The 288,358-nt window shown below is 35.5% G+C and overlaps 4 protein-coding genes across 9 annotated transcripts in view; 1 reads left to right on the top strand and 3 right to left on the bottom strand.

Moving 5' to 3' along the window:
• Positions 1-86,315, top strand: part of LOC148944123 (mitochondrial GTPase 1) — a 104,670-nt gene extending 18,355 nt beyond the window's left edge. The window contains exons 2-9 of one of the 4 annotated variants that reach the window (XM_089100518.1): positions 7,276-7,343; positions 9,939-10,133; positions 14,689-14,842; positions 21,542-21,700; positions 26,387-26,468; positions 36,181-36,287; positions 73,428-73,551; positions 85,367-86,315. In XM_089100518.1, coding sequence (XP_088956644.1) covers positions 7,276-7,343; positions 9,939-10,133; positions 14,689-14,842; positions 21,542-21,700; positions 26,387-26,468; positions 36,181-36,287; positions 73,428-73,534 — 872 coding nt within the window. In that variant the 3' untranslated portion in view covers positions 73,535-73,551; positions 85,367-86,315. Of the gene's footprint in view, positions 1-7,275; positions 7,344-9,938; positions 10,134-14,688; positions 14,843-21,541; positions 21,701-26,386; positions 26,469-36,180; positions 36,288-45,205; positions 45,332-73,427; positions 73,675-85,366 lie in introns of those variants that run through there. The other 3 variants (XM_089100517.1, XM_089100519.1, XM_089100521.1) reach the window with 3 other exon arrangements.
• On the bottom strand, positions 82,325-115,666 carry LOC148944122 (secreted frizzled-related protein 5-like). The gene is made up of 5 exons (XM_089100516.1): positions 114,976-115,666; positions 92,458-92,541; positions 88,061-88,314; positions 84,531-84,778; positions 82,325-82,526 (listed from the first exon to the last, which is right to left on the bottom strand). Exons 1-5 carry the CDS (start codon positions 115,451-115,453, stop codon positions 82,454-82,456), a joined length of 1,137 nt encoding a protein of 378 aa, XP_088956642.1. The 5' UTR covers positions 115,454-115,666; the 3' UTR covers positions 82,325-82,453.
• A 10,962-nt stretch (positions 115,667-126,628) lies between these two features.
• LOC148944121 (E3 ubiquitin-protein ligase Siah1-like) lies at positions 126,629-203,936 on the bottom strand. 2 transcript variants are annotated; one of them, XM_089100523.1, is made up of 6 exons: positions 203,803-203,936; positions 180,311-180,592; positions 170,665-170,904; positions 159,400-159,592; positions 143,318-143,515; positions 126,629-127,142 (listed from the first exon to the last, which is right to left on the bottom strand). In XM_089100523.1, exons 2-5 carry the CDS (start codon positions 180,558-180,560, stop codon positions 143,338-143,340), a joined length of 861 nt encoding a protein of 286 aa, XP_088956649.1. In that variant the 5' UTR covers positions 180,561-180,592; positions 203,803-203,936; the 3' UTR covers positions 126,629-127,142; positions 143,318-143,337. The 2 variants fall into 2 exon arrangements, with proteins under 2 accessions (XP_088956649.1, XP_088956648.1); XM_089100522.1 differs by lacking the exon at positions 126,629-127,142 and having other exon boundaries at positions 139,106-143,515.
• A 12,806-nt stretch (positions 203,937-216,742) lies between these two features.
• On the bottom strand, positions 216,743-276,223 carry LOC148944120 (adhesion G protein-coupled receptor L2-like). Of its 2 annotated transcripts, none has more exons than XM_089100147.1 (12): positions 276,028-276,223; positions 272,530-272,742; positions 261,200-261,351; positions 260,096-260,242; positions 256,860-257,063; positions 250,112-250,266; positions 247,340-247,485; positions 238,353-238,578; positions 235,939-236,106; positions 229,178-229,341; positions 224,433-224,704; positions 216,743-219,102 (listed from the first exon to the last, which is right to left on the bottom strand). In XM_089100147.1, exons 1-12 carry the CDS (start codon positions 276,209-276,211, stop codon positions 217,918-217,920), a joined length of 3,216 nt encoding a protein of 1,071 aa, XP_088956273.1. In that variant the 5' UTR covers positions 276,212-276,223; the 3' UTR covers positions 216,743-217,917. The 2 variants fall into 2 exon arrangements, with proteins under 2 accessions (XP_088956273.1, XP_088956274.1); XM_089100148.1 differs by having other exon boundaries at positions 260,108-260,242.
• Positions 276,224-288,358: the final 12,135 nt, after the last annotated feature.

Genomic DNA, 288,358 nt, shown 5'->3' with positions numbered 1-288,358 from the left:
TTCGCATGACATTAGTGGTCCTCTATAGTCGATTCTGATATTTGTAGCGCTCTATGTCTTAGCGCTTTATAAATATTTAAAAAAGCTTCTAAAGTAAAATTTTGAAAAATTTTGAATTTGGGGGGAAGGGGGATTTCAAAAACATCTTTCCATAACATAATTTGTCCTCTAATGTTGATTCTGATGTTTGTAGCGCTCTATGTCTTAGCGCTTTAGAAATATTTAAAAAAGCTTCTAAAGTAGAATTTTGGAAAATTTTGAGTTTGGGGCAAAGGGGGATTTCAAAAAAAAATTGAGTTTGGAGGGAAGGGGAAATTATTGTAGAATTAATTTGGCCTCTAAAGTCGATTCTGATGTTTTTAGCGCGCTATCTGTTAGTGCTTTGGAAATATTTAAAAAGCTTCTAGAGTAGAATTTTAAAAAATTTTTAGTTTGGGAGGGAAGGGGGATTTCAAAAACATCTCCCCATGACATAACTTGCTTCGAAAGTCAATTCTGCTGTTTGTAGCACTCTATGTCTTAGTGCTATAGAAATACTTAAAAAAACTGCTAAAGTATAATTTTGGAAAATTTTGAGTTTTGGGCGAAGGGGGATTTCAATATATCTTCCCATAACATAATTTGTCCTCTAAAGTTGATTCTGGTGTTTGTAGTGCTACATGTCTTATCTCTTTGTAAATATTTAAAAAAAGATTGTAAATTATAATTTTGTAAATTATAAGTTTGGGGTGACGGGGGATTTCAAAAAAATCTTCACCTTACATAAATTGCCCTCTGAAGTTGATTATGATCTCTTTAGCGCTCTCTATAGTAGTGCTTTACAAATATTTGAAAAGTTCCTAAAGTAGAATTTTCGAGTTTTGGGGAGGGGGGATTTCAAAAACATCTTCCCATGACATAACTTGTCTTCTAAAGTCATTTCTGATGTTTGTAGCGCTCTATCAATTAGTGCTTCAGAAATATTTAAAAAGCCTCATGAGCGCATGGACCTATAAAATAAAAACATCTCATAACATAGTTTGTCCTATGTAAACAATTTGGATTTTTTTACTGGTCTATCTCTTGTCAAATCCTTTTCCTAATTAATAAAGTTTAAATGGCTTATCAACACAGAGTTGTCTTTTACCCCGTGGGACCTGTATGCTACTGTTAAAGGGGTTATGATAAGCAAAGTTGTGACATCACAAACAGGTTCCAGAAGCAATGTCAGCTAGATAGTAAATAAGTTAAAGCAATGACTGTTAAATGAAAATAGGATTTTAGAATATATTTTAATGAACAAGGTTAAAAGCTGAAGTTGTGTAAGGTAAGCAGTGATTTATAATTATGATAGTATTATAGGATGAAATGTGAGCTAAAACAACTAGTAATGTGCAGTAACTTACCATTATATTGAGGGGGGAGGAGTGGAGGTAGGTACTTCAAAGTACCTTCCCGGGACATACCTTAGCATGTAGATCCATCCCTGAAAGTTACATTTTCCTAGCCCAACCTATTTCCAAGACAATCAAAAGAAGCTAAAGTAGAATTTTACCAAAAAAGGCATCAAGTAGTATATTCACTTTAGTCATAACTCAATAATATGATTTGATAAATATTTATCCAAAAGTATAAAAATAAGGCAGCATCATTCAGCCAGGGGGGGGGGCTGCCCTTATGGGCACCCATTTATAGGACTTCCCTAAAAATCCTTAGAATCCCACCACCTTACTAACACAAAATAGGCTAGCATAGCTTATAGATAGAAAAAAGATCAGTTATGAAACATCATGTGGGAAAATCATTATAGAAGGAACATTATATAGGAAAGCCGGTAAATTTCTACCTGGTATCACAATTTTGTTAGGATGAAAGAGTAAATTTCTAGTTGGCACAATAGCTTAGCTCGGATGAAAGTGAAAACATCATTTGATGCCTTTTTACATGCTCTTTCATAATTCAGTAATTGCTTCTGGGGCTAATTGTATTTTGAGTCCTTATAGGGGCCCTGAAGTTATTTTATATGAATTATGAAAAAGCATCAAATGATGTTTTCACTTTCATCCTAGCTAATTTATAAGGCCCACTGCAAAGTTACCATGAACTTTACCCCCCCCCCCACCCCCTAATGTGCAAATATATACCATGAATTGGAATATACCTTGAATTGTTGATGGCAAGGTTTTGAATCACAAACTTCAGTGCTATTTTTGTCAACAGCATTTGAAAAACTTGAAATGATAGGAAAACAGTTTATATTTCAGTTGCCTAATGAATAAAGTTTGAATTCTCAGACATATATATTTTTGGAACATGTTACTGTTAAACGACTTATTTATAAACTAGAGATATGTTTTTAACAACTTTTCAATAACTTAACTAGTGTTGAAAACTTCTTTGTGTGGTTACAAAAATGAAATACCTTTGGGGCCCCTTTGAGGGCTCAAGATGCAATTAATATAAGCAATTATTGAATTATGAAAGAGCATAAGAAAGGCATCAAATGATGTTTTACTTTCAGGCTAGCTAAATTTTTGTGCCACCTAGAAATTTACTGACGAAAGTGAATACATCACTTGATGCCTTTTTATGTCCTTTCATAATTCACTAGTTGGCTCAAAACAACCCATAGTGACAAAAAGTTTAAATATGTTTCTAAAAAATTGGCCAGGGAGAATAAATTGGTGGCTGTTTCAGGAATGGTGATTATCATTTTCATTAGTCTTAATAATAAAATGTTGTTTTGGAAACAAACTTGAAAAAAGAGCCAAAAGCCTATCAACAACAACATCAGTTTTGCTGTTATGTCATTTTTGAGGGGTTTCATAATCTTTTTAAAATTCATGCAATTTTGTTTTCAAAATTATATTTTACTGTTAAGACTAAGAAAAATATTAATTACCATTCCTGAATCAGCTACAAATGGTAAATTTTTCTCACTAAACAGTTTTTTGTAGAAACATATTTTCTAAAATACAGCTATTTGATCTTGTAGAAACATAATTATTCAAAATTAAAATTGTATTTATTTGAATTGATTATCAAAATTAAAATTCGTTTTATAGAAACTTATTACTACTACTAACAACTCACTACAGCACCAAGCCACCTGAGGCCAACACAGCTACACACGCTCCTCCTCCATCCCAATATATTTAAAGCCTCCGTCTTTACACCCTCCCAGGAAGTTCCCATTTCCCTTAGATCTTTCTTTACAACATCTTCCCACCCCAGACAAAGAAAACCTGCTTCCATTTAGCCCTAGATGGTTGGCCAAAAAGGACAACCTTTGGCAATCTGTCATCCTTCATCTGCAGAATGTGCCCTAGCCATCTTAACCTTTCTTTCATTATAGCTGTAGAAAGCAGGATTGAACCACATTTTTTGTACAGCCAACTGTTTGAAATATAGTCAGTCAGCCAGGAACCTAGAACAATCCATAGGCAATTTCTTTGGAAAAGATCTAGTAAATCTTCATCTACTTTTTGGAAAACCCATGCTTCAGAGCCTTATTTGAAACTGAGTTAGCTGTTACAAATATTGATGCATAAAAAAAAAAAAACGTTTTTAGAGAGTATAAGTTTGGGCAGAATTAAATTCTTCAGTGTTATACAAAGAGAGTGTTCAAAATTTATTTTATTGTTCAGTAAGCCCCAAATGACATTCTTGCCCTTAGTGGTTGAAAGGCTGCTAAGCAAAAGTGCTGCTAGGCAGGGGCGTTCCAAGGCTCATTTTATTGGGGGGGGGGGCGATCTTCGTAAATTTTATCAAATTGCTACCTGATTTATGCAGAATTTTCTGCAGAAATCAAGAATTTTGCTAAATTTTGGCCAATTTATCAAAATTTTTGCCTTCAGCAAAAATTTTACCAAATGCTAAAAACGTTGATGGGGCGGCGCGCCCTTCCCCTCAGGACGCCCCTGCTGCCAGGGCCTTGTCATGAGGGAGGGAGGCAAGTACTACCAGGTATTTGTTTTTGTACAGTTCTAGTTTATGTGCTTCTTGTTATCTTGGATGGTAGATGAGCTAGGTGAGTGAAAGTATTAGGAATGAATCCAGGGCCTAAAAGATACCACAGGAAGTTTTTATCATGGTACCATCTCTAACCTTATCTTGTTTCTAGAGCTTGGAAAATTGCATACATAACATGTCTAAATTTTGACAAAAAAGTACAATTTTAGGTTTTCAATCTCTTTTACATTGACTATTTTTTTTTAATGCAATTTCTATTTTTTAGTAGAATTTTAAGCCATATCAATTTTCCCCCAAAAATTTAAAATGTAGATTTATAAATATTTAAGACCTTCATTTGAGTAGAAGATCTATTTTGCAAGGTGTTGCTTTTATAAATACAAATGTTGTTAAAGGTCATCAAAGGTCAGTGCCCTCTGGAGAGAGGAGTGTAAGTAGGCTTCAAACTATCTTCCCAGGAGATTATTATGGCTCTGGATCTATCCCTGGGAGCTACATTCACTTAACTGAACTGCTTTTCAAAATCAATGGAAGATCCTGAGAAAATAAATATAAGAAATGCATCTAAAAACTATTTCAAATACTTAATCATTTTGAAACAAATTGGTTATAAAAGGATTAATTACTGAAAAATTATTGTTGTGGATGATTTTCCCATAGTAAATAGTAATTAAGAACCATATTACTGAAAAAAAAACAATTCTATTTCCTCTTTGAATTTGAGACATGGTTCATTAAAATGTTGCCGAGTAGAAAAGAGATTAAATTCAAAACAATCTAAATAAACTACAAATAATAGTTAAATGTAAAGTTTTAGTGATAAAGAAATGTACATACAGAAGCATACCACTAAGTGGTCTATGACAAAATCTTCAGCTAGTTAGTGAAGATTTGTGGGCTCAACTTAATTGCATACAACATTTTTTCCAACATTTTCCTTCTTCAAAGCATTTTCACAAATGAACTTGAATTAAAATAAAATAATAGTTAAAAGGTTTTAATAGGGTATGCAAAGGTACTTGTCTATTACTTAAAGTTTGCTCGAGAAATAAAGTTTAGTGATAACAAAGTATGATGAAATTGGAATATTTTATAAGGAAAATTGTGAAGGTCATTTGTGAATTATTAAATTGGGAGCTTTGGTGCCAGCTGACTGTCTCAAAGACAAAGAAAAGTTCATTATTAACGTAATTCTTAACCTAGTTCATTTTAGCTCATTATTAATGGAATTCTTGAAGACACCAGTTAGTTTGCTTTGACTAGTGATAGAATATAGTGTCTAACCATGGATGTTCAAGAATCATTTCAGATTGTTGGAAGGACTACAACACAACTGAGCTGGAACAAGCAGGCTTTACTCATTTGAAAGTGAACCACAAAAACAATTTTGTAGATCTGGAAACCAGCGCCTCTACCCAAAAAGTAGAGAGAATGTGGGGTTCTGCAAAGTGGAGGAACAAACAGCACCAAGGTTCATCCCACCATCATTTATATTCATACTTAGTAGAGTACATGCGGCAATCGGCAGTAAAGGCAGAAGGCCGAGTTCATTTTAATACTATTCTTGAGGATATTTCTGCATTCTGGGAGCATATTTCCAAGTTGTTGTTTTCACAATTTTGCTAATAAAGTATTCTATTTCCCCCTATTTTTTGTTAGGTTAAATAGGTTTGGTTAGTCTAAAATAGGTTTGTTTAGATTATATATTTAATATATTATATGCTTTATCCCCCCCCCCCTAATGTGCAAATACATAGCCCAAATGTTTTTCTAAACTATTATGTTTTCATCAGAATTTTGTTTTATTTTATTAGCATTCACCAAACTTCAATTCTCGAGTGTGTTTTATATAATAGACAAGTACCTATGCAAATTCTTAAAGCTATGGTTCCCTAGAAAAGTATTGCTGTTATCTAGCACCTGTCATGTACCATTGAGTGATATCACAAACGTTGTCTTTACAAACTGTCAGAGTAGGTTTCCCAGAGAACGTCAATTCTCACCATAACGTCAAATAGCAGTGCTCTTAGTTGTATGACGATCGTTGTAGCAGTAATAAACAGCTCACATGACTTGGACAAATGAAAATTAATTGATTTTAATTAACAATTAATTAATTAATTTTAATTAATTAACAAATGAAAATTAATTGAATGGGGAAAAATTAATTGATTTTTTTCAAAAATCATGAAGCATTATACAGTATCAGATCCAAGGAATATAGACAAGCCCAGTTGAAGCAAGCTTTGTGTAAAAATACTGGGATAACATTATATTCTTCTCCAAACAATTTTGTTGTCATCTGATGACTGCTTGTCATCCAAATGTACATGTCCAAATTGTCCATTTTTCACTTGTTCATAACACAGCTCAAGTGAGTGTTGAATGATTACAATTATGTACAGTACAATTGTACAATATGTACAATACATATTGTACATAACAATTATGTACAATATGGATAACATTATGGATAACATTATATTCTTCTCCAAACAATTTTGTTGTCATCTGATGACTGCTTGTCATCCAAATGTACATGTCCAAATTGTCCATTTTTCACTTGTTCATAACACAGCTCAAGTGAGTGTTGAGTGATTACAATTATGTACAGTACAATTGTACAATATGTACAATACATATTTTACATAACAATTATTTACAATATGGATAACATTATGGATAACATTATATTCTTCTCCAAACAATTTTGTTGTCATCTGATGACTGCTTGTCATCCAAATGTACATGTCCAAATTGTCCATTTTTCACTTGTTCATAACACAGCTCAAGTGAGTGTTGAGTGATTACAATTATGTACAGTACAATTGTACAATATGTACAATACATATTGTACATAACAATTATGTACAATTTTGGTTTCATTTTTATGAAACCAAAGGCTAGTCTCTGCAAAATTTTCATTATTAACAACCATCAAACAACAGCTGCTAGATAACAGTACTGAACAAGGAAAGTCAAGAAATCAAAAAGAAAATATGCTATAAATAAATTACCCTTGGTGCTAAAGCTTTGCAAGGATATAAAAGTAAAAATGTATACAACATTAAAACTGCAAGTATTGAATTGGTAGAGAGTAAAGTTAAGAAAGCATAGACAGTGAAGACAATACTAGTTCCAACATTGTTGTTTTTGGTTTGTTTTTTCACGGATTTAAATTTCCAGTCCTGTCACGCATAATCTTTCGATTCTGGTATTCTTTTGTTGTGAAAAAAATAATGTTTATGATAAATAACAATTGGCTGTTTATTGTTATTTTTTTTTTTTATCAAGTTTTATAATTTGAATATTCTTTATTTTTAGGCATGAAGCAAATGGAGGCGAAAATGAGCAAAGTTGACTGTGTGATTGAAGTTCATGATAGTAGAATATCCTTTTGATTTCACTTATATATATTATGCTTTTACTTTCTAGTGTTACTTTCTAACACTAAATTATGTAAAGTAATACTTCTTAGATAAACATCAAAATAGCAGGAATAAAATGTGTAGGATACAGTTTTTAGCTGCAACACAACCTTCTTAAATGATTATCCTTGGAAAAAAATGAAAAACTTAATTAAAAAACGCTGAAACTGAAAAGTATAATACTTGTTTTAAAATAACCTTATTTTAAAATTAACCTTATTTTTTATTCCCTTTTTGATGTACAAGTAGCCTTAAAACGTGTTTCAGTTCTTAGCCATTGGACTGTAACTAAATTCTATTTTTCTTCAATTCAACCTAGATTAGAAACGATTTTTAAATTTAAAAAGTAATAAATCAGTCTGGTTATAAGGGAGCTGTTCTTTTTGACAGGAACCAAACAAAGATCAGCCCTGTTCAACACCAGTGGATGACAGTATGACTGATGTTCTTCTACACAATCTGTCAGCAGTGGCCTATTCTACAATCTTCAGTCAATCATCCCAATGACGAATTTGCTGGTGGAAGCCACCTCAAAAGATCTATGTCATTCTCAGTGGTGATTTTAGGAGGGGAGACAGAGGGGGCACTTACCTCAGTTCCTCTACACAATCTGTCAGCAGCAGCCTCTTCCACAATCTTCAGCCAATCATCCCAATGACGACTCTGTTGGTAGAAACCACCTCAACAATGTATTACATTCTCAGTTGCGGTCTTGGGGAGGGGGGGATAAGTGGGCACTTGCCTCAGGTGCAAAAATTTTAGGGGTTAAAAATTTTGAATCAATAAAATAACACATAGGAAGTGTCCAAGGAGTATGCGTTGGTTTATTATCGAAAAAGGGTCTTTTTGGTCAGAACGGTTTCGAATTACAGTATTTGACATGCGAGACCATTGGCTGACACGTAGAATATGCCTAAAATAGTATTTGTCAAAGGCTTCCTTGGTTTTTAGAGGGTAGGATTTGCAAGACATACAATACATACTTTGTCATTATTGTGAATGTGCTCCATAATTTTCCTATTTTTGTTGTAAAATTGGTCTTAGCACCACTAGCTGGAATTGGGATGCAGGCGAAGTAGTGGAACTCCTCACAGTATCAATGGATTCACTCTCCAGTTTAATTTATTGGTCGTTTTGGGTATTTGTTTTCTTCACTTTTGTTTTTAGCTTGCTGATCATGAGACTAGCATTCTTTGACATGCAGGGAGGAACACCATTAACCATTTTGTTGAGTTTTCCAGACTTATTACTCAAAGGGAGAAGTCGAGTTTTGTAAGGGTAATTGGATTGTCTTATTTCTGGCTGACAGTTTTGTAAGGGTAATTGGGTTGTCTTATTTCTGGCTGAGAGTTTTGTAAGAGTAATTGGGTTGTCTTATTTCTGGCTGACTACGACCGCTTTATATGTACAAAACGAATTTACCATTAACCATTTAATCATGGAGTTGAAAAGCACTGAAAAAAGTGGCCACCCTTGTTTGATTTTGACTTGAGATGTCAAATTCTGTTATCTTACTGTTGGCAGATGAAGAAGGGCGTTACTATTCTCCTTAGTCTTCTTGCTCTTAACAGCAAACGATCACCTCTACTTTAGTTTAAACTATACACATTTTCAGCAAGGTAGGCCTACTTTTACTCCAATGATTGAAAAATCGATATGCTTAACTGGGGATATGTTGAATGATATGCCAAGTTTTCAGTAAAGTTAAAACTAAATATTAGCCCTAGGTCTGGATTGCATGAGGATACTTGGCAGTAGGTCAAGCCTCCTTGTTTGACTTGCACAAGTTCGATCATGTCTCGAACTACAAGTGCTAATGTGCCAAAGGGAAATTGGGCTTGCACAAGGGAACAACCTTTAGGAAGGTAAGTCTATAGCATGGAAACAATGTCACTTTGTTGATCACAAAGTTTTTTGTTTTTTTTAATTTTGCTAAAATGGAGAAATATCAAGTACATAGCTAATGTTGAAAGGAAAGTGTTGTTTGCAAAAAAAAACAAAAAAAACTAAAGGCACCTTTTTTCTCTCAAAAGCATCAATAAAATGAACGTATACTCTTTTGCGAGGATGGTTTGTATCAGAGGCTTAGCTAAGGTTTTCAGCGCCCGGGGACAAGGGCGGTTTTGTGCCCCCTCCTCCCATCACTACCCTAATATAAGTAAACAAAACATAGTTTATTTTTAGGCTAAAGAAGCTCAGCTTGGCGTCCACTCAGATGCTGCATTCGAGGACAACCGACCCCTCCCCCCCTATCTACGCCACTAGTTTGTATATGAGGTTTGTTAAACCAGAAAACTGTGAATGTTGTCATTGCACTTGTTTATAAGGAATTTAGTCCTTTTTTTTATCACATCTTGCTGTCTTAATTGTTCAAATTAGAGTTTTTTTTTGTTTCTATATCTTATTTTTTTTTTCTTGTATATGTTTACAAATTGTTTGCTTATGTTGTTGCTCTTAGTTTGTTTACATGTGGTTCCTTGTACTTGTTTTTTTTTTTTTATAAACAAACCTCAATTTTGGACATGAACACATATTTTCCTTGACTGAATTATTTACATACCTCTTACTGGTAGAAATCCACTTCTGCGCGACGCTATAACGAAGAACAAACCTCACATTTTCATATTAAATAAAGTGGATTTAATCACTGAGGAAGATAGAAGGAATGCACATCAAAAACTACTAGACGAGAGGGCAGCTGATGAGGTTATTTTCACTTATTGCAAAAATGAACAATCCCCTGGAATAAGAAAAGTAAGATATCTTGGCATAGCTCAGGTTCAGAAGTGGTTTTATGGGGGGGCAGAGGTCGGGCTTACTCTGGGTACCGATAATTTAGAGGCGCAACATTTCGATCAAATAATCCAATGGTTATAATAATTTTGTAATTTTTCAAATTTTATTAAAATAAAGTAAAGGGTGCATTTAACAAATGAAAATAGTTAATTAACTATTAATTAATTAATAAGATAAAAATAAATTTAAAAGTAAAAAAACAAATAATTAATAATAATTAAAGGATTTGACAATTTAAATAATAAATTAAAATGATTAAAAAATAAATTAGCAAATCGAAAATAATTGTGTTAATAAATGAAAATTTTGTTAAAATTTCGCCTGAAAATTTTTGAGAGACAGAGGGAGGCGATAATCAAGATTTTTTTCCAGTCACAAGAGAGGCCAGAATTGCCACTGCTCAGGTTTTCACTTCTTTTATTTATTTTACAAACATGTCAAATATACAATGAATCTGGCAGAGAGACAAGTTCGTTTTGCACTGATAAAAAAAGAGTGAAGAAATAAATGAATATTTAGTCAAAATGAAAAAAATGACAAAAAATATATAGTAAGAAGAAAAAAATTATCCAAAAGGAATGATTTAGCATGTTTATTACATGCTTTACCTAAATTTTGCAAATTAATTGAGATTGCCTTACCTCGCCTGGAATTGCAAGCTGATTAGACCTAGGTTTCTAATCCTAATTAGTTGAATGCAGCTATTTCTTTTCTTATGCTTCAAGTGTAAGGCTCCCCTTTTAAGTTTCTTCCAGGTATCCTAGAAATATGAAAGTAAACCTATAAATAAATAACCAAACCAATATAACCAAAAACCCAATAAACATATAACCTAATAAAACATAAGACAAAACTAGTATAGCCAAAAACCAATGAACATATGATAGAACCAATAAACATTGGTGTATAAATATAATTAATGAATATATAACAAAACCAATATAACCAATAAACATATGGTTATATGAACAATAACCCATATGACTAAAAACCATTTAATGTATTGTGTGCCACCATTTAACCACCATAATCATTTAATGTGTTTAATGTTACAGAGATCATTCTGCTAGACAAAACGTTTTTATACCGTCAAGGACACCCTCAGAAATATTCCCAATAGGGGGGAGTATGCAACAATTTTTCCGTGGATGGGGGAGGGGCTAAGGTTTTTAATAACTTAATTCATTTTAATTAATATATTTTAATTTATTGATTTATTTAATTAATTTAATAATGTTTTTTAGCTTAAAAAATTATACAAGATTAAAAAAATTAATTTAAAAAATGTATTAATTAAATTTTTTTAAATGCAATCAATTAATTTATTTTAATTTATTTAACCATTTTAAGTAAACCGGATTTAATCACCTAGGAAGATTGGGTTAGTATATATATATATTGTATGTTTAGGCCAAATTTTGCAAATTAATTTAGGTTGTCTCTTCTCCCTCGGAATGGTAAGCTGATCAGAGGAAATTTTTTAATCCTAGGTTAAAGGTTCTTTATTATAATGGCAATTACTCCTTCTCTTATTTTTATTTTTCTGATAACGGAATTCTAAGAGTGGGGGTGAATGTATAAAAAAATTTTCATGAAGGGGGGGCTCAAATTTAAAACAAAATCCAAAAAAACGTTTTGGAACAACACAAAGTTTGCCTTTTTGTCTTCTAATGGAAGAAGGGGCTGGGACCCCGTATATTCTCATCTGTGAACCAGTTAGACCTCTGGATTTCTAAAAGATGCAGCATCTCTGTAAGAAGCCTACAAAAACCCGGCCTTTCATTTCCACACATTGTCTGGAGTTTTACTGAATATTTACCCATTTTATCAGTGAATAGAAGGGATACATGATAGAAAAGAACTTGAGAATTTCCTTGAAATCTTATACTAAAAAAAATTTAATGTTTTGATTTGGCTAATTTTTATTCAAGTACTTATAGATAAAAACGTAATTGAAGCTCAGTTCAAAAATGAGATCTCTATAATTTAATTTAGATTGGGTATAGTCGATAAATTCCAAATAATTTTTTATCACAGAGAAAAATAATATTCTAAATTTTATGCAATGTAAATGTAATTCTTGTTCTCTAAGAACAACCACTTTCATAGTTTAGAATTTGTTAGTTAAGACATTATAAGTTAGGAATAAAGAACACCTTGATGAACTGAAACAATTTCGTTTTAACCCGAGCCAGTTCAAAAATCGTCGCTGTCAAACTTAAAGCTTGGATCTGCCTGAGGCATGTGCGTCGGAGATTTGTTCAGGAGGGGGGGGGAGGTGAATAATAAAATTTTATTATGTACAACAACATGCTCTGAAAAAAATGAGAGCCCGGGCTCCAAGTCCGCCCCCCCCCATGTTATGCACGTCCCTGATCTTACATTACCTATATGTCAGATCATATAGAAATGATCATATAGGAGATGATCTGACATCTCTGAAATAGTTACCAAAAATGTGTTGCATAGCTGTTAACAAAGGTCCAGGGCAATGTATACTCAATCACTCTTTGGTCCTTCTGATATATATCACTCCTATAGATCTCCCCTCTAAGGACACATTTTAGCAGCTAATTTTTATCAATTACCAAAGAAGTCTGAAAATATAAGGTACAGAATTAAGGAGTGATAACAACGAAATGTCTTTTCTTTGATGCTCAAAAAATAATTTGGCAAAAACATACTTCTTTTCCCTCACAGATTCGAATGACAAAATATTCCTCATAAAAGGTTATATTTTGAATTTTGTAGGTCACTCTCTCCCCATGCTAACTCCAAAAAGGTAAAGAATACAGTGGCACAAATGAGGGGGGGCATAGGGGCCTCTTCCTGTCCCCTAGGTTTTCGGTATTTTCATTAAAGCTATCCTTTTGGCATTTTCATTGAAAAAACAGTAAAAAAAAATTGACCCCCCCCCCCCCCCCCTTAACCTTACACCTTGGTCACTCCAGAGCACTGTATATAATTAATAGACATTATGATCTTTCCCTATATCAACCATTGTAAAGACCCGGACGGAGATGCAAGTGCTAAGGAGAACATTTAAACAACTGTAAACATAAGCGACATTCGATTTTTTCACGGGTAGACAAGTCAGATTTCTCTTGAACGAGAAACTTGGCTTAAACGTTGTAACACTAAATTTTAAAGAATCTAATTTTAAGTTAGTTTATTCCAATACATACATAAAAATCGATAATCAGTAGTGCAATATTAATATTAGATGTTTTCAGGAATTAAAAGTAGGTTTTGAAGTCTCGAGTTAGTTTCAAAGGCATTCGAGAAAGTTTCCAGGGTAATTGGTGTTCCAGGGTAATTCGACCGCTGATGGCAGATCAAATGAGAGGAGTTGTTTTTACATGCCGGTATATATATATATATATATATATATATATATATATAAATATATATATATATATATATATATATATATATATATATATATATATATAAATATATATATATATATATATATATATATATATATATATATATATATATATATATATATATATATATATATATATATATATATATTGAATATAAACATGAAAAAGAAAATAATTGTTTACTTGAAAAAGAAAATAAACATGAAGGAGAACATTTTCCTAGATTACTATTTTGTTTTTACGACATTGACGATTTTGTTTATATAAGTGTTTTTAAATTGGGTTTTTCTTTGTTTTAATTGTTTTGTTCAATTGTTTAATTGAATATAAACATGAAAAAGAAAATAACTGTTTAATTGAAAAAGAAAATAAACATGAAGGAGAACATTTTCCTATATTACTATTTTGTTTTTACGACATTGACGATTTTGTTTATATAAGTGTTTTTAAATTGGGTTTTTCTTTGTTTTAATTGTTTTGTTCAATTGTTTAATTGAATATAAACATGAAAAAGAAAATAACTGTTTAATTGAAAAAGAAAATAAACATGAAGGAGAACATTTTCCTAGATTACTATTTTGTTTTTACGACATTGACGATTTTGTTTATATAAGTGTTTTTAAATTGTGTTTTTCTGTGTTTTAATTGTTTTGTTCAATTGTTTAATTGAATATAAACGTGAAAAAGAAAATAATTGTTTAGTTGAAAAAGAAAAGAAACATGAAGGAGAACATTTTCCTAGATTACTATTTTGTTTTTACGATATTGACGATTTTGTTTGTATAATTGTTTTTGAATTGTGTTTTTCTTTGTTTTAATTATTTTGTTCAATTATTTAATTGAATTTTTAATCGTTTTTGTATTATCGTTGCTTTTTTTCTTGTGGCCCTGACCCTGGGGCTTTTTGGTGTCAAATTTGCTATACTATTGCAAAATTGTGTTGTTTTTCCATAAGTTCCTTTTTACTATTATGTAGAAACAGGAAACTTCCTGATATCTTTGAATTTCTGAAATGTCAGGGGGACTTCAAATTTTAGTAACCAAGTGCTGCAGTTTTGAATCGTTTTCCTTCCAGAATCGTTTCCTTCCAGGATTTCTTTCCACTTGAATTGTTTTCCTTCCAGATCCTTCCGACGCTTAAGAAACTTCTAAAAAGAAAGCTGTCTATATCCGTAGAAACAGGAAAAACATCAGATATTAATCTAATGATTGTTGGAATACCAAATGTTGGAAAATCATCGCTGATCAATATGCTTCGAGCTAAACATCTTAGTAAAGGTACAAGATTTTAATATTTCTTTCATACCATTATACTATATAAATTCAAATTGTCCTTTTTGTCGGAAAATATGGCTGTAATTTAGCCACTGCTTGTTCACCAAAAAGTAGTTCCTAATCACTGGAAATATGATCTTCCAGGCGAAAAAAAAGCTTATCCTGGAAAACGGAGTTGCTGACTTCCACCGTGTTTCTTCATTCGTCTAAACAGTTTATTTGTCTAAGAAAACGTATATACATTACAGAAACGAAAATACGTGGGATGTTTGGAATATCCGACACTGCAGTAGAACGCTCTGAATATAATTTGAGCTACAATATTATAAGACTTATTAAGTTTATATAATTTATAGGGGGCTCCTATATTTTAATTGGAGGAACAGGAGTGTCTTTAGAAACAGTCTTTAACTGATGGAGGAACAGTCTTTAACTGATGTCAGAACAGGAGGAACAGTATATTTTAATTGGAGGAACAGGAACAGGAAAATTATAACAGACACGAATTATAACAAACAGATTGGAAACGTTATCTTTCAGGCTGACAAATAATCGCTTATCTCTGAAAAATTTTATTGTTGACTTTTCTCCAGCAGATTTTATTACTCATTTAGACCGTTTTTTTTTTTCGTAAAGAAAACGTAAAAAAATAGCAAAACCAGAAATATGTTGGATTGTTCGTAATCTCCAAGGCTGCAGTACGACGATCCAAATATGATTCGGCCTATAATATTATCCGACTTATTAGGTTAATGTATTTAAATTTAAACAAGGCTCCTATTGGGGTATATACACCGGAAAACTATAACAGACATGAATATGATTTTCTTGCTGCCTCAAATTATAGGGAACATACCTATTATAGGGAACATACGGATTATATACGGATATTATAGGGAACATATTATAGGGAACATACATATTATAGGGAATTATAGGGAACATACAAACATATTTTAAATCTTAAGCTTAAAACACCACAAATTAGTAAGACTAGAAACTCAGACAAGTCTTACTTTGAAAACCATCAGCGCCATCCAATGACTAATCTGCCGACTTTCCAAAGATGTCAGAGCTTATTTCTACATTGCCCAAAATGCAAAGTTCTACTGTTCTGATTTCAAATATCCTGTCATTATAATATGAATGCTACGCACACTATTCTTCCTTGACTGTTTTAACAGGTCAAGAGACTGTTTTATTTGTATGTCTTGGCTTAACATAAATAATTTGTGTGACAGAGTGTTTTCTTGGGTTTCCTATTCGGTGTGTAATAAGAGACTGTGCTGTTAAAAATAGTGCTGTCTTTCCTATTATACGCCTAGAATTAGTGCATAAGAGAGGAATGCGTTATTTATATAACAGGAAAACTTTGAATGAAATTGTTGCATGTAAATCAATTAGACTTTAGGAGAGAGTTTTAGTATGCGTGCAACAATAAAATACATTTTTAACACTGATACATTTTTAATGTTGCTCCTGAATTTGAGTTGAAAAAAAACGATTTTTATTTAATTTCAGAAAAACGTTCTATAAGAAATTTTTTTTGGAAAGAAAACAATGATAGGAAACAAGATTTGAGGTTCGCTCAACCTCAAAAAAGAACCTAAGAAAAGTCATGACTGCCGTCAAGCAAGGCCATGTCCTGTCACCTCTTCTCTTCGTCTTAGTTGTAGACCACAGCTTTAGACAGATAAATGGACATGGATTGTAGTCAATGGTCCTTCGGGGTCTTTTTAAAGGTGGATTTATGTTTTTAAAATGTTATTTTTTTAGTAAAAATATTCTTAGTCTATTAATTAGAAAGTAATCGAAGTCACAACAAAGAAATCGCTGTAAAATCCATGAGATTCAGAATAATTTCACAAATGCAAATTTTTAATTAGTAAACTTGTATTAGTTGGACACTGCTCCCTTTTTCTTCTTTTTTTTTTTGGCATAATAGTTTTGAAATATTTAGAAAATTTATAATTAATGTGTATTAAAATTTAATTAAAATATTAAAAGTCTGTAGTATATTAATTATATTAGAAATCTATTTTAAAATGTTGCATTTGGATTTTTTGCATTTCCCTTTTTTTTACTATATTCGGCTTTCACCTGTTTTGCATGAATTTTTTCTCCGATTAAGTTCATAGTTATTTTCTTCTTGTTTCACGTTTTCCTTCTGTTTTAATTGTTGCATTTATTTTTTAAAGTATATATTTGTCTGGATTCTCTTCTATTTTTTTTTATTTATTTTGTTTGTATTAACGACACCTTGTTGAATGTATAAGTGAAAAAATATTTGTCATATGCGTTCATTTACCCACAGGAATCCTCTTATTCATTGTGTTTGACAACTCTGACTTTGAAAGGAATGAGATATTAGCAATAATTCTCTACAGTTTTTGAATGTCATATACTGGAGACTACTTTAAAAAAATGCTGATTTTTGAGTAACACTAAAAGAAGTAACTATGAATTTTCAGTCGTGTTTTATACGTAGTTCGTGTTCAGTAATCATTCATCGCAGAAGAAGGGCTATTAGTTGAAAGGACCCCTCTAAAAAAATTCGATAATTTTATGCCGAAAAATTCACTTCGGGGGTGGGGGGCTTAAATATTTCGCTTTAAAATTTATCCTCATTTACCCTTATCTTTTTGTCCAGCACCACGGGATTAGTTCGGAACAACACCACAATAAGTACACATCACCAGGGTTGCCACCTGTAGTATGAAAGTGCTAATTTAGCACTATTTCATCATGAGTAGCACTGTAGCACGTGTTACATTTACTGACCAATTGTAGCACTTTCGTGCTACAGTTTGTAGAAAGACTGGCGCAAAGTTGATATAACCTTGACCGCCTTTTTGCTGGGTTCTTTTCAAAAGATTGGCGCTAAGTTTGAAATAACCTGACGAAAAATTTGACCTAAAGCTAATCCAAGTTCACTTAAAAGGACCATGCGCATGTCAAAGCGCAAGCCGCGACACTCGCGGAAAAAAAATTTTTGACTTTAGCACCGAAAATCGTTCTGTAGCACGCAAATTTGAGCAATTTTAGTACTTTAGGAACTGACCGTGGTGGCAACCTTGCACACCACATTACAGAACACATAATACATTGCGCAATACTACAGGACAGATGAAAACGGGTAAAGTCTATAACTTGTAGGTGTGCAACTTTCTTTAAAAAAATGTATACAGCAACAATGCAAAAAAATCCCATAAAAATTATATTAAAAGTTACAAAAAAAAACAGTATTAAAAGTAATATTAATAAACTAATGGCAATGTGGTATCGCTCGCTGCTTAGGTTTGGGCTTATTCAAGCTTGTTGATGCTCCTGCCATAATCACACGGCAGTCCAATATATTGATAACACACAGTCAAAACGAATTTGTAGATAATTAATGAAAAAAAAAACAAAGTAAAAAAAGGAAAGAAACTTAATTAACTCATGGAATCATTTAATCAATCACATTATTTCACAAAAAAAAATTAAAAAACAAAGTGAGCGCATCTTCCCTCGCTCGGCTGTATTGTCTGGTAAACTGAGGGGAACGTAATAAGGGTGATTCTGGTACGTACGGGGGGGGCCTCCCCCCCCCCCCCCCGAGGTCTCATGATTTTTTTTGATTTTCCCATAATTTTCTGATACCTCTCACAGAATAAGTGATTTGAAGGATTTGGGCACCTCGAAACAATATCCTTTGTTCGTGCCTGGTGTGACTGCTAACATTTTAGAAAGATGCAGAATATTAAGAAGCTTAAAGGCACTCTTCTTGAGAGTCACATGCTTTTCGATCCATTATTAATTAATTTTTTTGATTCTGAAATGAACTGTATCCTTCTTTAACTGATGTCAGAACGTGAAACTAGAATGAAAATCATTTCTGAAAAAGTTTATCTCTTGGAATATTTTCCAAGGGGATGGGTCTGCCTACTGAAAATGGATTTTAGGGTTGTCAAATTTCAAGTCTTTTCTAGACAAATCTTGTTTTTAGTAATTACCTCTCCACCCCTAACCCATCTGTGTAGGTTTACAGAGAATATATGAACGTAATATACTATGTTACGCACAAAATATTTCTTCAATGAGAGGGAGGCTGTTACCTCGAAGCCTCCATATTCTAAAAGTAGCCTAAAAGTGTCCCTCAGAGTGAAAGGAGGCTAGAGGCCACCCTTTCCCCTCAGAAAGGTGTACTGATCCTTTCCAAACTCGGTCGGTGACGCTTAAAAGTAATTCTCTACACTAATCGTCAAAGCTTAAAAGTAATTCTCTACACTAATCGTCAAAGCTTAAAAGTAATTCTCTACACTAATCGTCAAAGCTTAAAAGTAATTCTCTACACTAATCGTCAAAGCTTAAAAGTAATTCAGGCTCAGGTTCATTTATTTTTCAAATATATATATACATAACACACTAAGTATAAAAATATCTGGCAGAGAGACGAGCTCTTTTTTGCACAGATAAAACAACTAAAGTAATAAATCACGAAACCTATGGATGATTAATCAAAGAAAGAAGAAAGAGAGAAAAAATAGACATAATATTAATTACTCACCACACCACAGCAGACATCCCACCCGACGATAAACAAAAAACAAACAAAATTCAATTTCTTAAACCAGAAATGGGAGAAGAAGAGGAAAATGAAGACCCGAGAAAAAGACCAAAAAACAAAACAAAATATCAAATTAATAATAATAATAAATATAAAAGTAGAATAACTAATAACTGTCCAAAAGGAAGGACTTCAACTTATTTTTTGGAATTCTTAACCAGGGGCGGATCCAGGATTTTTTTTTGGGGGGGGGGGCAAAATACGTTGATCCGAAAAAAAAATTAGGGGGGGGGGGCGCGAAATAGGTTGATCCGATAAACTTACGTTAGGAGCAAGTTTAATTAACGCAAACTTGAGTTGATTAAGTAAATTACACTACTTTAGACTAAGCTAGGGGGGAGGGGGCACCCCCTGGATTCGCCACTGTTCTTAACGACAAATCAAAATCAAAAGTAGACTCGTTTTGGTTCCATGCAGCTCATATTGGTTTCATGCAGCAACCACACTATTTATTAGAGAAAAATGGAACCTCTCTGAAATTATCAATGGCTTGCGTAGTTTACATGTATTGTGAGTTAGGTACAAAGATGACAGTGCTATTGGGAATAGATCAAAAGAAACGAAATAGCTAGACAGTGTCGGCAGATTGTTCTTAACTGAATAATAACGAAGGAAAAGTAACTGCCAGTTCAACAGGAAGAACATTCAATAAAGAATGTAAACTCTTTGTAGAGGACTTGTTTGGAAGAGACGCTGGGGAAGGAAGAAAACTTTTAAAATACGAAGTGCCTTATTTTGTTGTGTTTGGAGGGGAATAAAATGGAATCTGAAAGTATTCAAGTAAATAAGTAGACAGTAATTTAGGTAAGAAGAAGAACAAGAGCAAAATAAGTAGAAGTCATAGCTTCCAGAGGCAAAACGAACTTCATGCGGTGCATAATACCTATGTTCCTTCCAAGCTTCAATCTTAGACTATTAATAAGTGGCTTCCAACAACTCTCTACACTAATTGTCTATTTTGTATAGACTGCATGTATCTTTTTAGATAGATGCACCAACATGCGGTGTTGGTGCACCAACATGCGGTGTTAGTGCACCAACATAATGGTCTCTGGAACCGGGAGGCTATTTAGATAAGTTCGTGATGATTCTAACTCGATCCGCACTCTTAGAATTCTAACTCAATAGTATTTGAGCCTGTCCGGGTGAGAATTAATGTCTTTAGGCATACACTGGTAGAGCACGCCACTTTACAGTGGCATAATGTCTTTTGTTAATTAAAAGGACAATAGAACTTTCAGTTTCTGTTTGAACAAGCCCTCTCCCAATATTCTACAGCCACCGAGTGATTTGCTCATCTCGTTCCTAACGAAACTTTCCCTCCCCCCGGTATGTTTGTCCGACTCGTAAAACGTAACAGAAATGCATTAAACACCTTTTCGTTGTGTTTTTTAATTTTTTTTGTATCCCCCCCCCCCAAAAAAAATTGGATACGGCCTTGTCTGCTGATTTGCTTCATCTGGTTTGTCTGATATTCTGCCAATGCGATTTATTTTTTATGATTTTGTCTTAACATGTAAGGCCATATTGTCTTCTGCCTTCTTTTTCTATTATTATTATACTTGGTGTTACGCCTGCGAATTTTGTAGGTCTTGGAGTGCTTTACATATGATGTTATTGAGTTCACATTACTAAATTTAATTTAAAAATAAATAAATAACTGGTTTTATAAGGTCATATCTGGAAAAAAGGGGCCATCTTTGACGACCAATCTCAGGAAATGTACAAAATTCAGTATTTTTGAAGATTGGGAATTGAAACTTTTAATAGAGGATTTTCAAATAGGCTTTTTAATGATTGCTCCCCTTTTTCTTTTTCCCCTTTTTCTAAATTTATACAACTTTTCGTACACTAATAAATTTTTATATCTATCCCTTAACTTACTGAATTTTACATGTTTAGGATGTTTATATGGTTTCGTTTACTGTTGGCACGGGTTGCACTAAGCTTGCAGTTCTTTACCGTGAACTTTTTAAAAAATGTGCCATTAAAGAGACATCTAAGATTTTTCTTTAAGAAACAAAGATTTCAATACCCCCTCATTTATTGAGTTTTTTTTGTAAAATTCTACTAAATTTGTCTCTCTCTATTAGGCAAAGCTGCACCCGTAGGCGCTGTTGCTGGAATCACTAAAAGTCTACAAGAAAAAGTCAAAATTTGCGAAGATCCAAAAATATATTTATTTGATACTCCTGGTATTATGATTCCTGCAATTAAAGATGCGGAAACTGGCATGAAACTAGCAGCATGTGGTATTTCAATTTTTTTTTCTGGTTCTTGTAAGATAAGATATTTATTGTTTTTAAATTGCTATCACAAGCCCCGAAGGGCCAAATTCGAATTCGGGGTCAGTAAACAAAACATTAATAAAAAGCTTAAAAACAAAGTTACAATAAAAACTGAAACACAAATGCAAAGAAATAAATTTTTAGCACGACAAAATCAAATTCATTTAACATTATTTGAAACAGTCATTTAAATTTGTCATATATATATATATATATATATATATATATATATATATATATATATATATATATATATATATATATATATATATATATATACGAAAGTGCACAAAAAGTACACCTGTAGCACTAAAGTGCTATTTTGGCACTATCTCATCATGTGTAGCAAACATTATTTTACTATTGCACCAAAAATCGCTGTGTAGCACGCAAATTTGGGTTATTGTAGCACTTTAGGAACTGACCGTGGTGGCAACCCTGCTATCTCCTTTATCCATTGCTATGTTGCTCATCCGATCGCCAAGGAACTTTAAGAAGTTGTTGAGTACACTCTTTCCAAGGTCTTCCCAAGGTGTTAATCGATTCAGTGCATTATCATGTTTTTTAATCCATGGACTCGGTTCCCGAGTATATATCTGGTGTTGGAGAATTTCTCGTGGGGGATTTTTCTAGGAGAAATTTTTCTAATAATTTTAGATTTGAAAATACGATCGTTGTTAATACGAAGGACAATTTTCTGTGTGGAAGGGGGGCATTTTTTCTTGATTTCCTTTGATTTAAGGTCGCAGCGACGGGCAAGCTAAAACGTTGACATTAAAAACTTTTTCGTGACTTTTTGTACCCCCCCCCCAACAAAAGAGTTGGTTGGCTCAAATATATTGAAAATACATAAGGAGACACTTTCCCCATTAGTAAGTCGATGCTATTGGGTGGACACTGTTAGTAGGCCGAATTTTTTTTTTTTTTTTTTTTTTTTTTTTTTTTTTTTTTAGATGCAATCCAGAAAAAATTATCTTTTATATGGAAAAAATTTGATTGTGGAGCCAGAGGAGACGTTAGGCGTAAGGAAGGTAAAGTGGGATACCGGAGTTCAAGAAAATCTACAAATCGTATATGCAAAGCATTGGCGGATCCTTACGTTTCAGTTTTTCTTAAGGTATTTTTTAGACATAACTTGCAGATCCATAAGAGCAAAAACTTCTTCAAAAATTGAAGATACAGTCGTCATTAGTATGCGTGGAGGAATTTTCTGCGGGGATTTTAATTGAATTTCCTTATTTTTGCATAGCAGTAACGCGCGAGGGGTACACTAGTTTTAGGATAAAGTAATTCCATATAGTTAACACTCGATACCAAACAAATACATTAAAGTGATTAGTGCTATGTACGAGAATAACACTGCTGCGGTTAAGGTAGGAAATGAGGTTAGCTCTTGGTGTCGTATTAAATCAGGAGCTAAGCAGGGTTGTCTTTTAATCCTCTTTATATGGATTAATTTGATGGACTTTGTCTTAAGGAGTACAAGAAAGGCAATGGGAGACCACGGAATCAAATGGGGAAGAAGAAGTCTCTTGGACTTAGATTATACTGATGATTTAAGCATCCTAGATGAAAGTGTGAGCAAAATGAATGAAGTTTTAGAGGTTTTGCGAGTATACAACTCTGGAATAATCTTGAAAGATAAATTTAAGACGACTAAGTCATTTAGGATTGCAGCGAGTGAAAAAGGTAAGGAGGCGCTGGATGATAAAAAGATGTATCAAGGCTACACCTTGATCTAGAATGGAATTGATGTTAGCAAAGACTATTGGAGCTCAAAATATGTTAAAAGTAAAAAAGCCAAGACTCAGGGAGTTTTTTTTACAGTTAAAAAAAAGTTTGGAAGAATAGGAAGATAAATCTGCCAAACAAGATTAGAATTTTGGAAGCTACAGTAATGACAGTAATCAAACATGGCTCTGGAGCACGGGCGCTCCAGAAAGTACCCAGGTACCTTGCTTACTGACCGTATTTCAAACAGTAGGCTGTACGAAAAGTGTAGTTCACTCCCGCTTTCTAGGACTGTAATGAAAGATAGGTTGAGATGGCTAGGGTACGTTCTGCGGATAAAGGATGATAGCTTGGCAAAGATTGTCCTTTTATATATATATATATATATATATATATGCATGTGTGTGAGAGTGTAAAATATAAAAATATGTAATGTTTTTTATAAAATATATAAAAATAGATGTAAAATGTTTAAAAATGTAAAAATATTAATAATAATTACATTCAGTGTAGTACCACCTTTTTTGTGAGTGTTGCCTCAATGAATCGTGAAAAGAAATACACAAAGCTAATTAGTTAAATTTGGCAATGCTTTACATCCGTAAAAATTCGAACAATAACAATCTTTAGATTCCGAAAAACAACTACACCTTCAAAGGAAAGCTAAAACTAATTAAGCTGTTTAGTGCGGTATGTAGAAGGAAAGCTGTAGCCTACGATTCCTACAGCTGTAGCCTACCTTCTTAAGCTGTTTGGTCCATTACGTTTCTAGATCATTTTTTGCTTACTTTCTTGTTGTTGTTTTTTTCTGTATTTTAATGGACATATTAAAAAAACATAACCATTCCTAGATTTTAAAATATACATTTTGCCCCTCCCTCCTAGATTTTCGTGAATGGACGCCACTGAAAATATGAGAGAAACTTTAAAAAGGGATTCCGTAAGTCGTTAATGTGAATTATAATTCTGCCCGTAGTAATTACCAGGGCAATGAATATTACCAAATGTGAGTCTGATTTGATAAAACTGCAATTTACGAGTTACCAAATTACCAATGAAATGTATATTACCAAATGTGAGTCTGATTTGATAAAAGTGTATTTACGAATTACCAAATTACCAATGCAATGCATACTACCAAATGGGAATCTGATTAGATAAAAGTGCAATTTACGAATTACCAAATTACCAATGCAATGCATATTACCAAGTGTGAGTCTGATTTGATAAAAGTGCAATTTACGAATTACCAATGCAATACATATTACCAAATGCAATTACCGGTGTAAATTACCGAAAACTGAATGACTTCATTAGAGGTTTTTATCATTAAAAATTGGATTTTGATTTTTCTGAATGACTGTGTAAGTTTTCGAATTGACCAATTAAAACATATTTACTCTTTTGGTAATTTAAATTTCTTCTGTCCCTCTTTGGTACTTAATTTTTATTTGCCAAAAAACTGCTTATTAATAAGATAAAAAAAGGAAACATATTCTTTAGCTAATTCACTCTGCTTTAAAGTTCGTGTCTTGTAACATAACGGTTTTTGAGTTTGATTTTCAGTGTTTTTCTGTTGCATCTTTAGTTACTGGAACCATCGTTTCTTAAGTTTTTCGAAGGGTTTATAATGCTTTTAATATCTGTTTTATCAAGGGTCAGGGCTGAACTGCCCCTGGCAGACGGGTTGAAATTCCTTCCTCAGTCTGTCGCGCTCAAAAGTTGTTTTTAATGGAATATTACTCCTTACCTATTTCATGCTTATCCTTTTACTTTTGCACCCTACTTTTTATGAATCCATTTTATATAAGTTATGTTTTTATATATTTTTCACCTTTTTGGCCAACTGTCAAGGGCTAAATGGAAAGCAGGTCGTCCGCGGTTGGCGAGGGAGGAAGTCATAAAGAAAATTTAAGTAAAATGGAACTTCCTGGGAGGGTGTAAAGAGGAAGGATTTGAATAGATCGGGATGGGGGAGGAGTGTGCGTAGCTGTGTTGGCTTCAGGTGGCTTGGTGCTGCGGTGAGTTGTTTGTAGTAGTAGAAAAGGATCATTGGCTATGCCGTGCCAATGGTCCTTTTCTATTAATGTTACACAAAAAAACGCGAAGAAAGGAAACGAGGACAATTAACAGCCAGTGAAAAAATTGAAAAATTATGCAAATATTTCGGTCAAGACCTCCGCCTGACCGTCCTCAGTGCAGAATAAAACTGATAAAAATGTAAAAACCAAACCTTAAAATAAAAACACCAAACTAAAATTGGATGACCCTTTCCTAGTAACTGTGAAAGGGTAACCCTTTCACCGTTACTAGGAAAGGGTCATCCAATTTTAGTTTGGTGTTTTTATTTTAAGGTTTGGTTTTTATATTTTTATCAGTTTTATTCTGCACTGAGGACGGTCAAGCGGAGGTCTTAACCGAAATATTTGCATAATTTTTCAATTTTTTCACTGGCTGTTAATTGTCCTCGTTTCCTTTCTTCGCGATTTTTTGTTTATCATGATTAGCCAGTGTGGTCTCAGAAATTATTTATTAATGTTACCAAACAGAGAATATTAATTATATACAACGGAAGCAGGGGGGAGGAGGGGTGAACACCTCTTACCCCATTTAATATAGCCCTTCATTAAGTTGTACAGTATAGCTCAATATTTCCTTTTGTTTTAAACCAATACCTTTCTAGAGGCTTTTTAACAGAGCAATAAGGCTTGCTTCTCTCTTGCCCTCCCCCTCTTATCAGAAAAAAGCGCAAGTAGATATTTATATATACTATACAGGTCAAGCTATGGTGGGTTAGTCACCCTATTGTCCTCCTAACTTGTTGGTCGCAGTCTTCCCTTGTCAAAATTTAAAATATTGTATTAAACCTTAATATACTCGTTTGATAGGGCTAATATATTCGTTTTGATTTATTTTTAGCAACTTTGAAAGATCATCTTGTTGGCCCAGAACTGATCGCTGACTATATTCTTTACTGGATGAATAAAGAGGGCATTTATTCGTGAGTTTCAAATTTTATTTAACATTTTGGGTGTGTAAGGTCTGCTCTCCTACAGTTTTCAATATGTCAGACGTATGTTGAAAAAGCACGTTGAAATTTGGTTGAAATTGTTGAAAAAGAAGGAAAATTTTACTATTTTGAGGAAGTTTAGAAAAATTTTTCGCTTTAAGCAATTTTTCAAGAAGAATTGTTTTAGAAAATATTGTAGCCAAAATATATTTCTGGCTAGGTGAATTGTATGATCTAAGAGAAAAGAATTCAGTTATATTAGGTATCTTGTCTTTTTAGAGCGCATTACATTTGCAGGGCTGTCGCAAATTCATTTGATTCAGAGGGAACAAATACCCTAATAAAAAATAGTCCCATATATTCTTTCAATAAGTATATACTCTTTATGTCCATATTAACACACAGCTAGCAGTGGACTTCAGTCGACAAGAAAGTATAATACAATAAAATAAAATAAATATGAAAATGAATTATCAAAACTTAGCATGGCATTTTCATCATTGTAGCATTTTCACAGCATTTTCAAGTTCATCATTGCAGTGCTTCAAAAAACACAGAGAAAAGGACGGTAGATACCATTTTGATACCTTGTCTTTGCTGTGCAAGTCTTTAGTGCATTCCTATTATCCTATTACAGTCATAGCCATTCCTAGAGCTGGTGGTGCTGGCGGAAAAATTAATGACATTGCTCTTCTCCCGACTCAAATATAAGAATAAACACGAATTAAAGTGAAAAATTTGACCAAAGTGTGTAACACCCCAGCTGCAGTGCCCCCGCAGCTGAAGGGGGCACTTCGGCTGATTCGGTTGCCCCCGGTCAGCTGATTTGACCCCCCCCCCCCCCATCCCTTTGAATGGCTCTGACTGAAGTCCTATGGTCTTAGTATTCCAACAGAAAAACGAGCAATTTGCTATTATGTATTAGCTGAGATTTCGGTTTATCCATCCACCGAATCACATTTTTGAAATTTGCTATCCAATTTTTTTATTAGATTGAAAGATCAGTTAGAAATACGGCAGAAACGTGAAAAAATTAGACGATTTGCCTAATATTTAATAGATTTAGACCGTTCCCTAAGAAAACGTCTAAACAGAATCATAATTTGATTGATAGACCTGAAACTAATGAATCTAATGACACAAATACGTAGGCCTTTTGTTCCAACTTACAGCTGTAAGCTTGTCAGAAAATCTAATTTTCCAGAGAGGACATAAACCTGAAAAGAATGATGCTAATGACAAGTTCCTTATTATAATTATTTATTATATTTAATATATAATAGTTTTTTATTCGTGTCCCTTTAGTTTTCTACTTGTAGCACCTTGGCTGTATTTATAGATAGAATATCCATTTGGCGAGAACAAGAGGGTTTAAACGATATTCTTTTCTTATCATAAATTGTTGTTCTTATTAGTGTCTTCTTGTGTTTGTTCTTCTTCTGTGTTTGTTCTATATTAATACTTTTTACTATCTCTGTTTAATGAAATAAACTTTGCCGTGAAAAAAAGGGTGAACATAATACTTTTTTCTTACCATGAATTGATGTTCTTGTGTTCTTCTTGTGAATTTGTATACACCAGTTACACTTACAGAGGAATGAAATAAATTTTTAAGCTAGTACTAGTACTAGTGTTTTGCCTTTAAAAGAAAGCGGTGACTTCTGTCAAATTTGAAATTTCTCTTCCTAATTATAATATTCTTAAATCAGCTTGGGTTAACCATTAAGTGGTTTCGGCATTGTGTACGTAATTTTCTATACTAAGTGGTTAAGTTACGGTACATTATGTGTAACGTTTCACACTAGGTTATTAGTCCAGGACTTTTAGCTCAAAAAAGTGTCGAACCCGGACAAAATTGCAATATAAACGAAAATGGTACCAAAATGATCAGAAAAAAATTCTGTACAAGATAATAAAAGTCCCCATAAATCCGAGTGGGGCGAGTACCCGAAAAACAGGGGAAAAGGGGGAAATGCGGGGGAAATTGGGAAAAATGCCGAACATGCCCAGAAAATAGTTTAAAGTGAGTTTTCTGAGGTTTTCACATACGCTGATTACGAAATTGACATCTAAATTTCAGTATAGAAAAAGAGTACTACGGAAAACGGGGGAACAGGGGAAAGAGGGGAGAAAAGAGAAGAATACAGGGTAGGGGTAGAAAGCAGTTTGAAAGATATTTTCTGGGGTATTCCTATCTGGTGATTACGAAATTGAGAACTAAAATGATATAAAAAAATTGATTAACATAAAACGGGAAATGGGGGGGGAGGGAGGGGAAAAAGGGAAATATACAGGGTAGGGGTAGAAAGCATGTGGAAATGTTTACAAATGTTAATACAGGAGATCTATAGAGGTTCGGCTACCCCATAGGTTCGGAAAAGGCAAAAAAAAAACTCGAGAAAGAAATACGGAAAGATACTGAAATTCCTTTATTCCGTATTCCTCGCCGTTATCAACAAGCGCGTGGGTTCGTCAACATAATCCTGTTCTAATTCGACATTCAGTAAGAAAAGCAAGGTAGACTAGTCACCGCGGAGTTCCAGTGCCGACGACAAAACCTATCCTGACGGAATGACATCTAGCGGATCCAATAGTCCCCAGTCTGCGTGGATGCTACACATGTCACATGGTAGCAGGATAAATCTAGGTACGACGAGATTTTTTTGTTAAGTCAAGCATAATTTTGCGTATCGGCAACTCTTCTTTCAGTACTAAGCCAAGTTTAATTCACTATTCATGCAGTATTCCGAAATGGTTTCGATCTTTCGGAAGTTTTTGAAAGCAGAAAGGACTGGAGACTGGGATCTCTACTTATCCTCTCTTTCTGAAATGCTCCCATACCTTGCAGCTGCGGGGCATAATCTTTATGCCAAGTCAGTTCGTCTTTTTCTTCAGATGATGCAGGAACTTGAAACATCGAATCCACAGCTCTTCGGACAGTTTGCAAGTGGCAAGTTTAATGCCCGACGAAGTGATCGTTATTGGGCTGGATTGGCTCCAGACCTCGTCATCGAGACAGTGCTGATGAAGAGCCTAAAAATAGATGGAGGGCTGACAAGAGGAAAAGGGATGACTGAGCTTCAGAGAGACATATGGACAATGTCTATACCAGTGCTCGCTTCAGTGAATGATCTAATGCAGAAACTGACGGGCCTAGAGTACAGTTCTAGTGAACAGCACGTTACTGCAACCGCAGCATGAGTAAAAAGAGATACTAAGGATCTACTGACATTTCTTGAATTCCTTCTAGAGAACTGTCCTTTCACTAGTTCCAGAGTGCTGAGAAGTATAGGTTCCGGGCTGATTGCCCAAAAAGGCGTCAATGCAGAGGATTCTAAAGCTGTAGGTGAGCTGATCCTCCAGCGCATGGATGGCCAATCTGTCGAAAGTTTTTCATTCAGGAAGAAAGACAAAGTCGTTACACTGGCATCCGATGGGAACATACGGATAGATGGCGATATTTTGCATATCGACCCTGCACTGCTTTTTCAACGTCTTTCGACTGCTGCCCATACATCTGAAAATGACATGGCAGAAACTCTACGTTACGAACTGTGCAGTTATCCGCCCGCTTTGTTTGAGAATTCTGGCATAATGCGTCAGCCAGAAAAACCTGCACTAGCAAAAGCAATATGGAAAGAAGTGAAAACGGACTCGATTCACCACCTGGCAGTGTCAGATCGTGTCACTGTAGTTGACGGAGGTTGGCTGCTTCAGCAAGTACCTTGGAAGATTGGTGATACTTATGATTCAATCTGTGACAGCTATGTTTGTTTCGTTACTCGACGCTGTACCTCCCCTACTGTTGTCTTCGATGGATACAGCGCTGGTCCAACCACGAAAGATGCTACCCACAACCGACGGTGTAAGGGAAGCCAGCATCAAGTGATCGATTTCAGTTTAGGGATGAAGCTCCAGAAAAAGAAGGAAGAGTTTTTGAGCAACTCTCAGAACAAACAGCGAATTATAAGCTACATCGGGGAAAAACTCAGAGCCAAAAGATTTGAAGTCGTCCATGCGAAGGACGATGCTGACTATCTAATCGTGAAGACTGCCGTAACGAAAGCAGAAAACTCTGAAACAATAGTTCTTGGCAATGACACTGACCTTCTGATTCTACTCTTGTATCACTTCCCGCCTAATGCAAAAACACTTTACTTCGAATCGTCAACGAACGCAAAAGAAGCGATAACACGGTTCTGGTGCCTCAACGAAGTTCAAAAAACGGGAGAAGTATCCAGGCTACTTCTGGTAGGGCACGCACTCTTGGGATTTGACACGACCTCACGAGTCTTCAGACTTGGAAAGCAAGCTGTGCTACCTCTTTTGAAGAAGAGCGAAGTGTTCAGAAAAAAATGTGAAGTGTTTCTGGATGAATCATCGTCTAAAGATGAAATTGTAAAAGCGGATCTTCTCCTCAGCTTGTATAAAGCACGACCAAACGAAGATCTCACTAAGCTGCAACATCGAATTTTCTTGGAAAAAGTTTCTTCGTCAAATACTACGGCGTTTGTTAAGCCTGAAAGGCTTCCGCCAACCGAAGCTGCAGCTTCATTCCACTCCCAGTGAGTGCGCCTCCAGATATCCCGTTGGAAAGGGAAACCAGCTGACCTCGACCCGGCTGACTGGGGTTGGGTCCTCAGAGACCATAAATACTCACCTGGGATGACCGATTTGTTGCCCGCACCTCAGACTCTTTTGAGTGTCGTGGGATGCAACTGTAAGACAGGCTGCGAGAACTCGCGATGCAGATGCAAGAAAAATGGATTAGCGTGTACGTTCGCGTGCGGAGAATGTCAGGGTATCAACTGTTTGAACAGGGACAACGAGATTGTCGAAGACGAGGAGCTCGACTAGTGACATCAATGCTGTGTTTTTCAAGTCAACTCTACTGCCTTAAAAAGTGCAGATTTTACCTATAGTTACTGAAGTTCTTTTTTTAGTTTTTTATTTAACGATATTGCCTTCGAAAGTCCAAATTTTACCTATAATAGCTGAAGTTTTATACTATGATCAATGCCAAGCAGTTGTTTTCTTTATGTCTAGTAATTCAAATGGTTGTTAGAAATGTTTGTGATTCAAGAAAATAAAAATTTGATACTTAAGCGAGATATTTTTTCCATAGGCCTACTAATTACCCATTAGCAGCTGGCTCAGGAGTCAGGCCTCCCTTCCCCTTTTCCGTTATTTCCTCCAGTTCTGTTCGTTTTTCATGGTTCTCGTTTTTTTTCTTTTATTTTAGGTGTCAGTGTCGTGATCAGCAGATAGGAAAACCCCAGAAAACACATTTCAAACTGATTTCTACCCCTGAATTCAATTGTCCCTTTTCTTCCCCTCTTTCCCCCTTTTCTCCCGTTGTGGTGCGGCTCATGTTCCTTCTTTCATTTTGGACGTCAGTTTTATGAACAGCCGATAAAAAGACCCAAGAAAATATAGTTCAAAATGTTTTCGAGCCCTAACCTGTATCTCTGAATTTTTTTCCCCTCTTCCCTCAGTGCGCTCCATGGTAAATATTACTGGTAGTCTATAATGAATTTTATATGTCAGTTTCGTAATCAGCGTATGGGAAAGCCCCAGAAAACTCACTTTGAACTATTTTCTGGGCATGTTCGGCATTTTTCCCAATTTCCCCCGCATTTCCCCCTTTTCCCCTGTTTTTCGGGTACTCACCCCACTCAGATTTATGGGGACTTTTAGTATGTTGTACAGAATTTTTTCTGATCATTTTGGTACCATTTTCGTTTATATTGCAATTTTGTCCGGGTCAAACCCTAAAAGTCCTGGACTATATCGTAAAAATTCGTGAAACGATCAGCACCCTCTAAAATCATCACAATCATCATAAGTAAACAGTTCAAGGGGGGTATTGAAAAGTTAAAACGGGGAATGGAGATGGTGATTCAAGCTCTTTCAAGTACTAAAGGCTTTCTGGGAAAGATTTATTAATTTTTGTATCAAAATTTATGAATTTCAAAATTTATTAATTTTTTTATCAAAATTTATGAATTTCAAAATTTATTAATTTTTTATCAAAATTTATGAATTTCAAAATTTATTAATTTTTTTTATCAAAATTTATGAATTTCAAAATTTATTAGTTTTTTTATCAAAATTTATGAATTTCAAAATTTATTAATTTTTTTATCAAAATTTACGAATTTCTCATGCAGAAATTCTATTTTGTTGTTGCTCTATTGACTTTTCTGTAATGTAACACTAGCTTCTATAATGTAGAGCTTGAATCTACTTGGTACTCACGTTAGGTCATAACGTTAAAACATAACGTTAGGTCATGAGTTATGCTATTGTAAAAACTTCTATGTCGTATAGTTGTGCCTAAGTTATAAATGTTTTTTTCCGGGGCGCCTCACGAAAGGTGTATGTACTCTCTTTAAATTGGCAATTGAGTATAAACTCTTGAACTGGCTAACATTGTCTGCTACCTTTAGCCTATATGCTCCGGGAGAGAATTCCACAGCTGTGGTCCTGCAAAATGAGGAAATAACGATCCTCGTTGAGTACTTCGAGCCTCAGACACTATCCCTGGAGAATATCTAGTTTCGTAACAATGATGTAACGAGTTAGACTTAAAAATTTAAAAATTTGTTAGTTTAGCTTGCGTGAATCTGTGAAGAATAAACTGGAAGAAAGAAATGAATTCACGCCAGAATTACTCAATTTAGTTAAAATTTCTGACCTTGTATCTATATATGTATTTTTTTTCTTGAAAATGTTTTTTTTTCTGGAAATTGGCACCTTACGATTTTTTGGCCTAGGGAAACGATCTAGATAGGTCACGAGTTTAAAAAAAAATTCGTTTAGACCCTTGTCTTTCCAAAAAAATTTCATTTGAGAATTGTCATATTCATATACATTTCAAGAGCATAAATTACATCCTTTTTCCTCCCAGGAGTGGTCGTATAGTTCTAGGTATCTATGACGCATGCAAAATTACACAAGATGAAAAATTACTCTGAACAGCTAAAGCAAAAGGTATGGAAGAAAGAAATAGTAAAAATCACGTAGAATTGTAAAGGAAAACAATGCAAAAATCACGTTTAATTGCAAAGGAAATGAAATTTGCTGTTAGAAGACAAAGAAAAATTACAGTAGAATGAAGGAATTTGTTAGTTTAGCTTGCGTGAATCTGTGAAGAATAAACTGGAAGAAAGAAATGAATTCACGCCAGAATTACTCAATTTAGTTAAAATTTCTGACCTTGTATCTATATATGTATTTTTTTTCTTGAAAATGTTTTTTTTTCTGGAAATTGGCACCTTACGATTTTTTGGCCTAGGGAAACGATCTAGATAGGTCACGAGTTTAAAAAAAAATTCGTTTAGACCCTTGTCTTTCCAAAAAAATTTCATTTGAGAATTGTCATATTCATATACATTTCAAGAGCATAAATTACATCCTTTTTCCTCCCAGGAGTGGTCGTATAGTTCTAGGTATCTATGACGCATGAAAAATTACACAAGATGAAAAATGACTCTGAATAGCTAAAGCAAAAGGTATGGAAGAAAGAAATAGTAAAAATCACGTAGAATTGTAAAGGAAAACAATGCAAAAATCACGTTTAATTGCAAAGGAAATGAAATTTGCTGTTAGAAGACAAAGAAAAATTACAGTAGAATGAAGGAATTTGTTAGTTTAGCTTGCGTGAATCTGTGAAGAATAAACAGGAAGAAAGAATTGAATTCACGCCAGAATTACTGAATTTAGTTAAAATTGCTGACTTTTCACACTGCAATGAAGAAGTGTTAATTTAGCGTCTGCAAAGATATGCAGAAAGGATAAAATAAATTCACACCTGAATTTCTTAATTACCCTGGAATGGAATAAAGTTATTTTGGAATCTATGAAGGATAAACAGGAAAGAAGATTTGAATTCATGCCAGAAGAAAAAGAAATCTTATCACTGACATCACATTTATATACGTTCAAAGAACAAAAATTCGTATTGTATTCGTATTGTAGGAAGTAGAAATTGAATTCACGCCAGAATTTTGAAATTCAACTGAAATTGCAGATTTGCCGTTTTGAAACTGTGACTTGAAACTAAAGAATGAAATGATGATTATGAAAATGCATAATTTAGATATTTCAGAGGGCATAGGCATTAGAACATTCCTGGTTGCTACTGAATTATGTAACAACGCAATTAAAGCAAACATATAACAACTGCAAAAAAAAACTGGAAAACAAGTTTTTTCTTATCTATGACGTCTTATCTATGACGTCATGCGCAATTACACATGGTTCTGAGTGAATCCGAACAGCAAAATTAAAAGACATGAAAAAACGTCTGAGGGTAGAAGACATGCAACAACAAGCATCACGACGACTCTGAAATGAGAATAATGGACAAGGAAATATTCGGTTTGAAGAAGAGCGACACAGGGATGATCACATCGAATCGGAAATGAAATCCCTGTGGTTAGAAGAAGATAAAAAATGATAATCACAACGAGTCCAAGAACAAAAGAAATCATTAATTTTTGATTCTTTGATGCACTAACAGGAGGGAGGAATTGAATTCACGCCATAATCTGTTGATTCAATCAAAATTGCTGATGTGACACTTGATGACTTAAAACTAAAGAATAATTAATTACGATAATTACGCTAATGCGTAATTACAGAATCAAACATATACAAGTCTGCCATCTACTGAGTGCTGGGGCTCGGGATCCCGGTACTAAACTTTATATATGGACTTTTGACGTGTCTAAAATATGTGAATTCTTGAATTTTTGAGCTGAAAAAAGTGTTTTTGGTTCTTCAGGGTAATCAAGATTAATTTTTATAAGTATTAGCTTATTCGTGTTTTGTATCTTTTTTTAACGTTTAGTGTCTTGTTTGGGGTAAGGAAGGGGGGTTCGTTCTGGGAGCTAGCTTGTAAATCTCTGCTTAGACACCGCTTTTTATATTAAGCTCTAGGGTGTGAGTAGTAATAGTGATATAATACTAGTTTTGGCAGTTCCGAATGAAACGATTGAATTTCGTCTTAAAAGATTGTACTCTTGTATATAGGGCTATTTGGTATATGTTCGTAGAGAGGGAGAGGGGAGTACTTTTTGGGAGAAGATACCTCCCACTTCTGGAAAAATTGTAGCAACACTCTTTCTTATCTTTTGGACTCATGTCTCCTAGGAAACATTCTCTAATCTCCTCTCGCTCTCTAAGGATGGAACCTACGTACACTAATGCCTTTTGAGTGTTGCTTCTTCTATCAGGATGTGCCTTGCCCCAAGGCAGTTGCTATGACTTGATAATAGAAAATTACATAGTAGAACATAAAGAAAAGAAGTTGCAGAAGAAAAGGCATTTGATTGCCCTAATATAATTTTGAATTAATATTCCTGCGTGGAAGCTTTGGTAAGTCCTGGTTTGGTAAGGAAAAGTAACGGTTCGTCGTCCGATTCCGGTTCAGTAATTGGTAAATGCAAAGTTTTGACCAGTAACTGCGTTACCTCAAAGGCAAACTCACAGAGACTTATCGTAGCGGTCTTTTATTGCAGTTAGTTTCAGATATACTGACATGTTTCAAGCGCATTGGTCAATCTCTTTGTTACGGTAGTCGGTATGAGCGAGGCTGTTAAACAGCACGAATGTAGTTAGTTGGCTGACACCTGGCAACTCAACTTACTTAAATTTATACTGATTTTCTCTCGTTATGTGATAGTTCAATTGTTTTTAGGTATATCGATGTGTTTCAACTCCCTGCGCCTTCTGATGATATAGCGGAAGTTCTGACGCGGATTGCTATATCGCAGAACAAGTTTCTTAGTATACGTCAAGCAAATGGTAATTATGTTTCTCCTTCTTTGTGGGGTTTACTGCTCTAAGGACCGCCAGTCATTCTCTCTCTCTCTCTCTCTGTCGTTCTCTCTCTCCCTCTCTCTCTATCTCTCTCTTGCTCAATCAATCTCTCTCTCCCTCTCTTTTTCTCTCTCTCTCTCTCTCTCTCTTTCTCTCTCTCTCTCTCCCGCACTTTTGAATTCCACATTGTAGAGAAAGATAAAAAAGCATAAACCCTCATAGCTTTCTCAATTGACTATGTATATCTAGGACATAAGAAATTATATGAAACACAAAGGTAGAACGTTACACCGAGAATATAGAGACATCGAGAATATCTTTCCAGAAATCGTCCGACAATGATAAAATTTATTTTGGATCAGAGCAAAAAGCTATACGCGTATGATAAGAAATCCTGGGAACCATCTTCCTGGAGCACATATTCTGTGTCTTATTTTCATGGCCACCGAAACAATGTTTTTGTCTCATAACCATATAGCGGTATATGTATTATGTACATATTTTGCAAATACATATATTTTCGTACTGTATATTATTATTATTATTATTATTGGGGTGGACTCACTGTTCCTGGGTAGAGACTTATTCCAGAGTGCCCTGCGACTAACAACAAAGTTGATTTGGTTTCCTTTGGATGCCAAGGTATTTAAGGCTTCATAGCATTCCAATTCTCTGTTTTGCCAGCTCTTTAAATTCTGAAGAGCCTTTACACATGCTTCATTGTCAGTTAAGATGTATATATTTCTTCCTGTGCTTCTTTTTTGTGATAGTCTTCCAGCCGCCCGTTCTATTCTAAATATTTCAGTCTGAAAAACTGCAGCCAATTCTCATAGGTTATAACCACCCCCTTGTCAACATCCAGAGTGTCAAACCGCGAACCATCAATATAACAGACTATCGCATTACTTTGATGGAGCAGCTGTATCTGCTGCTCTACTTTCTTCCTATCCTTTATGACAACCTGGAATGGCCTCTCCGGTTTTACTGTTGGAATAGGATTACCATTAGGCATCTTCAGCTCCTCAAACTGCCTCCTCAAAACTAATTTCCTCCTTGTCAACATCCAGAGTGTCAAACTGCGAACCATTAGTAAAACAGACTATCGCATTACTTTGATGGAGCAGCTATACCTGCTGCTCTACTTTCCTCCTATCCTTTATGACAACCTGGAATGGCCTCTCGGTTTTACTGTTGGAATAGAATTACCCTTAGGCATCTGCAGCTCCTCAAACTGCCTCCTCAAAACTAATTACCTCCTTTTCAACATCCAGAGGGTCAAACTGCGAACCATCAGTATAACAGAATATCGCTTTTACTTTGATGGAGCAGCTGTATCTGCTGCTCTACTTTCTTCCTATCCTTTATGACAACCTGGAATGGCCTCTCCGGTTTTACTGTTGGAATAGAATTACCCTTAGGCATCGGCAGCTCCTCAAACTGCCTCCTCAAAACTAATTACCTTCTTGTCAACATCCAGAGTGTCATACTGCGAACAATCAGTATAACAGAATATCGCAATACTTTGATGGAGCAGCTGTATCTTCTGCTCTACTTTCTTCCTATCCTTTATGACAACCTGGAATGGCCTCTCCGGTTTTACTGTTGGAATAGAATTACCCTTAGGCATCTGCAGCTCCTCAAACTGCCTCTTCAAAACTAATTACTTCCTTGTCAACATCCAGAGTGTCAAACTGCGAACCATCTGTATAACAGAATATCGCAATACTTTGGTGGAGCAGCTGCATCTGCTGCTCTACTTTCTTCTTATCCTTTATGACAACCTGGAACGGCCTCTCCGGTTTTACTGTTGGAATAGAATTACCCTTGGGCATCTGCAGCTCCTCAAACTTCCTCCTCAAAACTAATTACCTCCTTGTCAACATCCAGAGTGTCAAACTGTGAACCATCAGTATAACAGAATGTCGCAATACTTTGAGGGAGCAGCTGTATCTGCTGCTCTACTTACTTCCTATCCTTTATGACAACCTGGAATGGGCTCTCCGGTTTTACTGTTGGAATAGAATGACCCTTAGGCATCTGCAGCATCTCAAACTGCCTCCTCAAAACTAATTACCTCCTTGTCAACATCCAGAGTGTCAAACTGCGAACCATCAGTATAACAGAATATCGCAATACTTTGATGGAGCAGCTGTATCCGCTGCTCTACTTTCCTCCTATCCTTTATGACAACCTGGAATGGCCTCTTTGGTTTTACTGTTGGAATAGAATTACCCTTAGGCATTTGCAGCTCCCTGCACTGAAGTAATACGAATGTCGACATGGCCATTATTTTTCCCAATTTTTATTTGCTGTCTTTGGACCCATTGACTATTTATCTGCAATCTGACAGCACTTTTTGTGGCTCGCAATTCGAGTTTAACTGATCCAAACATTTTTTTATATGACAGCATTGGTCTGATTACTGTTTTATATAAATACAAGATCTTATTAGGAGAAAAGCCCCAGCTCTTTCCCACCATTCATTGACAATAAATTAGGGAAGCTGTAGGTTTCCTTGCTTTTTCAAAGTAGTGAACTTTTTCAATTTAGCTGGTGAGCAGTTATCACCTCTAGATATTTCACCTGTTTCTTCACCAGCTACTTAACTCTTTCCAGGAGCTTACCGCAGTTTATATTTCTGTGACCATGTTTGGATTTCATCCAGCATGATCTGTCCCAATTCAAAAAGGGTACTTAGATGTTTTCCTCTCAGTAGGGATACTAGATCGTCCGCAAATACCTGGCTTTATCCGTATTGCTATTTTAGTAAATTCAAGAAACTATTCATGACCAAATTCTACATGTGTGGGGAATTTAGATCCCTACCCCCTGCGAAAAACCTTCCTGAACAGTTTTTGATTTCTTGATTCCCTTTTGCCCTACGACTACCGATTTCCGAGCATATCGGAATTATATTTGTGAATAGATTAATCTAGTCTTACTTCCTCCTTGGCCACTTCTATGGATTCGAAGGTACCATTATCAAATGCTCCTTCTATGTTAAGGAATATGACACGGCGTTTTCTTACATCCTAAAGCTTGTTCTACCCTTAGGATGAGAAAGAGTATTATCCTACCCTTAGGTTAATACTACTTTTACTTTTAGGAAAATTTACTACTCCAGGTAAATTTTTCGCAGTTCATATTATTGACTTATGAATAAAGTGAAAATACCTCTCGATGCCTTTTTTTATGCTCTTTCCAAATATAATAATCATTTTCGTCGCAAATGAATTTTACCCCCACCCCTATATACCAATTCAGGGTATATATTGGCAGATTAAGGGGGTGAGGGTAAAGTTTATTTCTGATGCAAATGAGAGGTAAGTTTAAACTTTACCCTCACTCCCCCCCTAATTTGCAAATATATACCCTGAATTGGTATATATAGGGGTGGGGGTGAAATTGATTTGCGATAAAAATGATTATTATATCTGAAAAGAGCATAAAAAAAGGCATCAAGTAATATGCTCACTTTATTCGTAAGTCAATAATATGAACTGCGAAAAATTTACCCTACTCTATCCCAATCTATTCAAAGCCTCCCTCTTTACACCCTCCCAAGAAGTTACCATTTCCCTTAAATCTTCCCTTACGACATTCTTTTAAAAAAAAAGTCCGAAAAAGAAGTTTTTCAAACAAAGAGAAAGGGCCATATTAAACTTAAGATCAACAGAAATAAATCATTATAATAATTAAAACTCAAAACGACTAGAAATTACTATTAAAGAATAATTGAAACCCAAAACGACCAGAAATTAAATAAACAATCATAAGAAACAAACATAGAACAGGTACTAATATAAATGTATAAATAAATTTTAAAACGAGTAAAACTTAAATTGAATATTTAAATCAAGCCTAAAACGAAAAAATGTCACTACAAATAAGAGTTTCGCTACTGCCCCCTTTCCTAACTGTAAGAGTCTAAAGCCTACTGTGTCATTGGTGCTTTACTGAAAACTAATTATATTACAAATATTTTCTTTTGTACTTATTACAACATTGAAAATAAAAATACAAATTTACAGTGAAATAAAATCTTGAACTGCTCTCCTTTCATTAGTTAATATCATTATATATCAAATATTCAGTTTAATTTTATTTGTTCTTTCCAATGACCATTCAAGACACATATAGTTTTCATAACTATAGCTATAGTTTTTATAGCATATAGCTTTAGACAATTACAGTTAGGGAAGGCGGCAGTAGCCAAACTCTTGTTTGTAGTGATTTTTGTTCGATTTAAGATCGATTTGCACATTCAATTTAAGTTTACTCCTTTTAAGATTTATTTATTCATTTGTATTAGTACCAGTTGAATCTTTGTTTGCTATGATTATTTACTTAATTTCTGGTCGTTTTGAGTTTTAATTATCATGGGAATTTATGTCTGCTGATCTTGAGTTTTATATGGCTTTTACTTTTATTCCAAAAATCCTTTTAATTAATTTCCAAGGCCGTTTACGGGGGGACTTGTAAAAACGTAACAAAAATGGACATGAACAAATTTTGTATGCGTTTTTTTAGTTTTTTTTTGTGTAAAAACCCCCAACAAATTTTTTTTTTGGTAAAACCCCCTCTGAAAAGAAATCCTGGGATTTCAAGTTTTTCAACGTTTCCAATTTCAATTTTTTTTTTTTAACATCAAAGTTTCATCAAGTTCCTCGAAAGTAGTCACAAATAGATGTAATAGCAGTTGCATGCAGTCGCAATCACAGTTGCAAGTAATCATGACTACGTGCAACTCCTGTAGTAGTCACAGATAGATATAATAGCAGTTGCATGCAGTCGCAATCACAGTTGCAAGTAGTCATGACTACGTGCAACTCCTGTAGTAGTCACAAATAGATGTAACAGCAGTTGCATGCAGTCGCAATCACAGTTGCAAGTAGTCATGACTACGTGCAATTCCTGTAGTAATCACAAATAGATGTAATAGCAGTTGCATGCAGTCGCAATCATAGTTGCAAGTAGCCATGACTACGTGCAACTCCTGTAGTAGTCACAAATAGATGTAATAGCAGTTGCATGCAGTCGCAATCACAGTTGCAGGTAATCATGACTACGTGCAACTCCTGTAGTAGTCACATATAGATGTAATAGCAGTTGCATGCAGTCGCAATCACAGTTGCATGTAGTCATGACTACGTGCAATTCCTGTAGTAATCACAAATAGATGTAAGAGCAGTTGCATCCGGTCGCAATCACAGTTGCAAGTAGTCATGACTACGTGCAACTCCTGTAGTAATCACAAATAGATATAATAGCAGTTGCATGCAGTCGCAATCATAGTTGCAAGTAGCCATGACTACGTGCAATTCCTGTATTAGTCACAAATAGATGTAACAGCAGTTGCATGCAGTCGCAATCACAGTTGCAAGTAGTCATGACTACGTGCAACTCCTGTAGTAATCACAAATAGATGTAATAGCAGTTGCATGCAGTCGCAATCATAGTTGCAAGTAGCCATGACTACGTGCAACTCCTGTAGTAGTCACAAATAGATGTAATAGCAGTTGCATGCAGTCGCAATCACAGTTGCAAGTAGTCATGACTATGTTCAACTCCTGTAGTAGTCACAAATAGATGTAATAGCAGTTGCATGCAGTCGCAATCACAGCTGCAAGTAGTCATGACTACGTGCAACTCCTGTAGTAGTCACAAATAGATGTAATAGAAGTTGCATGCAGTCGCAATCACAGTTGCAAGTAATCATGACTACGTGCAACTCCTGTAGTAGTCACAAATAGATGTAACAGCAGTTGCATGCAGTCGCAATCAGAGTTGCAAGTAGCCATGACTACGTGCAACTCCTGTAGTAGTCACAAATAGATGTAACAGCAGTTGCATGCAGTCGCAATCACAGTTGCAAGTAGTCATGACTACGTGCAACTCCTGTAGTAGTCACAAGTAGATGTAATAGCAGTTGCATGCAGACGCAATCACAGATGCAAGTAGTCATGACTACGTGCAACTCCTGTAGTAATCACAAATAGATGTAAGAGAAGTTGCATGCAGACGCAATCACAGTTGCAGGTAGACATGACTACGTGCAACTCCTGTAGTAGTCACAAGTAGATGTAATAGCAGTTGCATGCAGACGCAATCACAGTTGCAAGAAGTCATGACTACGTACAACTCCTGTAGTAATCACAAATAGATGTAATAGCAGTTGCATGCAGTCGCAATCATAGTTGCAAGTAGCCATCACTACGTGCAATTCCTGTAGTAGTCACAAATAGATGTAACAGCCGTTGCATGCAGTCGCAATCACAGTTGCAAGTAGTCATGACTACGTGCAACTCCTGTAGTAGTCACAAGTAGATGTAATAGCAGTTGCATGCAGTCGCAATCACAGTTGCAAGTAGTCATGACTACGTGCAACTCCTGTAGTAGCCACAAATAGATGTAATAGCAGTTGCATGTAGTCGCAATCACAGTTGCAAGTAGTTATGACTACGTGCAACTCTTGTAGTAGCCACAAATAGATGTAATAGCAGTTGCATGTAGTCGCAATCACAGTTGCAAGTAGTCATGACTACGTGCAACTCCTGTAGTAGCCACAAATAGATGTAATAGCAGTTGCATGCAGTCGCAATCACAGTTGAAAGTAGTCATGACTACGTGCAACTCCTGTAGTAGCCACAAATAGATGTAATAGCAGTTGCATGCAGTCGCAATCACAGTTGCAAGTAGTTATGACTACGTGCAACTCTTGTAGTAGCCACAAATAGATGTAATAGCAGTTGCATGAAGTCGCAATCACAGTTGAAAGTAGTTATGACTACGTGCAACTCTTGTAGTAGCCACAAATAGATGTAATAGCAGTTGCATGCAGTCGCAATCACAGTTGCAAGTAGTCATGACTACGTGCAACTCCTGTAGTAGCCACAAATAGATGTAATAGCAGTTGCATGTAGTCGCAATCACAGTTGCAAGTAGTCATGACTACGTGCAACTCCACGTAGCCCGACTCTTTGTATATATAACCACTATAAATTAATTGGGTAATTTTACAAAGGTAGGGTAAAGGACAACTTTATTCAGTGTATAATTAACTCTAATGGGAAAGGCCCTGACGTTTGAAAAAGATCGATGTTCGTATTTATCGATTCAGTGCATAATCATGTTTTTCGATTTATGGATTTAATGCCCCCCAGGGGGGTCTTCGGGGAATTTCCCGCGGGGGAGGGGAAATTTTCGAACACTTTTGAATTTGAAAATATGACCGCTATTGATAATTAATTTGGCGGGGGGGGGACTTTCTGTAAGGGGATTTTCTGCGAAAGTGGAATTTCCCTTGTTTTTTTTTTAGATCACAGCAAAGCGCAACGGGTAAGCTAGCCCTAAATAAACCAAGAAAAAAACACATAGTTCCTCTTTTGTAACTTTGAAAGCTGAAGTGACTACCTTGAATAACTTATACTTATCGTAAATATTTAAAATACGGTGGGGGGAGAGTGTTCTCTCCCATATTATTAAAACATAAGCCAAAGTAAGCGAAAAATTAAACGGACATCAAAATCAACGTTAATAGAAGGTGGTCGAAGTATTTTAAAATTCATCCATGTAGATGTTCATCATGTAGTTGAACCATTAATAAAAGTCCTTCGTAAACCACTTGTTAAGTATAAAAAAGGTGGTTTTAGCTATTCGGTCTGTGCATTTTAAAAATGCAATTTCTCAGAATTCGGTGAGGGAGAATAAGGGGGGGTTGGAAATGGGATTCATCTTGAATATGGCATTTTAAAAACTGTCAGGCACAAAAAGTGTTAGTCTACGGGTTTGAAACATCTTCAAACCAATCGAGGGTAATAATACATCGAATAAAATATGAATATTTTATCGATATAAAATTTCGAAGGAATGTCGCCCTTCGAAAGTACAACAAAAAAATATTGGAATTTGTTTTCTGGTTTATGTTGACATGGGTATTGAGTGCCCTTTCCAAATGTTTTTTTTTCTAAATTTTGCCAAAAGTTTCCTAACTTTTTTCAGATTTTTTTAGAACTTTTATCTTTTGTTTTATTTTAGCCTACTGAATTTACCACACTTTTTTTCTAGAATTAGTGAAAAGTTCACAAATTTCCCTAAATTTCACTAAAGCCGCTAATTCTACTAGTTCTACTATTTTCATCTATTTTCGATCTACAGCACTACTGTGGAAGCAGAATCACTGGCTGAAAGTTCCAAAATTTTTGCTAAAAACATTTTTTCTACTGCCTCAAAATTTTTGCATTTTATTGAGTTAGGATTTAACAGTTAAAAAAAAAAATCACATAGGAAACAGCGTTGCCAACGTTTGAGATAAATATTACTAGTGTTATCACAAAAATTGTACCTAAAAGATTATTTTGGTGCAATTATTGTATTCTGCCTCAGTTTCCATTTCACAAACAAAAATAATTTTGGCACAAAATATCGATGGAATGTCACCCTTCGAAAGTACAACAAGAACATATTGGAATTTTGTTCTGGCTTATATAGACAAGGATATTGGGCTCTCTTTCCAAATGATTTGTTTCTAAATTTTACCAAAAGTTTCCTAACTAATTTATTTTCAGATTTCTTAAAACTTTTTTGTTCTTTTTTTTTTTTAGCCTACTGAATTTACCAAACTGTTTTTTTCACTAGAATTTAAAACACCATTGAAATAAACTAAAATGAATACAAGTTAATATATAACAAGTACTCATTTATCTGTTTTTCCAAGCATCTGACTTAACAATTACCGGAAATATAAGGAGAATTTTTTTTTGTGAATGTTGGAAAAAATACAGATTCCCAATTACGTTGATATATCCCTTGTCTTGGCAGTTGTTTTTAAGCGCTCTGTGAATCGGTGTAGTGACTTGTGTAGTTGGTTAATAACGGTAATAAGAATTATGTTTTTTTTTCAGCAATAAGGTGGATAAGCAATTTAGACCCAGCAATGAAGGTGAATTAAGCAATAAGGCGAAAAGTGATAATATCACTAAAGCTGAACACTGTTCCATTTTTGAATATTATCTTATTATTGATACACTATATAATAACGCTAATGCTGAAGAATGTTCTATTATTCAACACCATCTTATTATAGAATCAATAGTCAGTTACGGGTTTCGAATGACTCTAGGTTTGGAGCATGGACACCCATATGGAGGGCGGGGTTGAGGGGTGCTCCCCCCCCCCTGGGTGACCAGCTTTTCGCTTGGCCCTAGACGGTTGGCCAGCAAGGACGAATCAAGGAAGGCCTGAGGAACGCCTTGGCCCTCCCCCAAAATCGTAAGATTTCCCGGTATTCTGGGTACTTCTTATTGAAATTATCGAATAGAATGTGTTTTTGTGTTATTGAACCTCAAAAAAGGTCATCTCCTACGTGCCTGATACATACAATGTTCATAAATCTCATCAAATAATATATCTCAACCGAAATAAGTTCAGAAATCTCATCAATCAACTGTACTGTAATTTTGAGACGAGACTCACCGACTAAATTAAGCTGAACCCTAAGAAATTCTTGAACTATGTGCCAAGCTGACACCATAATCGGAGATTTATAAAACACTCAATAACAAATAACAGAAACGAAGTCACTGACACCGAAAGTATAGCTGATCTTTTAAATGAGCGATTCACATCTGTGTCCAGTAATGAACCTGATAATGTTCCTATTCCTAGCCTAAAGTACAACACCCAGAAGGAAATGAGTAGTATTACTACTACTGCAAATATGATCGAAAAATGACTCAAAAGCCTAGATATCAGCAAGACCTTTGGTCCAAATCAATCAGTCAAAATCAAAATATCCTTTATTTCAAAACGCGTACATGGTTGGGCCGATTCTTGTTTTTTTTTTCTTCAAGACAATAGTAAATAAATCTAAAAGTCTACAGATACAAAATACAATTTTCACATTCGGTGACACGGCCAAAACAAACAGAATTTTCACAACGCTTACACGGTTGACAAATTTAAAAAGACAAAAATTAAAATAACATACATCTATATATAAAATTAGGCATCTAAGTTGTAAAGACGAATAAACCCAGGCACAAAACATTTTTCATATCTTGCAGAGGTTTAAATAATGGTTGTATTTTGGGTATAGGTTCAGCAACAGACCTTTGCAACCTATGTCTACAAGGGGAAAAATCCGGAGGAAGTATATCACGGAGGTTGGGATTTTTCAAGATACCCTTTTCCAGTTTGAGACTAAGTTGTTGCATTCTTTTTTCAAGGGTAACAAGTTTAACTTCTTGGAGGAGCGATATATAGAGAACTTTAGGAGATTTAGACGCCACAATCAGGGCGCGGTACTGAACTCACTCCAATGTCTCCGACTGGTTATGAGTAAGGGAGAAATGCCGTACTTGAAAACAATATTCTAAGATAGGTCTAGTGAAAAAAGAGAGAACCTTAGAAGATGCTCAACAGGAACACCATAACGAGATAGCAATTTCATAGCAGAGATACCCAAATTTCCACATTTGACTCTGCTTCCTACTTCTTTGTCCTACTTCATATCTGATGAAATATGGACGCCTAGCAGCTTAATTACGGTGACCATCTGCTGTTGTTGTAGCGGCGGATAATAGGTTGGTTCGGTCCTTAAGAAAATAATTGGAATTGCAACAGATTTGTCCATATTCAATACCATGTCGTTACTTGCAGCCAGGTTCGTAATATACTCGATGATACCATATGCGTTGCTTGGGGAGTCCTTGTGGCAAATTTCAGTTAATTATAGATCATAGACGTACTTCCATCTTTCTGGATAGGACTCTGCCAGCTCGTTGACCATGACAAGAAACAAAAGAGGACCAAGGATTGTTCCTTGTGGCACTCCACAGTAGATTTGAACCTCGGTTGAGTACGCGCTCTTATATTTAGTGCTTTGCTGTTGATCGGAGAGAATACTGGCAATGATTCGAACTAAAGCAAGGGTGATACAATACCTTGTAAGTAACTTTTCGATGAGTTTACTGTGGTTAATCAGTTAGAAAGCTTTTTTCAGATCTATTGTTATGAGGTTTATCTTGTAGCTGGGGCTGTCTAGGTTCTTGAGGATTTTGTCCAGGAGGCTTACCAAATAGTGAGCTGTTGAGGTCTTGGGAAGACTACCAAATTGCTTTGGGTCCACCATACTGATGATTTTTTCCTTTAGCCAGGATGAGAGGAATTGCTCACAGACTTTGCTAAATGCCGGTGTAAGAGCGAATGGCCAAACTCCAGTGAAGTCATTAGGTGCGTCTACTTTAGGTATCAGTGTCACATATCCCTTATTCCATAAAGACAGGAAATTGCCAGAAATGGTGATGTGATTAAAATAATTGAAAGTGGTTGCCTAAGTTTGTCTGGGAAGGCTCTTATGATCTGTATTGGGATATCAATTGGCGTGACGCTTGTTCGTTTTAGCATTCTAAGTGGACTTAATCTTTCCAAAGATTGCGACACAGAAAGCAAACAACGAGAATCCCTCCCAAGATTAGAACCCGCCAAAACTCTTTCTTCTTTTTATCCTTTTTTCTTCTTCTTTTTTTTCCTTCGTTTTCTTCTGTCTTCCGTTTTTTCCTTTCCTCCTTTGCTCGTTCTTTTTTATCATCTTCCTCAGATTCTTTTTTATCCTTTGTTTTCTTCTTTTTTCCTTCGTCTTTTAGATATTCGTAGGCTTCTTTTATGTCCAGATACCTTTTTGTCGCTTCAATGGCACCGTCTTTTTTGTCAGGGTGCCATTTTAGTGCTAGTGAAAGGTACTGCTTTCGAATTTCCCTTATTGTGGGATTTTTTCCTTCAAATCCCAAAGTTTGCAGGTGTTTTTTTTTGTTTCTTCACTGTTTATCATGTCAAATAAAGTCAGAATACTTTTGACGCGTATTTGAACTAAAGCCAATGTTGAAGTTTCTTCAACAGTTCCATTAGAGTGAAATATCTTATAGCTGAAATATCTTACATAGTGGGACTTTTCTTCTCTATGATCGTTTTTCCACAAAATTCTTTTGCAGTTTCAAAAAGTCCCCAGAAATACTAGACCTACTTGTAATGACGAAATTTTTAATCGTGGGCCGCATACATCAAGACCTTCAAAATTCTAGCTTTGCCAGAAAGAAAGAAAAAAACATAAAAGCAGCATTCTTTTGCTGATTTTATGCAGTCCTATTTATTAGAAATACAAATAAAAATTTGCATTCCTAGCCAAAATGAAGCAAAAGAAAACGGTCTATCTGGTTAAAAAAAACAGAGAAACCAGAAGATAAACCAGAAGGAAGAAAAAACAGAGAAACTAGAAGATAAACCGGCAGGAAAAAATCCAAAGAAACCAGAAGATAAAGTGGTAGGAAAATATCAGAAGATAAACTGGTAGGAAAAAACAAGAAGATTAGAAAAAAGAAGAAGATGCAGAAACGCATATGCAAGAAAATGGTGGTTTTGCGGGTTCTCAACTTTGGATTCTCTTTGTTTTTTTTGGGTGTTGGAGTACGAAACTACTGGACAAAACGAAGTTTGAAATCTCCTAAGATAATGTGTTAATGCTAATTTTACGTGGAGCATTTCTGTGTGGATTAGGGTTAATTTTCATGCACGTTCAGGCTACAACAAGAATGGTGGCGTCATCTTTGCCTTTATTCTATAGCATTGCAGCCTGGGTTTGTAGAATAGATATAGTGGACTGGGATTTCATTGCTAATGACGTATTTAAAATTTTCATTAATCGTTCCGTGTCATCCATAAAAAAAAGCAATTAAACTATATTTCATAGGGTATGCTATAATAGGATGTGCAGCTCACTCTTTGTACTTACCTTGGACAGGAAAAGTTAGAAGCTCCAGTGTTCCTTAGAAATTTTAAAGCTCAAGTGGTAAATCGGGGAAGTTGAATCCGGGTTGCAGCGGTAGCTAGCAACCTAGTAAAAGACGATGACGCCCCATAGTAAAAAATGACATAGGTCATAACTTCTAACACTAGAATCAGATCAAAATACGAAGTGCACTATTAGAACCGCCTTGTTCAAAAGCCCTATATAGGATACTTATAGCCCCTTGGCTTCAACACAAGGGAAATATACTGCCTTGAAAATCAAGAAAAGTGGCTGCAACCACACTCTTCTGCATGTACGGCTTCTTTTTTTCTTCTTTTTTACAGATAGCGGGGCACTGGAACATCGTAGAGAGCTGTTTAATGGAAATTGATGGGGTTAAAAACCTTTTGTTATTGAAAAAAGTTATTTCTAGTATAAAATGGTTTTTTTCACGATTAACTAAAAAAAAACAAGTTTTTTTTTTAACTGAAAGTAATGAGTGATATCAAAACTTAAAACGAACAGAAATGATTCCGTATATGAAAGGGGCTGTCCCCTCCTCAACGCCTCGCTCTTTACGCTAAAGTTTGACTCTGTCTTACAACTTTATTTTTTAAAACAGTAAAAAAAACTTTTGCGTAAAGAGCGAGGCGTAAAGGAGGGGACAGCCCCTTTCATATACGGAATAATTTCTGTTCGTTTCAAGTTTTAATGTTGTTCCTTACTTTCAGTTAAAAAAAAACTCGTTTTATTTTTATTAATTTCTGAACGTTTTTGAATTAATGCAGCTTTGATTTTGGCTCACCGTACATGAATAATTAAAACGAAATTGGCATATTAATTTTCCTTTTTTTTGGCTAATTGGCTTTCTCGTAATTTTGTTCTCACGTAACTTACGAATTAGCTTACGTAACGAATTTCTATATTCGTATGTTTTTATTACATATATCAATAGCTTGTCAATACCCCTAGTCAATACCTTGCTCTTTACGCTAAAGTTCGAATTTTGTTCAAATCACAAACCCCTGAATCACAAAGGCCGGTTAATTAGAATAGATAGCTCTTTTGAAAGTACTAAAAAAATTTAGCATAAAGCGCCAGGTATTGACTCGGGGGTGGACTACCTAAAATCTGTAATGATGTCTCTTTGTTTTAAGTTTAAATGTTTCCTCTTACTTTCAGTTGAAAAAAAACTTGTTTTTTTATTTAATTTCTGATCGTTTTTTAAATAATGCTGCGAAATCTGGCGCCCCTTCATGGAAATGTTCCTTCCCCAAAGGAAATGTTCCTTCCCCCAAGGAAATATCCTCCATGAAAAGATCCTCCCCTGTAACCCCTACTCCGACCCCGACCCCCCACAAGAAAAAACTTCCTCCTGAAAACACCTGTATACTTCCCAATAACCAATACCATATTTAAACAATGGGCAAAGTTTATAACTTGAAGCCCTTGCCCCAGGAACTGTGGGGGATTAAGGTATCCTCAAAGACATATTAAAATCAATTTTTCCACTAAAAACTGCATTTTTACGGCCAATCTTGATGAATGACGTCATAATAGTAGGTAGTAACCATATATAAAACAAGTGAATGTAATATTTATACGCGTTTATCTTTCGAGAAAATAATATAAGACGTGTAATGCATCGATATAGGTCATTATAAATGGGGACTATATAAGTTTCAACGGATATAGCTGAAATCTAGTAAAGAAATACTGAGGATCGCCATACTGAGGATCGTGTCTTGTTATTCCAACTAAGAAAAGGCCATAGGCGTTTTCCTGTTTGTATTAAATAGGTATTATGTATGTTTCATCGGTATCATTTCTGTAGAGATGACTAAAACCTAGTAAGGAACGAACCATGGCACGTATTGGAAATGGTTCTCTGAAGTTTGTCTCTTACTATTCCAAATACGAAAAAGCCATAAGCTTTTTCCTGATTGTAATTTTTACTGAGAAGAATCATTATCAGGATTGTGGCTGTAGAGCATTCGGGTTGAAGTGGTAGCTAGCAACCTAGTAAGAGACAATCATGTCCCGTATTAAGAAATAAAATAGCCCGTAAATCCTAAAAATATACTCAAATCGAAACACGAATTATACTATTAGAATCGCCTTGTCTGAAACCCCTATGTAGGAAACTTACAGCTCCTTGGCTTGAATAACGAGGAATATCCATTGGCTTGAAAAACAGGATAAGTGGCTTGAACTACGATATTTATATCAAACAGTTCGTGGTAACGAACTGTATAGTGAGCGACTCGTTTCAATAGTAACCGAAACTTTAAAAAATGGAGTTTTTATACCAATAGCTACATCAAAAGAATGGGATTTTTACGCTAATTTTAAATATATTTTTCATCAAGTTTAACGTTACCCATCAAAAGTTACGAATCTGAGAAAACTTGCCTTATTTTGGGTAAAAAGGGGGAACACCTCCCAACAGTCATAGAATCTTGACCAAAATCACAATATAATTTTCAGTGTATCAGATAACCTTACTGTAGAAGTTTGAAGCTCCTATATGTAAAAATGTGGAATTTGGTATTTTTTCCAGAAGAAAGATCACGGATGCGTGTTTATTTGTTTGTTTGTTTCTTTCTTTTCCCCAGGGGTGATTGTCTCGACTCAGTGATCCTATAATGTTGCGAGAAGGCTCATTCAAACGGAAATCAAACGTTCTAGTGCCTTCTTTCCATAAAAAAAAATAGAATCACTTTTTTACAAAAAAAAAACTGCCTTTTTTATGTCTTTTCATGCTAAAGTCTTTTCAAAGATATTTGATTTATGGAGCAATCAAACCGTTCGTGGCAACAAACTGTATAGTAAGAGCGATTCGTCTCAATAGTAACCAAAACTTTAAAAACGAAATTTTGATACCAATAGATACATCAAAAGAATTGGATTTTTATGCTGATTTTAAATATTTAAGTTTCGTTGAGTTTAGTGTTACCCATCAAAATTTACGACCCTGAGAAAATCAAAAGAATAACCTGGCTAAAAAAGGGGATAAAAGTTTTAGTGCCTTTTGAATTAAAAAACCAAAATAAATTAATTTCATGTTGAAGATTGATCAATGACGTCATAATTGTAGGTTGTAGCCAGGTCGTCTCTTATTATAACTAAGATTGAACTTTAGCCTATTCTGCCTGAAATTTTTTTTTTTAATAAAGAGGAACTTCAGAGATTAGGGATGTAAACAATCAGCACAGTTGATTATAAATGGAGAGTTTGTAAGTTCCATCAGTATCAAAGCTGTAGAGATATCTGAAATGCAGTAAAGAACAGACCACAGCATACACAGGAGTTACTAAGCTGCCTGATTTTCTGAGACTCGTCAATTACTATTACAAATAAGAAAAAACCATAGGAATTTTTTCTGTTTGCAATATTTTTAAAGTAAATTTTAGTAAAGCACGAACTCTAATTATAGTAACAAACTCTAATCTTGGTTACAGCTATAGCTGCAGCTACTATTTTGCAAACCAAAGCCAATAGTAACCGAATGTTTGAAAATGCGTTTTAAAAAAACTACCAAATGAGAAAAATTGTATCGGATTTGGGTTGCAGTGGAAGCTAGCAACCTAGTAAGAGACGATAACGCCCTATAATAAAAAAGAAATAACAAGGGAAATATACTGGATTGAAAATCAAGAAAATTGGCTGAAACCACAATATTCTGCATATACGGCATCTTTTTCCTTTTTTTTTCTTTTCCACAGATAGCTTGGCACTGGAACATTGTAGAGAGCTATTTAATAGCTCATTTTAATGGAAATTGAGGGGTTAAAAATAATAGTAAGGAACAAACTCTAACCTATAAAATACATTTTCTACTTTAAAGAGTTACTTTGATAAAAAATGATTATAATATAAAATGAAAAAAAAACATTTATAGTGTTTGAGCACCAATTGTCAAACAGTTCGTGGTAACGAACTGCAAGTAAGAAGTGACCAGGCTCAATAGTAGCGGAAACTCTAAAAAACAGAATTTTGATACCAATAGATAAATCAATAGAATTGTGTTTTTATACTGATTTTAAATATATAGGTTTCATCAAGTTTATTTTTACCCATCAAAAGTTAAGAGCCTGAGAAAATTTCATTATTTTCTAACAAAGGTGAAAACACCCCATAAATATCATACAATCTTAATGAAAATCATACCATTAGATTCAGCGTATTAGAGAACCCTAATGTAGAGGTTTCAAGCTCCTATCTGCGAAAATATTGGATTATGTATCTTTTGCCAGAAGAAAGATCACGGAGGAGTGTTTATTTGTTCTTTTGTTGTTGTATTCCAGGGGTGATCGTATCGACGCAGTTATCCTAGAATGTCACGAAAGGGCTCATTCAAATGGAAATTAAAAGTTCTAGGGCCTTTTTTAAGTGACCAAAAAAATTGGTCTCCCTATATAAACTGCAAAATTGGTGCTATTATGTAAACTGCAAAAATATTTATAATGTCTCATCACCAATCCTAATTTTTAATTAAAACTAAAGAAATACTTGAAAATTTTTAAAGAAGTTTTTAATTTATATCAGTCTAAATTGACGTAATACGATATTTTATGTGCAAAATCCGTGTTGCAGCGGTTGCTAGCAACCTAGTAAGAGACGACCACGCCCCATAGTAAAAACTAAAATAACCCATAATTCCCAAGAATAGAGTCTGATCAAAACAAGAAGTACACTATTAGAAATGCCTTGTCCAAAACCTCTATATAGAAAACTTGGCTTGAACAACAGGGAAAACATATTAGCTTGAAAATTAAGAAAAGTGGCTGAAACCACGATATTCTCCAGATAAGGCATGTTTTTTCTTTCCGTTTTTTTTCTCTTTTGCTAGCTGGTCACTGGAAAATCATATAGAGCTGTATAATGGCTCATCATTTTAAAGGAAATTGCTACATCTAGCGCCTTTTGTAATTAAAAATAAGTTTTTAAAATAAAATTAATTTTGACAAAAAAACTGCATTTTGTTTACAAGTTTGACGAATGATATTATAATCATGTAATAACTGTATATGACGTAATAAGTGAATGCAACATGTATACACGTTTATATCTCCACAGGGTAATTTTATTTTATTTCAGTTGTATTCTCTGCGCCGATAAATCTATTATGTGAACTACATAAATATTTATGGTGTCTGAGTATTAATTTTAATTTTATAATCAAAATTAGAAAAATTCCTGAAAATTTTAGAATTAGTTTAATTTTTTGTTAGTTTCTAACTACTCGACGTGTCATTCAATGTTTACATTAAAAGATAACCATATATGACCTAATAAGTAAATGCAATATTTATGCACATTCATCTTTCCACAAGGTAATTTTATTTTACTTTAGTTCTAAGTTCAGGATTGCTAAAGTTATTATGTAGACTGCAAAAATATTTATGGTGTCTGAGCAATAATTTTGATCTTATAATTAAAACTAGAAAAACACTTGAAAATTTTTAAATTAGTTTTATTTTTTGTTAGTTCCTAACTACGCGACGTGTCATTCAATGTTTACATTAAAAGATAACCATATGTGACCTAATAAGTGAATGCATTATTTATAAACATTTATGTCTCGACAAGATAGTTTATTTTTATTTTTGTTCTAAATTCAAGATGGCTAAAGTTATTATGGAAACTGCAAAAAATTTAAGGTGTCTGAGCAATAATTTTAATTTTTTAATTAAGACTAGAAAAATACCTGAAAATTTTTAAATTAGTTTAATTTTTTGTTGGTTTCTAACTTCCCGACGTGTCATTCAATGTTTGCATTAAAAGATAACCATATGTGACCTAATAAGTAAATGCAATATTTACATATGTTTATCTTTCGACAAGATAATTTTGTTTTATTTTAGTTCTCAGTTCAGGATCGTTAAAGTTATTATGTAAACTGCAAAAATATTTATGGTGTCTGAGAAATAATTTAAATTTTTTCATTAGAACTAGAAAAATACCTGAAAATTTTAAACTTAGTTTTTTTTTTTGTTGGTTTCTAACTTCCCGACGTGTCATTCAATGTTTGCATTAAAAGATGACCATATGTGACCAAATAAGTGAATGCAATATTTATACACATTCATCTTTCGACAAGATAGTTTTATTTTATATTAGCTGTAATTTCAGGATCGTTAAAGCTATTATGTAAACTGCAAAAATATTTATGGTGTCTGAGAAATAATTAAAACTTTTTCATTAGAACTAGAAAAATTCCTGAAAATTTTAAAATTAGTTTTATTTTTTGTTAGTTTCTAACTACTCGACGTGTCATTCAATGTTTACATTAAAAGATAACCATATGTGACGTAATAAGTGAATGCATTATTTATAAACATTCATCTTTCGACAAGATAGTTTTATTTTATATTAGTTCTAATTTTAGGATCGCTAAAGTTATTATGTAAACTACAAAAATATTTATGGTGTCTGAGCAGTAATTTAAATTTTTTAATTAAAACTAGAAAAATACCTGAAAATTTTAAAATTAGTTTAATTTTTTGCTAGGTTCTAACTACTCGACGTGTCATTCAATGTTTGCATTAAAAGATAACCATATGTGACCTAATAAGTGAATGCAATATTTATACACGTTCATCTTTCGACAAGATAGTTTTATTTTATATTAGCTGTAATTTCAGGATCGTTAAAGTTATTATGTAAACTGCAAAAATATTTATGGTGTCTGAGCAATAATTTAAATTTTTTAATTAAAACTAGAAAAATACCTGAAAATTTTAAAATTAGTTTTATTTTTTGTTGGTTTCTAACTTCCCGACGTGTCATTCAATGTTTGCATTAAAAGATGACCATATGTGACCAAATAAGTGAATGCAATATTTATACACATTCATCTTTCGACAAGATAGTTTTATTTTATATTAGTTGTAATTTCAGGATCGCTAAAGTTATTATGTAAACTGCAAAAATATTTATGGTGTCTGAGCAATAATTTAAATTTTTTAATCAAAACTAGAAAAATACCTGAAAATTTTAAAATTAGTTTTATTTTTTGTTAGTTTCTAACTTCCCGACGTGTCATTCAATGTTTGCATTAAAAGATAACCATATGTGACCAAATAAGTAAATGCAATATTTATACACGTTCATCTTTCGACAAGATAGTTTTATTTTATTTTAGTTTTAAGTTCAGGATCGCTAAAGTTATTATGTAAACTGCAAAAATATTTAAGGTGTCTGAGCACTAATTTAAATTTTTTAATCAAAACTAGAAAAATACCTGAAAATTTTAAAATTAGTTTAATTTTTTGTTAGTTTCTAACTTCCCGACGTGTCATTCAATGTTTGCATTAAAAGATAACCATATGTGACCTAATAAGTAAATGCAATATTTATACACGTTCATCTTTCGACAAGATAGTTTTATTTTATATTAGTTGTAATTTCAGGATCGCTAAAGTTATTATGTAAACTACAAAAATATTTAAGGTGTCTGAGCAGTAATTTAAATTTTATAATCAAAACTAGAAAAATACCTGAAAATTTTAAAATTAGTTTTATTTTTTGTTCGGTTCTAACTACCCGACGTGCCATTCAATGTGTATTTCCATTAAAAAAAATAATTTTTGATTTTAATTTTCAGTTCAGGATCGCTAAAGCTATAATGTAAACTGCAAAAATATTCATGGTGTCTGAGCAATAATATTTATTTTTTAATTAAACTAGAAAAGTACTTCAAAATTTTAAAATTAGTTTTGTTTTTTGCTAGGTTCTAACTACTCAACAGGTAGCTAGCAGCCTGGTATCTGGGTCCCAACGGTATATTACATAAAAAAAAATATAATGATCTCTTATAAAAACGTTTTTAAGTGCTTAGCTATCGGTATTCCAATTTCCTGTGCTGGATGGCAACTCTTTAGAAAGTATAGAAAAACCAAAATGGATAAAGGCTTAAGCGAAGAAGATAATAAAGACACCAACTCTTCTTCTAAGAAGATGAGTGAACTCAAACAAGCCAATAAGACTAAGCCTTCTGAATAACAAATCTTTGGACCTTCTATAAATGAAACTCCAAGGTGCAGGGAACAAAAATTTAAAATCGAAAAAAAAATACCGGACTCGCGAAAAATTCGAAAGACTGAAGCAAAGACTGGTGGAGAGAATAACAAAAAAGAAAATGTTTCAGAAAAAGAAAATACTTCAAATAAAGACAATGCTTCTGAAAAAAAAAGTTATGTTGAAAAAGGAAATGTTGCGGAAAACAAAATTACTTCAGAAAACGCTACAGAAAAAGAATATGCTGTAGAGAAAAAAAAGGCTACAGAAAAAGAATATGCTGTAGAGAAAAAAATGGCTACAGAAAAAGAAAATGCTGAAGAAAAAGAAAATGTTGTGGAAGAAGAAAATACCTCTGAAAAAGAAATGGCTTCAGAAAAAGAAAATACTGCTGAAAAAGAAAATGCTGTAGAAAAAGAAAATGTTGCAGAAAAAGAAAATTATGCAAAAACAGAAAATGGAATGAAAAGCCTACATTTTGCAAAGAACGAACTAATAAACTGCAAGAGTTTACTTAAACAGCAAAAGATAAACACAAAAGCTACTGCAAAAAATAAAGTCGAAAAAAAAAGCGCCCACAAAAACAGCGAAGCTAAGAAAATTAAAATAGAAGAAGAAAAAAGTCTTCCTAGGGCTATACTGATTAAAATTAGGGACTCTATTCAGCATTTAGGCAAAAGAGTTGGAATCACTAGCTGGGTTCAAACACACTGCCGAAGGATGTTCTTCGAAGCAAGAGATGGAACTGGCCACCTTTGGTGTGTAATCATAGATTTGCTAATCAGAATATATGATGACATTACATTGATGACCGAGAAATGTATCTCGCTGCTTGGCAACATTGTGACACTGTTGATTTTTTTTGCAACACTGAAAAAATTACCTGTGAAGTTAGAAACAGCCTTACACTGTGCGGCTGTGAAAGGTAATTTGAAGGTTTGTGAACTGCTAGTTTCAATGGGTGTAACTATAGATGCATTAGATTCCAAAAAGCAAAAAAGAAAAGCCTTATATTACGCTGTTACTTCAGATCAATTACATGTGACTAGGTATCTATTAGAGAATGGAGCAAACCCAAATGCCAAATATTTTTTGTCTTCTTAAATTAACAGCCTTACATGTTGCTGCTTTGATAGGCTGTTTAGAAATTTGTCGGCTACTAGTTGCCAAGGGTGCTACTATAGATGCTTTAGATAAATACGGGAGAACAGTCTTATACTACGCTGTTAATTCGAATCAATTAGAAGTGACAAGGTATCTATTAGAGAATGGAGCCAACATAAAAGCCAAAACAAAGGGTGTCGACTTTGAAAAGGAAACAATCTTACATGCTGCTGCTCGGTTTTCCAGTTTAGAAATTTGTCAACTACTAGTTGCCAAGGGTGCCACTATAGATGCCTTAGATTCGGGTGGTAGAACACCCTTATATTACGCCGTAGCTTCGGAACGATTAAATGTGACGGAACGATTAGGTATTTATTAGAGAATGGTGCCAACCCAAATATAAAGTGTCTATGGTGCCACTATTGTATAAGTATCGAATATGAATTTTTTTTAGAAGACTACGAAGAAGACATAACAGACAGACAAACGGTCTTGCATGTTGCTGCTAGGCAAAGCAATTTGGACATTTGCCAACTACTAGTTTCAAAGGGAGCTAATGTTAATAGTTTGACTTCAAATAACGAGACAGCTTTGATGATAGCTTTGCAAAACAACCTTTCACCTCTATGGATTTCAGGCTTAGCTAGATTGAACAATACCCTTTCATTTAAAAAGCACCCTGGATACAATTTAGTCATAGCTGAGTATTTTTTGAAAAATGAAGTAGTTTATAATTCCGAATTGACAAAAGATGTCAAAGATAAATATAGGGAAACATTCAAGCAAGTTGTTGCTTCAAAACACGATTTTCAAAAATTAGCACAATGGCATCCGACAATGTGCAGAATTACCTCTGAAAAATCTGACGGCTCACTTAAATCAATTTGCCGGGATGTAGTTTGGAAAAATATAGATAATACAAAAATAAGTGACATCGTTAATGGATTAAATATGCCAGAATGTTTAAGAAAATACTTAATTTACGCGGAGGAATTAATATATTTGTTCCACGACCGGAGATCCTCTTAGGTATTTATATGCAACTGTTGGCTTAATTGTCTGCAGCTATTGAATTAGTTTTAGATGCAACTGTTGGCTTAATTTTCTACAGCTGATGGCTTAGTTTTAAATGAAAATGTTGGCTTAATTGTCTGCAGCTTTTGGTTTAGCTGTACCCGCATCTAATGGCTTAGTTTTACTTGCAACTGTTGGCTTAATTGTCTGCAGCTGTTGGCTTAGTTTTAGATGTAACTGTTGGCTTAATTGTCAGCATTTGTTGGCTTAATTTGAGATGCAACTGTTGGCTTAATTGCCTGAAATTTTTGATATAGTTGTACCCGTAGCTAATGGCTTAGTTTTACATGCAAATGTTGGCTTAACTCTCTGCAGTTGTTGGCTTAGTTTTAGAAGCAACTGTTAGCTTAATTGTCTACAAATTTTGGTTTAATTGTACCCGCAGCTAATGGTTTAGTTTTACTTGCAACTGTTAGCTTAACTGTCTGCAACTGTTGGCATAGTTTTAGATGCAAATTTTGGCTTAATTGTCTGTAGCTGTTGACTTAGTTTTGGATGTAATTGTTGGCTTAATTGTCTGCAGGTTTCGGTTTATTTGTACCCGCAGCTAATAGCTTAGATTTACTTTTAACTGTTGTCTTATAGTTTTAGATTTATCTGTTGGCTCAATTGTCTGTAGCTGTTGGCTTAGTTTTAGATGCAACTGTTGGCTTAATTGTCTGCAGATTTCGGTGTAGTTGTACCCGTAGCTAATGGCTTAGTTTTACATGCAAATGTTAGCTTAATCGTCTGCAGCTATTGGCTTAGTTTTAGATGCAACTGTTGGCTTAATTGTCTGCAGCTGTTGGCTTAGTTTTAAATGAAAATGCTGGCTTGATTGTCTGCAGCTTTTGGTTTAGTTGTTCCTGTAGCTAATGGCTTAGTTTTACTTGCAACTGTTGGCTTAATTGTCTGCATTTATTGGCTTAGTTTTAGATGCAACTGTTGGCTTAATTGTCTGCAGCTTTTGATTTAGTTGTACCCGTAGCTAATGGCTTAGTTTTTCATGCAATTGTTGGCTTAATTGTCTGCAGCTGTTGGCTAAGTTTTAGAAGCAGCTGTTGGCTCCATTGTCTACAGCTTTTGTCAGTAGCTAAAGCTCAGTTTACCTGCAACTGTTGGCTTAATTGTCTGCAGCTGTTGGGTTAGTTTTAGAAGAAGCTGTTTGCTTTGTTTTAGATGTAACTGTTGGCTTAATTGTCTGCAGCTTTTGGCTTAGGTTTAGATGCAACTGTTGGCTTAATTGTCTGCAGCTTTTGGTTTAGTTGTACCCGCAAATAATGGCTTAGTTTTACATGCAAATTTTGGCTTAATTGTCTGCTGCTGCTGACTTAGTTTTAGATGCAACTGTTCTTTTAATTGTCTACAGCTTTTGGTTTAGTTGTACCTGTAGCTAAAGCTTAGTTTTACATGCAACTGTTGGCTTAGTTGTCTGCAGCTGCTGGCTTAGTTTTAAATTCAACTGTTGGCTCAATCGTCTGTGACTGTTGCCTTAGTTTTAGACGTCACTGTTGGCTTAATTTTAGATGCAACTGTTGGCTTAATTGTCTACAGCTGTTGGCTTCGTTTTAAATGAAAATGTTGGCTTAATTGTCTGCAGCTTTTGGTTTAGTTGTACCTGCAGCTAAAGCTTAGTTTTACCTGCAACTGTTGGCTTAATTGTCTGCAGCTGTTGGCTTAGTTTTAGATGCAACTGTTGGCTTCGTTTTAAATGAAAATGTTGGCTTAATTGTCTGCAGCTTTTGGTTTAGTTGTACCCGCATCTAAAGGCTTAGTTTTACTTGCAACTGTTGGCTTAATTGTCTGCAGCTGTTGGCTTAATTTTAGATGCAACTGTTGGCTTAATTGTCTACAGCTTTTGGTTTAGTTGTACCTGCAGCTAAAGCTTAGTTTTACCTGCAACTGTTGGCTTAATTGTTTGCAGCTGTTGGCTTAGTTTTAGATGCAACTGTTGGCTTAATTTTCTACAGCTGTTGGCTTCGTTTTAAATGAAAATGTTGGCTTAATTGTCTGCAGCTTTTGGTTTAGTTGTACCCGCATCTAAAGGCTTAGTTTTACTTGCAACTGTTGGCTTTATTGTCTGCAGCTGATGGCTTAGTTTTAGATGTAACTGTTGGCTTAATTGTCAGTATTTGTTGGCTTAATTTGAGATGCAACTGTTGGCTTAATTGCCTGAAGATTTTGATATAGTTGTACCCGTAGCTAATGGCTTAGTTTTACATGCAAATGTTGGCTTAACTCTCTGCAGCTGTTGGCTTAGTTTTAGAAGCAACTGTTAGCTTAATTGTCTACAAATTTTGGTTTAATTGTACCTGCAGCTAATGGTTTAGTTTTACTTGCAACTGTTGGCTTAACTGTCTGCAACTGTTGGCGTAGTTTTAGATGCAAATTTTTGCTCAATTGTCTGCAGCTGTCGACTTAGTTTTGGATGTAATTGTTGGCTTAATTGTCTGCATGTTTCGGTTTATTTATACCCGCAGCCAATAGCTTAGATTTACTTTTAACTGTTGGCTTATAGTTTTAGATGCATCTGTTGGCTCAATTGTGTGTAGCTGTTGGCTTAGTTTTAGATGCAACTGTTGGCTTAATTGTCTGCAGATTTCGGTTTAGTTGTACCCGTAGCTAATGGCTTAGTTTTACATGCAAATGTTAGCTTAATCGTCTGCAGCTATTGGCTTAGTTTTAGATGCAACTGTTGGCTTAATTGTCTGCAGCTGTTGGCTTAGTTTTAAATGAAAATGCTGGCTTGATTGTCTGCAGCTTTTGGTTTAGTTGTTTGTGTAGCTAATGGCTTAGTTTTACTTGTAACTGTTGGCTTAATTGTCTGCATTTGTTGGCTTAATTTTAGATGCAACTGTTGGCTTAATTGTGTGCAGCTTTTGATTTAGTTGTACCCGTAGCTAATGGCTTAGTTTTTCATGCAATTGTTGGCTTAATTGTCTGCTGCTGTTGATTTAGTTTTAAATGAAAATGCTGGCTTGATTGTCTGCAGCTTTTGGTTTAGTTGTTCCTGTAGCTAATGGCTTAGTTTTACTTGCAACTGTTGGCTTAATTGTCTGCATTTGTTGGCTTAATTTTAGATGCAACTGTTGGCTTAATTGTCTGCAGCTTTTGATTTAGTTGTACCCGCATCTAAAGGCTTAGTTTTACTTGCAACTGTTGACTTAATTGTCTGCAGCTGTTGGCTTTAGTTTTAGATTTAACCCAATTAATTTCCTTTAAAATGAGCCATTGAACAACTCTCTACGATGTTCCACTGCCATGCTATCTGTTGAATTACTAACCTATACTATAATTAAGTGGCGTATAAAATTTAGTATAGGCAAGAGGTCGTTCTTTATTATATTTCCTATACAGGGGTTTCGGACAAGGCGGTTCTAATGGTGTACTTTTTGTTTTGATCTGACTCCTTTTTAGGAGCTATGGGTTTTTATATTTCTTAACATTGGACGTGATCGTCTCTTACTAGGTTGCTAGCTACCGCTGCAACCCGGATTATGTATTCATGAATGAGACCATTTACAGTTTTGACGTTTCTTATATAGTAATTATGACGTCACTGCATCAAAAATACAGTTTTTATTGGAAAAATTTATTCTCTTTTAGAAATAATTTATTTTAGTTACTATAGATTTTTAACCCAATTAATTTCCTTTAAAATGAGCTATTGAACAACCCTCTACGATGTTCCAGTGCCAAGCTATCTCTGGATACAAAAGAAAAAAAAAAGAAAAAAATATCCCGTTTAGGGAGAATAACGTGGTTAAAGTCAATTTTCTTGATTTTCAAGCCAATATATTTCCCTTGATGTTCAAGCCAAGGGACAGAAAGTTTCCTATACAGGGGTTTCGGACAAGGCGGTTCTAATGGTGTACTTTTTGTTTTGATCTGACTCCTTTTTTAGGAGCTATGGGTTTTTATATTTCTTAACATTGGACGTGATCGTCTCTTACTAGGTTGCTAGCTACCGCTGCAACCCGGATGTAACTGTTGGCTTAATTGTCAGTATTTGTTGGCTTAATTTGAGATGCAACTGTTGGCTTAATTGTCAACAGCTTTTGGTTTAGTTGTACCTGCAGCTAAAGCTTAGTTTTACCTGCAACTGTTGGCTTAATTGTCAGCAGCTGTTAGCTTAGTTTTAGATGCAACTGTTGACTTAATTGTCTACAGCTGTTGGCTTAATTGTCTACAGCTTTTGGTTTAGTTGTATCTCTAGCTAAAGCTTAGTTTTACCTGCAACTGTTGGCTTAATTGTCTGCAGCTGTTAGCTCAGTTTTAGATGCAACTGTGGGCTTAATTGTCTAGAGCTGTTGGCTTATTTTTAGATGCAACTGTTCGCTTCATTGTCTACAGATTTTGGTTTAGTTGTACCTTTAGCTAAAGCTTAGTTTTACCTGCAACTGTTGGCTTAATTGTCAGCAGCTGCTAGCTTAGTTTTAGATGCAACTGTTGGCTTAATTGTCTACAGCTGTTGGCTTAATTGTCTACAGCTTTGGGTTTAGTTGTATCTGTAGCTAAAGCTTAGTTTTACCTGCAACTGTTGGCTTAATTGTCTGCAGCTGTTAGCTCAGTTTTAGATGCAACTGTGGGCTTAATTGTCTAGAGCTGTTGGCTTATTTTTAGATGCAACTGTTCGCTTCATTGTCTACAGATTTTGGTTTAGTTGTACCTTTAGCTAAAGCTTAGTTTTACCTGCAACTGTTGGCTTAATTGTCTGCAGCTGCTGGCTTAGTTTTGAATTCAACTGTTGCTCAATCGTCTGTTACTGTTGCCTTAGTTTTAGATGTCACTGTTGGCTTAATTGTCTGCAGCTGTTGGCCTAGTTTTAGATGCAACTGTTGGCTTAATCGTCTACAGCTTTTGGTTTAGTTGTACCTACAGCTAAAGCTTAGTTTTACCTGCAACTGTTGGCTTAATTGTCTGCAGCTGTTAGCTCAGTTTTAGATGCAACTGTGGGCTTAATTGTCTAGAGCTGTTGGCTTATTTTTAGATGCAACTGTTCGCTTCATTGTCTACAGATTTTGGTTTAGTTGTACCTTTAGCTAAAGCTTAGTTTTACCTGCAACTGTTGGCTTAATTGTCGGCAGCTATTAGCTTAGTTTTAGATTTAACTGTTGGTTTAAATGTCTGCAGCTTGTAGGCTAGCTGCAACTGTTGTCTTAATTATCTGAAGCTGTCGGATTATTTGTATATGCAACTGTTGGCTTAATTGTCTGCAGCTTTTGGCTTAGTTTTAGATGCAACTGTTGGCTTAACTGTCTGCAACTGTTGGCGTAGTTTTAGATGCAAATTTTTGCTCAATTGTCTGCAGCTGTCGACTTAGTTTTGGATGTAATTGTTGGCTTAATTGTCTGCATGTTTCGGTTTATTTGTACCCGCAGCCAATAGCTTAGATTTACTTTTAACTGTTGGCTTATAGTTTTAGATGCATCTGTTGGCTCAATTGTCTGTAGCTGTTGGCTTAGTTTTAGATGCAACTGTTGGCTTAATTGTCTACAGATTTCGGTTTAGTTGTACCCGTAGCTAATGGCTTAGTTTTACATGCAAATGTTAGCTTAATCGTCTGCAGCTATTGGCTTAGTTTTAGATGCAACTGTTGGCTTAATTGTCTGCAGCTGTTGGCTTAGTTTTAAATGAAAATGCTGGCTTGATTGTCTGCAGCTTTTGGTTTAGTTGTTCCTGTAGCTAATGGCTTAGTTTTACTTGTAACTGTTGGCTTAATTGTCTGCATTTGTTGGCTTAATTTTAGATGCAACTGTTGGCTTAATTGTGTGCAGCTTTTGATTTAGTTGTACCCGTAGCTAATGGCTTAGTTTTTCATGCAATTGTTGGCTTAATTGTCTGTTGCTGTTGGCTTAGTTTTAAATGAAAATGCTGGCTTGATTGTCTGCAGCTTTTGGTTTAGTTGTTCCTGTAGCTAATAATGGCTTAGTTTTACTTGCAACTGTTGGCTTAATTGTCTGCATTTGTTGGCTTAATTTTAGATGCAACTGTTGGCTTAATTGTCTGCAGCTTTTGATTTAGTTGTACCCGCATCTAAAGGCTTAGTTTTACTTGCAACTGTTGGCTTAATTGTCTGCAGCTGTTGGCTTTAGTTTTAGTTCTAACTGTTGGCTTAATTGTCAGTATTTGTTGGCTTAATTTGAGATGCAACTGTTGGCTAAATTGCCTGAAGATTTTGATATAGTTGTACCCGTAGCTAATGGCTTAGTTTTACATGCAAATGTTGGCTTAACTGTCTGCAGCTGTTGGCTTACTTTTAGATACAACTGTTGGCTTAATTGTCAACAGCTTTTGGTTTAGTTGTACCTGCAGCTAAAGCTTAGTTTTACCTGCAACTTTTGGTGTAATTGTCTGCAGCTGCTGGCTTAGTTTTGAATTAAACTGTTGCTCAATCGTCTGTTACTGTTGCCTTAGTTTTAGATGTCACTGTTGGCTTAATTGTCTGCAGCTGTTGGCCTAGTTTTAGATGCAACTGTTGGCTTAATCGTCTACAGCTTTTGGTTTAGTTGTACCTACAGCTAAAGCTTAATTTTACCTGCAACTGTTGGCTTAATTGTCGGCAGCTATTAGCTTAGTTTTAGATTTAACTGTTGGTTTAAATGTCTGCAGCTGTAGGATTAGTTTTAGCTGCAACTGTTGTCTTAATTATCTGAAGCTGTCGGATTATTTGTATATGCAACTGTTGGCTTAATTGTCTGCAGCTTTTGGCTTAGTTTTAGATGCAACTGTTGGCTTAATTGTCTGCAGATTTTGGTTTAGTTGTACCTGCAGCTAATGGATTAGTTTCACTTGCAACTGTTGGCTTATAGTTTTAGATACAACTGCTGGCTTAATTGTCTGCTTTTGTTGGCTTAGTGTTAGATGCAATTGTTGGCTTAATTGTCTGCAGCTTTTGGTTTAGTTGTACCCACTACTAATGGCTCAGTCTTACTTGTAATTGTTGGCTTAATTGTGTACAGATGTTGGCTTAGTTTTAGATTCAAGTGTTTGCTTACTTGTCTGTAGCTTTTGTTTAAGTCGTACCCGCAGCTAATGGCTCAGTTTTACTTGTAATTATTGGCTTAATTGTCTGCAGCTGTTGGCTTAATTTTACATGTAACTGTTGGTTTAATTTTCTTCAGCTGTTCGCTTAGTTTTAGATACAACTCTTGGCTTAATTGTGTGCAGCTGTTGGCTTAGTTTTAGATGTGACTGTTGGCTTAAATATCTTTAGCTGTTGGCTTCGTTTTAGATGCACCTGTTGGCTTAATTGTGTGCAGCTGTTGGCTTAGTTTTAGATGGAACTGAGGCTTTAATTGTCTGCAGCTTCTGTTTTAGTTGTAACCACAGCTAATGGCTTAGTTTTACTTGGAACGGTTGGCTTAATTATTTGCAGCTGTTGGCTTAGTTTTAGATGCAACTGTTGGCTTAATTGTCTGTGGCTGTTAGCTTAGTTTTAGGTTTAATTGTTGGCTTCATTGTCTGCAGGTCTTGGTTTAGTTATACCCGCTTCTAATGGCTCAGTTTTACTTGCAACTGTTGGCTTACTTGTGTGCATTTTTTGGTTTAGTTGTACCCGCACCTAATGGCTTAGTTTTACTTGTAACTGTTGGCTTAATTGTCTGCAGCTGTTGGTTTAGTTTTAGACGCAAATGTTGGCTTAATTAGCATTTGTTGGCTTAATTTTAGATACAACTGTTGGCTTAATTACCTGTAGCTTTTGGTTTAGTTGTACCCGTAGCTAATGGCTTAGTTTTACATGCAAATGTTGGCTTAATTTCTGCAGCTGTTGGCTTAGTTTTAGAAGCAACTGTTAGCTTACAGTCTACAAATTTTGGTTTAGTTTTACTCACAGCTAAAGGCTTAGTCTGACTTGCAATTGTTGGCTTAATTGTAAGCAGCTGTTGACTTAGTTTTAGATGCAATTGTTGGCTTAATTGTCTTCAGATTTCGGTTTATTTGTACCCATAGCTAATGGCTCAGGTTTACTTGCAACAATTGGCTTATAGTTTTAGATGCATCTGTTGATTCAATTGTCTGTAGCTGTTGGCTTAGTTTTAGATGCAACTGTTGGCTTAATTGTCTGCAGATTTCGGTTTAGTTTTACCCGTAGCTAATGGCTTAATTTTACATGCAAATGTTGGCTTATTCGTCTGAAGCTATTGGCTTAGTTGTCTACGGCTGTTGGCTTAGTTTTAAATGAAAATGCTGGTTTAATTGTCTGCAGCTTTTGGTTTAGTTGTACCCGCAGCTAATGGCTTAGTTTTACTTACAACTGTTGGCCCAATTGTCTTCATTTGTTGGCTTAATTTTAGATGCAACTTTTGGCTTAATTGTCTGCAGCTTTTGATTTAGTTGTACCCGTAGCTAATGACTTAGTTTCACATGCAATTGTTGGCTTAATTGTCTGCAGCTGTTGGCTAAGTTTTAGAAGCAACTGTTGGCTTAATTTTCTACAGCTTTTGGTCTAGTTGTACCAATAGCTAAAGCTTATTTTTACCTGCAACTGTTGGCTTAGGTTTAGATGCAATTTGCTTAATTAACTGCAGATTTTGGTTTAGTTGTACCCGCACATAATGGCTTAGTTGTACATGCAAATGTTGGCTTAATTGTCTGCAGCTGTTGGCTTAGTTGTAGATGCAACTGTTCGCTTAATTGTCTACAGCTTTTGGTTTAGTTGTACCTGTAGCTAAAGCTTAGTTTTACCTGCAATTATGGCTTAATTGTCTGCAACTGTTGGCTTAGTTTTAAATTCAACTGTTGGCTCAATCGTCTGTTGGCTTTTGCCTTAGTTTTCGATGTCACTGTTGGCTTAAATGTCTGCAGCTGCTGGCTTAGTTTTAGATGCAACTGTTGTCTTAATTGTCTGCAGCTGTCGGATTAGTTTTAGAAGCAACTGTTGGCTTAATTGTCTGCTGCTTTTGGCTTTGTTTTAGATGCAACTGTTGGCTTAATTGTCAGCGGATTTTTGTTTAGCTGTACCCGCAGCTAATGGCTTAGTTTTACTTACAACTGTTGACTTAATTGTCTGCAGCTTTTGGCCTAGTGTTAGATGCAGTTGTTGGCTTAATGGTTTGCAGCTTTTGGTTTAGTTGTAATCGCAGCTAATGGCTCAGTTTTACTTTTGTCTGCAGCTTTTGGCTTAGTTGTACCCACTACTAATGGCTCAGTCTTATTTGTAACTGTTGGCTTAATTGTCTGCAGCTGTTGGCTTACTTGTCTGCAGCTTTTGGTTTAGTTGTACCTGCAGCTATTGGCTCAGTTTTACTTGTAATTATTGGCTTAATTTTCTGCAGCTGTTGGGTTAATTTTACATGCAACTGTTGGTTTAATTTTCTTCAGCTGTTTGCTTAGTTTTAGATATAACTCTTGGCTTAAATGTCTGCAGCTGCTGGCTTAGTTTTAGATGCAACTGTTGTCTTAATTGTCTGCAGCTGTCGGATTAGTTTTAGAAGCAACTGTTGGCTTAATTGTCTGCTGCTTTTGGCTTTGTTTTAGATGCAACTGTTGGCTTAATTGTCAGCGGATTTTTGTTTAGCTGTACCCGCAGCTAATGGCTTAGTTTTACTTACAACTGTTGACTTAATTGTCTGCAGCTTTTGGCCTAGTGTTAGATGCAGTTGTTGGCTTAATGGTTTGCAGCTTTTGGTTTAGTTGTAATCGCAGCTAATGGCTCAGTTTTACTTTTGTCTGCAGCTTTTGGCTTAGTTGTACCCACTACTAATGGCTCAGTCTTATTTGTAACTGTTGGCTTAATTGTCTGCAGCTGTTGGCTTACGTGTCTGCAGCTTTTGGTTTAGTTGTACCTGCAGCTATTGACTCAGTTTTACTTGTAATTATTGGCTTAATTTTCTGCAGCTGTTGGGTTAATTTTACATGCAACTGTTGGTTTAATTTTCTTCAGCTGTTTGCTTAGTTTTAGATATAACTCTTGGCTTAATTGTCTGCAGCTGTTGGCTTAGTTTTAGATATGACTGTTGGCTTAATTGTCTGCGGCTGTTGGCTTCGTTTTAGATGCAACTGTTGGCTTAATTGTGTGCAGCTGTTGGCTTAGTTTTAGATGCAACTGTTGGCTTAATTGTCTGCAGCTTTTTTTTTAGTTGTAACCAACTAAATGCATTGTAGTTTTACTTGGAACGGTTGGCTTAATTATCTGCAGCTGTTGGCTTAGTTTTAGATGCAACTGTTGGCTTAATTGTCTGTGGCTGTTAGCTTAGTTTTAGATTTAATTGTTGGCTTCACTGTCTGCAGCTCTTGGTTTAGTTATACCCGCTTCTAATGGCTCAGTTTTACTTGCAACTGTTGGATTAATTGTCTGCAGCTGTTGGCTCAGTTTTAGATGCAACTGTTGGCTTACTTGTTTGCATTTTTTGGTTTAGTTGTACTCGCATCTAATGGCTTAGTTTTACTTGCAACTGTTGGTTTAATTGTCTGCAGCTGTTGGCTTAGTTTTAGATGCAACTGTGGCTTAATTAGCATTTATTGGCTTAATTTTAGATGCAGCTGTTGGCTTAATTGCCTATAGCTTTTGGTTTAGTTGTACCCGTAGCTAATGGCTTAGTTTTATATGCAAATGTTGGCTTAATTTCTGCAGCTGTTGGCTTAGTTTTAGAAGCAACTGTTAGCTTAATTGTCTACAGCTTTTTGTTTAGTTGTACTCACAGCTAATAGCTTAGTCTTACTTGCAACTGTTGGCTTAATTGTCTGCAACTGTTGGCTTAGTTTTAGATGTAATTGTTGGCTTAATTGTATGCAGCTGTTGACTTAGTTTTAGATGCAATTGTTGGCTTAATTGTCTGCAGATTTCAGTTTATTTGTACCCATAGCTAATGGTTCAGGTTTACTTGCAACAGTTGGCTTATAGTTTTAGATGCATCTGTTGGCTCAATTGTCTGTAGCTGTTGGCTTAGTTTTAGATGCAAGTGCTGGTTTAAATGTCTGCAGCAGTTGGCTTAGTTTTAGATGCAACTGTTGTCTTAATTGTCTGCAGCTGTCGGATTAGTTGTAGAAGCGACTGTTGGCTTAATTGTCTGCAGCTTTTGGCTTAGTTTTAGATGCAACTATTGGCTTAATTGTCTGAACCTATTGGCTTAGTTTTAGATACAACTGTTTGCTTAATTGTCTACGGCTGTTGGCTTAGTTTTAAATGAAAAGGCTGGCTTAATTGTCTGTAGCTTTTGGTTTAGTTGTACCCGCAGCTAATGGCTTAGTTTTATTTGCAACTGTTGGCTTAATTGTCTGCATTTGTTGGCTTAATTTTAGATGCAACTGTTGGCTTACTTGTCTACGGCTGTTGGCTTAGTTTTAAATGAAAATGCTGGCTTAATTGTCTGCAGCTTTTGGTTTAGTTGTACCCGCAGCTAATGGCTTAGTTTTACTTGCAACTGTTGGCTTAATTGTCTGCATTTGTTGGCTTAATTTTAGATGCAACTGTTGGCTTAATTGTCTGCAGCTTTTGATTTAGTTGTACCCGTAGCTAATGACTTAGTTTTACATGCAATTGTTGGCTTAATTGTTTGCAGCTGTTGGCTAAGTTTTAGAAGCAACTGTTGGCTTAATTTTCTACAGCTTTAGGTCTAGTTGTACCAGTAACTAAAGCTTATTTTTACCTGCAACTGTAGGCTTAATTGTCTGCGGCTGTTGGGTTAGTTTTAGAAGCAATTTTTGGCTTAGTTTTAGATGTAACTGTTGGCTTAATTGTCTTCAGCTGTTGGCTTAGTTTTAGATACAACTGTTCGCTTAATTGTCTACAGCTTTTGGTTTAGTTGTACCTGTAGCTAAAGCTTAGTTTTACCTGCAACTGTTGGCTAAATTGTCTGCAGCTGTTGGCTTAATTGTCTGCAGCTGTTGGCTTAGTTTTAAATTCAACTGTTGGCTCAATCGTCTGTGGCTTTTGCCTTAGTTTTAGATGTCACTGTTGGCTTAAATGTCTGCAGCAGTTGGCTTAGTTTTAGATGCAAGTGTTGTCTTAATTGTCTGCAGCTGTCGGATTAGTTTTAGAAGCAACTGTTGGCTTAATTGTCTGCAGCTTTTGGCTTAGTTTTAAATGCAACTGTTGGCTTAACTGTCTGCGGATTTTGGTTTAGCTGTACCCGCAGCTAATAGCTTAGTTTTACTCACAACTGTATGCTTAATTGTCTGCAGCTTTTGGCTTAGTGTTAGATGCAGTTGTTGGCTTAATTGTCTGCGGCTGTTGGGTTCGTTTTAGATGCAACTGTTGGCTTAATTGTGTGCAGCTGTTGGCTTAGTTTTAGATGCAACTGTTGGCTTAATTGTATGTAGCTTTTGTTTTAGTTGTAACCACAGCTAATGGCTTAGTTTTACTTGGAACGGTTGGCTTAATTATCTGCAGCTGTTGGCTTAGTTTTAGATGCAACTGTTGGCTTAATTGTCTGCTGCTGTTGGGTTAGGTTTTGATTTAATTGTTGGCTTCATTGTCTGCAGCTTTTGGTTTAGTTATACCCGCTTCTAATGGCTCAGTTTTACTTGCAACTGTTGGCTTAATTGTCTGCAGCTGTTGGCTTAGTTTTAGATGCAACTGTTGGCTTACTTGTTTGTATTATTTGGTTTAGTTGTACCCGTAGCTAATGGCTCAGTTTTACATGCAAATGTAGGCTTAATTGTCTGCAGCTGTTGGCTTAGTTTTAGAAGCAACTGTTGGCTTAATTGTCTACAGCTTTTGGCTTAGTTGTTCCAGTAGCTAAAGCTTAGTTTTACCTGCAACTTTTGGTGTAATTGTCTACAGCTGTTGGCTTAGTTTTAGATGCATCTGTTGGCTTAATTGTCGGCAGCTGTTGGCCTAGTTTTATATTCAACTGTTTTCTTCATTGTCTGCGGCTGTTGGCTTAGTCTTTGATGAAACTGTTGGCTTAATGTTTTTTAGTTGTACCCGCAGCTAATGGTTTAGTTTTACGTGCAAATGTTGGTCTGATTGTTTGCACTGTTTGCTTAGTTTTAGATGCAACTGTTTGCTTAATTGTCTGCAGCTGCGGCTTAGTCTTAGATGCAACTGTTGGCTTAAGTGTCTGCAGATTTCCGTTTAGTTATACCCGCAGCTAAGGGCTTAGGTTTACATGCAACTGTTGGCTTATAGTTTTAGATACAACTGTTGGCTTGATTGTCTATTGCTTTTGGCTTAGTTTTAGATGTAATTGTAGGCTTAATCGCCTGCAGCTTTTGGTTTTGTTGTACCCGCAGCTAATGGTTCAGTTTTGCTTGCAATTATTGGCTTAATTGTCCGCAGTTGTCGGCATAATTTTACATGCAACTGGTGGCTTAATTTTCTTCAGCTGTTCACTTGGTTTTAGATACAACTGTTGTCTTAATTGTCTTTAGCTGTAACAATAACACTAATAACACTAAAGCTGAACACTGTTCCATTTTTTAATATTATCTTATTATTGATACACTATATAATTACGCTAATGTTTAGCAATGTTCTATTATTCAACACCATCTTATTATTGAATCAATAGTCAGTTACGGTTTTCGAAAGGCTCTAGGTTTGGAGCATGGACACCCATATGGGGGGGGGCAGAGTAGAGGGGTGCTCCATCCCCCCCCCCCTGGGTGACCTGATTTTCGCTTAGCCCTAGACGGTTGGCCAGCAAGGACGAATCAAGGAAGGCCTGAGGAACGCCTTGGCCCTCCCCCAAAATCGTAAGATTTCCCGGTACTCTGGGTACTTCTTATTGAAATTATCGAATAGAATGTGTTTTTATGTTATTGAACCCCAAAAAAAGGCACCTCCTACGTGCCTGATACATACAATTTTTATGCTCAAACCATTGTTTCAATCATTTTCAGACCATTTCAATTTGTAGGTAAAACCGCCAGTTTAAACCTGTTGTATTTAAACTTTTTTTTTCAGTTGAAACGAGGTGAAGGAATCTGTCTGTTCAGTGTGTGGTTTATTTTACAGGCGAAAAGAAATGAAAAGATCATTCTATTCAAGTAACGGTTTTATTTTAAAGGTGAAATGAAATGAATGAATCTGTTTATTCAAACGATGATTTTATTTTAAAGGTGAAACGAAATGAATGAATCAGTTTATTCAAATAATATTTTTATTTCACTGGTAAAATGAAATGAATGAATCGGTTTATTCAAAAAGTGGTTTTATTTTACGAGTTAAATGAAATGAATGAATTGGTTACTAAAAGAGTGGTTTTATTTTACAGGGGAAAAGAGAAGTTATCCTAATTTTAAGCACGCAGCTGAACAGTTCATTAGAGCCTTTCGGACCGGACAATTTGGAAAACTAATGTTGGATAGTGATCTAATGTAGCTTAATTAGAACTCTAGGTAAGCCTGATGTATAATGTAAAATATATACAATATGAAATTAATTATGAGGATCACTATGTTTTCAGAATCGTCTAGCTTTTATATACATATAGTTTTTATAATTACATTGTGCTTCCTCTATATCATCTTGACGATTTTAGCATCTTATGCATAGCTACATTATAGCCCTCAAAAGGGAAAAGAGAAGATCAGGACTTCCTAGATTGGACTGAAAAGAGGTTGTAAGAAACTACCTAGAAACCTGATCATGGGAGTTTGGCAAAGTAAAGAGCATGGTAAACAAGGTTGCCACTCGAGTACTTACTTGTTCTTGGTTCAGCTAAATAGTTCCACTTGATGACATGATCTTACCTATTGAGTTCTTGAGATTAATGTCTTGGGTTAATGGAGTGATGATTTTGAGCCATGAAGGGTCTCATTTGCAACCATGTATCCAAAAACCGCTAATTAGCTGGAGATCAGACTTAAAGGTGTCGAGTGCCCTTTTGATTTGCTCTCTATGATGTTTTCGCTAATGAGGCACTGATTTGTAGCGTAGGCTTTAGTTTTGTCTTTAAAGTTGCATGGTCTTTGGCAAACATAGTAGAACCAGGACAAATGGTGGCAGCGAATGAGAGCTGCAGTATCCTAATCTGGTCACATTCTCTGGCAGATAGTCGTGATTGGGATTCGATCACTGAGACCCCAATATGCTCCTCAGACATCTGTGTTTGAAAGTACTGAGGCCAAGTGCCTCGGCGGATTTAAAAGCCATGTGTCGCAGCTGTACAGTAAGACAGATCAGAATAGGGCAGCGTAGGCTCCACTAGGGGAAAAGAGAAGATCAGGACTTCCTAGATTGAGCTGGTAAAGATTGGTTAGATCCGGCTAGATTTTTACTAGGCTGCAGCCAAGGCCGTATCCTGCATTTTTCAGGGAGGGCGGAGGGGGTATTTTTGGGGGGAGGGGAATACAAAACGCAACAAAAAAATTATATGGATTGTTGTTACTTTTTTACGAGACATACTTAAAATTTCGGTGGGGGAAGGTTTCAAATCGGGCAACTCCCCTCTTGGTTACAGTCCGGTTGCAGCTATTATTGCAACCATGAACCTTTTCTTTTATTGATTTCATAGTATTTTGCTGCAAAATACTATCGGAATCCCCCATCACAAAACACGATTTCTCATCCTTTGTGTTTCTCCTTAGTTATTGCTTAAATATACATACAAAGAGTATGAGTAAACCAAGGCCGGTATTATTGTTGAAGCGGCCGATAAAAAAAAATTAATGTTTTCATTTTTGTAACTTTAATAAATCAAAACTTACTAAGATTTTAAGGAATAAATGTCAGCATATGTATATTAAACTGACAATGCGCATTCATTTATATTTTTTCAGTAAAGTGCAAATTATGTTCTGGCTTTGAGAAGTCATAGGGGTTGTGAGCTCTACTTGTGTTAATTTCTGCTCGTTTTGAGTTTGACTCGGTTATTTATTGTAATTTCTGTTCGTGTTGGTTTTCATTTGTTTATGGATGCTGATTAGTGGAAATTTTACGCTTGTTAGATTATTTGATTCTACTTTTGCTCATTTTTGGTTTAATGGAGTTCTTTGCTTTTTTTGAAAAACTTATTTCATGGGAAGTTTTTTTAATTAATTTCTTTTTGTTTTATACTAACATAGTCCTTTTCAGGAAAAAAGAAAACAATAGTTTAAATCTTTTCGGGTCTTTCTTTAAGAATTTATAGTTTGGCCTGCTATTTGTATTCTGGAGAAACTTTTCAACAATTTTCAACAATATACACCTTTTTGAAAATCTTGACACAAATAGTAGGGTTTAATATAGTTATACCTCCGCAAGTTGACCTGATAAACAAAACTTGATACCATTCCCTAAGAAAATTCTACCTCTTCTGTTTGACAACCTGGATACACTTGCACTCTCTTGTGTTAATTACATTTTAAGAGCAGAAGTAGTAATAGAAGTAGCCCCGAAACTTTGGACTTAATACCCTCGGTCGTTCTAGTAATATTGCTGAGATGTCTTATTGTCAACCAGCATGCACACAGCGTGTTTTGATTTAATTTGATTTAATTTTTTAGCGTAATGGGTAAATTGCATAACTTTGAGGGGTTGACCTACCCAATAACCCTAGAGATATAGGTACTAAACCGTTCAGCTATGCTGAACAAAATGGCTGTCTTAAAATTTTGATTGGAAGTGTTTGGAAAATTATGGGCTTACGGATCCTCCAATAACTTTTGACTCTTAAAAAGGGCTCTATACCTTTTAATTTCCATTCCAATTAGCCCCTTTAAAATATCAATGAGCTATGATGGAGCAGCGCTGCCTACGATATTGCTTATATGCCCTTTTAATACCTGCATGCGTTAGTTTTTTTCGTTTAATTGAAACTTCCCCTAAACGTTCCCTAAAAGTTTCAACTTAATGCCCTTAGTGTCATTAGTTACAGTAACCGTAGATGTAGTATTAATAGTATACACATAGTGCCTTCTGGATAGTTCAAAATCCTCCACAACTTACCCTGAAAGGTCTAACTTGATAATGTAAGCCGTTATTGTGATATTGCTTTGTCACTCTATTGACAATCTACGTGATCATAGTTCGTTTTGATTTAGTTCAGTATCTGCCTAAATATTCCTTGAAAGTTTCGCCTTAATACCCTTAGCTTGCGCAGTACCAATAGTTGTAGTAGCATCAGTAGCAGTATGCAAATAGCTCCTTTGGTTTTTTTTTTCAGCATCCCCTTCAACACATTATGAAGGCTTCAACTTAATGCCATCAACCGTTCTTGAAGCTTTGTTGATATGTCCTCTTGACAACCTATGTGGGCATAGTGCGTTTTGATTTAGATCAATACAGTTTCAGTATTGCCCAAAATTTTTGCCCTTATGCCCTTAGCTTTAGCAGTAGTAGTAGTAGTAGTAGCAGTAGTAGTAGGAGCAGTAGTATTATGATGCAAATATTGTCTTTTGGTTTGTTCAACATCCCCTATAACAAGCCTTGACAGTTTTAATTTCAAACACAAAACTGTTCCTAAGATATTGCTGATATGCCCTTTTGACAGTCTGCATATGAATGGCGTGTTGTGATTCAGTTTAACCTCCCCCCTAAAACTTGTCTAAAAATGTCACCTTCATACCCTTAGGCATAGTTGTAATAGTAGTCACAGCAGTAGTATTAGTGCTCAACTCAATGCAATTAGCCATTGCTGTGACATTGTTGATATGTTCTTTTGACAACCCATATATTCATATACTTCTTGAATTTTTCCTCTTAATGCACTTAGCCTTGCAAGTAGTTGCAATAATAGTAATAGTAGTAGCAGAACTAGTAAATGTAGCAGTGGTAGTTGTATTAACAGTGCACATTTCTATTGGATTTATTTCGGGAAAACACGACGCGTGGGGAGTAGTTGCCCTCTGATCACTTCGACTTCTGAAAAAGGTACTAGAACTTCTGATTACTAATCCAATAAGCCCCCTCCGAAGTATATACGACCAACCTTATATAAAAACCTTATACGCCCCCGTTGCATAACATAGAACCCTTGTCTTGAGGGCTATGGGAGGTTGTCATCCTCAAAGACATAATTTCCGGACCTTTCAACTAAGCTGACAAAATGACTATTTTAAGATTTTGATTAGGTATGTTTGGGGAAATGATAGGCGTGGCGTGGATGTTGGGGAAATGATCCGTCTGTACGAAGTGTCCGGGTCTAAAAACAAATCCTTACCTTAGACCTTAGATCCGCCTGTACCTCCAGAGGCACCCAGGGCATCAAGAAGGAGCCGCCAATCTTCCCGCAGGTTTGCTGCTGCAAGTATATCCTCCCACTGATTGATGTGTGCAGGTTACGGAGTTCTGTGTGGTACGTTCGACGCAGAGTGTTTCTGGGTCTGCCCCTGCGGCGTGGACCCGATGGCTGCCAATGGAGCGCTGCATTTGGTAGTCGGAGATTGTCCATACGTAGTACATGGCCAAGGTATCTCCAACGGCGGACTCTTATGATATGTGTCACAAGAGGCTGGCCAGTCTTGTCACTGATGGGTTGGTTTGTTTTTCTCTGCTGCCAACGGATGTTGAGAATTCTTCCGAAACGTGTGTTTTCGAAAGCAAGTATTCTATTCTCTTGTTCCTGGTTCACGTGCCAGTTTTTGGCAGCGTAAAGCAGCACTGGCATAACATTGGTATTGAGGAGTCGTAACTTTAGCCGTATAGAGAAGCTTTGGGACCGCCATACTTTCCGATGTCTATTGAAGGCCCCATTGGCTTGGCTGATTCTTGTGAGCACTTCTTTTGGGGTCGATCCGGTGCTTTCTATTATGCTTCCCAAGTATTTGAAATGGACTACTTGCTCTATGTGTTGGTCTCCGCAAGTGATGCTCAGGGAAGAATCTGTGGTAGCCATGCATTTTGTTTTCTCATTATTTATTTTTAGGCCGACATGGCCACCTCTCTCCCTCACTTTGTCAAGGAGTTCTTGTAGTCTTTGCTTGCATGATTCTAGGACGACGATGTCGTCAGCGAAGTCTACATCACTGAGGCGTGTTTCTGGATTCAGCTGGATTCCGTCTGTGCTTGTACTTCGCAGTATGTAATCAATGAAAAATTCCGACAAGTAGCGGTGACAAGACGCAACCTTGCTTAACTTCTGACAGAATGCGGAAGAAACGAGTTTGGCCATCTGGTGTCTTTACACATCACTCTCTATCTTCATAAAACGTAGAAATCAATTAAATTTTCTATTTCTGGATTCCGTAATGCAACAGGATTTTCCACAGACTTTGGCGCTCTACTGAGTCAAATACGTCTTCAGAATCGATGAATATCATCTAGAGTTTGGAGAACCATTCTCTGCTTTCTTACGTCAGTAGCCGTTGGGTGAATATCAAGTCTGCACATGAACTGTTCGGTCTGAATCCATGTTGCTCGTCGCGAAGTTGTCTGTCGAGCTGCGAGCTGATTCTCTGCAGTAAAATGTGCGTCAGAAATTTGCTAGGTATGGAAAGCATGCAGATTCCTCGCCAGTTGCCTGGGAAGGACGTATCGAAGGACAAATCAAAAATAAAAATAATACATCGTGCCAACATTGTTCAACATTGTTCTTCAAGATTGGCAGCGCTATTGCGCTGCCAATCTTGAGAAGCAAAATTGACGGATTCTCGATCGGGAGCTTAACTTTGGCAGCTTCTTTGAGTGTCTCAACTTGTCGCCAACGATGACACCAAGCTCCCTTTCCTCCCACTCTATTCTCTAGATACTCCCTTATTTTAGTGATGGGATTGAGAATTGAGTAGGTAGCCATTGGGTTGTTGGGTCCAAGGTGCAAAATACAACATAAATCTTTGCGTTTCCCATAATCTTTGCTAAATGCTAAAAAAAGGCTCGCAAAACCTAAATTTTCTGTGCTGAGCTCTTCAATTCTAAATGTTTTCGCTACCTTGCAAGGCGAATAAAACTGAATAACCTATTTCAGTTTCCAAACTCATATTAATGAACAAGCGAAGAATACTTTATTTCCACCAAGGAATTTATACAATAATAAAGCTCACATTTCACATTTACAGTCTTTATACAAAACAAAATTCCGTCAAGAAATAAATCTAAAATATCGAAGGCATAAAAGAATAAACACCAATACTAAAGGATTACACGCCAATAAATTGGCTTTCAACAAAAAAAAAGTCAGAATTTTTTTTTATTATTATACTTCATTGCTTTTAGGTAAGCCATTTAAATGATGGTTTGAACCACGGCCGTATCCAGGGGTTACCAGGTTTGAACCTTCCCTCCTCCCCGAGACTTTGGCCTGTCTTGTAAATCGTGATACAAATGCATATAAACAAATTTCTTATGTATTTTAAAAAAAATTGTACCCCCTCCCCACCAAACAAAAATCCTGGATACGCCCTTGCTTACAACAGAATATACACAACATACACACAACTATTTTGTTTTATATGGGTATCGCACCGCTTTTCGGCCGTCTTCACTGCTGGACGGATGCTATTTTTTTTTTTTTTCAAAGACAACTGTATTTGCCAAATGCGTCATCTATACTAAGAGAAATTACAACTGTATAGACAGGCTAGGGAGCTGATTGATTACTTTTTTTCTAATTGGTTGAGAAATTAAAGTACTGAGGGTATCCAAATGAAAACATTTTTTGCCCCCTGGACTCATTCCAGGTCTTTTCATACCTAAAAACAGCAATTTTCTAAGATTAATTTTTTAGAGGAAGGGAGGGGAGCAAAATGCATTCGCCAATATTGCCACATTGAACCGTTAAGTATAAAAATAAAACTAATCAGTTAAATTTTCGTCCGTAAAAATTAAAACATTAACAATTTATGGATTAACAAAGACAACTACACTTTCAAAGGAAAACTACAAGTTCACAAATTGATTGGTGCAGGAGTTTTGTACGGGGGGAGGGGGGGGGGGGATAAGCCTAGCAGCATCGGCTTATACTCTAAATTGGGGCCTATATTATAAGCTGGCATACAGATAATTTTTTTGGATCATTTGCATGAATCTCAAGCATGTGTTTCGGAGTTTCTTGAAGTCTATTATAATCAAAGATCTTGTTGGTTATAGAATATTTACTAAAAAAAATTAATTGCCTGCGCTTCAGAATTTCTATTTTAATATTACATCTTACATCAAATGAGTTGGTTCGGATGTGAAAAAAGAAGAAGAAAACCTTAGTCTAGTAAAATATGGGTAATTAAGAATTAGCATTATAGAAACTAATTAAGAATTAGCATTAATTTAGAGAAAAACTGTCAAACGTGGATTATGAAGCCTTTGGTGAAGCACATTTGATTTTTCTGCTATATTGGGGTAATATATGCTTTCAGAATGTATGAGGGAGAACTTTCTTCCTCTTGGAGTTTTCTTGTAAATGAAATAATAAGTAATATATCTTATTTTTTTTGTAGGTGCTTTGGATGATGTGACACGGCTTGTTCAGGGGGAGGGGGGTATTTTTTCGTTTTTTTTTTACAAAAAAACTAAAAATTCATCAAAGATTTGTTTATATGGATTTTTGTTACGTTTTTGCAAGTCTGAGAAAAATTCAAGGGGGCGGGGGCAAACGCCCGCTCCCTAGATACGGCCTTGAAAACTACATATGCATATCTTTTTCATTGAAATTTGAATTCCGATTTGTCCTATTTTTTAAGAAATATGGTTATGTAACTTTTTACTCAACCAATTTTAACAATCAGGTCTTTCAATTCAAACTATCCTTACGACGTGTATGCTGAAATATTTTCGGTGAAATCAAGGATCCAAAATTTACCTGTCCAGGAAGCGTTGCGTTACCCTGTATATGAGTAAAGTCAAAGAATAAATCACAAAAAAATAAGTTAACTGTTAATAACACTTTTATATACACATCGAAATCACTGGTAGCAAATCTAGCAAAACTAAATTATAATTCACATAATTCTCTAACTTTTAACTTCAATTCCAGGCTCGGAACTATTTCCCCATGATCGTTTTTTTACTGTGTATAAAATGAATAATTTATACAATTGTTAGTAAAAAAAAAGTTTGTTTTTAAAGTTTTGTTTATAAAAGTAAAATTATTTATGCTATTTAAGTTTTCGTCTAAGTGACTATAGCTGTGACTATAGCCTAGCTTCACGGGTTTGAAGGTATTTAGAAATTATTTTTATAAATTCACAGAACACCATTCAGAGGTACTTCTATACCGACGTGTACGCTGGGGGGGGGGCAGGAGTCTTCTACGAAAATCTTAAGGTTTATTACAAAATAGTTCATGTTTTCCGTATATTTTGACATAATTGACCTGTCATTTGATTTATTTACTTCTATACACTTCGTATCAAGGTTGCATCCAAAATTTTGTTCTAAGAGGGGGGGGGTATTTTTGTTCGAGGAGTATCAAAAACTTTGCAAAACGCATCAAAACTTTATTAATAACGCAGTTTTGATACTTTTTTAGGAGTCGAACAAAAGTTTCGGAGAGGGTTCAAACCCAGTAGCCCTTCCTGGGCACGACCTTGTTTCATCTATACTTCTTTTAGTCAGTTCATCACATTGAAAATATTTTACGAGTTTCAACGAAGAGATATAGAGAGTTTACTTGTAAAAGATCTTGGAACTTAAAAACTTTGTTTCGTTTTAATGACTTGGAATTTCACACAGAAATCAATCAGGTTTTAAAAGGCCACGGTTATTGGCTTCTTTTTCTGGCATAAGCTTAATGATTGGTTTAAAAAATAAGTCACATGCCTACAGCACGGAAACTGAAGCACTGTTTTTGCCACGAAAATATTGAAAAGTAATCTCTCATGTTCCCTTTTTTTCAATCTTCAGTACAGACAGATAAGTCACCCCTTCCTGGAGCAACTTATAAAGATACACTGAAATCAGATTTTGAGGTGGTTTATTTTTTTTTTGGTGTTTTTGTGTACAAAAACTAAATAGTTCTTAGTTGTGAATTTTTTTAAATAATAAAAAAAAAATAAACTATCCCCTATACTATTCCCCCCCCCCCCCCTAGATCTAAAGAATACCTTTTGGCGTATTTTAATTGGAAATGCATTTTATTGGTATTTTCATTGAAAAAATGAGAAAATTTACCCTTCAGATCCCCTCCCTCCCCTTAATTTCGAGAAATACCTTTTTGGGTATTTCATTGAAAAATTCATTTTTTGGTATTTTTATTGAAAAAATTAAAAATTTGCCCCATTCTTAGACTTTGAAAAATAATACATTTTGTCCCCCCCCCACCTCTAAATCATTTGTGAAGCTGTGCACTTTGTCTGTTCTTCTAGTTATGCAGTGTTATGAATTAAGTGTAGATCATGGGGAAAAACTGTTCTAGAGATCTTCATTCAAGACGCGCACTTTCATTGCAGTTTATCTCCACTCAAGTTTGTCTTCGTGATAAGTTTTTAGCTCCATTTCTTTCCTGCCCTTCTTTCCACCATTCCTAAAATAAAAAATAGTTTTTGTTAGAGTTGCAATACTTTTTCTGAAATAATCTCAATTTAAAAAAAAAACACAATTACAAAGCTTGAAGAAATACCAAGAAGCACCAATTGCTAGATGACGTTAGGGGTTTTAATTTTTCTTCTTTTTTTGTCGACACCAGTGCCAGATTCCGATCTTACAAGTTGTCTATGCTCTTTGGCTAAGGGTAAGAATTCGGGAAAATTCTAAAATTATGATCGTCCAAAATATGACCTGAGGGTTGTAGGTGAGGGTGAAAATCGATATTGTTAGTATGACTTATGATGGTTTTCAAAGGTCTGTTTCTTGATTTGCCAAGTAACTATAGAGCTTTCAGCAGGGCCGTATCCAGGCTTTTTGTTCAGGGGGGGGTTTACTAATTTTTGACTTTTTTGGGAGGGGGGGTTTACTAATTTTGACTCAGTTTTCGACTAATTTTACTGATTTTTACCTAGGTTTTACTAATTTTCGACTTATTTTCGAGTCGGTCAAAAATTTCGGGGGGGGGGGTCAAACCGGGTAAACCCCCCCCCAGGATACGACCTTGGCTTTCAGTGACTGTAGGTACATCAATAAATGGAGAGAAAAATTGGCTTTCATTCATTTTCGGATTTTTTTGGTAAACAGATTATAATTGATCAACAATCGATAAAACGGATTTATTTACTAACAATTGTACATTAGCAATATTTCTCGTGAAAACATGAATTTTTGTTTTTGTTGAAAAAATGGCAATATTATCGTTACTAGGGTAAAAGGAAAAATGCTTGAATATGATGTGTTTTAAATTTTTGCCATAGAAATAGAAATAAAGTAGATGTCAGTATTCTGCAAAACTAAAAGAATTCTCTTAACCAGGAGTCAAACAAAATTTTTACATTGTCAACCATGACAACCATGGTCGTAATTTCAAAATATAGAAAAGTAACGAAAAATTGCTATTATTATTCCCTGCTAAACCGTATAAACGCAACTGAAGCAGTAGGGTTAAATCTAGAAATCACAACCATGATTTCAAAACGGTCTAAATAGTTTAGCTTTCATTTGAATTGTAGTTGTCTTTAGGAATCGAAAGATTGTGCTTAATTATTTTCAGACGTCAACGTGGCAACACTGACAAAATGTGACACTGCCGTAAAATTTTCATAGCAGAAACAACCAAATGAATTGAAACAATCAGTCTAGGGGACAAAAATATTTTTGTTTTAATAGAGTTAATGTTGGGCAACAAAAACATCAATCAAGTGGATGCCTTCATTTACCTAGGTAGTATTACTAGTAAGGATGGTGAATGTAGTGAAGATGTTAAAAGTAGAATAGCCGAGATTCAGGGTGTCTTTTCACAGTGGACAAAAAGTTTGGAAGAATATGAAGATAAGTCTGCGAACCAACATTAGAATATTGGAAGCACGAGTGATGACGGTAGTTAAGAATGGTTCTGACGCGTGGACGCTCCGAAAAACGGAGGAGGATTTGTTAGATGTTTCCAGAGGAATTTCCTACGGATTATTTTGGGTACCCGTCTGACTGACCGTATTTCAAACAGTAAGCTGTAAGAAAAATGTGGTTCAATCTAGTTTTCTATGGCTATAATGAGAAAAAGGTGAGATGGCGAGGACACTTTCTGCGGATAAAAGATGACAGATTGCCAAAATTGTCCTTAAATCGGATGAGGGGAGGTCATAAGAAAGGAGTGGAAATTTGAACTTCTTTGGAGGGTGTAAAGAGGGAGCCTTTGAATTGATTGTATGGAGGAGGAGTGTGCGTATCTGTGTTGGCCTCAGGTGACTTGGTTCTGTAGTGAGCTGCTAGTAGTAGTATTTGGTACTTTAGAAATTTAGCATGACTCCGAGTTAAGAGCGAAATCTAATAGCAAGATTTCGCCGAATCTATCCTTAAATTTTTTTTTATTTCTATGATTGTTTTAAATCAGAAAAGGTGACTTTATAGACAATTCATAGAAAATTAATAGAAAGAGTCTCACTTTTGTTGGCTTGCTGCTTTCTTCTTAAGAAGTGGAACTTTAGGTGTAGCAGTAGCTGATATTTCGATTTTCTTCTGCTTTTTCATTGATGAGTGCTTGCTATTGATGGATTTTCTCTCTCCCTTCTTCTTCCTCTTCCTTTCCTTGATCGGCAAATTTGGAATAGGCGCAACTCCTTCAGCGGCGAACACAATCTTTGGATCAGAGCAGTCAAAAGACTTGAATTTTTTGACAGCGTTTCGAATGGCCTGAAATTAGATTTAGTTGTAATCATAGGTACATGTATATTAAGACCTTAATTTTTTCTAAGGGGAAATAGGGCTCAGGATAATATTCAGTATTTTTTTAATTTTCAATTATCACGAAGAGTTGGTTTGAAGGCCTGAGATACACCCCCTTCCCTTTAACAAAACTGTCCCTTAAAGTTTGAGCTCAATCCCTCAGACGGGAGACAAAACTGGACAAATTTACTATAACTTTGCAGATACTCATTCAAGAAGAGAAAATATACTCTTTAATTGATTTATTTATTTATTTATGAAAAATACAAGGTATGACGATGGAGTATAACAAAAAGAAAGAAAAGAAAAAAATCCCATACAAAAACAGTTGCAAATACGTACAAAGTGAAACTCAAATAAGCCAAACAATTCGGAAAGGTAAGCCGCTCCAAGGGTGGTGTCTTCAAACTTACAATCACCTGAATCAAGGTGCATCTTTTCTTTTTTGTATCTATTATTTTCAGTAGCTGCAACAGTGAATATGTGGAGTAAAGTGGTGCATATATAAACTGAATCAAGGTGTAACTTTTCTTTTTTTGTACCTATTATTTTCAGTATCTGCAACAGTGAATATGTGGAGTAAAGTGGTGCATATATAAATTGGTGCAGCACAATAAGCATCTTCAAGGCTACAATCACCTCAATCGAAGTACAGCTTTTCTTTTTCTACATTTATCATTTTCAGTAGTTGCAAGAGTGACAGCGCAACAAGTGTCTTCAAACTTATAATCACCTGAATCAAGGTGTAACTTTTCTTTTTTTGTACCTATTATTTTCATTATCTGCAACAGTGAATATGTGGAGTAAAGTGGTGCATATATAAATTGATGCAGCACAATAAGCATCTTCAAGGCTACAATCACCTCAATCGAAGTACAGCTTTTCTTTTTCTACATTTATCATTTTCAGTAGTTGCAAGAGTGGCAGCGCAACAAGTGTCTTCAAGCGTACAACCACCTCAGGTGAAGTGCAGCTTTTTTTTATTTATATTTATAATTCTTAGTAGCCGCAAGAGTGAGTGTTTAAGTGAGTTTTTGAGAAGGCATGAGAGCAGGGGCGTAGCTCCAGCATTTTATTGGGTGCGAGAGGGATCTACATCAAGAGAGTCAAGGGGCGTGGGTTATATAATAGTTTTTTCTCCAAGTTATTGGGGGGAAAACTGTCCCTCCTTGCCTCCCCCCCCCCGCAAAAAGAAATTCGCCAATGCACTAGAGTGATTCCCAGTGAGTCCGCGTTGAATCGTTTTTGCATTATGAAATAAGAAGTTGTGCTGTTCTGGTTTTGGGCAAAATTCTATGTCTCAGTTATATTTATATGTATAGTTATATTTATATATACCTATGTATTAGTTATATTTGTCTTATTAAAAAAATTAGTACCGCACTTGCCTACGATAATCTGTTAAGCTTGAGTATGCCTTCAGTTGCATTCAATATTTGTTTGCATTACGAGATAGGAAGCTATGGCTTTCTGCACAGTCGTATGTTTTAGTTTTAACAGAGAGCGTCAAGGCCGTACCCAGAGGGTGTTAGGGGGTTTGAACCCCCCCCCCCCGAAATGTTTGTCTGACTCGAAAAAAAGTAACAAAAATGGATATAAACAAATTTTGTATGCCTTTTTTTGTGTAACCCTCCCCCCCGCCCCGAATTTTTTTTTGAGTAAAACTCCCTCGCAAAAAAAATCCTGGGTACGGCCTTGGAGAGCGTATCCAGCATTTTTGTTCAGGAGGTAGTGGGTTTACAAAAAAAAATTTGAAGAACGAAACAAAAGTTTATTTCTATGTATTTTTGTTACGTTTTACGAATCGGGCAAATATTTTCGGCGGGGGGCTCAAACCCGGCACCCCTCCCCCCTGGAAACGGCCTCAGTTTTAACTGCCGAGTTCATTACTCTCAAAGGACATTTAGGGTTTTATTATGTAGTTAGCTAATAATAACTAGAGATGAAAAATTAGAGATTGTTTATCTTGAATGCATGATGTTATTGACACATTGTGGAAGTAAAGGCAGGAAATAGAGTAGGTTTGATAATGGTGTCGTTGAATATGCATTTAAGATTTAATACTTCTCACTACTCCGTAATTCACTTAATGCTAATAGGTTTTTGGGATTTAGATTTAGTCAACACGTCAGAAACTTAGGTACTGTCTAAAATGGGCTGTAGAAAATACAAAAAGTTTTAACTCAAAACTTTCGCAGAAGAGAATTCTTGGCATCCCCCCCCCCAATGTAAAAACTCCAATGTAAAAACTCAGTTCCAATGTAAAAACTCCTGTGGTTATCTATGTTTCAAGGCAAGTTAGAAATTAATTGTATTTTTGAATGTTTTGTTTTCAAAATATTTCTTTTACTGATTTAAGAATACATGCTAACGTACTAACAAAAAAAAGATGAATGGCTTGAAACCCAAAAGAGATACTGGAACCGTCCTGCGTAAAGAAATGAATTGCCTTACTCGTCATTGGTCCGGGTTTTGAGAAATTAAATATAAATTTGAACAGGGACTTACGCAGGGGGGCTTAGGGCACGGGTCCCTCCTGAAATCACAAATTTTCTTTATTTCTGGAAACTTCCTGCTCAAATTATAAATTAAAATTTGTTACGTGCCTACATGTACATGCTTACATATGAATAGTCTACGTTTTCTTGCTTCCCTCTTGCCTCCCTGTTGAGGAGGTTTTCTTGTAACTCCCCCCCCCCTCTCCAAAGTAAATTTCTCGAACCAAAATTACCAACTATACTTCATCATACCGATTGGATTTTAACTATACCGCTTGTGTTTAATTCATTTTATCGTCCTAGTTTGAATTACCGGTAGGCTATCATTGAGCAAAAAGTGTCATTCCTAGCCTGCATACCATCCTTAACTAGTATAAGCAATCGATTGGTTCAGTCCGTTTACCGATATTACTAGGTATCCAAGAAGCTTGGAAGTTGCAGCCCTTTCCAAAATATTTTTTCCAATATATAGCAAATGGGGCTTTTTAAACCGGCTTTTTTTACTGTGTCTCTGATATCTAAAAAACCTTCCTTTTGAAGTGACGCCGATTGGGAGGGGGGATTTGAAAAATACCTTTCTTGTATCATCATTAATAAGAATCGACCCTCCCCCCCTCGGATTTTGATAAACACGTTTTTAATTTTCTTCTTCATGAAAAAAATACCCCCCCACTATATTTTGGTGATTTGGCTATATTTTGGTGACCGTCAGAGAGATCTAAATTAATTTAAACGTAATTGAAACTAATACCTTTGATTGTTTAGTCCATGGTAAAATCAACGTTGGAAAAAGTTCTCCATTCTTCTTTTCTCCCATGAGTAGGTATTTTGTAGCTCCTGTGCCCTTTCCAACCTCTTCGCAGCAACCTTCAGATGTTGGGAATTGGAGCTGTCGCTTTGAGATTTTCAGGTCGTCACGGACCTCTGAGGTTGCTTTTAATACTTTAAATCCTTTGGTAACTAACTGTCCTTTTTTCCCATTCCGTTTTAACTTCGTCCTTATCACTGAAAAATATAGCCTCATAAAATTAGATATTTTACCATCAGGGAAACAAATAAAGAGAAAACTCATGGTTATTTTTAAGAGAAAACGACGAATGCCATCTAGCCTCAATCAGAAAAATCTTAAATTTAATAATTTAAACCAACTTCTCTTGCTTATTTTCCCTTTGCTTTACACTGTATTGCATGTACAAGAGCCATTTTTTTCCAGTGCAATATTATTCAGTTGTCTAGGTTTTTTTTAACTAGCCTATGTTTTACTAGTTAGCCTATTGTAACTACTTTATACTCAATAAAAAAGTATAGAAACAAAATAAACTGCTGACTTAATTTTAGGTCCACCAAAAGTTTAGGTCCGCCCATAATTTAAGTTTAGGTCCAGCAAAATTAGAGCTTTAAATAAGATCCGATTTTTAATAAATTACAAACTAATTTCTTTTAAGTTTTTCTAGTTTTGCTAGTTGACGCTTCCCTGTATCTAAAACTAGTAGTTTGCCTGTGGGATAAGGAGAAATCAATCGGAGAATTAAAAAATGCCTCTTCTAAAAGTGAACACGGTGACTTTTGGCTCAATTTACAATTTGGCTCATTCCTACACTGGAGATATTTAGCAGTTACTGTACTGTTCTAAGACATAATACTTCCTTTTAATAACAATATTAAGCTGAATAGTAAAAACATTATTACCCCCCCCCCATGGACCCATATTAGGTATATTCATGCATGAAAACCGCAATGTTCCAAGAATTGTTTTTGTTTGGTTGTTTAAAAATTGTGAAGTTTTTAGGACAGTACCACATTTTCAGCAGCATTGTCACGTTAAATGATGAAAATAAATAAACAAAGCCGATTAATTAAATCTGACAAGGCTTTTCGGCCGTAAAAATGCAATCGCTAACTAATTATCTGTCGATTCCCAAAGACACCTAACTACACCTTTTTCACCACGTTTCCTTGGTTTAAATTTGGAGTCCGCTACTACCAGTAACTGCATAAATGTGCAATGAGGTCTTTGCGAATAGTAAAAGTACTTTTTGCCCCCGGACCCATATTAGGTCTATTCATACAAGATTATGAAGTTTTTAGGGCAGTACATTTTCACCAGTGTTGCCATGTTTGACTATGAAAATAATTAACCAAAGCTAATTAATTCAATTTGGCAACGCTTTTCGTCCATAACAATTCAATTGCTAACTACCCGTTGAATCCCAAAGACAGCTAACTGCACCTTAAAAGGAAATCAAAGTCTTCTCAAGCTGTTTGATGCCATATGATTTAGCTGATTTTTTGCTGATTTTTTACCCGTGTTTCCTTTTTTAAATTTGGTGCCCGCTACTATCAGCAACTACATAAATGTGTATGGAGGCATTTTCCGTTAAATTTGAATTCCCGATTTTTCCTAATTTTCTAAGATGTATATGGTTGCGTAAATTACCACTTAAACAATCCAAAAAATTAGACTTCAGTTTCAATGTCCTTAGAACTTTGAAAATAGGACCCCAAGTGTACTGAAACTTACTTTTTAAAGAGTTTGCCCATTTTAATACTCAACTCTCCTCATTTGGATGAATATGTTTAGCTATTTTGATTCCTCAGGTCGCCAAATCGGGAGACAGACATTTAGTCTCCTTAAGTATTTAGATCTTAATTCTCTCATTCATAAGCTGACACATCTTCCTGGTAAGAACCTAAAAACCCAAAGGAGAAGGGGATAGTGTTTAAATCATCATTATAATCAATCAAGGTTTGGAGAGACTATCCCTCAGACAGATCCTTACCTGAGAAATACACTTGTCGCCCAAACGTGTCAAAATTCAATATCTGAAAAGCCTATCTAGTAATCTGACAAGGAACTCATGTCAAGTTATGTCTGTCCACACGATAAGACAATAAATAAAACTTAAGTTTTTGTTTACTTTTGACAATTTACGTGTGGGTGTGAATCTGTAAAACTCTTGGTCTAATTGTTTTCTTACTAGAGATATTGGCTTTTGTTTTCTTGACAGACAAAATACACCTGGTGATTTAGAATCATAGCATTATTTTACAAAAACGTGCAGAAGTTGTTGTCTCCTAGGTATAGACAGGGGCGCTAATTCATGAAAATTAGGGGGAGGAAAGTTTTTTTTTAATTTACAGAAGTATTTTTTCAAAGTCTAGGGGGGTGAATTTTGTTTTCTTCGGTTTTTAAATAAAAATAACAAAGAAGTTATTTTTTATTCAGGGAGTGCTCAAATCTAGGGAGGCAATTATCCCTCCTTCCCTAAGTGATGCCCCCTGGGTATAGAAAGGACATGAAAAAGTAATTGACCCATTTTTTTTTATTAGTAAATCTGCGCTAAGATCTTTCAACTTTCGAAAGAAAACGATTCAAGAAAATCTGATATCTCTTTTCTTCAATTTTGCATTTTTTTTTTATTTTATTTTTTTTTTTTTTTTTTTTTTTTTTTTTTTTTTTTTTAGAAAACCGAAGCTAATTTGCTCTGATCAGTTATGTAAGGACTTTAAAGAAAACATATTGAGACTCCTCTGGTTAATGTCCTATTGGGCAATCTATGCTGGGGGAAGGGGCATTATCCCTCCTCGCTCAATTTGTGCCCCTGGGTATAGAAAGAACATGAAAAAAATGAATCAGATAAGATATGAAAATATAGTCCCTTTTAATGGACTAATCCATCTGCTAAGATTTTATAAACTTTTGACAGAAAGCGATCTTATGGAAAATCTGAAGTTTCTTATCTGCACTGTTCCGACTTTTTTTTCTTCTTCTTTTTTTGTAGAAAATCAAAGTTCATTTTTTTTTCTGTTCAGTAGACTAAGTACCTAGAGGAGGATATTACAAAATCTTCTGTTTAATGTCCTGTTGGACAAAAAAAAACAAATGACTGAGACCAGTGAGCTCTAAGATCGTAGTAATTTGATTAGACAAGAAAAACGGAAATTTAAGCAGAAAAATAAAGTTAAGAGAAGTAAGATCTCTTCCCACTGATTACCTCTACTGGGAAATTTAGGGGGTTCATTACTGAAGTGGACCAAGCCGGGGCGGGGTCGAATCTCCAGCATTTTATTGGGGGAGGGAGAGGGGTCCATATCCGGATAGTCAATGGGCATGGGATATATACTAATTTTTCTCCCCACATTATTGGGGGGGGGGGTAACTGCCCCCCTCTAAAAGACGCCTTGAGCCGGGGAAACTAGGGCTCCTCTTGAGACTTTTCTTGGGAAATTGTAGAACTCCAGTGGCAGCCTAAGTAGAGAGTAAATTTTGAAACATCAGACTGGCCGTATTTAAACAGTAAGCTGAACGAAAAATGTGGTTCTAACCCGCTTTCTATGGCTATAATGAGAGAAAGGTTGAGATGGCTTGGACATGTTTTGCGGATGAAGGATGAGATAATTTTCGGCCCTCTATCCAGGGCCAAACGAAAAGCAGGTCATCCCCAATGTGGTGGGAAGAAGCCATAAGAAAGTATTTAAAGAAAGCTAGAACTTTTGAGAGTGGCTGAAGAGGGAAGCCTCGTATTGATTGGAATGGAGGAGGAACGTGCGTAGCTGTATTGGCCACAGACGGTTCAGTGCTGCAGTGAGTTGTTAGTATTATTAGTAATTCCTTAAATTTAGCTATTAAAATAGAATCCTTTACTTTCTGTCATAGGTGCTTAAGGCCAGTGGAAGATTTTGTTTGGTAATTCGAAAGACGTTATTTCACGTTATTGATATTTTTAAGGTGAAATTCGCATCCTACATTCTTAAATTTCATTTAATTCAACGAGAACACATACCCGACCTTCTTAGGCACAGCTCAAGGAACCTAAGATTAGATATCAGATTTGGTTATTGTAAGAGTATTGTGAGAAATATTTTAATTTGATTATTTTAGTTATTAGTTAAACTTCCTTCGTTTTATTAGTTAATTAATATTGTATTAATTATTTTTATTTTCTAACTGCTCCTCTACTTTTTTCTAATAAAATTTCAAAAATTATATTATAAACGTTAGATTATTTATTTGAAATTTTTCGCCGACTAAAATTTATGCGCCCGGGGCAAGCGCCCCCTCTGTCCCTTTCCTAAAACCACCTCTGATAAATACTGTAATATTGACTGGAGGATTAAAACAATCTTTTTTAGTAAAAATAAACTCACCAAAATCCGAGCTGCAAAAATGATCCAAAATATTTTCATACGTTTCAACCTGTGCACAGGCCTCACATCCACTTCTTTGCTCAGCTGGAATTAAAAAATTACAATGAAAATAGTTCACTAAAAAAAAAAAAAAAAAAAAGCGCAGCAATGGATAAATAAGAAAAAAAATGTCCTTCCATAGGGACATACATATAATTTCGTTTCAGGATGAGGAAATCTGAAAATAGTGTTTTTTTTCGAAAAGTGTTGACTAGGTGTTCGCTAGTCAAAAAGTTGTTTTTTTTTTTGCTACCGTAGAGCAGGGGCATAATTTGCTAGGGGTAGGGGTGGCATATGCCATCCCCCCAGCTGAAATTTAGTGTCTTCAAAAATGTCGTCAAAACTAAGATAAACCTACATAATTCAAGCATCTACAGAAACACATCAGTTTTCTTTAGTGTGCCTTTGCCTTTATGGCAATATGGCTGATTTTTCATTTTTTAATGTCATTTTTACTTGTCTTGTGAAAATCAGCTCCAACATTGCCCCCCCCCCAAGGATTATGATTTTGACACTGTCGTAGAGTGGGCTGACTTGACCCCACTTTTTTCTTTTCTTTTTTTCAACCATATCTGATTAAATATTTTTATTGATTCATTTGCTATACTTCAAATACTTTTAATGATTCATTTGCTCTACTTGTAATGTTCTTGGTAATGCATTTGCTATATTTCAATTATTTTTAGTGATCCATTTGCTATACTTGAAATATTTTCAGAGATCCATTTGCTATAGGGCTACCTCATAACCTTGGCAAATAAAAACGTGAAATATCTTTTTTCTTTTATTTAACTGCAAGAGGTAAAAAAAATATGGTATCAAGTCACCCCATATGATGGGGGGGGGGGGGGGGGAACCAGCTCATATGTTTCAATGCTGCTAATTTGCTATATTTCCCTATATCAAGTCGCGGGGGTCAGATAAAACCACATCTAAAATGGAACGTTTTGACATTGTGTATTCCTTTTATTGCAGAATTTGACCGAGTAAAAGCCAAATTAAAAAAAAAATCCTGAAAGGTTCAAAATATTCATAAAAAAAAATTTAAAAATAGTTCTAAAGCAACTGCACTTACATAAAACTGAAGAGCAATTTTTAACTTTTTTTGGGGGGAGGGATTCCAGTGTAACAAAATTAGTCATTGATTGCTCTTTTAAACAGTCCAATTTTGTGTTTCTGTAGAAACGGTAAAATGTCATAAATCCTCGTAGGTAGCACCAGCATGTTGTTCACTTAGATTAATGTTATATGTGCGATACCATCCGCAGTCCTTTGCTTCTGGTCATTTCCAATGTATGGGGCCATAGCCATTCAACACACAGCGAATCAGTTATAAGAACAATTTATTGTGGTCTTAAGTCACCCCCCCCCCTACGACATTAAAAAGGTTGGAATTTACTTCAAGTAACTACCAGCTTATCAGATGAAGTAAAAGACATGATAGTTTCATGTTCCCTAATAAATAAATAAAATAGGCTTTGGCCTATAGAAGAAATGGTCTGGACTTCAGACGCCATTTAAATGAACACGCAAAATTCAGTGCTCAAAACAAAATTTCAATTTTTTTCTTTTCTTACATCCTCATCTTGTCAAAACTTCAATTAAATAATCTCATATAATAGCCTCATATAATGTAGGATTCTTTTAGAAGGCATTGTTACACAACTAGGTAAGTCCAGAACCTTTTTTTACTTTTGGTGTCAAGTCGCCCCCGGGCTTCGAGTCACTCTGCCCTTCGGTAGCGAAAAAGTTGGATTAAAACAATTGAAAGGTGAGTAATGTGAATCGTTATTAAAAAAATATTTTTATTTGGTATAATTATATTTTTATTATATAAAATATATAATTATGTATTTATTATATGTTTTTATTCCTTTTTTATTATATTATAAACATATTTTTAAATATTTACGTTATTAGAAAATATCAAAAAATATTTTGATTTGGAAAAAAATAGGACATAACCTACTATTCGAACGGTTTAAAATCCATTTAAAAAGTCACAAGAGTAAATTTTGTTTTTTATCCATTTGACTGTGAAGAAAATAGACTTACTGTTAGGACGAATTAAAATTCAACTGAAAAGCCGCTAACGTAAAGCTTTTTTAGCAGTTTGACGAGTGGTATCAATAGGGGGGGGGGGTATTGCTTCGGCCAAGATTTATTTGCCCCTCCATAGATTTTGAAAAATACCTGATATTTTCATTAAAAGATGTTTTTTTATATGTTTATAGAAATAATTGAGCCCCCCTCCCTCCCTTTGCTCCTTCCCTAATTTCTGTTAATCGATGTCACTGCATTTGACTAAGAAAAAATTACAAAATGATCGACAATTATATGAAAAAAAACTCGACAATTATAAATAATTGACCTATCCCTTGGACGAGTTGAAATTTAATTAAAAAACCATTAGCGTTAATTTTTTTTTCCTCTAGATTAGAAACATAAATTCATCTATCTTTATGACGGTTAAAAACCCGGAGTAGAAGTAGCGATAACATGGTCCCGACTAACATGGTCCCGCGACACATTTCGCTGCGGATGGATTCTAGTGGCCATATTTCCATTGGCAATATTAGCTCCAAAAACACACCGGCTGTTCACATTTGTAACTTTAATCTCGACAAGGAAAAGGCCAGTTTGAAATTAAGAAACCCATTTAGAGCAACCTCAAATAAAAAAAAGTCATATATATTCCCCTAAGCGCTTTCCAAATTACCAATAGTTTGTCAGATTTGCCAATACTTAAAAGAAAACAGTTTCTAAAGCATATTTTCGAAACAAAAACAGTGAAAAGTGAAACAGTGAAAAACAAAAACAGCCAAGGACAGTGAAAAATGAAATCCAATTGCTTGAATTGGTTAAGTGGAAATTTACACAACAATATATTTCTTACAAAATCAGAAATTCGGGAATTAAATGTTTGCTGTGAAAGATGCATTAATGCGGCTATCAGTAGAAACGAACGGCAAATTTAAAAAAAGACATATGAAATTTCATCAAAAAATACAAGTTAAACATAAATGGGGCCAAGCAGTTTAGGAAAGCGTATATTTTTTTGAAGGTGCAGTTGGCTTTGGGAATCAACAGATTGTTAATGTTTGAATTTTTACGGTTGAAAAGTGTTGCCAAATGTAACTCATCAGTTTTACTTATTCATTTTTCACGGTTTAACGGGGCAACACTGACTAAAATGTGGTACTACCGAAGAAGCTTCATAATTTTGTAACAATTGAAAGAAAAACTTTAGAACCCGGAATTTTCGGCTATGAATAGTTGTAAGATGAACCAAGGGGGAGATTTTTTTATTTTTTCTTGGTACTTTAAGGGTACTGAAGTCGAATAGCCAATTAAAAGGTACCCAATCAATTTTTAAAAGTTATATTTTGGCCAATATCTCTATTAATTAATCCTACATCATCTTTTTATTTGAATAACATCATATGTTTACCTGTGACTCCCCCTATTTTATATATATATATATATATATATATATATATATATATATATATATATATATATATATATATATATATATATATATATATATATATATATATATATATATATATATATATATAACAAACTCAGTTTTTAATCAAAAATTAAAATCAGATTAATTTTATTTATTTAAAAGTGAAATCAAGCCACTTGGTGTACGTGATTTGCTGAAGTGGGCACCCCATCGACCAACATTTGACTGAACATTCAATCTCATAAGAAATCAAATTTAAGGCTCCATTTATACATAATAGCTTAACTTGTGAAATTATTCATCACGAACTTGACTCATATCCAGATTTTTAGAAAAAGTCGTAGCTCAACCCGCGTAATTGATTTGGCAAGAAGTAGACAAAACTTTTAAAAGTTGGACACTATTTTGATACATGAGACTTTTACGAGTATTAGTCTGGTGAACAGGAGCCAACACTGATTATATTAATTGCTTAATTGCTTCATTTAATTACTTCATTTAATTGCTGAATAATTTCCATATTAAAATCCACTCGTCCCATAAATCACTTCGTATTTAGAATCGAAAAAAGAAAGTACCCTCTATTCAGCTATTATAGCATTGCAATTTGATAGACTAATAAGCAGGACCGTGTCCAGGGTAGGGTGGGGGGTTGGTTAACCGGTGTGACCCCCCTCCCGAAATTTTCACCCGACTCATAAAAAAGTAACAAAAATGCATACATTTGTTGTTGTTTTGCAAAGGCTTTTTTTGGTACTTAATCAATATTAAAACCTAAGAATATACAAATATTAAGGCTTATGTCTAAGATTGTTTGTTTTTATAGATGAACTTTTTATGATGAATTAAGCACATAGCCTTCGCAGGAACTTACTTCCAGGGTACCGAAATTAAAACAAAAAAAAATGCAAAAAATAGGCAAATTACGACGAAGATACAGAACACTTTTCTGAATCTTGTAAAAAGTAAAGGTTGGTCTACCCCCTCCCCTCCCATAAGGCTTGGATTCATGTACGCCTATAGTAAAAAGCAAGAGCAAACGTACATCGTATTATTTCGTATTGGCACTTCGAAGTACAAAATAAAGCGGTGTTGTCACAAATACTTTGAGGTACCATGCGCATATCCTAGGATCTAGCATGCTTCCTTATTCTCATTTATCGTTAATTGCTTCCAATGAATTCACTGATTAATGATTAAATAACTCAGTCTAACTGGTGAAGCCAAACTTAATTGACTTGTTCAGATGGAAAAAGTCCCCTTTTGTATTTTCAAAAATACAATGTCAAAAGACTTAATTAATTCTTTACTGTTTGCATTCATAGGAATAATCCATACAGATAATGACGAATACCTGAAATATTTTCGTCATCAAATGTTACCTAATGTCTTTAGACGTTTTTTTCCCTAAGCCCATCCGGAAATAGGCTTAAATTGCCAAGAAAATCAAAATTAAACATCTCTTGCCACCTTGGACCAACCTTAGGTCTATTTGCACCTGAAAACCGCCATTTCTTAATATTTTTCTTTCGGACGTTTCAGAATTTTGAAAGGGCCATATCCCATTTTCGTCAGTGTTGCCACGTTTGAAACGTGAAATATATAAGAAAACTAAATAGTTAGATTTGTTAACGCTTACCGTCCGTAAAAATTCAGACACTAACAATCTATTGACTTCAAATGACAACTAGGCCATCAAAGGAAGGCTTTTTTTTAGCTTGACGAACGCTAATGCTAAAACTATATAACTGCACACGAAGGTCTTTTTCATTGAAAACTTGATTCCTGATTTTTCCTAATATTTCAAAAATGTATGATTGTCCAAGTTTTCACTTGACCAATTCAAAGAGTCATAACATTTTCACTGTCCTCGGTACTTCAAAGACATTTTGTGTACCCATGTATGAGAGGCTTTGAATAGAATGGAACGGAGGAGGAGCGTGCTTAGCTGTGTTAGCTATATATATATATATATATATATATATATATATATATATATATATATATATATATATATATATATATATATATATATATATATATATATAAATGAATTTTTTGGCGTTCTTTAATAAGGGCATTCTTAGGTGGATAAAGTCGCAAGGACGTTCTTGAATAAAGGCAAATAAGGTCGTCTTTTTTTGAATATCCGTCCAGTGCTGATGAAAGCCTGCATTGAACCAACAAAATGCGCATAGATTATCTCAAAGGGCGTGTTCATGATCATAGGTGCGAGTCCGTATCCAGGGGGTTCGACCCCCTCCCCCCTGAAATGTTTGTCCGTCTTGTAAAAACGTAACAAAAAAGGATATAAACACTTTTGATACGATTTAAAAGTTTTTTTTTGTGTACCTCTACCCCCTTCCGCAAAAATCATATATATATATATATATATATATATATATATATATATATATATATATATATATATATATATATATATATATATATATATATATATATATATATATATATATATATATATATATATATATATATATTTAGGGGGAGGGGGAGTTCAAACCCCCTAACCCTTTGGATACGGTCTGGATACGGAGGCTTTGAATAGTCTGAAACGGAGGAGGAGCTTGCGTAGCTGTGTTGGCCTCAGGTGGTTTGGTTCTGTAGTGAGTTGTTAATAGTTGCAATAGTAGCATAGATATATATAAATTTTTTGCGGGGAGAGGGGGGTTCAAACCCCCTAACCCCTCTGGATACGGACTCGCACCTATGATCATGGACACCCCAGCCTTTGATATAGTCTATGCGCATTCTGTTGGTTCGAGGCAGGCTTTCATCAGTACTGGACGGATATTCGAAAAAAGACGACCTTATTTACCTTTATTCAAGAACGTCCTTGCGACCTTATTCACCTAAGAACACCCTTATTCAAGACCGTATTTGATACGGTATCAATAAAAGAAACAGCTGTATCCTTATCGCAATTCCATTTTATATAGCGTTAGAACTGTCTTGCTTTTTATAATATTTTCCATATAACTCAGAGATCCTGGGATTTTTCTCGTCTGATGAGAGGTAGGCCTAATATTAAAACCAAAACCATCTAAATGTCTTCTTTTTAAGTTTTTCTCCTCTGTTTGTTTTATTGACAACATAATTTGTCTTCTGAGCGGTATATGCACTGGCCCAGAATACAAAACGTACTGCTACTCTTCTTATTAGCAAAAAATACAGACAGCACATTCCTGACATTACATGTCAGCAAAAACTAAAGACAATGTCCTGCTGCGCTGTAAGTAGAAAATTAATATTTCTGAAGGTCTATGTCAGCAAAAGCAGAGCCTTCTGAGGGATTAGGCATTTCCTTACAATAATCGGTGCGAATAACATTAGCCAACAATTATTAATTATATGGAAATATCCTTGGTAACTGAAGGGATGTCAATTCATGAAAATGGAGGAGGGGGGGACAAAATTTCTTTTCCAGAATCTAGGGAAGGGGCATTTTTTTCGATTTTTTTTCAGGATCAGAAGTATTTTCCAAATTTGAGGTCCCCGCTCCAACTGAAGCGCCTGGGCTAAAGGGCTAAATTTTCCATTTTGCTGATTTAATAGGGCTTTTACACTATGCTGTAAGACTTATCACATTAGCATAAATTAGGGCTTTACGTTACGTTACGTAAACTTACGGAGCTAATTTTGTGTTTACCGCCAAGTAGACTCGAACTCCACGTAGAACTTTACGATATGTAGGTTTATTTTAGGTTATGGAAAATTTAAGATACTAGCAACAAGAAAGAATCTCTGGATGACCAGTTACTAGATGATTTTATAGATGAGGATGATTTTATAGACTTATACGTTAGCTTACTGTGCACTGACTTGTTTAGATGTGAAAGGTTATACGATAGGTTAAAGTTATGAATATAATCTTACGTTATACATAATGTAACTTAAACACTGGTGTAGAAAATTAGGTAGGCAGTGTGAAAGCCGCTTTGGGCCTCATATACTCTAACTAGAGACAGCGTTATTGGTTCACAGGGCTTCGGTTGAGTTAGTGTCATATAAGGTGTTGGGAGTTGTAAGGTCAAATTAGCCATTTAATTACATTACCTGTTAAACGAGGCTTTAATCAAGTTTACTGATAATTCAGAGTCATTTACCATTCGAAGTCAACAATTAGGATAATAATCATTTTTGGTTAACTCACTAGAGTGTGTATTTATTTAATTATGGAAGAAACCCATTATACCTGTAATAGCGTGGGGCTGGCTTTAGTTGTCCGCCCCTGTTCAGTGTATAATAGAAATTAAGAAATGTAGCCTATACATAATATTCAAGCATATTTAACATCCTGTTTTTTTCATTGAAAACAAAATTCAAGGAATCACAAAATAAAAATGTTTCAGTCTAAAGCTGCTGAACAAAATGTTATTTGAGCAAGTGGATTCGGGGTAAATTTTACAGAAATTTCTTAGTTATAGAGTATTTTCGTTTAATTTCTATAAAATCCTGGAATTTAGGGTCTAGTAATTCAAAAGGTTTTATGTGACATTTTTTTCAATTGGGATTCTTACTCATTGCTAAATGAAATTATTTCTTTTGTGTACAAGTTTAAATTATTTCTGATTGAAACTGGGTTTTCTAGTAAGAAAATAGGCCAACAGAATCCTTGATGGAAGCCTAAGCAAAGAGTCAAAAGAAAAACATAGCTCTTAGTAACAAGTTATTATGAAGTCGGATAATTGAGTACTTCAGAGACGTATTATTATTTTTTTTATTTTTTTAGTAATATTAAATTTTTTCCGAGTGCGACTGGCTTTCCTATTCACATAAAAGATTGATTGACTTTTTGACCTCTTGAAAAAAAATTACCGGCAACCTGATATCCACCGCCTTTTCCGTTCTATTCATAAGTTTTATAAAAATCTTACAATACCACAAACAATTTATATTTGACTTCAGGTATGCTTTAAACATACGGCGGTGTAATTCAAAAGGCGTTATGTGGCATTTTTTCATATAGGCTATGGATAATCGTAGTCTACATTATTAAGTTTAGCACACTATTGATTGGTTCAGTCTGCTTTTCCCGAATCTTATTTGGTTCTCAAAATTCTCTAGAAGCAGGGACGTACGAAGGGGCCGGCTTAGTGCCGGTCCCCGCCCGAAATCCTAAACTTTCTTTAATTTCTGAACATTTCTTATTCAAATTACAAAATTATATTTGTTTTTTATCGTTGTCCCCCCCCGAAAGAGAATCCCCCCTATTTTAGGAATGATATAAGCAATACTATAAATCCTAAAATACTTATTTATATCATTCCTCAAAGCGTTTCACTTTACCCCTATATAATCCCCTTAATCTCAATATAAATATATATATATATATATATATATATATATATATATATATATATATATATATATATATATATATATATATATATATATATATATATATATATATATATATATATATATATATATATATATATATATATATATATATATATATATATATATATATATATATATGTGCGTATATAAGGCAAATACAATTCAAAATAGTGGTATACGTATAACGAAAAATAGACAATGTCTTTTTGTAATCACTTCCCACACCATTTGGGGACAAGCACGGTACTTACGTTCTATAACGACCACGCCCAAGAAGTGAAGATAGGTGAACTCTAATGAAATATACCAAAATATGATGAAAATGTAATACTTTAGTAACAAAATTATGGAAACTACAACAGAGAATTAGTGCAAACAGACTGCCTAGACCGCATTATATTACCCACTTGACCTAACCAACTCTATATATTAAATATTTAATCAAATTTTACCTGCATAGTACTTTATCTCCCTGAGACTAAGCTAATTATCTCTGAATGCAGACAGAGAAACCGGTTTACTCAGATCAAGGCCGTACCCAGAGGGGGGTTTGAACCCCTCCCGAAATCTTTTTGTGACTCGTAAAAACGTAACAAAAATGGATATACACAAATTTTATATGCGTTTTTTGATTTTTTTTTGTGTTTAACCCCCCCCCCCCCGAAAAAATATTTGAGTAAAACCCCCTCCGAAAAAAAATCCAGGGTAAGGCCTTGACTCAGATCAAGAACAACAGTGTGGTCGTTATAACTCGTAAGTACCATGGGCACCTTGCCATTTGGCCCCAGAGGGATAGCCAAAGGACACAATCTTTGGCAAACTTGAAAACTATCATCCTGCAGGAAGGGTGTTCGAAAGCACAGGATAGCTGGCCCCAACCCCCCATTGCACTTCCCAGCTGAAGGGCCACGAAAGAGATCAGCACCGCTGGTTTGAACCTCGAGGGTCTAGGGCCGTCATACTTACTTTTAATCTATAATCCTCCATTCGTAAATCATAGCTTAGTCATCTTAAACTTTTTTTGATTATACTCCAGGAAAGTAACATAACGCCTTTTGAATGACAATAGCCAAAAAACTTCTGAACAACCCCGTGGCTAAAAATTTCAACCATGACGCGTGCCAAGAGATATACCATTTATCAGTTTATGTCTGATTGATGGTATTGGTTATCTCAGCTTGAAGTTGACACATGGGAGGCCCAAACTGACAGAAAATCTAAACTATATGACTACCATCCACAATATAGGTAGAAGATTAATTATGAATGGGTCAAAGAAATAGTTGTCAAATTGTTATTCATGATCCTAGCAGTCTATCTGACATAGTTGATTTAATTGAAACACCTGTTTAGTAAATATGGCTTCGAGGTCCTTGTAGAGAGCATGGTAACCAACCAGGAAAAGTAAAATATATTGCACGTTTTGAAATTAAGGCAAATACAATAATTCTCAAGTATATCTATGATGAATATGATGTTTTCTGATATGGCGGGTAATTAAAGAGCGACATCGAAAAAATTTGCATTTTGTGCTGATTTTAAGAATAAAAAAAAATCATTTAGTTTAAAATTATCCATCAAAATTTATTGGCATAAGGAAATTTGCATAATTTTAGGGAAAATGTTAACGAGAAAGCTGTGTGATCTTGGTAAAAAAAACTAAATTATTAAATCCAGCGTGTCTGATTTTTGAATTTCTATGCACTTCTTGTTTAAATTAACAAATATTTGATTTTATTATTAGGGCCCCGATTTTCTTTATTATTATCCCCCCGCCAAAAAATCCTGGGTAAATACCTTAAATCGGAAATCATCTTGGGTCTCAGGGGAAATGAATCTTCCTTATGTATTTTTTTGGTACTGGTGCACTATGCGGGCCCACGAAGAAGTCAAGTTTGGTTAATGCTAATGAAACAAAATAGGCTCAATATGTAATAGTTTAGAAAAATTTTTGGGCTATATATTTGCACATTAGGGGGGGGGGGGGGTCAAGCATATATATTAAATACGTAACCTAACCTAGGTACCTCCCCCCCCCCCTAAACTCCAAAAAATAATCGTTTAAATATTGTAACTCATTTAAAAAACCACGGATTTGCAATCATTTATCTATAACAGTTTCTTACAAATAGCCCGTTCGACGGGTTTCGTAACTAGTTTCCTTGATACAGTATGTAGCGGTGGGCCCGCATAATGCACCACTACCGTTTTTTTTATGTAAATAGACTAACTGTGAATAGGATTGTCAGATTTTACTAGAAAACGCTTGCGCTTTAGTGTTATGCGAGTGTTGAGAACAGGGCCGTATCCAGGGGGGAGGTACCTGGTTTGAGCCCCCAACAAAAAAAAAAATTTGTCTGACTCGTAAAAACGTAACAAAAATGGATATAAACAAATTTTGTATGCGTTCTTTTTTTTTTGTAAACCGGCCCCCCCCCCGAAATTTTTTTTGAGTAAAATCCCCTCCGAAAAAAAATCCTGAGTACGGCCTTGGTTGAGAGCAAGGTCGTATCTGGGGAGGTAGGGGGTTTAACCCCCTCCCCTACAAAAAAATAAAATGTTGGTCTGACTATTAAAAACATTACCAAATGCACAAAAACAAATTTTGATGCGTTTTTAATTTTTGTTGACCCCCCTCCCCCTGAACAAAAATCCTGGATACGGCCCTGGTTGAGACGAACAGTAGCCCCTTCCGATCTTGGGTAACTGACATAAGGTTTCACATAGGCCTATACTTGGCTATTTCTGTCATGGACGAAAATTTATTCAGTCTCAAAAATAAATAACACGCATCGAATTAGAATAGTTAGTGATTTGATTTTGATGGAAGCTATTTCTGACAAAAAAAAATAATTTAAAGGGGTTAAATGATCGCGAATAGTTGTTGATTCCATTTCTTATTCAGTGTCTTATTTTCAGATGATACAGTGACTCAAATTGTTGGTGTTGTAGAGACACTACCCTCGGCTTTCGCCCTCTACGTCCCCAAATAAAAAAAAACTATATACAAATAATGAGTGGTTCAATTTAAGCTTTGATATTCACTGGGGGCCGGTGATTTCCGAAGACTTGGGGTACATCTCGGAATGCCACGTATGTTGCGCAGTTCCGCAACAGTTTTCAAAGTTCCACGACGCTTGGCACACTACCCAACACGCTAGGTAGCTCCGCCACGCTAGGTCGCGTGGTGTACATGATTTCTGAGAGAGAGAGAGAGAGAGAGAGCGACCCCTCGGATATCTCCGTGTGCCAGTAGAAAAAAACAAGTTTGGACATCAAGTGTATGGACTGTAAGTTATGAATCATATGAAGGTTTATGAACAGGTTTAAACAGCCTGTTTCTAGAGACCAGTATATATTAGACCAGCAGAAATATTTTCACTAAGGCCGTAAAAACGTTACAAAAATGCATACAAACAAATTTTTGATATGATTTTAAAGTGTTTTTTTCTTGTTATACCCCCACCGAACAAAAACCCTGGGTACGGCCTTGATTTTCACTCCTACTTCTTTATTACCGTCCCGAGAAATCCACGATCCACGGAAAATATAATCAAGGATCACTTCCGTAGTTTTAAATTTAGATTCTATAAATTTACCGGGTCTCACTGTTCCCCATTTCTCTTGGTACACAGGTCGTGCTAGCTGTATTATATATTCATGCCATTCTTATTCGAATACACGGCCGAAGATGTAAGCTTTATTCCCCCTTTGTCAATCTGAGTGCCTTATATAAGCCAATGATAGATTAAAAATAAAATTATTATATTCAGTCATAATAAATTTCTTTGCTAAAGGCCCATTCATAATGAAATTTTACTCATATCGTGATTTAGCATGCGTTAATTATAGCCAATCAGAAAAGAACATATGTTGATGAGGAGCCTTAAAAGATTCTGGACAGACTGGAGCAAAAGCAACCATGAGCACCGCAATTAAATTCTCCAGGGGGGGGGGGCAAGTACTACCAGGAACTTTGTTTTTTTCGACATTTAGGAATTACATTTTATTGTTTTCTGGAGGCATTGTTTTCTGGGTGGCGTCTATGGAACCAACGTTTAAAAAAGAGCGTGGAAAATTTGACACTGCTCAGTGTCACTTGTCTTCATACCTGCATAATGGGGGGGGGTCCATCCCCTCAGAATGGTGAGAGACCTCATGGATAGTAGAGAAAATATGACCTAGAAAGACACTTTTTTTCGGTTTTATAACAGCCATTTAGTAAAATTCTTCTGACTCCTCCTCCATATTGATCAGACTGCATATATGATCACATATGTGCATGTGCACACATATTGATCAGGTGCACATATGTGTATGTACATATATGCACATATGTGTATGTCGTATAGGTTAACCATTTGGATAAAATGTCCATTTCCTAGAATCTAGACTCTCGTGCAAACTACGTTAACCGTTAGAAAAAAAAACATTAGTTTAATGAATATTATATTTTTGCCAAATAATAGTCATTCTAATTTTAAATTTTTCAAATGACTTCTATAAATGTCTTCTTTCATGCTTGGAGAAAAACTGAAGATATCTTTAAGATCTTTGGGATTGCAACAAATCAAATGGCTCTCGAGTGAATGGCTTTAGATGTTTCTTCTTGATATTTTGCAATATGCAGCTCATCCATTTCCTCTAGTAAACCATGGATCCTTCCTCATTTTCCTTCGGATTACCAGTCCTAGTCTGAATGATGGTACAAACTATTTTCATAAACGGCATGAATTATTTATGTGTACATATATGTACATATGTGTATGTCGTTATATCGACTGTCTGTTTGGTACCAAATGGTTGACCTATACGATATTGTCACATTACGAGGGGAGTCGTGTCACAAATGAGCCGGTCAGAAGAAAACCTGAGGAAGTAAAAAAAAAAGTTTCAGCAGAAAAAAATTCAAATTCAAAAATTCAAAAACTTTCAGCAGAAAGATCCATCGGTGGTTTTGACTGAAGCGCACTAATTTGGCTGAAAAAATGTCCAGCGGTTTCTGGCGTTTGATTATATTCTTGAGCCTAAAGAATATTTAAAAATGGACTTGGTCAGATTGATGGCAAAAAAATTATTTAATTTTTGATTGTAAGAAAATTGTCGTCTTTGGTTTTTGGGGAGCATCCTTGTGAATGTACACCTTAAGAAGGTCATGCAATCTTCCCCCTCCCCCCCCCCCCAAAAAAAAAAAAAACTTTACAGAGGTTTTGATAATGGGAAGCCTAATGTTAAAGAATAACATTTTTGAGGATGTTAGAAGGCTATTCCTAATTCGTAACTGCTAAATTAACATAATTTAACCATATTAATTCATATTTTTAAACATAATTACCATATTGGCTATAATCTGAGGGGGCGAAAAGGCTATCTTAATCCGTAATTATCTTATTGCCATAATTACCATGCTTGCAAATACCAAGCCTGTCGTTTTTTGTTACGAAGAAAATACAAAATAAACAGGATTCAAACCTGTGAGCTGGGCAAACGATACGAATCCATGCCACCGCAACCCCTGGATGCCACAAAAGGTTTTAGCGGTATTTAACTTAATGTAAGGTCACGAATTTATGACGGGTAACATAGAAAGTGGTACAGTATTTTTAGCCACTTGAATCTACAATCAAACCTAGTTCTGCACCTGGAGCTATTTCTACCAGGATTTTGATAATTGCATCGTGTCTCTTGAATTTACGATCATGAGGACATGGTGAATGTTATAATGCCCGACTTGCAAAGTGGCATACTTTTTTTCTTTGCGAGGGGGGGGGGCACCAAAAAAATTACAAAACAAATAAAAAATTTTATACGCATTTTATGTTACTTTTTTACGAGTACGACAAAAAATTCCAGGGAGAGCTCATCCTCGGTAACACCCCTTCCGGATATGACCTTGGTGGCTGAAAATACTCTCTTTTAAAGCTATTTTACCCTATCTGGTCCATATCCACAATTTCAAAATTAAACCACTATCCTTTAAATTGGATAAAATGTCCATTTCCTAGAATCTAGACTCGTGCAAACTACGTCAACCGTTAGAAAAAAAAAACATTAGTTTAATGAATATTATATTTTTGCCAAATAATAGTCATTCTAATTTTAAATTTTTCAAATGACTGCTATAAATGTCTTCTTTCATGCTTGGAGAAAAACTGAAGATATCTTTAAGATCTTTGGGATTGCAACAAATCAAATGGCTCTCGAGTGAATGGCTTTAGATGTTTCTTCTTGATATTTTGCAATATGCAGCTCATCCATTTCCTCTAGTAAACCATGGATCCTTCCTCATTTTCCTTCGGATTACCAGTCCTAGTCTGAAAGACGGTACAAACTATTTTCATAAACGGCATGAATTATTTTTTTTAGTTCTTAATAATATTTCCATCTCTGTTTGGGAACGGGTTCAGACAGATGCCATACCCAGGGCCGTAACCATAGGGGCGGGGGTTGAACCCCCTCCCCTGAAATGTTTGTCTGACTCGTAAAAACGTAACAAAAATGGATATAAACAAATTTTGCATGCGTTTTTTGAGGTTTTTTTGTGCACCCCCCCTCCTTGAGTTTTTTAGTAAAGCCCCCTCCGAAAAAAAATCCTGGTTACGGCCTTGGCCATACCCTTTGACCACATATGCGATTTCATGTAACAGCGGTCAATTTTCTGTCATATTTTCAATTTTCCTGTTTTTCAAACTTCCAATTTTCGCTCAACTTTCCTGGGGATACACATACGCTTTTTCATGCGATACGGACGATTTTGCGACAAGGAGGAAAATTGCTGGGGCTAAATATGGTTCTGAACCGTAGGCGCTCCGGAATACGGAGGAGGATGCATTGGATTTTTTACAGATTCTTTTGGATACCCGTCTAACTAACTGTATTTCAAACACCAAACTGTACGAAAATATGGTTCTATCCCGCTTTATATGGCTATAATGAGAGAAATGTTGAGATGTCTAAGACACGTTCTGCGGATGACAGATTGCCAAAGGTCGTCCTTTTCAGCTAATCATTGAGGGTCGTTCCCGAATGGGGTGGGAGGAGGTCAAAAAGATGGATTTAAGGGTAACTAGAACTTCTTGGAAGGGTTTAAAGGGGAAGGTCTTGAAAAGATTGGGATGGACGAGAAGCGTGCGTAGCTGTGTTGGCCTCAGGTGGCTTGGTGATGCAGCGAGTTGTTAGCAGTGTATGCATATATATATATATATATATATATATATATATATATATATATATATATATATATATATATATATATATATATATATATATATATATATATATATATATATATATATATGCTTTTATGATCATATTATGTGCGACAGGTCAGACCCAATATATGCATTGTTTTCAATGATCCAGAAAAAAGAATCACTAGACAAATCGTCGTAAGTCCCTAAACCGGAGAAAAGCCTTAGTAAGCACAATTATATTTGGGTGGTGTTAAATCTAGCATTTTTCATCAAGGCTATCATATCAAAGTAATTATTAGTCGTTTAAAGGATTGTTAACGTAGAAAAAAACTATTTCAATTGAAACGAATTGTGTGTAGAACCTAAAATATGCTTTGAAATGATTGTAAATTCGAGAAAAAATATACTTAAACAGAAAAAAATGTGCCGGCAAACCACTAGAACTTGTGTAGAAAAAAATCACTAGAGAGAAAATTAAATCCCTAAGATTATTACATAAGCAGTATGGGTGGCAACCCTGCGCACATGCAGCAAAACGGTGAAGCATCTGTGTGAACCAATAAACAAACATGCGCAAGCTGTCACTTAAAAAACGTAAATGTACAAAGAGGGATATTCCATTGGCATAGCTATCAAGAAATCTTAAAAGATGATAGAATCTCCTTTATCTCAAATATTTTGCATTTTTTCCTCCAATCAAAAATGTTTGAAATGACTGACTCTATTCCAGAAAGGCTTAGGAACCTCTGGAACCACCAGCTATGCCAATTGGAATATCCCTGTCTGCCAAAATTTGAATAACATTAAAGAGGTTGCATAATCAGAAATTTGCGCAAGAGGTTAAAAAAAGCGGTATTAGCGATGCATTCCCACTATCCGGAAGGAAACACTATAAAATTTCGAAAATGCTTAAAACATTCAAAAATACTTTTACTTATCTGTTATAGCCACCACACTCAAGAAGTGAAGTTAATCCTAATGAAATATACCTACGTATAATGAAAACAAAATATTTTAGTAGCAAAATTATGGAAACTACAACACAGAATTATGGAAATCAGGCCACCCATAACGCATTATATTAAATGGTTTCTAACCTAACCTAGCCAAAATACCAATTAAAATATTTAATTAAAATATATCTATATTATAGTGTATATACACTCTCTCATGCAACGCTGAAAGAACCCACAGAAAAAAAACCGTTTTTGTCAGATCAAGAACTTGAGTTTGGTGGTTATAACAGATAAGTACCAAAATACATACTAATATCATTCCTTAAGGCGTAACAATTAACTTCACACACCCCCCCCCACTCCCCCAACGGTCAAATATATACCCCGAATTGTATATACGCAACGAAATTTCCATCAGTGGCGGATCCAGGAGGGTGCGCCCCCCGAGCGTAGTCTAAAGTAGTGTAATTTACCTAATTAACGTAAGTTTGCGTCAAATCCTGGATCCGCCCCTGATTTCCATACACTGAATTGGCTGTTCTATTCCTTGTTTGCCATTAAATCAATTACAAGAAAAGAGTCACGTATAGGAAATTCATGGCATATATACGATTCTGGTGTATATTTGTCCTTGGGAGGGGGGGGGGGGGTAAAGTAAATTGGTGACAGAAAAAAATAATTTATTTTAGAGAGGTTTTAAAGTACTTTTCCAAATTTTACAGTGTTCCCTTCTTGAGGGTGAGAATGCAGCACTAATACCAAAAAAAAGCAATTAATACAACTTTTAAACTGCAATATTAATAACGTAGACAAAATAAATCTCTAATTTTACCTTGAAAAGTATTACTTATATTCAAGGCCGTATCCAGGATTTTTTTCGGGGGGGGGGTCCAAAAACAAATTCATAAAGTAATTTAGGGAAGAGGTCAAAATATATTTTTCAAAATACAGGAAGGGAGAAATCGTTATTATTTTTTTTTTTTCAATGAAACTACCAAAGAAACGAATTTTTCAATAAAAACTCCCTCGAAAAATATATTTTTCAAATCTAAGGAGACATATGTCATCCCTGCCCCCTCCAACTCGAATCGACTTGCACCACTCTCAAATGTTCTACAAAAAAATTCCTACACCCGCTTGCCCACTTTGTGATAAGCACCACCTTTGTATAAATAAGAATAAGCATAAAATAGGGTAAATTCCTTTTTACTAAAGCGTAACTAGGACTCCATGGGGTTGGGTCCAGATAATGGGTTTCTCAAGGTGAGACCCTACCCAGATAAATGTTTATCCAGAACACCTACATTATCAAAAAGTGCATATCCTTGTAATTTTTCATAGCTTGAGGTCTTGGGACCCTCCCCTTCCCCCTAAAAAAAAATCCTACACCCGGTACAAACATAAGGAGATGCCCTAAAAGTCCGTCTGAATCTCAAGCAGGGGCGGATCTAGAGCAAAATCTTGGGGAAAGCCCAATGTGACAAGGGCACCAATTAGCAAAATATTGGGGGGAGGGTGGCCAATGTGACAAAGGCGCAAATAATTGAACAAATTGACAAATTTATTCTAAAAACAGAGTAAAAAAGAAAAAAGAAGCAGGATAAGAGGGGGCCAGAAAAATATTGGGGGAAGGGCGGAGTCCCCCCGGCCCCCCTGGATCCGCCAGTGATCTCAATACTGTTTTCATTAATTTAGCCATAAGTCGCCGTTTTTTTTTATTTGGTGCCCCCCTCAAAATGCGTCTCCTCCTGTTTACAAGCTTCCCGTACTTTCCCGAACTTCTGGACACTTTTTATCCAAATTACCGAATAAAATTTGTTTTTTATTGTTGCTCTCCCCTCTCTCAGTGGTAATTTTGCCTCTTTTGCGTCCGGAGAAAAATCTTGACTACCCCCCCCCCCCTGTCTCCCACAACATTTTTAGGCCAAATTTTGACAACATTTTCGTTTATTAAAAAATTATTTTCAATTTATCAGCAAATTAATAATTTATGTTTTGACCATTTTTCAGTTAAAATTATTATTAATTTTATTATTTTCATTTTATTTATTCATAACTATTTTCATTAATTAACAGCGCTCTCTGCTTTATTTTATTAAAAATAAATAACAAAAATACAAAATGATTATAACCGTTAGATTATTTATTTGAAATTTTGTGCCCCTAAAATTTCTGTGCCCGGGGCAAGTGTCCCCTCTGTCTCTCCCTCTAAACCGCCTCTACCCCCCCCCCCCAAAAAAAAAAAACTTCTGCTTACGTATCTTCTTTTATATATTTAATTCATGATATTTATCTACTTAACTCTAATTGTCAGTTTGTAACAAACAATGGATCTGGGCTATAACAAGCGACATTTAAAAATAAAACTTAAAGTTAAACCAAGAATTAAACCCAGCATATGTCTCCCAGCACTGTACTTGCTAGTGCTTAAAAGGCAGTAATTACATGTCCATGCGTCACTTTAGATCTTATCTGTATGTGTATGAGAATAGTATTTGCTTAAATTTCATGTTCTACCTTAACCAGGATGTCTGAATAATTAAATCTCCATAAATGGAAAAGCTGACATAGACACAAAATATATATGACTTTTAACATAAAGTTAAATGATACTTCGCAACGTCCCACTAAAATTCAATTCAAAACATGATATTTTTTTTTCTTTAATGAGCCATATTGCAGAAGCGCATCCAGGATTTTTGTTAGGGAGGGGGGGGGTTACTATTTTTTTTTAGGGGGGGGGGTACATTAAAAACCTCAAAAAACACATACAAAATTTGTTTATGTCCATTTTTGTTACGCTTTTACAAGTCAGACAAACATTTCGGGGGGGGGGGGGGGTTCAAACCGGATAGCCCCCCCCCTGGATACGGCTTTGCCACATTGCTACAAACTTGAAGATTAACTGAAGAGAAATTGCAGTTTATATTAAGTAAAGTTTTTGTCAGGTAAGTATTTAGATACTGCGAAATATTTCTCAAACTGAACTATTTGAATAATCGGTAAATTTGTAGATTAACTCGAGGGGTTGCTCTCTCTCAGAAATTATGTAAGCCAAGTGGTGTGTGTCAAGCGTTTTGGGGACTGTGCCAAGCGTGGCGGAGGTGTGCTGTGCCTTTGGCGTCCTGATATGTACATCAAATAGCAGGAATTCATCGCCCCCTTGGATGAACTGAGTAATTGAGTTAGCTAAGAAATAGACAAACATTTAGAACCTTAAAATCCATCCTGAATCAAAATAGAAAAACATTTTAATCGCAAATTTACTTTGCTTTCACCTTTATTTGTTGTATATATACCAGGAATATTTTATTATTTTGATAAACCGTTAAATCAATTTGAAGAAAGGAATGACTTGCGGGAGACTCGGTGCATTTATACAGTTCAGAGTACATATTTGACCAAAAGGGAAACAGTGGGGGTGAAATAAATTTGAGGTGCAAATGAATGTTATATTTTGATTCAGGATAAAATTCTGATTCTAACAGAATGTCTCTTTCTTAGCTACCTCAATTGTCAGATAATATTGAAATTTATCAAATATTCTGTCACCGCTGTCTTCTGAAAATTATTCTATTGATTTTGAATAAGTATAGCACACAACTATAACCCAAGAACCACTTGACGGGAATATCTCAATGTAAATTGGCTATCCAAAATCAAGACACGATACGTACATGAGTGTGTATTGTACAATTATAATTAGATATTTCAAGGATTTATGGAAGATTGGTACCAGACACCAAGTATGATTTTCTTTTCTTTTGTTGGGGGGGGGGTATCCTTTTTTGAATGGTAGGGATAAGATCTAGAAAATTTTTGAAAAAGACGAACCGATGCAGAAACATAAAAAAATCTTAGCATTACGGGGAGGGGAGGGGGCAAAAACATTGGCCGGAACGATTTGACAGGGAGGGACACGAATATAAAAGGCAAATTAATAAATCACCCCTCACCCCTACGTAAGAGCCTGATTTCTTGCTGTAAAATTTCTCTAAAATCGTTTCGGGTGCCTAAAATTGATCAAATTTTAAAGTGTAAGACATTTAGGCACGGCCGATTTGGCACTTGTGTAGGCCTATAGCAATTTTACATATCTAAGGCCTGATTCAGCTGAAAAGTATATGTACTTATATATGATGTTACGATGAAAGACCGAAATCGGATGAATGTCGACATTCACCGGTGAAAGCCCGAAACAAGGATATTTAACAAATATTTCGGAGATACACCAAGCGACTATGTGTTTGTTGAAATTCACTATGCACTAATGGTGAATGTTGGGCATTTCTGAGATTTATATTTTTGAGTTTCTAACCTAATTTCTAACCCATTTCTGAGATTTATAACCTAACCTGTCACCATCAAACCTTGCATAAGACTGACAAATCTGACTGGTCAACAAACACATAGTCACTTGCTTGTGTAGTGTTCCAAATATTTGTTAAGTATCCTTATTTCGGACTTTCACCGGTGAATATCGACATTCACTAGATTTCTGTCTTTCACAGGAATATATATATATATATATATATATATATATATATATATATATATATATATATATATATATATATAATATATTATATATATATATATATATATATATATATATATATATATATATATATATATATATATATATATATATATATATATATATATATATATATTAATATATTATATATCGTGAATTCTGAAGTAGCTGATTCTACTACTGCTACTGTTTTCGTATTTGTTGGTCTGGATAAGACGGTAGCTGTCGATTGCTTTTATGATCATACTATGTGCGACAGGTCAGACAGGTCGATATGTTACCGTGAATTTCCGAAATCTGGCTAACGTCGATATTCACCGGTGAACGCGCGAAATTCCTTTTCCTCTGCTTCGATTCAATACTTTGCGAGTCAGCTTTTTCAGTCTTATGCAAGCTATGATGGTAAAAGTTAAAATTAGGTTAGAATATGTCAGTTTAGACTAGATTCGGCTAAATTTGGTAATAAATATCAGAAATGGGTTAAAAACCTAAGCTAACCCAACTTAACCAAACCTAACTAAACCTTGTATTAAACTGAAAAAGTTGACTATCAACGCTGACTAAATCCAAGGAGAAAAAAAAAGAATATATTTTGGACATTCATCGGTGAATGTCGACATTCACCAATTTCAGACATGCTCGGTAACATAGGCTATATAATATATATATATATATATATATATATATATATATATATATATATATATATATATATATATATATATATATATATATATATATATATATATATATATATATATATATATATATATATATATATATATATATATATATATATATATATAACCCCTCCTCTAGAGCAACATTTTTAACTTTCGAAAAAGAAAGGCGGTTCATAAAACACTCATTATTAAAATCTTAATCCCCAGAAAACTTAGAAGGCTTGCCTATGTTGAAAAATGCATGCGGTTGACCTTGTATAAAATAACTCACCTTCCGAATTTCCAGAAAGTGGCGTAATGCACATATCATTATCTTCCGGAAATTTATCACACTTCAACATATCGGGCCATGGATATCCATAGTTTTTCATTCTTACTTCACATCCAGCTTTAACTCTCTCACATAATCCTCGGCAAGGATAAATAGGTCGATCTAAACAAACTGGACTAAACAGCGAGCATAAAAACAACTGAGTGTCCGGGTGGCACCTAACATTCAGTAATGGCACCCAGGAGACAGCCTGTTGCATCACCTCTGACATACTATCATGATCAAGCAGATTGGGTAACCTCATTTTAGTATATCCTATATTATGACACAATGACATATTTTTGGGTATGTCAACGCAAGTTGGTTGTGCAGTTCTTCCACCGATAACACCCCAGTCAGAAAAGTATCCATCAGAAAAATCGTTTTGGTAATAATCAGCGCTTGTGGAAGTCACAAGCGTCAACAATATAGTAAACATGATGAGTGCTTGTTCCTATCTGGATTGAGACTGAAGCATCTAGTGTTTCTTCAGTCTCTGCAGAGCGAGTGGGCAGGCTACTTCTTCTATTTGCATGCAGGTCATAAATTCTTTGGATATGTAATCAAGATTAAGGTGTTAAAAACATCTTAACATCTGATTTATTTTCGTCAATTTGACAAATCAGGATTTTAATGACCATCTTTCAAACATTCTGACAGGGTAGTGTTACACTCCTAAAATCAACAAAAAATGTTGGGCTATTTAAGGAAATAGATCAATTTATCAATTACATAGATTGTATCATGCTCTAACAGTTGCTAGAAAATGTAGCATGTTAAAAGCTTGTTTTCGCTGATGTTCTTTTATTATACAAAACTTGTCTTTAAGGGGGAGAAAATTCCAGGTAATATTTCTGGACGCATCGACATACTTCAGGAGGCTAATCCCCAACACGTTGCTTTGACTGATGATTCCCTCCAACAAAAATCTCGAAAATATTCTACAAAATACATATTCTGTCGCACATTTTCAGTGATTTTTTTTTCGGTTAAGCTATGTTATGTACCACAGACAGAGACGTACATAAGGGAGGTGCGTACCCTCTCCCCAAAATCCTAATTTTTCCAAATTTCTGGGCAATTCTTATTCAGATTATCCACTGTTTTTTTATTATTGCCTCCCCCCCCACACCCCCGTAAAAAAATCTCCAGCGCACGTGTCTGGCCACAGTTTGTCTTTAAGAGAGAGAAAAACAGAACAAAAACTTCATGGTGTGTATCAACACCCATTGACACAAAATTCATGGGGTCAATCCCTAGCACTCTACTATAACAGCTCTATAACATCATATAACTCTATAACATAGGCTACTCGGCCGGTTGAAGAAAAATACTAATTATAATTATTATTATAGCTCTTCAAGATTTTTGCCACTTCTGCTCTTCCTCTTTTATGTACCACAGTTTTGTCCTTGAGGGCGAAAAAAAACTTTATGATGATATTTCCATACTTATCATCGATCATTAAATACAAACTTCAGGGGGAAATCCCTATCACTGGGTTGGATTGATGAGCCCCCCCCCTACAACAAAAATATTGCAAATATTCTACAAAATCCATATCCTGTCGCTACTTCTTTATCTTTTCAAAACTTATCTTGTCCGAAATAACGAACCCCAACCTCCTACATGAAAACTATAACTCGCTACCTACCGGGCTACTAACTTGATTAACTTCGAAATAATTTTAGGTTGAATTTATGTTCATCATCATTATCGGACAGGAACATACTTAGCATTTTTTTCGACGGGGGGGGGGGGGGTATAATGCTAAATGCTATAATGCTAATAACTACCTATTGTTGTACATTTGTTTTAAATATAAATAAGTTTCGTTTCAAAAATAGCTGGAGACAAAGCAGGTACGTATACCAAGGCCGTATCCAGGGGGGTTCGAGCCCCCCCCCCCGCCCCTCCGAAATGTTTGTCTGAATTGTAAAAACGTAACAAAAATGGACATAAACAAATTTTGTATGCAATTTTTGAGTTTTTTTGTGTGTAAACCCCCCCCCCAAAAAAAAAAATAGTAAAAACCCCTCCGAAAAAAATGGGTACGGCCCTGACGTATACACGGTGTACGCCCCCGGTTTGGTGTCTCCTCCCCTGAAATTTTTACATTCGTACAATTGTCTTATAATTTTTTTGTATTTTCCATATACCTTACTATTTTGTGTGTGTTTTTAATATGTATATTAAAATATTTTCATATTTTTTTAATAATACACTGTCTCAATGGTATCTTTCTTTTTTGAGACTGTGGAGTGGGAGCAATCTGCCACGGATGGTATAACACTGTATGCCGTCCACCTTGATAAGAGAAGCTGGTAAAAGTTTGAAAACTTCATTTATAACTTATCCTCAGCAAACCCTAGAAGGGGGGGGGGTAGCAAGGTTTTAGAGGTAATGTCTCCACTCTTAAGTGATTAGCATGCATGTGAAAAGATTGACCCACAGAGAAACAAATGTGTACTGTATAAAAATCGTCAAAATGTTTTCATCCTTTCTATTGGTTTCAAATTTCGTACAAAATAACCAGTTAGGTTTTGAATAGTATGCGTTCATTGTGCGAAATAAATTAAACTGATGCAAGTTCTCAAACTTATGTGGTTTTGAAACCAGTCAAGTTCTAAAAATGTGGATTTGTGTCTCCAGAAATAAGAAATAATGCGATGGCTTACGAAAATTCGTCGCAAAAACAAACCACTGGAATTAAATCATACTTTTTAAACGGAAGTATTGGATACTAAACTCTCTTTTTTAAACTTTTTTGCGTTTTCTCTATTACCAAATTCTGAGAAGGGCTTGGTTGCAATTCTCGCCTTCCTGTTTGAGGAAAGCCGTAGACGCTGCTGTGCTGGCCTCAGGCGGCTTGGTACTGTAGTGAGTTGTTAGTAGTAGTACTGGTAGTAGAATCAACCACTTCTGAATCAACGAAAACTAATAAAATAGAAAATCTACAAGATAAGATATTACTAAGAAGTTATAAAGGAAAAATAGTCGTAAACACTTGTCTTTTTTCAGAATGTGACAAAGGAAGTTAATTAATTAAAATCAACGTTTAAGATAAGGTTATTCTTATCTATAAGCCTAATTTTGCCATAAAATATTTTGCACTTTATGAGTAGGTTTATTGCATATAAACTATGACTAGAGATTAAGCAATTGTTAGATTTGTGGAAATAAATTTTAAAAAATATCATACAAGGGTTTGCACGCTGCCTTTCGTTGGGGCTTAGAACTCGGTACCTCTAACTATGCTCCTAGACTTCCCTCCTGAATTTGCAAGCCTTTATTTGGTTGTATACCTCATGTATCTGGTTTTCACGAAGTTAACGAATTCATAACTACTGGTTCAAAGAGTAGGCTACTCATGTCCTAGTTTAAAACGTGGTATTTATACCTTTTTTTATTCTACGATTTCCATTATTTATTTTTACACCTTTTTTCAATTTAGTTATAACCATTTTTATCCATAAAAGAAAACAGAGGTCAATTAATCCCTAGTTTTATTTCTTAGGATCATTTTATTTCACTTTCTAAGAAAAGATGCATTAAAGAATAAATAAAAAAAAAAAAACAATTTAAATAGAATATTTTCTTAAAAAAGGAAGAAAAAATCATAATTCTTCTCCTTAAGACTAAGAAAGAAAAAAGAGCTTTTAATACCAAATTGTAACACTTTATTAACAATGCACTAAATAGGAAGAATGTAGGATTTCAAACTAAATGCTTGTAAATAGAATGAGAAAAAGATACGTGGATTCAATAAATCGTTTTTCCTAATTTGGGCTTAAGTCGGTTAGCCTAAGGTCGGCTAAGCCATGTTAGATAAGCGGACGTTTTCCAATTCATGCAAGAGTTTTATGTTAAGTTATGTTAAGTATTACGTTAAGTTATGCAGGAGTTTTTTTTCTTTTTTTAAAGAAAACAAGACAGCATTATCTTCATTCGCTATACAATAATTAATTCTTTTATTTTTTCAAAATATTTCGAAACTTAAGGATCTATGTAATAAATAAAAATGTTTTATTATTCCCAGTTAATTTGTTATTATTATAATACGGTATTATTCCCTGATTTAAATTATTCCAGTTAAAGGGCTATAAATCAGCCACTCTGTAGCTGATGGACATGGACAGGGTTGCCAATTGGGGGGTAAGAAAGGGATAATTGCCCCTCTTAGATTTTGAAAAATACCCTTTTTGGGTATTTTTATTGCCCCCCCCCCCTGCCTACAATTATGTGAGCTGGCTCCCCTGGAAAAAGATATTAGTAATATCTTTTCAGGGAACTCAGCAGTGTTCTTTTATATAGTAGCGAATCGTCACTGAATTTTAGATTATGTTCAAATGGAATGGGTAAAAATTAATTCATTCAAATTATACGAAGTGTTTTCAAATATCACTAGAAAGCTTTAAAGTACCAAGAACACTAAAATACTTTCACCCCTCACCATGGGCGCCCATAAGCTGAATTCCAGGGGGGGGGCAAACCTTGTCTAATTGGCACTTTTAATGCTATATAAGAGAAATCTCTGAACAAAAATATAAAATAAGGCAGCATCAATCGGCCCAGGAGGGGGCGGGATCCCCCCTCCTGCCCCCCCCCCCCCCATATGGGCGCCCATGCCCCTCACTAGACCCATCTAATATCTGAAAATCGAGACGTTTTAAGGTTGTTCTTTGAAGTTCCGAATAAGATTTGGCACCACTGACTAAAGTATATAATTTTGAAACATTTGAAAAAAAAATCGGCACTCATTTTATGACAAAAACTGTTTTAAACCCTTTGCTTCCCCTCCTCCTAAGAAAATTTGCTGGACTGCCCCCTCCCTCATAAAAATATTCCTGATAAATCCTTACAAGCAAAGATATATACGTCAAAGTGACGTGTTGTTTAAGGCCCACTAGACTATCCTTTTTTACACTGTAACTCATTTTTGAAAAAAATTGCTAGGGAACATCCAAGGGCGTATTTAGGGAGGAAGGGTTTACAATAAAAAATGTTTGTTACTTTTTCAGGATTCAGACGAAAATTCGAAGGGCGGTCAAACCAATACCCCCCCCCCCCCCGAAGAAGGCCTTGGGAACATCCTTTCATTTGAATGACGAGCAAGTCAAGTACAAAGGCACACAGGCAATTTATAAAGTGCGAGGATATGAGGCATCGCAAGAACTAAGTTAATGTAATAGATATTGCTTTCATCTACCTAGGATACCAGAAAAATATAATTACACCTCTCTCGCAGTTGTCCTGGCAATAAATCGAGTTCTAGTATTATTGCTAGTTCAATTTTTTCTTAGCAAAGGTTCGAGGGGAACATTATAGAGTGGAATGGCTTTGTTTTTATATATGTTTTATATGATTACAACCGTTAGATTATTTATTTGGAATTTGCGACTTTAAAATTTCTGCACCCGGGGCAAGTACCCCTCTGCACCCTCTAAAGTCACCTCTCACTAAATACTTTGAAACAAACAAAAGAAGCACCTTAAGAAATTGCGGTTGACAGTTTCGAATAGACCGCAGATGAGTCATGGGGCCAGTTTTTTTTTTTTTTTTTTTTTTTTTTTTTTTTTTTTTTGACCAAAAAGCTAAAACAAAAGGTAAAACTTAAAAGATATTTTGGGGAATATTCACTAAATGCATTAAACGCCAAATTAATAATAATAATAAAAAAATGATTTGACATATTACATTGCAAAACCGATAGTTAATACCAATGAACTTGAATAAAAAAATGCTTTTAAGGTTAGCAGCCAAAAAACAAAAATTGCATCAAAAACATTTTCCTGATTTGATTTTTTTTTCCCCTCAATGAACTGCCTTGTTTCGTGTTTGTTTTTCAGTCCTGGTCGAGATCCTTCAAGTGATGCTAGGATAATTTTTTTTATTATTATTTTTTTTTAATTTTATCGATCATGTATTTTACTTTGTTCAACTTTATGTTTACCTATGATTTGCTGTAGACAGATCTTTAATGCAGAACCGAAATATTCATTAAAAAAAAACAAAGTGCTAAAATAATATCCCATTATTTGACCTTTTGTTATTTGTGTCATGGAAACACTTTGTGGTCTTCGGCGTTATGCATATCTAGCACAGCGTCGTTCTTTTCTCTGATTTGCTCCTCAGGGTGAGAGTCAGGGATGCAAGAAGGGGGACCCTGGGGGCCTTACCCCCCTCCCTAAATCCAAATTTTCTTGTATTTCTGTACAATTTCTCATTCGCATTATCAAATTTTCTTTTATTATTCAAGTCCCCCATCCCCTTAGAATCCTATGTACGTTCCTTACAAGAATAGCTCGAAAAGAGACTTCAAGCTGTTGATTCTGCCATTGGCCCAGCATAACGACGAGCATTTCTGAACGTGAAATCAGGAACGTGAACGTGAAATCAGGCTTTAATATACCCAAAACTAAATACGAAGTTATACCTACTGATGTGAGAAAAAATATCATCCCCAACCCCTCCACACCCTATTCACGATGAGCGGTGACACGATCTGGTCAAAAGGTTTCTCTGCCTGTAAAATTGTATTTTTCTCTGCAGCCTGATCTATGATAGTCCCCCCCCCCCCAAATTTTTTACTTTGCTAATTTGATACGTTTTTTTTTTCAAGAAAATAATGCTTTAGTCATAAAGAGGGCCGAATACAGCCAGATAGACCATCTTTTCTACTAGGAAAAGGTGAAAAACATTTTTTTCCAGTTCAAGCACGTTTTTTTCTACCTCTTGGAAATAAGTTTTCTGTAGTGTTTCTGGAATTTTCAAAATTTGTTTCCATCACCTAACTGTCATCTAGATGTTTTAATTCTTCCTAGACTCCACAAATTTCAGCATATAAGAATAATTATGACCTGTTTCTCCTGCCTTTTCCAGACTCAAGTCCCTCCCCCCCCGACCTCAGTTCGACCTCCCAGCTGAAATTTAATTTCTGCAAAAAATCTTGTCAAAGTTAAGATAAGCCTGCATAATTTAAGTATCCAGAGAAACAGGTCAGTTTTCTTTGGTATATCTTTACCTTTATGGTAATATATGGCTCATTTTTTACTTTTCACTGTCATTTTCACTTGATTTGGGAAAATTGGCTCCAACTTTGCCCCCTCCCCCCAGGATTTTGACGAAATTACGTCAATGCCTATAATTTATTAAAATTCAGAATATGACCTTTTTTGGGCGCAACATGAAGCCCTTACATAAGTAAGGGCGTATAGTATTTCCCACTAGTCTCCAGGTCTTTCGTTTTTCTGTCTGTTTGTTATCTAGTCTTTGTGTTTTTTCTTGTCTTTTTATGCATAGCCTCTGCTAAATCTTCAAGCTAGTTTTTTTCCATTTTTTTTTACTGCTGATAAAGGCTTTCAGATATGAAATCAAAATATTCAGACTTCTATTAAAACTTGTACAAAAGTTTTTTTTTGCTAATTTTACTATATTTCTAAAGGTTTTGTCCGTTTTAATGCTTTCGTTTTATTTTAACTATAAAAGGGAAGGCAGTGTGTCCAGGAATTGATTTAGCAACTCAAGCAGGGGCGTAAGTTGCTATGGGGCAGGAGGGCAACTGCCCCCGACTTCAGTTTTCCCCCTCCCCCGACCCAAGTTTGCCCCCCTCCCCCCAGCTGAAATATAATTTCTTCAAAAATCTTGTCAAAACTAAGATAAGTCTCTATAATTCAAGCATCCACAGAAACGGATCAGTTTTCTTTAGTATATATTTTGCTTCTATGGTACTAAGTGACTCATACAATATGGCATGGTAAGTATATAATATATAGCCTACTAAATGGCAACCACAGTTTATATAATTATCCAGTATGATCTTTCCCTATCTCACCCATTATAAAAACCCTGACCGAGGTGCGAGTACTCCAGAGAACGTTTTTGCAGATATAAACATAAGCGGCATTAGATCTTTTCACGGGTAGACAAAGAAACAAGTACTGACAAAACCACTTGGCCGGCTCAACCAATAAGTGGACAATAAGTGCAGAAATAAGTGGGAGGAGCTTTTTGTTCGCACCGAGAATGAAGAGCCAGAAATCATCTGTAGTAAACTTACTGGATAATTATATAAACTGTGATGGCAACAGTAAGGTTCATTTTTCAAACAGTTCGCATTAACGAACTGTAATTAAGGAACGACCCGGCTCAACAGTAGCGGAACGAAACGACAATGTTTCTTTCATTTCAGATCTATTCATTCATGAGCCAGAATTATGCTATTACCTGAACTTTTCTTAGAGCATAATCTAAACGTTCTTACAAAGCAAGAAATTTTAATTTTTTCCAACGATTTTCAACGAACTCTCATATTTTTTTAATGCAAAGAAATACAAAGCGCATTCTAAAATTGTAATTTAGTGGATGCTGAATCTCACCTATCGAATAATAACAAAATTACCGTTTTGTATCCTAAAATTAAACCTTAAGATAGCACAAATATAATTTACCAAAAACTTGCACAGTGAACATAAACCTCAAGGTACCAAGGACATAAAAAAAATTGGCTCCACGGCTTATCTACGATCTATTCAAAACTGTCAACCGCAATTTCCTAAGATATTTCTTTTGTTTGTTTTAAAGTTTGTTTCAAATTTTTTAGTCAGAGGCGTCTTTAGCGGGGGAAGGGGGGTTGGGGGGCTGAGGGGGCACTTGCCCTGGGCGCAGAAATTTTAGGAGTACAAAATTTCAAATGAATAAATTAAGGGTCATAATCATTTTGTATTTTTTTTTATTTAAATAAAGTAGGGGGCACGAGTAATAAATGAAAATAATTAACAAATTGTTTATTAATTAATAAGAAAATAATTAAATAATAATTTAAATAATTAAATTAATTTGTAATAATTAAAAAGTTAAAAAAGGCTATAAAAATAATTAAAAAATAAATTATTAAATCATTAATAAATTGAAAATTATTCCGTTAATAAACCAACATTTTGTTAAAATTTGGCCAAAAATTTTGTGGGAGACAAGGGGGTGATGATCAAGATTTTGCCACCGGCGCAAGAGAGGCCAGAACAACCACTTTTTTTAGTACCGTATTACATTCTCGATAGTGTTGCCACGTTGGACTGGGAAAATAAATACGCCAAACTAATTAGTTAAATTTGACAACACTTTGTTCGCAAAAATTTAAACATTAACATCCTGTTGATTCCCAAAGACAACTCAACATTTTAAGGAAAGACACATCGGTAATTGTATGATATAGCACCTACCACTCAAGAAGTGAAGTTAGGTAAATCATAATGAAATATACCTAAATAAGATAAAAATACAATACTTTAGAAACAAATTTGGGACATATATTTGCACATTAGGGGTGGGGAGGGGGGAGGGGTTTGGTGGTAAAGTATAGCGGGTCTGCATGCAAGATGTGTTACGTAGCTACGATTATTCTGCATGTTATGAAGTAAGAATTGTTTTCTGACTTCAAACTGTCCATATAATCTATCTCCCCCTTCCCTAATATGCAAATATAGCCTATAGCACAAATTATATATTTCCCATCTATTCTGTCACTTGTTTTTGTCTTGTCTCACGCTAAGCTGAAAGAAAGTAGCCAAAGAAACCAGTTTACAGTGCGTCAATGGATGAACAACTAGAATGTTCGGCGCTATATCCTACAAGTACCGACATATCTTCTTAAGCTGTTTGGTGCTATATGTTTTTAGCTCTATTTTCTGATTTTTCAAATGTTCCTATTTTTAATGTTGGCACCCACTATTACCAAAAACTGCTTATGGACGTCTTTTTTATTAAAAATTGGATTCACGATTTTCCCTAGTTTATGAATTATACATATTTGTATAAGTTTCAGTTCCACCAATTAAAAGAAGTCAGAATACATTTTCACTGACCTTGGTACTTCAATCACTTACTGCCTAAAATGATTGTCAATAATAATTTGGTTTCAAGAAAGGATAATTCATAGCAGACAATTCGAACAATGCCAAAAAATAGATGTACTACTAAGTTAGGCTACAAATTGATTACCACCCAAAGCTCTGATGTTACCATGTCTGCATGTTTTACAAACAGTCAAACCCTACTGGGCTAGACTTGGCTGTGTTGTCAGCCAAGCATGGTTGTTAGCAGTAAAACACAAGATAAATTGATGGCTTTACGATAAGACTTGTCACAGTTGCAACCTTTCGTGTTTCTATCTTAGACTTTATCTAGATTTTTGACATGATGAAAGTGAGAAACTGAAATGGCTGCACAATTTCTTAGACGTTTCAATTAATTCGTTTTGTGGATTATATCTATTTCTTGCTAAATTGATGAGTGCTTAGTAAGCTATTTCAATTTTGACAGCTTTGACAAGAAACTACTTTGTCTCCGTTTATATTGTCAAACAATCAAGTCAGGCAAGTAAGCAGATTTTTTTGGGGGGGAGGGGGAGGCAATAGTAAACAACGCTTTCCTTTGATAATTTAGATAAAAAAAGTGCCAAAAAATTTGTGGAGACTTTGTGGTTTTGAACCTCGATACCCCCCCCCCCTCCCTCCGGGATTTCTTTGAACAAATTAACCAAGGGGTCCAAGGGATTATATCTTCTCCTTATATTTCCTCTTAAGAACGAAGGGGATTGAAAGAGAACTCGTCGTATCTCACATTTCCGCACTTCTATGATAAAGGGCGAAAGCAGAGTAATACTTTATGGAGGATGATTATATTTTAGACATAGGAGCATCCCATTAGACACCCCCTAAATATTGTCTGAAGGACCCTTCCCCTGAGAAACTGAAATAAGTGGCTTAAAATGCACCTTTTTTTAATTTACCACCCCCTATATCCGGAAAATCCTCAATTTTCAGGAATTTTCCGCTGTTAGGATTCGTGTGAAATCAGTGGATGCTGAGGTCCTTTTATCGCATAGCTAGCCGATCTTCATAGATTGGACGACAAGCTATATGTTGGTTTATCAGGCACTTACGCAGGCGCTTTATGGGAGGTGTAACATCCCCGCAGGGTGCAAATGTACTCCTTGTAAGGTTAAACGCCTGGCATACGAGCAGGCCCAGATTGAATAGGTACGGGGCCCAATTGGATTTTTTGCGGGGACCTCTCTATATATTAAATATCTAAATGTAATATATATGCATAGTAATTTACGTAGGTAAAGTAGTTCTCTCTAATATAGGACTGCATAAATCTCTCAGTACAAATACTATCCTGGGTTCCGGTGAATTCCCCCCCCTATCGGAAATAATCGCCACCGGAGACTACCCTTGCCTCAGACTTATTTGCATCGGATGTCGTCTATGGGTCGAAAATTGTTGCAAAATTCTTTTCTTTCTCGGCGGCCTAAAAAATAAGAGCGAGTGGAGTACACTTTTTAACTGCCAAGTAAATAGTTGGTTACACACGGTAATACATACACGGTTAAAACGCTACACTTTGAAACTAATATTTCTTGCAATAAGCCTCAGGTACTCGCGTCCCGACGTTCCGGTATTTTTCCATCTGTTGTAGAATTCTGGCATTTAAATCCACATACTTTTTCTTAATTGGTTTATTGGACTGTACCGCCTTTACCTGAATTACAACCACCTTGTTAAGTACTTGTTTATATTTGAGTATATTCGTGAACTTTGGAAATCTGGGGCGATGACCCGATACTGAAGACTGCAATCTTCTATGATAACCCTCAACATTGTTGTTTGTCATGGGGAGTTCAGCTTTCGCTCTGTAAAACATATTCCAGACATGGGGCGGAAAGTTGCAAGGTACTCTCCTACTTCCACGCATTCTATCGATGTAGTTATCTTCAAAATAGGTGATGATCGGGCCCAAACACATTGTCAGTAAGTTTTGCTACGACAGCTGTGAATGCAGAATGTACTTCCGAAATGGGCACGAATGCAAGAGCAGCTAGCATTTGGACGGAGACTGCAAATTCATCATTGTCTCTATACCTCGTCTGAAGGCCCGGGTATTGTACTGTCCTGTAGATACTGTGGCTTAAGTGGAAAAAACAGCCCTTCACTTCAGTGGCTGAAAAGCCTTTCAGTCTATGTCAGAGCGGTTGAGGGGCAGAGGATACGAAGCTGAGCCGGTTGATCGCTGTGACCTTATGCGTCGTCGTGCGCAGGAAATGGAAGGCATTCTTGCTGCAGCTCCTAAAAAAAAAACGATGCTAACTTCATTTTTATCCAGCCGAAAACCGGATTTCTCTTGATGGGTAAAACTAAACTTGATGAGACTTATATATTTGAAATCAGCATAAAATCCAATTCTTTTGATGTATCTCTTGGCCTAGATCAGAATCAGGATGATCCAGATTTTGAATTGTCTCCAGAAGAAAGCTTGAAAAGAAGTCAAAATATGACCGAGTGTGTACCTGCCCCAAGCTCAGAGTATGTTGTAGAAATAGTTGGAAGAAATCGTAAGACGCTTACCTTCAGATATGTTGACCAAAGCCTGGGTTAGAATCTGCTGCGGGGTTTCAAGCGTCTCGGTTGCTTTCCTCTCCATCTGGTTGCGGATTTCCTGTTCTTGAAAGTTACACTGGTTGGGAGCATGTGACTGTTCGTTCAAAGCCCAACCAAAGCACCATCCTTTACCTTGATCTTTGCCTTACACTACTCGCCTTGCCTTTTCTTCGTCTGTTGTCTAAACTTGCATTTGAAACTGACCACTCTAGCCACTAACTCTTTTTGTTTCATGTAAACGAACCCTTCGAAGACAATCTTGTCCACTCCACGCGTTGATTTGAAATATTCATTATTTTACTAAACTTTACGTACATCTGATGTGACACGAGAAAAATCAACTGACCCAGTATGGCACAGCTCGGGAGCCTAAATAGCTTTCGAATGGAATAACCCGGGGTGGTTAACGCTTATGACACATTAATTTCCAGGGGGGGGAGGAATCTCATACAGGGGGAAATTTCCGGGGGGGGGGAATCTCCTAGACCCGACTATCCCGTCTAAATTTAATAAATTTGACAGGGACTTTTAAGGGTATCAGTTTTTTATATTATAAAGTATATATTATATACTAATAAATACATTAATAAATCTCATCCAGCAATGCAAAATTAGAATAAATACATTTTTATTCATTTGAAACATTCATAATTTATCCCTTATCTTCAAAAACCATTTGCTTAAATTTCTATTTTTTTGTTCATTTTGATGGTAACGCGGTGCCCTTTCAAACGAGGGGCCTGATTGGGCCCAATCGCTCCAATCGTTCTGTATCCAGCCCTGCATACAAGAAGATACCGGACACCATAATAGCTACCGAATTAAGGACGATTAAATAAATAAAAACATTTTTTTCAACTGAAAGTGAGCAGCAACATTAAAACTTAAAACGAGCAGAAATTATTACGTATATAAGAGGATTGCCCCCTTCTCAATACCTTGCTCTTTACGCTAAAGTTTGACTTATTGTTCTAATTGCTTAAGAATGACTTCTGAAACACAAGAGCCATTTAATTAGAATAATAAGCTTTTTAAAAATTCTATAAAAAAAAACATCCGCGCAAAGAGCGAGGTATTGAGGAGGGGGCAGGCCCCCTCACATATGTTATAATTTCTTTTCGTTCCAAGTTTTAATGTTGCTCCTTACTTTCAGTTGAAAAAACACGCTTTTTTAAAATTTAACTTCTGATCGTTTTTAAATAATGCCGGGAAATCCAGTTCCGCCTCTATAAAAAGATCCTCCGACGTAAACTCCCTCTCCCCCCAAAAATATCTGTTTGCTTCCCAATAATCAATACTATATGTAGGCTAAACAATGGGCCGCCTTTCCCCCGGGGCTGTGGGTGGTCGAGTCATCCTCAAAGACATAGTTATAAGATCTTTCGACTATGCTGAACAAAATGGCTATCTCAAAATTTTGATCAGAAGAGTTTGGGGAACCAAGGAACGTGGGAGGGGGACTAGCTACACTCCAATACTTTTGGTCACTTAAAAAGACACTAGAACTTTTTATTTTCAATCAAATGAGCCCATTTCCAATCTTCTAGGATCACTGGTTTGATACGTTCACCCCTGGGAAAAACAAAGACAAATAAACGCGCATCCGTGATTTTTCTTCTGGCAAAAAAAAGAAGCAAAATTTCACATTTTTACATATAGGAGCTTGAAACCTCTACAGTAGGGTTCTCTGGTATACTGAATATGATGTTGTGATTATCATTAAAATCACTTGATGTTTTTGGGGTACCCCCCCCCTTTCAGTTTTTTCAGTCTCTTAACGTTTGAGGCGTAACATTAAACTTGATGAATTTTACATATTTTGAATAAGCATAAAAATTCGTTTCTTTTGATGTATCTATTGTTATCAAGACTCTGTTTCTTGACTCTCCTTACTTACAGCTCGTTACCACGAACTGTTTGGTTTGTCAATCCTTCAGTGTCCAGCCGAAAGAGGTTAACAAAAATGTCCCTAATCATACGAACTTATTAACAGCAGATTTTACACGTACATATAAAACAGAAAAGTTAAGAATGCTAAAAAGAACCCACAGAAATAGAGATCCTTGAGTGAGAGAGAGAGAGAGAGGGAGAGAGAGTGAGAGAGAGAGAGAGAGAGAGAGAGAGAGAGAGAGAGAGAGAGAGAGAGAGAGAGAGAAAGAGCCCTCCAGTTGAGGAGATTAAAAATCCTTGCTTAATTCTGTTCAAACTAGATACAGCATGCCCACCTTTGAGTAGAAAAAAAAACTGATAGAAGTAGTGAGGGGAGGCTTCTGGGCCACTCCGGTAGTTTAATCAAAACAGTTCAAAACCTTTGCGTGATTCTAGTTAAACAAGATGCAGCATGTCTACCTTTTTTGCTATAGAATAAGGAGGGACAGGGCAATGAGATCTGGGAGTGACCATCGGCCCAGTTTTCGAAGGAGTAATATACGGTAAGAGTTCTTACTTCATTTTGCTTAAAATGAGGCGTAACGTGCCTGCCCTTTTGCAAACAGCAAAATATCAGAGAGTGGAATCCAAGGGCCAATTTTATTATCCCCAATCACGCTCACTGAAAATCCATGCATGATTCTAGTTGAAACAAAATACGAATTGCTAACCTTTCTACTAACAAGTTGAAGGTGGGGCCACCTCCCTTCTTCATTCATTCAATAAGACAGATCTAATATCCATGTGATTCCATTTCAAACAAGGTTGCAACAGTCTTTCCGCGAACAAAAAATAAGAGGAAGTCGGAGGAGATTTGGAGGATTTAAAATCCTTATATGGGTCTAATTAAAGGAAGGTGCAACATGGTTACCTAAAAAACTAAGAGGGGATGGGCAGGGGCGGATCCAGGAATTTTTTTTGGGGGGGGGGGGGGGAAATAGGTTTATCCGATCCTCGCCCCCCTGGATCCGCCACTGGGATCGGACGGGACAAGTGCTGGTGTAGTTGGATGGAGCAGTGCCCCACTTTGTCCTCTGATCATGCAGATTGAATTTTTTTGCATGATTTTTGTTTCACAAAAGGTGCAACATGCGTACTTTCGTACCAAAACAGTTATCGGCAGGGGGCGTGGGAGGGTCTGATATCTTTTGCTTCTCCAACCCTACCAATTGCAATTCCTTGAGGTTCGTTTCAAACAAGGCGGACGGGGTAAATAGTACAACTTTTTTTTACTACAAGTTGGATGTCGGAGGGGCGTGGGCGGGATTTAGAGAGGCCAAAGACAACCTTTAGTTATCTGATCCTATAGATTGAAAATCCTTACGCGATTCTGGTTCAAACAAGATGCAACATGGTTAATGTTTACAGAAAATTTGGTAGGAGAGCGTTGAAGGTATCACAGACCTGCTTCTGATAACAAAGATTGAAAATGCTTGTGTTATTCTGCTTCAAATAAGATACAACATGATTACCTTTCTGTTAAAATGTTGACAGAGAGGGGGGTTAATGGAGGGGTCCACTTAGCCTCTCTGGCTTGTTTTTTCACTGAATTAGGGCTTTGTGCTCGCTTTTATGTAGTCGTTATTCCGTGTTTTGCTGGGATCCAGCGTTTTCCTCCCGGAAAATTCCCCCACACGCAAAATTGAGCAGCCACAGAGAAAGTGGAATATAGGTACCTCAAAGCTTCTACGTCCACAAGGGGGAGGTTGAGGATAAGGAAGGGGCAGTCCCTATTATACGGAATAAATTCTTCTAATTTTGGGGTTTAATGTTACTCTTTACTTTCTTAATAACACCTTAGACCAGGGATCAAATGAGGGATTAAATAAAAATTTATAACTCCACCCCCCTTACTTGGAACTAATTCTGTATTTACTTGAAGGCTCAATGATAGTTAGGATGTTTTGGCATTAAAATACACTCTTTGAGACATCTTCCCCCCTTCAGAGTTTACACGACCACCCTTCCCGTAAAAACATTACATCTTAACAATGGGCAACCTGTACAGCTCACAGCCCTTGCTCCGGGGTATGGAAGGGGGTTGTCAATTCCAGAGCCATGGTCATTTAACCTTTTAAACTATTTTGTACAAAATGCCTATTTCAAAATTTTGATCAGATGTGGGGGGGGGGGATAATCCGGGGGGCATTTTTCACTCGGAATTTTCAGATAGACCCGTTTTGCTCCTATGTGTTCCACAACGATGAAGTTGTCAACCACTTGAAATTTTCTAAATTTGTTCTTTAAAAAGTGATGTCCTATACTTTTCTCAGCTGTTCAACGTTAAAAGCAAACTTGGAGCGTTTTTAGCTCATAAGATGATTTCCTAGTTGTGAGCCAACTTTCAAATGTCACAACTAAAAAGGGACAAAAGTTAAGCTCACAATATCTTGACCAATGACAAAGCAATTAAATTCTGAGATACATGTGACACCATTCATTTTCCTCAGTTCTTTTTTCGATCTCTATCTTTTTTATTATTCTACCAAAATGTTTCGGTGATGAGATCAACGATACCTTGGATATCTTAAGTGGTTTTAGCCTAACCTCAATTTGAAACTGATGCACGCTTGCTGTATAGCTTGTACAGTGCTTTTAACTTAAAAGCAGAAGCACGGCTTGAAGAAATGAAAGCTTGGAGAAACAACTTCTGATATTCGTCTCTGGCAAAGATTATAAAACTCCACTTTGGGTATAATACTGTAGGCTATGGCTTGAAAGAAAGCAAAAAAACTACCCTTTTTGGTCCCAGGCAATAATTATTCGAAGCTCCTCAAAATATAGTTTCATATTCATCAATCCGGCCTGAATTCTAAACTTCCGGACTAGACTGTAAAGGTTAGACTCTTACAACTTTCTTTCAAGACTGAAGTTAGCAGTTTAGAAAAAAAGGACAAAACCAAAGTGTTGCTTCCGCAACACAGTTATAGATCATGCAACAAGGTGGCATCATCATTAAAAGCATTAAGTTCATCATGAGCACCAATTCCAATTTGTGATACACTAATCAATTATTTAGATATGGAGCAAAGAGGGCAATACTTCAGGACGAGATCCCCAAGATCTTGGGTAACAGTTCTGAACTTGAGATCTTGGTGAATTTATACATTTTAAACATTACTCTCCAAAAGTATATTAAATGAAAAGAAGTATTATATAGTGTATTATATAGTTGCTATTATATAGTGTTTTGGATTTTTCTTATGTGACTCTTGGCAATATTTTAAAATCTTTATGTCTAACCACCTTTTTTAGAGTCTAACCTTTTATTGTCCAATACTTAAGCCACCTGGATGTTTCCACATTCTCTTATACCCACGATGAGAAAGTGGGAAGCCTGAATCAACTCTGAAGTGGTTTATTGACTTCTTTCCTTCTGAACAGGTCAAATTCTATTTATTTACCGAAATTTCCAGTTTTCGTCAGAAAATAACTCTCATTACTTACAGTGTCTCCCTATACTGGGACCCAAAAGCAGTGGCTTAATTTTATCAAAATCCAGGGGGGGGGGGGGCAAAGTTGGAGCCAAGTTTACCAAATCAAGTGAAAATGACAGTGAAAATTGAAAAATGAGCCATATAGTAGCAAAAAAAGATAAAGATATACTAAAGAAAACTGACCCGTTTCTGTTCATGCTTGAATTTTGCAGCCTTATCTCAAGTTTGACAAAACTTTCGGAGAAACTAAATTTCAGACGAGGGGGGGGGGGCAGTTTTCCACTCACCCAGCCGGCACCTACTTTCCCGGAAATCTTAAAAAACATCTAAATTATCCCGTTTTTACCAGAGATAGGGATATTCAGTTTTAATGAAACTTACATTATTGGAAGGTACGAATTTAGTTTTTTCGATTAAACGGAGCAGAATTTTCTTTTTGAAGATCAAGAAAGGGCAGTCGCTGAAAATATACTAGGATACCTGCTAGGAAAATGCTCAAAATCAGATTAAAGGAAATGTCGTTTGAGCAATTTAGCAACTTTGAGAGTTCTCTGTGATGCCGGGAGAATTCGCTTATGGGCCCTTCGTCGTTGAGACGGACGCTGTAGCTCACAAAATGATTTTTAAGGTGTCGTACCCCCTTAAGATCACTCATAAATATGCATAGATATGATATAACCAAGGCCATATCCAGGGAGGGGGGTTAGGGTATTTGAACACCCCCTCCCCCGAAATATTTGACTGATTCGTAAAAACGTAACAAAAATGGATATAAACAAATTTTTATGTATTTTTTTGTATAGCCCCCCCCCAAAAAAAAATCCGTTTGTAACCCTCTCCCCCGAAAGAAATCTTCGCTACGGCCCTGGATATGACCCTATGGTTCTATTGAACTTTTCCTAGTATTCCTACACACGTGTAGATAATACCAAGAAGAGGACCTGCGTTTAGATTTATCTATGTGTATGGGGCTCTTTTGATTTAGAATAAGGACACAATTGTGAGATGAGAATAAGCCAACAGCATTAATTCGCTCAAAAATACCACCTTTTATGGTTTTTACACAATGCCACTCAATTCCTCCATACTCTATTTAGGGGAAAATGTAGCAATTTTTGGATTGCGCACAATCAACAAGAATTACATCAGTAGCATATTTTCTTTGCAGGAATATATTTCAACGAATGCGAGAAACAGAAAGGGAAATAGAATTTAACAGAAGGGGGAGAATGGAGAAGTTGAAGAGCCCAAATTGAACCCAAATGAGAAAACCCGAACGGAAATTGAAATTTAACGGAACAGAAAAGACACTTAAGAATGGAAATTGAAATTTAACCGAACGGAAAACGAAACAAAACAAGAATATACGTTCCTGAAAATCAAAGATTTCCATAACATTCCACACAACATAGTGATCAAAAATAAAGGAAGACAATAACGCAAAGATTAAATAAATTAACACTTGGGAACGAGTTTTAAGAGAAACCTTAAAATTGTTTTATTGAAAAATAAATTGAATGTTGAATATTTTTGCTAAAGACAAATTTTATTGAGTGTAAAAATGATTATTCAGAATTGAATTTCACATATCATAACTTGTAAGCTTTTCTTATAATCAATACGGTAAAAATTATTTAGTATTTTTACTAACAGGTAGTAAGGGAAACTTATATTTTACTTATTAGTACTGCAAAAAATGTATATTTTAGGAGTTACTAGCTTTTTTGTTATTTTTCGAAAAATTATTAGCCCCCCCAGGGTGGGGGGGCCTCCCCCTTCCCACCCCAAGCTTTGTCTGACTCGCAAAAACGTGACAAAAATGCATATAAACAAATTTTCGATGTGTTTTTTTTAAGCTTTTTCTTTTGTAACCCCCCCCCGGAAAAAAATCCTGGATACATCCCAGTCTGATATAAAAGTACAATATTAATTTTGCACATACCTTATAAAAGCAGAATATGCGTCAAATATTTACTAGCAATTTATTCATTAAGTCAGTGACCCCCAATTTAGCTGCCTTTTTAAAAGGATTAAAGTGTTTGCAAATTTAATTTTGAAATTATTTTAATTCTCGTTCATCCGAATCAAACCTGGCCAAGGCACATATCTCTGGGGGAAGGGGAGATTTCTTCGGCCAGGTCTCCCAAAATGTCGAGATATAGCTTCTCGTACAACCGCCTATTTTTGATGGACCCCCCCCCACACACTCGAAATAAAGTCCCTTTTAAGTACCTGGTCTTTCTTCAGAGGCTTTGAATAATCGATCTGTAGTGCAACTCTTATCATAATTAGTTTTAGTTCAAACTCAATCAAAAATGACACAATTGATCAGCTGATGACGTAAAAAACTTATGCTTTAAACAAATTATAGCATAAAATTCCAAGAGTCGTCAATTGGGGGATGGAGGCAGGAGTAGTAGCCCCCCCCCCCAAATTAATTTTTTTGGTATCTTTATACAGAAGACTGAAAAAAAAACTAACCTCCCCCCACCCCCATGAAAATACCTTTTCTTGTATCTTCATAAAAAAGACAAAATCTTTGTCCTCCTAAATTTTGTGAATTGGCGCCCATGAGAATACCGTTAGAACATATTAATTTGATTCAAATTCACACTACCGTCTCTATACACAGCCCTTTCCGTAACTTCAGATCAGAATTCTAGGCGGTTGGAAGTCTTGGAACTCTTTATCATCAACCCTAGAAATGTAGCAGCTTTTTTCGTTTGGAAAAGGGGAAGATTCGATATCCTACGTATTTAATGTGATATATTCAAGCACTCCTTTGCGTTTACGAACATCTCCACTACTGTTAAAAAAAAAAATAGTTAAAAAAAACGAAAGTTTGTACTCGACGAGAAAATTAACTAGAAAAAAAGTTCCAACCATCATAAAAGACAAATGTAATTCTACTTTTCAGTTTATTGTTACTCAGGGTAGCCAAATAAACCATAGTCAGAGCCGTTCTTAGGGTTGGTAGTACCAGGGGAAAAATTAATTACAGCACCCCTTCCTGACTCAAACATAAACAAAAAGCTGAATCAAAGTGAAAAATTTTACCAAAATGGTCAACCCCCCAGTCAAGGCTCCCTTCTAGTCATGACACCCAGGGAAGCGGCCGCCGTTGCCCCCCCCCCCACTTTTACCTGGCTCTAACCATAGTCAATCCAATTTTTGGAAAAACGGTTCCCCACACCCCATCTATCCTTGCAGTTAATAGCTTGACAATTAGTTGCACAAAGGTCAGATTGAGAAAAATCTTACATATATCCAAAGAAATTTGAATAAAGGTTTAAAATAGTGAGATCTAAAATTTTATCCTGAGACAAAATAAATGAACAACTATTCAAGAATAAAAATTTTATCCTGAGAACAAATATAGTCTCTAATCTTGTTAAAAACTAGATTTTGAAAGACACATTTGGCAGCCGCTATTACCAAAAGCTACATGTTTGCAGACATTACTACACTACTCAAATGTAGTGTAGGTCGCCGATTAAACTTGTTCTATCAAAAGTATGTGAACAGCTTGTTAAAAAAAATCAGTATAGTTGATACCTTGTGACGGTGCAGTGGATTAGGCCGTGGCTTCTATTTAAAGGTTTCCAGATCCTGTCGCAAGGAATTTTTAACATCGTAAAATGCTGGATAAATTTTTTCCCAATATTTTTGGCTACAAGCATTCAATATTAAATAATCATGGTTGCTTATGTGGTAACGTTTCTCTTTGTTTGACTTTGGACTGAATTCTAAGATAATAACAAGAAAAATTTAGAATCGCTTATGATCTCGGAATGCTTTTTTTTGTACTTAAAGAAAAAAAATACCTAAAGCTATTAATATTCAAAAGTAACGCTAAATAGCAAGCCAAATACAGAACAGCAGTTATGACGTCATACTGTCTGCCCCTCCTCCCGAAACGTTTAGATGAAACGTTTAGAGAAACGTTTAGAAACGTTTAGCCTTTCTTTTGCATTTTTGTTGTTCTGTCAAGTATCACTGCACTCTCTGGTTCTTTTACTTTTTCATTCGTATTTCTGTATTCGTTACACATTATTTGGTTGTCTTATTTCTGTATTTTTTTGGGAACTCTGTTTAATTCTTTTTTTTCATTTTTCTTTTTTCGAAATGTGTAAATTTGTTGTATTTATCAAGATGCAATAAAACAAATTTACTATTTGTTGTAAATATTACTATTTGTTGTAAATCAAGACGTAATACAACAAATTTAGTATTACTGTAATACAATAATACAACAAAAATCATTCAAATTACCCCCCCCCCCAAAACAAAAAGTTCTAGAGACAACTGTATCCCTTGTATCCATGGCCATGAAGCCTTTCGAGGGGTAATAAGAGCATTGTATTTCAAATCTGTATTTATTGGTGAATCAACTTACTATATTACAAAAATTTCTAAAGCAATGAAAACAACAAGATTTTATTTTAATACGACTTGTTCCGTAAATATATACACACGCATTCTAAAAAAGAGGAAAAAGAGAAACACACCTTAAATAGCATCCCTACATTGTCACCACAACTAAACTTATTAAGGGCCCCACATACCTACAGGCATAACTGAGAGGTTCCTGGTATACCAGACACACCGAGGCAAGAGCTCCAATTTGTTATACAAGCGCCCGATACACACACAGACAAAGTCCCTACTGCACATGCACCTAATTGCAATCCCTACTTCACACGTCTGGTATATTTACATCATTCAATATAATATAACCTTTAGCAGTTCGACTGCATCAAAACCTTAAGGCAATGCACTACATTACCAAATCACCCTATCTCGTCAATATAAACTTGCCATACTATTTATAATTATTAGGCGGCCTTGCCACAACTTGTAGAGCATGAACCAGAGATCTGAATAAACGATGGAAAACTAAAAGCCGATACCTACTTTCCCGGAAATCTTAGGAAACATTTGAACTATCCCGTTTTTGCCAGATATTCAGTTTTAATGAAACTAAATAAACGATGAACCAGAAACATAATGAACCAGAGATTTGAATAAACGATGGAAAACTAAAAGCCGATACCTACTTTCCCGGAAATCTTAGGAAACATTTAAACCATCTCGTTTTTGCCAGATATTCAGTTTTAATGAAACTGAATAAGCGATGAACCAGAAACATAATGAACCAGAGATCTGAATAAACGATGGAAAACTAAACGGAGCGATTAAACGGAGCAGAACTTTATTTTTGAAGATCAGGAAAGGGCAGTCACTGAACATGTTCTAGGATACCTGCTAGGAAAACGCTAAAAATTAGATTCACGGAAATGTCATTTAAGCAATCTGGCAGCTTTGGGAGTTCCCTGTGGTGCTACCTGTTTTTATTGAAAATCCTGCGGATACAGGAGACGTATTATTTATGTTGTATGTACACTAAATAGACAAACAATTAGTAAACGATTACATTTTTCTTTAAATTAAATTATCCTCTCGTTAGCTTTCTCACTTTCGAATTCTAACTAAAATTCTAACTTAAGCAATTTAGCATATTTGGGAGTTCCCTGTGATGCCGGGAGAATTTGCTTATGGGCCCTTCATCGTTGTGACGGACGCTGTAGCGCGCAAAACGATTTTTAAGGTATCGCATCACCTTAAGATCAATCATAAAAATGCATAGATATGACCAAGGCCGTCAGGGGGGGAAGGTTAGGGTGTTTGAATCCCCGAAATGTTTGCCTGACTCGTAAAAACGTAACAAAAATGGATATAAACATTGTTTTTTGCGTTTTTTTACAGACCCCTCCACAAAAAAAACCTCGTGTAACCCCCCCCCCCCCCCTGAAAAACAAATCTTGGATATGGCCCTGGGTATGACCCAAGGGTTCTATTGAAATTGTCCTAGCATTTTCCTACACACGTGTAGATAATACCAAGAGGAGGACTTGCGTTTAGATTTATCTGTATGTGTATGGGGCTCTTTTTTTTTTTTTTTTTTTTTTTTTTTTTTTTTAGCTGGCAGGTACATCGTAATCGAACGATTTTCCTCTAATCTTGATATAATCAACTTGTCGTGAATATTGAAAAATTAACCCCCCCCCCCACCAAACATCAAATACTACGTACACGCCTGAGGTTTAGCATCGTAATTACCATAGCTTAGGGCATTTCAATCACAAAGGAACTAAATTATAATAGTAAATACAATTTAAAACTAGATTATACAAAAAGTAAAGGACATACAACTATTTTCTTAGCAAAACAAAAAGAGACAAAAAAAATAAAAAAAAAAAATAAAAAAAAAAAAATCATGCAGCACAGTCTATTAAGAATCTAGATTTCGATTATTCACCTATCAGCAGCATTCAGCAAAAACCATCATACCTTTTAAATTTGTAGAGAGAAATTCATCAGTTAAGAAAGAAATTCAGTAAGGAATATGAAAGTGCCTCACGAACTTAGCTTGATTTTGATATTTAAAAATTGTCGAAAGTTACTTAAAGTATAATCCAGCTTTCGACAAAAGTTAAAAAATTTAATAAAACCTTATTTTTCGTTCCAGGTGAGAGCGAAGTAGCCGATGGAACGGTCAAACATTAAATATATTAAATCCTAGATAACTAGCAGTTAACTAGCATCTTTAGTATATTGACTTCAGCACAATCATCAAATTGGGAAAAAATTGAGGTAAATGACTAAATTTGTGAGAATTAAGTATTAAGGCATTAACACTTTAGTTTCGTATTTTATTCATTACTCATTAAATTACTCACAAATTTAATTACTCATATCATGTTAAAGATAAAAATAAATTAAGGCATTAGTTAATAAACGTTTCATGTCCGCAGTTATTTCTATCAAATTTGAAATAAAACCGGTTGAAATTAAAATTTCCACCAGGAACGTGTTAGACTGAAGCTTCAATTCGAAAAGACAACCGTGTTTTCGAATAAGGACACAGTTGTGACGTGAGAATACGCCAATAGCATTAATTCGCTCAAAAATACCACCTTCTACGGTTTTTACACAATGCTACTCAATTCACCCATGTTCTATTTTGGGGAAAATGGAGCAATTTTTGGATTGCGCACAATTAAAAAGAATTACGTCAGTAGCATATTTTCTTTGCAGGAATATATTTCAACGAATGTGAGAAACAGAAAGGGAAATAGAATTTAACGGAAGGGGGGGGGGGATGGATAAGAAGTTGAAGAACCCAAACTGAACCCAAATGAGAAAACCCGAACGGAAATTGAAGTTTAACCGAACGGAAAATAAAACGAAAAAAGAATAGACATTTCTGAAAATCAAGATTTCCATAACATTCCACGCAGTATATTGATCAAAAATAAAGGAAGACAATAACGCAAAGATTAAACGGATAAACGATTGAGAACGAATTTTAAACATAAACCTTAAAATTGTTTTATAGAAAAATGAATTGAATTTTGAATATTTCTGCTAAAGAAAAATTTTTATTGAGTGTAAAAATGATTATTCAGAATTAAATTTCACATATCATAACTTGTAAGCTTTTCTTATAATCAATACGGTAAAAATTATTTAATATTTTTACTAACAGGTAGTAAGGGAAACTTATAAATTGCACTTATTATTATTGCGATAAATCTAACTTTAAGTGAAGTTACTAGCTTTTTTGCAATTTTTCACGAAATTAGTAGCCCCCCCCCCCCCCCAGAAAAAAATTCTGTCCGACTCGCAAAAACGTAAGAATAATGTATATAAACAAATTCTCGATGCGTTTTTTTAAGATTTTTCTGTACTTTTGTCTTATAGCCACCACACTCAAGATCTTGTATCGCGAACATGAGACAATAACCGGTTTTCATGGTCTTTATACCAGATAATATTAGCTTCAACTCGGTGGGAAACTACATTGTAGCTATACTTTAATTAAACATTTAATTGGTATTTTGGTTAGGTTATGTATCTAGTATAATGCGGTCTGGGCAGACCCCCTTCAATAATTATTTGTTGTAGTTTTCATAATTTTGTTGATAGAGCATTATATTTTCATCATATTGTCATATTTCATTAGCATTAACAAAACTTTACTTCTCGACAGAACTTAAGTGTGGTGGCTATAAGACACAAGTGCGGCTTTTACTTTTTAACCCCCCCCCCCCCCCGGACAAAAATCCTGGATACAGCCCTGTCTGATATAAAAATACAATATTAGTCTTGCACACACCTTATTTGTTCATACGAATCAAACCTGACCAAGGCACATATCTCTGGGGAAGGGGAGATTTCTTCGGCCAGGTCTCCCGAAATGACGAGATATGACTGCCTATTTTTGATGGAATTACCCCCCCCCCCCACTCGAAATAAATTCCTTGGTAAGTGCATGGTCTTTCTTCAAAGGTTTTGAATAATCGAGCTGTAGTCCGACTCTATCACAGTTATTTTTAGTTCAGACTGAATCAAGAATGACACAATTGATCAACTGATGACGCAAAAAAACTTATGCTTTAAACAAATCATAGCATAAAATACCCAGAGGCGCCAATTGAGGGAGGAAAGCAGGTGGTGGTAGCCCACTCCCTAAAATTCTAACTATTTTATTTGGTATTTTCATATGAAAAAAAAAACTCTCCCCCCCAACCCACTCCCGTGAAAATATCTTTTCTTGAATCTTCATGAAAAAAAAATCTTTGTCCCTCCTAGATTTTTGTAAATTGGTGCCCATGGAAATACCGTTAGAATCTATTAATTTTATCCTAATTCACACTACCATCTTTATACTCAGGCCTTTTCGTAACTTCAGATCAGAACTCTAGGCGGTTGGAAGTCTTTATTATCAACCCCAGAAATGTAGCAGCTTTTTTCTTCTGGAAAGGGGAAAGAATCGATACCCCACATAATTAATGCCATATATTCAAGCACCTTTTTGGGTTTACAAACATCCCCACTACAGTTGGAAGTTTGTACTCCATGAAAAATCGGAAATACAAAAGAAACCATCATAATAGGCAAATATAATTTTACTTTTCAGTTTATTATTACACAGGGTAGGCAAATAAACCGGTCAGAGCCGCTCCTAGTGTTAGTGGTAGCAGGGGAAGAATTAATTACAGCACCCCCTCCCGACTCAAACATAAACAAAAAGGCTGAATCAAAGTGAAATATTTGACAAAACGGTCAACCCCCCAGCCACGGCTCCCCACCAGCAATGGCACCCGGGGAAGCTGCCCCGGTTGCCCCTTCACCTTGACCCGGCTCTGAACATAATCAATCCAATTTTTGGGGAAATGGTTCCCCGGACCCTATCTATCCTGGCAGTTAATAGCTTAACAAGTAGTTACACAAACACCAGATTTAGAAAAATCTTATATATATTTTAAGGAATTTGCATAAAGGTTTAAGTAAGAGGTTCAATTCGGTGCAAAGAAAAAGGCAAAAAATGTATTTAGATACTTGCTCGACACATATTAATTGTTATTCAAAAATTCCAACCATTACTTATACTTAGTTCTGATAATCAGTTATTATTGTCGCCTATAGGCGAAAGAGCCGAAATCGATGTGTACTAAAGCTCCTCTAACAAGTCAAGGCTGCGCTTTTGACGTTTCACTTTAATAAAAAAGTAACTTTACCCCCAGTGGCCGTTGATTCATAACTCTCGAACATTCCAACTTTAGATTACTCAGACAATCAAAATTACGATTCCAAAATTTATTTAAAATAAAACATAGGGCTAGTTGTATTATGAACGTTAACTATAATGTCAAGTTATCATAAGTACTCAAATATGCAGACATTTTTCTCGGGGGAGGAGCAACAGAAGAAAGAATATTTTTATTTTATAATTTGAACTTTGGATAAGAAGTGCCTAATACTAAAACCCTAGACAAGGAATAATCTGTTTCCAAGGTCTCGTTTTCATGACAGAAAAGAAGTCCTTACTACCCCTAAGAAAGATGACAAAATAACATCACGCTTGAGTTATAACTTGTAGTCTATCCTTCTCTCCTACCCAAATAGCTTTTATTTTTGAATTTACACGACTTGTTTTTAATTTTACCCTTGACTTATTTTGCTACTTCATCCACTCATATTAGATATTTTGCCACTAAAAATGATTAGCGGCCTTATATTTAGATTTTCATGCCTAGAATTCTTATATCTCACACACTTTACTTAGTCATCATTGGACACCCACCTGGTATTACTCCTCTGCTACAGTTTTAAAAAATTGTTTAGAAGCTAAAGCATCTTTTGTAAGCTTTATACTATCATTTATATTTATAATAAAAAATTACTTAAAAATCTTAAGATTCGAAGGGAATTACAACCGCTTAACATAAACAGAAAATTAGCTAGTCACAATTCTAACAAAAAAGTAATATATAAAACACCATATTTACAAGATATTTTCCAATTCTTCCAACCAAATAAAAAGATAGTCTATCCAATGCCAGTTAAGACTAATTTATGTTTCACGCTTGAACTATCCATCTTTCAGAGCTAATAATTTCACTTATATACTTTTGCAATAAATATACATACGGTTATTCTTTTTTTCAAATTTAGCACGTTGAAATAGTAACATTGATGCCTAAATTGCCATTATCAGCAAACAGTTGTGCAATTGAAGTGTCGAAAACTAGGCAATCAGAGTTCATTATTGCTGTGCAAACTCCCTCATGAATGGATCGAGGTGTAGCTTCCCAGGTTAAGCGTCGACGATGTCCACTCAGCTCCAACCTAAAGAAGAAGAAGAAGCATATTTTCCGTCAACCGGGTTTCCGGAGCTTACTCTGAAGAAAAACTACAAGACCAAAGAGTATGGGTAACTTGTAACAATGGGAACTGGCACTAGTATCAACAAAAAACTATCAACGCCATCTAACGTTTGGCGACACTTAGCTTTTTTCCAGTATAATAATAAGAATAATTAATTTAATTAGCGTAACTGGTAAAATTGGGGTAGTAATAAGCGTCTGACGCTAGTTCCTGACAAAACAAAAACAATTGTCCTGACAAAACAAAAACAATTGCAAAGCTTGAAAAAATACCAAGTGTCGCCAAAAGTTACATTCATTGTATCATAAAATCTCTAGAAAACGATGCCTCGCTGAATTCAAGGTTCTATCGGGTTTTTTTTATTAACTGCACGATTCCAAAGGGATTTGACAGCAGTTTTTGACTTTGTAGTCCAGACACGTATGCAGGAATTTGTTTCGGGGGGAGGGGGCAAATCCTTCAAATTCCTTATTCTGTGAGTAGTATCAGAAAATCATAGGAAAATGAAAAAATCGTGAGATTATTTTTTTTTTTTTGGGGGGGGGGGTCCGGGCCCCCCCCCCCTACCACCCTTATCGACCACCGACCGACCGTTCTTATCACCACATCAATTTGATTCAAGAATCTATGTGATAAATTTACCATTTTTGGTAATTTCTTTGTCGCATAGATGAACCGAGGGTCTCCTCGGTTCACTTTACGTCATCTGGTGTACGTGATCAGAGCGCCACGTGTGCCATCATGCGTGGTACAATCCCCGCAACTCTTAGCACAGTTCCACCACGCTTGGCGCACCTTCAGCACACTTGCATGCGCCATCTGATGTACGTAATCAGAGCGCCACGTTTGTCGCAAAGCTCCCAAATGCGTGGCACAGGCCCCGCAACTCTTAGCACAGTTCCACCACGCTTGGCGCACCTCCATTACACTTGGCACACGCCACCTGGTACACGTTTTTTTTTTTTTTATTCACCATAGGAAAAAGCCATGTAGCGTTGTTTCTATAAGTCAGTAATCCCTGGGGATGTACGACAAAAAGATCTGGACAGATTCAAAGCCCCCTCCAAAACTAAAAACTTGACGCCCATATATGCAGAGGTTTTGAAGTATCGAATCGGTCAATCTATGCAAAGCAGAAGCCAATTGGTAGCATGTTTCTTGGACGGAAAAGAAAAAAATGGAGGTATAGAATTACAAGTGGAACCAGTAGTAAAAGAGATAAGTATCACATTGACATATTGATACCCTCATTTTTCACACCTCAAAACAAAAGAGTTGGAAATATAAATCCTAGATATCGGATTTCATCCTTCGAACCATCAACATGGAAGCTAGTAGTATCCAATGGCTGAGATATTGCATTTAGATGTATTTGGCTAAGGTATGCAATTACGTAGGATGTGGAGGTAGGACCGGATTGAATAGGTACTAGGCCCGATTTGTTTTTCTTGCGGGGCCCTCTAGATATATTAAATGTTTAAATAAACTATACCTGCATAATAGTTTAAGTATGTAGAATAGTTCACGTGTGTAGTGCAATATCTCTATAGGACTATCCCGATTAATTCAATAAATTTGACACGAAATTGTACGGGTATCTGTTTTCTATATTATAAAGTATATATTATATAATAACAAACACATTAAAATATCTCAACTAGTAATGCAAACCTAAAACAAATATATTATAGCTATTAGAAGGGCTCAATTTATCCCTTATCGTCAAAAACAATTTGCTTTAAATTTAAAAATCTTTTTTCGTTCATTATGATGGTAACACGGGGCCTTTCCAACTGCGAGGCCTGATTTGGCCCAATCGCCGTTTATCCGACCCTAGGTGGAGATTACTTTAAACTTTCTTATACAAGTTGACATACCTGGACATAAAGGGGAGGGGGTATATTCAAGACAATCTCACTAAAGTCGGTCAGAAGGATCCCTTTCGGAAACCCTTTTATTTTAATAGATATTAGCGGAATTAAAAAAAAAAAAAGCGAAACTTTGTAATTCTTTATTAATTTTTCTATACAATGTAGCTGTTTTTTTAATACAACCTCCGTCAAAGTCAATATGCTTCTCCCCGCGTTGCTTCCATCCTTGTAGACCTGAAGGATTCTAGAGATCGCTTTATGAGTCGTGTTTTTACTGCGTATTTTGCTTCATTGATGCAATTTCAATGGACGCCTTTCAACTGTTCTTTGAATTTTGGCAACACAAAAGGTCTGATTAGGTCTGAGATGTGGCAGTTTGTGGTAGGTCATGGCAATAAGATTGATGCGGCAGCAATTTGCACGAAAGTTCTGTCAAAATTTTTTATAATATGTGAATAATGCACTGGAGCGTGAAGGAACAAACGAATTAGTCCCTTATAGACTTTGGAAAATACGTTTTGCCCCCTCCCCTACATTGTCGTAAATTGGCGCCACTACTCACTAGCCTTTTCAGCATAAAACAATTCATAGATTAGCAATATGTACAGATGCTGTCTAAGATGTAAATCAGTTAAACAAGGCTCGAGAATAATGCAGTTAGGCAGCTTATTAAATATACCCTACAGGTTACTTGTCCACCCAAACAATCATTATAATCAAAGGAGATTACTATGGATAGTGGTGGTGTTTCTGTCAGTCACTATTGTCATTACTGTCATGAAGAGAGACAATTAATTCTCAAAATTGGAATCAACTATTGTACAATTTTCCATACTCGTGACCATGTATTTTATATGAGTGTTTGTCGACCAGTTTTTGTTAGGTTGACTACACGGATGCAGGGTTGCCACCATAGTGATTTTTCACTGCTTTTATTAATGTTTTATATTGTATAAGCAAAAAATCACTAAATCAGCATGTAAATCACTAAATTATTGAAGAAAATCACCAAGTTGGCAACCCTGCATGAAAATTTTATACATATCAAATAACCACCTGAGAAAAGTTTATGAGAGATCAATTATTTAAAACAGAAAATTCCAGGTACGTGTCAAAATTTTCTTAATAGCCAGTTTTTTTTTCTTTTGGCTACGTGAATAGCCATAGTGAGAAACAACTATGCAGAGATTGCTACTCAAAACGAGCCAAAATTAAGATGAGCAGGGCTGATAACCCCTATGCCTTTTCCAGACCAGAACACAATTTGCGCTTTACTGAAAAAAAACAACAACAACAAACAAATGACTGTGGATTGTCAGTTAAAATGACATATACGACATTTCTTCGTTAAGGTTTTGGTAATTTTTTATTTATGAAAGTAAGAAACGTGAAAACATTTCAAACATATTTTATTGTCAGTAAAGCACAAATTGTGTTCTTGTCTTGAGAAGACATAGGAGTTATCAGCCCTACTTATGTTAATTTTTGCTTGTGTTGAGTTTGACTCGGCTATTTATTGTAATTTCTGTTCGTTTTCAGTTGCATTTATTTATTTATTGTAATTTGTGGTACTTTTACGCGTGGAAGATTATTTGACTTTATTTTTGCTCATTCTTGGCTTAATTCTTGGCGGGGGGAGGGGGTATCCACCCTCTGTTCACCCTGAATCTTAAAAAGGACACTAGAACATCTGATTTCCAATCAAATGAGCCCATTCCGGAGTTTTTACGATCACCCTTTCTATATATACCTTACACGTCCCCAGTAAATAACATACAACCCTTGCCCTGGGGGGTGTAGGGGGGGGGTATCATCTTCAAAGACATATTTTCCAGATCTTTCAACTACGTTAAAAAAATGGCTATCTCAAAATTTTGATTGAATGTGTTTGGGGAAATGGTGGGCGTGGGAGGGGGTTAGTTGCTCTCCAATCACATTCTACTATGACAAAGGGAACTAGCCCTTTCAATTTCCATTCGAATGAGCCCTTTTCAAAGTTTTTAGGCAACTCATTCGATACAAAATGTCCTGATCTAAAAAAAGTACAAAAAAAAAAACATTAAAATAAAATAAAAAAAAATAAATAAAAAAAAAAATAGTCTATAATCATGTATGCAAAAAGTGAAAATACAGCCGACAAGCCAGGACAACGAGACGTTATGGATACTCCACAATGAAAGGGGAAAAATTAAAGAACTGTGAAAACTAAACTAACAAAAATAAAAGTGGATGTATAGCGGTGCTAACATTATCGCTAACAGCCCCTCCCCCCACAAATCCCTCAGGGCAAGGGCTGTAAGTTATGCCCTGGGGGCATGAAGTTCTTTATAGAAAGCGATGTTGTAAAAATATCAAAAAGGGCTCATTCAATTGGAAATTGAAAGGGCTATTGCCCTTTTTAATTGTCAAAAGTAATTGGAGGGCAACTAATCCCTTCTCACGCCCACCATTTCCACAAACACATGCAATCAAAATTTTGAGATATCCATTTTGCTAAATATAGTCGAAAGTTCTGGAAATTAGGTCTTTTAGGATGATAACCCCTTCAGAGCCCTCAGTTCAAGGGTTGTAAGATATGTCCCGGGGGCATATAAGGTTTCTATAGAAAGTTGTTGTAGAAATTTCAAAAAAGGCGTATTTGTTTGGAAATTGAAATTACCCTTTTGAATAGTCGAAAGTGAGTGGAGAGTAATTGACCCCCCTCTCACGCCAACCATTTCCCCAAACACATTCAATCAAAGTTTAGAGATAACCTTTTTGTTCAACGTAGTCGAAATATCTGGAAATTATGTATTTAAGGATGACAAACCCCCCAGAGCCCCCAGGGCAAAAGTTGTATGTTATGCCCTGGGGGCATATAAGATTTTTATAGATAGTGTTGTCGTAAAAACTTCAAAAGGGGCTCATTCAATTGGAAATTGAGAGGGTTAGTGCCCTTTTTAATAGTCGAAAGTGATTGGAGGGTAACTAACCACCCTCTCACGCCCACCATTCCCCCAAACACTTCCAATTCAAATTATTAGATAGCCATTTTGTTCAACGTAATTGAAAGGTTATTCGATTGAAAATAGAAAGGGCTGATAGCTTTTTAATAGTCGAAAATGATTGAAGGGCAACTAATCCCCCTCCCACGCCTACTCTCCCATTTACCTTTATGTTTAAAAACTAAATGTTGCCTTAAGATTAAATCAAAATGGACAGTGTTAATGCTAATTCTCAATAAGGCATCTCAGCAGTATCCCAAGAACGACTGAGGGTATTATGTCCAAACTTTCGGGACTACTTCTGCTCTTAAAATTTAACCAAGTCAAAATAGCGTAAGTGTATCCAAGCTATCCAAGAAAGTAAGCAGATTTTTTGGCGAATGGTATCAAGTTTTCCATTTCAGGTCCACTAGAGGAGGTATGAAATGAAATTAAACACTACTATTTGTGTCCAGATTTTTAAATGGTTTATAAGTCTTGAAAGACTATAAAGTCTTAAAAAACTAAAAGATTTAAAGTATTATTTTCTTTTCCCCTGAAAAGACTATGTCAATATAAAACTAACAGAAATTAATTAAAAAAATTTTTCCACAAAATAAGTTTTTCAAAGAAAAGTAAAGAACTCCAATAAACAAAAAATTAGCAAAAATAAAATCAAATAATCTACCAAGCGTGAAACAACCACAAATCAGCAAACCCAAAACGAACAGAAATTACAATAAATAACCGAGTCCGATTCAAAACGAGCAGAAATTAACATAAGTTGGCTCAAAACCCCTATGCCTTCCCAAGGCCAAAACATAATATGCACTTGACTGAAAAAAAAAATACAAATGAATGGGCATTGTCAGTTTAGTATACATATACTGATATTTAGTAATTAAAATGTTAAAATTATTTGATTTATTAAAGTCATAAAAGTAAAATTATTTATATTTTTTTCAGTAAAGTGTAAATTTTGTTCGGGCCTTGGGAAGGCATAGGGCTTTCGAGCCCTACTTATATTAATTTCTGCTTGTTAAGACTTTGACTTGGTTCTTTATTGTAATTTCTGTTCGTTTTGGGTTTCATTTATTTATCGATGCTGATTTGTGGTATATTCACGCTTGGTAGATTATTTGATTTTATTTTTGCTCATTATTTTTTTAATGGACTTCTTTACTTTTCTTTGAAAAACTTATTTTGTGAAAAAAGTTTTTTTAATTAATATAAGAGACAAGGGGTTTCATTCGATGGCAAATCGAAAGTCCTATGGACATATTCAGAGACCGAAAGTACTTAGAAGCTAAATACTCCCATTTGATTTATATATATATATATATATATATATATATATATATATATATATATATATATATATATATAGAAATGTCGAGGAATTCAAGTACCTTGTGCCTATTGTAACACCAATTGGTCGAGCTAGAAAATCTATTTCTACCCGCATATCAAAGGCGTGGGAAGCCTTCCCCAGTCTAAAAATCCGATATGGGTTAGACGTAAAATCTTGACAAAACCCAAGTCAGAGTCTAGAGAGCATCCGTTAAAACTTGCACGAAAAACTGCATACTTACGAGAAGTAGTCGATCAAGAAAGAAAAAGCGAGAACGTTGGACACGTTCAGTCACTTCTGTAGTCGTTACATACTCCGAACCAACAGGTGTCTAGAATTCCCAATAGCGAATCAAGTCTTAAGAGCTATCCCACGTCACAAAAACCCGTCGCCTGAAGCTAGTTAGCCATACCTTGTGTCACCTCAAAGATACGATATGTCGTATGATTTCTAAAAGCCAGCACCCTTCTAGAGATTACAGCCGGGAGGTCCCAGAACCATGGTATGCTTCCGGGGAAATAGTCAGAGGTGAGACAGGGATAGGCTGAAGATCGTATGGGAGGCTGCAGCCGACACATCAAAGTGGTCGTCGGATGTAATTGCAAGGTCCATTGGTGCTGGGCAAGACAGTTTTTCGCCTGGTTCTTACCAAAAGTAAAAGTTGAAAAGCAACTACTCTCTCCCGTGCCTCTTTTAGCCCCTGGGAGCTAGATAATTCCACATGGCATCCAATTAAAAATTTTAGATAGTGACTTGATTAAGAATTATAAAAAAAATGAAAAATGCACCTTCAGGTAGACATAATCCATATGGTCCCTAGGACCCCGCATGCAACTGGCGTATTCTTTGAAAGTGCATTTCATAAGCAGCGCTGCCTAAGTAAAGAACGATGTGGGCACAATGTGTTTTTTTATGTTTTTTCTCTATACCCGGGCACTTCGTATCGAAGGAGTTGTCGTAGAAACTTCGAAAAGGGCTCTTTCGATTGGAAATTGGAGTGGCTAGAGCCCTTTTTAATAGTCGAAAAAGATTGGAGGGCAACATCCCCCCACACGCTTATCATTCCCCCAAACACATCCAATCAAAATTTTGAGATAGCCATTTTGTTCAGCGTAGTTGATTTCCAGATAGAAAATATGTCTTTGAGGAGGACACTCCCCCACAACCCTGAGGGTAAGGGTTTTAAGTTATGCCCTGGGGGTATATAAGGATTTTTATAGAATGCGTTGTCGTAGAAACTTCAAACAACCCCCCCCCCCCCACAGCCCTCAGGGAAAGGGTAGTAAGCTATGCCCTGTGGGCGTATAAGGTTTTTATTGAAAAAATAAAACCTTCAAAAGGGCTGATTCAATTGGAAATTGAAAAGGTTAGTGCCTTTTTTAATAGTCGAAAGTGATTTGAGACTGACTAACGCCCCTCTCACGCCCACCATCAAGCACATCCAATCAAAATTTCGAGATATCCATTTTGTTCAACGTAGTTGAAAGTTCTTGAAATTAAGTCTTTTAGGATGATAGCCCCCTCAGAGCCCTCAGTGCAAGGGTTGTAAGTTATGCCCTGGGGGCATATAAAGTTTATATAGAAATTTGTCATAGAAATTTCAAAAAGGGCTCATCTGATTGGAAATTGAAATTTCCCTTCTTAATAGTCGACAGTGAGTGGAGAGTAATTAACCCCCTTCTTCGCCCAGCATTTCCCCAAAAACATTCAATCAAAGTTTAGAGATAGCCATTTTGTTCAGTGTAGTTGAAAGTTCTGGAAATTATTTATGTAAGGATGATTAACCCCCCAGAACCCAAAGGGCATAGATACTAATTTATGCCCTAGGGGCATATACAGTGCTTATAGATAGAGTTGTCGTAAAACTTCAAAAGGAGGTCATTCAATTCGAAATATAGAGGGCTAGTGCCCTTTGTAATAGTCGAAAGTGATTGGAGGGTAACTAACCCTCCTCTCACGCCCACCATTCCTCCAAACACATCCAGGCAATTTTTTCAGATAGCCAGTTTGTTCAACGTAGTAGAAAGTTCAGGAAATTAGGTCTTTGAGAATGACACCCCCCAGCACTCAGGACAAGGGTTGCAAGTTATGGCCTGGGGGCATAAAAGATTTTTATTTAAAGTTTTGTCGTAAAAACTTCAAAAGGGCTCATTTAATAGGAAACTGAAAGGGATAGGGCCATTTTTAATAGTTAAAAGTGATTGGAGAGCGACTACCACCACTCTCAAGCCCACCATTTCCCCAAACACATCCAATCAAAATTTTGAGATAGCCATTTTGTTTAAAGCAGTTGAAAGTTCTGGAAATTCGGTCTTAGAGGATGACAACCACCCTAACAGACCTTAAGGTAAGGGTTGTAATTTATGCCCTGGGGGCATATAAGGTGTTTATGGAAAGCGTTGTCGTTTCCAAAAGGGCTCATTTGATTGGAAATCGAAAGGCCTAGTGCCCTTTTTAGTAGTCGAAAGTATGGGAATGCTTGACATTTTTATAGTAAAGATCGATGTGGGTATAATATATTATTTTTTGTTTTTGTTGTTGCTTTAACCAGGTCGCCTTTTATGGAGGGAGTTGTTGCGTTAACTCCGGCAAAGGCTCGTTCGATCGGATTTAAGAAGGGCTAGTGCTCTTTTTAATAGTCAGAAGTGGTTGAGAAGCATCTTGCCCCCCTCCCACTCCCCCCCTCCCATTTGCCCATTTTGTTTAAAAACTGAGCTTTGCGTCAGGCTTGAATAATAGTGCACTGGGTTATTGATGATTCCTAGCAAGGCATCTCTTATGTTCAAACTTTCGGGACTACTTCTGCTCTAAAAATTTAGCCAAATCAAACTATCTTAAGTGTCTCCAAGCTGTCAAAGAAAGTAAAAAGATTTTTTTGTGAATGGTGTCAAGTTTTCCATTTCAATTCAAGTAAAGGAGATATGAACTAAATTAAATAGGACTATTTGTGTCCAGATTTTTAAAAGGGTGTATGTTGTTAAAAATATCTGAAAAATTTTCTCCAGCATACACATAGCAGGCCAAACTATAAAGTCTTAAAAAACAAAAATATTTAAAGTATTATTTTCTTTTTCGCTGAAAAGACTATGTCAATATAAAACAAACAGAAATTAATTAAAAAAAACTTTTCCCACAAAATAAGTTTTTCACAGAAAAGTAAAGAACTTCATTAAACAAGAAATGAGGAAAAATAAAATCAAATAATCTACCAAGCATGAAACTACCACAAATCAGTATCGATAAATAAATGAAACCCAAAACAAACAGAAATTACAATAATTAACCAATTCTAACTCAAAACGAGCAGAAATTAACATAAGTTGGGCGCCAAACCCCTATGCCTTCCCAAGTCCAGAACAAAATTAGCACTTTTCTGAAACATATAAGTGAATGCGCATTGTTAGTTTAATATACATATACTGAAATTTAGTAATTAAAATGTTAATATTATTTGATTTATTAAAGTTATAAAAGTAAAAACATTTATATTTTTATATTTAATTAATCAGTAGAAAAGGTAGGCAAATCAGCTTGGTAAAATAAGATTCTTGCAACGAATTTAACTATGAGACAGAATGAAGCTTCATCAGCTCTATCAGGTCAAACCAAAAGGATTTTCTGCACTTGAATATTTGTGATTAGCCATTTTTAGAATATTTTTCGATGAACACGAAATCTACAATGGGCTTTCCAAACCAGGTCAAAAGGCGTCCTGGGATTAATTTCGATGATCAAAATTCCTTGTTTTAATCAGCTTGGAGGGCATGTGCTCTGGGCCAAGGGGACGGGGCCTCAGAGCATAAATAATTTTTGTCAAAAAGGTTTAAGTGTCGGAAATAAAATTTTAAAGTCTGATCAGTTCCAAATTTACAGAGCGTAATCTTTGGGCCAATGAAACTTCAACGCAAATATCATTGTGTTCGATTGACCTGAAACTTACAGTGTATACCCTAAGACAAGGAGGTCTGAAAGCCAACAAATTCTCGGTCAAGAGGGCGTAATACCGTTACATGGGCTAAAAAGCTTGAGATTGGTAATACCGGTAGTAGTATTGGTAATACTCATTCGTAATACCAAGAATGGCTGTCGGACAACTATGACGTGGGGTATCAATCGATAGGAAACAAAGTGGAAATGAACATAATGTGCTAACTCTTCTGATCCCTTGGCAACATGCCTTCAAGGTGGAAACACAAATGTGACTTCAAAGATATTTGGGACATTTCACCCATTTCTAACCTATCTAAGCCTAAGCTGCAGAATTTCGGTGAGGCGATGCGAAAGCGATTGAAGGTCTGACTCAGTATAAAAAGGGGTAAGTCCACGGACCGACTCAGTGGGCATATTGGACCTTGTTTGAACTAGGATAGCGCAAAAATTAGTGTTATGCATGATTGAGAACTCAGAGTAGGCAAGTGGCTCCTCTGTCACCTCTAGTCCCAAATACCATGGCCTTCTTTTTAGCAGACAGACAGACATGTCGCAGCGTGTTTGAACTGGAGCTATAAAACAAGACATACGCCAGTCTGTAGCCCCTCGAACACCGAACCAAGCCCCTCAAAAACTTTTTTCGAACCGAAATAGCGCAGGGTTTTCCTTCCGCTGTGATATGGGAGCAAAAGACCCCTCAAGTGGGTCACTAACCATTTATGTAATGGCAGGGCTAAGATTTTCTCATACCCCCCTTAAAGGCTTGGCTATCATTTGCGCTTTACCAAAAACAAAACACAGTTTAAATAGCTTTTCTTTTTTCGTTGTGATTCATATTTTTTTTTTAACTTCAAGGATTCTATTTTTTTTATATTACCATATTTTAGAGAATCAATTTAGTTTCACCAAATCTAGTATGTAATAAATTTCCTTTAATTCTTTCTTCCTGTAAAATACCAATGTATAGAAAATCGGTAGGCGAATCATTTATTGATTCGCTTATTCAAAATATTACTTCACCAAACTAAACAAATTGTTTCAAAAATTACGAACTGAGGTTTTAAAAATTTTCATCTAAGTATTCATTCTCATTACTTAGAATGAAATGGAAGAAAAAAATGAAAAATTGTCCTTTAACGACACTAAAACTAAACTGAAAGTCATCCATGAATTAGTTCTATGAAAATTCGCTTTTTTTCTTTCCTGTTAAGTTGAATAATTTTGGGAGTTTTAGGTTTGATTTTGATGTTTGAAAAAAAAGAGAAAAAAACAAGAAACAAGGATAATTTGTCTTGTTGCTTTCACTTTTTTCAACTAGCTGAAAAACTCTCAAATCTTGGATCCTTAATTATTCTTTTTTTTGGTTATCAAACTATATGTTCGACAAATAGAGTTTACATGCTCACTGATTTATTGTCCAGAGTAAAAATGTCTTTGGTAATGGCAATGATTACGGTTTGTTTATGGTGCAAAAAAAAAGAAACAAAAAGTTTACTTGCAAAAATATTTATGGCAATGGCAAGGATTATGGTATATGCTTGAGAAATAGAGAATTTACTTGTTTTATAAAGTTTATGGTAATAAAAAGGATTACTTTTTATGGTCTACAGTGCAAGAACAGATAAAAAGAGTTTACTTTAAAAATTGTTTATGGTAATAACAAGGATTACGGTATATGGTTTACGGTGCAGGAACAAAGAAACAGATTGTACGTATAAAATATGTTTATGGTTATAACTAGGATTACGGTATATGGTTTACGGTGCAGGAACAAAGAAACAGAATGTACGCATAAAATATGTTTATGGTTATAACTAGGATTACGGTATATGGTTCACGGTGCAGGAACAAAGAAACAGAATATACGCATAAAATATGTTTATGGTTATAATTAGGATTACAGTATATGGTTTACGGTGCAAGCAGAGAGATTTAGAGTTTACTTGTAAAAAATGTTTATGGTAATGATAAGGATTACGGTATATGATTTACAGTGCAGGAACAGAGAAACAGATTGTACGTATAAAATATGTTTATGGTTATAACTAGGATTACGGTATATGGTTTACGGTGCAGGAACAAAGAAACAGAATGTACGCATAAAATATGTTTATGGTTATAACTAGGATTACGGTATATGGTTCACGGTGCAGGAACAAAGAAACAGAATATACGCATAAAATATGTTTATGGTTATAATTAGGATTACAGTATAAGGTTTACGGTGAAAGCAGAGAGATTTAGAGTTTACTTGTAAAAAATGTTTATGGTAATGATAAGGATTACGGTATATGATTTACAGTGCAGGAACAGAGAAATAGAATGTATGTATAAAATATGTTTATGGTTATAACAAGCATTACGGTATATGGTTTACGGTGCAAGTACAGAGAGATATAGAGTTTACTCGTAAGAAATGTTTATAGTAATAGCAAGGATTGTGGAATAAGGTTCATGGTGCAAGAACAGAAAAAATAGAGAGTATATTTTTATGTTAATGACAAGGATTACAGTACATGGTTTACGGTATAAGAAAAGAGAAACAGAGAGTTTACTTACAAAAAACATTTATGGTACTGGCAAGGATTACAGTATGAGATTTGCGGTGCAAGAACAGAAAAACGGAGAATTTACTTGTAAAAAATATATATGGCAATGACAAGGATTACAGTATACGATCTACATTGCGAGAACAAAGATACAGAGAGTTAACTTATTTACTAATTTACTTTACAGAGAGATAACTGATTCGAGTTTGAATCAGATTCGCTTCATTTTTTTATGCAGGAGCCGATTTTATTTGTTCAAGCACAAAGAACACGGAGTTTAAAAATATTTAGAAAAAAAAATTGGTGGAGTCCAACAAGCCTTTTTTATATGAAGAAAGATGTTAGGGATTTTTTTTTATTTTATCTAAAAATAAACGTAAAAAAAATCCGAGAAGTAAAGAACGACATTAAAACCTAAAACAAGCAGAAATAAAGACATAGGCTATAATTTCTGAAAAAATGTTTTGTTTGCTGAAGCCACATTTTTAATGGTGAATTGACAAGTGATTAGCCAATGGTGTCTCTATACATTTGAAAGGAATGAATTGAAAAGGAAAAATGTCTTAATGAAAACTATTGATGTTAAGAAGGGCTATGTGACGTTTTACGGAAGGAAAATTAAAAATCATGTTTCTAACTAGTGTAGAAAATCATTAAAATTCCAAAATTACCGACAAATTCTGTAAAAAATTATCTGCAATCCCAAGGATTCCTTTTTGGCAATTCAACTTGGGCCAAATGAATAACAGATTCGGATCTGTATTTCGAAATAACTCGATTTTGGATTCAGATTTCGGATTTCGATTTAAACTAATAGGAGAAAACGTAAAGCAGATATGAACGTCCCGGGAAGGAACATCTAAAATTCATTTCTTTTAACATCAGCAGACAAATCACAATTAACGCTGGCGAAAATAGTTATTTGTACTAATTATTCTAGGCTGCAGAATATATATTTCCCAGATACCTCCAGCCTTTTTCTCAGTGGATCTATTATTAAAGAATTTGACAAAAAAGCAACGTGACAAAAACAATGAAAGATAAGGTATTCAAAACAAAAAAAAAATACAGAGAGATGTGTAGGCTCTAATCATTCAAATAAAATAATATTTATTCGCATCATATAGTTTATTCACACATTGTTTTCACCTGATACGCAGAGAAAGTGTGAGTTGCTTATGACCAGGTTGGATTATTCTAATACTCCTTAATGTTTTTAATTAATTAATTAAACCTAATTAATTAATCATTCAAGATAATCTCATACTATTCAGATTAATAAATTTTACTTTCTAGATTTATCTACATCTAGAAATAGACTTTTACGTAGAGATAAAAAATCCTACATCTTGGATATTTAGTTGAGTGGTGGAATCATGCGCTACTCCCCTGCCTAGCTTGTGATTTTGTTGATTATGCAACTGGATTCTGGATTTTATTTGAATTATTTTCAGGGGTATTTTTTGTCTTCCCTGTTTCTTCCTGGCCATGGAACCTTACGGGGGAAATTATGTTGTAGCTGATTTGTGTTGTAAATTTATTGACAAATAAAAGAACTCAGATTACTAGTACAATGTCTAACTGATTCATTTTCATATTTATAAACATACAATCACAAAAAGAGACTTAATTCGCAGAAAAAGAGAGTTTACTTGTAAAAAAAAAATTTTGTGATTAAAAACTTTCTTTTCTTTTTACTGCCTTAGAACTTCCTATACGAGAATCAATCAGAGGAATTGAATTTTCGGTTCCTTTTATTGGCTAAAAATTCCTCACAGAAGGTTTTAAACCAAAAAGTTTTTATAAAGACGAGATTAGGTGTATCTGCAGAAATAAGGGATTATATGACTGGCTTACAGAAATACACCACAGGTCTAAACCAATGAAGCTAAGCCATAGTTAGTGCCATAGAATTATAGTTAGACAGCCATTCTTTTTTTTGTCTATGCTTACGTATTGGTGAAACTTTAATTAGATCTAGGAGATATTTATGGACTGCCCCGTCAAAACTGATCACAATGAAAGTAAAAGCAACGACTATAATAAAGAAAAGCTCGTCCAAGGCAAAATGTGTGATGTTTAAAAGAGATATAGGGCGCGTTTTGTTCTTGGTCTCTTCGAGACATATCTTAGGAGATATTACAACGAGTTTAAATATCCCTCAGAATGTTCGATTTTAATGACGTCAGAATGACCTCCCTTGCTGTCACCGGTTACACGTTCAAAAGTGGGCGGTGCCTCAAGGAAATATAAGGAAACTCAATTATCCTCCCTTTCAAATACATTTTTTGATTTGCGACTAAATGGACCCCCCCCCCCCAAAAAAAAACAAAAAAAACAAAAAAAAACTGAGGAATGTTCTGACTTCTTTAAAAAGAACTTTAATAATAAAAAGAGCATTTTATGCATCAATTTTCTAAAATTTCTAGATGATAAGAATCTATTCACACATGATTATAAGCACTAATTCAAATATTTTAATTACAGAGAAACAAAGAACAAAATTATTTAAAAAGTCCATTTTTGAGCTTATAAAAAAAAATGTAAAAGCGTTTCACTGGTCTTACAGAATTACAAACACCTACACACAAGAGCAAATTAAGCAACTATTGATTTTTCAGAAAATCTAGAGAAGTAGATGGCGATATTGGGGCCACACAGTCAATACTGGCAATGACAGGCTCCCCCATGATTCTTGGTGCTAGGTCCACCTGGTATAAGACGTGAAAACGGAGTAAAGCGACCCTTGGCCAATACCTTGAGAAGGATGCTAAACTGGTGGGAAAACTTTGATAGGTTTATGGCCGCAAGCTCTTCAGAGGTCGTGGCGAGGCACCGTTGTAGCCTTTTGGGCAAGCAAGCGTACGAGAAACTAAGTCAAAGTTTAGAAACTTTTCGTTCTTATCGAGGGCTTTCCATTTCTATTTAAAGAGCCTGTCAGGCTTTGAAAAATTTACATTTTGAAAAGGTATTTATCTCTCCGGAAATGTGGTTACGTCAAGTATATACGTTATTTACGTCAGAAAATACGTCATTGTGATACGTCAGAAAAATAATCGACACAATCTCAATGGACATACGCCATATGACGTGCGCCACGAAAATGTAACTAAAGGGTTCTTTTACACACGCAAGATTAGAAGTGTAATCTTTTTTTCTCTCTTATAAAAGGCTGTAATACCTGTAGGCAAATCCTTCCGCTTGTTTTTTTGTTCCTATAAGTTGAACGATTGCGAAAAACTGCTGATGTCCATCAAATTTCTCCTGTTTTTCAAGCACAAGCATGAAATGATGCCCAAAACAGGATTGCATCATAACCCAATCAACAGCACCAGGCAAATTTATGTCAGTCGCTAGAAAAACGATATCTTCCCCTGAAAAAAATGGAATAAAGATAAAGTGTTCATTACTGGACTGGCCAGAGTATAATGTGCCTGCAAAAATTGCATAAAGTGCAGTTACACAGAGGCAGGGCTGTATCCAGAATTTTTTCAGGGGGGGAAGGGGGTACAAAAGAAAACTAAAAAAAAAACAAAAAAATTTGTTTATATCCATTTTTGTTACGATTTTACGGGTCAGACAAACATTTCAGTGGAGGGAGGAGGAACCCTAACCCACCCTGGATACAAAACAATCTTTCTCAAATTTACTCTCCCCTCTGACTAAAAATGTACAAAAAAATTGTCTTTTTTTACAACAAGCACGAAATGATACCCAAAACAGGGCTGTATCAACAGCATCCCATAAATTTATGTCAGCTGCTAGAAAAATAAGAAGAGCGAAAAGGGGAGCGGAATCGATAAAAGATTTAAGTGGTCAATACTGAGGCGGTCAAAACAGTCACCTAACAAGTCTATAAACACACTGGAAAATATTAAATAGGAGCTTCCGGGGAGGGTGTAAAGAAGGAGGCTTTGAATAGATTGGAATGGAGGATGAGCGTGAGTAGCGTGTTGGTCTCAGTCGGCTTGGTGCTGAGGTGAGTTGTTAGTAGTAGTAGAATATTAAATAAAAATATTCACTATTTAGTTTTATTTTGATCAACCAATCAGAAGGTGGAAAAACATATCCATATTTTTATATGCTTTCTTCTTTGCTTAAGCGGGGAGAATGTTTAAAATAGATCTCATATTACAAATGCACGTCAAAGAAAGTATATAGCCTGGTTTTCGACAGGAAAATAGTTTTTGGTTATTTTTTGGCATAGATCCTTATTTTTATAAAATCCCATTTTGAATGAATAGATTCAAGAATGAATCAAGTTTAGTTACATAAGGCGTCGTTACATAAAAGCGTTAAAAACGTAACCAAGCAAATTAAGTTCGCCCCTTCGCTAGATCTTCAAAATACTTCTTTTTGGTAATCCATTGAAGAAATGCCCTTTTTCGTATTTTTCATTGCAAAAAAAAACAAAAAAAAAACAACCAAATTGCCCCCCCCCCATCCCTGGATTTTTAATAATACAATTTTCCCGTCCCAACTGCTTCGTATCAAAAATAGGTAAAACAAAAGTGAAAAAAATATGACCTCCCCCTCATAACAAAGCTCCCGAACTCATAATTTAGTGGAAAACGATAAGGAGGCTAGCTTTGGTTTTTGAAGTCTGAGATTTTCGGAGTCTCCATATTCATCAAAACAAGAAGAAGGAGAAGAAACATTCGGTTAGTCGTGTTTTAGTACAGTGGATTTTCTCTTAGCTTGATAATACGGGACTTGAGTTCGAACTCAGCTGCAGTAACACATTAAAGAACCGACGAAAGGACCTTAGTATTCAAGAAGCGTTGTTGATCCAATTCCAATAGGTTCACAAACTTTCAGTTTCTAGGAGCTTTTCTAGGAGGTTTTCTAGTTTCTAGGAGGTTTCGCTCATTCTTTGCTCTTAAACCACATTCGGACTCTAGTTAAAAAGGTTAAACATGACCGTGCCCATGAATTGACTTAAAGGATGATGTTAAGCTAAAAAATTTCGGTGCAGTTAAGAGGAGGGCAGATTAGAGAGGGCCATAATCTTCAGAAATTAATGGGGCCATATACCTTATTTATTTATGCGTCGTTTATTGCCGGACAATATACCCTGCTCGTCCAAGTTTCATGTGATAATATTCCTTATATGTAGTATTTGATGAATTGCCGAATAAAGATTTCTTCAAAATTGGCTGTTTTGTTCAGCACACTATCAACCTTATCTGTCAGATATATTTGTATGTCTAACCACCCTAATATAATGAAATAACGCAAAAAGGTCTTTTTCTACGGGTATACCGTAGGTGAAAGAGGTTGTGTCCTCTAGCCTTATTTTCAACCATCTTAGACAGTTAAATGTCCTGTCAATCTAATTTAAGGTGTATTGCGACCAGCTTTCAGATTTCTAAGACCATGCCCTTTTTGTTAAATCAGGAGGAGCAACGTCATATATAATCTTTCGAAGGGTGAACTTCTCCCCTGGTATTCGTCTGTGGCGAAAAAAATTAATTACAAGCTAATTTTGATTAAAACAATATGTTAAATTTTGAACATGTACGACATCTATAAAAGACTATAATAAGCCGAATGGACAAAGTTATACTAAGAACGGCGCACGATTTTAGGCTTTAAATCCTTGAAATTTGTTTTCATTCGATGTTTATTGATTTTATTGAGCGGTGCTTATTGATTTTATAGTGGCAAATTTTTCCATGAGTTGAAAAAGTTCATCATAGGCAGCACAATATCGCTTTTTAAGTAAAGAGCAATGTGGGCACAATGTTTTATTTAATTATTTTTTTGTTTAGACCAGGGCACTTCGTATCGAAGGAGTTGCATAAACTTCAAAATGGGCTTATCCGATTGGAAATTGAAGTAGCTAGTGCCCTTTTTAATAGCAACTAACCCGCCTCCCACGCTCGCCATTTCTCCAAACACATCCAATCAAAATTTTGAGATAGCCATTTTGTTCAACGTAATTAAAAGGTCAAGAAAATATGTCTTTGAGGATGCAAGCCCCCCTCCCCTCCCAAAGCCCTCAGGGCAAGGGTTGTAAGTTATGCCTTGGGAGCATATAAGGTATATACAGGACGGGTGACGTAGAAACCTCGGAGGGGGCTCATTGGATTGCTAATCAGAAGTTTTAGTGCCCTTTTTGAGATTCAGAGTGATTGGAGGGTGGACACCCCCCCCACACCCACACACACCTCGTATTTTCCCGAAATGCATCTGATAGAAATTTTGAGATGGCCATTTTTTGTCTTATAAACTTCGAAAAGAGCTCATTCGATTAGACATTGAAAGGGCTAGTGCCCTTTTTAATAGTCAAAAGTGATTGGAGGGCAATAACCCCCCTCCCACGCACCACTATTTCCCCAAAACACACCCAATCAAAATCTTGAGATGGCCATTTTGTTCATCTTAGTTAAAAGGTCTGGAAATTATGTCTTTGAGAATGACAACCCCCCCCCCACAGCCCTCAGGGCAAAGACTGTAAGTTATGCCGTAGGGGCTATATATATATATATATATATATATATATATATATATATATATATATATATATATATATATATATATATATATATATATATATATATATATATATATATATATATATATATATATATATATATATATATATATATATATATATATATATATATATATATATATATATATATATATATATATATATATATATATATATATATATATATATATATATATATATATATATATATATATATATATATATATATATATATATATATATATATATATATATATATATATATATATGATATATATATATATATATATATATATATATATATATATATATATATATATATATATATATATATATATATATATATATATATATATATATATATATATATATATATATATATATATATATATATATATATATATATATATATATATATATATATATATATATATATATATATATATATAGAAAGGGTGATTGCAAAAATTTCGGAATGGACTCATTTGATTGGAAATCAGATGTTCTAATGTCCTTTTTAAGATTCAGTGATCGGAGGGTGGATACTCCCCCCCCCCCAAACCTCGTATTTTCTCGAAATGTATCTGATAGAAATTTTGAGATGGTCATTTGTTGTCGTAGAAAACTCAAAAAAGCTCATTCGATTGGATATTGAAAGGGCTAGTGCTCTTTCCAATATTCCAAAGTGACCTGAGGGCAACAAAACCCCGCTCTCACGCTCACCATTTCCCCAAACACATCCAATCAAAAATTTTGAGATATTCATTTTTTTCAACGTAGTTGAAAGGCCCAGAAATCATGTCTTTGGGGATGACCCCCCCCCCAAAGCCCTCAGGGCAAGGGTCTTAAGTTATGCCCTGGGGGATATAAGGTATATACAGAAAGGGTGATCGTTATATGCTACCAATAGTCCAAAAATCATATAACAGTGCCTTTGTGGTGGACACAATCCCCCATAGTCCATTGGCAAAAGTTGTAAGTTATGCCCGGGGCATATAAGGTCTTTATGGAACCAGTAGTCGTATAAACATTGGATCGGATGGAGCTCATCCGATTGGAAGTCGGAAGTTTTAGTGCCCTTTTTAAGATTCAAAAGTGAATGGAGGGACTTCAGCCCCCCCCCCCCAAGCCGATCAATCCCCATAACACATCCGATCGAAATTTTAAGAGAGCTATTTTGTTCAGCATTGTTTCAAGTTCCAGTATTGGGGATGTCAACCTCCCCATAGTCCTCAGGACAAGGGGTGTAAGTTAAGCAATTCGTTTGTTGCTTACACATATTATATGTTATTGAGAAAGGTATGCATGTTTGAACTTCACTTTTCAAGTGAACGAAGGGCATTCAGGTTAGACTTTCAGAGAATGTTGAGGGGAGTGTTGAACTAAATCAAAACACATTATGTGTATACGGATTGTCAAAAGGGTACAACACAGGAATAACTGAGTATATTAATTTAGAAAACTCAGAAAATGATAAGGGAGATGATCAAAAAGGCAATATTTTCATGATATCAATACTACTACAACTACCACCACTTCTACTACCACACTGCTTCATTTACAGTATTAAGGGAAAACTAAATCAAAAGACGTTATGTGCGTGCACATTGTCAAAAAAGCACATATCAAGTTTTGATTTGTAAATTAAAATTAAGTTGAAACTTTCGGAGAATACTTAAAGGGGGAGATCTTCTCACCAAAAGGCAATATGTGCACACTACTGCTAATATTATTGTTACTGCTACATTTACTACTTCTACCGCAATTACTTGTAGGGCTAAGAGCAACGAGGAAAAAATTTCAAGAAGTATATGAACATACAGCTTATCGGCAATGTCATAGCAATGGCTAATTGTATTAAGTTGAAACTTCCAGGACTTGATGATAGGGATGTTCAACTTGCCAAAAGGCAATAGATTAATACTACTGCTGCTAGCAGTACTACCGCAATTCAATACTATTACAGGCAGCACAATCGCGCTGCCTAAGTAAAGAACGATGTTGGCACAATGTGTTATTTTTTTTCTTTATTTAGATCTGGGCACTTCGTATCGAAGGAGTTGTCGTAGAAACCTCGAAAAGGGCTCATTCGATTAGAAATTGAAGAGGCTTGTGCGCTTATTAATAGTCAAAAGTGATTGGATGGCAACTAACACCCCTTCCACGCCCACCATTTCCCCGAATACAAACACTCAAAATTTTGAGATAGCCAATTTGTTCAGCGTAGTTGATTTCCAGATAGAAATTATGTTTTTGAGGAGGAGACTCCTCCACAACCCTAAGGGTAAGGGTTGTAAGTTATGCCCTGGGGGCATATAAGTTTTTTTTTTATGGAAAGCGTTGTTATAGAAACTTCAAGAAAGGCTCATTGGATTGGAAATTCAAAAGGCTAGTGCCCTTTCTAATAGTTGAAAGTGATTGGAGGGCAACTCAGCCCCCTCTCGCGCCCACCTTTTCCCCAACCCCATCTAATCAAAATTTTGAGATAGCCATTCTGTTCAACGTAGTTGAAAAGTTCTGGAAATTAGGTCTTTGAAGATGACAACCCCCCATAGACCTCAGGGCAAGGGTTGTAAGTTATGCACTTGGGGCAGATAAGGTTTTTATAGAAAGCGCTGTCGTAGACTTCAAAAAGGGCTTATTTGATTGAAAATTGAAATGGCTAGTGCCCTTTTTAATAGTCGAAAGTGATTGGAAGGCAACTAACACCCCTTCCACGCCCACCATTTATACAAACATATCCAATCAAAATTTTGAGATAGCCATTTTCTTCAAAGTAGTCGAAAGGTCCGGAAATTATATCTTTGAGGATTACACTCCCCCCAAAGTCCTCAGGGTAAGGGTTGTAAGCTATACCCTGGGGGCATATAAGGTTTTTTATTGAAAGCTTTGTCGTAGAAACTTGAAAAAGAGCTCATTCGATCGGACATTAAAAGGGCTAGTGCCTTTTTTAATAGTCGAAAGTGATTTGAGGGCAACTACCCCCCCTCTCACGCCAACCTTTTCCCTAAAGATATCCAATCAAAACTTTTAGATGGCCATTTTGTTCAACTAGTTAACAGTCTTAGAAATTAGGTCACTGAAGACTACAACCCCATCAGAGCCCTTGGGGCAAGAGTTGTAAGTTATGCCCTGGGGCATATAAGCTTTTTATAGATAGTGAAGTTCTAGAAACTTCAAAAAAGACTCATTCGATTGGAAATTAGAAGGGCTTGTGTCCTTTTTAACAGTCGAAAGTGATTGGAGATAACAAACCCCCCTCTCACGCCCACCTTTTCCCTAAACACATCCAATCAAAATTTTTAGATAGCCATTTTGTTCATCCTAGTTAAAAGTTTTAGAAATTAGGTCTTTGAGGACGATAACCCCATCAGAGCCCTTGGGGCAAGAGTTGTAAGTTATGCCCTGGGGCATATAAGCTTTTTATAGATAGTGAAGTTCTAGAAACTTCAAAAAAGACTCATTCGATTGGAAATTAGAAGGGCTTGTGCCCTTTTTAACAGTCGAAAGTGATTGGAGATAACTAACACCCCTCTCACACCCACCTTTCCCCAAACACATTCAATCAAAATTTTGAGATAGCCATTTTGTTCGACGTAGTTAAAAAGTCCGGAAATTATGTTTTTGAGGATGGAACTTCCACCACAGCCCTCATGGCAAGGGTTGTAAGTTATGCCCTGAGGGGATATAAGTTTTTTTTTCATAGAAAGTGTTGTCGCAGAAAATTCAAAAAGGAATCGTTCGATTGGAAATTGAAACTGCTAGTGCCCTTTTTAATAGTCGAAGTGATTGGAGGGCAACTAACCCGCTCTCACGCCCACCATTTCCCCAAACACATCCAATCAAAATTTTGAGATAGCAATTTTCTTCAACGTAGTTGAAAGTTCTGGAAATTAGATCTTTGAATATGACAACCCCCCTACCTCCCCCACCCTCAGGGCCAGGATTGTAAGTTATGCCCTGGGGGCATATAAGGTTTTTATTGAAAACGTTGTCGTAGAAACTTCAAAAGGACTCATTCGATTGGAAATTGAAAGGGCTAGTGCCTTTTTTCATAGTTGAAAGTGATAGGAGAGCAACTAACGCCCCTCTCACGCCCACCATTTCCCCGAACACATTCAATCAACATTTTGAGATAGCCGTTTTGTTTAACGTAGTTGAAAGTTTCGAAATTAAGCCTTTGAGGATGACAACCCCCTCACAGCCCTCAGGGTAAGGGTTGTAATTTACGCCCTGGGGGCATATAAGGTATTTATAGAAAGCGTTGTCGTAGACACTCAAAAAGGGCTCATTCGATTGGAAATTGAAAGGTCTAGTGCCCTTTTTAATAGTCGAAAGTGACTGGAAGGCTTGACATTTTTATAGTCAAGATCGGTGTGGGTGCAATGTATTATTATTATTTTTTTTTTAGACCAGGCCACTTCGTATCGAAGGAGTTGCGTAGGAACTTTGAAAAGGGCTCATTCGATTGAAAATAGAAAGAGCTAATGCCCTTTTTAACAGTCGAAAGTGATTGGAGGGCAACTAGTCGCCCTCCTACTCCCACCCTCCCATTTGCCCATTTTGTTTAAAAACTAAATGCTGCCTTAAGATTAAATCAAAATGCACTGTGTTAATGCTAATTCCCAATAAGACATCTCAGCAGCATCCCAAGAACGACTTATGGTATTGTGTTCAAACTTTCGGCTACTTCTGCTCTTAAAATTTAACAAAATCAAAATAGCGTAAGTGTACCCAAGCTATCAAAGAAAGTAAACAGATTTTTTCTGCGAATAGTATCAAGTTTTCTATTTCAGATCAACTAGAGGAGGTATGAAACTAAATTAAACACTACTATTTGTGTTCAGATTTTTAAAAGGGTGTATGTTGCTAAAAATTGCTGAAAAATTTTCTCCAGTATACAAATAGCAGGTCAAACTATAAAGTATTAAATAGAACGAAAGGATTTAAAGTATTATTTTCTTTTTCCCTGAAAAGACTATGTCAATATAAAACATACAGAAATTAATAAAAAAAAACTTTTTCCGCAAAATAAGTTTTTTAAAGAAACGTAAAGAACTTCAGAAAACCAAAAATGAGCAAAAATAAAATCAAATAATCTACCAAGCGTGAAACTACTACAAATCAGCATCGATAAATAAATGAAACCAAAAACGAACAAAAATTACAATAAATAACCGATTCAAACTCAAAACAAATAGAAATTAACATGAGTAGGGCTCAAAACCCATATGGCTTCCCAAGGCCAGAACATAATTTGCAATTTACTGAAAAAAATACAAATGAATGTGCATTGTCAGTTTAATATACATATACCGAAATTTAGTAATTAAAGTGTTAATATTATTTGATTTATTAAAGTTATAGAAGTAAAAACATTTAATTTTTCTTAATTAATTACTAGTGATATCAATACTACTACTGTAATTACTATTATAACCATGCCTAAGGGCATGAAGGTGAATTTTTCAAGAAATTTTGGTGGGAAGATGAACTAAATCAGAACACACAGATGAACTAAATCATTACTGCTGCTGCCACTAAAGCCTAGGCTACTATTATCAATTCTACACCTACTACTACTACTACTACTACTGCTATTAAAATTAAGGATTGAATAATTAAGGCGATAAATTTGGGATATACAGAAACTGTATAGACCAAATTTAAAACACACTATGCCCATACAGGTTGTCAAGCAGACACATAAGAAATGCTTCAGGACCGGTTGATGGTATATATTAAGTTGAAACTTTCCGCGTTTGTTGAAGGGGATGTTGAAGAAACCAAAGGTGCTATGCCCATACTGCTACTAATGCTGCTACAACTATGCTACTGCGCAAGCTTAGTGTACCCAGGTTGTCAAAGAGCATAGATAGAATTTTTTGGAAAAGATATTAAGTTTTACTTTTCAGGTCAACTTGAGGAGGTATAAACTTAAATTAAACAAGATTATTTGTGTCAGAATTAAAAATTATTGAACAAGTTTCTTCAACATTCAAATAGCAAACCAAACCTCGGATTCTAATAGAAAAAAAAAATCAAAAAGATAAAAAATATTATTTTTTCCATGAAAAAGACTATGTCAATAAAAAACGAACAGAAATTAATTTAAAATTTTTTCCACAAAACAAGTTTTTCAAGGAAAAGTGAAGAGCTCCACTAAGCCAAAAATAAACAGAAATAAAGTCAAATAGCCTTCCAAAGCGTAAACTACCACAGATCACCATCAACAAATAAATGAAACTCAAAACGAACAGATATTACAATAAATAACCGAGTCAAACACAAAACGAGCAAAAATTAACATGAGTAGGGCTGACAAGTGACAACCCCCATGCCTTCTCAAGACCAGATCCTAATTTGCACTTTACTGAAAACAAAATACATCTAAAATGTTTTCATTTTTTTTTTACTTTAATTAATAAATAATTCTTGTAAACTTTAAGAAACAAATATCAGTAGATGCAATTAAACTGACAATCCACGGTAATTTTTTTTTAATTTTTAATTTTTTTTTTTTTTTTATTTTTTTTTTTTTGTAAAGTGCTACCCATTGACCATCCTTTAAGTCATGGTTTAGTGTTACCCATTATAAGCTCTATCCCGCCAACTGGTGTCTATTACATTTAATTATCTATATGACATCATTAAACCTTGTGAATGTTATGATTCGCCGACTGTACCACGGAAACGTGATATTGCATTAGTATTATCTATTAAATATTGCATATTTAATAAAATATTTAGCTTAGCTATCAAATTTTTTGGGTTGATGATAAAAACTTTTGCCAATTTGTTTGCAATAGTTTAGTTACTGCGTCTTAGAGCCTAGTAAAGAGCGTACCAGGTTTTCAATACTGGCTGTGCTACCAAAAAATGCACTTTTTGACAAAAAGTGCAAGTTTATCTAGTGGTATCATTTTTTACAAAGCTGCTTTTTGAAGCAAATATCCCCAGGAGCACCTTTGAAACTCATATGGTCAAAATTTAGTCATAGTACATGACGACATTTCAGGAAATTAGGTAACAGAATCATCAAATATGACATCATATCCCAGAGAAGCAACTTTTCAAAGATACGTGTGGTGTATTATCTTGTGAAAAGACAAGAGTGTTATATCATCTTGTATATTAAGATACAGCATTTGTCAAAAATGTATATTATTTTTACGTTATGTTGCTTTAAATAAAACACGTAGCTATAAAAATTAGCCTTCAGATGAGTTCTTGAATATCTTTTTATGATGTTTCAGTACCACACTAACTACGAAGAAAAAAAAAGAGAAAAAGGAGACACGAAAAAGAAAAAAGAAAAAAGGCCGAGAAAAAGAAGAAAAATTAATTTTCCTTGTTCCTCAACATGGGAAGTACAATTCTTCTTGATGAGATTTTCGGCTATGGTGATTCATTGATGAAATTGTTGATTAATGATCCATACAGTGACATGGTTCGGCTTTAAACGGTAATTCTTCCTCACTTGACAGTTCCTTTTTTTTCAAAACACGTTTTCAAATTTTCATTTACTACGGGCAGTTCGTTCTTTACTAATTTGCAGCTTATTTAGACCACTGCCTGATCGCTTAGTCAGAATAAATTTATTCATCGATAACTAAATCCCCCAAGTTCACAAGAGAGGTGAAACGATAGGAATTGGGACCAATTTTCATTCTTGTTCCAGTCTATGAACAAATAAGACATTAAACAAATTTAAAATAAAAACACAAAAGATGGCAATAAAAAATTTCGTCACATATTTACAACAGACTCTTTAAGAACATATTACTGTTTACTTTGTGTGCACTTTTATCCGGGTTGCAGCGGTAGCTAGCAACCTAGTAAGAGGCGATCACGTCCAATGTTAAGAAATATAAAAACCCCTAACTCCTAAAAAAAGAGTCAGGTCAAATTTATAAACTAGGCCTATCAAATCCTTGACTTATCCCTTACCTTGTAGAGTTGTGATTGATCTATGTTGTTGTAATAGATGAGGCATAACCATTTCTAAAGAGCCTTGCCATTTACAAGAGGCACCAGGACATGGACAGGAATAAGGTCGAAACTCACAGACTTCTTCGTGTTCTGGTTTGTCAGTATGAAGCATACTGGCTGTACACCCTGAATTAGCATACTTGCATGGGAAAAAGACGGTGCTTGCCACTCTTTCCATTGCTAAGTTCCGTATGTTTCCTATAAAAATGTTTGCATAAGCAATAGTTTGCTGTACAAAACGCACCGCCAAATATTTGAACCGTATAAATGGGGTGCTTGAAAATCTTTCCATTGCTAAGTTCCGTATGATTCCTACAAAAATCTTTTTTTAAGCATTTATTTGACGCATAAAACACACCGTAAAAACTTTATACAATACAAGTTCAAGTTTTTTTAATTTCTCACTAAATCACTACAAGGACAAAATAACACTTTTACAATATGAATCAATTGGAAAAAAAAATATTTACAGAGGGTGCCTACACAGTGAGTTATACTCGGAAACGGGCACCCTAACAAAAAATAATAATAATAATAACAAATGATGAAAAGAAAAATAATACATTAGATATACTCGGAAGAAAAATGAGACACCACACTGAACCCAAAGGCCACACCTCAAATCAATATAATACCACATAATTAAAAATTTATCAACAATAGCACCGGCCCACATGACTGCAAATAAATAAATAATTATCTATAATTACTTATTAGATATAGTTGAATTTAGCCTTAGAAACTGAAATAGAAAAACGCGAATCTAAATTACTTTCATAAATATTCCAGAACTTTATTATTGAATTTTTAGGAGAAAATCTGGATCTTTCAGTTCGGATTCTAGGGCAAGGTAATTTGGCTGAACTTCTTCTTAAACAATAATTATTCTGGACCAAAGAAACTAAAGAGAAGTTGCTAGAATTTAAAGCCAATGGTAATAATTCTTTTATTTGTTTTAGTCTGAAAGAACACAATGTGCAGGAAGGAATAGATCAACTGGCAATATTCTTGAAAGTGTATAAAGGCTCTTAGTAGGGGATTTATCGGAGAGGGAATATGGGGGGGGAAGGAGTGCTTTTAACGTACAAAGGGCATTATTTTGAAGACGTTGAAGGGGCTTAATTAGAGATTTGAAAGTATTTAAATAAGCAATCGGACAATAATTAAAATAAGAATGGATTAGAGAATAATAAACTGACTTAAGAGCAGGGAAAGGGAGGTGGAATGATACCGCAGTAAACCCACATTCCTTCCTAGCTGTATCCTTAGCCTATCAAGATGAAGTTTCTAAGATAAATTTTAATCAACTGTTAGCCCTAGATACTTACAAGACTCCTTCCTGGCAATGGTAACTATTTCTTCGTTAAAACGGACAGATATTTGACATATCGACGGTACGGCATGTGAAATACGAGAGAAGATGATAAAATGGGTCTTCGAAGTGTTTAACACCATGAGGTTGTCAGCACACCACTGTAATAGCTTCTTTAGACCAAAACAGAGGTTTTCTCTGACGGATGATTCATCTGTACCTGTGACAGAATTAGCCGTGTCGTCTGCGAAAAGTAGAGCAAGTCCATCATCGGTGATAGTGTCCAGATGGTCACTGACGTATATTAAAAATGGTAGTGGTCTAAGAATTGAATCTTTTGTTACTCCTACCTTTTTAGAACATAGTGTTTTTACCGATCTTACTGCACCCCCATCCAAAAATTGATTCTCACCACTGAGGTAAGACTGGATGAGTAAGAGAGCATTACCTCTTATTCCGCAGTTGTCAAGCTTATCCAGAAGAATCAGATGACAAATCGTGTCAAAAGTTTTTTTTACATCCACAAATATTGTAGCTGGTGTCACATCACGGTCCATCACATCATTCAAAAACTGTAGCAAAACCAATATAGAATGTTTGGTTGATTGGCCAGGCCTAAATCCAAACTGTTGCATGATGAAGAAATTAGACTTAGTCGGATTATTTATCACGCTGTTGTAGATGCAACGCTCCATAATTTTCGAAAAACCAGAGTGAATAGAGATAGGGCGGTAGTTCGAAGGCTGATTGGGGTCGCTATCTTTGTGGAGGGGTATAACCTTCGCTGACTTGAAGACAGTAGGAAAGATGCCATCTTTAAATGAAGAATTGACGATGTGTGCGATAACGCCGACATAGCAATCGATGGTCTTCTTTATGAGATAATTTGACGACCCATCTGGACCTTCGGAGTGACCGTTTTTCATGGCTTGAAAAATCTTCAGCAGTTCGTCCTCAGAGACTGGCGACAGAAACACAGAGGAGCAAGATGACGAAGGTAGGTATTTTTTGTAAGTATCCGTGACGACAGCTGAAAGGCCATAAGCTTCCTCTACGGTTGCTTCTCCAATGCATGCAAAAAATTCATTTAACGTGTTGGCTACTTCTTGTTGGGATGTTGAAGATGTTCCATCAGGCTTGGTTATGGTCTCAGGAAACGTATTAGTTTCTTGTTTATTCAGGCATTCATTTATCAGTGTCCATGTCTTCTTTGGCGATCCATCTGTTCTTGAAACTGCTTATGGTAGTAAGCCTGTTTAGCTTCCCTGAGCAGGGTTGTCAGAGTGTTTTTATAATTTTTGAATTCCGTACCAAGTACATCAGGATTATCAATATATTGCCTGAATAGCATATTTTTGTGTTCAATACTGGTTAGTAAGCCTTGGGTAATCCAAGGCTTTTTTCGGGGTAGCATACCTAGAGCGCTTTTTCAAAAAGGGGCAGGCAGAGTCAAGGACAGAAGAGAATTTCTCAATAAATAGGGTAGCCATTGCATCTGGGTTGGCTTCTTCATAAAATGAAGTCCAGTCGCTACAAGCCAATTTAGCTCTCAAATTTTGTAATGATTTGTCATCAATAGTCCTTCTTACTTTTATATTCGGCTTAGATTTCAGTCTATTTATCAAAAATTCACCAAGTAACATAGAGTGATCCGATTCATTAGTTAATACGACATAACTCGAATGTAGATTGAAATTCGTAAATATATTGTCAATAACTGATGCCGACTGTTCACTAATACGTGTTGGTATTCTTTCTTTTGTAACCAATCCGGCAGAAAAACAAGTATTTAGTATATCTACAGGTAGAGATCTTAACCCTTGGGACTCCGAACCTAACTGCCAAAAATCTATATCAAAATCACCAATAAAAACCACTGGATGGTTCTTAAGAGGCATCCGCCACGTTAGATCAATACTTACGAATCAAATTTTACGCATTTTATTACAATTTTCGAGAAAACAAGCATATGAATAGATTCTCCTTACCAGACTTTATCTCAACCATTAAAAATTCAAAATCCATCTCTTGATACAAATAATTTAAATCCGTAATTTTACGGATAGGGAGATTCTGGTCAATAAACACGGCAAGTCCACCTTTCGAACAGGTAGACCTGTTTCTAGTAACTATCCTGTACCCAGATACACCAACCAAAGAACTAATACCATCACTAAGAAAAGTCTCACATAGTCCCAGAATACCAATACGATTACTATAAAGGAATGTGGATAGAAGATCTAAACTACTAAGCACTCCTCTACAATTCAAAAACGCGATTCGGTTGGATTCTAACTGATTAAATGGAGGGATTTGGTCATTATTTATATATTTACTGCGAGGAAAAGACTGGATAAAAAGATCAGAAGATTCATCACCAGTTGATCCTACCGATTTAAATAATTCATTTAGGTCAAGTTGTTTTTTCTCAAAATCATGGATCTGGTCCGATGTTTTCTTATTTAACAATTATTATCATCATAATATCATATAGATAAAACCTATCAAAATTAATATGAAATGATAGGCTAATGAGTAAAAGGTGGTACCTCAGATAATTCCCAGCATGCGAGGAGTGAGAAGGTCGCCGAACTAGATCAAAATTAAACAATAGCAATACAGACATTTGGGTCTCTAATTTCGATAGCGCAACAAGCTTGTTTGCTGCGGAAAGAAAAAACGAGCAGAACGAGAACTTTTTTTGTACAACTAGATCTAGACAGAAAAGAAGGAAAACATGAAAATAATCATACATAATAACAAGGCACAAAAAACACAGCATGACGAGATCAATTCCAATCTCTGTTTTCACTCGTGGAATATAATAATAAATCAAAATCGATGTCACAACTAATCCATTAACTGATCCGGACGCTAGACCACGAAGACGAAGCAGATCCATATGTCTATGCCTTTTTGACGAACCCGAGAAGACGTTATTTCGCCTTTCGTTTTCATCTCACGTGATTTGGCCAATAGCTCACTTTTTCGGATATTCAGTTCAGGCGGCAAGTTTATTCAAGTTTATCAAGTCGGATATTCAGTTCAGGCTATGCAAATAACGATACCACTGGCCTTAAGTTTACCGACGTTTGTCATTATAGCTTGAATCTGATTTTCGGACCCTAACAATACAAGCAAAGGCTTCACTTGCTTTTGCTTACTTTTGCGTTGGCGGGAGTCAGTAATATTTGCCGAACGAGAAGTAATGCGATAGCCTCTCGTTATCATTACTGGCTCATCAATTCCCAGCTTATTCACAAAAAGGTTTTTCACATTAGCTTTAGGCGTTTCATTAGATTTTTCTTCCGGTAATCCATGAATCAAGAAGTTAAGCTTTCGGTCTTTTACTTCAAAAGCAAGCAATCGTTTCTCTAGAGCTTCAGATTTAAGCTTCTGCTCCTCTAGTGTAGATTCTAGTTCAACTATTCGTGAATCACGGGTTGTTGCATCACTTTTTAACGACACAACTTCCGCCGAAATTGAGTCTAGTTTGCTGAAAAAACCCACCTGAGACGCAATTATCTTGTCCAGTTTTTCTCTGAATTAAATTAACAAATTTGTCAAATGACGACTGACTGGCGTATGACATCTTTAAATACTACAAAATCCGCGAAGCGAAATCTTTAGTTTATTCCATGAAAAATGGTACTCTGATTACTTTCATTGGTATTTCACTTGGCAAATATCCACAAACAGGTAACACAGATGCAATTAGTCAAGCATTGAAATGTAGTTTAAATCAAGTCAACTTTTAATCCTTAGTTTCTGTTATAAATAGCTATAATCCACTTTCCATTCCCTAGTTCCCTATGTTTCCTATAAAAATGTTTGCATAAGCAATAATTTGTCTATAAAGCACAACGCAAACGTAACAGCACAACGTAAAGTATTTGCACCGTATAAATGGGGTGCTTGCGAATCTTTCCGTTGCTAAGTTCTGTATGATTCCTATAAAAATGTTTTTTTAAGCAATGATTTGACGTATAAAACACACCAAACAAATTTACACCATACAAAACAAGGTACTTGCGACTCTTTCCATTGCCAAGTTCCCTATGTTTCCTATAAAAAATGTTCGCATAAGCAACAATTTGTCGGATAAAACACAAGGTAAAATATGGCATTCACTTTGCCTACAAAATTTTTCACCCAAATGGCTGTTTGAACAAACTAATCGGACTTTAACCTTAGCTACCACTCATATTCGCGCTCTATATAAATGAACCGATCGTTTTAACAAAGTTGCCAAAATAGAGCAGTCTGCATCCACTTCATTGAACCCAATGACTGGAAGGGCTAAATGAGATTCTGTGAAGCCTATCTGAAGGGTAATGATGAGCTTCCTTCACTATACGTGCTTGTAGTACATTCCCTGAGACATTAGTTAATTGTTTTTATGATTACTACTACTAACAACTCACTGCAGCACCAAGCCGCCTGAGACACACATAGCTGCCCAGGCTCTTCCTCTACCCACATCTATTCAAAGCTTTCCTCTTGCAGGAATTTCATTTTTCTTTAAACCCTTTCTTACGACCTATTTCCACCCCATTCGGGGACGACCTACTTTTAGTTTGGCCCTGTATGGAAGGCGGAAAAGGGAAATCTTTGATAAACAGGCAGCCCATAATAAATAAGGTAGCTAGGAAGAAGTTATTCTGCCTAAAAAGGCCCACCAAAATAAACGAAACCCAGGAGAATTATCTTTTAATCAGAACCAGTGCAAAGCTGTCTCATTTGGTAGGCTGTAATTTCCTCAAAGGGCTCCATCCTCAAAGTCACCCAACAGTGCCATTTCCAGTCACTGCTCTGGTTAGACAAACTTGTGAAAGTTCTATCCTGACTCCACTATGGGACCGCACAAGCAGGGTTTCCCTCCAGGGGATAGGGAACCTTATGACAGAGCGGAGACCCCAAACCATCTAACAGTTCCAACCTTCTAAAGGCAGACGATCCTCATCAAGTCATATAGCGGGTTTCTAGATTAGAAAAGCGAAAAAAGCAATACCCCAAACATGAGGAAGGAGTAAAAAAAAAAGTTGTGTGAAAAAAGGAAGAGAAATTGTGTTTTCCATTGCATAATCATCCTTTATCCTCTTTTATAAGCACAGGAAGGGTGAGATGTATTAATTCATTTGTATTTTTCAGAATCTAGGGGGGAAGAGCAAATTTGCCGTTCTTTTTCAATTTTCCAACCAAAATACCCAGAAAACGCATTCTTCAGTGAAAATACCTAAAAAAGGGTAATTTTCAAAATCTAGGAGAAAGTAAAAAAAAAAATGTAGGTGGGGGAGCACAATAATGCACAGAAGAGACACCCCATTAAGAGAATAACATTCATTTCTTACACTTTCACTGAAAGCACTATTTTACCATAATAAAGTCAAAATCATGCTAAAATCAATCATGCAATCCTTTTATAAATTATGATGTGAATAAGCTAATTTATTCTTAGAAATTGGTTATTTAGTCTTCTTTGTAATGTGGCTGGTGAATTGGTTATATTATGAGCGACCCATGTGTGTTGTGCAGACGCATCAATGGGAGGGACGAAAACCAACAAGTTAGCAAATTTTAGGAAATTTTAAATTCGGATTTTAATTCTAGGTCTATATTTGACTCCGTTGTGATAATAGTGGTAATCAGGCTATATTTGGAAAGAACACCGAATGGAGGACTTGATGGTTTTTCTTTCTTTCTGATTTCTGCCCAATAACAATACCTTTTTTCGTAGAATTTTAGATGAGGGGTATATTTCTATCTTTGAAAGTTTACTGAGAAAGATAAATGAAACTATAAGATATGAATCCAGAGCCTCAATGATCCCCTGGGAAGATACTTTAAAGTGCCTAGATCCACCTCTTCTCCCTCTATAGGATACCGAACTTTTATAATCTTTGTGCTTAAAAGTGAAGCCTTGAAAAACAGAGGTACTCCTCAGATGAGGCAGAAGGATAATAATTTGAGCCTAGCCAATACTTTTGCTTGACTCTAACTTAGAAGGTTTTTTTAAGACTTAAAGAATGAAATTTTTGGGCAATGTTGTTGAACAACATTTCGGATATGAAGGGTTACCCCCTATTTTGGTATTTTCCTTAAGAGAATCAAAAACAACAAAATTGCCCCCTCCTAGGTTTCGAGAAATTAATTTTCTCCCCCTCCCCTCGTTCTACATTTTCGTGAATTGAAGCCCCTTCTCTTGTGTGAACCATGGTGTTAAACAAGTTCGGTCTGTCATAAACATTAAATAAAAAAAAAGTTTTTTTAAGTGAAAGTAAGGAGCGACATTAAAACTTAAAACAAACAGATATTAATCCGTAAATAAAAGGGGCTGTCCCCTCTTCAACGGCCCGCTCTTTACGCTAAAGTTTGACTCTAATATCTGTTCATTTTAAGTTTTAATGTCGCTCCTTATTTTCAGTAAAAAAAACTTGTTTTTTTATTTAATTTCTGACTGTTTTCTACTAAAAATGGTTCGAATTTGGCTCACCGTACATGAGAAATTAAAAGAAAAGTTTGCATATTAATCTTGGCAGATTTATTTCGGATATGAAGGGTTACACCCTCCTCAATACTTTGCTCTTTACGCTAAAGCTGTTAGCATTTTTTAGCAAAGCTTCCTATACTAATTAAACGGCCCTTGTGTTTCAATTTTAGTAAACAGTCAAACTTTACAGTAAAGAGCAAGGTATTAAGGAGGGGGCAACCCTTCATATATGGAATAATTCCTGTTCGTTTTTCAAATAATGCCAGTAAATCTGGCTAGCCCCCTATGAGATAGATCCCTCCCCCTCACAGAAAACTCCTCTGTGGAAATTTCATCCAACGTAAAGTGCACCCCCCCCCCCGTCAAATTCCCTCCAGACTGTTCCATTCTCGCTGAGAATCCCCCCTCCCTGTAAAACTGCTTGCGGACGATTCACCCTGAAAAAATTCTCCTTAGCATTCGTTCATTTGAATAAGACTTTAATCTCTAATCGGTTTCTTGATCACTCCAGAAATGCTTCCTTCCATGGAATTATTTCCCAGGAAACAAAATACGCGGAAAAAAGCCCCAGGATAAATCCCATGGGACATCTCAACATAGAAAATTTGGCAAAGAGAATGTAAAACACTTAAAAAGAATATCGTATAATAATTCTGTCGAAACCCTCCAGTGTAACATTTCACTCCCCAGAAATTTCCCCCCACAAGGAAGATTATCCCCATAGAAATCCACCCAAGCACACACACCCCCCAAAAAGGGCTGTATACTTCCAATGACAAACACTATATGTAAACAATGGGCAAAGTTCACAACTTGCAGCCCATCCCTGTAGACTGTGGGGGGTCATTTTACACCTATAGACATAGTTATTAGAATTTTCGACTGTGCTGAACAAAACGGCTATCTCAAAATTTTGATCGGGTGACTTTGTGAAAAAAATGAGCGTGGGAGGGGGACTAGTTGCCCTCCAATTTTTTCGGTCACTTAAAAGGCCACTAGAACTTCTACATTAGGGTTCTCTCATACGCTATATCTGACGGTGTGGTTTTCATTTAAGATTCTATGACTTTTAGTGGGTGTTTCCCCCTTTTTTCAAAAATAAGGCAAATATTCTCAGGCTCGTAAATTTTGACGAGTAAAACTAAATTTAATGAAACTTATATATTTGAAATCAACATAAGAATCAAATTCTTCTGATGTATCTATTGGTATCAAAATTCCGTTTTCTAGTTTTCTAGAGGTTACTATTGAGCAGTATTGCTCCTTACTTACAGTTCGTTACCACGAACTGTTTGATAATATGACCATTCAGATAACATAATAAAAACGAAATAAAATGTATAATTAGATTTTTATGGTTTTGGAGATTGGGGGGGGGGAGGAGAAGGAAGGAAGGATCCTTGAGAGTATGATATATGCTCAAAGGCATCTCATTCCAGAGATCTATCCTAAGGCTTAAACGTCAACAATCCCACCCTGTATAAAGGTCAAATATTTGTGTACCTTCAACTTTTCTTTTCTCTACCGGTTAATCTTTATATCAGCTATTTTTAGCTGTTTTTGCAACAAACAATAATTTATTAATGAATAATTTTATAATAATTTTTAATGAATAATAATGAAAAATAATAATTATAAACAATAATAATTTTTAATGAATCCAGACCCTGAATGATCCCCTGGGAAGTTATCTGAAAGTACCTAGCTCCGCCCCTTTTTCCTCTAAAGGGTACTGACCTTTAATGACCCTTTTTATAACATTTGTGATTAATACCAATCAATACATAAAAACAAAAACTAACCAAGAGGTCCTCTGCATGTTGGACAGCATGTCAGTTTTGGCCGACAGTTTGAGCAGACCAAATGACCAGCATGACACTGAAGAATAGGAGGTAGAACAAACTCGAAACAAACTGGACACTCAAAGAAACTTGCCAAGTCAGCAACTGGTGGAATAGGAACTGGTAAATTCATTAAAGTTTGGGGTCCAAGTGATTCAGTCCCAGGATAAACTTTGGCAGAGTTCTTATTTTTGCCAGTAGAGTTATTCATTCTTCAATGTTACTATGGCCAGTCTGGTGTTTCTAAAAAAAGAGAAAATAACATATTTGCATATGCATACAAGACTGCTCATGGTTCCAACCCATACAGAGGAGGTGGGGTGTGTGTGTGTGTGTGTGTGTGTTAAGAATGCAAAAAACATGTGTATTTTGGTTTCCATTCTATTTGTTTTGCTTCTTTCTTTTTCAAGGTAATTTAACCAGTCTTAATATTAAAGGGAAAAAATGGTGACAGTAAAACTTAATTCTATTCAAATCAAACCTTATTCAGTTCAACCTATGCAACTTAAACCTTATTCAGTTGAACCAAGCAACTCTAACCCTCATGTAACTCAATTTAAACTTGTGTAACAGCATTATTTACATTGTATTGTTACCAAAATGGAAAAGCTGTACATAACAGAAAATGACAATATCAAGTACTTCTGCATTTTTCTAGAGGCTAATTAATAGTACAAAAAACACCCAATTTTTATGAGAGCAACTTTAGCATTCAGCAACTTTAATATTTCAAACTCATTATAAATATTTTTAGAATTTTTTGTGGGGCATCATAAGCATAACTATAATTTTCCACAGATTAAAACTTAAGTTCATAAGACCATACAAAAGTATGAGTTCACCCATTTTCATGGGTTCAGGACCTGCACTCAAAAAGCTAACCATGCTCTGAACCACCCAATCCTGCTTACACTGACGCACTGAAGTATACTGGTTATAAGCTTGTGACTTTACAATAAGCTACCTACCTTTAAATATATAAAAGGGATGCTAAACAGAAGGATACATTTTTCTTCCTTTTCTTCTTAGGAAAGTTCTTCTTAAAAAGGAAGAAAAAAATATTTTGTTAAAGTAGCAATAAATAAAACACGTTTATGCAATGATTAGCTAATGAATGAGTTGTATTCCAATCAAACCTTTTTCACTTGTGATAGAATTTGGATTGTTCATATTTTAGGCTGTTGTGCTGAAGGAGGTTGAATTGCACCAAGATTGAGTAGAATAGAGTCAATGGCAGATTCAAAAAAAGGGGTAGTACCCCTGCTAATCTACTAATTAACAAGACATCTTGACTACAGAGGTCCTAGCATTGACAGCTGGGATCTCCAGCCAAAGATCAATTGATCGTGCCACCACCAGATATAAAAACCCCTTAGTTTTCGCACATTTGTCATATAAATTTATACAAACCTTTTAAGCCAAAAAAGCTATCATAATCTTACTTACCTCCCTTCTTTATCAAAATCCTGGATGTGTCACTGTTGCGGCTCCCTGCCCTTTTTCTTTCTTTTTTTTTTAGCTAAACGACCTGTTTTCTTTTTTGCAATTACATTTGCTTAGATTTGCCTATAATATAATTTTCAATTACAAGTTAAAGTCTTGTTGCCAAGACAGTAATTTTGCAATAAGTGAACTTTTGGGATAAGATCCATTTCTGTCTGTCTGGACTTGGCCATTGATAGTTAATGGTATTCAGAAAGTTTTGATTTTGCTGCTTTTACTTATAGAATTGACCAGGGTCAATCTAGGGTCCACCCCTACACCAAGTTCTTCGTACTAAAGTAGTGATTTTGTTTTTAGTCTGTTTTCAGAGTTTGTAGACACATTTTTTGTTGGAATCGAACTTTGGGAGATTAAAAGTGAGTTATTTTCTCCAACCAAGTAAGATTATTTCCATGACCCCAGGCAAGGTAGGAAAAGAGTTTGCAAGAAATCCCGTCATTAATATATCGACAGGTAGGTCTGTTTACCCTCCAAAAAGATAGCTAGAGATATTAGTAGTGCACAAGCTGTGGCACCCTTGGTCCATAGTTTGGCCCTTGCAATTGTTTGATCACATTACCATCCTCTAACAAAACCGCCAGCAGCACTGGTGTGGCATGGAGAACAAATAGTGATGCTAGTGTTGACCCCAGATAAAATAGTGGCACCAGCAGTGGTCTAACATAAAATAGTCACTCAATGGAATTTATTTGCTGCAATCCACTCAACTAAAAATAATTAGCAAACTTCTAGATACAGTTCTCAAATTAAATATAGCATGTTATGCCCCCCTCCCGAAACAGGAGAGAACATTCGGCCCTGCTCCCTCAAGACCATTATAAAGTAATTTACATTTCTGAATAAAAGAAAAATCAAATAAAAGATACGTTTTTTTTGTTTTTGTAAATTTCAAATATATCATCCAAAGGCACAATTCAACCAAGTCCACCATTCAATTTCAGACACTTGTCACAAGGGTCAACCATATTTTTATGTCCTCTTCATGAAATATTGCCACCTGACACTTAAGCGCTATTTTTAGACACATAAGTGAAATGGGTTGCGGAGTCTTTTGGTGTTTAGGTGTTCTCCTACCCAGCACAATCAAGCTGTGGTCATATGTTTGTGCTGCTTCGTGTTTATACACAAATAAAACCCTGTTTGTAGCATGATGGATACAAAAGACCTTCCAGAAAATTATGAAACTCTGCAAATGTCAGAAAAGAATGCATAAAACTATTTTTGTAAACAGGGAGGGTGCTTTTGACAGCTGAACATTCACAGAGAGGGGGGGCACTCAGGAAAAGTGTTAAACAGACTCTGGTATGCAATACGAGTTATTTTTGTATTATTAAGACAAGCCACTATATAGTCAAACTTATCGATGAAAGCAATGGCATATGACTATAGTTGGGATGTATCCCGCGCGCAATTTTGTTACTTGGGCCATGTCAAATTACCAAGCTTTTTTCACTTTTTAATTAATTCCAAATTAATTCCAAAATTAATTTCCAAAGCCCAGTGGTAATTATACTCTGCTTGCAACAGAGGATTAAAGTTCAATGCTTGCTGTGGAATCAAATAACTTTATCTTAGTTATACAACCATTCTTTAAAACTTTTAAAATTTATTCAATCAAATTCTTTTATACCTGCACGGTACCCACCATCCAGATTAATGATCCTCCCAAGGTGAGTGACGGTGTTCATTCTGTAAATTTTATCAGTACCTAACCTTTCCTTCACCATTTATATGTAAATTGAGCAACTGTACCTTAAATTCTACTAACCTGGTATATCATTTACAAAGATATATACCATGTACCAACCATACCATATGATAAAATACCATACAATGTATGGTATACCATAAATAGATGGGATCTTCACTGAAACTTTTCTATTAGCTAAATCTGACGCTTATTTGCAATTCCTAAGCTTGGAACTAAAAGGGATTAATAATTCTTATATTTATCAATTATTAATTCAAACATTAAAATTAGGTAAATGCATCCTAGCCCGTTTCTATAACCGTTATTTTTCTGCTTAAAACTTCGCTCCTTTTAGTTTAATAAGCATCATCATACCAAGCAATTTATGTTCTACAAAAATCAAGGTAATATATCTATAATTACTAGACTCATTCTTATCACCTATTTTATAAAGAAGTTTAATTGAAGCTGCTTTCCTTAAATAACAAGGCACAAACCCTTTATAATTTTTTTTTAGTTATAAAAAAAAATTCAATACCTTATTGAATTTTGTAGTATGCTTTACATAATACAAAACTCATTCATAAGATCATGAGTGCTTGAAGCATTATGATTTTCAATTCTTGTTATTCTATCTTTAACTTCTCCTGATTAGATACATCTTCCTTAAGTTCTAAATAACCCAAATGAATTAAGTTAAAATGTAACTCATTTCCTACAATTTTATAATGATTTAACACATACTCAAAACCCTCTACCTAACTCTCATTAGCACTCTCTTTATCACTAGACATATCAAGGAGCCATTCCTTTTTTCTATCTATTTTCCATTCTTATCTTCAACTTCAACTTGCCCAGACTGACTAATTCTCTTCAATTTCTGAACAAATCAATTTAATATCTATAAGATCCTTATTTAGTAGGGATTCTGAGATCAAGACACCCCTCATCTTATTTAATTTATCTTCAATCTGTCCATTCACAATGAGATTTTAGTGATACCAAGATTTTTCCTGCTATATGCAGCTGAGACATGGCCCCTCAAATCCACCATCTTGAACACAATAGATGCATGCCAGACAAAACAACTCTGTCAAATCAAAGGGCTAACATGGGACAATTTTGTGAGTAACAAGACTTCTTGCCTTTAATGACCAAGTGCCATTCTCCTCCCCACAAACTCTCAGATGGTTTAGGCATCTCCTTGCCCACTACTAGCCCCCGCTAGAATTACATACAATTTTGCCCCGAATCTCATGGTTGGACATGCCTTTAGGGAAGACCTCAGATCAGGTAGAAGGACAGCCTACTAAAGTTTCTCAACATGGCCAACATTACTGCTGATAAGCCCCCCCCCCTTCATAGCAGCATATTGGTCCACCTGGAGGAGAAAAGTTGCTATGCTCTCTATGCCAAGCAGGAGCCTTAAGTCAAGATTTTTCCAAGAATTGGTTCCCCTTAGTTACAGCACAGATTAATGAGTTACCCGATTCAGCCAATCAAAAATTCTACAGGCAGTCTGATTGGTTCATATTAGCACTACCTAAGTCTTGATATTAGTTGAATTTCACTGTTAATGGGCCTTTAACAGTTTCACCCATAACCTTCATTAAACATCCTGTTAATCTGTGCTGCAACACAGGGATGCCAATAAACAAAAATATAGGGGCAGATCAGGTCTTTCTTTATGACAAAAAAAAAGTATTTGTAAATATTTTCTATATCACCTAATTTGGAGTTTCTTTAGTCTTAATACTGGGAAACAAGTGTCCAAAACTCTCAAAGGCCTATTCACAGTGAGATTTAGCAAAATTACAAGAAAAACCAAGAAAATCCTGTTAATCTGTGCTGCAACACAGGGATGCCAATGAACAAAAATATAGGGACAGATCAGGTCTTTCTTTATGACAAAAAAAAGTATTTGTAAATATTTTCTATATCACCTAATTTAGAGTTTCTTATAGTCTTAATACTGGGAAACAAGTGTCCAAAACTCTCAAAGGCCTATTCACAGTGAGATTTAGCAAAATTACAAGAAAAACCAATGCCATGAATGGCTCAGGTATTAAGTAAATCATATTGTAATGGGCAAAAGAAAGTCCAGCACACAAATTTTAAGACTGTGAGCCAAATGTGAACATATTTATTGTCTTTCAGTGTTATAAACATTCTGTATTGCAATTTTATATTATATAAATCATTTATGCATAATTTAAGAACCAGAGGTCATCAGCTTAAACTTGTCAAGTAGTCTACCCTAGCAATTGAGTCTACACTCAATTCTTTACCTCAAGAATTGTCAATGATTGGAACAAACTCTCTGAAGACACAGTTACAGCTGAAACTGTTGACATTTTTAAACAATAGCTGGATGCTGAGTAGTTCTTAGGGGAGAGTAAACTTGACTGAGAAACAAATCATCATCCAACTGCACCTCTTGACTAAACAACAATGAAAATAACCTCAAATATAAACTCTGGAGCTTCACAAGGACAAATCCTTAGATTCCTCCAAGCTACAATTTAAGGTGATTGAAAATCTTGGTTACTGCTACTATTAGCAATTCACTGTGATGTCAGACCATCACAGCTGTGCACTGTTCCTTGCCCTAATCTATTCAAAGCCTCAATCCTTAACCACCTGCATTAGGTTCTAAATTTCCTTAAATCCTTCCTTATGACCTCTTCCAACCCCATTTGGGGACAACCTGCTTTTTGTTTGACCCCAAGCAGATGGGCAAAAGCACAGATTTTGCAATCAATTACCTTTCATCCATAAAACATAGTCTAACAACATTTACCTTTCTTACATTATAGCCCTATAAAGTAAGATCAAACCCTATTTCTTGTTCAGCTTATTGTCTGATATACTGTTATGTCTTTGTCATCACACAGACTGTGTAAAAAGGGCAATTCAGTCACTGTAGCTACTAGGGCTACAATCACTGAATCAAGGGCACAGGCAGAAAATTTTCCAGGGGGGCCAGCCACCAAAATAGCACTGGTGGTTGGGTGACAGTTTAGGGAACCAAACTATGACTTTCCCTGAAGAGGAGGAATTTGCAACCAATTTAAAATCCTGAGAAACTAATTGATTTAAAAGTATCAAAAACTATATTTTAGGCTTCCCAGTTACAAAAGAAGTAATCCCACACAGTGGTAGTGCTGGATTCAACCAAGTTGATTTGCTTTATTTGTAATGAAATTTGGCCACGTTTGGTGATCTGCAATTGCGTATCAGCTATAATGAGGGGGGTGTGAGTCATTGTTTAGGTGGGGTAGGGTGGATTCCTACAAAAGTACATTTTAAGGAACAAACTGGTTACTCTTCACGAGGCTTCAGATAAATGTTGAAAGAGGAAGGGGGGAGTAGGAATTAATTATAATGTTTCTCTATACATCTAATATGTTACATTCCCATATCTACCAACACAGAGGTGGAAAAGGCAAGGCAGGCCATCATCAGCCCCACAATGAAATTTCCTTGGGGTGGCAAATACTGCAAGGAACTTATTTTTCAGCAATTTTAACTCATATTATTTTTCTTTTTCTATTTATATAAAGCACTTCAATGTATTTAAAAAAAAACATATGTAGGCCTAATGTATTTATCAATAATAAATTCTATTGTAGAAATTGTGATGGCTTCAGTTATGTAGAAGATCAAAAATCTCAGAGAATTTCCATCCATACAAACAATAATACTCCTTTTCATTCCAATCGAAATTCTTTAGTAGTAATATTATTAAGGACTTTTCACCCAACTTACTATTCATTCCCAATTTTTTAAGTATGTTCAAATTTTATCCAAATTGAAATTACAAATTTAAACATAGAATGGGACTAATCAACATATAATTATTGATTTTCACATTTTAAAATCAATCAACCAGGGATTTAAGGGACCAGTACCTCAAATTATATCTTGGTTAGGCCTGGGTATGTTGGAAAACAATCAGAAATTAAATAAAAAAAGAGCTTTTCAACTGAAAGCAAGGGCAAGATTTGAAACCCATTTGAACAGATTATTTTTTGTATGAAGGAGGCTGTCTCCTCCTTAGCTCCTTACTCTTTACTGTGAAATTGGCGTTTTTCCAAGTTTTTAAACAAAATTTGCAACTGGAAAAAAATTCAAAGCACCATTTTTTTAATGAGCAAGGTGTCGAGAAGCGGCAGTTCCCTTATATACAGAGCAATTTATATTCGTTTTAAGTTTTAAACTTGCTCCTTACTTTAGTTGAAAAATATTTTCTATTTGTTTAATTAATTAAAAAAAAATTCCACAAAATAAGTTTTTCAAAGAAAAGTAAAGAACTCCATTAAACTAAAAATGAGCAAAAATAAAATCAAATAATCTACCAAGTGTGAAACTACCACAAATCAGCATTGATAAATAAATGAAACTCAAAACGAACAGAAATTACAATAAATAACCGAGTCAATCTCAAAACGAGCAGAAATTAACATGAGTACGGCTCAAAACTCCTATGCCTTCCCAAGGCCAGAACAAAATTTGCACTTTACTAAAAAATATAAATGTTTTGACTTTTATAACTTTAATAAATAAAATAATATTAACATTTTGATTACTAAATATCAGTATATGTATAGTAAACTGACAATGCACATTCATTTGTATTTTTATCAATAAGGTGCAAATTATGTTCTGGCCTTGAGAAGGCATAGGGATTTTGAGCCCCACTCATGTTAATTTCTGTTCGTTTTGAGTTTGAATCGGTTATCTATTGTAATTTCTGTTCGTTTTGGGTTTCATTTATTTATCGATGTTGATTTGTGGTAGTTCCACGCTTGGTAGATTATTTGATTATGTTTTTGCGCATTTTTTGTTTAATAGAGTTCTTTACGTTTCTTTGAAAAAATTGTTTTGTGGAAAAATTTTTTTTAATCAATTTCTGTTAGTTTTACATTGACATAGTCTTTTCAGGGAAAAAGAAAATAATTCTTTAAATCATTCAGCATTCAGCAATTTTTAACAACATATACCCTTTTAAAAATCTGGACACAAATAGCAGTATTTAATTTAGTTGCATACCTCCTCTAGTTGACCTTAAATAGAAAACTTGATACCATTCGCTAAAACATCTGTTTACTTTCTTTGATAGCTTGGATACACTTACACTATTTTGATTTGGTTCAATTTTAAGAGCAGAAGTAGCCCCGAAAGTTTGAACATGATACCCTCAGTCGTTCTTAGGATACTGCTGAGATGCCTTATTGGGAATTAGCATTATCACAGTGCATTTTGATTTAATCTTAAGGTGACATTTAGTTTTTTAAACATAAGGGGCAAATGGGAGGGGGGGAGTGGAAGGGGGATTAGTTGCCCTCCAATCACTTTTGACTATTAAAAAGGGCATCAACCCTTTCTATTTTCAATCGAATGAGCCCTTTTCGAAGTTCCCACGACAACTCCTTCGATACGAAGTGCCCTGGTCTAAACAACAACAACAACAAAAAATATCACTAATCACTTTTGTCCATTAAAAAGGGTACTAGCCCTTTGAATTTCAAATCGAATGAGCCTTTTTTCAAGTTTCTACGTCAAAGATTTCAATAAAAACCTTATATGCCCCCAGGGCATAACTTATAACCCTTACCCTGAAGACTGTGGGGGAGTGTCCAGCTCAAAGGTATAATTTCCTGAACTTTGAACTGCGTGGAACAAAATGACTATCTCAAAACCTTCATTGGATGTGTTTGGGTAAATAGTGGGCGTGAGAGGGGCGTCAGTCGCTCTCCAATCACTTTCAACTATTAAAAAAGGCACTAGCCCTTTCAATTTCCAATTGAATGAGCCCTTTTGAAGTTTCTACGCTTTCAATAAGAACCCTATACGCCCCCAGGGCATAATTTACAACCCTTTCCCTAAGGGCTGTGGGGGGGGGGGGGGGGTTGTCATCCTCAAAGACCTAATTTCCAGAACTTAAAACTACATTGAATAAAATGGCTATATCAAAGTTTTGATTAGATGTGGCTGGGGAAAAGGTGGGCGTGAGAGGCGGGTTAGTTGCCCTCTAATCACTTTCGACTAATAAAAAGGGTACTAGCTCTTTGAATTTCCAATCGAATGAGCCTTTTATAAAGTTTCTACAACAACGCCTTCTATAAAAAAAAACCTTATATACCCCCAGGGCATAACTTACAACCCTTTCCCTAATGGCTGTGGGGGGCTGTCCTCAAAAACATAATTTCTATTTGGAAATCAACAACGCCGAACAAAACGACTATCTCAAAATTTTGATTGGATGTGTTTTGGGAAATGGTGCGCGTGGAAGGAGTGTTAGTTGCCTTCCAATCACTTTCGACTATTAAAAAGGGCACAAGCCACTCCAATTTCCAATTGAATGAGCGCTTTTCGAAGATTCTATGACGACTTCTTTGATACAAAGTGCCCTGCTCTAAAGGAAAAAATTAATAAACAATACATTGTGCCAACATTGTTCTTATATGCCCCCAGGGCATAACTTAAAACCCTTGCCCTGAGGGTTGTGGGGGAGTGCCCTCCTCTCTACTTAGTCCCCGTTTCTTGTCTCGTTCTCAAGTGTCCCCTTCTTTACTGAGGCAGCGCGATCGCGCTGCCTATGATTTATACAACAACTTTCTATATAAACATTATATGCCCCCAGGGCATAACTTACAACCCTTGCACTGAGGGCTCTGTGGGGGTTATCATCCTAAAAGACCTAATTTCCAGAACGTTCAACTACTTTGAACAAAATGGATATCTCAAAATTTTAATTGGATGTTTTGGAAAATGGTGGGCGTAAAAAAGGTGTTAGTCACTATCCAATCACTTTTAACTATTAAAAAAAGGAACTAGTCCTTTCAATTTCCAATTGAATGAGCCCTTTTGAAGTTTCTACGACAATGCTTTCAATAAAACTTTATATGCCCCAGGGCATAACTTACAACCCTTGCACTGAGGGCTCTGAAAGGGTTATCATCCTAAAAGACAAAATTTCCCGAACTTTCAACTACGTTGAACAAAATGGATATCTCAAAATTTTAATTTGATGTGTCTGGGAAAATGGTGGGTATGAGAGGGGCGTTAGTCGCAATCCAATCACTTTCAACTATTAAAAAGGCCCTAGCCCTTTCAATTTCCAATTGAATGAGCCCTTTTGAAGTTTCTATGACAACGCTTTCAATAAAAACTTTATATGCCCCCAAGGCATAACTTACAACCCTTGCCCTGAGGGCTGTGGGGGGAGGGGTTGCCATCCTTAAAGACCTAATTTCCAAAACTTTCAACTACGTTGAATAAAATCGATATCTAAATTTTTGATTCGATGTGTTTCGGGGAATGATGGATGTGGAGGGGGGGGGCTAGTTGCCCTCCAATCACTTTTGACTATTAAAAAGGGCACTAGCCCTTTGAATTTCCAATCGAATGAACCCCTTTTGAAGTTTCTATGAAAACGCCTTCTATAAAAACCTTATATGCCCCCAGGGCATAACTTAAAATCCTTGCCCTGAAGGTTGTGGGGGAGTGTCCTCCTCAAAAATGTATTTTCTATTTGGAAATCAGCTACGCTGAACAAAATGGCTATCTCAAAATTTTTATTGGATGTGTTTGGGGGAATGATGGGCGTGGGGGGGGGGGCTAGTTGCCCTCCAATCACTTTCAACTATTAAAAAGGGCACTAGCCTTTTGAATTTCCAATCGAATGAGTCCGTTTTGAGGTTTCTACGACAACGCCTTCTATAAAAACCTTATATGCCCCCAGGGCACAACTTACAACCCTTGCCCTGAGGGCTGTGGGGGAGGGATTGTCATCCTTAAAGACCTAATTTTCAAAACCTTCAACTACGTTGAATAAAATGGCTATCTAAAAATTTTGATTGGATGCGTTTGGGGGAATGATGGGCGTGGGGGGCTATTTGCCCTCCAATCACTTTTGACTATTAAAAAGGGCACTAGCCCTTTGAATTTCCAATCGAATGAGCCCCTTTTGAGGTTTCTACGACAAAGCCTTCTATAAAAACCTTATGTTCCCCCGGGGCATAACTTAAAACCCTTGCCCTGAGGGTTGTGGGGGAATGTCCTCCTCAAAATATACTTTCTATCTGGAAATCAACTACGCTGAACAAAATGGCCATCTCAAAATTTTGATTGGATGTTTTTAGGGGAATGATGGGCGTGGGGGGGGCGGGCTAGTTACCCTCCAATTACTTTTGACTATTAAAAAGGGCACTAGCCACTCCAATTTCCAATCGAATGAGCCCTTTTCGAAATTTCTACGACAACTCCTTCGATACAAAGTGCCCGGGTATGGAGAAAAAAAAAACACATTGTGCCCACATCGTTCTTTACTTAGGCTAGCTGCCTATGATAGTGGCTTCATATATCAGTTCATGAGTACTCTTGCAATGCAACCAAAGGTTGATGGCATGTTCTTACCAAAATTGCACCTTATTAAGTTGCTTTGTTTAATTATACAAACTTTCTTGTGTTCTAATAACTGCACTAATTACTAATAAACTACATATTTAGGATCACCATAAAATGTTGATTCTTTGACTGAATGTTATCATTAGTTAGGCTCTTATACTTTTGTTATTGGCAAGGATTGTTTTTACTTATCATTCATTACTATGAAGAATTTGATTTTTTTTTTTTTTTGCTCCAACCAAATCATATAGAAAAAAATGTTTGTGGAAAACTGGTTAAGGGTTACTCAGTCACAAATTAGAACTTATATTTTCCTAATTATGGGTCGAAATCTATTGGCAGGCAGCCAACAAGCGGGCAACAAACATTTTTTCCATGGTTTTCCCCTATTCTGCTCTCTTTCCTTTGGTGTCCTTATAAATAATTTATAGTCCCAAATTTCCAAGGGGGGGGCATGGCCCCCCTGCCCCCCTTGCCGGCACCCATGGTCTAAGTGGTTTAGACAAGGTCATGTTTTATGCATGAAGAATAATAAGTGGCCAAAAATCATGCTTTTCACATAGCCCAACTAAGGTCAAATGAAAAAAGGACAACCTTGAATAGAGTGGTCGACCCCGGCGCGGCGCCAGCGGATCAACCGAACGCCGCCAACTAGAGGCCTGGTCGAACGCCACCGAAGTGTCGCAACGCCGCCGGCGTGCCACAGGCGCACCGTCGCCGGCAAAGGTGGCGGCATTCGGTCGAGTTTAAAGTTATTTTGCGGCAATTCTTTATTGCGTCAACCACAAAGTCGGAGCTTTTCCTTCTCGTTTGGTTTAGTATTTCGATTTTCCTGATTAGAAATCCAGCAGGGCTTGCACTATCCCCGAATTTTCGAGTATTTCCCCGAAAATCTATGCGTCACCCCGAAAAAAAATTTGGTTCCCCGAATCCCGGAAAATCACGCAATCACGATGCCACCCCTAGCGATTTATCACCAGCGACTTTCCCTGCCAAATATTACTTTGCATACCATAATTCTTCACTACTCTCTGGTTCGTTAATTTTCGTCTCTTGTTACTTTACATAAAAACCAAACAGAGGCAATATGCAATTGCATTGCAAATATTGCAATATACACAGTTTTTCATATGTTGACAAAAAAAAGTATCGTCTTTACGAAATGAGTTTAAATCATTTCGAATCCAGTTTCCCACTTGCAATTCCTTACACCATTCGTAGTCAAGAATTTTATTTTCAAGTTGAATAGAATTATTTAACGCCACATTCACTACAATTTGATTTTGAAATTGATAGCAGAAAGATCGTTTTTACAGCTGAATTGTAAGTTTGCAGAATTTTTTTTCTTTTGCTGTTTTTAGATAAGATTTTCTTAATGTTTAATACTCAATTGTTGAACGCCTGATAGATTAAAGAAAATACAATCTTCTGTCTGAAAATATTTTAGCCCCCCCCCAAAAAAAAACCTATTGAGACAATATTTAGCTAAAGACTAATCAAGATATTAAAGATTGAAACGGAAGTTACCCAAAAAATTTGATTTATAAGAAAATTGTAATTTATTGCCTATAGGGGGGGGGGGATAGGGGGCTATTATTATTAAAAGATAATACCTCATTTTTTATATTGAAAGCAGGGATGCCAAAAAGATATTATTTTTTTCCTTTAAAGCGGAGATATCTAATTCCCTGGTAAACCACTGAAATATTTTGATAGACCCAGGGCCCCTCATTGGGACTTGTTCATTGTCTTGGGTATTTTGCGCTTTCTCATAGGCTACTGGCCTACTTTGGGTTTTGTCTGTGCTTCCTTTTAATTAGAATCTTTGGATCTTATTGAATGCCACGGCAAATCTATGACTCAGTTTTCCAATAGTTTGAGGTATATCTGAATAATTTCGTCTTTTTTAGTTGTTGTCTTTGTACCCCTTTACTCATACCCTCAAATTTTTTTTTCAAGGAACACTAAGCTGTTTAACGTTATTTTGCATGTATGTTTGAACCATATAGTGACCTAGTTAATTATTAAATAAATTATTTTTTTAATGTAAAGCTGAGACGGTATCCTAGCAAGGTGGTATCCAGGGGGGGAGGGGTATAGGGAGATATTACATTTAAATGATAATGTCTCGAAATTTTTTTTAATGAAAGCAGAGATACAAAAAAAATTAATTTTTTTTAATTTAAAGCAGAGACGGCATCCTACCAAGGTGGTATCCAGAGGGGGGGGGGGTCCGGGAGCTATCATATTTAAATGATAATACCTCGAATTTTTTTTTGAAAGCAGGGATGCCAATAAGTTAATTTTTTTTACTTACAGCAGAGACGGTATCCTATCAAGATGATGGTATCCAGAGGGGGGGTGGGCATAGGGAGTTATTATATTTAAGTGATAGTATCTTGATTTTTTTTTTTTTTACTGGAAGCAGTGATGGCAAAAAGTTATTTTTTTAAATTAAAGTGGAGACGGTATTCTATCAAGGTGGTATCCAGAGGGGGGGAGATATTATATTTAAATGATAGTTGTGTCAAATTTATTTATTTTTTAAAGCAGGGATGCCAAAAAGTTAATTATTTTTTTAATTTAAAGCAGAGAAGGTACACTATCAAGGTGCATAGTATCCAGGGGGGGGGTTAGGGAAGTATTATATTTAAATGATAATATCTTGATTTTTTTATTGAAAGCAAGGATGCCAAAAAGTTATTTTTTTTTAATTTAAAGCAGAGACAGTATCCTATCAAGATGGTATCCAGAAAGGGCACATAGGGAGTTATTATATTTAAGTGATAGTACCTTGATTTTTTATTTATTGAAAGCAGGGATGCCAAAAAGCTTTTTTTTTTAATTTAAAGTAGAGACTGTATCCTATCAAGACGGTATCCAGCGGTGGGGGACATAGGGAGCTATTATATTTAAGTGATAGTGCTTTGATTTTTTTTTTTTTTTTATTGAAAACAGGGATGCCAAAAAGTCATATTTTTTTTTAATTTAAAGCAGAGACGGTGTCCTATCAAGGTGGTGTCCAGAGGGGGGGGGTTAAGGAATTATTATATTCAAATAAAAAAATCTTGAATTTTCTTATTGAAAGCAGCCTCAGGCTGCTTTCATTCTATTTCTAAATGTTCACTGTCTTAGTTAGAACTTTTTAACGTCATAATGTTTTCATTTTAGTTTAATTATAATTGAGAAACAAAGTGAATAAGTTGATTTTTATTTGTGAGACAATTATAGCCACATCCCGCAGTACTATCAGACTATTTGAAGTACTATCAAACTTCCAAGTTTGCCAGTTGCCCCTAGATTTTTTGTCCCTCTTCACTATTTTGAAATATACCTTTTTTTACACATACTAATATTTGGACTTTCGTTAGTATACCAGCTTACCTGTCATGCGTTGCAACAATCTTAAAAGAAAGGAAATTCAATGAGAATACCCATAAGGAAAATTTCTAAATGTTCACTGTCTTAGTTAAAACTTTTTAACGTCATAATGTTTTCATTTTAGTTTAATTATAATTGAGAAACATATTCGAATCATACAAGATTACGTTGAACTGCTATGCAGGCTCTTCGAAAAGAAGTTCAATTTTCTGATATCATCCATTATATAAATTCATTTAAGTTCGACCAAGCTAATTGGTTGAGACTAACACATTGATTGGAAATTAACTTCCATTTTCCTTCCAGTACTGAGGTGGGTCATCCACATTTCGTCATTGGGAACTGATGCTTGATTATTCTTAAGGTGAAATTTTAAGTTATCCTATTCAAAATGATTATAAATGATTGTGGAAATTGGTAGGACAGGTTGATGTGTTTTACATATATTTCTGCTTGCAATTGTACGTTCCTTTTGTGTATTGTAAATATTATTTTATGTTTTATGTATGGTATATTTCGACAGTTGGATTATGTTTTGAAATATGAATCAACACATGTAAATTAAAGAAGGAAGAAGCCAAGCAAAAATACTCTGTACAACATCTTTGTCAAACCCCTATGATAATTTAAAAATTGATTTCGTGAGTTATGCTTGATGTATTTTTTTTTTTTGAATTGTTATTAAAACCCGTTTTTAATGCAAGGAAGGCTTTTTAGAAATCTAAAAGAGCAAAAAAAACGAACAATATCAAAGTCACCCATTTCAACTGTTTTAAAGGTGACAAAGCAGATATTGGCAAAGGGCATTATGAAAAAAATAAGCTTCTAAGTTCAAGCTTATATTCAAAGTTTTTACCCAGATAACTGACGAATTTTGTGATATGGTATTTGAAGTTTTGTATGTAGTAATGCTCGATGAAAAAACTACTAATTTTGATATTTATTTATGTTAAGAATACATAGCTAATAGATAGTTCAACTATTATGCAAGGGTTCTGAAACGCCACAGCCATTTTGTTTCAACCAGATTTCTACTTCTCTTGATGATTAACGATCATTGATGATTAACAGCCTGATCATTGATGATTAACAGCCTGATCATTGATGATTAACAGCCTGACAGCATGATGATTAACAACTTCTGAAGTTTGAAATCATGAATAGGCTCGAATCTGTTGTAAATTTAAGCTGTGATTTGAGAAAGACTGATGAAAAGATTAATGTTTGCAGTCAACATTGATCGCGCCGGCGGCGCGGCGCCGACATCTTACCAGCGGCGCGGTGCACTGTTTTTGGCCCCGCCACCGCCGGTCTTCCCTCATCGGCGCGGCGCCGGGGTCTAATCTAAGCGCTTACCATAGAGTGGTAAGAGAAATGTTTTTTTTTTGTATAACTTAATTTTCCTTATCCTATGTAAGTAGGCACTTCATACGAGGGTGTAGAGAGAATTATTTGTGATAGAAGATGAGCATGCACATTCTTGTGTAGTTTTTTTTTTTTTTTTTGCTTCTTAAGGTTAGGATGATTTATCAGTAGTAGCCTAATAGTAATAATTGAAGGAATATTGTTAAATGTATTTTTAAACTTCTTTTCTAATCAGTTTAAGCATTAGATTACAATTTAGAGGAATTAAAATTTGAATAAATAGTTGAAATTTCAAATACTCTCATGATTTTTGTGCAATAGTCTTTCCAGTGGACCTTTTGCTGAATCACTCTTGCTTTACATTTCACAATAAACAAACATTAAACAAAATTCATGAATTACAAAAATACCATATATCATCCAAATTTACAAATTAAAAACAATAGCTGCCAAAATAGCCAAAACAAAAGCACAATAATTGATTAGAAAAAAAATTAAATTGAATTCCATGTGTTGACACTGCTTTGGTATGAGAAACATATGAGTAATTTCTGAATTTGATCAATTTGGTAGAAATGACTTGAGAGCCATGGTTAATTAGAGTAAGGCCAAGACAGATAGTCTCTGTGAGGGGCAAAGCTGGCAAAACTTTTTCAGAGTTGTATAAAAATGATTATACTTGTAGATGATTACATCTGTCATCCATCCTAGGGCAGAACTAAGGCAGACAGGCACAGAGTAAAGATAATTCAAATAGTCTATATCAGTTCTGTGCAGGCTAGCAGACTAGCACTTACTCAAGTGAAAAATTAACAATATTTTGAATTATATAGCTGAAGTGAAAATTTTGAACCCCTATTTTCGTAGGCCTGTATTGGCCTTGTAATTTTAATAAAAGATCAGAATAAAAACTGAAACCAACTTTGGTGCAGACACGCTTAATGTGTTCTCATTATAAACTACTTTATTATGATATTAGCCTGAAATTTGTAGCCTTATAAATTACAACCATGGCCTTTTGCAACCAACCATTATAGATAATCTACCCAACAGAAAAAAAAATACACGAGAGACATATTCCTTTTGAAGGCAATGATATTAGACTAAGATCTGTAATCAACAACCTAAGAAATACTTTTAAACAACCATTTAAATCTTGAAAAAAAAAACTAGGAAAAACTCAGGAATTGAAGTTCAAATGAAACAACATTCATTGTGAAGTTTTTGATAACAGTGGGTGCCAAAAAAAAAAAAACTTTGGTGAAAAATCAGCAAAGAAACAGATAACACTAAACACTAAAAAGATGAACACTAAAACAGATAACACTAAACCCTAAAACAGATAAATCTAAACATAAAAAAACATTAAAAAAGTCTAGCTTTCCTTTGATGGTGCAGTTGTTCTAGAAAATCAAGACATTGTTAATATCTGAACTATTAAAGATAAAAGTGTAAATTTGGGGCCAGAAGTGGCCTTATTGGTGTGTGGGGCCTTGTGCAGCTACCACTGAATAGGGCCTGACATGGTTATAATGTAGCAGGGGCAATAATAATGTAGCCTCCAACAGGAGTGGTAACATTGTGATTTCTAGGATTAAGCAGAAGCAATGTGGTTTCAACAAAACAGCACAATGACAAATGGTGCTGCATGAATTCTATTTCTTATAAGTGAATCTTTGTGCTGACAGTAGAGTTTGCACCACAGCATTTTACATTATAAAAATGAACACTGCTATTATTATCATACTATTATTCTTTAATATTATTATTAAGTCTATTATTAATTAATAAATTTTTGTCATATTATTAATATGACAAAGGGTGCTGCATGCATTCTATTGCTTATAAATTATTCTTTGTGCAGACAGTCAAGTTTGCACCACAGCATTTTGAAAATTAACACTGCTATTAACAAGACAGCAGATAATGACTGCACAATGAAAAAGGGTGCTGCATGCATTCTATTGCTTATAAATTATTCTTTGTGCAGACAATAGAGTTTGCACCACAGCATTTTACATTATAAAAATGAACACTGTTATTATTATTATACTATTATTCTTTATTGTTATTATTAAATTTATTATTAATTAATTATTGTTATCTCTACTTTTAATATTATATCTATTTTTAATCTTTATTATTGTTATTATTTATTATCTATTATTATTATATATTATTCTTTGTGCTGACAGTAGAGTTTGCACCACAGCATTTTTAATTTTGAAAATTAACACTGCTATTAACAAGACAGCAGATAATGACTGCACAATGACAAAGGGTGCTGCATGCATTCTATTGCTTATAAATTATTCTTTGTGCAGACAGTAGAAATTGCACCACAGCATTTTACATTATGAAAATGAACACTGCTATTATTATTATACTATTATTCTTTATTGTTATTATTAAATTTATTATTGTTATCTCTACTTTTAATATTATATATATTTTTAATCTTTATTATTATTATTTATTATCTCTTATTATTATATATTGTTCTTTGTGCTGACAGTAGAGTTTGCACCACAGCATTTTGAATTTTGAAAATGAACACTGCTATTAACAAGACAGCAGATAATGACTGCACAATGACAAAGGGTGCTGCATGCATTCTATTGCTTATAAGTTATTCTTTGTGCAGACAATAGAGTTTGCATCACAGCATTTTGCATTGTAAAAATGAACACTGCTATTATTATAGTACTAATAGAAAAATGAAACTGCAAAGAAATGCCAATTGCTAGACCATATTGGCGATTCTTTTCTTGGAGGATACTGTCCCTTTTGACTCTTCATAAGTTACTATACTCTTTGGTTTATTTATTAGCTAAGTCTTTAAAGGTTTTTAAATTTTGAATCCCAGTTATTTGAGTTCATGAATGGAGCCAATTGGAGCTTGTAGTCACTAAAGCAGATTTTCTAAAGTCAGAGATGTACCCATCCATGGGCATAGGGAGGGGGGGCAGCTGCCCCCTACCCCTAGACCTTCAAATTTACATTAGATATGGCTGAAAATGCAGATGGTTGGAAAAGCAGTTGATAAAAGGCCCTCCATCACACTATCCACTGCCCCCCTAGACAATATGCTACCTATGCCCATGTACCCATCTATGGTATATAAACAGACAAATCATTACTTCAGTTCCTTCATATGACTTTTCTGGATATAATACAGAATTCAAGAAGCAAAGGGAATTAGTGTAAAAGACTAGTTTTCTCTCTGCTAAAATGCAGTTCATTTTCTATGCTCAAAATTGTGTTTCTATGCTGCAGTAAAACACAAGTAAAATATAATGTAAACTCAGTTAAATTAATTCAGCATTAAGAAAACAAGTATAGAAACATTCTATAACAAGCATGGGGCCCTTGTAGGTGCTGGGCCAGGTGTGGTCATGCCACTTGCCACCCCTAAAGGTGGGCACTGTTTGGAGAAGTCCTATGTGTTTTCACATGGTCAAAAATAATTAATTAACTTCAACTATAATTAATTTCATTATTTTGAAACAACCAAAACAAAAATCCAAGAAAAATATGGTTTTCTATGGGTAAATTTCTAGTGGGTCATATACTTTAGCTAAGATGAAAGTGAAAACGTCATTTGATGCCTTTTTTATGCTCTTTCATAATTCAATAATTGCTTCTGGGGCTAATTGCATCTTGAGCTCTTAAAGGGGCCCCAAAGGTATTTTATTTGAATAATGAAAGAGCATAAAAAAGTATCAAATGAGGTTTTCACTTTCATCAGAGCTAAATTATAAGGGCCACTGCAAATTTACCCCCCCCCCAAACACCCCTCAATGTGTAAAAATATACCCTGGATTGGAATCTACCCTGAATTGTCAACAGCAAAGTTTCAATTCACAAAATTCAGTGCTATTTTTGTCAACAGCATTCAAAAAACTTGAAAAAGTAGAAAAATGGTTTATATTTGAGTTCCCTAATAAATGAAGTTTGAATTGTTCTAAATAAGTATTTTTGGAATATATTACTCCTGAAAAACTTATTTATAAACTAGTGAGGTTTTTAACCACTTTTCAATAACTTAAGTGTTGCTAACTTCTTGGTATGGTTACAAAAATGAAATACCTTTAGGGCCCCTTTAAGGACTCATGATGCAAATAGCCCCAGAAACAATTATTGAACTATGAAAGAGCATAAAAAAGGTATCAAATGACATTTTCACTTGTGTCTTAGCTAAATTATATGACCCACTACAAATTTACCTTTCAATGAATACATTCTATGGTCTGTCTAGGAGACAAAAAATATTTTTTATGTGCTATCTTTGGTATTTTAGATAGGCTACTGGCTTTGGGTGAACCAAACACTATTTGCAACATAGCCTAGTCTAAGCTATGTACAAATTTATTCTAAGAATGTATTCTTAGAGTTTTATGGTATGTCCTTTTTAATGGCCCAGTAAAATTCTACTTTAGCTACTTTTAGCTATCTTGGAAAGGGGGTAGGTTAGGGAAATGAAACTTTCAGGGATGGATCTACAGGCTAAAGTATGTCCAGGAAGGTATTTTAAAGTACCTACCTCCACTCCTTCTCTCTCTAGGGGGTCCTGAAATTTGCCTACATGACAGGTCTATAGCTATTGAAATATTTGGGATTGAGCAAAGTTGTGAAGCTGAAAACAATTTTTTTGAATAAATAGTTAGATTTTTTTATTCTTCACTGCCTGTGAGTTGTCAAAACAGCAGAATCAAAATCTTCAATCTAACTCTATTTCTTAGTTTGCTTTACCATAAATGAAAAAAAAAAAAAAAAAAACAGAAATTACATATATATAGAATCAAATTCTACTTTAGCTACTTTTTGCTATCTTGGAAAGGGGGTAGGTTAGGAAATTGAAACTTTCAGGGATGGGTCTACAGGCTAAAGTATGTCCTGGGAAGGTATTTTAAAGTACCTACCTCCACTCCTTCTCTCTCTAGGGGGTCCTGAAATTTGCCTACATGACAGGACCTATTGAAATTTTGACAAAACAACATTTTACCTTAATTTTCAGTTATCAGTTTCTTTTCTCTGGCTTTAGTTCTGAAATGCAATTGCTGTTATTTCAGTAGAATTTTAGGTCATATCAACATATTTTTCCAAAATTTAGGAAATGTTTTTGCACATCTTTAAAACCTTATAAATTGGTGGATGCTGTTGTGATGCTGAAAAACAATTTTGTGAATAAAAATTTTTTTTATTCTTCAATGCCTGTGAGTTGTCAAAACAGCAGGATCAGAATGTTCAATCTAACTCTATCATTTAGTTTGCTTTACCCTAAATAAAAAACAAAAAACAACAGAAATTATATACATATAGAATTAAATTCTACTTTAGCTACTTTTTAATATCTTGGAAAGGGGATAGGTTAGGAAATTAAAACTTTCAGGGATGCATCTACAGGCTAAAGTATGTCATGGGAAGGTATTTTGAAGTACCTACCTCTACCCCTTCTCTCTCTAGGGGGTCCTGAAATTTGCCTACATGACAGGTCTATAGCTATTGAAATTTTGACAAAACAACATTTTACCTTAATTTTCAGTTATCAGTTTCTTTTCTCTGGCTTTAGTTCTGAAATGCAATTGATGTTATTTCAGTAGAATTTTAAGTTGTATCAACATTTTTTTTTTCAAAATTTAGGAGATGTATTTGCATATCTTGAATACCTTATAAATTGGGATTGAGCAAAGTTGTGAAGCTGAAAACAATTTTTTTGTACTTCATTTAAGCAGAAAATCTATTTTGCATGATTTCACTATTATAACACACAGATGTATAAAGGTCATCAGAGGTCAGGACCCTCTACAGGGAGAAGGAGAGGAGGTAGCTACCTCAAAATACCTTCCTGGGACATACCTTAGCCTGTAGACTCATTCCTGAAAGTTTCATTTTCCTACCCTAACCCCTTCCCAAGATAGTTGAAAGTAGCTAAAGTAGAATTTTTCCCAATAGCCCCAACTTTATATTGATACCTTTTTGGGGTAGCCTATATTTTGGCTATGAATTCATTCTGGTAAATATTTATCAAATCATATTATTGAGTTACAACTAAATTGAATATACCACTCGATGCCTTTTTTTATGCTCTTTACAAATATAATTATAATTTTTTTCGAAAATGAATTTTAGCCCCCACCCCTAGGACTATATACATGGGGGGGGGGGCACCTGCCCCCCCCCTAGACCTTCAAATTTATATTAGATATGGCTGAAAAAGCAGATGGTTGGAAAATCAGCTTATACAAAGCCCTCCATCACACTATTGACTGCCCCCCCCCTAGACAATATGCTGCCTACACCCATGCCTATATATACCAATTCAGGGTATATATTTGCACATTAGGGGGGTGGGGGGGAAGTTTAAACTTACCTCTCATTTACATCAGAAATAAAATTACCCTTACCCCCTAATGTGCAAATAGCCTAGCCTATATACCCTGAATTGGTATATATAGGGGTGGGGGCTAAAATTCATTTCCGACAAAAATGATTATAATATTCATAAAGAGCATAAAAAGGCACTAGAGTGGTATAGCCTATTCACTTTAGTTGTAACTCAAAAATATGATTTGGTAAATATTTAGGCTACCTTCATTCCTTTAAGTTCTAGTAAATATTTACCAAATCATATTGTTGAGTTACAACTAAAGTGAATATACCACTCAATGCTTTTTTTTATGCTCTTTACAAATATAGGCTAATAATAATTTTTATCGGAAATGAATTTTAGCCCCTATCCCTCTATATACCAGTTCAGGGTTTATATTTGCTCATTAGGGGGGAGGGGGTAATTTTATTTCTGATATAAATGAGAGGTAAGTTTAAACTTTTCCCTCAACCCCCTAATGTGCAAATAGGCCTATAGGTAAATTTTTACCAAATCATATTATTGAGCAACAACTAAAGTGAATATGCCTTTTAAAAAGCTGATTACTAATATAATAATCATTTTTGTCGGAAATGAATTTTAGCCCCCCCCTAACCTAACCCCCACCCCAAATGTGCAAACATATATCCTGAACTGACATAGGCTATATAGGGGGGGGGGCTAAAATGGTATATTAGTTTTTGACGAATTTTGAACACAGCGGTCACTTACATTTTAATCTTAGTTAATGAACCAATGTCTAAGATTTTTGAACTTCCATGTCAAAGTTCCATTCATGAGAGGGGAATAAAGAAGAGTATATGCCTGTTCTTCATGAAAATAAAAACAGTCCTCATGGATTCACACATTTAATCAAGAACAGATTGTCCTGTCATCTAGCGTCTACATTAGAGCTGTGTTTTCAGGCACCAGGTTTGAAGCGTGTTTTGAGCGGCTCCGACAAAAATCGTTTCCAGGTTCTCCGTGTTCGCCGTGGGAGCCCCGCTTAAAGTGGGGCTCCCACGACGTCAATAAAGTTAATAAAGCTGTCCATAAAGTTAAAAAACCTTTTTCCTCTTATAACCTTATTGACTTTATGGTTGTCAGAAAGATGTTAAACTTTATTTAACTTTTTCAATAAGGTCCGGAGAGTTTAGCCAATAGGAGAAGACTTTAGGAAAATTTCAATTCAGGTAAAAGAAACTAATTAGATAGCCAGTCTTGAACTTTTTTCTCTAATCTGTGGAACATTGATATGTGGAACATTGAAGCAGAAGACTTGCTTATTTTACTAGTGAGAAATAAACCTTTAATATACAGTTCCTCACAAAGGGAACATGAGGACAGAATTCGTGTTGAAAATGCATTCAATGAGATAAGTGAAGTAATGTGTTAGGAATTGGATACCTCATTTTTATCTGTGAACCTTCTTTAGTAAATTTTAAAATAAAAACAACATCTAACTTTAAGCAAAACTTTAAAGTATTTTCATTTTATGGGTTCCGAGCGAGTTGGACACAGGTTCTTCAAAACTATAATGCGCTAGAGTAGCATGGTTGAACACGGGTTCTGAGAAAACATTCGCCATACTGAACACGGCACTCGAACGATAATGTGTTAAACCTGTGTCGAACTCCGTGCTGGATGTGGGTGGCTTGAAAACAAGGCTTAGTTTCTTATTCTTCTTCTATTTCACAGCAGGCGGGCTTTTCAGTTGATACTATTTAGCCCTTTTCCTTTTGCTTCACTCTGTGGGCTACAGAGCTACTGGCTTGGTTGTCTCTTATTTATTAGATATTCTAAGATATCTTTCAGTAGATCTTTCGACTCAAGGAGTTCAAATATAAGATGAAAGATATCGATTTCTGTGCTCTGTGTGCAGGTATAGTCGGCTAGGCTCTTGGCTGATAGTGATATTTTGTGGTGTTTGAAGCACTTTAACAGTTTACAATGCAAAGTATGCTGTGCAGACATCAGCATATTACATTCAAATAGGCAGTGGTCAATTGTTTCATTATTCATAATACAATACCTGCAAAGAGGGGACAGGGGAACTGAACCACTTGAATCAGGAAATTGATACGAGAATGCAAGAAAGTTTAGTCCATTTGTTCCAGAACGAATTCTGTGATAAATTTTAGAAAAATACTTATTGGGAAAGGGGGAAAGAGTAGGACTTTTCTTATTAAACATAATATTTGATAGTCTCCATCGGTAAATATCTCTAATGGGGATTGGTCTCCCACTTGGCTGGTCAATATTTATAGCATTTTTTGCTATTTCATCAAACCTGATGATTACCCCTTATACCAGAGGGGCTAGGAATATACTGAAGATAAGTTCATATGCCACTTGAAGCAAGATTATCTATAATGCTAAGATAATGATAAGTGTCAATATCCAGCTTATACTGAGGAGCTGAAGACAGCAACTCAAGGCTAGATAAAGAGTCAGAATAAACTATAATATTATTTGAATTAGCAATCAAGGGTTTATTTTCCATAAGGTGTTCTAATGCCATGATTATGGCATTTAACTCTCCAGACATTATAGATACATTATTATACAATCTCCCACCCATTGCAATTTTCAGGTGAGGAAGGAAGGCACCACTTGCTACCTTCTCATTCATTTTGGACCCATCAACAAAGATTTGGAAATAGTTTTTATAAGTAATTGTATTAAGTTCAGCAAATTTTTTCTGGACAAAAGCTATGGGGGTTAAATCTTTAGTCCACTTTGAGAAATAAGTATTTATTATGGGGATTGACCAATTCCATGGAGGGGATTGGGGGAAAGTAGGTGCAATAGACTTTGTGGGTACAGGGAACTTCTTCTGAATATTGGCATACTCATCTGCAATGCCTCTATACATGGCTGGATTTCTTAACCAATTATGTAGGGTGTGTAAGCTATTTGATTCAATTTTTGTAAGAAGTTTTATCAAGAGGAAGCTACGTCTCTCCCTTATTATTGTTAATCCACTCTCCATAAGCAGAAAATTGGTGCTTGTGGGTTTCCTAAGACCAAACATGAGACGTATTATATAGTTTTGTATTGTTTAAGTTTTTTGCATATGGGTCTTTGCACATCCACCATAGACGATGAGCCCATAGTCAATATGGGATCTTATATGTGATTTATAAAACTGGAGTAAGGTTTTCTCCTTACATCCCCAGGGTGTGGAAAGAAGTCTTTTTAGTATAATTGTTTTTCTATAGCATTTTTTTATTGTGTTTGAAATGTGGAGGTGGAAATTAAGTTTTTGGTCAAGCATGAGACCTAGGTAATTAATATGATTATCTTCTGGAATAGTTGTTCCATTTAGAGTTAGTCTTGTATTAACATGATTTCGCTTTCGGTAAAATTGGATTATTTTTTACTTGGTAGGTGCAATGGGTAAATCTGAATGTTGAGAGAATTTTTTTAACTTAGAAAAGTGAATTTTGCAGCTTTGACTGTGCAATCTCAAAGGTGCTGCCAGATGACCATAGTACCAGATCATCAGCATATTGTAGATTCGTGTGGGGGAGGTTCATGTCCCAGAGATATAGGGCAAAGAGAAGGCAACTGAGGGCTGCTCCTTGAGGAAGGCCTTTAGTTATTGTATTTAGGGGTGAAGAGGCTGGACCTATATAAACAATGAAACTTCGCAATTCTTTGAAAAATTTATATATAAGATGATAGCTTGGGGGTAGTCCAAGGTTTGCAGGCTTAGTTAATAGAATTTGATGGTATACATTGTGACATGCCCCCTCAAAATCTAGGGAACCTGCGACTAGGACATTATTTTTTGAAAATGATTCATTTATTTCATTTGTTAACAATATGAAAGCATCTGTCGAGGAATGGTGTTTCCTGAATCCAGTTTGAGTGAGAGGGATCATATTATTTTTTTCAACAAACCAGAGGAGTCGGTAATAAATCATTTTCTCCATTATTTTCTCCATCACAGGAGTAATCATTATGGGCCTATAAGACTCAGGGTTATTTTTGGGTTTATTTTTCTTTAGGATTAGTAGGTGGGACGAACATTTCCAGATATTGGGGAACATAGATGAAGCCCTATAACAATTTAGAAGTTCCTGTTTATATGAAGGGGTAAGATTCTTTATCCATGTAGGGTGCATATTGTCATAGCTGCCGCTAGTCTTGGTCCTAATATGATGTAATGCATTATTCATTTCCTGGATTTAAAATGGACTGGTTATATACTCGGATCCTGGGCGAGGTTGGTAACTTGGGTTCATAGGAATTGGGGGCATTTTGCTGCAATTATTTGATGTTAGCTTATTGACAAAAAGAGTGGCAAATAGCTTAGCTTTTTCATTATCATTGTCATAATGGTATTATTATGTATAAGCCCATACAGGAGTGGGTTGGGGGAAGTCTTTTTCCCACAGATGTGGCTTATGACTTTACGTATAAATGGCTCATGTGTTTCTCTGGAGAGATCATTTGCAAAACTATTCCAGTAGTTATATTTAGCATTTATTATCGTCCTTGTTAGATTAGATTCTGCTTGTAATTTTTTTAAATATGTAGTAGGTGATGGTTTTTTGAAGAATGTTCTCCTAGCTGCCTTTTTTGTTTTCCATTTATTTTGGCACTCATTTGTCCACCATGCTTTGGGAATATGTTTATGCAAGGTTTTCCTGGGTGTTGTCCTGGGGATAGCATGATTAGCTGTATTTATTAGTAAAGATTCCAAAACTTCAGCATGTGTGTCAGCTTAGTATGAAATATAATTAATAATTGTTCTTTTTCTTCTGTTTTGGGTTACTAGCTTTCCGGCGTACAAAATTGCTGCAGTGAAGTACCGGCATGCTTTTGGCTAAAACTCTGGATATTGTCAGAGAGCCTTTTTGTCCCTGGGCATTAATAAAAATATAAAATCGAAAATCTTCAGTTTTGTATTTGCTGTTAAGGGCTCTGCACTTGCTTTTAAGCTCTTGATGATATGTGTTATCAGGTCAGACTGTTTGTAGTTTTCTATCTTGTGGTTCCCTTGTTTCTGTTTCTGTTGTGTTGGATGCACATTACACTTACACTCACATTAACCAGTTATTTCGATGGTTAGCTTATAAAATTAGCAGTATTGGAAGAAGAAAAAAAATCCTTGGATATTCAGAATAAACAATTTCAAAATATCAACGTAGGGCGTAATAAATGGATAATACAAGGAGCATGTCTTGCAAATCCCCCGAGGAGCAACCAGCATGATATAAAACGATATATCTGACGTTTCGCTCAGAAGCTTATGTGCTGCTTCTTTTAAAAACACCTACAGTTATCAAACATATGTTTTGTATACCAGCAGATCTTTATAAAAGGAAAATTAAGTGTAATTTTGGTTAGCAAGTAGCGTTCAGAAGAACTTCTACCACAACTAATACTACACAAAATTACTGCAATATCATGTCACTTGAAGTCAACACAGCTGCTCACGCTCTTCCTCTAACCAGGTCTACTCAAAAATTCGCTCTTTACCCTCAGATAAAGTTTGTATTCGTTTTAAAACCTTCATCGTAATCTCTTACCACCAAATTCGTGGACTACCTACTTTTTGCTTGAACCCAGACTGCTGACCAAAATTCATAATTTTTGGCAATCTGTCATCCTTCATTTTTGAAACCTGGTCTAGCCTGGTCAAATTTACGTTTCTTCTTCTTCTCTTCAGTTATAGGTTTCGGATAGATCCACTTAACCTTTTTCTATATTATCTGATTATTAGAGGCTTCCTGGGAAATCAAACGAAAAAATTAGTTTATTATCATTTAATGATAAAATTTATGTGTCATTGATGAAACCAGCTATATTCAGGCAATTAAAGACAGCTTTGAACAATTCGGCATCGTCGACTGAAGAAAGTTTGCCTTGAGTTAGTTGGTCCATATTGGGGGTTAGCTTGAGGCGTTTGAAGATGGGAGATAACGTTAGCCATTCTTTTGTATGCTTGAGAGTTGCCACGGGGCAGCTAAAAAGAATGTGGTTGATGGTCTTGTCATGTGTTTGGCAGAGGTGGCAAAGAGGGCTCCTTATCGTGGAAGTGGTTGTGTTTTGGAAACGATAAATTTGGCAGTTAAGACCAGTAGCATTGGATCGTATTCTGTGGTTCATCTTTGAGTCTATCCGCGATGTAAATTGAGAAAGGTTTGACGGGCTTTGGTTGGCTAGATGAATTTCTAGGCACCAATGTTTTAGATCTCTTACTTGAATAGGCCTTCCAGATATTATGTCGAACTGAAGGGCAGATTTTTCTATTTTATCTGCCTTGTGGTTTCCTTTGATGTCCATATGACGTTTAATCATAGGCAGCGCAATCGCGCAGCGTAATAAAGAACGATGTTGGCACAATGTATTATTATTATTATTTTTTGGTTTTAGACCAGGGCACTTCGTATCGAAGGAGTTGTCGTAGAAACTTCGAAAACGGCTCATTCGATTGGAAATTGGAGTGGCTTGTGCCCTGTTTAATAGTCGAAAGTACTGGGAGGCAACTAACACCCCTTCCACGCCCATCATTTCCCCAAACACATCCAATAAAATTTTTTAAATACCCATTTTGTTCATCTTAGTTGATTTCCAGATAGAAATTATGTTTTTGAGGGGGACACTCCCCCACGTACCCTCAAGGCAAGGGTAGTAAGTTATACCCTGGGGTATATAAGATTCTTATAGAAAACGTTGTCTTAGAAAACAGGCTTATTCGATTGGAAATTCAAAGGGCTACTGCCCTTTTTAATAGTTGAAAGTGATTGGAGGGCAACTAACCCTCCTCTCACCCCAACCTTTTCCCCAAACACATCCAATCAAAATTTTGATATAGCCATTTTGTTCAACGTAGTTGAAAGTTCTGAAAATTAGGTCTTTGAGGATGACCAATCCCCCAGAACCCTAAGGGCAAGGGTTATAAATTATGCCCTGGGGGCATATAAGGTTTTCATAGAAACCGTTGTCGTAGAAACTTCAAAAGCGGCTCATTCGATTGGAAATTCAAATGGCTAGTGCCCTTTTTAATAGTCGAAAGTGATTGGAAGGCAACTAAAACCCCTTCAACACCCACCATTTATCCAAACACATCCAAACAAAATTTTTAGATAGCCATTTAGTTCAATGTAGCTCAAAGTTCTAGAAATTAGGTCTTTTAGGATGATAACCCCCTCAGGGCAAGGGTTATAAGTTATATCCTGGGGGTATATAAGGTTTTTATTGAAAGGTTTGTCATAGAAACTTCAAAAAGGGCGCATTCGATTGGAAATTGAAATGGCTATTGCCCTTTTTAATAGTCGAAAGTACCTGGAGGGCACTAGCCCCACTCTCACGCCCGCCATTTTCCCAAACACATACAATCAAAATTTTGAGATAGCCATTTTTTTCAACGTATTTGAACGTTCTAGAAATTATGTCTTTGAAGCTGACACCACCCACCCCCCCACAGCCCTCAGGGCGAGGGTTGTAAGTTATACCCTGGGGGCATAGGAGGTTTTTATAGAAAGCGTTGTCGTAAAAATTCAAAAAGGGCTCATTCGGTTGAAAATTGAAAGGGCTGGTGCCCTTTTTAATAGTTGAAAGTAATTGGAGGGCAACTAACCCCCCTCTCACACCCACCATTTCCCAACACACATCCAATCAAGATTTTGAGATATTTATTTTGTTCAACGTAGTTAAAACTTCTGGAAATTAGGTCTTTTAGGATGAGAACCCCCTCAGAGAAATCAGGGCAAGGGTTGTAAGTTATACCCTGGGGACATATAAGGTATAAGGTTATAGAAAGTGTTGTCGTAGAAACTTCAAAAAGGGCTCATTTGATTAGAAATTGAAAGGGTTAGTGCCGTTTTTGATAGTCGAAAGTGAATTGAGATAAACTAAGCTCCCTCTCATGCCCACCAATTCCCCAAAAATATTCAATTAAAATTTTGAGATAGCGATTTTGTTCAACGTAGTTGAAACTTATGATTTTGAAGAAAAAAAATCTTTTAAATGTTTTCACTTATAATTAAAAAAAAATTAATTAAGATTTTAAGGAATAAATATCAACATATGTATATTAAACTGACGATGCACATTTTTTCAGTAAATTCATTTTATTTTTTTTCAGTAAAGTACAAATTATGTTTTGGGTTTTAGAAAGCATAGGGTTTAGAACCATAATCAGACTAACTTCTGCTCGTTTTGAGTTTGACTTATTTTACTTTCTGTTTTCTTTTTGGGTTCCATTTATTTATTAATACTGATTTGTGGTAGTGGTAGGCTTGGTAGATTATTTGTTTCTATTTTTGTTCATTTTTGGGTTAATAGAGTTCTTTACTTTTTTTTTAATAACTTATTTTGTGCAAACATTTTTTTTGATTAATTCTTAATAAAGTTAGCACAATGTTCTTCTTCCTTTAATTGTAAACGAAATGATGCAGAATTTACCTCCAAAGCCAATGGACCGATAAAATTCTTGGACACGGAGGCTATTATATTTACTTCTGTATAAATATAGTTTGTGTTAGTTATAATACTTTAGAGTTTCTGCTGCTGAGGAAGATCAACTATGTCTTCGAAATATCCAGAATTTTTGTATTTTTTTTTCACTGTCTAATAAAAGGACTTATCCCTATAAAAAGTCTTATTTGTTTCGTCATAGAAAGGCAGTGTGGTCTTGAAAAAAATGCAACATAGCTAAATCTTGCTAATTTTGCCACAAGACGTTAAGATATTTTATTAGACTTTGTTTTCATTTTTGACATAATACACTTTTTGAAGCTGCAATCTAATTCCCTTGAGCGCTATTTGTTTACATTTCAGCTTATTAGGGGTAAGCAGGTATTATTAAAATAAACCTTTCTACTATGACCTGGCACCTGGTTAAAAGTCGATACCCTATCAAAACGTTGCTCGTTGTAGCCAATATAAAAACATTTTTGTCGGCCAGCATTGTCACTATGACATCTTGCAGGTGTTTTCTAATTCATATGGTTTAAGGAGCTTTTCTGAGTTTCGCCAACGAATTGATGTAATTTTTGGGAGCCTATGTTTCTACTGAACAAAAGTATTTGCGACATGCAGTTTTATTCTAGCTAATTGTTGCTATGTGGATGATCTCTATTAGGCCTTCCTAGTCTTTACCGTCATCATTTCAAACTTAATCTGAATTCTTATTAGTGTCATTTGAAAAAAGCCAATTTTAGTGTTAAAAACTTTCTGGCCATTACTACTTATAAGGAATAAAAATTACTATTATTTTTTATTTATTCATAATGATGATGAAATTCCAAGAAAATTTATCATGATTATTAGACTAGGATTACTACTATTTTATTCTGGGCCACGGAACACAACAAGAGCAAACCACGTGACCACACCCATAGACTCATCATCTTAATATTAGTTTCCAGATTTCGTTCATCTTACAGAAAGTGTACTGCAGCTTAAGAATTATATTAAACAGTTTTCCTGGAATTTATTTATATTAATGGTTCGAGAGAAGTTTTTCTGTTTTTTTTTATCACTTAATTTTGTTTTTTCAAATTTTCATCAGTTGTGATGAAACAGTGATATGTATTATTTTTTAAATAGGTATGACAAATCAGCGTTAGTGATATCCAACTAATCATTTTTTCAAGCGTTTTTTCTTTTTGCTTCAGCACGACTCGTCGTTAAATTGTGTTTTATTTTTGCTAAAAAAAATTGTTTGAATTGAAGAATTAAATGGGAAGGTTTACTCACCCTAATCAATGAGTGGTGCTGAACTGATCTTGGTTCCGTCATTTGTCAACCTTAGTGTGAATCACTCCATCTTGATTAAAACAAGGTATTTGTGTAGCTACTGTTCTTGAGAGACTTTTGTTATAGTTTCAACTGAGCAAAGCCTAGGAAAGTGCCTTTTTGTCGGAAAAATAGTGAAGCTATCAAATACACCCTAATTAAGGTATGTTTTGCGAGGGATTTTAAGCCTTTCGTAAGTCAGGCACATAGCTATTTATCTTTTTTCAGTCGAAGTCGGCTAATAGATGTCGACACGAGTAGCGTAAACTGGCGAATGTGTTGATAAAGAAGACCAGCGCCATCTAGCATTCGGCGTTTCGGCGTCTGATCTGAGTCTTAAAAAAACACAATTAAGAAGTTTGAAAATGGCACAAGACGAAAAAAGACTAGATAGGGTTGGTGATCTTTATTTATCAGCACTAGCACCGGTTTCCAATCTTACAATTTGCCCATGCTCCTTGCTCATGATTTTATTGTATAAGTTCATCCACATTTATATTCTTCTTTTGTATTTTGGATGGCAAAAGAAAGTCTTGTCGCGCCATGTTTGACAAGCGAACGAGAAATTCTCTGGCTTAGGTCTAAAACTGTTCATCGGTTTCCACCTTTTGGAATAAATTGTTGCTCATGTTGCTGGATCATTCAGAAAGTATTGTCTAAACTGTGTTTAAGACTCCTTCCCACCTCCCCCATTCTGACAATCATGTTTTAGACAAAGTAAAATTACATATTTCTTGTGGTAGTGCAAAGAATTGATCTCTGCGTAATAGTGCGTGGCTCTAAGAGTCCCAGCTTCAATTCCAGCTGCTGCAAAGATGGGCAGCAGGCTTGCAACTACACATCTTTTGGGATTTCTGAGAATTTTCCGAAACGAAAATTGGGCTCTCCAAAACCTCCCCTGAAATTAACTTTATAAAATTAATTGTGAACGTAGTTTTTAGGGAGATTTCAGAAAGTCAAATCTTGGACATTTCTTCTTCTCCTTCCGTAATTATAACAAAACCATTTTCTTATACAAAGTAAAATCATAAACTTCCTGTGGTAGCACAAAGCGACCTCTGTGTAACAATGCTTCGCACTGCATGACCCAGCAAAATGTTTGTCTCTGCGTGGCAAAACTGAGCCCGGGTTTGATCTCAGATAACGCAAAGGCGAGCAACAGACCTGTATTCTGTCACTGTGAAAACGACCCAGCTACTGAAACGTCAAAAATGGTTGACGCCCTATGTGTCATCAATGGCTCTGGAGCAGTGGTTCTCAAAGCATGGGTCGTGAATATTGAGTGGGTCGCGGTCGCAAGCATTAATATTAGTAATGCTTTGATTTTGTAGTGGCGAGTAGTAGAAATTACGAGTTATTTGTTGTAAATGAAATGTAAAAAAAAATACAAGCATTACCAATATTAATGAAAGACTGTTAAAATAAGAAACAAAACTTCATTAATTTTATTTTACTACTTATATAGGTACACCTGCAATTTTTTTTTTCACAAAGTTATTTTAATGGGAAGGACGTATTTGCTTCCAATTTTTCTTCGTCACAGTTTCAGCATCAACTTCAACTATAGTTACTTTTAATTGCAATGAGTTTTGTATACTTCTGTAATTTTCTTCTGTTTACTTTTACTTCTTTCTTTACTTTTTTACTTTCTGTTTGCGCATTTACTTCTGTACTTAGTTTTAATTTGAACCATAGCCGAAAATCCGGTCTAACAAAGATCCGTAGTAAAGTAAAGAGGCTAGTAAAGAGGAGGAGGACTTTCATAGCTTCATCAAACAGGCAAGGATAATATCAGCAACGGAGAACCAAAATTTCGACAACTGTTATGATTAAAACTATTTTTCAGTGTTGTATCTTCTAGTAAATCAATGAGTTCTTCACTCGCTTTTGTTTTCAGAGTTCTTTTGCTTGTTTTCAGATTTATGAGAAGACAAGCAAAGAAGAAGTATTCTGATAGTAAGGAAGATACCAAAGCCACCTGGCAGGTTATTAATGAGTTTATGGGAAATCGGAAAAGCAGTCAGTCGCCTTGCATCGACATAAATGGAAGTTGTTTGAGTGATAAAAATGTAGCCGCGAATTATTTTGGCCAGTCTTATTCTCAGGTTGGCTAGTCTGTTCAAGAGAGTGTAACGCCTGACAGGAATTTTTTTTTAGCAAGGAATTCGTGGACTCTCGTGGAGATACTATTGAGTTCCAGTTTGAAAAGTGCACAAGTGAGGAAGTGATTTGAATAGTGAAAAATATAAAATCAAACTCTTCTTGGATAGATGGCGTGAATCTGAGAGCTTTTAAAGCTGTGTTGATGTATATACTACCACGCATTCTCCATGTTATCAACTTATCTATAGAAACGGGGACCTTTCCAGAAGCGTTGAAGCAAGCTAAAGTTATCCCGCTTTACAAAGGGGGTGCCAGGTCAGATGCCGGAAACTGGAGACCAATATCGATACTGCCTTTATTGTCAAAAATTTTGGAAAGTGATTCATCGGCGTCTATATGACCATCTCATGAAACATAGCCTACTCAGGGACAGCCAATTCGGGTTTTGAAAAGGTCATTCCACTAGTAATGCTGCCATTCATCTTGCTGATTTTGTAAACAATTGCTTAGAAAATGGTGAAATCCCCCTAAAAGTATTTTTTGATTTTAGGAAAGCATTTGACACGGTAGATTTTAAAAATTTTACTGCAAAGGTATTAAAGGAGTGAATTTGAAGTGGTTTGAAGTGATGATTGATGACGTTTTTTCTTCCCCTTATCATGTGCCGTGTGGTGTGCCAAAGGGTTCGGTCCTTGGTCCACTTCTGTATCTGGTTTATGTGGATAGTATGAGGTTTTATCTTCCAGATTGTTGCGTAACGTCATTCGCTGATGAAACTGCGGTTACGTTTTCTAATTGTTGTTTGGATAGTCTTGCGTCGAAAGTGAATTGTGTTTTGAGAAATTTCCATGCTTTTACAAGTTTGAGTTTGTTATCAGTAAAAGTTACTATGACTAATTTTATTGTATATTCTATAGTTGGCAAGCCCAGTGATATTGATGGTAGACTTCTGTTTAATAATAAGCCTGTAGTTCAAGTTCAGGAAATCAAGTACTTAGGTTTTTATATTGATCGTGATTTTTCGTGGAAACGCCACAGTGATGTTGTCGCAACAAAGGCTGCACGTGGCCTTGGAGTGATTTGTCGTTTTAAAATTTTTTTACCCTAAAGAGTTTTATTGCTTTTATAACATGCTGTGATTCATCCATATGCTTCGTATGGCTGTAGGTTATGGGCAAGCAATTTTTACTTGAATTTTAAACGTGTTCAGACTTTTCAAAATAAAGCGATGCGTCTTATTAGTGGGTATTTTGAAGGTATACATAACGCTTCAGCTTGCTGCAAGAAGTTGCAAGTGTTGAATGTAGGACAGCTACGGGACTACCAAATCGAAATTTTTGCCTATCAATGCTCGAATAATGTTAGCCCAGAGGTTTTTTGGGATTATTATAGTGAAAATAGGTCTTTACACCATTACGAAACTCGTCATGCTAGTGACTTCATTGTTCCGAATAGAAGTGGCACCACGGCCAGCTCTAATACTAGATTTTCAGGACCTAATGTGTGGAACTCTGTTCCTGAGAGCATTCGGGTAGCTGAGCACCTGGGTTTATGTAAAAATAAATTGAAAAAATATTTGTTAGGTCAAGGTTCATAGTTTTTTTTTTCGTTTTTTTATTTTTTGTGTATTTAGCCACCCAGTCAAAAATGCTTTTTTTTATTGTTTGTTATTCCTTTGTTTATAGTTAATTATTAGTTAGTAGACGAGTTGTATGTATCCACCCAGTCGCAAGTGCTTTGAAGTATCTTTCTTGGGGTGGATATTGGAACATTAGTTAAACTTATTTTTGATATCAAATAAAATGAACTGAACTGAATTTAAAAAAGTTTATTTTCATAAGCATTTTCCGTTAAATATAAAACAAAACAAAGCAACTGGAAATAACTAAATACACCAATCATGCTTTAAATATAAATGTTTCATTACAACGCAACAAAATAGTAAAAACACATTAAATTTTGTCTTAAATGCGACTAAATAACAAGATAGACACTGGACTATTTCAATGCAAACGATTTTTACGTCACCACATAAAAGGGAATAGCTAAGCAATTTTATCTTTGCTCTCTTAGTAGCTATAGAATTTTATTCTAGTGGGTATAGAGGACCCAGGCATCACTATTGCGCCAGTCCTTATTTTCGAAAGTTCTCTATATACTCAGTGCTTCAGTGGCATTATGACACCACTGCCACTTCAACAACAGTCCAGAACAAGAGAAAATAATGAGACAATTTGTGAAGACAGTGAATAGAACTTAAGCGGTTATTTTGGCTGTATATTCAAAAAGCCGACATAACGAGACAAAAAATTAATTAAAACAAATAAAAATAAGACAAACTTGCTCAAAGAAGCTCGTCGATAAAATAAACTTTCAAACTGAAATAACAAAATAAATTTTGAAATAGTATCAGCCTCCTCACCTCACATAAGTTCAGCCAAGATTGACAAAAAGATATTCATTCACAAATTTCGTCATCATCTTTTATTGTTTTGTATGATGGAATGGCAGTGTGGTCTTTGTCATTATTTACATTGGTAGTTATTTCTATACTCTGCTCAGTGCTTCTAAAACTGCCTCCCCGGGTTTTGGGATTTACCTAAATTTCGCCAAAATTAAGTTAGGTTCTTCGAGGTCTCCCCGGAAATTATCGTTAATAAGAAATTATTATGACCACAATTTTTTTGGAGGTTTCGGAAAGAAAAATTTTCCGGGGAATTTCGAAGAAACCTAGAAAAGTTCAGGGGCAGAGGAGGCTCTGGCTCTACTGAGAAATCTATTTTCAAAATATTGTCTTTTTAATTAAACACAATATCTATTAAATATGAATATATAGACAAATATAGTAAATAGAGCCATTTTAACGGCTCTTTGAAGCAATTTGACTTAAAAGAGGGATCTTGGGAGTTATAGCTTCAACTTTTTAACGTATCGCTGATGGAGATCAGCTGATCAGAGAGCATTCAAATGGCTAATCAGAGGGCCATTTTAACGGCTCTCTGAAGCAATTTGACTTAAAAGAGGAATCTTGGGAGTTACAGCTTCAACAATTTTTACATTTTGTCCAGATAATCGAATGCAGGGCACGTGCCTCCTGCCGTTATTGAGATCTGATAATTTGTAAATCACATTTTGATTAATGTTGCGTTTTAACTCCATGTCAACGACACGGGGAAGCTGTGTTTCACTACTAAAATCACGTAACATAGGACTAGAACTACTATCATTAATACACTGATTAGAATAACTCTTTGGAATATGTTGCTCATCCATCCAGCTGCCGCTGAGTTCATTGATATGTTCTAGACTATGAGGACTTTCCTGAATTTTTGGCAAAGCAGCCTCTGCTTTAACAAACATCCAAGAAGAATCAGCACATTCGTCAGATGACTCAAGGTCGGATTTGATATCTACACCATCTATAAGCGAATCTTGGGTTAAAGCATGACTAGTTTCGTCTGCGCTTTCTCCACTATCAATATTAGGGCATAGATCATTTCTCGGTCTGGGGAAGGTCTTGGATGCCTCAAATCGAGGTAGTTCTTTATATTCCTTACTGCTTGTATCTGTCATTGTAATGTCTGGGCTATTTTGATGACACTCTTGGCCTTTTGTTATTTTTGGAGATATTTCATAACAAGGGAGATGACATATACAGGTTGCTACTTTGAAAGAACTACCTTTGCTCTGATAAACTTTCATAGTTGGGTTTACGCATGGGCAGTACTTTTCATGCCCTCCTTTGTCGTTGACCCTTAAAGATTTAATTGATAGTAATTTTTCTTTCTTCCTTGAAGAATCTCGAGTCAGTCCAGAAAACTCATCCCTATCAGCAGCACGTAGTCTAACAATACTACTAGCATTCGATGAAGTGCTGTGGAGTAAATTCGTAGATGTTGACCTTGTGTTTCGCAGCTGAGAGTGTGAATTTGAATTGGAACCATGTGAAATGTCACGTCGATTCTTGCTTATGTGTCCAAACTTGAATAGGGCTATCCATGCACCACGGGCATCAGGAAAGAGGACAACACGTACTAAGAAAATGACGAAGCCCTGGAGGGAATTAGTAAGGCAAAATAAATACTGCATTGGAAGTCTTAAGATACCAACTGCCAGAGGTCCAGCAATCCACGTGGCACCAACTAGAGCCATCACGGTTATTCCACCACGAATCTGGAAGAATAAAATAACTTTTTTTAAAAAAATTGTCAGTCATGTACTTACTTATTCTCTTATGGCAGAGCTCAACCTTCTTAGCCACCAGAGACAGATCCAGGGGGTGGGTTTTGGGTCACATACCCTCTCAAAAGGTCAAGAGTTGCAACAATTACAGGGGCTACAATGGCGAAAAATACCAATGGGATAGCCAAAGCTTCGTTGGTGTCCCCCATCATGCATTCATTTTCTATCTGCCACTATCCCTACTATTGGTGGGGGAAAACTCTTACATAAATAGAGCAAGTCGTTACTCAGCAGCCATAATGGCAATTGACTAGATAATTTAACACATTTAAAGAAATATAAAAATAATAAAGTGTTTGGAATTTCAAATGCGTTACTAGTGGACTTGACATATCAGGCCTTAACACCACCTTGAGTAAAAAATATACGTAGGTGGGTGTCATTTAATTAAAATTAAGTAACGTTTTTATGGGTACTAACGCAGAACAAGGTCGTTTAGCCTAGCAGCTCCCCCAAATCCTCAAAATTACTTCATATTTCTCCAACAAGAAGTTTTTTTTGTTTCTTTTTCCTAGTACTTCACTTGTGTTTTGTTGTTTTGTAGCGGGTTATAAATAAACAATTATTGTTATCATTGAAGCCTTATGGATATAAAATATGGTATTAAAATGAAATACAAATTTTGAAAAAAAGCAACATCTTCGAATACAAGATAAAATCCACTGAGGTTTATAGCTCGTTTGGTGGCTATAAAGTTCAGATTAACAAGTAAATAAATGTGCCCAATCCCCTTCAGTAAACCTCAACCTGCAAAAGTAAGGCAGCGTTAACTATGTAAAAAAGACACTCGAGCATTGAAAAAAAAATGTCATTTTAAAAAGTGGAACGAAGTCTCCCAAGATAGAACCGAATACCTTTCATTAAAGCGTCAACGGCTCTAACCACTGCGCTGTCGTAAGGCATATGTGTGATTGATTCTTCTAATAATTTGTTTATTCATTTTCGACAGAATTGCTGATGTATGGCTGTATCTTTAGCGTAGCCAACTGCAGATTATATCAATGGGCAATACAAAACATGAAAAGGTAATATTTTGATACAACAGACGAATCAGATGGCAAAAAAGAGGTTCAGCGTTTTTTCAAGATATATGATATCTTTAGCCTACCGTAACCATTTTGTCTCAGTAGTACTATGCACTTATTTCAATCAGTAAGAAAGGTCAAATCGACTATGGGCTAGGAGCCACTAAATTACTTAGCGTTAATGAGCATAGACCACGAAGAACTAGAACAGTGGCATAATTTCACCAAAATCCTGGGGAGGGAGGCAAAGGTGGAGCCAGTTTTCCCAAATCAAGTGAAAATGACATTAAAAACTGAAAGATGAGACATTTGGTACCATGAAATTTCTATATAGTACTATAAAAGTACAATAAAGGTACTATAAAAATACTTTTTAGTACTATAAAAGTAAATATACCATAGGCAGCGCGATAGCGCTGCCTAAGTAAAGAACGATGTTGGCACAATGTATTATTTATTTTTGGTCTTAGACCAGGGCGCTTCGTATCGAAGGAGTTATCGTAGAAACTTTGGAAATGGCTCATTCGATTAGACGTTGTAGTGGCTTGTGCCCTGTTTAATAGTTGAGAGTGATTGGAAGGCAACCAGCACCCATTCCACGCCCACCATTTCCCCAAACATATCCAATCAAAATTTTGAGACAGCGTTGCCGTAGAAACTTCAAAAAAGGCTCGTGAAAAGGCTCGTTCGATTGGAAATTCAAAGGGCTAGTACTCTTTTTAATAGTCGAAAAAGATTGGGGGGTAACTAACCCCCCATCTCACGCCAACCGTTTAACTCACGCCAACCGTTTCCCCAAACACATCCAATCAAAATTTTAAGATAGCCATTTTGTTCAACGTAGTTAAAAAATCTGGAAATTTAGGTCTTTGAGGATGACACCCTCCCCCCGACAGCCCTCATGGTAATGGTTGTAAGTTATGCCATAGGGGCGTATAAGGTTTTTATAGAAAGCGTTGTCGTAGAAGCTTCAAAAAGGTCTCATTTGATTGGAAATTGAAATGGCTAGTGCCCTTTTAATAGTCGAAAGTGATTGTAAGGCAACTAATACCCCTTCCATGTCCCATTTCCCTAAACATATCCAATCAAAATTTTGAAATAGCCATTTTTGTTCGACGTAGTTAAAAAGTCCTGAAATTATGTTTTTGAGGATGACACTCCCCCCCAGAGTTTTCTAGGTAAGGTTTGTATGTTATGCCCGTGGAGTATATCTGGTTTTTTTTATATAGAATTTTTTCTCTAACAAACCTCAAATAGGAATCACTTGATTGGAAATTGAAACGGCTATTGCCTTTTTTAATGGTCGATAGCAATTAGAGGGCAAGTAACCCCCTCCCACGCCCACCATTTCCCCAAACACATCCAATAAAAATTTTTAGATAGTCATTTTGTTCAACATAATTGAAAGGTTCAAAAATTATTTCTTTGAAGATGACAACCCCCCTCACAGCCCTCAGGTAAAGGGTTATAAGTTATGCCCTGGGGCATATAAGGTTTTTATAGAAAGAGTTGTCGTAGAAACTTCAAAAAGGGCTCATTTGATTGGAAACTTAAAGGGCTAGTCCCCTATATAATAGTCGGAAGTGATTGGAGGGTAACAAACCCCCCTCTCACGCCCACCATTTCCCCAAACACATCCAATTAAAATTTTGAGATAGCAATCTTATTTAACGTAGTTGCCAGTTCTGGATGCTAGGTCTTTGAGAATGAACCCCCCCCTCCCCAGCCCTCAGGGCAAAGGTTGTAAGTTATACCCAGGGGGCATATAAGGTTTTTATTGAAAGCATTGTCGTAGAAACGTCAAAAGGGCTCATTTGATTAAGAATTGAAAGAGCTAGCGCCTTTTTTAATAGTTAGTAGTTATTTGAGAGCAACTAACCTCCCTCTCACGCACACCATTTTACATAATACTTCTAATCAAAATTTTGAGGTAGACATTTCTTTCTACGTAGTTGGAGGTTCTGGAGATTACGTCTTTTAGTATGACAACCCCCTCACAGCCCTCAGGGCAAGGGTTGTAATTTATGCTCTTGGGGAATATAAGGTGTTTATAGAAAGCGTTGCCGTAGAAACTGAAAAAGGGCTCATTCGATTGGAAATTGAAAGGGCTAGTGCCCTTATTAATAGTCGAAAGTGATTGGAAGGATTGATATTTTTATAGTAAAGATCGATGTTGGTACAATGTATTATTATTTTTTGTTTAGACGAGGGCACTTAGTGTCGAATGATCTGTCTTAGGAACTTCGAAAAGGGCTCATTCGATTGAAAATAGAAAGGGCTAATGCCGTTTTTAATAGTCGAAAGTTATTGAAAGGCAATTAGTACCCTTCCTCCATTCACCCTCTCTTTTGTCTGTTATGTTTATAAACTAAGTTTTACTTTGGGATTAAATCAAAATGCACTGTGATAATGCTAATTCCCAATAAGGTATCTCAGCAGTATCCCAAGAATGACTGAGGTTATTATGTTCAAACTTTCAGGGCTACTTCTGCTCTTAAAATTTAACCAAATCAAAATAGCGTAAGTGTATCCCAGCTATCAAAGAAAGTAAACAGATTTTTTTTGCGAATGGTATCAATTTTTCTATTCAGGTCAACTAGAGGAGGTATGAAACTAAATTAAAACACTACTATTTGTGTCCAGATTTTTAAAAGGCTGTATGTTGTTAAAAATTGCTGAAAATATTTCTCCAGTATACAAATAGCAGGCCAAACTACAAAGTCTTAAAAAACGAAAAGATTTACATAATTATTTTTTTTCCCTGAAAAGACTATGTCAATACAAAGCGAACAGAAATTAATTAAAAAAAACTGCGTGAAATTACCACAAATCAGCAACGATAAATAAATGAAACCCATAACGGACACAAATTACGATAATTAATTAAGCAAAATCCATAACGAAAAGAAATTAAGGTAAACAAGGCTCAAAACCCCAGAGGCTTTCCAAGGCCGGATCATAACTTGCATTTTACTACAAAAATATACAAAAGAATGTGTAGGGCCACTTTAATAGAAATATACTGATATTTAGTGATCAAAATCTTAATATTATTTGATTTATTAAAGTTATAAATGTAAAAACATTTATATTTTTTTAGTAAAGTGCAAATTGTGTTCTGGCCTTGGGAAGGTATATGGGGTTTGAGCCCTACTCATGTTAATTTTTGCTCGTTTTGAGTTTGACTCGGTTATTTATTGTAATATCTGTTCGTTTTGGGTTTCATATATTTATCGATGCTGACTTGTGGAACTTTTACGCTTGGTAGATTATTTGATTTTATTTTTGCTCATTGTTGGTTTAATGGAGTTCTTTACTTTTCTTTGAAAAAATTATTTTGTAGAAACAGTTGTTTTAATTAATACTAAAGAAAACTGATTTGTTTCGGTTGATTCTTGAATTATGCACGCTTATGTTAGTTTTGACAAGATTTCTGAAGAAATTAAATTTCAGCTGGGGGAGGGGGGGGCAAAATCAGATCTGGGGGGTATACTGAGGTTTGGGAGGGGCAGTTGCCCCTCCCCCATACCCCATAGCAAATTACGCTCCTGAACTAGAAGCAATCAATTGGGACGAGATAATCTATAATTTTGTAGACTAAAGTAAGAAAAGTCAGAATTAAATAAAGATAAAATTTTATTAGTAAATGAATCTTTTTTAATTTGGGCCTGAAAATTTTGGGAGACAGGGATGGGGGCGCAAATCAAGATTTTGTGCTTGTCGAGAGAGATGCCAGAACCACCACTGCGGGTCTGATGCAAGACTTGTAAAGTGGGATACTTCTAAACCGTGGCGTAATTTCTTCAAAATCCTGGGGAGGAGCAAAGCTGGAGCCAATTTTTCCAAATCAAGTGAAAAAAGACAATGAAAACTAAAAAATGAGCCATATAGTACATTAAAGGTAAAGATATACTAAAGAAAACTGACCCGTTTCTGTGGATGCTTGAATTATTAAGCCTTATCTTAGTTTTGACAAAAATTTTGAAGAAACTAAATTCCAGTTTGGGGGGAAAACTGGGGTCCGGGAGGGTAAAAAACTGAGATTTTGAAGGGGGCGGCTGCTCCCCCTGCCTCATAGCAAATTACGCCCCTCCTTATCAAATAGCTATCTTTTTCCTTGGAAATTTTTGAGCAACACTGAAAGATTTTTGAATTAATTAAAAAATTTTATACTACAAGTTGTTATAACAAAATTCTCGAGTTGTAAAAGCCTTAAAAAGAAGAAAATAGATTTACCTGGGCAATACTTATTCCATTGAAGGACCTTTCTTTTTCGGTAGCTCCAAATCTGTTTGCCGCCGCCTGTCGTTTACCTTGTATGAAAATAACTCGAACTACCAACAGAAATACAACACAATTGGTAACTATTATCAGTAACGCAGGGACAATAAAAGTGCCATAATAAACGCCCACATGGGAGGGGGACAAACGACAAGATTCACTTCTAGGGTCACGATAATGATCTAGATTTACTGCAGCGACAATGGAAACGATGATACCAGGAAGCCCTAGAAAAAAAAGACAGTCCTAGCTCTAGAAAGTCCCCGACAGAAGACTATGGAATTAAAAAAATATTTTATTTTCACTAGAGACAATTGAAAACTGATTATCGTATTTATCGGTGAAAAAATTAACGCTTAATTATGGAATTGGCTAGCCCTTTGGACTGATTCCTGGATCTACAATCGTGACTAGATGAATATAAATGATAGACACGGTAAACATTGTTTACCGTGTATACAATGTTTATAAAAATGTTTATAAAAATACAATTTCAAAAACTACAGAATGATTATAACCGTTTGATGATTTATTTGAAATGTTGCACCCCAAAAATTTCTGCGCCCGGGACAAGTGTTTTAGAAAGTCCATAAGAGCATAAAAAAAGGCATCGAGTGGTATGCTCACCTTATTGACATAAATTGCCCCAAATTTATCGATTCCGAGTGAGGGGGGCTGTCCCCTTACACGGAATGTCCCCTCTGTCCCCTCTAGGGTCCAGTGACGAAAAGATATGGGTGCCACTACTGCCAAAAATTGCAGAGGCAGAGACCAAAAAAAAGGTTCTAGTTCTAGAAAGTCCTCGACAGAAAACTATGGAATTAAAAAAAACATTTTATTTTCACAGAAGACAATTGAAAACAGATAATCGTAATTATCGGTGAAAAAATTAACGCTTAATTACGGAACTGGACCCTGGAACTGTGGAACCTGGCTCGCCCTTTGAACTGGTTTCTGGTTCTACAACGTGACTAGGTAAAAATGAAAGATGGAGACGGTAAACATTGCTTGGGGGTAGGGTATTAAATTTCGTTTTGAGAGCAGTAATAGCGGGAATAAAACAAAACTTGATTATTAATCGCAATGTAGAATTTTTATCCAGATCAAATCAAAATTCAAGATCCAATTAATTTATTTAGATAAATAAAAGTTCAAATAGGGATAAAATCCTTTTAATACACAGTGATGATAGTTTTGCTACTGATGACGGTCACTGTATATGTGACCGAAATATCTAGTATTTTTGTGAATTTCTATCATCACTGTGTATTAAAAGGATTTTATCCCTATTTGAACTTTTATTTATCGTCATGGAAAGGCAGTGTGGTCTCCGAAATTATCTAATTTATTTAGCATAAAAAATACAAACAAATTTACAGCAGCCACCTACAAAAACCCAAAGGTTTGTTTACGATGGCTGCAAATCCATTATTATAAAGCTCTGCATCCACATAACAACTATCTCAATTTTTTTTTTTTTTTTTTTAGACCAGGGCACATCGTATCGAAGGAGTTGTCATAGGAAATCCGAAAAGGGCTACTTCGATTGAAAATAGAAAGGGTTAATGCCCTTTTCAATAGTCGAAAGTGATTGGTGGGCAACTAGTCCCCCTCCCATGCCCACCCTCTCATTGGCCCATTATGTTTAAAAAAAATAAAATCAAATTAATTTATTTAACATAAAAAATACAAACAAATTTGCAGCAGCCATCTACAAAAACCCGAAGGTTTGTTTACGATGGCTGCAAATCCATTATTATAAAGCTCTACATCCACATAACAACTATCTCAAATTTTTGAATGAATTGTGTTTATATTTAGGAACAAATGGTATACTGCATGCCAGTGTAGCCTCTGAGATTTGGAGACTATATGAATACCCTGCTCAATAGTTCTCAGAAATTTTGCTAAATTGGCCAAAATGCTATAATATGGCATGATCTTTCACCCCTGAGAAATTTTTGGGCAAATCTCATCCATTTCCCTCTAGCTTGATTACAGATTTCTGTATGAACTAATTAATCAAATTAAATTATTAAGTAAACTAGTAAAAGTAAAAGAGTTTTGTGTCATTAAGCCTTAGTAAAAGAAGGCTAGATGACACAAAATAAAGGTGAAAAGCTGCATGTAAGCTGCATCAAGTTCCTCTTCAAAGATTATATAAAAGCTATTACATTTCATAATTTTAAAAAACAAATTCTTAAGACATTATTATAAAGCACACAGCTCTACAACTACAACATAAAAAAAAAAATAACATTCAACATTCTAATCATTCTCAATTATCACCCAAAAGGTAACGCTTCAATCTACTCTTGAGCTGGCTTACATTATCAGCTTGTCTAACACTATCTGGGAGGGAATTTTACACCCCAGTCCCGCAAAACGAGGCAGACACAAAGCACGTTGAGTATTCCAGAGTTCAGATGCAAGGTCATTTGCATTTCTAGTCTCATAACAGTGATAAGAGGAATTAGTTCTAAAAATTTCCAAAATAGATACTGATAGCAGATAGTGAGCGCGAAAAATTAATCCGACTGAACTCTAGCCTACTGGATCCCTTCCGTAAATCAGTTAAGGATAAAGTTAATGTTTTTCACATCGTGATATTGTTGGCCAAATCGGCAAAAGAAAAGCGTTGACTACCAGCATTCGTTGTTTTTGAGTATGCTAGGGCCCCAGTATGAGAAAAAGACATAAGTACTTGCGTGACAAATAAAGTGCATGATATGTGTCGTCGCTTTGAAGGCTTCATTGAACAAATTAATAAAGGCTGTTTTTAATAATTTTTGTTCGTTTTAAGATTGATTTGCATATTCAATTTAAGCTTTACTCGTTTCAAGATTTATTTATTCATTTATATTAGTATCTATTGTATGTTTGTTTGCTATAAATGATTATTTAATTTCTACTCATTTTGGGTTTTATTCTTCTTTAATAGTTAAAGATTTTTTTGTCCGTTTTAAGCTTGATTTACATATTCAACTTAAGTTTTACTCGGTTTAAGATTTCTGTATTCATTTATATTAGTACCTTTTGTATGTTTGTTTGCTATGATTGATTATTTAATTTCTGTTCGTTTTGGGTTTCAATAATTTCTGGTCGTTTTGAGTTTGAATTACTATATAGTTTTATTTCTGCTGATTTTAAGTTCGATATGGCCTTTACTCTCCTTTGAAAAACTTTTTTTTCGGAATTGTTTTTCAATTAAATTATGGAAAAGTTTATTGGCGGTAAGAAATAAATGGTAAGTAGTGGTAAGTAAAAAATGAATTGTCGTTGGCCTACTTTGTTGCTTGATTTTTAGTCTAAAATTTTCCTTCGATATGTAGAAAACCGCAACCTATATAGTCTTAAATTCGGGGGGTACAAAGTACTTTCACTAATAGACATTTATCGCAGATGGTTGTTTTCATTTTGTGGTTTTAAACACTTTTGTGATTTTGACACGTGATTTTAACAATGGAATGAAATTTATATTTTTAACGTGTGATGTTAACAATAATTAACATTACTAGTTGATTGCCGGGTCAACCACGGCGATTCGTCTCGGTTCTTACGTTGAGGTTCTTAAATGAAGTGTTTGGAGAGGTTCGGGCTATTGAGCGGTATGTTGGTCCAATGTGTGCATATTTATTTAGGGCACTTTATGCGTAGAACGTGATAAAAGTGAGCACCAATGTGATAAAAATTATTTAGAGCACTTTACGTACAGCTGAAATGAGTTTAAAAACTGAGGGATGGAATTTTCAGGATTGAGGCAAGAATGGATGGTGGGAATTTTGAAGATTAATTGTCAATTGGGTACATAGAATGTGAGGAAGTTCGTCTTAGTGACGATACACCCTAGATGGATTTTTTTTTGGAGAATTGAGGATCGGCAGGATGTGGAAAGATGGGTTGGGCCGGGGGTTGGAAATCTTTGTTGTGAGTAGTGTTTGCCTTGTGCGCAGCATCTCTCATAGCTTGGTTTCGGCTGGTTTTGAATGCTGGGTGACAAAATGAGTTTTTCATTTTACAGGTGACAAAATGAGTTTTTCATTTTACTGTTTAATTTTATTTATTTTCTAAAAGATGTGTTGATTTATTTGTGCAGTTGTTCCCCCTACATACATAGGTTACAAAGCCTTTTGTGGGGTCAGAAGTATATTTTTTGTATATTTTGACAATAAATTCATTGTTGCATAATCGAGGAAGAGTTGCTGTTTTGTCGTTTTTGTGAGTTTTTTTTTAATGATATTGTTTTGTTTTCCTTTTTGTAAACATAGCCCATATGACTCTAGTGTTCAAATCTATCACATTCTTCACTAATTGAAAGCTTCTAACATTCACTGTCCATGGTACTTTTAATTTTCACTGTCCTTGGTACTTAAATTTAAACCCTTAGAACATAGCCCATATGACTCTAGTGTTTGAATGTATTACATTGTTCACTAGTTGAAAGTTTCTAACATTCACTGCCCTTGTTACTTACATTTAAACCCTTAGAATTCTTAATCTCATTTTTTATAGCCAATTTACATTTTTTTCAATAAATCTCCACCAGAAAATTTAAATAGTCAATTTTTGCCAGATTCTAGGAGTTTTAAACTCTAGGGAAACACCTAGGTAAATGGTTGACCAAGAGCATGTTGGGACATGAATTGAGCCTTAAAAAGACTGTTATAAAAAGGGCCACAGAAAACCGGCCGAAGTCTTACCCCAAGCGATTAGAGCTCGTTTCAAAATGAAGTATGTTTCAGTGCCAGCAAACACAGTAATCAGGAGATGATACATGTGGGCAGCTTCGATGAGCATCCAGGCCAAAGAGGTCAAAACGAGATAGTGCATGAAAATGGCTAAAACGATACAAAGCACGGCGTCCCTAGGAAAAAAGTGTCAAAATTCATATCAAAGGTAACAAAGGGCTTATAAATACAAAATATATAAATAAGAAATATATAAGAAGAAAACTAGAAATATATAACAAGTAGAGAAGAAAAGTAGTCAAAAAGTATACAAGAAGAAACATATAAAATAAAGAAAAGAAAAGTAGTTGAGAAATATATAAGAAGAAAAGTAGAAAATATAGCAAGAAGAAAAGAAAAGTAGTAGGAAAATATATAAGAAGAAAAGTAGTAAAAAAAACTGTGGCAGTAACAACAATCACTGATTCAGATACAATATAAAACAATCGAAATTGATATCCTAAACTTCAGTCAATTTTTTTTACTCATGAAATCAGGAGTTAAGCAAAGAAAATAATAATATACTTTTCACAAGCAGATTTTGATGTTTGTAAGCTATTTTCTTTCTTTCTTTTTTTCTGTCAAATGATCTACTTTGACGGGACTCGGCTACAATTCTAAGAGGGGTAGACTTTTGATTATAGACGGTAGTTTATAGCATCTTAGAAGCCAACTGCTCCAGGAAAAATATATTGCGCAAGAAATTTTTATTGGCATAAGATGTTTAAATTGTCAAACAGGCTAGAATGGCGAGGGAGGGGAGGTCTAGCGGGACCCTTTTGTAGCAGTGCAATTTTTAAAGCTCCCAACTCATATTTATGTTTTTCTCTTTTGTTAATTGGTTTTCTGTTTTTAATACTATTTGTTGATCATGCCCGCCTCCAATCTCCTCCCTTAGTATATACTTTACCATATCTTACTTATCGTGCCACATTACCAGCTAGCTTTTGACGTTTATTTATTTCGTATTTAGTTTGTTTTGACTCATTATATTATTTCTTTTTGTGTTTTTATTAACTTATTTCATGGATGCGCCTTATTTATTTTATTAATTTAAAAAAGTTTTTCCACAAAATAAGTTTGTCTAAGAAAAGTAAAGAACTTCATTAAACAAAAAATGAGCAAAAATAAAATCGAATAATCTACCAAGCGTGAAACTACCACAAATCAGCATCGATAAATAAATGTATAATTTATGATAAATAAATTACTAAATATCAGTATATGTATATTGAACTGACAATGCACATTCATTCGTATTTTTTTAGTAAAGTGCAAATTTCCTCCTGGCCTTGGGAAGGCATAGGGTATTGCGCCCAACTTATGTTAATTTCTGCTCGTTTTGAGTTTGACTCGGTTAATTATTGTAATTTCTGTTCGTTTTTGGGTTTCATTTATTTATCGATGCTGATTTGTGGTAGTTTCACGCTTGGTAGATTATTTGATTTTATTTTTGCTCGTTTTTCGTTTAAAGGAGTTCTTTACTTTTCTTTGAAAAACTTATTTCGTGGAAAAAGTTTTTTAAATTAATTTCTGTTCCTTTACTATTGACATAGTCTTTTCAGTGGAAAAAGAAAATAATAATCTAAATCTTTTCGTTTTTTAAGACTTTATAGTTTGGCCTGCTATTTGTATGCTGGAGAAAAATTTTCAGCAATTTTTAACAACATACACCCTTTTAAAAATCTGGACACAAATAGTACTGCTTAGTTTAGTTTCATACCTCCTCTAGTTGACCTGAAATGGAAAACTTGATACCATTCACAAAAAAATCTGTTTACTTTCTTTGGTAGCTTGGATGCACTTATGCTATTTTGATTTGGTTAAACTTTAAGAGCAGAAATGGGAGGGTTGGCCTGGGAGGGTGGGAGTGGAAGGAGGGTTAATTACCCTCAAGTCACTTTTAACTATTAAAAAGGGCATCAACGGATTATATTTTTAATTAATTATAACCTTTTCAAAGCTACCATAACTACTCTTTTAGTCCGACGTGCCCTAGTCTAAACAACAACAACAACAAAAAATCTTACATTATACCCACTTTGATCTTTACTATAAAAACGTCAAGCTTTCCAATCACTTTCGACTATTAAAAAGGGCACTAGGCCTTTCCATTTCCAATCGAATGAGCCCTTTTGGAAACGACAACGCTTTCTACAAACACCTTATATGCCCCGGGGCATAAATTACAACCCTTATCCTAAGGTCTGTTAGGGTTGTTGTCATCCTCTAAGACCAAATTTCCAGAACTTTCAACTACGTTAAACAAAATGGTATCTCAAAATTTTGATCGGATGTGTTTGAGGAAATGGTGGGTATGAGAGGGGTGCCAGTCGCCTTCCAATAACTTTTGACTATTAGCAAGGACACCCGCCACCCCAGTTACTGACTAAATGAACGCTATTCAAAATTTCTGCGACAACTTCTTTGAGACAGAGTGCCCTGCTCTAAAGGAAAAAATTAATAAATAATACAATGTGCCAACACCATTCCTATATGCCCCCAGGACATAAATTAAAATTCTTGCCCCGAGGGTTGTGGGGGAGTCTCCCCCTCTTTACTTAGTCCCCGCATCTTGTCTCGTTCTCGAGTGTCCCCGTTCTTTGCTTAGGCAGCGCGATCGTGCTGCCTATGATTTATGCAACAGCTTTATATAAACCTTGTATGCCCCCAGGGCATAACTTATAACCCCTGGACTTAGGGCTCTGAGGGGGGGGGGTTATCATCCTAAAAGACCTAATTTCCAGAATGTTTAACTACGTTGAACAAATGGATATCTCAAAATTTTGATTGGATGTGTTTGGGAATATGATGGGCATCAGAGGGTCACCAGTCGCTATCTAATTTCTCTCAGCTATTAAAAAAGGCACTAGCCCTTTCAACTCTCATTTGAATGAGCCCTTTTGAAGCTTCTACAACAACAATTTCAATAAAACTTTATATGTCCCAGGGCATAACTTACAACCCTTGCCCTGATGGCTGTGGGGGGAGGGGTTGTCATCCTTAGAGACCTATTCTTCAAACATTTCAACTATGTTAAACAATTTGGCTATCTAAATATTTTGATTGGAGATTCTTGGTGAAAAGGAGGGCGTGAGAGGGGGGTTAGTCGCCCTCAAATTACTTTCGGGTATTAAAAAGGGCACTAGCCCTTTGAATTTCAAATCGAATGAGCCCTTTTTCAAGTTTCTACGAGAAAGATTTCAATAAAAATCTTATATACCCACAGGCGGTAGCTTAAAACGCTTGCCCTGAGCGTTGTGGGGGAGTGTCCTCCGCAAAAATATATTTTATATTAAAAACTCAACTACGCTGAAGAAAATGGTTATCTTAAAATTTTTTTCGGATGTGTTTGGGGGAATAATGGGCGTGGGGGGGGCTAGTTGCCCTACAATCACTTACGACTGTTAAAAAGGGCACTAGCCCTTTGAATTTCAATTGAATGAGCTTCTTTTGAAGTTTCTACGACAACGCCTTCTTTAAAAACCTTATATGCCCCCAGGGCATAACTTAAAACCCTTGCCCTGAGGGCTCTGGAGGAATGTCACCCTCAAAAACATATTTTCTATCTGGAAAAAACATGCAAATTTTATCAACCAACAGGATTTTCTTCTGCGATTTATGAAGATGAAAATAGTGCCACCTTTACTAAGATTGGATTTACATTTGGGCACTTTCAAGGAAGAAAAGCTTGAACGACGCTTACTTTCAAGACTTTAAATCACATTATTAAGGATAAAAGTCGAAAAAGAGCTTTATTAGTGAGAGATAAACTTTCCCTGGAAAATCTTATATAAAAAAAGGTTAGTGTGAGTGACTTTTGTTTTATTCAACAAACAGGAAAAATTCACTTCAATCATGACTTTCGCCTTTCCAGAGAAAGATTGCTAAAAAAGTTTTCAAAATTATCAACAAATAATGCGGTAATACCTTCATCAATTCTTGGACCAGGTGTGGTTATTTGTTCATCGAGAACTTTAACAATACAAGAACAATCAGTGCTGGAAAAGGGTCCAAAATTGAACAAAATGGACAAAATGGCTATCTACATTGAACAAAATGGCTATCTCAAAATTTTGAATGGATGTGTTTGAGGGAATGATGGGTGTGTGTGTGTGGGGGGGGGGGGGGCAGGGGTAGTTGCCCTCCAATCACTTTCGACTATTAAAAAGGGCACTAGAACTCTCAATTTCCTATCGAATGAGGCCCTTTTGAAGTTTCTACGACGACCCATTCCATATGAAGTGCCCAGCTCAAAAGGAAAAAATAATAAATAGTACATTGTGCCAACACCGTTCTTATACGTCCTCAGGGCATAACTTAAAATCCTTGCCCCGAGGGTTGTGGCGAAGTGCCTTCCTCAAAAACATATTTTCTATCGGGAAATTAACTACGCTGAACAAAATGGATATCTCAAAATTTTGATTGGATGTGTTTGGGGGAATAATGGGCGTGGGGAGGGGGGGGGGCTAGTTGCCCTCCAATCACTTTCGACTATCAAAAAGGGCACTAGCCCTTGAAATTTCCAATCGAATGAGCCTGTTTTGAAGTTTCTACGACAACGCCTTCTATAAAAACCTTATATGCCCCCAGGGCATAACCAAAAACAATTGCCCTGTGGGCTGTGCGGTAGCGTCCCCCTCAAAAGCAGATTTTCTGTCTGGAAATCAACTACGCTGAACAAAAAGTCTATCACAAAATTTTGAGTGAATATTTGTGGGGGAATGATGGTTGTGGGGCTAGTTGCCCTCCAATCACTTTCGACTATTAAAAAGGGCACTAGCCCTCCAAATTCCAATCGAATGAGCCCCTTTTGAAGTTTCTACGACAACTCCTTCGATACGAAGTGCCCGGCTGAAGAAAAAAAAACAAAAAAACACATTGTGTCCACATCGTTCTTTACTTAGGCAGCGCTAGCGCGCTGCCTATGATAACTTAATTATTTCATGTTGTTCTATGACGTAATACGTTAATTTGGTAGTTTTTGCTCGTGAGAATCATTTTAATAATAACAATTTCCCTTATCTTGCCACGTAATCACACTGTCTTGGCACAATTAAATCACATTGTCTTGCCACACAGCTAGTAGTTTCCTAATTGCAAGGAAACACGACGTCTCACCATAAAATTAAAGCCACAGTGAATATTTCTTTAAAAAAGGAAATCTTTTTGGCTATATTATTAATTTCGTTTTTAGTTTCGTATTTAGTTTTCGTATTTTTATAAGTATATTATTATTTTCTTTGCTTATTTCCCAATTTCATGAGTAAAAAATGACTGAAGCTGTTTACTGAAGCTTAGAGCGAAAAAGATTTTAAATTTTGTTTTCTACGTTCATAACGTTTACATGTTCGTAACGTTAACATTTTTATGTTTGTTTTGTAGCGATTATATTTCCAATATACCGGCACCCCAACTTAACTGAAGCGATTTTTCATAACCAACACCCTAAAATACCTGAAGTTATTTTTAACATAACCAACGCTCCAATATAACTGAAGCTATTTAGGGATAACCAGCACCCTAAATAATCGGAGTAGTATTTTCAGATAACTCGAGATCAGCCATTGGTCACAAAGAAAAATGTTGATACATCCACAAAAATTTTGTTTCGTTTATTGCTCACAGGTTTTCGCCAGAAACTTGTGAAATTACTCGTTATGAAAGGGCTTTGAAATTGTTTTCTGATCTTTCGTAGTTATGACAGGAAGAGTGAAACTCAAGTTTAGTGATTTCCGAGGGGGTCGTAAAATTCGAATCCTAGACGGAATCTGTGGTTAGAAGAAAATCAACAGTTTGAATCAAAACAAGTCCCAGGAGAAAATAGATACTATAAAATGGATGATTGTTTGATGCGTTAACAGGAAGAAGGAATTGAATTCACGCCAGAATTTTTTAATTCAATTGAATTTTACTGATTTAACACCTCATGACTTACAACTAAAGAATAACGTGATGGATTACTAATGCGTAATTAGAGAATCAAATATATACAAGTTTGCCGCTTGCCGAGTGCCGGGCCCAAGACGCAGCCCGGGCTCTCAATATTTTCTATTAATTACCCTATAATGTTTACTTCTATTGTTATCCACATTTATAAACTAGTTTAAATATTATTCAACGGATCTCAAACTCTTTCACAATTAGATGTAAGTCTAATAGTTTTGACAGTTCAGTGAACCCGTTCACATAGGAAAACAAAGCATCAAATCCTGCAAAAAACAAAGGAATATATTAATTAGGGATTATGTTTGGGGCTATGAAGATGCAGTTGGGGTGTGTTTGTGAGTGAATTGATTATTATACTGAGAGAAAAATCTCTTTGTCCCTATGTCAGTATAAGACTGTCGTACATATTTGCCTCAAATTTTGTTGGACTTGTTGTTACTGAAGTTTTATCGTTCTTTCGATCCCACCCAGTATATAAATCACAAAAGAGCACCTCAAGTTAGCACTTTCATCGTTTGTTCGATCCCACCCAGCATGTACGTCCCAAAAGAGCACCTCAAGTTAGCACTTTTATCGTTTGTTCGATCCCACCCAGCATGTACGTCAGAAACTCAAGTTAGCACTTTTGTCGTACGTTCAATCCCACTCAGTATGTACATCACAAAAGAGCACCTCAAAAGAGCACCGATTATTAATTTTACAGTCATAACATCAATCAAAACTGCCCATCAAGTGAAGTATCGAGCTGGCGATTCCTATTCAAGAAAAGGCTATTTAAAACTTACGCTGAATTCGTCTGCATTCTTAGTTGAAATAAGTACGCTTCTTCAGATTCGTCATCAGCATTAAGGGGTATATCCAATGAGGAGTTAAGAAGGAAAACCAAATTGAGTAGAAGCAGAGATATACAAAGATTCAGCAGAATTTTCCCACTTCTGTCACGACGCAATACCCTGTAAAGAAACCATTCAAAGAATTATCATGTAGTTAGCCAACAAACCAGTCTCAGCCGTCCTAGCCGAGTGGTGGGCCGCTAGACCTAAAACCCTGAGGATAGGAGTTCGAGTCCTGATGTCGCCGGTTATTTGATTTGGAAAGGGGGGGCAATGACGTGACACAGAGAGCTCAGCCAGAGTCGACCTAGCTCTAAGCTCGTACCTGGAAAAATCTTGGGGGAAACACCGCAAGCGTCGGGGAATTAGCCCCCAACCACGCATTACACTCCCGCACGAAGGCAGAAAATCAGAAGATTGATGCCTGGGCTAAGTTTGGAAAAGTTTTATTTTGTTTAGTATACAGACTAGCTACTAGGAAAAACAAGGGTCATTGAGTGAAATTGGGGAGGGGGAGACCAGTGAGAAAAGTGGCAAAAAAAAACTTGGAACAGCAAAAAAAAAGAAGACGCAATAAGACAAAAAAAAAACACACGAAATTCAACGATGAGAATAGTTTTCAGTCATAAACGAACAAAACAGAGCACTTATTGCGCCAAGTAATCTTCAATGGTAAAAAAATTGTATAAAAAGAAAAAAACTAACCTTTATAAGTGCTCAAGAATAAAGTTCAAAATTTTTGGAGAAATCAGAAAAAACAGAATGTTTTAAAAATAAACCTGTCAATTTGGTCAATTATTGGCACTTTGGTCGCATTTTCCCTTGCCATAGTATTGGTTGAACTGGTATCTTTCAGGTTGGAAGGACAGTATCTAAACCATCCTACTATGACAACTGCTAATACTAAAAGACTCGTACACTCAATGATGGTTTCGATGGTGAATTTGATAAGCATAAATAGCTTTAGATCACAATGATTAGCACTAGAAATTATGTAAACTATACATACGGCCTTTTTTAAAAAGCTCAATTATTAAGTAATTAGTTGTTAAGCATTAAGTGTTAATTATTATTAATTATTATATTAACTCAATTATTAAGTATTAATTAATTATTAAGTGGGCCTGCAAATACATCTGCAGAAAAAACTATTTAAATACTGATGTACTTTGAAAGTGTTTAAAACTTATCTGTGTGTTATTCCCTTGTGGTCTTTCCAACATATATCTATAAGACTAGCTCAAATAAACTGAATTAAAGACATCTCCCGATATTTGTAGAATTATGCAGAACTAGCCCTTTCCTGTAGGCCTAAACACAAAACCAAAGCCAACAAATGATGACGTTTGCTTAGGAACAGCAGAGTCCTTAAGAAATCTGTGAAAAAGAGAACACTGATCTAACCGGGCTTCAATAGTCTTGCACAAGCCATGATATTAATCAGACAGTTTGTGGTAATCAACTGTAGAGTGGTACCAATCGCAGTGAACCATTAACAATAATTAGTTAGTTGAGGGATTTCTACTAGTAATAGCTCACAGCAGTCTGATGCCAACAAAGATGCGCACACCCCTGTTCCATCCTTATTGATTCAAAGTTACACTTTTCACATCCTCCCAAGAAGCTTCTATTTTCCTTAAATCTTTCTTTATGACATCATTTCATCCCATTCGAGGACGACCTACTTTTTGTTTGGACCTACATGCATAGGCCTATAGAACAATCTTCGGCAATCTGTCATCCTTCATCCTGAGTTGTTTTAGATGTTTTAGATATGCAGTTTCGATTGCTAGACATATGGTAGTGGTCAAGTCAGAACATTGGCGTCTACATAATTCTTAATCTAGGTGAGAAAACTATCTTCACTTGAAGTGTTTTTGACATTTTAGGAAAACTCGCATTGTTGCGGTAAAAACTACAAAGTTCAACATTTTTGTAGTTATTTCGGGGGGGGATGGGGGTCCTATTTTGAACCCCCCCCCCAGAAATGTTTGTCAACTTGTAAAAACGTTAAAAAAAAGGTTAATTTAATGAATTTTATATGTTTGGAATCAGCAAAAAATACAATTCTTTTATTTATTAATTGTTATCAAAATTACGTTTTTTAGAGTTTTCGTTACTATTAGGCCGAGTCGCTCCTTACTTACAGTCTGTTACCAAGAACTGTTTGAAAATGCAAAAACTCGATAAAGTGTATATATCCCTTCGATGAAGTAAAGGTTTCCATGCATTGTTTGTTTACATAACAAAATGAACATTAACAAAAATATATATTATTATAAATATGTAACATATATTATATATAATAGATAATTAGCTATACATTAATGCCCGAAAATAGGCAAAAGTTAATAAAAGAAACTTACCTGAATAATGCATAAGTAAAAACAGTTATGGTTAATCCAAACATGCTCAAAGCAGACCCTAAATAGCTGATGACACTAAGCGCTACTCTATGGTGCTCGGGGAGTTTTTCTCTCATAATTGCGTATGGATCGAAAAGAACAGAAAACGCTGTTAAATGAGTTGACTCGCAGATAATTCGACCTTCATCTCTTTTCGTGATTAAACCTTCGGTTGACCAGTATTTCTCTAAAAAGACAATTGAAGGTAAGACGGTTTCCAGCAACAACCACAATTTCAAACTTGAATTCTCAATTATGGAAATTGAAGTTCCGACGACAACCGATAGGTTGTTGCGATTTCAGCAACACCTATCGATATCGATAGGTTGTTGCTTGATTGTTGCTATTCTAGCAACAATCAAGATTGTATTTTAATTACCGTAATTGCATTTTGACAATTTTTCTTCAGAGCATGATGGTGTTTTGAAGCTTGACAATTGCCAACTTCATAAACTTTAAAAAACCATGTCACCCCCTCCGAAATGTTTGTCAGCCTCGTAAAAACGTAACAAAAATATATGTAAGCAAATTTTTGATGCATTTTCTGAAGTTTTTTTTTGTAGATCCCCCGACCCATCCCGGGGCGGGGTGGGTCAAATTAATTAATGAGATACGCCTTCGAGGCTTAGGACACTATACTTTATAAAATCTATACGGTGGATGATATTTTTACCAATTTTATTTAACTAAAACGCTATTTTGAGGAGGGGGCTAACTAAAATACCAAATAAATATACATATTATTTGAAAAATATAGGGATATTGTAAAACTACTGACCTTTTCGGGGGTGTGGATGGTAAAACATGGGCTTTCTGCTTGACAGTATTAGAAAACTTTTCAAAAACTATAGATACTATTTTTGATAAAAGTTCCTTCGGCTTTGGGGGGATACCAAAATATGATACGGACGAGACTTAATCACCCTCTCATGGAGACTGGGTTGACCCCAGAATTTAAAACTGCAACGTATTTAAAACGTTGAACGTTGGATCTTATATAAAGAATATGAAGCTAATTAACATTAGCTAAAAGAAGACCCTAAAGTGAAGTTATAAGCATTTGAATAGTTTAAGGCCATCATAGCAGTGCTCGCTCCTCTTCCATTCCCCTATAACTTGAGCTTAACTCTTTGCTCCTTCCCGCAACGTTACAACTTCCTTTAAATATGTCCTTTTTATGACCCCCCTCCTATTCGAGAAGTTACTGCTTTTTGTATGCCAAATTTCAATTACCAAAAAACAAGATTGACCATCTCTGCTTTACCGAAACCAAATTTATAAAACTTATTCTTAAATGCTGGTAAATTTTGACCAGATTATTTTGAATGACTAAAATCAACCATTTTCCTGGAATTTGGCTTTGTAATCGTTGAACATATTTTTTTCTATTATTCTTTTTCTTCACAAAGGAATAAAATAGGAGATTTTGGACCCGTCATTTAATAACTTAAAGGGTCTAAAAAATCATAAAAAAAAGATCCAATTATTTATCAATATCTATCTATCCAATTATCTACAATAGTATTAAAATACAAAAAGCTACCTAATACTAAAAGAAACGTACGTGCTCATCATATGTTTTTATGAGTTCATACAATCATATATATATATACTACTACTACTACTAGTAACAACTCACCGCAGCACCAAGCCACCTGAGGCCAACACAGCTCCGCAAGCTCCTCCTTCATCCCAATCTATTCAAAGCCTTCCATTTTACACCCGCCCACGAAGTTACAATTTCCTTTCACTCTTTCTGGATGACGTCTTCCCACCCCAGACGGGAACGACCTGCTTTCCATTTATCCCTAGATGACTGGCCGAAAAGACCAATCTTCGGCAATCTGTCATCCTTCATCCGCACAACATGCCCTAACCACCTCAACCTTTCTTTCATTATAGACCTAGAAAGCGGTATTGAACCACATTTTTCGTATAGCCTATTGTTTGAAATACGGTCAGTCAGCCGGGTGTGTGTGTGTGTGTGTGTATACATGTATATACATGTATACCCTCTAGAAGGAGAAGGGGTGGATGTATGTGCTTCAAAATACCTTCCGGGGACATACTTTAGCCTGTAGATCCATCCCTGAAAGTTTCAATTTCCTAACCTACCCCCTTTCCAAGATAGCAAAAAGTAGCTAAAGTAGAATTTGATTCTATATATATGTAATTTCTATTTTTTTTTGTTTTTTTGTTTTCCATTTAGGGTAAAGCAAACTAAGAGATGGGGTTAGATTGAAGATTCTGATTCTGCCGTTTTGACAACTCATAAGTATTGAAGAAAACAAAACCTAACTATTTATCACTGCGTATAGTAAAAAAATCGATACTAAAACAAACCTTCATATTCCTCACATAGTAAACCTCCGAATTAATTCTAGTTGGAACTACACAAAGATGTGTCAGCCCAACCAAGACGGACCAAATTGAAAGATAGCAGCTTATTATCTATTTTGAAATTATCTTAAGTAAACAGAAGACAGGAAGAGCCACGCCAATTCATATTGAATATAATCAGCTAAAGTGCAATGTACCAACTTAAAACTAAATTGCATTTATTGAATAAACTGGAATCAAAGCCAGTGGAACGATATGTAAAAGGACAAAGGACACGGTACTGGACTTTACAGTCCCTACCGGTGGTGCTGAACCCTGTCTTTAGGGCCTTAAACCTTGAAGTGCAATGGGGCTGGGGTCCATCCATCCTGTGCTGTCACATACCTTAACTGTTTACTTTCCCTAGATTTAACTAACTGTTTCCCTAGATTTAGTTAATTTCCCTAACTGTTTAATTTTCCTATATCAATATCCCTAGATCTAGATAATTTTCCTAGATTTAGGGTAATCGTTTGAGGCTGGGTCGACTCTGTCTAAGCTTACAGAGTCACACCACTGATCCTCTTTCCAAATCATATATTCGGCGACGCTCAGACTCCAACCCCCATGACGGAGAAAATAGGAGCACAAGTCTAGCACTATAAAAGGGATAAAAAAGAAAACAAATCTTGGCGTATGACACTTTGCGAGGACCGAATAAACAAAATTCTAATTAAAATCTCTCCCACCCACCCTTCTACCACAAAATTCCTCGCACCAAAACCAATTTGAAGTCCCCTTACTTCAAAACAATCTTCTCCGGCCGTGCGATAAAACAGGACAGATGTGGCAAAGCCACACGTAAAATTCATCACCATTTTAGTGAAACGCACTGACACTATAGGGTCGTTTTTCACTCAACAATGTGCTAAGATCTTACATCTTTTGTCAGAAAACGCTTAAAAGGGAAATCTTTGAACTAAGATCTTACATCTTTTGTCGTTCTTTTGCAAACGTCTTTCATCATTCTGCTCTGATCAGCGGTCTGAGAACAATGATGAGTTCATTCTCTCATCATTGTTCTAAATGAAAGAACAGTGGCGTTCTTCACACTTTTTGCTAACATCAGTGAGCTGTAAGATCTTAGAACAAAGATGAGTTAAAAAACGATAATCTTTGCAGAAAGATAAAAGATCTTAGATGTAAGATCTTAGTGCTGAAAAACGGGCCTTGTATAGGAAAATACTCGCTTAGCCTGAGGTTCCTGTTTTAAAACATCGGATGATCGTTTTTATGTATTAGAATTATTGCCAGTTGTTTAGGTAGATAGATTAATATCTCTTTCAACCGCCTGAACAAAACGAACAAAGAAAAATATGTTACTAAGTGATTTTACTGATAATTCTGTTGCCGCTATCTAACAGAAAATTGTATATGACTATAAAGAATGTTGTTGGATAAATTTATAAATAGATATTGAGAGGCAAAATAAAATAAAATCGGAAGAAAAGAAATCAAAATTGCAAATTTTAAAATTCCCATAAATTTGGCATTGAAACATCAAAAAGATGTGAAGATGTGTTTAAGGGCTCATTTACAAGGAGTTTTCTATATCTAGTACTTATTCTAATCATTTAAAATCTTTAAGTAAGACAAGGGTGCGTCCTGCCCTTGACCTTGTTTAACTTTGTAATCCTTATTGGATCCTCATTGTAATTCAAAGGTACCAAGACGTGATGATAAATCTACTGATCTCCATAAATTCAGCAAAAAAAAAAAAAAAAAAAAAAAAAAAAGAGATGGCGAGAACACATAATATCACAGAGACATCCCTCCTACTTAATAAATATTTAAATAAATATGTTAACTTTTTCAAATATCTAGGATATTTAATGCATCCCTATGGCAGAAGTTAGTGAATACCAAGTCAAAATGTGGTAAACCTAGCCACGTTACAGAAAAATGCACCGAAAAAGACGCCTACTGTAAAAATTTGCACTTGAGAAGCAACTCTGTCCGGCCTATCACAAGAGAGCCGAGATTCTCCGGAACCTCTGTGAGATAGAAATTGCCCTACTTCGTCTTAGCCGCTACAATCCCTAGACAACCAACTCTGAGTCGACCCTTAAATAGCCAAACTGAAGTTTAAAGAACCAGAGGAAACAGGTCCCACCCCCAATAGATAAAGGCTGCTCATTTACCCAATCCTTCACTTAATGTCCTCCACTTAACACCAGGTTACAGTCGTTCTCTTCCCAGCTTCTGGTTTTGTTGCATCCACAAGTTATTTATCGTTATAATCAAGAATGGCAAAGGTTAGCCATATACCTAGCAGTTTCTCGTGTTATCGAGGTTGGCAGTGAACCAGTTGAACTGAAAAATATCCTTAAAAAAAATGCCATTACTACGCTCCTAGGAGAGGAAATCTGGCAAAAAGATATGGTCCAACGTTTATCCTTGAAATAAGGTATGGAATTCCATTCAAACTCAACATTTCCTACAATCCCAACTTTTACCAAATCCCCCAGAAATTTGACAGAATCACCCGCACCTTAAACGATGTTAGTAGCCCCACGTCGTAGAAAAAAAAAAAAAAAACAAGAAAAAACCGACCAACACAGTAACACAGAAATTGTCTGCTTCCCTGGGAAATGACCTGTCCTCTAATATAATATTTTCGGATCTGTCAGACCATTTTCCTATTTACTTGTCACTACCTTCGCAACCCCTACCTCTACGCTCTAGGATTAATATCCCAACATCTACTAGAAATTACAGCTCTGCAAATATAACCCATTTTATCGATGGCCTAAGAACCACTGACTGGTCCGATGTTTTAAATTGTCAAGAGGTAAATTCTACCACAAATGGTTTTGCGCACCGACTAAGTGATATTATCCATTCAACTTTTCCTATTCGTAAACCTAACCGGAAAACTATTCCTACATGCCCCTGGATGACACACAGCCTCATTGTCTCCTCATATCGTAAAAACAAATGACATAAGTTAGCCAGTAAGACCAGTAGTGATATTGACCTATCAAATTATAAAAATTATAAAAGTTTTTACACTAAACTCATCCGTGAAGCGAAGAAAAATTATTATTATACAAAAATTCTCGATTGTAAAGGAAACCTGAAAAAGATTTGGTCCACCATTAATGATATACTCTCAAAAAATAGAAAATCAAAGCCTATATTTATTCGTCCTAAAAACACAAATGGTAGATGAATTGACGCTTTGCGTGAACCTGACGCATTTGATAGTTGTTCTTCCAATATTCCTTTTACTGGTTCCCACTCCTCCGTACTGGCTGGATTCTCTTGCTTTTTTCCTAAATCCATGTTTTTCTACCCAACTGATAGCAGTGAGATTCTTCAAATCATCGGTTCTCTCCCTATTAGGTTTACACCTGTCTGTCTTGGATTAAGTAATAAACTCATGAAGAACGTATCTCCTTTTGTTTACGAGTCCATCAAACACATTGATGAGTCCCAACCTATCTTTAACCCACAGAGTTTTCCCTTATTTACTACAGTCAGCCATTGTTATTCAGTTCTTAAAAAGGGTGATCCAACTGAGATAGGTAATTATCGTCCGATTTTAATTTTCCCTGTTATATCTAAAGAGTTCGAGAATCATCTTCAGACGTCTGTCTCCCTTTCTATTTGGGAGCCAACCCTTCGTTTCCTTGACTTATTCTCACCATTATGGCTGTTGGCCGAAATTTTCAACTGCTCATCCTGTAATTGACACCACAAAGTTAATATACTCACAACTCGACCTTAAAAAAACTGCATTAGGCTTATTTTTAGATTTCTCTAAGGCCTTTGACACGGTCGATCATAGAATTTTAATAAATAAATTAAATAGTTAAGGTATTTGCGGGGTTCCCCTCTCTCGGTTTGACTCTTATCTAGCTTGAATAGTGAACAGTACGAGCTTAGGTGGAGTACCCTCTCAACTCTCACCGGTTTAGAGGGATATCCCGCAAGGCTCCGTTCTAGGCCCGATTTTATTTGTCCTATATATCAATGACCTTGTTATGGACCTGGGCCCTTCAGTGTATCCTGTACTATTTGCTGATGACAGCAACTTCTTCATCACTGGCACCAATTTACCAGTAGTCTTACCAAGTAGTCTTATTCAGAACCCCCTACAACAAAGACTTAATCCTACCTGCTCTTGGCCTCAAGTACTCCTCCGACATCCTCCCACAAGTGGAGGTTGTCAAGTTTCTTGGTGTATTTATTGACTCATGCTTGCCATTGTCTAATCATATTTCTTATATCACAGCAATAATTTTGAGACAAGTAGCTATGATTAACCGTGTGAAGTATTTTCTTCCTCCTAAAATCCTAGTTACCCTCTAGTGCTGCCCAGCAATCTCCCATTTATAAATCTATTATCCAATGGAACAAAACACCCTCCTGTGTTGAGCTAGCCACAAGTTTCTGCACGCTGTACAACAATGTAACAAAACTTGATAATATAATTTAATCTTCCAACTTTTAACCAATTTACTTTAATTACCCATGTTTTATTCTTCTATCTTTTTTTTTCAGTGACACTTTAATTTTTTTTTTTTTTTTTTGGTCCTTAACAATTTCTCTTCTAGGATCTTTATTGTTATTGTTTGCTTGTGCTATGTTTTTATTCGAATAATAAATTGAATTAAAATTGAATTGAATTAATAAATTGAATTGAGCTCTGAATAATCGACACGATGTTGGTGTCAGAGACTCGGATGCTCGAGATGTTATACCATAGAATAACTTCGGTACATTCAAAAGGCCACACAATCTGAAAGAGGCCGCACTGATACCATTTGCAGTAGAACTGGAAACCGGCCACCCATATCAAATGTGGTGAAAAAGCCACCTTCAGTGGTTCAGGCAAATAGTACAACGACCTTGCGACGCCACATAAAAGCGATGCGCAAAGTGTTTTCCGTCGTGGAGGAAACGTGCCAATGGTCAAATATAAATTATCTACGATCAAGTCTAATAAACTTTTATTAAATGATCCTAAACTAAAAAATTTCACCTAATTGGAATTAACAGTTGGATTTTTTTTTATGTATATGCTGTTTCAAAACTTCTTTTTTGGTTACTGGGGATGTAGCAACTCTTTACTTACTGTTCATTATCACGGACCCTTTGATACGGAATGCATCTGTTCCGAACTCCTAGCGCAAAAAGACACATCTCTTTTTCTTTATCTTAGGAATATAGACAAGTCGTATGAATCCCCTCCCTAGTATTAAAAAAAACATACTTTATTTATATTTTAAATTAACTAGATGAAATGTAATTATCTGTTAGTAACCTAAATTCTTAACTAAATAAACCTTAAGTGGCTACCAAGATGACCAAATTTGAATAGTTTACTCGTAACCAGTGTTGCCAACGGGGTACATGTGTACCGTTTTTGGTACAATTTAGAGGTTCTGGTACAATAAGGTACATTGGGACATTTTTTCGGTACAATCAAATTTTTCCGTTACATATTGGTTTTGCTTGCTCCTTTTTTACTCAGATATCTGTTCCCTTTTAGTCGGAGTTTTAGTCGGAACACTTGCGGTACAGTTTTAGTCGGAGAACTGGTACAGTTTATTTCAAAGCGTTGTTCATGTTCTCTGAGGTTACAGCATCCAAGCACTATACGGACTTTTAACTTTATAGACTGGTGAGGATATTCCCTTAAGTTAATTTTCAGGAAATTTTTGCGATTGCATAAAGACAGATTTAAAACTAAATAAAGGAAAAAAAATACAACTTCAATATTTTTTAAAGCCATATTGACGACGTTCAATCTAAGAGACGCTTAGAAATTTTCCATGTTCAAGCGATCATACAAAAAATTAAAGACCCATTTTTCACCTGATATACGAAGTTCAAACCAACATTTTATATTTTCTGTAATTTGTTAGTTTCATGGACCTTGTCAAGTTTCCAAGTGAATTGTTCATGTAACCTCCTATCTGTGCCATTTGAGGACAAAAAATCCTAATTTCACCGAAAATACCCCAAAAAGTCATTCATCATTTTTTTCACGAGGCCACGGTGAACCTCCCACAAATGTCTTCGAATCTTTCTCAAGATCATAGCAACAAAGACCAAATGACTTGAAAAGAAACTGAAAGAGGAATAAGATGTTAAGGTGTTACAGGAATAAGATGAATAATATGGAATAAGAATAAGATGGAATAAGATGAATAATAAGGAATAAGATGTTACAATATGATAATGAAGAGATTTAATCTGCTTCGAGCAAAGTTAGTTGAAAGAATATAAACACACGAATGTATTTGTGTTTTCCAAAAAAAGGAAATAATAAGGCTTAAGGTACTGATATAGGTAAGGAATAGGTAAGGTAAGGCAAGGAATATAGACACATGACAGCGATCAACTATACCAACTACAGCAACAAAAAACAACAGCAATAAACTAAAAATAAATAATCATTCCGACAGATGGATGTAAGTCAATTTACCAGTTTTGGTCACTTGCTCCCTTTTGACAAGAATAACCAATAAGAGACTTACCTAATCAAATTCTACTTACCTAATATCAAAGAGAAATACCTTAGATACTGAACTAATAGCTTAATCAAATAATAGACTTACCCTCTTCATCCCAGTATGCACAAAAATGTCCTTCAGGGTTGTCACTTGGCATAGAATAGCTGATTGGATTCTTCAAATTTGCTACGTTAGCACCCCCAATTGAAGCGGAGACCACAAAGCTCGAAACCGTCTGATTCTTACTTCCCCTGATAAAAAAATTGATAAGTAAAATTCCGAATTTTAAATTTTGGCAAAAAATAAGGTAGTTAAACACTGGTTCATAAATGTCAAGTGCGAAAGTGTCTGAATGAACATGTTTCATTTAGTGGGTGATCGTGAATTCTTTAAGGATTTAAGAAATCATGTTTTGGGATGTATGAAATATGATGAAAAGTAGCAGGTAAGTGTGTTTGGGAGTGAATTTCATAGCATTATTTGAGAGCTCGAAAGATCTCATGGGTAAGTGTGGAGCACATTGAAATTTATGCAGCCTTATAGGTTACGTATAGGCTAATTTTTTATTTCATTTTTTTTTGCAATGACCCAATTTTTTCTTTAACACAGATAATATCATATTGTAGCACTTACTTCCGTCAAGAATTTTGATAAGCAATGAAGGAACACTTGCAGTTACAACAAATAACTTTTTACGTGTTGCCAGGATCCAAGGGGCAAAGAGGTCTATATACACTACCCTATTACGGATTAAACAAACGACGATCAGGAGGAGGCGTAGTTAAGATTAAAAATATAAGCAGTTCTTGTATTCCAATGTCCCAAAATCGAAACATCCACCTTCACAATCTACAATGAAGAAGCAAATCAAATTAAAACACACCTCTTCAAGTTGAGAAAATATTCAACGCGTAATCCAACAGAGCATTCTTTAGGTAGCTTTTTTTACAAAAAGATCCCATTATGAGGGTGAGACAATTGATCAGTGGATCACCAGCCTTGAAGTTAGTAGCATGGGAATATGAATATTCCGGGGTACCTCAGCGGGGCTCTGTAAATCATAAATTCGGAGCCTTTTAAGAGCCAAAACCATTTTTTTTGCATAGGAGATAAAACATCAAGTGATCAAATAATATTATTTAAAAGTGTATTACTTGAAAAAAATATGTGCAATTCTGGAGGAGTTTGTTTAGTCAAAAGGCTGAGTTACACCCATTCAGCTGAGGTTTGACTAAAAACTTAATTACAAGCAAAAACTCCTGACTAACCTACGGGATTGGATGTGAAGAATGATATCGATTCATCGATGCGTATTCATGTCCTTCAACACCTTGCCACGGGAGTAATCGCCATCCTGCCATCCGGCTATCCATGTTGAACTTCAATCTCAGATAATCGAGCTCTAAACAGCTCAGATAATACACTCTAGAAGTAATGTCTGTTTCAAATATCTGTGAACGACTAAGAAGACTTCATCATTAAACTTTTTTCGGCTGAAGGGAAGGGGTGGGGGACAGTAAACACTACAAAACATGCCTGATAAACCCGACATAGCAGGGGGCTTCGATTTGCCTTTGATAAAAAAAGGAACATCTCTGTTGATGGTTTGGTTTCCCCACAGTTTTGCGTTTCTAATGGGCAATAGCTTAATACCAGCAGTTCCTTACTCTCACCAAAAATTGTCTCACCATCTACTCACCTCACTCAACAGTCTCACCAACTACTCTCATCATCAACTGTCCATCATTGTACGTTCCTCCAGCATCAGAACGAAAGAGGGATACACTACAAGAGATACCATGAAAGGAAGTCAAAGGACTTCTACAAGCCTCTGCCCGCAGGTCAATCAGTTCCAGCGGGAATCCTCGGCAAAATATGGCAATATAGCATAATAAAGAGAGCTGAACTGAAAACAAACACAAACTGAAACAAGCACAAACTGAAAACAAACACAAACTGAACACAAACTGAAACAAACAAAATCGAAGTTGTATTTCATAAAAATCAGCCCTTCAACAGTCAGCCCTTCAAAAATCAGCCTTTCAACACATTGAAAGCCTAAGGGGCCCATTTGCTAACACTCTGAGATATCCCCGCAGAGAAGCTCCGATTATGTCACACACTTCTACAGTTTCAATTTTCGGCCCTCCATACAAAACAGATGATTCAGATCACACATAGTCAGCCCTCCCCCAATTTTGGCAGGGGAGGAGGCTGCCTGTAATTTTGATGACTTTTATTTATCTAAATGTACGTAAAAACTAAAGCAAAAATAAACAATACCCACCCCAAAAGGTGGGGGCATCGCCGCCCTCTGGAAATACCATTGATAATGGTATATCCACTAATAAAACAGCGAAATAAGTGATATATATCAGGTCAAAAAGCTTAAGGACTCAGCAGCGTTGAGATAGTCCCCAGTTTTTCAGGTCAGTTGTAAATGATTACCATGCAAAGTAAAAACTAAAAATGGAGAACTTTTGTGTTTTATAAGCAAGGGCGTATCCAGGATCCTTTTTCAGGGGGAGGGGGGTATTTTTATTCGGTGAGGGGTTTACAAAACGCAGCAAAAAAACATTGTATACATTTATGTTACTTTTTTAAGAGTCTGACACAAATTTCGGGAGAAGGGGTTCAAACCCAGTAAACCTTCCCCCTGGATACGGCCTTGTATATAGGTACTTCGATCAAAATGGAAGAAAAATTGGCATGCCAAATATGACAATAATAATACTTGAACTCTAGAATTCATATGCTCACAATAAGCGTATGTAACATGCGTACAATTCCAATTCCCAAGACTTTACTGGAAGCCAGAGCATGACCCTAATTTTCATATACTTTTTTAGATAATTTTTATACTTTAGCTCAAAGTACCTGAATAGTTTTGGCGATTTGAATGAAAGGAACTGTAATCTTGCAGAACCTGTTTTTTCAATAAAACTTTGGACCAAGTCTTCTGGAATGACTAGCTTAGCACTGCTTGTACTTTCACCAGAATCAAAAGATGGTAGAAATTCTACACTCTTATCCTGCAAATAAAGAACAATTAGGATAAATTGATGCTCTTTTAACACTAAAATATTGATACACTCATGAAAAGATCACATTGTCTCATTAGCTTTTTAACAAAGCGTAAGAGGTCCATGCCGCCACGCCTACACAGAGGCAAAGGGGCAACAAAGGATCCTCTTTTCTACTTGTTATGAAGACAATCCTAAGGCAAATAGTTATAAGAACTAGTTCTACTTTTCAGGCCCTCTTCCCTATAAAATATTCTCTGATACAGGTTTTCGCTACATAAATAGTTTGGGGATTGGCTGACTATACTGGAGTTGGCAACCCTGCCTCCAGTGCTTGAGCACAATGTGTCACAAGGTAAAAGTAAATATCTGACATTGGTGCAAAAAGTCAGAGAAACCATGGTACTAAAATCTAGCTATTTTTTTAATTTTAAGCCTCTCCCTCTCTCAAAATAAAAACTCTGATGGCACTTTTTCGTTGTAAAAAAGGTTGGGGTTTGGCTACCTACACTGGGGTTGGCAACCCTGCCTCCAGTGCTTGAGCACAATGTGTCACAAGGTAAAAGTAAATATCTGACATTGGTGCAAAAAGTCAGAGAAACCATGGTACTAAAATCTAGCTATTTTTTGAATTTTACTCCTCTCCCTCTCCCACAATAAAAACTCTGATGCACTTTTCGTTGTAAAAAAGGTTGGGGCTTGGCTACCTACACTGGGGTTGGCAACCCGGCCTCCACTGCTTGAGCACAATGTGTCACAAGGTAAAAGTAAATATCTGACATTGGTGCAAAAAGTCACAGAAACCATGGTACTAAAATCTAGCTATTTTTTGAATTTTACTCCTCTCCCTCTCCCACAATAAAAACTCTGATGCATTTTTCGTTGTAAAAAAGGTTGGGGCTTGGCTACCTACACTGGGGTTGGCAACCCGGCCTCCACTGCTTGAGCACAATGTGTCACAAGGTAAAAGTAAATATCTGACATTGGTGCAAAAAGTCACAGAAACCATGGTACTAAAATCTAGCTATTTTTTGAATTTTATTCCTCTCCCTCTCCCACAATAAAAACTCTGATGCATTTTTCGTTGTAAAAAGGTTGGGGCTTGGCTACCTACACTGGGGTTGGCAACCCTGCCTCCACTGCTTGAGCACAATGTGTCACAAGGTAAAAGTAAATATCTGACATTGGTGCAAGAAGTCACAGAAACCATGGTAAAAAATCTAGCTATTTTTGAATTTTAAGCCTCTCCCTCTCCCACAATAAAAACTCTGATGCACTTTGTAAAAAAGGTTGGGGTTTGGCTACCTACACTGGGGTTGGCAACCCTGCCTCCAGTGCTTGAGCACAATGTGTCACAAGGTAAAAGTATATATCTTACATTGGTGCAATAAGTCACAGAAACCATGGTACTAAAATCTAGCTATTTTTTGAATTTTACTCCTCTCCCTCTCCCCCAATAAAAACTCTGATGCATTTTTCGTTGTAAAAAAGGTTGGGGCTTGGCTACCTACACTGGGGTTGGCAACCCTGCCTCCACTGCTTGAGCACAATGTGTCACAAGGTAAAAGTAAATATCTGACATTGGTGCAAAAAGTCACAGAAACCATGGTAAAAAATCTAGCTATTTTTGAATTTTAAGCCTCTCCCTCTCCCACAATAAAAACTCTGATGCACTTTGTAAAAAGGTTGGGGTTTGGCTACCTACACTGGGGTTGGCAACCCTGCCTCCAGTGCTTGAGCACAATGTGTCACAAGGTAAAAGTAAATATCTGACATTGGTGCAATAAGTCACAGAAACCATGGTACTAAAATCTAGCTATTTTTTGAATTTTAGGCGTCTCCCTCTCCCACAATAAAAACTCTGATGCAGTTTTTCGTTGTAAAAAAGGTTGGGGTTTGGCTACACTGGAGTTGGTAACAGTGCCTCCAAAGTTTGAGCGTAATATGTGTTAGAGGACAAGTGCAAATAATACTCTAATGTTGGCGAGAATGAGCCTCAGGAAACATTGGTCTTACGAATGCGCTATTTTTCAAATTCCATGATGCCCTATTCCTAAAAAACTCTCTAATACATGCTTTAGTTGTACAAATAGCTTGGGATTTGGCTGATTATACTGGGGTTGGTAACTGTGCCTCCGGGACTCGTGCCCAGTATCTTTTGCAAGGTAAGTGCAAAGAAGGGTTCCCGTGCAGCTGAACCCTGGTTAACTAAGCCCTGTGTCACTCAGCCCGTGTAACTGATTCCAATAAAATAAAAGTTCAAAATAGGGATAAAATCCTTTTTAATAGACAGTGTATAATAAATTTCACAAAAAATACCAGATATTTCGGTCACATATACAGTGACCGTCATCAGTAGTAAAACTGAAAAAGCGTCATCAGAAGTAAAACTTCAGTTTTACTACTGATTCCGGCCACTGTATATGTGGCCGAAATATCTGGTATTTTTTTGTGAAATTCATTATACACTAACTATTAAAAAGGATTTTGTTCCTATTCCGGACTTTTATTTTATCGTCATGAAAAGACAGTGTGGTCTCCGAAATTATCAACGTCATAACTGATTCCTCGTGCAACTCAAATCCCGTTTAGCTAAATCTCCATGCGACTCGACCATCATTGAGCTATACCCCCATGCAACTCAACCTTCATTCTGGTCTAGCCCCGTGCAACTTACCCCGTTCAATTCAACCCCTATGCAACTGAACCCTCTTATAATTCAACCCTTATATAACGCCACCATCATGCAATTTCGTTCCCTGTTTAAATCAACCCGGATTTAACCTGACGCCCTTGAAATTCAACCTTTAAGTTTGATTGAGTTGGCTAAACAGGGGTTGGGTTAGACGGTGTTGAGTAGCATGAATGTAGAGTTTAATGAAGCTGAGTTGCATGGGAATTGAGTGAAATGAGGGTTGAATTGCACGGGGCTGAGTTGAATGATGTTGAGTTATATTGGGTTGAGCTTTATCGGGTTGAGTTGCATAGGGGATGAGTTAAGCAGAATTTTAATTGAATGAGGGTTCAGTTCTAAGGTGCTTCAAGTCCTTCTTGATACCCTCAAAAGGTTCATTTCAGAGGGTTCAGTTAAGGTACTTCTTGATACCCTCAAAAATACACAAGCACAAAACAACTTTACTCGCTTGAGTCAATTTTAATACAAGTCCAAACAGAAGTTTAAAAATTAGGGACCGCTGAAGCAACCAAGCCTACGTCACTAAATGACCTCCGCCTGGCACGTTGGCTCCTAGAATATTTCTAGATAAAGTCTCCTTAGAATTTTTAGAACTTCTCCTTGGAAATATATTTCTAGGAAGTAGAATTTTTGGAGAGAAAAATAACACCGCCTTATTAAGAAATGGAGTTGTTCTCTTTTACGAAATAAGCCGTGGACCCTTAAAAGGAACGAAAAGTTTTTGCGTTAAACGATTTCTTTTATAAACAATACCACTGCTTCTGTTACTCAAACAATTAGGTATATTGTGTAACCACAAAAATAAAAAAGATAGAAAAAAACTATACTCCAAAATAACACTACTAAAGAATCCAGTCTTTTGGAAGAAACCTATTCTTAAACCAGTTTTGCATAAATTCAACTTCACTAGCACTAACCTACAGTGGATTGATAAGTTGATTAATGTAAACCTAGGTAATTAATGGGTGGGAGGCTAAAATCAAAATGTGAATTTTGATGGATCAAATGGTATATATAGCCTACAGCCTACATAACTGGGTCTAATTCAAGAGTGCCACCAGGAAAATTTTGGAGAGGATGTGGATGCTTTTTTGGATGCCTTTCCACTGTATTTTACCTCCAAAACTCCCTAATATGCCAATGTATAGCCAACATTGAATATTTACCATGCATTCTCTTATTTTTTAACCTGATTAGCCGTAAATTGAATCGACGCTGACAAAATCAATAAATGGAAAAAATACATGGGAAACGTATAATTTGGGCTATATTCCTGAATATTGGGGGGGGGGGGGGGTAGAATATAGTGCTTTTACGGGTTCCAGTTTCCCGTCCCAATTTTCAAGAAAATGATAAGTCTGAAAGCGGTAGTATTACAACACTAATGGAGGCTGAAAGTGAACATCCAGAGATGAGACGTTTTTAAATATAGTTGTGTTATAATAATACCGCAAGCACTGCCACGAGTATTGTTTTTACCAGGATTTGAAGGGGGCTTTTATTGATTTGATTATTGTGATATATTTTTGAAATGTCTTCTTGCTTCCAAGGAAGGGGCGAAAAAGAGCATCCCTCCTCCCCTGGCACCTCCCACATAGAACTCATGCTTTAATTCAGCTGTGATTCTAACTCTCTTATGCATAATAGCCATGAGCGCCCATAAGCTGAATTCCAGGGGAGGGGGCTTACCTGGTCTAATTGGCATTTTTTATGCTATATAATAGAAATCTCAAAAGAAAATATAAAAAATAAGGCAGCATCATTCAGCCAGGAGGGTGCTGCCCCCCCCAGCCCCCTTATGGGCGTCTATGATAATAGCCAAAGTAAATTAAAGCATAGGTTTTTCCGTATTCAATCAATTCAATCCCCATTTCGAAACATTCTCTACAACATATACAATGACAGGCCCATCAAAAAAGAAATCACTAGGAGTTTTGATTATATTTCGTAAACAAAAGAAATGTTTCGTAAAGATAATAGAAAAGAAGATAGATAGATAGGTCATGGTTATAAATTGGAATTTTTGGGTCGACTGTAACTGATTTGTAATTAAAATTGATTTATGCTAGATAACTAAAATTGATTATGTTAGATTTATACTATATAAATCAGTTACATAATTGATTTATAATTATTTTCTTCAAAAATTGGACCTAGAAGATAGCAGTTATCATGAAATGTAGAGAAAACAGGTCTTTCAAACAGTTCGTGGTAACAAACTGTAAGTAAGGAGCGACATGGCTCAATAGTAGCCGAAACTCTAAAAAACGGAATTTTGATATCAATAGATGTATCAAAAGAATGGGCTTATTATGCTGATTCCAACCATATACGATTCATTAAGCTTAGTGTTAATCATAACAGGCTACAAGCCTGATAAAATTTGCCTGATTTTCGAAAAAGGGAGGAAAGATCTCATAAAAGTCAAAGAATTTTCATCAAAATCACACCATCAGATTAAGCGTATCAGGGAATCTTACTGTAGAGGTTTCAACTTCCATGCCTATTTAGAATAAAAATAAAAAAATGTTTTGACTGAAAGTAAGGAGCAGGGGCGTAGTTTGCTATGGGGCAGGGGAAGAAACTGCCCCCTCCAGACCCGAGCTTGCCCCCCCCCAGCTGAAATTTAGTTTCTGCAAAAAAATCTTGTCAAAGTTAAAATAAGCCTGCATAATTCAAGTATACAGTGAAACAGGTCAATTTTCTTTAGTATATCTTCGCCTTTATGGTAATATATGACTCATTTTTAAGTTTTCACTGTCATTGTGGGAAATTGATTTGGGAAAATTGTCTCCAAATTTGCCCCCCCCCCCCAGGATTTTGACAAAATTACGCCACTGGTAAGGAGTGACATTAAAACTTAAGATGAACAGAAATTATTCCGTATATGAGGGGGCTAAACTGACAATGCACATTTTTTTCAGTAAATTCATTAGAATTTCCTAAAATTTTCCTAAGCATGTGGACTCGTTTGGTTTTCTCAAACAAAATACACGTTATTTATATACGATGCACACTTCCTGCTTGGTGAAGATGTTTTACAATAAGCCCAATATCCGGGTTTACCATCATATAGATCTTTACAGCTGACCAATAGTCCACGCAGCGCAGGTACCAATCTCCTGATCTTTTGCCTTCACCCGGGAGTACAATGCGTGGTTGGGAGCAATGTTTCTCCCCAAGATTTCTCCAGGTATACATTCGGAACTGAGTCGACTCTTGCTGAGCTTAGAGAGTCACACCGCTGACCCTCGTTACAATTAAGACCATTTTTACATAACATAACACCATAATTAGATACATAACATGTATAAGATAATTAACATACATAATTAACATACAACAATTAACATACAATAACATAATTAACAAGTAATTAACATACATGACATAACACCATAATTTTACATTACATAACACCATAATTAGATACATAACATACATAACATAATTAACATACAACAATTAACGAAACAATTAATATAAAATAACAAAATTAACATAATTAACAAGTAATAAACATAATTAACATGCATAACATAACACCATGGTATAACATGACACCATATATCTTTAACTTGTCTGAAGAATTCACTGGTTCTATTGCTGATTGCTATTACTGCAGCTATTTTTGTTCTTCGCAATTACAAGCTTTGGATCGATAGCACAGAAAATTGGTGTTGTATATTTTTTATTTTCATGTGATAAATACAGAACTGAAAACCTAATTAAAACAAATTAATTGATATAAATTGATTTTTAACTTAACTAGAAAAAAGAAGTGCCTGCTCAACTATTTTTTATTTTTTTTTTGGGGGGGGGGCTGAGCAATATATTTTGATACATTGGAAATTGCTTAAATTGCTATAGAGTTTCGTCCCTTACGTAAAAAATATTCTGTGCTTACCGCCTCGTTACTGGTGAGAACTTTAGTTTCCAAAACTAAATTTTTTGATTTCACTGAGAAAGCTGACCCTGGAAGAATGACAGCTTGGCGAGACAGTTTCTCCAAGGACTGTAAGATTAAATCTGCTGAACCAGGGACTTCTTGCATCACTCTATCGTCTACTTCAAGCAAATCGCTAACCTCTGACACCATTATATTGGCAACCTAATTACAAAATATGTTGGTTAAACCTGGGGATAATCATAAATATAACCTATGGTGCTTGGAAGGTATCTTGAGCCTAGACCCACCCTCCCCACCAGAAGCTTTGCAGTGAGCTTGTTAAATGCTGTTATCAGTTGAAGGTTCGTAGTAAAAATAGAAGATTTTTTCAAACGAGACTCATGAGTATTTTGTGAGCTTAAATGACAAAATCGCCACTTATTCTTGATTACTTTTTTAGTGTTATTCTAGTATCTACAGTAGTTTGAATACTCTTGCAAGGAATCTCAATTTAACGGATTAAAAATCCAATTTCAAACTTTTTCACTATTTATAAGGTATTTTTAACACAGATGTTAAATTACAGTGGTGTTACCGGCAGTTGTACCTTGAAGATCAGTACCTCCCCCCCTCCCAAAGAAAAACAAAAAACCTAAGCTTGACTCTCTCTAGAATTGAAATATAAATAAACTTCTACTTTATAACGATTTGAGCATTCAAATCGGTCTCAATAAGCAAAACTCTTTAGTCGAATAAGATACAGAAAACTAATTTACATTAGTAAAGCTAAACATATTTAAAATTTAAAAGTGAAATTATAATGAGAGTTCACCCCAAAACAGGCCTCATCGAAGTCTCTAGGAACAGAGTTGTGAATTGAAATGTGTAATATTTGTTATGTTTTTTTCTCTGTTCTTTTATTTTAATGAACTCTCTTTCTCTCTCTCTCCCTCTCTCTCTCTCTCTCTCTCTCTCTCTCTCTCTCTCTCTCTCGCTCTCTCTCTAGAGGAATTCTAACTATCACGAATTTCTATATAAACAATTAAATCAAGTTAAATAAGATAGAGAAGAGGCTGAGAGGCTCACAGGGAGATCGATAGGAGAGAATCGCAGGTATCTTTAATGCCAGAAGAAGGTAATGCTATTACCCGAACATATGCTCCGGATATATCCGGGTATAAACTTTCAAGTCGATAACATCCTGAAAATTCTCCATGAGGGGAGAATTTTCTGTGGGTAGTAAAGTTTCTGGGGAAACTTCCCAGAAATGTTTTGTACGGAGGGGAGGGGGAATTCCTGGCAAGGTTTAAAAAATGGTCAAAAATTAGATAAAAGACGCTTTTTTTCGACTGAAAGTAAGAAGCAATATTAAAACTTAAAACTAATAGAAATTAATCCATACAGAGGGGGGTGAGGGGCTTTCCTTCGACATGCCTCGCTGCTTACACTATAGTTTGACTGTTTTTCCCAATTCTTTAAGAACAACTCTTGAAACGCAATTTGAAAGAGAAGTATTTTTAAAAGATTTCAAGATCTTAGCATAAGGAGCGAGGGTTGAAGAAGGTGCAGCCCCCTCATGTACGGAACTATTTATGTTCGTTTTAAGTTTTGATGTTGTTTCGTACTTTCAGTTAAAAAAAAACTTATTCTTTTATTTAATTTAGGCATAGAACTGGTATTTGTTTGCATAAAATAGAATCAAATGGGAAATTCTGATGAATGGCTCGTTCTAAAATAGTGAAATTAAATTGAAGACCACACATGTAATTATTCTAAGAAACATATTTTTTTTCTTTTCTTTAATCTTGATTATAATTGTTACTTTCTGTTTGTTGTTGTTTTTTTGACAAATAAAAACATATTGCTCAAAATACTAAGTATTTTACAGACACACCAGTCCTCAAGTTCTGCAAATGATGCAACTAGTGCTCCGACCCAGCACATAATGGTTTTTCTCACTTTCATGGGCGTCCATAAACTGAATTCCACTGGGGCAAAACTCGTCTAATTGGCAATTTTAATGCTATATAATAGAAATCTCAGAACAAAAATATAAAAATAAGGCAGCATCATTCAGCCAGGGGGGGGCGGGCGCCCCCCTGCCCTCCCCCCTTAAGGGCGCCCATGCTCACGTTTGTCTTATGTGCTCTCCCTCATTATCAAGCAGAGGATACTAAAGGATTCAACCCGCACATTTTATAATCCATGATCCATATTTAAAAAAGATGCGATAAAATGAGAGCCATTGAGGGTACTAACCCTCAAATCTTACAAATGAGGCACCTAGTTTGCCAATTCTAAAATTTCAAAATTCTGAAATTTCAAAAATTCTGAAATTTCAAAAATTCTGAAAAGAATTTTACAGCTCCGTCTTTTCATCGAAAGGTTCCAAAGAATGACTGGCAGAAATCATCGACTCTTAGAAATTGTTGACCATGTAGTTGGGCATACAAATAATTTTATGATTCGTGGTTACCCTTGGCGTCTTCTTAGGAAAAGCATAGGCATTAACATTTATACTGTAACAATGAGGACCGTAGCGTGCCAGTCTGAGTTTGAATATGATTTTTGAGTCGGCGATTTTCCTAGAAATTTTTGAGAGATTAGAAGGCACCCACTCCCGTTTTCAGTGTGAGCAACTTAACGTAGGAGTACAGTTCCAATTTCATGATAATTTATTTATTCGAACTACGACAGCAAGGAAATGCAAGAAAGACAAAAGAATTGCAAAGAGGGAGGCTAGTTAGGAAATCCCCCTTCCACAATCAGGGAGAATTGCTTCGCGGAACATATTCATTTTGGAAAGGGATGTTGTGGATGGTATTAAATATGTTGTGATGTTAGATGATCCTGAGTAGGGGTAGAGGTGTGTCCTGTCAACTTACAGGACAGTTAGACCCTTGAGGGTGGCGAGGATGAGTTCCTTGGAAACTATAATTGTAAGCAACTCGTTTGGGTCTGTGTGGGCAAAACATGACTTCATTACCAAGCCATAGCCTTTCTAACTGCAACCCCTGGGACAGGACACACGTAGAGGGTCTCGGGGCAGATCCCTTCCTCCCACCCCCCAGCATCTTGAATTTTGCTTAATTTCTGAGCACTTCCTATTTGAGGTATAAACTAGGATTTGTTTTTTTATTATTGCCCCCCTCCACTACACATAAAAAAATTACATCGAGAAAAAATCTTAAGCTGTCGCTAACGCTAAAAAAACTTTAAAACCATTTTTAGAAAAATAAAGCAAATTGAGATACCTTTAAACTCACCTGTACACTTTTGAGTGCAAAATCCACGAGGCCTGATATGTGATTGGCAACATTTTTGAAATCTTCGGCTGTTATCGTTTCAGGACTAGCCAAAATAGAAGATAAATTTTCCAAAAATGGCAAACGCTTCCCTGCCTGGAATGAGAAAAAAGCTAATATTCTGATGTCAAATAATTTATAGATTTTATGCTGGTAAATGCTTTCCTACCTGGCAAACACTTTCCTACCTAAAAGGCGAGTTTCTTAGTTTCTTTGCTGCAGTTTCTTAGGCTAAAATGTTTGGAACTGAACAGGCTGCTGATACAAATGTCTTGTATTGACTGAATGTCTTGTATGTTGTATGGAATGTCTTGTACTATCTCTCTGCTCTTATCAGTCAGGATGCAAGTCAATACACAGTGGCTGATCCAGGGGGACGCGGGGGGCGCCCCCCCCCCCAAGGTAGTCTAAAGTAGTTTAATTTACTTAATTAACGCAATATTGCGTTAATTAAACTTGCTCCTAACGCAAGTTTATCGGATCAACCTATCTTGCCCCCCCCCGCCTAAAAAAATCCTGGATCCGCCCCTATCAATACATCCTAACTGATAAGAGCAGGGATACAAGTCCACAGATCAATAATATAACAGTATAGTTTATATTAAGCAGTCTGATCGTAAACTTTAAGCTAGAAACTATTTTTTTTTCTGTTTCACCAAACACTGCATGGCTGGTAGATGGTCTGGCTTCAATTGTTTGATGACTTAATTGCCATAAATCCGAAATTGGCAAAACTTCCTGAAGGATAAGGACGCAAAAAAAGTTCAAAACCATGATCGTCTCAAGTGCGTGGTTTCAGTTATTGTACACAAAGTTTAAAAATTGCAGTTAAGATTGAAATTCAAAATTTAAAATAGAAACAGGTTTAAATATTTTAAAGTAAGGTGAACAATTTTTTTCCAATCCAAAAAATATAATCGAAAAAGGTAAAAAGATGAAAAGCTTAAATCAACTCAAATTTATTTTTGCACAAAACAAAAACTTAAAGTTAAAAAAAAAACGAGCCTACTAATTTACATGTTACTTATTTTTTTTTCAAATTCCTCTACTTACCCTAGGAGATCCTTTGCACCGGCTGTCATCAATAGGGCCCCATACTGCTTTTCCTGTTTCACGATCAAGCGCACAAGGCCTTTGAGCGTAGTTAAAGGTATTTGATCGTTTCCAATGACTTGTTGAATTTCTTTTCATTCGATATTCCGAATCTGAAAATATATATATATAAGAAAAAACCAGTCCTCTGGATTAAAATAACCATTAATAGGGTCACGGTTTCTTCAAATGCATATTTTAGGTACAGAAACGCAGCCAGAGAATCACTTAGCCTTGTTCGTTAATATAATTAAATAAAAAAAAACAATTTTTTAAACTGAAAGTAAGGAGTGACATTAAAACTTGAACGAACAAAAATTATTCTGTATATGAAAGGGGCTGTCCTCTCCTCACCGCCTCGCTCTTTACGCTGAGGTTTTTTATTATTTAAACAATAGAGTTGTGAGAAAGAGTCTTACTTTAGCGTAAAGAGCGAGGCGTTGAGGAGAAGACAGCCCCTTTCATATACGGAATAATTTCTGTTTGTTTGTTTTAATGTCGCTCCTTACTTTCAGTTAATTTTTTTTTATTTAATTTTTGAACGTTTTTGAATTAATGCAGGCTTTGATTTTGGCTCACCGGACATGAATAATCAAAACAAAATTTGCATCTTAATTTTCCTTTTATTTGGTTCAATGGCTTTCTCGAAAGCTGTTTAATTTTATTTACGAACGTTTTTATTAGTAATAAATATACGTAACTTATGAATTAACTTACGTAAAAAACTTCTATATTCATATATTTTTAATAAAGAGCGAGGTATTGACTAGGGGGCGAACCCAATCATATACGTAATAATTTCTGTTCGTTTTAAGTTTTGATGTTGCTTCTTACTTTTACTTGAACAACTTGTTTTTTTTAATTTAATTTCTGATCGTTTTTTTTTTTAATAATGCTTGGAAATCCGGTGCCCCCTTCATAGGAATGTCCCTTCTGCCATTAAAACTTCCTCCATGGAAAGATCCTCCCACATAACCCCCGACCCCCCCCCCTCCAACCCCACTACCAGGAAATATCCCCCCTGAAAACGTCTGTATACTTCCCAATAACCAATACTATATGGAAACATTGGGTAAAGTTAGTAAATCTCGGCCCTCCCCCCAGGGACTTTGGGGAATTAAGATATCCTAAAAGACATAGTTAATATATTTTCGACCATACTGAACAAAATAGCTATCTCAAAATTTTGATCGGGCGGCTTTAGGAAAAAATGGGCGTGGGAGGGGCCCTAGTTGCCCTCCAATTGTTTGGTCACTTAAAAAGGGAACTAGAACTTTTCATTTCCGTTCTAATGATCCCTCCTATGATATTCTAGGACCACCTGGGTTGATCTGATCACCCCTGAAAAAAAAAAAAATAAAAAAAAAAAAAAAAAAAAAAATCATCCGTGATCTTTCTTCAGGCAAAAAATACAAAATTCCACATTTTTGCAGATAGGAGCTTGAAACCTCTACAGTAGGGTTATCTGATATGCTGAATCTGATGGTGTGATTTTCACTACGGTTCAATAGCTTTTAGGGAGTGTTTCCCCCCTTTTTCGAAAACCAGGCAAATTTTCTCAGGCGCGTAATTTTTGATTGGTAGGACTAAACTTTATGAAACTTATATATTTGAAATCAGCATTAAGATCTGATTCTTTTGATGAATCTATTGGTATCAAAATTCCGCTTTTCAGAGTTTCGGTTACTATTGAGCCGGGTCACTCCTTACTTACAGCTTGTTACCACGAACTGTTTGAAACCTTAGAACGAATTATTGACAATTATTAGTAAACAAGAATTACTTTGATTAGTTACGACAGATGAATTTGAATTGTTTTAGTTACAAAAAGAGATATTATTATAATTATAAAATTTATTAAAATTTTCATTTTAATTTCATTGCTTTTCATTAAAGCTTATTTTCCGTTTATTTCATTTCATAAAACTTCACCAAAATTTTGATTACCTGAAAACCAAAATAATTGACATGCGTTTTTAATTCTCAACACGGCCAATAGTAGAAACATATCCTCCTATATTTCTTGCAATGAAAACAGCCAAGTGTGGTGCAAGTTGGCTCTCACAAATAAGGTTTTTCAGAAAACCAGAGGCCTGGGTTCCAGGGTCTTATCCAGGATTTTTGTACAGGCAGGGGAGGGGGGGGGGGTACCAAAAATTTTTTTTGGGAGGGGTAGTATGAAAAGATATTGATGATTACATTGGGTAGCAAAATATATTTTTTGAAAATCGTCTAGGGTTTTCCGGCCGAATCAAACTAATTTGGATGCTCTGAGTCCGAAAATGACCTTGGTTTTGCTCTATCAGGTCAGGATTTTTTGCTACAGAAATTATAAAAAACAATCTATTTTGCAAAAAAAACAAATTCCTGCGGATCATCAGTTGAGAAACCCCTGACGATTTTTTCCATTTTTCTTAAGAAATAACAGTCAACGTATCCAAATTCAGTTTTTATTTACTCCAATAAATTTGATAAGCATAATTCATAATATTAGTAAATGAATCAGCGTTACGTGACACAAAGCTTTAGAGTTCATAGCATAAATCAGCGTTTCTTCGATTCCCGTGTGTAAGCAGCTGCTGGGTTGTCTCTCTTCAGCGACAAGCAGTAGTCAACCTTCATCACTGCGTCCCACCCTCCCTGGTACCTCTCCTCTATTTGGCACATGTCCTAATGGGACCTTTCTCCTGCTCATCGCTCATCACCCCAAGGTTTTCAGGAAACTTATCTGTGTGTGAGAGCTGGAAGTGAATCTTTATATTCATCAAACACCCCAGTTTTTGGAAAGGGTCGACACAGGTAGTTGAAGCACCTTCCATCCTTGTCCAGAGCGTGCGTGAACTGTTTCATTAATCCAAGCTTCATGATTATGACGTTTCTCGCCCCAGGCACTAACTGCTCTCGCGCCGGCCACTCTTTCTTTACATTGTGCTGGGCTCTGTCTAATTCAAATTCAAATTCATTTAATTCAAAAACAAGACATAGGTCTTGTGGGCAAAGCCCAAATATGATGTCTCTTATTCATAATTAGCAAAATAAAGTTGTCTGATAAAACTTTGTCAGGATAAATGAACTAAAGGATAAACACCCTTGAGATTGAGAATAAAATTGTTTAATAAAACTTCGTCAGGATAAAATAAACTAAACAATAAATACACTAGAGATCATTGTAATATTTCACAAAGCTTGGCACAAAGCTTTTACTGTAGCGCATGGTGTTACAGTTGACTGGGGTTCGTTTCGGTGTATGTGTGGGTCTCGACTGTCACACATACATATAAAGCATGGGTACTTCGTGAACCTGGACTGCTGGCCAAGTAGAAAATTCACCATCTTGACGTCGACGCAGATGGTCCATTGATGCTGCTCATATTGAATTTTTTCAAGTACGCACTTCACTAATTCATATTTCTCTTTGAGAGTTGTGGAGTGCACATAAAGGATTGAGGCGAACTGATTCCCATTGTGAAGGAGCACACACTTCAAAGAGCGCTTGTTGCTGTCAATGAAGAGTCGCCAATCACTCGGATCATATTGAGGAGCGCTGAGTTTACCAAGAAGACCGGCGACATCTCGGCAGTACACGAGATCTTCCTCCTGGCAGAAGTAGGCCATGTAGCCCTCATGCCTTCTACAAAAGAACGTGATACGCGCGTCCTCACCAAGTTGAATTTTCTCTTTGAGTCTGGAGGCCAACAGCTCGGAGGAAGTCTTCGGCAAGCTCAGATCCCGATCCAGACCATTAAGCTCACACTGTGAAAAGGGCTGCGGACCACTCTATGCTTTATACTCCTCTTCTGTATATCCTCCCTCATTTTTACTGGTGGCCTCGTCGTCGCTGTCGAGAAGCTCTATGAACGCTGGTACAGGAATTTATTCGCAGTCAGTAACTGGACAGCCGGTAGATGGAAGATTGGGATACTGGAGGCTGTGCCGATTCTTCTGGTTGATGCCAGTAGTATTGATGGAGCAGAAGTAACAATCCAATGCATGGTCTAAGGTCTGTCCAAACCACCGAAATCCCAAACTTCTGTGAAGTTTTTGCTCCCTTCGTCCACCGCCAGTGGTATTCAACACACATCTTGTACACCGTGTGTGGTTCCCAGGAATTATCCTGGTTACCCAGCTTGACTTCAAAGTATGCCTCGTAGAGGCGCTTTACAAATCCTGTGATATTCCTCCTGTCTACTGACAGCGTGTAATCTCTGCAGATGTAGGAGGAAAACATCAGAATCATCCCTACATGACCGTCGCAAAAGCCAAAGCCATATAAATCAAGAGAAAGAAATAAAAAAACGCAGGTTAATGTAAGGCAATGAGATTTGAAATAAATTTGATTGGCTAAGAGTTAATTAAATAACCTTGCAATCACGCATACACTTATGCAGCAACCTTTGAGAAATAAGTTAATGTTGTAATTCGATATATTCTTCAAAAAAGTAAGATTAAACTCAAAACCCCTAATATTAGCATATATATAGCTCGTCAGGTTGGCCTATGGCTGTATCTCAAAAATTGACCTGATACATAAAAATGAATGTGATATTCGCACTCGGAACACAAAATTTAGTCTAAATCAGTTGAGAAACCCCTGACGTTTTTTTTGCTGTTACGCAGTATTATTAAATTGATGATTGATAAGTGTGTTCTAGGTATAAAACAGGGAAAGTCAAATAATATAGCTGGATGGGTCTGTAAACTCTACAGAAAGCTCGTTTATTTTTATATATAAATACATGGAAGGTATAAAACCAAATAACCAAGCCCCACTACCATAATCGGTAGAGCTTGTCATCAATAAGATGCCTAATCATATGGACATTGAATATACGTTAATATACGGTGTTATTCCATAGGTAGAAGGTACAAATATAAAAAATAATCTTGTATTCTTAATAAAATTTAATTATTGAGTAAAAATCCTTATAAGAACATTTTTATATTATGTGCTTTCTTCTGTTCTGTTTTTATGTTTTTATGTTTTATGTGTGTTATGGCCTTTGTTTGTGTATAGGAAGAATAATGTAAACCAACATATCTCAACAAACTTTTTTGGCATTCCTAATTTTTAGACCTGCAAGTTTCTTTTACTTGCATTTATTATTTTTTTCTTTTTTCTTAGGATTTTTTTTATTATTTTTTTCTTATGAAATTTTTTTCCTTAGGATATGTTATTTTATGTACTTACTTCTATTCTGTTTCGTTTAATGCTATGTTGTTTAATGCTAAGTTATATTTCTGTATATAACTTAGATAGCCCTAGTCAGTGAGTTACACATATTTATAAGTAGTAGGCTAAATATTTTTGTATATAACTTATAAAGGCCTAGTCAGTGAGTTACACATATTTATAAGTAGTAGGTTAAATATGTCACTCAGTTATATATTTCTGTATATAACTTAGATAGGCCTAGTCAGTGACTTACACATATTTATATTTAGTAGGCTAAATATGTCACTGAGTTATATATTTCTGTATATAACTTATATAGGCCTAGTCAGTGAGTTACACATATTTTAAGTAGTAGGCTAAATATGTCACTGAAATATATATTTCTGTATATAACTTATATGCCTAGTCAGTGAGTTGCACATATTTATAAGTAGTAGGCTAAATATATCACTCGGTTATATATTTCTGTATACAACTTATATAGGCCTAGTCAGTGAGTCACACACATTTATAAGTAGTAGGTTAAATATGTCACTGAGTTATATATTGGTGTATATAACTTATATAGGCCTAGTCAGTGAGTTATGTATATTTGTAAGTAGTAGGTTAAATATGTCACTGAGTTATGACCTTTGCAAAACAAAAGTGATCCGTTTATCTGGCCTCCCCCAGGCCATTCAGCGTGTCCCCAGGTGGCAATAGGGGAACGTCCTACAGATATGTAGGGGACCTCCATAGGAGGCACGGACCAAGGGGGACCTTGTCCCTGGGGGTCCATAATAGAATCTGGGGCACCCTTGCCCGGGGTCATAAATACGGGCGGAGGAGGAAGAAGCCCCTCAAATGTACACTCAAAAGGGCCCACTGGTTTGTCCACAAGTTCCATGAGTTGCAAACCTTCTCCCAGCAATGGGTTAAATTGCATGGTGATGCAGAACACCATCAAGGAAGGATCCTCTATAGGAGGACAACTGTGGCAGGGCGTAAGATCCAGATTTATGGACAACGACCTCTGCAAAGGGCTGCCTGGACCCTTTCAAGGTACCTGCAAGACTGAGGGTCTTGCGGTAATCTGTATTCCCACTTGAGGAGTGGTGCCTCTCGAGGACATTATAGCCTAGTAAACGACACAGCAGTTGCACGGGATTCTGACCAATGGATAATTTTTCTGGGCTTGGTCTGTTTGATGGGTGTCTTCGGGCTGAAAAACCTCTTCCTAGCTAATTTATCTACTACGGGCTGAATCCCCGTAGTAGCATAATATTTGTAGGCATGAATATATAATGAGTCGGAGGTAATAGGCTTAAGATTGTCTGTGCAGGATTTCGAATCTTGTTGATAGTAGAGCATCGCCAAGTGCTGAAAACCATGTTGTGACCAAGATGGGCCCAGGATTGCACAAAGCCTCCATTCATGGAGGTCCCAGGGACTTCTTGCTGCCCGGTTCTAAGCCGGCTTAGGCACTTCGGTGTAGACTTGTGAAGATATGTGATCCCCGTCCTGCACTGGTATCCAGGATCATTGCTTTTCCTGAGGCAAAAAAAACTTCAATGATTTAAAGAAAATGAAAATTGAAACTTGGAATGTTAGGACATTAAAAAATGATTATTGTTACAACGTTTTTACTGAGAAAATTAGACACTTAGAACTGGATCTATTAGGAGTTTTAGAAACTCGTATCACAGGGGTAGGAAACATGAAATTAGGAAATATAGAATTTGTTTACTCAGGCAGGAATGATGGGTGTCCATAGATAGGGAGTAGGGCTCATGATGAATAAGGAAGCTGCTCAGTCTTGTTTTGGCTGGTAAGGTATTAATAATAGAATACTAATTGTTCATTTTATGACTAAAAAGTTGGGTATCAGTTATGGTAGTATATGCCCCTGTAGAACCGACTGATGGAGATACTAGTGACTGAGATGAATTTTACTTACAGTTACAGGAGCAAATAGACAAGGTCCCAGGTAGAGATATGATGTTATTACTGGGAGATTTTAACGCCCAGGTTGGTAGAAATAAGGATAGATGGTATCCCAGCTTAGGTAAATTTGGTGTAGGAAAAGAAAACAGTAATGGATACAGACTTTTGCAATTTTGTAGGCATACTAATCTAGTTATAACCAGTACAGTGTTTAGTCATAAAATGGCTCATAAGTTAACATGGTATTCACGTGACGTTAAGACAGCAAACCCTATTGATTATGTTATAGTAAACCGAAGACGGGCAGGATCAATGAAAGATACTAGGGTATACAGGAGTGTCGTTATTGATGTTAAAATTAAAGATCCCCATCTAGTAGTGTCAAGGGTTAATTTAAAGCTGAAATATCGGAAGGGTAATTACCTCCCGGGAAGTTATGATGTTAGTAGACTCCATGATGAGAATTTGAGAGAAACTCTCCAGGAACAGTTGAATACTAAACTTGAGAGTTTAAAATTTGACAATGTTGAAGATGGTTGGAATAATTTTAGAAAAATAATTTGCGAAGTTGCTGAAGGTGTATTAGGGAAGAAAGCTAGAACTGCAGCTAAGAATATTAGTGAAAAAGCTTTATGTTTAATAGAAAGGAGAAAGGACTTGTACAAGAATTATCTGAGTGATAGATCGCATGAAAACAAAAGAAATGTAAAGAAAGTGGAGAAAGCATTGAAATATGAACTAAGGAGGTGTGAAGTGGAGGCCATGGATAAAATTGCCCAGGATTCAGAAGATGCAGCTAGACGGCATAATAGTAAAATATTGTACTGGCACGTTAACAAATTGAGAGGTAGCTGTCACTCCGGACTTGTCCCAGTTAAAGAGAGGAATGGGGTGGCAATTAGCGACAAGGAAAAAGCTAAAGCTAGATGGGCCGATCATTTTGAGAACTTGCTTAACCAAGATAGAGTTGAAGGAAAAAATATAGAGGAAAATGAAAAAGTTTGTGATCCCTTGGATGTGAAGGAAGATTTGTCTTGTGAGGAGGAATTAGCAACAGTACTAAAAGGATTAAAGAATAATAAGGCTCCAGGTGCTGATAGGTTATTAAATGAGTTTCTTAAATTTGGTGGCTCTGAGGTTATAAATAAGTCATTGAAGACTATGAATATGATTTTTGAAAAAGGGGAAATACCTAACGATTTTAGGAAAACCTTAATTAAGCCACTTTATAAGCAAGGTGATAAAAGTGAGTGTGGTAATTATCGAGGCATTAGTCTGGTCTCTGTAGGTAGTAAATTACTTAGTAATATAATACTTTTTAGACTGAGAGATGCCGTAGACAAAGTTTTAAGAGAAGAGCAGTGCGGTTTTAGAAAAGGTAGAGGATGTGTTGACCAAATTTTCACTCTTAGGTTAATAATTGAGAAGTGCCTAAGTTTTCAAACACCTTTGGTCCTCAGTTTTATAGATTATGAGCAAGCGTTCGATTCTGTTGATAGAGGAGCTTTAGTAAAGGTTTTATCCTTGTATGGTATACCCACAGTTTATAGACAGTAAGCTTATCGCAGATCATTTCTGGTCATCGTGAACAAAAAGCTCCTCCCACTTCTTTCTGCCTTAGCTTGTTTAGCCTGTTTCTGAATATACCAGTAAGCTTATCGCAGATCATTTCTGGTCATCGTGAACAAAAAGCTCCTCCCACTTCTTTCTGTCTTAGCTTGTTTAGCCTGTTTCTTTCCACTCGCACCCCTGTCTGGGTTTTTATAATGGGAGAGATAGAGAATGATCATACTGCTATATTCTGTCTACTGTGGGTATACCAGACAAATACATTAAAGTGATTATTGCTATGTACGAGAATAACAATGCTGAGGTTAAGGTAGGAAATGAGGTTAGCAGCTGGTTTTGTATCAAATCAGGAGTTAAGCAGGGCTGTGTTCTATCCCCCTTTATATGGATTATTTTGATGGACTTTTTCTTAAGGAGCACAGGAAAGGCAATGGGAGACCATGGAACCAAATGGGGAGGAAAAAGTCTCCTGGACTTGGATTATGCTGATGATTTAAGCATCCTAGATGAAAGTGTGGGCAAAATGAATGAAGTTTTAGAGGTTTTGCGAGTTCAGGGTGCTAGTATTGGTTTGAAAATTAATGTTAGGAAGACTAAGTCACCAAGGCTAGGAATATGTGAAGATGAAAAGGTGACGTTGGGTAATGAAAAGATTGATCAGGTAGGCAGCTTCACTTACCTTGGTAGTATTATTAGTAAAGATGGTGGGAGCAGTGAAGATGTTAAAAATAGAATAGCCAAGACTCAGGGTGTTTTTTCACAGTTAAAAAAAGTCTGGAAGAATAGGAAGATAAGTCTGCAAACCAAGATTAGAATATTAGAAGCTACATTGATGACAGTGGTCAAATATGGCTCTGAAGCATGGACACTCCGAAAAGCGGATGAAGATTTGCTAGATGTTTTCCAGAGAAATTGCTTAAGGATAGTTCTGGGTACCCGGCTGACTGACCGTATTTCAAACAATAGGCTATACGAAAAATGTGGTTCAATACCGCTTTCTAGGTCTATAATGAAAGAAAGGTTGAGGTGGTTAGGGCATGTTGTGCGGATGAAGGATGACAGATTGCCGAAGATTGTTCTTTTCGGCCAACCATCTAGGGCTAAACGGAAAGCAGGTCGTCCCCTTCTGGGGTGGGAGGACGTCATAAAGAAAGATTTAAAGGAAATGGGAACTTCGTGGGCGGGTGTAAAAAGGGAGGCTTTGAATAGATTGGGGTGGAGGAGGAGCGTGCGTAGCTGTGTTGGCCTCAGGCGGCTTGGTGCTGCGAAGAATTGTTAGTAGTAGTAGTAGTTTAAAGTAAGTATGTACTATGTTGTATGTGTGTTATGTTACTTTTGTGTTATGTCTATGTTACTTTTTGTGTTGTCAGAAATTATGTAAACTAACAAATTCTGTAAACTTTTGTAGCACTAGCGGTAAGGCTTGTGCTGTTTAAAGTAGTATTCTAACGATAAATTTTGTAACTATTGATTTTTATCTGTTCGTTTCTTTTTTTTCCCTCCTCAGGGGTAACCTCATTCAAATAGCGGTTTTAGAATATCGAGACAGGATCTATTCGAAAAAAATTTAAAAATTCTAGTGTTCTTTTTTTGCAAAGATGACAACACCCGTGACTTGATCATATATCTAGATTTTTTATCAAAACTTGGTCACTGACAAAATTTTCGAAATTTCCTATAAGGTATATAAATTAAACTTTCAGGAAAATATCTATAGTTCACATTAGTCTAATAACAGAAGCTTCAACTGGTCTTCTACATTCCCATCGTAATGTGCTAAAAATTTGTTATTAAGCACGCACGAAGACAGGGGCGTGACGAAAGTTATGTGACTGGTGTGTCCCAAAAATCTTTAATGGAGAGTATTGAATCTTCCATACTGCATAATATTGATGCTGTGAACCTAATTTAAATCCGATGATTCTACTTTTATGCTGGTTTTTTATATATAAACCTCATTTTATTTATAGTCACCATTAGTAAGTTATGTTTACATTATAAGTCATGAAATTTACTCATTTTGTCATTCCTGAATAATATAAATAAAATCATATAAAATTTACATAAAAAAATAATATAATATTTGTATATACAATAATACAAAAGAAACTTAAGTATTTGATCAAATGACAGTTTTGACATCTTAGTCAATTTTAGACAGTTTTAAATATTTTGTAAACACAAGTCTCTGTTCAAGCCCACAGAAAAAAACTTGGTACAACCTGACGGAACATAACACGCAGTGGCGGGAATAAAAACATGACATCCACGGTGAAAATATGGCATTTTCACTTTGAAACTTCTATGCCAAGATCGGGGCAGATATAGACCCGAAAGCCTCATTCCCCTTTCAGGCCTAGATGTATTTTGTGTCAGATCACTATAAAGGTATAACTGTCTATATTGTAACATAGAGCAGAGATCCTGTGTTGGGAAAGATTTTTTTAATGTTAAGGATCTAACAATTTCGAAAACCATAATTTACCAACTTTAAAAGTAACTCGTGTTTTTCATTTCTATGAGTCGCTTTTAAAGGGCTTGGTAACTTATTGTCTTGTGAATTAAAGCAGCCTTAAGATGGCTCATGTGAACTATAACCGAGAATTAATAAAATTTTAGATCTTACCCTTTTGACTAGCATGATTTCTTGCTTCTGATGGTATTTCACGGGCATTTCTGCGATTTCTGTGTACTACAACGCCATCTTTTGAAGTCAAGAATGCCTCTGTTGGTGTTTCCTGTAGATCCCCCCATGAAAACGTAGCTTGGTGGTTAAGAAGACTACTTGGGCTTTTTCCTATGAAGCTTTTTCGTTCCTTGCCTTTGATCACGCTAGAACCTAAAAATATAAATATGTGTAACAGGCATGTACCATGGGGTTTATTTTTGCAGGTGGTGCGGTGGGGGGAGATAATAAAAACAACTTATTTTATAATTTAAAAAATAAAGTCCTATAAATGAAGTACCTATCACTGCGTATGTCACTGGTGTGAAACACGTCTAAGATGATAAATGCAAATTATAAAAGGTATAGCAAGTATTATTCTTGTCTTTAAATTTTATGGTTCGACAAAGCTAATTAAAGAATTAAATTAAAGGGTTAGATTAAAGGATTAAAGGATAAAGGATGAGCTGATCCATAATCTAAAGCCTTTGCTTCTTAAAAACAGTCAGTCACACGAAATACAGCGATTTTTCCAAGTTTTCTTTTTTCCCTTCTCTAGGAGCAGCTTCTAAAACCATAATTTTGGTAGGGAGCTCATGAGATTGGAAATTGACATTTCTAGTGCCATTTTTAAGAGTGAAAAGTGATTAGAAGACAACTATTCCCCCATGCCCTCCTAATGCATCCAATCAAAATTTTAAGATAGCCATTTTGTTCAAAATAGTAACAAAGTAACAAGATTAGGTAACAAAACTCCAGGGCTTACAAAACCCCCCAGAGCCCAGGGGTACATGTTGAAAGTTGCGCCCCGGGCATATAAGGTTTTTATTTAAGGGTTGGTTGTATAGCCTAAACTTTCGAGGGTTTTATTTGATTAGAAAATAAAAGTTCTGTCTCTTTTTAAGAGTCAAAAGTGATCAGAGGGCAACTAGTTACAGTTATGTAAATTTTAGTTACAGTAAAATTTATATAAAATTATTAAAATTATATTTTTAATACAAAATTGTAATTTTAAATTGTATAATTACATATTAAAACATAAATAAAAAAAGAGAAACACATCACTGCTATCTATGTAAAAAAGTGATTTTCTTGTTTTTCAAGAAGAGAGGCTGAAATTTTCTGATTCAGGGTTTTCGACCATGATAATTCTTATGGTACACTTTTATTTCAAACCACAGCCATTTTTGAAGTGTGTCATACTCTTCTCCAAAATTCCCAAAAATTTGTTTTAATAAACATTAACTATTACGATAAAATCATATTAGTTATTACTCCTAAATCGCCTATAAAAGAAGAACTTTTATCTCTAGACAGTTTTTTTTAAGCGCGATTTGAAACTTTCTTAAACTATGGGATTTGGCTTGCTCTTTTCTAGATTGCACCCTAGATTTTTTTTTCTTTTTTTATTTTATTTACAAACGGGTTAAAATAAATAAATAAACAAACTTCTCATTTAAAAAACACAATCCAATGCATTACTGCATGCCGGACAAAAACCCGAAAAAAAAGAAAAACACTTAAAAAAAAGAAGAAAAAAATGTAATATTTTCTTTTATTATCTTTTATTTCCTCGGACCCTAATATAACCCAAACCAAAAACAAATAAATATGTTCTTTCGCCTCCCTCTCCCACCCCTACAACAAAAAAGTGGGAACTCGAGAATCATCCACGCAAACAACCCAACACAACTAACGACATTCACAAAAAGAGAGGAGAAAAAAAAAAAAAAAATAAAAAAGATTGCCCTAAAGAGCACCCTCGCTCTTTTCTAGACCGGTATGGGCTATGGCTGCTCATTTTGTCACTGAAAAAGAAGAGAGTTTGGAAATGATGTTGAATTTTAAAAAGAAGAATTATTTTTCTCACTTTTTATATAATATTTAGCGCTTGCCAAATTATAAGCAGAAATTTCACTAATGCAGAACCACGTCATATCAAAATGTTTTCTTGGCCACTTTTTCTTGTGCCACTGAAAAACAACGAAGCATGGACGGATTAAGATACTTTCTTAAACCACATTGGCCTGCCATAATATAAACTAGAAACGATCAAAAATTGGTTATTTAAGGCCAAACGAAATATTGGAAAAACAAAACGAATTTTTTTTTGATTGTTTGGTATTTGGTTTTGATTCTTCTAATTTTGGCTTTTATTGAATTTTATTCATCTTCTAGTTTATTTTCTTTATATTTTTTATTGGTTTGTTTTTTTCACATTGACTGTCCGCGTTTGTTTTTCGTTTTTTCCTTGTTTTTTTATTGGCATTTTCCTTAAATTTGTTTTTTTGTTCACGCTGAAGAAGAGAGGCTGTTGTCCTTTCGAAACATTCATTTTGTTTTTCAGTATTTGCGTTTGGTCTTAAAAAAAACATTTTTATCATTTCTTCTTTATAAGAAATGTTTTTTAGAATTTTTTAGGAGGATTAGATGTTTGTGAATTAGATGTTTTTTAGGAGGGGGTTAAATCGAAAACGTCAACCTTTAACACAGCAACTTAACTGAGTTAACTTAGGAACCTATTTTAAATGTGTCTACGTTTCTTGACTTCATTTTTTTTTTCTTCAGACACATACAGTATAAAGAAAAAAGAGAAATCCAATAAATTAAAAAAAAATGTAAAAAGTACAAACATAAAATAACAAAAGGAAAAAAACACGTATCTCTGACAAAAATAAGACAATTGTATTTTCGTAGTCAAGGATTAGAAAATTCTGTTAGTTCTCGGGAGTGGTGCCACCCGATGAAAAAAATCACTAGTTTTTAGTGATTTTCTGGTTGATTTAATGATTTTCTTTAGTAATCTAACAATTTATGTGCTAATTTAGTGATTTGTTTAGGCAATATGAAAATCACTAGAAATAGTGATAAATCACTAGGGGCGGCAACCCTGTTTTCAGACAATAAGAGCTTGACAGTGGATGTTTAATCAGCACCAGGTCACTTTTAAAAAGATATTTCCAGACATATTTTCCAGGGAGGCCAATAAAAATTAAAACATATTTATAATTCGAGTAAGAAGTGCCATGAAATTTGGGAAAAAAGGTTTCAGGGGCTTCTCCTCTCCCAACTTACGTGCCTGGATGTTTACCAGGCAATTAAATTTTAGCGAGTAATATTAGCCTAAATAGATTTTATCTATTTGGGATTGTCATAAAATATAAACTTTTTCTTATTCATATTTTCCCCCAGATTTTGTTTTTTTAGAGTTTCGGTTGCTGCTCCAACCGAATTCACCGAATTAACCTGGAAAATGTTCCTGGAACTGATCAAACTTTACTTGAAGTTAGGTAAATACCGAAGACACCAAACTACTAAAGACACCGAAGTATTTAATTCGGTGTCTTTAGCATCCTATTCTATGGTCTTTGGTTATGTGTGATCACAATCTGTTCATGATATTTTCAAGTTGCTTAGAATTGTGAATTAATAAAGAACGTGACACATTTTGATACTTACCTGTAGTTTGATGTTCTTCTTTTTCCAGAGCGTAAGACTGAAGTCCTAATGGAAACCCATCTGTAGTAAAATCGGCGTTTCCGAAATTCTTTGAATTGGTCAGCTCATTTGGGCACTGCACTTTTGAAATATGTCCAAATTGCACAGACAACCAAGTGAAGGAACCTTTACTTGATTCTGTCATATCTGGCTCACATTTTTCTGGAAATTCAAAAACAGTTATACATAGCTCGTGATTTATTACTATTAAGTAACTTACCTCTTTTTATTAATTAATTAACTTATTTTTTATCAATTCAAATCACTAATTTTTTATTAATATAAAGTATTAATTAATTAATAATTATTCCTTATTTTTATTATTAATTAAAAACTCATTTTAATTAAAAATCATATTTAATTTTGTATTAGCTACTTTTTTATTTATTTTATTTATTTCATTAAGATTGAGCAGCAGCAAGAAGGTACTTATGCCCTGCTATAGGTGAAATACAACAGTTTTTACAGGATTTTTTCATCCACGTTTAAATTCACACATTTTTCCAATTTTGCAGACGTTGATGTAATACCCTTGAAATTTCTAATTTCTCCAAAGAAAACCAAATGAGGAAACCTTTGCTAGATCTTTCTGTACTTCTATAAAGAGCTCATTTTTGTGTATTATTCAAAATAATAATATAGGCTTCTCCATAAACACGAGCGAGGCTTTCCCCTCCATCAAATACCTACTCTTTACTGTTAAGCTAGATTTTTAATACTTCGATATCCATTAATTGATGAGCTAAATGAATTTCGCAGTAAATTAAAAGGACAGTGTTTGTCTACATATGAGTTTTAATCCTTGCTGGGCGAATTTTCTCTCAAGTGATTGTGACACTTTTTTTTGGGAGGGCGACGAGGAAGTAGAATAGAAGAATTATTTTTAGTTTTGGGTCTTCGGTATCCAATTAGGTCGTGAAATTTTTAGAAATTAATTTATTTCGTTTATTTTTATTTATTTTATTATCATTATTTTTTTCCCTTTTTTTCGGGGGGGGGGGAGGCTAAGGATGGCCGGTAGTAATTGTGTATGTAGGGTTTGTAAAGGGTGATGTCTGCCCATACAAGTTTAATAAACTTCGGGTTGTGTTGTTATGTGTTTTATTTTTTTTTAATAGAACCCTTTTTTTCTCTCAAATGAATTTTTTTTGTTCGAACGTTTCAACAGTGAAAAAAGGGTTATCGTCCTTACCACAAACACTTTGCCCAACAACAAAAAAAGGTAGGTTAAAATTCAAATCTCGCCTACTAAAGGCAAAATCTGAGAAATCTCCCTAGAAAATTTGAAAATCAGAGTTTAACAATGCACTTTTTGAGACCTTAGTACCCCTCCCCGATAAAAGTAGACTAACGTCTTCCTAATAGCTCGTCTACTACCATACAATAATGTATAAGCGCAGCATAAATATTAAACAGTAGCGAAAATTCCTATACTCTCCATTAAAGACTTTTGGGACACATCAGTCGCATACCTTTGTTCATGACTCCGCCTTCGCTATAATCTAATTGAATACTAGCAATGCCAAGTAGCAACGGAATCTATTGCTTTGCCGCTTTGATAACTTACCAAAGCGCACGCTGTGACGTGGCCCGTTTCTGAAACAAATTTTTGCTACTGTTTAATATTTATGCTGTGTGTATAAGGCTACTTATTATTGAATAAAATTTCTATGATCTTGGATTAATAGGCTTAGGGATAAATACGCCACAATCGGCTATTTTAGCCTCTAAGACTGGATGAACATTTAAACAGGAACTCAAGAGTTCTACACATATTGGCTATCTCAAATTCTCTCGAAAACGTTTAGGCTATATTCGGGCTAGAACTATTCTTTCGCGGAACAAATGCCATAAATTAGTACTTTGCTTTGGCTTGATCCCTCTTGACATTTAGAAAGGGCATTAGAACAGTAAATATCAGTTCGAATGAGTCTGCTTTCTAGAGGACTGAGTCCTCGAGGAATGAGGTCAACGGGAATGAGCCCTCGTTTTCTACAAAGGCAGCTTTCTAAAAAGCCCTGCTGAATAATGCTGGTCTCTCGTGAGCAGGAAATGAGGGTCATATTGGACCCTCTGGAATTAGATCGTGGCACAGGACATTCAGGCTTGGCTAACTCGTCTGTGAAATATAGCAGCCTGCATATTTACGGTCAGATTAAAAAAGTGCGCGGAGAGGAGTTTTAATTGAAACTGAGCCTACTGTGAAAGGTCCTTTAGTGTTGCCTGCTGGCATGGGCAATTTTTATACCACTGCGTAAGAGATACTATGAGTTTTATGATGGGGATGGCTCGGGAGGTATGTGTGCTGGCCCCCTCTTCAGGGGCGGGGGGGATTCGGAGGGTCTTGACCGTTTTTGAGGAGATGCCAAGAATTGGTGAATTTAAGGGAAAAAAAATTCGGGGGGTTGTAGTGCTGCTACCATGTATTTATAGGTCTAAGTAGAGAGATCTAATTGGTGCGTTAGCATGTAGCATAGAGAACGGCGTAGAAGTGCGGAAGGCAGTGACTTAATTTTGTTGAGCATTATTGTTTGTTTTTTTCTTTCGTGTTTATTTTCGTTCAAATGGCCAATGACTTTTAGATGCATGTGTGTATGTATATATGTATGTACATTTAGCCAAGAAATTTAATGAGGTTTTTAACGTCTCAATAGTAGGAAGCACACCGATAAGATACTGACAGTGAAGATAAAGTATACTGGTAACAAGTGCGTTACCTTATTCGTCAAAAGCCGATACAGAAATGCAAAAGTCATATGTTGACTGTACAATCTTTATAGTTTAATTTCAGTTACCCCATGTTTCAGTAGAACCTGGTTTCTTGTTTTTATTACAAAAATGCTCGTTTTTTTCGGCGTGTACTTATGATTTTTTTTTTTTTTTACGACTCGCGTTTCGGAAGCCTGATTAAAAAAAGAGTCAAATTATCAAAAACTTGTATAAAATATTGAACGAAAGACAGCAAAATTAGATTTTACGGGCAGACGGCGGTGGAACCCCTTAAAACGTGTTTTATTATTCCTCTTCCCTATCCCGAGCGGACAGCAAAAACGACGGTGTTGATAGATGATGCAGATATTGGTAGATATTTATTCATATTTAGTCAACAGAAAACAGTAGACATAACAGCACATTCAACATCTTATATCCATCTTAGGCTCTATGTCCAGGAATGCAAGGGAAAAGCATATTTTCCCTTACCCTGGGTTACTTCCCCAACCCTGTTACTTCCCCAACCCTGTTCAATAATAGTGTCCTGGAAGCGCAGGCAAAGTGTCTTCCTTCATGCATTCTTGGGAGAATCAATATGTCTCTTATTTGTTATGCTGATGACATCCTGAATCTCAGCCGTACGATCCAGCGCATTGAGCAGAATTTCAAAATCTTCAAAGATGAATATTCAAAAATCGGTCTGTTTTTTAATCCTGAGAAATCCCAAGTAATCCTTTTCAATTGGCGAAATCCCTCTACTTCTCTTTTAAATATGGACGGTTCTCTTGTTAAACCCTCAGACCATATTACATACCTGGGCCTCCCAATTGGCACATCTATAGGCCACACACGTCATTTGCTGATTTCTCACGTTGAGCGTAAAATTAGCATTTCTTACGCTGTAATCGTAAAAAGCAAACTACGTTTCAACCGTTATATTCTAGCATCCATTTACAACGCCACAGCCCTTCCTCATCTGCTTTACATTGCTCCTTTCTGGAGATTCTTTACAGTTACAGATAAAAAGCACCTACGATCAACTTCTTCAGATTTGCTAAATATCTTTTACATTGCCCCTAGGATAAGAAACCGTAAAATTATTCATTTGTATAAGTAGTGACCTAATATTAGCATTAATAAATCTCTATCCGTTTTCAAAGTAGTTTAATCATCCTGGTCAAAATTTGTTCAAAATAGTTTTTTGTTATATTAATGTAATGCATATAGTCACTGCTCGTATTAATGTAATGAAGAGTTTTCTTTTGTCAGGTGTTTGAATTTTCAATGTGTGTTTGTGTCCTTCTTTTTTTTTCTTTTTTGTTTTCTTTAGTGATTACTCCGTCTACTGTACCTTTTGTACCTTTTTTTGACGGGCAATAAATGAATAATAATAATAATAATAATATTAATAGAAGGTATAAAACATATTTGTATAGACCTGCTTAAGATACGTGTATTAATCCAAGAATTACTATAGATGGCATCATAGGTCCGAAATAACTAGCCAAAGGAAGCCTCCTATTATTGAAGAGAAGGGACATCAAAACAAAAGCATTTTCCCCCCTTAATCAGTCTTAGGTCTATCCATACATGCAAATCACGATTTCTGATTTTTTTTTTTATTGGTCATTTCAAGAACTTGAGAACTTGTCCTCGTAGCGAACCATTGGGTACCGATTTCCTAATTATCTGCCCTCGGTCAGGAGTGCAAAGCACGGTTGGGGGCAAATAATCCAACACTTCCCGTATTTGCCCCACAGATTTCTCCAGGTACCCATTTGGAGCTGGGTCGACTCTGGCTGAACTTACTTAGTAACACAGCCCATCGCCTCAAAGCAGTTTCACCCAAAATAACAATTTTTGTCGAAACTGAGTTACAAACGCTGTCTTGTGTAAAAAAAAGTTCTCCTTCGAATGATCTAATTGACATTGCTGTAAGACGCCCTTTGCCGAATCGCACATTCTTTAAAGCAGTTTTGCAGAATCACATACAGCATGGTCCGTTTTGCCGAAAGTTACTGATTTGCTGAACGAAAGTTGGTTACATGGTCAGAAAATCAACGCTCTAGCTACAGCCGATTCTGAGATACAAATACCAACACTTTAAAACTCATTTTCTCGGGTTTTTGAAAAGCCGATTCGGCAAAACCGCTTTCAGGCAACGAGCTGACGCCCGTTACAAACCAAATAATCAGCAACAGGAGGACTCAAACCCTCCCTTTACGGACACAGGATTTAAAGTACAGCATGCCAACCACTCGGCTAGTACGGCACTCGTTTCAAGATTATTTAATTTAATGAAGAGCGGTATCGATATTTTCGTCAGCATTACCACATTGAAACGTGAAACGTGAAACGTGAATTTAACATTGAAACGTGAATATCAACAAGGAAGCTCATTAGTAGAGGTGACCCTATAACTCCGACGAGTACACCAAATATGGGCATAGAGTCATTAGGAAGAACACGTGGTTAGTGGGGTCAATGACCTAAATTTCCAAGGTCGATGTTGTTGTTGCTCGAGGCGAATGTTATGCCGTCCAGGAATTTGGAACACCTGTGCTGTCGACCTCAATTCACCTATCGTGAATCAATAATTCCCCTTAGAAACAACAAATTAATTCCCCTTTCTTGACAGATCAATCAACCAATGACATCATCTGTCAGACTTTAAAAATTTTCGCCTAGAAACGATTCTCCAGGAATAGATCCAAGTCATTAATGTCTTTGCCTCGGAAACAACTCTTTTGGTCGAACTCCAAAGGATATTAACAACCGAACGCCATGGAAACAATTCTCCAAGAAACATCTTAGCGATGAATTGTTTTAGCTCGGGAATCAGCTTTCTTATTAATTTGAAATGTCTTAGCGCAGAGATGCCAAAAACAAAAGGAACACGCTGAATTACTTTTAGGGATTATTTGGGCGAAACTGCTTTAGACAGGTTATTGTATTATTTCGGCGAAAAACTTAGAGACATTTTAAAAGATGATTTATTAAGAGATTTTGGAAGAGGATTTGAGGGTGAAACTCTGTGGTCGTTATAATACACAAGTTTCATTTGAACAGTGTTGTGAGGTCCTCTACCCCAACCCCAAAGGGTTCCGATCCCCCTACCCCAACCCCGAAGGAAGCCCCCGGTCCTCAAAGGTCCCCCGGGCTCCCAAAAGACCACCCGGCCCTCAAGGGTCCCCCAGACCCCCAACGGACCCCCCGGGCCCAGAAGGGCCCCTCCCCCCTTGGCCCCAAAGGGCCCCTCCCCTCCCTCTTCCTCCCCCTCCTCACCGCCCCCTCCCCCTCCTCCCCTCCCCTCCTCCTCCCCCTCCCCCATTTTTTAATATTTTTTTGTGCATTGAAACAAAGAACGACCCCCTCCCCCCGGCCCCTCCCCCTCCATTTTTCAAAGTTCATTTTGAATTTCTTTCGTTGAAATGCAAGAGTTGGAATATTTCAGTAGTGTTTGCTTGTGGTTTACCTTGTCACAGTTACATTTTCTTGATTTTTCAAAGTTCATTTTGAATTTCTTTCGTTGAAATGCAAGAGTTGGAATATTTCAGTAGTGTTTGGTTGTGGTTTACCTTGTCACATTTACATTTTATTGATTTTTCAATGTTCATTTTGAATTTCTTTCATTGAGATGCAAGAGTTGGAATGTTTCATTAATGTTTTGTTGTGGTTTACCATGTCATAGTTACCTTTTCTAGATATTTCAAAGTTCATTTTTAACTTATTTCGTTGGAATGAAAGAGTTGGAATATTTTATTAGTTTTTTGAAGTGGTTTACATTGTCACAGTTAAATTTTCTTGATATTTCAAAGTTAATTTTGAATTTATTTCGTTGAAATGCAAGAGTTGGAATATTTCAGTAGTGTATTGTCGTGGTTTACCTTGTCACAGTTACATTTTCTTGATTTTTCAAAGTTCATTTTGAATTTCTTTCGTTGAAATGCAAGAGTTGGAATATTTCAGTAGTGTTTGGTTGTGGTTTACCATGTCACAGTTACATTCTCTTGATTTTTCAAAGTTCATTTTGAATTTCTTTCGTTGAAATGCAAGAGTTTGAATATTTCTGTAGTGGTTTGTCGTTTTTTACCATGTTTCATTTACTTTTTATATATATTTATATGGAGATTATGAATTTCTTTTTATTTATTTCTCGTTTTGTTATAGTTCTGAAGTGGTTGGTTGTGTGTTACCTAGTCAAAGTTATATTTTCTTAATTTTTCAATTTTCATTTTGAATTTCTGTCATTGAATTGCAAGAACTGGACTATTTCAGTCGTGTTTTGTCGTGTTTTAACATTAAAAACTTACTTTTTTATTATATTACAAAGTCAATTTGAAATTATTTAGTTGAAATGCAAGAGTTGGACTCTTTCAGTATTGTTTTGTTGTGGTCTAAATTGTCACAGTTACAGTTTATTGATTTTTAAATTTTAATTTTTTATTTATTAATTTGACATGAAATAATTGCATTATTTCAGTATTGTTTGGTTGTAGTTTACATCGTCACAGTTACATTTTCTTGATTTTTCAAAGTTCATTTTAATTTATTTCGTTGAAATGCAAGAGTTGGGATATTTCAATAGTGTTTTGTTGTGGTTTACCATGTCACAGTTACATTCTCATGATTTTTCAAAGTTCATTTTGAATTTCTTTGGTTGAAATGAAAGAGTTGGAATATTTCATTATATTTTGTTCTTTTTTTAAATTGTAACAGTTACATTATAGTTTTTTGTAATTTTTAATTTAGATTTTCTTTCTAATTTTTGATATATTTTTAATATTTAATGTGTTTGTGTCATTTGTTTAAATAGTCACAGTTACATTTTCTTGATTTTTCAAAGTTCATTTTGAATTTCTTTCGTTGAAATGCAAGAGTTGGAATATTTCAGTAGTGTTTGGTTGTGGTTTACCTTGTCACAGTTACATTTTCTTGATTTTTCAAAGTTCATTTTGAATTTCTTTCGTTGAAATGCAAGAGTTGGAATATTTCAGTAGTGCTTTGGTTGTGGTTTACCTTGTCACAGTTACATTTTCTTGATTTTTCAAAGTTCATTTTGAATTTCTTTCGTTGAAATGCAAGAGTTGGAATATTTCAGTAGTGTTTGGTTGTGGTTTACCTTGTCACAGTTACATTTTCTTGATTTTTCAAAGTTCATTTTGAATTTCTTTCGTTGAAATGCAAGAGTTGGAATATTTCAGTAGTGTTTGGTTGTGGTTTACCTTGTCACAGTTACATTTTCTTGATTTTTCAAAGTTCATTTTGAATTTCTTTCGTTGAAATGCAAGAGTTGGAATATTTCAGTAGTGTTTGGTTGTGGTTTACCTTGTCACAGTTACATTTTCTTGATTTTTCAAAGTTCATTTTGAATTTCTTTCGTTGAAATGCAAGAGTTGGAATATTTCAGTAGTGTTTGGTTGTGGTTTACCTTGTCACAGTTACATTTTCTTGATTTTTCAAAGTTCATTTTGAATTTCTTTCGTTGAAATGCAAGAGTTGGAATATTTCAGTAGTGTTTGGTTGTGGTTTACCTTGTCACAGTTACATTTTCTTGATTTTTCAAAGTTCATTTTGAATTTCTTTCGTTGAAATGCAAGAGTTGGAATATTTCAGTAGTGTTTGGTTGTGGTTTACCTTGTCACAGTTACATTTTCTTGATTTTTCAAAGTTCATTTTGAATTTCTTTCGTTGAAATGCAAGAGTTGGAATATTTCAGTAGTGTTTGGTTGTGGTTTACCTTGTCACAGTTACATTTTCTTGATTTTTCAAAGTTCATTTTGAATTTCTTTCGTTGAAATGCAAGAGTTGGAATATTTCAGTAGTGTTTGGTTGTGGTTTACCTTGTCACAGTTACATTTTCTTGATTTTTCAAAGTTCATTTTGAATTTCTTTCGTTGAAATGCAAGAGTTGGAATATTTCAGTAGTGTTTGGTTGTGGTTTACCTTGTCACAGTTACATTTTCTTGATTTTTCAAAGTTCATTTTGAATTTCTTTCGTTGAAATGCAAGAGTTGGAATATTTCAGTAGTGTTTGGTTGTGGTTTACCTTGTCACAGTTACATTTTCTTGATTTTTCAAAGTTCATTTTGAATTTCTTTCGTTGAAATGCAAGAGTTGGAATATTTCAGTAGTGTTTGGTTGTGGTTTACCTTGTCACAGTTACATTTTCTTGATTTTTCAAAGTTCATTTTGAATTTCTTTCGTTGAAATGCAAGAGTTGGAATATTTCAGTAGTGTTTGGTTGTGGTTTACCTTGTCACAGTTACATTTTCTTGATTTTTCAAAGTTCATTTTGAATTTCTTTCGTTGAAATGCAAGAGTTGGAATATTTCAGTAGTGTTTGGTTGTGGTTTACCTTGTCACAGTTACATTTTCTTGATTTTTCAAAGTTCATTTTGAATTTCTTTCGTTGAAATGCAAGAGTTGGAATATTTCAGTAGTGTTTGGTTGTGGTTTACCTTGTCACAGTTACATTTTCTTGATTTTTCAAAGTTCATTTTGAATTTCTTTCGTTGAAATGCAAGAGTTGGAATATTTCAGTAGTGTTTGGTTGTGGTTTACCTTGTCACAGTTACATTTTCTTGATTTTTCAAAGTTCATTTTGAATTTCTTTCGTTGAAATGCAAGAGTTGGAATATTTCAGTAGTGTTTGGTTGTGGTTTACCTTGTCACAGTTACATTTTCTTGATTTTTCAAAGTTTATTTTGAATTTCTTTCGTTGAAATGCAAGAGTTGGAATATTTCAGTAGTGTTCGGTTGTGGTTTACCTTGTCACAGTTACATTTTCTTGATTTTTCAAAGTTCATTTTGAATTTCTTTCGTTGAGATGCAAGAGTTGGAATATTTCAGTAGTGTTTGGTTGTGGTTTACCTTGTCACAGTAACATTTTCTTGATTTTTCAAAGTTCATTTTGAATTTCTTTAGTTGAAAAGCAAGAGTTGGAATATTTCAGTAGTGTTTGGTTATGTTTTACCTTGTCACATTTACATTTTCTTGTTTTTTCAAATTTCATCTTGAATTTCTTTCGTTTAAATGCAAGAGTTGGAATATTTCAGTGGTGTTTGGTTTTGGGTTACCTTGTCACAGTTATATTTTCTTGATTTTTCAAAGTTCATTTTGAATTTCTTTCGTTGTAAGGTAAGATTTGGAATATTTCAGTATTGTTTGGTTGTGATTTACTTTGACACAGATACATTTTCTTTATTTTTCAAAGTCCATTTTGAATTTGATTAGTTGAAATGCAAGAGTTGGAATATTTCAGTAGTGTTTGGTTGTGGTGTACCTTGTCAGAGTTACATTTTATTGATTTCTCAAAGCTCATGGTGAAGTTATGGAATTGCACTTCCAGAGGTGGAATATATCAGACGTGTGTGGCTATGTTTTACATTTTCACAGTTACAAGTTATTGATTTTTCAACTTTAATTTTTAATTGCTTTCATAGTGATTAAAGAGTTGTAATATTTTATCTGTGTTTGTTTGTGGCTTACCTTATCACAGTTACATTTTCATGATTTTTCAATGTTCCTTCCGAATTCCTTTCCCTGAGATGCAAGAGTTAGAATATTTCAATTGTGTTTGTTGATGATTTACCTTATCACAGTTACATTTTCTTGATTTTTCAAAGTTCTTTTTGAATTTATTTCGTTGAAAAGTAAGAGTTGGAATCTTTCAGTAGTGTTTGGTTATGGTTTACATTGTCACAGTCACATGTTCTTGATTTTTCAAAGTTCATTTTGAATTTCTTTCGTTGAAATGCAAGAGTTGGAATATTTCAGTAGTGTTTGGTTGTGGTTTACCTTGTCACAGTTACATTTTCTTGATTTTTCAAAGTTCATTTTGAATTTCTTTCGTTGAAATGCAAGAGTTGGAATATTTCAGTAGTGTTTGGTTTTGGTTTACCTTGTCACAGTTACATTTTTTTGATTTTTCAAAGTTCATTTTGAATTTCTTTCGTTGAAATGCAAGAGTTGGAATATTTCAATAGTGTATGATGGTGGGTTACATTGTCACAGTTACATTTTCTTGATTTTTCAATTTTCATTTTGATTTTCTTTCGTTGAAGTGCAAGAGTTGGAGTATTTCAGTAGTGTTTGGTTGTGGTTTACCTTGTCACAGTTACATTTTCTTGATTTTTCAAAGTTCATTTTGAATTTCTTTCGTTGAAATGCAAGAGTTGGAATATTTCAGTAGTGTTTGGTTGTGGTTTACCTTGTCACAGTTACATTTTCTTGATTTTTCAAAGTTCATTTTGAATTTCTTTCGTTGAAATGCAAGAGTTGGAATATTTCAGTAGTGTTTGGTTGTGGTTTACCTTGTCACAGTTACATTTTCTTGATTTTTCAAAGTTCATTTTGAATTTCTTTCGTTGAAATGCAAGAGTTGGAATATTTCAGTAGTGTTTGGTTGTGGTTTACCTTGTCACAGTTACATTTTCTTGATTTTTCAAAGTTCATTTTGAATTTCTTTCGTTGAAATGCAAGAGTTGGAATATTTCAGTAGTGTTTGGTTGTGGTTTACCTTGTCACAGTTACATTTTCTTGATTTTTCAAAGTTCATTTTGAATTTCTTTCGTTGAAATGCAAGAGTTGGAATATTTCAGTAGTGTTTGGTTGTGGTTTACCTTGTCACAGTTACATTTTCTTGATTTTTCAAAGTTCATTTTGAATTTCTTTCGTTGAAATGCAAGAGTTGGAATATTTCAGTAGTGTTTGGTTGTGGTTTACCTTGTCACAGTTACATTTTCTTGATTTTTCAAAGTTCATTTTGAATTTCTTTCGTTGAAATGCAAGAGTTGGAATATTTCAGTAGTGTTTGGTTATGGTTTACCTTGTCACAGTTACATTTTCTTGATTTTTCAAAGTTCATTTTGAATTTCCTTCGATGAAAGGCAAGAGTTGGAATATCTCAGTATTATTTGGTTGTGATTTACCTTGACACAGATACATTTTCTTGATTTTTGAAAGTTCATTTTGATTTTCTTTCGTTGAAATGCAAGAGTTGGAATATTTCAGTAGTGTTTGGATGTGGTTTACCTTGTCACAGTTATATTTTCTTGATTTTTAAAAGTTCATTTTGAATTTCTTTCGTTGAAATGCAAGAGTTGGAATATTTCAGTAGTGTTTGGTTGTGGTTTACCTTGTCACAGTTACATTTTCTTGATTTTTCAAAGTTCATTTTGAATTTCTTTCGTTGAAATGCAAGAGTTGGAATATTTCAGTAGTGTTTGGTTGTGGTTTACCTTGTCACAGTTACATTTTCTTGATTTTTCAAAGTTCATTTTGAATTTCTTTCGTTGAAATGCAAGAGTTGGAATATTTCAGTAGTGTTTGGTTGTGGTTTACCTTGTCACAGTTACATTTTCTTGATTTTTCAAAGTTCATTTTGAATTTCTTTCGTTGAAATGCAAGAGTTGGAATATTTCAGTAGTGTTTGGTTATGGTTTACCTTGTCACAGTTACATTTTCTTGATTTTTCAAAGTTCATTTTGAATTTCTTTCGTTGAAATCCAAGAGTTGGAATATTTCAGTAGTGTTTGGTGGTGGTTTACCTTGTCACAGTTACATATTCGTGATTTTT

The sequence above is a fragment of the Artemia sp. Qi Xiang Cuo genome, chromosome 14 (genome assembly GCF_049724085.1).
Source record: "Artemia sp. Qi Xiang Cuo chromosome 14, ASM4972408v1, whole genome shotgun sequence".
In the NCBI taxonomy this organism is placed as follows: domain Eukaryota; kingdom Metazoa; phylum Arthropoda; class Branchiopoda; order Anostraca; family Artemiidae; genus Artemia; species Artemia sp. Qi Xiang Cuo.
This window is presented reverse-complemented; position numbering and strand designations above follow the sequence as displayed.

Bases quoted from the DNA above. Each gene is read 5' to 3' on its own strand.
- LOC148944122 (XM_089100516.1), bottom strand. From the start codon at position 115,453: ATGTTTACTATATTGTTGACGCTTGTGACTTCCACAAGCGCTGATTAT. The intron at 92,542-114,975 runs GTGAGTTATTTT...TTTTAATTCCAG, and splicing joins ACTTTCTGGAAATTCGGAAG to CTGAGCAAAGAAGTGGATGT. The intron at 82,527-84,530 runs GTGAGACTCTTT...TTTTTATTTTAG, and splicing joins AAAGCAGCAAGCCAACAAAA to GAATGGTGGAAAGAAGGGCA.
- LOC148944121 (XM_089100523.1), bottom strand. From the start codon at position 180,560: ATGAATAACTCTACTGGCAAAAATAAGAACTCTGCCAAAGTTTATCCT. The intron at 170,905-180,310 runs GTTAGTTTTTGT...ACATTTTTATAG, and splicing joins AACATGCAGAGGACCTCTTG to GAAACATACGGAACTTAGCA. The intron at 143,516-159,399 runs GTATTACAGCCT...CTTCTTCTTTAG, and splicing joins GCGGAAGGATTTGCCTACAG to GTTGGAGCTGAGTGGACATC.
- LOC148944120 (XM_089100147.1), bottom strand. From the start codon at position 276,211: ATGACAGAATCAAGTAAAGGTTCCTTCACTTGGTTGTCTGTGCAATTT. The intron at 272,743-276,027 runs GTAAGTATCAAA...TTATATTTTTAG, and splicing joins AGAAGAACATCAAACTACAG to GTTCTAGCGTGATCAAAGGC. The intron at 219,103-224,432 runs GTAAATCTATTT...TTATTCTTCCAG, and splicing joins ATGGAATAAGTATTGCCCAG to ATTCGTGGTGGAATAACCGT.